This window comes from Anser brachyrhynchus (genome assembly GCF_964034855.1).
Source record: "Anser brachyrhynchus genome assembly, chromosome: 5".
Lineage (NCBI taxonomy): Eukaryota > Metazoa > Chordata > Aves > Anseriformes > Anatidae > Anser > Anser brachyrhynchus.
In genome coordinates, this window is record NC_137699.1 from 16,702,207 (window position 1) to 16,970,116 (window position 267,910).

General features: G+C 40.9%; 3 protein-coding genes and 1 long non-coding RNA gene across 42 annotated transcripts; 3 read left to right on the forward strand and 1 right to left on the reverse strand.

The window, feature by feature from the left end:
* Nucleotides 1–13,901: 13,901 nt before the first annotated feature.
* Nucleotides 13,902–68,573, forward strand: PAMR1 (peptidase domain containing associated with muscle regeneration 1). 3 transcript variants are annotated; one of them, XM_080594490.1, is made up of 12 exons: nt 13,902–14,484; nt 25,599–25,775; nt 26,511–26,639; nt 31,498–31,612; nt 36,257–36,474; nt 40,288–40,395; nt 57,836–58,006; nt 60,666–60,878; nt 62,483–62,549; nt 64,715–64,947; nt 65,981–66,276; nt 67,525–68,573. In XM_080594490.1, the coding sequence occupies exons 1-12, from the start codon at nt 14,412–14,414 to the stop codon at nt 68,059–68,061; spliced, it is 2,337 nt and encodes a 778-aa protein (XP_080450616.1). In that variant the 5' UTR covers nt 13,902–14,411; the 3' UTR covers nt 68,062–68,573. The 3 variants fall into 3 exon arrangements, with proteins under 3 accessions (XP_080450616.1, XP_080450618.1, XP_080450617.1); XM_080594491.1 differs by lacking the exon at nt 13,902–14,484 and adding an exon at nt 14,527–15,326; XM_080594492.1 differs by lacking the exon at nt 57,836–58,006 and having other exon boundaries at nt 13,916–14,484.
* A 2,257-nt stretch (nt 68,574–70,830) lies between these two features.
* Nucleotides 70,831–164,315, forward strand: SLC1A2 (solute carrier family 1 member 2). Of its 3 annotated transcripts, none has more exons than XM_080594495.1 (11): nt 70,831–71,165; nt 127,624–127,763; nt 129,683–129,835; nt 130,449–130,699; nt 134,229–134,394; nt 137,378–137,504; nt 139,629–139,862; nt 143,828–144,022; nt 145,600–145,734; nt 151,275–151,506; nt 155,052–164,315. In XM_080594495.1, exons 2-11 carry the CDS (start codon nt 127,634–127,636, stop codon nt 155,124–155,126), a joined length of 1,698 nt encoding a protein of 565 aa, XP_080450621.1. In that variant the 5' UTR covers nt 70,831–71,165; nt 127,624–127,633; the 3' UTR covers nt 155,127–164,315. The 3 variants fall into 3 exon arrangements, with proteins under 3 accessions (XP_080450621.1, XP_080450620.1, XP_080450619.1); XM_080594494.1 differs by lacking the exon at nt 70,831–71,165 and adding an exon at nt 71,340–72,034; XM_080594493.1 differs by lacking the exon at nt 70,831–71,165 and adding an exon at nt 154,054–154,124.
* A 5,809-nt stretch (nt 164,316–170,124) lies between these two features.
* Nucleotides 170,125–234,450, reverse strand: CD44 (CD44 molecule (IN blood group)). 35 transcript variants are annotated; one of them, XM_080594457.1, is made up of 22 exons: nt 234,247–234,449; nt 210,596–210,761; nt 207,439–207,575; nt 205,747–205,818; nt 205,244–205,483; nt 203,945–204,040; nt 198,160–198,285; nt 197,375–197,497; nt 196,055–196,180; nt 194,979–195,101; nt 193,284–193,406; nt 191,306–191,410; nt 188,656–188,835; nt 186,685–186,846; nt 185,290–185,502; nt 184,212–184,397; nt 183,542–183,730; nt 181,623–181,814; nt 180,473–180,658; nt 176,873–176,995; nt 175,542–175,620; nt 170,125–173,463 (listed from the first exon to the last, which is right to left on the reverse strand). In XM_080594457.1, exons 1-22 carry the CDS (start codon nt 234,311–234,313, stop codon nt 173,247–173,249), a joined length of 3,231 nt encoding a protein of 1,076 aa, XP_080450583.1. In that variant the 5' UTR covers nt 234,314–234,449; the 3' UTR covers nt 170,125–173,246. The 35 variants fall into 35 exon arrangements, with proteins under 35 accessions (XP_080450583.1, XP_080450592.1, XP_080450611.1 ...); XM_080594466.1 differs by having other exon boundaries at nt 181,551–181,814; nt 197,375–197,494; nt 234,247–234,448; XM_080594485.1 differs by having other exon boundaries at nt 181,551–181,814; nt 193,284–193,403; nt 194,979–195,098; nt 234,247–234,448.
* Nucleotides 215,867–236,148, forward strand: LOC308196042. Its single transcript, XR_013952038.1, has 2 exons — nt 215,867–229,028; nt 231,695–236,148. It is a non-coding gene; the product is annotated as an uncharacterized lncRNA (long non-coding RNA).
* The last annotated feature ends 31,762 nt before the right edge of the window (nt 236,149–267,910 follow it).

The window sequence follows — 267,910 nt, forward strand, 5'->3', positions numbered from 1 at the left end:
CCAAATGGTATGGCTGGGAAAAACTGACAGCCTTCTGGGCTCGCTCATGCTTGAGTGCTTGAAAGCTTGGCTGTTTTTTCCAGCTATATCACTTGGCCTAATCAATAATTTTCCTCCTCCTGTGAACTGTGCTGTATTATTAGCCATGTGATTTTAATCATGACTTTTCCCTATGTTACACAAGAATAAATTGTTTAAAGAGGCTGAGTTAGTTGGGACAGAAAAAGCAAAGGTTAAGGCAAAACAGCTGCTAATCCCTTCTATCAGGAATATAAGGTAATTACACTTCTGGAGCTTTGGCAAGCCTCACGTTTGATAGATCAATTTAAACTCGGTCTTGGTATGACAATTCTCCCCCTGGGGGTACTGCAGCCATGACTGATGAACTTATTTCAGTCCATCCATGTTCAAGAAGGCATTTAAGGACCCACTCAGATGGAAACATCGTGCCACATGAAGGCAAGCACCCCTTGAAGAGCTCTTTTGACTGCGGAGCTCCCCGTAAGGTGCCCTCTCCTCCTGCGTGTCAGAGGGCACTGTCACTGGGTCACCCTCTTTTGCAAGCCACCACCGTGCCCAAAGGGTCCTTGTGGCTGTGTCACCCCGGCATCCTGGCAGCTGCCATCCCGTGGGGCACAGGGGCAGCAGCATCTCTTCCTGGTATTGCTGCCCGGAGGGTGCTTGGGACTGCCATTCCCATGGCAGGGAAGGTAAACACTCAGGGTGTAAAGTCTTGCAGAATACAATGACTTAAATAAAAGCAAAAGTACAAGTAAGTAGTGGACAAAGTAGAGAACACGCTTGTAAGAATGTCCGTATCTTAGTTTTCTCTGAGAGGATATTTGACTTGAAAAACTGGTGAAAAGGATTTTGTTCTTCAGGCACAGTGTTCCTTTCACTCACTCTTTTCTTCCCCGCTACAGAACAGTTTGTTTTGACTTTGGCTATTCCCCCACACTAAGAAAATCCCTTCTGCTGTGAAAACATGTTTCTTTGATCCTCTCACCTGCTAGGATTTCCTGTCCTTTGTGAATTCCTCAGTTTTACAGACCATAACCTTTTGCTTTGATGTTAGAGATCTTCCACTTCCCCTCTCCTGCTCATGAAGGAGCTGGAGGAGCTGACGAACACTTGTAGCCAGCCCGTCCTCCCAAAGTGTTTCCCTCAGCCAGGCTATCGGTCAGGTTTAATGACCGACACCTCATGTTTCTGGGCGACGCTTGCTGAACCATCACCAGGCCCACTTTCCACGGTGGAGCAGTTCTGGGAACCAGGGCTCCTGCCTGAGACAGAGACAGCTGCTCCAACCTGGGGTTTCTGCCTCAAGTAAAGGTCCTCGCAGAATGTGTTACGGAGCTCGCTGTTACACTGTCCCAGTACCTATTTAGTTCTCTTTTCATAAATCAAAAGTTATTTTACACAGCAGGTAAGATGGGTATATCGATGGCAATTTGCAAGGGTAAAAGAATCTCTCTAGCAGTGCATGCCCAAGGCTGCACCCCGCACCAAGCAATTAATGGCAATTAATGCTCAGAACGGCCCTGCGTTGGTTTCCAAAGAGCCCAAAGAGACTACAGAAAAGGTAAATGCCTTTCATGGGAAACCCGCTATCTAGAGATTAATCTTTCACAGATAGATTCCTTATCCCGGGGAACTACAAAAATAATAGAAACAACGATGCATTTCTGTGGAGGCTGAAATTAAATGTTTATTGCCAGTGATCTCCAGGGAGTTTGTATTTATTTTGTTGAACGTTTTACTAGCACTGGGAAAATATTCTCTTTTCCTGAACATTTGCCCCTTGTCACGTTGCCAAAACTTTACAGAATGATGAATCATTCTTTAGTGACTGTGGTGCTACTATTTTTCATTTTTAACATGACCAATTTTTTTGGTGCAAAAATTTCAGACATCTTCTAGTGATTGTGCAATGGGACCTCATCCCCGAGTCTTTGAGCATATGGGAAAAAAGTGCACGAAGGGAGAAAAGAAATCATGAGCCCTATGGTAAAATTTGGCAATGGCTTGTGGCACCATTGCACACAAAAACAGGGCTTCTTGACAGTGGGGTCCACCTTGGAAATAATGGGGAATTGCACAGGTGGAGACAGAAGTTCAGCAGGAACATCTGAGGCTGCGGCAGATGGGGCCAGTGGTGGCCGTGCGTGAGCTGTGAGGAGCTCTGGGCTTGGAACAGCAATGACCACTGCAGGGCAGAAATCAAGTGAATTTCCATGAGCACAAAGCAGTGGGTAGAGACGAGCTGGTGGCCTAGACTTCCCTGCAGCCCTTTCTGAGGTGCCTTATGGAAGGAGAGAAAGAAATTAAAGCTATTATGTCTGAGAAACAAAGTGTACAGGTCAAAACTGTCTGAGAGAAAGGAAGAAAGAGAAGGAACAAAGTTTTTTTTTTTTTTTTTTTTTTTTCCTGATGGACATAATGGATCTTTTCCACAGCATACCCCTGGCAGCAAGATCTTAGCAAGCGTAAAAGGGTTACTAGACACACCGGTAGGTAGCCAGAGGTGAGGATTGCAATTGGTAAACCATAAACACTTTAGGACTTGAATTAGTCTTTATCAGTGGAGAACAGGATGGGACTGTGGGCTAGAGCAGATTATCCAAATGATTTTATTGTCTGTATCTGTTGAAATTTATGGTCCTGGTCATTTCTGGGGGCAGGACACTACACAATCTCATGTGGCCTGACTGCATTTATGTGACAATATTCCAACAGATTTATGAACCCTAGACCTGAGAGAAAAAGGGAGATTGAGGAGCGTGGCTTTTTGGCAGAGCAGTTTGGAGTCCAACACTGAAATGGCAGGGGATACTTCAGGTCAGTCCTGAAGTGCACTGCAAGAGCCATCCAGTAATAGGAGGTATCCATTATCACTCATGCACAAATATTTTGAAAGGAAAAATTCTGGACAGGCTCTGAAAAGCTGGCTGGCTCATCATTCTGATGAGATTTCCATAGAGAAGTCACAGTATTTGCAAGGTTGCCAATTTTTAAGCAGTCCTCTCAGCCAATTTCTTTATTTCTTTCCCCACACTACCAAACATGATTAGATCATATTATGAACATATTGCCTGCCAAATTTCATCTCCAGTAAATCATACCGAGCACTGTGACCTTACACAAGAATCTTAAACTGATTAACCTGTTTACTCTGTGCCTATGTACAGAGGAAAAAAAATAAAGTCTCACCAACTTGTTTTGGAGTGCTATTGATTAAGCTTTTTTCGCCTCTTCTTGCAGTTGACACGCCATACTTTAAAGGAAGGGGCTGTAAAAAAAAAAAGCTCTGGTTCCACCTTAGTTTTGATCACATGGAGGAAAGGGATGATATAATGCTAAAGACACTCCATTCATATCCAGGAATATGCAGAACTCTCTTATCTGTATCTTGTTGTTCCCTTTTATTTGTTTTCACTGTAACCCCCGTGGCTTGTTTTGGTTGAGAAAATCATAAAACGTTTAACATAGCTCATCTGTGCTGGCCATAAAGGCTGTACCCTGATAAAATGGCAGAGAAGCACTGGAAAATCCAGTGCACTGAAGGCCAGACCCTCATGTGGTACTTACCTGCCAGCCTTCTGGCACCTGTACTCTGCAGAAGAGGCCAATATTTTGAATGGCAAACCAAACCAGTGGAATACATCCCCTGAAATAGGAGTTTCTGGACTTTGCATTTTACTTTCTTGTATGGCATGCAGTCCTCACATAAATTCACCAGATTAGGTTGAGGTAAAAGCTGCACATGAAAACTACCTATCCATTTCAAAGTGCTGGTATTGATAGGGCCTTGAGATGCTGCTGTTACAAGATATTGTCTAAAAGCCAGTGCTTGCTAGGTGACTCAGGAAAAACGCACAATTCACAAATTTTAACAAACCAAAACATTTTAAAAAGATATTTGTGAAACAAAACTCCAGAACATCAGCAAGAGAAGAATTTCCATCAGAAATCAAGTAGCTGGATATACTCAGTTGTGCTCCCGTCTTTGACAGTGGCTACGGCTGAAAACCAGTTTGGGATTGTTACAACATAAACAGCCCACACGGGAGATTAATTCTTAATGCTTGCTTTGTCAGTGTTTGGGAAATTCCTGGTTCATTAGCACATGTAACACAGAATTATTATATTTAATTTACAGTCTAGCCTGTAGTCACATGGATCTAGGTGACCAAGTTATCTGAAGTGGTGCGCTCATATTAACTATACCTATACTGCCTGCAAAGGATGGCCCCACGACTGCTCCAGGGGATGAATGATTTATCCGCTACAGGGTGAGCGACCAGACATGGCTTGAGGTACAACCAGAGCACCATTGCCAGCATCTACAGGACCTTGTATTCCCAGGCTGGCCAAGGGGTAAATTGACACAGGCAGGCAGGAAAGGAAACAAACCAGGCTCACAGGCATTCGAGAGGCTTCTCTTTCAACACAGCATAGATGTGGCCATCCATTTTAGCCTAATTTGTATCAGCTGATGATTAAGGATCCTTACGGGCCTGTTCTGAAGGCCACTGAACTCAGTGGTAGACTTTCCATTCACTTCAGTGGCTTTGGATCAAGCTGTTTTGGTTTAAAAATAAATGAAGAGAAATCTAAAACGAATGTCAATGGCCAAGACATTCTTCACAGAGAAGACACTGACTGAATGCAAACAATGGAATTATCATTAGACAATAACATATAGGGGAAAAAAACATGCAATTGTAAATACCCTTTTAGGACAAACTAAAATTCTCTACTGGATCCAAGACTGGCTTTTCTGTGGTCCTTCTTGAAGTGTTTTAGGCTACTTCAAACAGACTTTTCCACGTAGACTTTTCTCTCCTTGCATGATATTGTGTGTTGTAGTGCAACAGGAATTTGGAAAGATCTCAGGGACCCATGAATAGATATCAGAAGCTTAAAGCTACGCTGTCAGTAGGCATGTACTCTGATTGTGGTTTCGGGACAGAGAGGTAGTAACAAGGATGTAGAAATGTGGATTCTCTAGCAGGACAGACTGGAATGGAATAGACTATTCCTTTCTTTTACAGCTTATACTTGTAAGATCGAAGTGCTGCTGAAGAAAACAAGAATCACTATTATTTCTTTTCTACTCCTTTTTGTTGCTTCTCTTCTATGAAGAAATGTTTGAAGTAAAAAAAATCAATACCCTCTCTGTCAGCATGCACACCACTAAATGCTAACAGTCCAGAGGAGAGACAATGGTATAGTAAAATCTTTCACTTTGCTTCAATTGAGATTTTCAGTCTTTAAAGGGAAGCGTCAGTGTTGATTTCTAATCCTGGAGGCCGCTACATAAATATTTACTGAAAACCCTGATATGCCTATTAACAATGAATGCTGAAGGCTGTCTTATTTAGAAACTCCTGTCACTCTTTCAATGTCTACAAAGCAGTGAATAGTCCAGTGCCAGTCTGTTGTTAATTCATTGTGGGAAATCTGGTCTGATGGAATCTCTTTCTTTTTATTCTCTGTATTAAGCAGGCAACATGTTGCAAAAGGAGAGCCTGTTTGCTCCTTGGGGTAGCAACTACTGTGATGACAGCAGTGCTCCACGACTCCAGAGGTGTGGGAAGTTCAGGGAGCCCAAGACTCAGGCAGAGAGATTTCATGTGACTTCTGGCATTGTCACTTCCCTGAATTTCAGTTATGGTTACCCGCTAAGGCCTTTAGGGTTCAAAGACTTAAAATTATGTCATTTAGCCGTACTGAATTCAGTAGAACTACTGATTTAAACAAAGTTAAGCACATGCTTAAGTCTTTTCTAAGTCAGAGCTTAAAATACCACTGCAATCAGTATTGTGTAAGTATCTTCATGGATATTTTAAACAGAGGCCTTATGAGCTATACAAAGTCTTCCAATAACTTGAACGAACTTTTTAGCTCATGGGTTTTGTGCATAGAGTCTTTTTCCTTGATTAGCAGCTTATAAATTATCTAAACCTCATTGGCTTTCATTTACATAGCTATAAATAACAGAATTATACTAAGATGCATTTTTCTGTTGCATTAGATATGCCAAGGGGGATTTCCTGATATAAACATATCCTACTACCCACTGGGTAGGCATTCCTGAAAAGTGTGACAGTTAGTGATTTGACAGATTGCAAGACAGCTTTTCCTATAAGAATTAATTTAAGGGTAGTGAGTGGGATGTGTGCTTAGGAATTACACAGTCTAAATTTACCCAAGGACAGTATGTTGCAACATATGATCTTGCTCATTCATATCCTGATATCAAGGCCTAAAATATAATAAAAAAAAAAATTTAGCAGGAAACACTTTCTATGATGTTTTTTTTTTTTTTCTGTGTTTTTAAGTGAAACATCAATAGTAGTCTGGCATGCCAGAATTCAAAGATGACAAGGATGACAGGGAGAATACATACGAGGAAGCAGGACCATCAGGACTGTCAACTGCCACTTCAGTGTCTGATAGAGACAGAAGAGGTGGACGAGATGCTACATCTCAGCCTTTCAGCACCTGGTTTTGCAGTAGTTGAAGATGCTGATGAATTTTAAAATAAAATTCAAAAGATGGCTGCATAATGGCCTGAGATTTTGATCAGTATATCATTTTATATCGTGAGATCAAATTTTGCAATACTCCGGTGACCTTGTCCGATTACTCTAAGAATGGATTACTGATCTGAAAGATCTCAGCTGCTTCACATTTCAGTTTTGGCAATCTTACTCTCTCTTTCTGAATGAGTACATTTTTATTGTCTTTGTCATCTTCTTCAGGTCCACCGTTTTCATCAAGGTCAGTCAAGTCAATCAAGGGAGAAGAACAGAAAAACTGCATAGCGATTAGCAGAAGACGGTATTAAATGATTGATGCCAGAACTCCCAAAAGATGCATCAGGAGGAAATAGATAATGATATGTTACTGCACATTTGTTGATTATTTACTTGTACCACATATAAGACAACTATATAAAGGGTGAATGATTTCATTACTCTTTGTAATTAGAATTTTACGGTTGTTCCTAGCTTGATTTCTTCACAGAACATTCATGAGGACATTTTGGCAAATTCAACCTACAGGGACAGAAATTGGGCCTTAATTTCAGCTATAATGGGGATCAATGAAAGAAGAAAAGGAGATCACAAAAAACCTGCACTTTAGACTAAGCTCTTAATTTGTAAGGTAGCACTGCTCAAGTCTTACATCACTTATTATCTAACTGCAATGCAGTTACATCTCATTCTGAATCACATTTCAAGAAGTGCTGCAATTCTACATTTCCAGTTTGGAAATGCAGACAATCAGCACCTCGGAAAAGCTGACCTTCCACCAATTGCTTCCAACATACATTTTTCTGAGCTTTATTTCATGTACACTTTCTTCTGAGTGGACTTCATGCTCCAGTGCTAGGTTGGCCTTCCAGGTTGAGCATCATTAGATTTCTGACTCAAACACATGTTCTCTTCTTGGCTTCCCCATTGGCTCACGTGCTAGCATGATTATCAAATGTCCAACTTCAAACAAACAAAAAAAAGCAGTTGCTAATGTCCTGTGTCATTGTTTTGGTAATCAGTTTGAGCCTACTGTACAGATTAAAAGTCTTATTTGTTAACCTACAAAACCTTATTTATTAATCTATGAAGCAAAATATGTATCATAACAACAATTGAATTTTGAGATTGTTCACCTCCATATAGGGAAATACGTAACTGCAACCCTTTCCTGTTACCTCCTTAGAGTGTAACATCAGTGTCTGACTAATTGATAAGTAGGCTTGACTAATGGCTAGTTTTAGATTCAAACCAAATCTTCTACCTGTCTCTTTTTTTTTTTTTTACACATTGCTATGATGAAGATCATCATAGACTATATACAAAAGAGAAACACAGAAGGATCACTGAAAAAAACCCACATCCAGACAGATTAAGACATGCAGTACCAACTGAAAGAACAACACAAAACAAAACAAAAACCATACTGCTTGTTAGGTGCCATTAAGGAGTCATATTTTTCTGGCCATATTTTGTTGATCACCTGCCCAGAAACATAATTGGAATCCTAAACTTTAAACTACCTCAATTTTCCTGACAAAATCTTTTTAACGAATACAGGCTTTACTATTGCCATTACAAGTCCCATTAGGTCAGGAGCTGTAATGTGTGCTGGCACTACAGTTCCTTGCTCTTTTGGCTTCTCCCATTCTCATCCAATTTGCTTTCTTTGACTGTGATGCTTCGGTCACCGAGGATTAACATCCCGCGTAGAGCTGGGAATAGGTTGTGGATCTTGGGTCAGAAAAAGCCCCACAAAGTGCCCTTGCCTGCAGGTGCCTTTGTAGGATGGCTGCCGCAATTCTACTGTGGTTTATAAGTGCTTGATATTGCATTGCACACATTTGGCAGAACTTGAAGCTAAAAGGGCAAAGTATACTCTAAATACTCCCAGAAACTTATAAAATGTTCCTCGGATGTTATAGTAAGGTCTGTGATTTCTATTAAAAGCAGTGTTTTAAAGGCAAACGCTTTGTAATTTCTCCTCTGAAAGGGCTCCCTCATTCAACAACAATGATTTGAGGGAAGGAATAAAACATTAGTGCTAATCTTTCATTAACTGCTGTTGCTGCTACTCTTAAAGCTCCAAGTCTGAGTTTCATTTGAACTTTATTTCTCCTGTGATATACAAGCCCTTTCCAGCCTTTCAGAGGGTCCATTTTCTTTTACAATGTCTCACAAATGGTTTCTTGAGATTTTGTTCAAGTATGATGGGCATTACCGGGCAGTCACTAAAGTTCAAGACCTAACTCCACCAACTCTGCTGGGAGCACATTTCAGCTTGGATGATTCAAACTCTTTCTCTTGCAGAAGACTCTACTAGTTTCAGTGGGAATCTTGCCTGGGAGAAGAGAAAGAAATGGGCTCAAAATATTTCTGTAAGAAGGATGCCTTGTGAAGGGAAATAAAAAGTTCACTAAACATTCTGGCTGAAAAAAAAAAAAAAGCCCTTCTGGCTCTGAAACAGTGATTTTATTTCAAACCAAAATTGATTTTATTCAGAACTGTACATCCATCCCTAATTATTCTTCACTGAGTCCTCTCAAGCAGAACAGTCTAGAGCTTTAAGTACCAAACAGGGGTGAACTCATTCTGGCACTGCTACAAGATACGAACCTCAGCGCCTCAATTTTTCTCCCCTATAAAATGGTGGCATTCTTGCTCTTCTTACAGACTGAACCACACAGTGTTTTCATGTCTCATGTTTTTCATGGTGGATTATTAGAAGTTAGTGGTATTAATTACACATTAACTATTAATCCAGTGGCTAACTATTAATTATCAAAGCGCTTGTTTTACTCTAGGTTGAAGTGGGTTGCTAGGTAGTTTATAATGACTAGAAGATACATTAACTCTATCCATTTTTGCAGATCTGTTTTACAATTCAGTGTCAGTGGAATGTAATTTTCAAACCTGTACTTAAGTATGTTCAGCAATAGGGCAGATACAAACACTGCAGCCAAATGCTAGAGTGAGATTCCTCAGCAGCACAGACGCATGGCTAAGAGCTTTTAGCTTTCTTTCATGCAGAATTACATAAAGCCTGAAATATTTGGCTGGTGTGATCTGCCTGGTTTGGTCTCTGCATCTTAATAGGAATGCAGTAAGTGCATTCAGGAGCACTGTGTAAGTTACCCAGAGCTAAACCTACACCTCACCAAACAACCAGTGTAAATAGGATAAATCTACTTGATCATGTAAAATCTATGGGATCATGTTTGTATTCACTCTTTTGACTGACAAGCCATCCTCTACAGATGCAGTGGATCCACCAATGCAACTTGATTTTGCAAAGGGCTAAACGAAGCCCTTTAGAGTGACACTGAGTGCAATTATATTCCCTGGAGAACATAACTAACTTCCTTCAGAGACAAGAAAAATAAGAGATATCGAAGACCAGTCAGCTTTCCCCTTCCTTAGCCCAGTCCTCCATAAAATAGAAAGACCTCTTTTCCAGCTTAAAACTGAAGGCGTCCCTGCAGAACTGCTCCTTACACAGGACAGAGGCACAACCTCAGCTACTCCTTTTCCACCATATTGAACGACTTGCCACAGCAACTGGCTCAAATAAACAAATACTTGTGGCCCTTGTGGCTATTTTTCCCCCAATGGTTCTGGCCTTTATGAAAAACCTATGCATTAGGTCCTCTATGCTTGTCCTTAACTCTTTGGTTCCCTGTGTTCAGCCTTGTTCAACGCTCTGGGATTTCCCCTGACTTGACACATCGAGGACAGATTTGGGTCTGGATCCTCGTGGGGCTCCCCCTCAGTTTCAGCTAAACCTCAGGTATGTATAAGCCAACTTTCAGTCTTAAAAGGACTTACTAGGTTAAATAATTTCATTGTTTATTAGAAATAACAGGGTACGAAATGAACTACTTATGATTCCATAAACATTAAAATTCATGTTTCTTTGTGAAGAGGTAAGGGCTCTCTATTTTCATCTGTTTTGGGGGAATTCATTTCTTTTTTCTTAAACACAGAGGAGAGTGACTAGCTTCAGTTGTCTGTGTGGGAAGTAATGAAGAAAAAAACAACGGGGAAATATAGGGGAAAGCTTTAGTCAGCTTGTCATAACATCGTTTTCAGCTTGCTGTGGACTGTCACTGCAATGATCCCCATGGCCACAGAGGGTTCTCCACTTGTCACCCTCACCTTCTTCACCTTTTACAAGAGCTGACTATGGAGGTGAACAGGAGCTACTATGACATATAGTCCTGTGTGGAAACTAAATGACTGTCCTGGTTGTTCCCAGTGAGGTGCTGGTAACAGGGGCTGCAGTGCGGTTTCTGTGAGGAGCTGCCAAGGCTGTCTTGTGCCAGACAGGGCCAGTTCCAACCAGTTCCAACCAGTTCCAGTCAGTTCCAGTCAGTTCCAGCCGGTTCCAGTCAACTCCAGTCAGTTCCAGCTGGTTCCAGCCGGATCCAGTCAGTTCCAGCCAGTTCCAGTCAGTTCCAGCTGGTTCCCCTCAGTTCCAGCCAGTTCCAGATGGTTCCAGTCAGTTCCAGCTGGTTCCAGCTGCGTACAGTCAGTTCCAGCCAGTTCAAGTCAGTTACAGCCAGCTCCCCTCAGTTCCAGTCAGTTCCAACCAGTTCCAGTCAGTTCCAACCAGTTTCAGTCAGTTCCAGCCGGTTCCCCTCAGTTCCAGCTGGTTTAAGCTAGTTCCAGTCAGTTCCAGCCGGTTCCAGCCGGTGCCAGTCAGTTCCAGCTGGTTCCAGCCGGATACAGTCTGTTCCAGCCACTTCCAGTCAGTTCCAGCTGGTTCCAGCCAGTTCCAGTCAGTTCCAGCCGGTTCCAGCCAGTTCCAGTCAGTTCCAGCTGGTTCCCCTCAGTTCCAGCTGGTTCCAGCCGGTTCCAGTCTGTTCCAGCCAGTTCCAGCCAGTTTCAGTTAGTTCCAGCTGGTTATAGCCAGATCCAGTCAGTTCCAGCTGGCTCCAGCCAGTTCCAGCCGGTTCCAGTCAGTTCCAGCCAGTTCCCCTCAGTTCCAGCCAGTTGCAGATGGTTCCAGTCAGTTTCAGTCAGTTCCAGTCGGTACCAGTTGGTTCCAGCCTGTTCCAGCCAGTTCCAGTCTGTTCCCCTCTGTTCCAGCCAGTTCCAGTTAGTTCCAGATGGTTCCAGCCAGTTCCACCCGGTTCCAGTCAGTTCCAGGCAATTCCAGTCAGTTCCAGCTGGTTCCCCTCAGTTCCAGCCAGTTCCACCCGGTCCCAGTCAGTTCCAGCCAGTTCCAATCAGTTCCAGCCAGTTCCAGTCAGTTCCAGCCGGTTTCAGTCAATTCCAGCTGGTTCCGGTCAGTTCCAGCCGGTTACAGCCAGATCCAGTCAGTTCCAGCTGGTTCCAGCCGGCTCCCCTCAGTTCCAGCCAGTTCCAGCCGGTTCCAGTCAGTTCCAGCCAATTCCAGTCAGTTCCAGCCGGTTCCAGTCAGTTCCAGATGGTTCCAGCCAGTTCCCCTCAGTTCCAGTCAGTTCCAGCCAGTTCCAGCCAGTTCCAGTCAGTTCCAGCCGGTTCCTCTCAGTTCCAGACAGTTCCAGACAGTTCCCCTCAGTTCCAGCCAGTTCCAGCCGGTTACAGCCAGTTCCAGTCAGTTCGAGATGATTCCAGCTGGTTCTAGGCAGTTCTAGCCTGTTCCAGCCAGTTCCATTCTGTTCCAGCCGGTTCCAGCCAGTTCCAGTCTGTTCCAGCCAATTTGAACACCCCCAGGGACAGTGATGCCACCACTTCCCTGGGCAACCCGTTCCAAAGCCTGACTGCTTTCTGAGAGGAAATGTCTCCTCATTTCCTACCTGAACCTCCCCTGGCGCAACTTGAGGCCATTCCCTCTAGTCCTGTCACTGGTTATCTGTGAGAAGAGGCCGACCCCCAGCTCCCCACACCTTCCTTTCAGGCAGTTGCAGAGAGCAATGAGGTCTCCCCTGAGCCTCCTCTTCTCCAGACTAAACAACCCCCGTTCCCTCAGCCGCTCCTCACAGGACTTGTGTTCCAGGCCCTTCACCAGCTTCGTAGCCCTTCTCTGGAGACGCTCCAGGGCCTCGGTGTCCTTCTTGTAGTGAGGGGCCCAAAGCTGAACACAGTACTCGAGGCGCGGCCTCACCAGAGCAGAGTACAGGGGGACAATCACCTCCCTGGTCCTGCTGGCTACACTATTCCTGATACAAACCACGATGCTGTTGGCCTTGTTGGCCACCTGGGCACACTCCATGGCAGAGAGGAGATTCCCCATCAGGCTGTGGAGCAGGTAGATATCCATACTGCAGCCTGTGGAGGTCCACACGCCAAAGTAGGTGGCTGTGCCCTGAAGGAAATTTGCAGTTAGCATCAGTTCCACTGCCATGCAGTAAATCAAATGGCAGCTAAGTGCAAAATGAACTTTAAATACTATGTACTGAGTAGAGCTGTGTGCTGTAATCGTCAAAATCTTGGCATCTGTCTCATGTCTTCTTACATCAGCAATCTCACTGGGTATGTTTGCATCCGCGTTAAGAGATTTAGAGAAAAAGATGGTCATGAACACATCAGTATTGTTTTATACAGAAGGTGCACAGATACTACAAAGACTGTTCACAGTTAAAAGTCTATAGGTTGTTAGACAAGGATAACCTAAGGAGATGTCTGGATAAAGGAATTCATCCCATGAAAGACCACCTGAAGGCGTAATGGATTTTCCACTGCAGTAAATTACTCAAGGTTTCCATTGGCTACTGCTTGCAAATTTTTGAGGTTGCTCAACATGCCTAAGAGCTTTACAAACAGCTGAAGGTATTTGTAAAAACCTTTGAGATACTTGGGTTTCTACTCTGCAGAAAATGCCAATTTTTACCCTTCACATTTTGAAAATGATCTACATTTTGAAAATTCACTACAGATGTGAAATTGAGGAAATCTGATGTAGAACCATGAAATATTTCCCTTGGATAGTATTGATACATTTTGCAAGAAGAATATTAGGAAAAATGAAGTATACGGCTATTAAATATGAGCTGAAGACAGGTAAAATCAGTAGCATGTACTAATAGAAAAGGCAAACCAAAACATGACGCAAAGATAAAATCAAAATGCAATGGTGTCCTTTGTTTGGATTGAACATTTCCTCAATATCAACATGTTCCGACAAAACATTTCAATTTTGCCAAAGTTGCATTTTCTGGCAGAACGGAGTCCGTAAAAAGCTTCTGACTAGCTCAAGCGCTTGTATTCCAAGTGATTCCTTTTGTGTTTTGCGGTTTTCATCCACTGTGGAGGGAGCGAACACTTCGTGAGCCCCATTCATTCATCTGGCCTGCCATAAAAAAGCACGTCTATTTTAAGTGCGTTGTAAAATGGCACATGTCACTTAGCCGGGCTGTCCAGTCACAGGACGGTGGGCCAGGAATCCCCTTCCACACCCACCCCACGCCCAGCCCGGCGGCAAGGGCAGCACCCTGGGGACACATCGGCCCTGCACACCCAGAGGGAGCACGTACCAAGTGCCTCCTTCTGGAGACTTCTGTAACTTCAACTCACCACAGCAACAGGGATGACTCATGAATAGAAAGTTATATTTCTGTTTCTCCCCCCTTTACTATATCTTTCTTTCCGAGATGAAAATCGCTATCTCAGAGCTGAGCAGTGCGAGACAACAAACCCATCACAAAAGGGATCGCCTGCCAGAGTCCAGAAAGGGTTAAGGCAGCAGTTGGAGAGGTTTGGGGTGACGTCGTGCTTCTGGACGCCTGAGAAGTCTCTTGAAGGTAGTTCCCCTCTGGTGAGGATGGGAGCGAGCCGAGGTCTGAAATCCGAGATCCCTCGCAGCCTGGAGCTGGTGAGGTCCCAGTAAAAGCTGTTTGCCTGCTTTCCCTTGCTGAGCAGTCACACCGCTGCACCGGCCTGGCCAGTATGGAGCGAGCCCTCTGGACACACATAGGACTGACCCTCCTCCAGCTCCTGCTCATCTCCTGCTTGCCGAGAGGTACCGTAAGTCAGCGTCTGCGTTCCCGGCACGGCCAGATCAGTCCCATTCCTTCAGTGTGGTCAGAGGGGTTTGAGCTCACGGGCTGTCATGGGCAGTGGAGAGATCTGCAGGGATGGTAATAATAGAAAGAAGGGGCTCTGCTTTATTTATTCCTTTCTCGCCAGCACAGAGCATGTGTGGGGGGAGGTCTGCCCAGGGATGATTTCCAGGCAAAGTTAATAGCCTTAAAGAGAAACAACTGGCTGGATTTGTTTGCCAATGGCCATCAAGAAAAGGGTATGCAATCACTTCACTTACTACTGCTTTATTTTCTCAACACTCAGTGCTAAGGAAATGATGATAAAAAGAGGCATTTAAGTCTCCGAATTGTAAAGCGTAATTTGTTTAGTTTGGCAAGACAGAAACTTTCCTCTCCAGCCCCAACACCAAGAATGAAGGCAAGGGAGGAAAAAAGTGAAGGAAAAAAAGAAAACAAAAGCCACACATTGTTTCCGATCTGGGCTTTAGTTCTGCCAATATTATTCTTTCGAAGGGGAAGCCTCGTTAAAGCAGAATGATCTTTTTTATAGCCAAGCCTCGCTCCAGATTCTGCTGAACCAGCATGTTCAGTTTCTTCTTGATAAGGTTAAGCAAAAGGCATTTACTGGTGAGTGCAGATTTGCTGTCGTTGTGGCCACGAACGTGGGCTGCTTACACCTGGAAGCAGCTGAAGCTGCAGATGGCTGTCAGCATCCCGCGGGCTGCCTCCTCAGGAGCCGCAGCCCTGAGCACTGGGAGGTGCAGTGCCCCCGAATCGCCCGACCTTCGAGCCGCTGGGTTGTGGCAACATTAACTGCCAGGTAAGCACCTCGGGGGGACGCATCAGACCAGGGCATGTGCCAGGTATGCAGGCAACCCGATCGTGACGGCTATAAATAATCAGTGTCAAGGACGGGGCTACAGAGCCCGCCTCTCTGGGGGCTGAGGCAGAGGGTCTGCCTCTGTGGTGTCCTTCCCTGCTGGTCCTGGGGGCCCAGGGTGCAGGCGACAGGGAGACTGACCTCCTGTCAAAGACTTCCCCGAGGGGCACCAGCACAAAGCACGGTCTCACTGTCCCACGTGCACCCACTTTTTGTCCCCGCGGCAGCCTGTCCCTCTGCCATGTGCCAGAGCACTCCTAGGCATGGGCAGTGGCTGCCCAGCGGCAGGGTGCTGTGGAGGGGCTTATTGCCCACCTGTTCTCCCCAGCACCAGCTCCTCATGCACCGGGGGCAGTGACTGAAGGGCCTGGGGGTCCCACATTGAGGACAGCCACCCCTCTGCCCTGTCATCCTCGCTGTGCCTTTGTGCCCTGTCTCCAGAGGAGTCACTGGCGTCGGTGCTCGCCCTGCACACAGCGGTGGGAGGGGTGCTTGGAGCCAGGGGAAGGATTCAAAAGTGCGGTGGCCTGAGCATGTCAGGGCAGGTTGGAAAATAGCATTTTGCCTCCTCCCCACAGATGTATCCAATTTTTATCCCTATTTATCACACCCAGTTGCACAGGGCCTGCCTCTGGAGTTGGGGGCAGGAGTCAGGGGAGGTCTGGGAGTTGATTTTTGGAATAAACTTGAAGTGCAAGTGACTCATATTTCCTTAAAAATATATGTGTTTGTGTGTGCTCCTGCCTATCTCAACCCTCCCCAATCTCTCCTCCCCTCCCCCTTCGTCCTCTGTCTAGAGAAGTGGAGCCCAGATGCACTCAGATGCATCCAGATGCATTCAATCTTAGCAAATGGGTTACTTCAGTTCACACGTTTAGGTTCCTAGCATGGACAAAGGGGGAGAGATTCGCTTTTTGTTTTGGAGGAAAGCTGGGGTTACTCATGCTCCACCCCGAGGCTACCTCAAGGGGCTCCCAGGAGTCCCGTTAAGCCCTCCGGTGCCCCGTGGTTTGGCTTGTTGCCCCCCCCACCGCAGGGGCATAAGGCCAGCAGCTCGGGGGCACCCTGCGGTCCTTGGCTAGGGCTGAACTACAGCCCCAGGGCAGCTGCGTACAGCTTGAGGTGGAGGCTCAGGGATTTTGCTGCTGTCTGCGTAGGCTGTTTCTATCCAGGCAACGTTAACTGCCAACCTGGTCCAGGTCTGACACCGCTACAGCAAGCAAACACTCAAGACAGGGCCGGCACCACTTCTCCATGGTTAACACAGGCATGTCCCTATGTTATGTTCTCATAGATTTAAATATTACAGCTGTTTCTTTTCTACAGATTCCCAAATATTCTCCCATATCACAGCAGTCTGGCTTTGTTCCCCAGCCCTGTTAACGAAGGCTGGGCTTTCCAACCTCATGCATGCTGCCACTATCTCAAAAGTGCCGCGTTCACACCCGCTCCTGTTCCTTGTCCTGCAGCACAGGAAAAACAAAATCTCTTCCCAATCACACTAGTGTAATTTTCCTGGCCAGAATAAGCTTCTCTATCCCAGAAACAAATCAAGGCCTGCTGGGTAATGTAGCAAACTCAGTTTCTGCCTTATCCTGGCTGTTTTACAGCCCTGTCACAGCCCTTCTTGGATGAACACGCGATGCCACGGTGCCAATAATGAGATCAAAAATGCCGTCTCATAATTACAGAGGAGAAAGTGAAGGAGGGGGAGGTTTAGGGCAGACTTCTGCAGGTTGCTTTAGATGCTAAAAACATCCCAGCTCGTGGCATAGATGATGGCCTGTAATTTAAATCCAGCCATGACAAAAAGATACAGAAAGAGGAAGCTGTGGTGTTTTGAGGGCAGGGGGAAGACGCGTGCTGAGGAGTGCGAGGTTTAAACTGGAACAGCATCTGAGATGCGGTGGAGGCGTGTACGCCTGCTGCAGCGCTCCGGGCCTGTGGGCCAACTGGCCTGTCCCCAGAGGGAAGGCAGGGATTATAAGGGCTTTGTACAAGAAAAAGGGGAAAGGAGCAGAGCTGCTACTTGGAGTGTATGGAGTAGAGCTCTGTTTTGTGTGTTACAGCTCACTATCTGGAAGAAAGGGCTGCTGAAATGTAGGAAGAAGCGAAGCGGGACGTTTCTAATAAGAAAGAGCACCCTGCCTGAGGCCTACCTGCCGGGCTTCTCCTCAGCAGGGGTGGGGCAGGCGAGGAGGGGCTGCAGGGCGGGCAGGTTTTCTGGAAGGAAAATGGGTAGAACATGAACAACTGGTGGGCATCGCAACTGAGGTGATGCTGGCTGAGGGGTCCTGGGACCATCGGGTTTTGTAGTGTAGATGGCTGAATGGACACTCCTATTTTCACTTAATGCTCTTTATTCATTAACCCACTGCTATAGCTTTTAGATGGGCAACTCCTATACACCACAAAGAGGAAGCACAGTTTTTACCTGGCTTTCCTTTCAGTTACACTGCACTGAGATACTTGATGTTTATTATAGACAAAGCAAAAGAAGGCAGTGTGGAGTGAGGTACAAGCTTTGGAAGTCATATGGGAACTCCTGTTAAGGACTTGATGGAGACCTCAAAAATGACTTTTTATTGAAGTAACAATTCTTCTCTCGTTGGAGCAGAGGTGTTGTGAGTTTATGATTTGTTTATCACAGCCCAGTCAAGAGTGGAAGCTTGCAAGTGTAAAAAAGGCACTACTGTAGGAGCATGCTGAAGCAAACCTATGTCCTATTAGGATCAACAGAAATATTTATTTCTGAATTTTATAGCTACATGTTTAGTAAGTGGACCAAGTCAGCTTAGTATAGTAGACCTCGCCATGTGTTCACATGCTAGCTTTTTTTTAATTTATTTTTATTTTTTTAGTGAGAAAATCTTTCATTTTTTCCCTTCACATTCATGGCTGTGTAAAAGCACACACTAATAGTTAGGAAAGGATGCAAACTGGCTCACTGGGAGAAGCAGTCCGATTATTCAACAATGGTCTGCAATCCATAAATGAAGCACACTGAGTAAAACTAAAACAGGGATGTATTTTAGCTCCTCTTTTAATTAGTCCAGCTGCTAAAAAGAATAATAGGCACATAATTTCCAAAGGGAAGCAAGCTTCTTTAGAGATAGCATTATTCCCTTTCGTCTTCTTAACCTATTAGGAAAACAGGCATCATTTGCATAACGGGTTATCTGAGGGATGAAAAGGTTAGGAATAAAAACCTGCACTTTCCATCGTAATTAAGGGTTTGGGGTTAAACTGTTCTCCAAGTGCACCGGTTAAAACTTCTTAAGGGAACAACTCTCTTCCCTTCTGAGGTCGGTTCCTCTTGGCCTTACTAAGTGGATCCAACATGTTTCTCATTTCCAGTTGAGAAATTCTAGATCTTCTGTGTGCTCAGAGCTCTTCATGTTGTTAATATCCATACACATAACACCTATGGGATAGGAACCAGCTTGCACTGTGGTGCAATGTGAGTAGACTTGAATAAGGAGCAGGATAAAACAACCATGAAAATGAGACAGACATGAAGAGAAAGAAAATGTGTTAGCTTTTACTAGATTTCACCTCTGTCAGATTTATTCTTTCTTTAAATGAGAAACCTTCATTTCAGAATTATTACATGGCTGAACATTTCCTAATAAGAGCCTTAAGAAATTGCTCCTTCAAACTCAGATGCTTGCTTCTTCTGCAGAGGCAGTAATTGTTATTGAGCATCATGATGAAAAAAAAAAAAAGGCAATCAAATAAAAGGGGACATACTCTCATTTGTGGAACATGAGCTGTTTGAATAAACACTTTGAAAGTCATCTTCTATGGACTCTAATTTTAGAGATGTATATGTTTGTATCTGCTCTTATTTACAATGCACTTTTAATTTGTATGGCACTTTTCAAAGCAATTTGAAATGATGTTTCTTTGAGTGTAACTATTGTTACACCAATGTGCTGACGGATAAACTGTGGCATGGGAGGAAAACTCATCTTTTCTATGTAACACAATGGATATGTAGGATAGGAAGTTCCATCAGTTCAGATCAAGGTATGGATGTCCTTATAAATCACTTTCTTCCATGTTCTGATAAATACATATATACAACAAGGTCCTGAGGTTCTCTCTCTTGTAGAACTGTGGTGAATATTTAGGCTTTTTTCCTTTTTATTTTTTTTCAGGGAGAAATGGAGACTGCAAACTGGCTTTCTGTTGGATCAGTACTCTGATCCCTCTACGTAGCAGCTAATGCCAGCACAAAGATAGGGAGTGGGAATGGGAAGTCAGGGACACAACTGAGGGAGATGTCCCATTGCAGCAGCAGCATGGATTTATATCAGCTTAAAATGACTACAGCCTAAACTAGCCATTCTTCCAAAGAAGTAGAAGACATATAAGTTAATTGCTGTAATTTTGCTTGCTTTAATTCACCTTAGATCCTAGCCATATAATTTTCCTAGCTCCAAGCCCTTTGGAACAGAAATCCTCTTTCTATTTAGTAAGGTATCTATGACAGGAAAATTCACCGTGACAAGAAAAGTGTGCTAAATTTGAAGTTTTAGAGCGATGAACTGTCTGACCCACCCTTGAGGCAGCAACGTGCTTGTGAATCTGCGAATCACCGAAGTTTTAAGCCTGACCTAGTAAGATAAACCAAATTTGAAGCTGGTTTACTTGAATATCCCAAGCTGCAAACTGCAGTTGGTTAGAAGTTCACTAATATGTAGATCACAACTTAATTGTTTCCACACCCTCAAACCTATTAATGTAGAATCCCTAAAGATGAAAGCGAGTAACTCACCACACTGTCCACCACCATCTTACATTTCATCTGCATCCCCATCCCACAAGAATCACTTTTCTTCTTTCCTTATTTTCTTATTATGACTGAAGAACCTTTTACTATTATTCTAATTTCCTTCGCAAGGTCAAATTCAGCTTGGCTTTTGGCAGTCCTCCCTTTATCCCTGAGCTCTAAGACATAGCTTTCTTTGATGATCAGACTTTTTCCATCCCTCATAGGTCTCCGCTTTTCCCTCAAATGAGAGATTTGGCTGGGCTCATTGCATATCCCATAGGACTCATCACTATCCTTTCCAGCAGGCCTTGAACTGAATAGAACTAGTGCTTTAAGATGGCCTTATCCTTACAGCTATTTTTTCTTACTTGGGTATCCTCTTTGAACTCACTGGCATAAGAATAAGTAACATATCTCCAGTCTTCAGGGTGAGTGCTAATGGCGCCTTCGCTTATCTTCTAAGGAGACTTCTGCCTTTTCCGAATGGCATGGTAAAAACTGCCCTTTTGGAAGGTTGCATTTCTATACAATTTCAAACAATATTTCTGTCAAACCTCCATCACCATCTTTCCCAAGTACTAATAAAATATTTTATTGTGGGGGTTTCATCACCTCACTTTCTGAGGTCCTGCAGTTTGGAAAAGGATAGTATTTGAGGTTTGGCCAGGACAGAGATGGCTGAGTCACACGTGTGCCCTGACCATGAGGGCAACAGGAATAACAGACCCATTTGTGTGAGGGAGATGACAACTTCACTGTCAACTGTTCAAGCTCCTCTTCTGCACACCAGGCTGCCTAGCCTAGGCACATCTTGGCTGAGGACATTGGCACCTCTTGAAAAGGTGAAGCAGAAATAAGAAGCAAATAAGAGAACTCTGGGCCAGAGCAAGTGAGGGAAGTGGATGCACCAGGCAAGTTAAATCACAGCTGAATTTTTTGCAACTTTGTGAATGGAGTGCGTGACAGTAGAAACTTGGTAGTCCAGCTGATTAAAATTGTATTTCCCCTTAAAGCTACTAGAGCACCAGGAGTAACCTTCTTCCACTCCTTCCCTGGCTCCTGTGGGTATACGGTACAGAGGCAGGCAGATAAGCACCACTTGTACAAAGGCAAACACAGAGCTGAATCAAAATCAAGAGCAAAGGCTGAACACTTTGCCTTTGCAGTCTTGAGAATCTGTGGAGAAAGCAAGGCCCTGTCTGCACAGGGATGTCAGTAAGCATTAGAGCATCCAGCAGATCAGCTGTGCACTTCATTCTGTGCTGGCTCCTCTGTGGCTGCTCTTCATCTGCTTTCAGCAGCTCAGCTCCCAGTGCAGGCTCAGCCACGACAAGAGCAGGAGTCAGCTCCCTCGAGACACTCCTGCGACACCTTCTCCTCGCTGTGGCTCATCATCTGCACGCAGGTTTTCATGGAGGAAGCTCAGGGCCTGCCTGTTAGTGGGGACGGCTCCCCAGGGAGAGGAGTCTTTGGCTCCTCCAAATACCCAGCTTAATATTTGAGAGCAGGGGAGGTGGCGGTGCGACTGTGATGAATTGCCTTTGCTGGAACAGCCCTCGGGCTGATGCTGACAACAGGAAGGCCATTTAGAGCCCACAGAAACGTGGGCGCTGCTGGGGAACATCCCCTCCCACTGCTGTCTTGCAGAATCAGTCACTGAAAGCTGCGGGATATGAAACGTGCCCCTGTGCTGTGAGGGCGAGGCAGTCTCACTAGGTGCAGATGTCAGCAAAAAGAATGAACATGTAGCCATCCAAACCTGGAAACATATGAGAATTACCAGCTAGGTCGCATGTTACTGCTGTGCTTGCCTTTGCACTTTTCCCCCAGGCTGGACTCGAAGCAACAGGAGAAACGTGGCACCGTGTCCTGCCAGGCTGCCGAGCCCAGCGGGCATTCCCCCAGCACCTTCCCCCAGCTGTTTGCCTGCCTTCCCCACACAACTACTTCTTGCTCAGTTTCCGTGGTCTTGAGCTGCTTCCACACGTGCTGTCTATTCCTGGATTTAATGGGCTTTTCTTCCATCATTAAAATCCCATAAATTAATGCGCTGTTTATTTGCTTGTTCTGAGACTTGTTTGTTGATTTCAGCTAAATATTTTGCAGGGCTTGTCAAGCAGCTTCTTCCTGCTTCTTCCAAAATCAGGTCAAACCACTTTCTGGACTATGTTTGACACTGGGAGACACAGCCACTGCCTCCACACCAGCCTGCCTGCTCTGGAGGATTATCAGTTAGGCCCACAATGTACCCTGTGATTGTCGCAGCCGCAGCTGGCCAAGGCCTGGTTTCCAGCATTTCACTCAGTAAAATCTCCCCCTGATCCTCCCTGCCTCAGTCTCTTCTCTTTTGGGGTAATAATGGCCAAGTGTGGCTGCAGGGAGCTACCAGTGGGGACATGGTTACCGTTCCCCAAGTGCACAAGGGGGATAATTCTTCCTCCCTGGGGCCAGGCTGAGCTCAGCAACCCAAACAAATGTTTGCTGCATGTGGGCTGCTCTGTGCATCTCCCTCTTGCATTTCTGAGGGAAAGTGTTCCTTTGCCTTCTGCTCAGCAGTCAGGAGATATATGCGCAACACAAAAGGGATGCTACCATTATTAAAAGGGTACATCGAGTCTTTGCACAAGTTTCCTTAAAAATAACTAATACAAAACTTCACAATAACAGACTTCATGATTTCTTTGAAGAAAATCCTAGACATGATCACTTAAAAAATAATAATAAAAAATTCTCAGACCCACAAATTTCCCTGTCAAGGAAAATATGCTGCCCAAACTGCAGTACCTGCGAACCTGGAAGGGAATTCAATGGACAGTAAATCAAAAGACAGTCTATTTCTATTGTCTCACTTGAAACAAGGGCAAGAAGTAAGCAAACAGCATTTCTAGGTGACAGTGAATTTATTTTTACAGTTCTTTAAGGGCCAAGATCTGCTTCTCCCATCTTAACACTAAGCATTACCTTAAGCTCAATTTATGCTACCAATAGGCCCACTGAATCCAACAAGAGTGACATTGGCTTTTTGGCCCTGTTGCATACACAAGCTCTACACAGAAAATTAAATATGTTTATGCACACACACACACTCTACACATACAAATACGTGTGTAATATTGTTATAAAATCATAGAATAATTTAGGCTGAAAGGGGGCTCTGGCGGCCGCCTGATCCAGGCCCTCTCTCAGGGAAGTGCTAACTCAGAAGCCACTTTGTGCTGCCTGCAGCCTTACCTAGCCAGGCTTGGCATTTCTGCACGGACGGAGACACGCCTTGGTCAGCCTTCACAGTTCTCTCTGCCTGTGAACATTTGGATCGTTTTACAGATAGCAACAGATAGCTACAACCCAAATGGATAGAGCCATTTCATTAATGAGCATTGGCAATCTTGAGAGAATTTAGATTTCTAGCTTGAGCTGGAAGACCAAAGGATTTGAAGGAAGCTTTGCAAAAGCTCCTGAGTGTTGGGTAGTTATTTATTGCTCAGGCTTTGGGGATTCTTCCTTCAACAGGGAGCAAGACACCCGCCCCTATACACCACAGAAACAGTTATTTCCAGTCATGTATGATGAGATGGATCAAGCTGAGTGTCAGTTCTAATAAGATAATTAGACACGTGTAATCAATTTGCTCTGGAGTCTGAATCAGATACAGATCATAGATAAATGGCTTCATTAGAAGAGAATAATAGCTATAGGTTAAGAAGTCCCAACTTGGCCAAGTTGATTGACTGCTGTTCTGGGAATTAGGAGGCACGGGTTTAATTCCTGGCTCTGCTATTGTTTTTCTCTGGGACCTTGAGCAAAGTCACTTCACCTCTCTTGTGCTTCAGTTTCCCATCTGGAAAAAGCACTTTGTAAAGCATGTCAAGAGCTACAGGCACAAGGCTATATAACTGCTAAACACTAAGGTCATCTTGATGCAAGAATTTATTATTGGAATAAAAAAATACAAAATTTTATTGAAAGACAGATGTGGCTCTTTTCTTCTTTTTGGAATGGTTGTGGTTGGGAGGGAGTAGAAGGGTTTTAGTGCAAACAGCAGCCTGGTTTCCAAACTCCAAACTGCAGTAGACTGGGAAAGGTTCAGCTGTGAGGAGCACAAAAGGCTAAATTTCATTTCCCAGCCAAAGGGAAAAAAATGAAGAAACAGTTGGTGGTCCCTTTTTGATGGAGCAAATAAATATCATTAGGGAAAAAGATAAGCTTCCAGGAACCGGGCTTCACGAGCCCGTGGAGAATCAAGTGAGACGGAGCAGCAAGGTTCAGTGGCAGGGAGCTCTGTCTGGCAGACGCGGTAATTCGGTTATGAGGCACAACGACAGCAAAAGCAGCGGTGTGAGAAGGGAGCCAGGTACGGGCACAGGCGGGAGCGCTGCACCTTAGAGATGTACGGCTGGTTGCGATGGCAATGCAGCTCTGTCACTCAGAGTTTAAAACAAAAGAAAAAAGGATGTTACCTAACCACAATAACAAAAGAAAAAAGGGGAGGGGAGAGGGAAGAAGAAAGAGAGAGTCTCATTATGTTTCCTTCATGTCTCATCTTTCCAGGCTGCTCTCACACTTCTTACCATCAACCTCCATGAAAGCAGCCATCAGGTCTGTCAGCTGGCTGAGACATGCTGACAGCAGCGTGCACTCATTAGATTTCAATTTGTAGACTTTAGACAGCACGCTGGCGATGGAAGGTGGGGTCTGCACTTACTGCAGCAGTCTGGAGTCACAACCTGAGGTATCACAGTGCCCTTTCCTAAGAGGCCATTTCTAGCATAGCTTAAATACCAATGTATAAGGTTATGCTAGATAATAAAAAGACATTAATAATGTTATCATATTAGAAATGCCAGACAAAACAAACATTTAAAAATAATGAAAAATCTTGTTTCCTTTGGCAACAAAACTGAGTATAACACTATGTATTTCTGAGTGAAAATAGGGAGTGAAATTGGCTAAAATCCAGCTGTGAAATTGGCCTTTCCTGTCGGACACCCTCATCTTTGACAGCAGCAAATTCACAAGCTGAACAAAACATGCTAGCATAGTTTAAATAATGTACACTGTATACGAGGCTGTAAGTCAGACTGAGATCTGAAGAAGAGTTTCTCACATGACCTCATCCCCTGTATTTTTTTTTATAATTATTTTTCTCAGTGCTGATGTGGAAGGCCTTGCAGAGAAAAGAATTAAGTGAACATATTCTTACCTCCGCTGTGTTTGTCTCCTCTGGCTGTCCCTGCAAAACTGCCCGTGTGTCCCTTAGACACCCAAGCTGGTATTTGGGATGTGGGTTACCACGTAGTTTGCAATTTTCTACACTGAAGACCCGGGGCAACCTCATGCCACGCATGATCTGACAAATCGCTGAATAATAGATTCTGTCAATCCTTTGCAGAGAGTGGATTATTTCTGTTGTCCCCCCCTTCCGTCCCTGCTTGCAGAGTACACGGTGATCAATGAGAACTGCCCTGGGGCGGAGTGGAACATCATGTGCCGGGAGTGCTGTGAGTATGACCAAATCGAGTGCGTCTGTCCAGGACGGAAAGAAAAAGTGGGCTACACCATTCCCTGCTGCAGGAATGAGGAGAACGAGTGTGACTCCTGCTTAATCCACCCAGGTACGTGTACCACCACGCTGCAATCACACCATACCTGTGGCCAGCATGTATGGGCAGCTGTTGAGCAGGAGAGCAGCAAGGGCATGCACATCCCTCAGGGCCTGGGATGGTGCTGGGCCTCCTAAGGAACCCCCCCCTGTCACTCTGGTGGCAGCAGCAGTGCACATGGCAATGTAGCACTGCCGCCCAAAAAAACCTCTTCTATCAGAAAAGCTGTCCTCAGGGCTTCTCAGGCAGGTTTGTCAGCTGCCAAAGGGTGATGATGCAGCTGGCTGCCCACCAGGAGTGTTTCATAGGTGCTCAGGGATGATTTGCATCCCCAAGGCGAGAAGGGAGAGATGATGGGTAAGTCTGACTAGCAAGGAGGAGAGGGCAGGGTGACAGGTGAGAGCAGGAGGAGACAGGACCAGGTCAGAAAACGTCAGAATCACTTGGGCTGAGCCCAACCTGCACCAGCATAACATGCTTAGACTCCTGAGAGAGGCATTTACAGCTGAAGCAATGAGATTTAGAGGTTTGGCCAGTGAAACAGAGCGTTTGGCTCCAGATCTCAGAGTCTGAGCTGCCTAGGGCCTGGAGTTGGAGGCTGGGTATGGTTCACAGCGGGGAAGCTGTCAGCGCCACAGCAGTCAATAACGTTGTTGGCATTTATTGTGAAAAACAGAGAGTGGCTGCTCCTCTTTCCTCAGGACAATCCACCTTGGCTTTCTTCTAACACGGTGGCTCTCCTTTCAGGCTGCACCATTTTTGAGAACTGCAAGTCCTGCCGTAACGGCTCCTGGGGAGGGACACTCGACGACTTTTACATCAAGGGGATCTACTGCGCGGAGTGCAGAGCTGGCTGGTACGGAGGGGACTGCATGAGTAAGTGTCCTACACGGGCAGAGAGGCACGTCAGGGACAGGGAGTGATGGGAGGGAGCCAGAGCCATGCTGTGCCTTTCCAGCTGTTCCTGTACCATGACCCTCGCAAAGGGCACAGGCAGGAGAGGACAAACACAACCAGGCACTGAGCAGATGTATAGTGGGGAAAAGTTCTCTCCCAAGGCTCATCTGCTAGGGATTGGCGCGGGCCCCAAGTCATGGGAGTTTACAACCCTACTAAACCCTTTTGTTTTGTTTTGTTTTATTTTAAAACTTCAACTACTGTGACTCTGGAAATCTTGTGTTCTCTGCATTTCTCGGACATATGTCAGCAAAACTAATTCTCCAGAGGATTTCAGCAAAGCATAAACATTTACGAGGGCAGCAGCGATGTTACAGAACTTCTCCTCTGTCCTCTTTCAACCCCCGGGCTACAGAACCAGCCCCAAGGAAGTCCCAGCGCTCCCTCCCTCCTTCTCACAGCTCCAACACACTCAGAGGAAGCGCTGGATAACACAGGGTCTTTCAGGCCCTGCTAGCGCTATCTGAAGGTTTTGATTCAAAAGCCCTGCCTTCTTGGATTTTGCTAAGTTGTTGGTCCCAGTGCTATCTTTTAATAATGAATTCCATAAGCTAATTGGAGACCGTTTAAGGCATCTATTTCCTTTACCAATTTCCCACGGGTGAAACTACAGCCCTTCACCAACCCTCCCTCAGCTTTTATTGACTGCCTCTTTGTTCGTGTTTCACTGAAAGGGATGAAAGCAGTGTCTGCTTTTCCTACTCTGTTCTGTCCATTATTCTACACACCTTAGGCTTATCTCCTCTTAGTCACAGATGTTAGAGCAACAAGTTAATCCGTCTTCCTATCAAACACAGCCCATGACAATTAAGGAGGTGAAAGCAAACAAAATAAAGTAACTGCTTTAAAAGCAGAATGTAGGGAACCCATTGTTTCTGCAGCAGGGTTAACTCAGCCTTGGTTCTTCAGAAGTTGATAAATTGAGTCCCCTGCAATTTACAGTCTGATTTCTGATAGCACGTTTAAAGCCCTTTTGCTCTGGGTCGATTCTAAAGCTCCCTTGGCACTTAAAAGCAGAGCCAAGAAACGATCATTAGCTCATCTAATCCTTCCCCCTCTGCCTGAGTAGATCGGTTGCCTATGGTGTATTTCAGCCTGCTTGTGTTCTAAAGCAAACACCACCTCACGCTGCAGTCCGTTAGGAGGCTTTAGCAATACCGAAATTTCACAGAGCTTTGTCTGTTAGTGGTTTTCCTACTACTTGGCCTTTTGAGGGCTGCAGTGTGGTGCCGGGAAGGTGCTCTTCTCTGGATGGTTCTGCGTGCTTCAGAGAGGCGGGGTGGGGAGCTATGGCTATTGCCCCCCGGCCGCCCGGCAGCGCGGTGCTCTGCCTCCCTCTCGCGGGCCGCGGGCGGCGCTGCCGCGCACAGCGGCGACCCCCGGGCTCCTTCTCCCGGCTCCGGCCGCTCCGGGCTCGGCCGAAGCGGGAGGGCTCCGCCTGGCGCCGGCTCTGCCCGCCCCGGGCCCGGCCCGGCCGGCGGGGCACGGCGAAGCCCGATCCCCGCTCCGCCCGCCCGCCCGCGGCGCCATTTCCCCTCAGGCGGCCGCGCTGCGGTAGCGAGGTGCGGCCGCGGGGTGGCGCCGGGGAGCCCCGGAGGAGCCCGGCCCGGCCCCCCCTTGCCGGGGGATGGAGTTAGCTGGGGGCGAGGGCATCGCCTAGTGGGGTGGGTGGCTGGTCTGGTCTGTCGTCCCCTACAAGGCACATCAGAATCTAAAAACGACCCCTCCTGCTGGACCCTTTTCCCTGCACCCAGTCCTCAAGCCTTTCTCAAGCTCTGATGTTCACATCGCTTGAAAAGATACTCCGGCAGAGCAGAGGAGAAAGTGCTGATACCCACCAGCTCCCTCCCTGTCCGAATGTGGTCCCGGTGATGGCAGTACCTGTACATTTACAGACTGAAAATTACAGTGTCTCATGGAGTAACCAGTCTGCAACGAGCAACAGGTACCAACAGGGTGAGACAAGTGACAGCTGCCTTCTCTGTCTCTGAACACCGGTAGCATTTCTGCTGTCGTTCTCCTCTGCTCATCCACTGGAGCTTTGAAGGAGCTCCGCACTGGTGCTGTAGCACTCGAACAGCAGATAGCAAGTTCTCAGTGGAGGTCTCCTCAGGACCTCTACCTTCACAGAGCCGCGGGTCTCTGTGGGCAGGAACTCGGAGGTCTCTTGAATTGTTTTGTTTTCTGTCGGTAACGAGCCTTAGAGGAAATCTCACTGTGGCCCTGAAAGCTGCCTTTTTTCAGGAAAAGGAACGGAACAAGGAAGTTGACAGCCTGCCAAAGTGGATTTTTTTTGTTGTTGTTGTTGTAAATGAGGCAGAATTTGCCAGCATTTGTGTTTAGGATGTAAATTATTCTTGAGAGCTTTCCAGGTCTCCTGCAGATTTCAGGAAGGGAAAGGATTCCTTTTGATCAACAGATATCTGAACTGTTGGTCTGGGGAGGCAGCCTAACCTCTGCTAGAAGTGCTGGAGATAGAGGAGCACAGATCTGATCGCAAAGGTGCTTTGTGCAGAGTAAGGTGGTAGCAAACCTGAGAATGTTCTTTTGGAAGCAGTCACTGAATGGCTCCTCTTTAGCCTCTGGACCACCTGCTTCGCTGGCCAAACCAACTTCCTTGGCATCTGTGTTCAGAGGGTTCAGGCTGTACCACTGCAAACAGAAAAGTTCATTTAGTATGCCTTGCACACAAGTATCTCTTTGCACCAGTTCTTTGGCTTTCCTTTGTTAAAGGCACAGGAAACTCAAAAGCCCTTCGGGACGAAAGGGAAATTTTCTTTGAGGTGATCCAAGCCCCCTGTCAAACCATCTGAAGATTTCTAGCAGCTTTGTCTCAGGTTGTTTTTGAGGCAGGAGCCAGCGGCAGCACAAGGTCCCGTTCCATGCTGTGGGAAGGAGCATTATCATGTGCACCACAGCAGATCCTGCCGTACTTGCTGAATCGTAATGTGGCTGCTGGGCACAGTCATTAATCCTTGCTTTTTACACAAGGAACTAAGCAAGCCACAGAGAAGGATGAAACACTTGTGAGGAACTCCTCTGAGCAGGATTTCTCTTTCCTTGGGTCCTGCTTAATTAAGGGTAACTGAGGGTAAATGAACAAAGGGTATTTCATTCAAGCAACTCTTTCTTAAGAAGAAAGAGGAGTAATTGACCCTCAGTTTTCACGTCTCCCCATGGACAAGATGCAGCAGGACAGATTTCCAGACACTAAGATCAATGGGAACTGCAGTGCTTTCTACTTCACCAAATCAGGTCACTGTCTCCCTCTTTTCCCAAAGGAAAGAAGGGCCCTGGGGCAAGTGTTAAAACCCACCATTCCCGTAGGGAACATTCATCCTGCATTACTTGTTAAAAATGTAGGATTCAGCTTCAGAATTTATTGCAGGGAACAGGTCTTTATGTTGGACTAAGGAGATAAAAGGAAGTGAGAGACATGCTGTGGAGGCCTGTTGGGTCATTTTTGACCCTTTGGCTTCTCCTAGTTACCTGTGGTGTGGAGCCTATCAGGATCCCCTGGTTCAGCTGTGCTATTAGACTTGATTGCAATTTCTGGCTTACAGTTACAGCCTCATCCCCCAGCAAAACAACAGAAGGCTTACTAGAGAATGTAGCCATGTGCAAGACTCCATTCGAAAAGATGTAGTCAGGAAAGTAGAAACTGAGAAATGAGCTATGCTTGATATGTAATGATTTAACTGTTCATTTTGCTAGCATTTTCATTTACAGATCACAGAAGGCTCTACAAAAAATGCTAAACAACTTTCCTTCCACAGAGGAAGATACTTCTAGCCATATTTTATAGCTGGGGGAAAGGCAGAGGTTACAGAAGGTGAGAGAACTCTCTGGACTACAAATGTTCAGCATCCACAATGAGGAATTAGGGCAACTATCTCTGGACAGCTGCCTAGGGACAGCTGCAGGATCGCCATGAAAAGATCCTGCTTCCTCTGAGTGTGACCTTGTCTGCCTATTCAGGTCCCTCTCCTCTGATGTTTTTTTCAGACTGGTCAGAAGTGACTGGAGTACTTGTTATTCTGTTGGTGCTGGGCACTGAGGTAGATTTTATGGTGTGATGTAAAGCTGACAGTGACACAGATAGAGTAGGACAGGAGGAGAGAAAGTTTAGGAACGAACCTGAGAAAACGGGTGAGGGCTGTATATGATACATACGCTACAGTGAGGTGGAGGGGTCATGGCGGTTTTATGTCTCCATTGGCACACATAAGGATGAAGTGGTGAATCCTGAGGGCAAATGGATACCTCCTGTAGGAATACATCAGCTGTTTTTCCTCCAAGAGACTCCTTGGGAAGAACTTGAAACAGTGATTTTGGGTGCAACAACTCCTCCTCTCAATTTTTTACTCACTTGAACTAATTTAGGTGTTTGACACTATCCCACAAGCTTCTTCAGCTTCAGTTTGAGATAAGACCTATCAGAACTTTTGTGAGCTGGAGCTTTGGCCGGGTGGGTGGATGGGCTAATCCTGAGTGGGACAAAAGCAGTAAGAAATAGTGTTATGGGGCTGCTTTGCAAAGCAGGGAAAAGCAAGAAAGTAAAACTTTTATTGGGGCAGTCTTAACACAGGCAAGACTTCTGATAGAATCATAACTTTTTGTAGCTTCTGTGTGGCCATTCCATTGTTTTCTGTGCTGCCTTTTATGTATCTTCCTAAGCCACACTGTATTCTCATTCCAATGTTGTTACTACTTGTATTTTCTTCAAATGCAGTTTGAAGGTTCCTCAGACAGATTTTTTTCTTCTTTTGCTCCCCAGGGTGCGGGCAGGTTCTTCGGGCTCCTAGAGGTCAGATTTTGCTGGAGAGTTACCCACTGAATGCACGATGTGAATGGACTATTCATGTTCAAGCTGGATTTAACATTGAATTAAGGTAGGCCATAATGACTTTCAGCCAGAACTGGTTTCAGGTAGACATTGGGGCACATGAATAACCAAAGAGTCAGCAGGTGTCAGCAGCTGAGAGCTCTGGGACAGTGAAGACACTACCTCCACTTTGCATCTGGCACCTTCAGCTTTCCCCTAGCTTAGCTTGTGATAGGCAGCCACTGTGCAAATCATCGATGCTCTGCCTTCAGCCCCCTTTAGGACAGATGGATGCTAAGGAGAGTTTCTCAGATACTGGAACCAATGCATCTCTCCAGATCTCTTCAACACCTTGATGCCACAGCACCCAATATTTTCTCAAGCGTGTACCAGACTGACCTAAGACATTCTTTGAAGAAAAGCTATGGGAGCATTTTGATGTGATGTCTCATGCCAGGAGAGAGTTGCCTTTGGGACATGCTTTGCAGTTAGTCTACATATTCCCTCTCTTAATTTTCTTTCACTCATTTTACCAGCCCAGTCCTCTACCAGCCTCAGTTATTCATCTTACCATTCATATGTCTGGAGATGTGAATGACTCTCCTGCAAGTCATTGCTGCTCTGACCTGTGTGTGCTTTGCCCTGTTACCTTCCCCTGGTGACTCAACTCACAGTTCTTGATCAGGTATCTTGCCTAGAGCAGGAAAGCCCCTAGTTGGGGTAATTAATACTGTTTTTGTATGTGTGTGGCAGGGAACTCACACACACAGCAGGAAGCTTGGCAGGGGATCGCATTCAAAACCCACGAGCTAATATAATAAAAACAGTAGCCGAAGCCTCCACATCAATATTTCACCAGCTTTCGAGCCCAGGCAAAGGAACTACGCTAGACACACAGACATACTTCTTCCTATATATTTAACAAGACTTAATATTTAATAAGAGGAACAGAAATGAATTGAATAGAAAAGAAGAGCTCATGGCATTCCCACACTAACCCCCCTTTTTTTTTAGACTTGCAAATGCAAGCCTATTGTGTAGTTATGAGCAGCTGTAATTATTGCCTGGTTAGTGTTGGAGCCTCTTGACTGGAGAATTATGTGGCACATGGGAGACACAGGGAAGCAATGCTGTGAGGAAGAGTTTGGCATTCTTGTGACACAGCTTTGTTTCGGTCTCAGTGGGTATGAGCTGTACCTACCCTGTTTTTAAAAGGCATTGTTGGCTAGGTGAATGGTTTGTACAGCAAAGGCTCGGAGATCTTATAATCCAGTATTTTTTACACTTATGAACAAGACTTTGTCAATTTTAAGGCTAAAAAAGTTCTTCAGCAGCTACAGGTGTCACCCTGTCTTCACTTTTATGGGAATAGCTGTGAGAGGGGAAATGGATCCCATGCATGCACATCACTAGTGAATGCACCCATCATTAGTGTAAAGAGATGATAGCCAATGACACAAGGTGCATGGTACTAGAAAGGAAGGAAAGGCTATTTTAAAAAAGGACACTTACTCCTGCAACCCTGCACGGCATAGGAGGGAACCTCTAGGCCAAACAGAGCAGAAAGACCTATATCTGCCTCATATAATGAAGCCCTGGCGTGTGTTCTGAATAAGCTGAGGTTTTCAAGGTGGGCTACCTCAAAGTGGCCATTGGGGTACTTCAGCAGATAGTACTGTGGAAAATTGGTACATTTAGCAAGACGCTTCTCCTTTAGGCCATACCTACACAGAAGGGCAGGTACGATCAAACAGACCTGCAGAATCTTCCTCCTGGTCTGCCATCCCTGCCGAACCTTTGCCTTCACTGCATTTCTGTAGAAACACACTGATTCCCTCTGAGTGCTAACTCTGCTGAGAGCTGTAGCACACAGCCAGTGTTGTGCTGAATCAGCATCACTGTTAACAAAAGAACTCCTTTCTTCCTTCTCTCTGTGCATTCCCCACAAATTCTGTTTGCTGCCGCTCTGATGGCTTGCGAGGGCGAGGGATAGGGACAGTGTGATACAAAGGGGGAACAAAGTGGTTTGTCTCCACTTACACAGGGCAGGAAGAGTGAAACTCTCAGGAGCACCAATAAATCTTCTCTTGCCTCAAGCTGTGCCACACTGTCCTTTGGGGGTTGGCTAAGCAGAGCTGTTTTGATAAATGATGCCCAGATTGCGGTGGTAGTTTGTTTTCTCCTTTTTTTTTTTTTTTCAGCCTTGTTTTTCCTTAGGTTGTGATGTATAGGCTCCCTCAGCCCGAGCCACGTCCGGGATGTCACACCACAGTAGAAGTAGCTTACAACTTTCAATCATTTTCTGTAATGCCTCAGCAGAGATGTAATTTTAAATCTTTTCCTTTGGCTGGAAGCTTTCCTCAAAGGGGTTGGTGAATGTATTCCCACCGCAGACAGTAGTGAAATCAAGACAGTACTTTTCATTCCCTTTTGTCTCTGGTGATCAGTAGCACTAAATTTAAATACTTAGTTTCATAATACATAGGAGAATTAGGATATAGTCACAGTTTCACAGGTGAGGGAAGTGAGGTTCATTACATAGACTGTAACTGATTTAAACAGCAGTAGATGTTGTGGTCTCTAAATTAGAGTCCCATCAACTAGTCCATAGCCAAGAGGTTTTGAATGGCAGGTTTTTTGACCTGCTAATTATGAGTCTTAATCATGGGATCCAATGTCATCAGCACAGTGTATTTGCTTCTGTGCTAAGTTAAATAAAATGCAAATCAGAACCCCCTATGCCTTTCATATATTCCACTCCATTTTCATCATCTTTAAATCAGAAAAAATTATTAAAAACAGTGTTCTGTATACGAATCTTGCATTCTGTGCCTTCACTCTGTGTAATGTCTCCTGATACTTGTTGTTCAGGAATGCATTGCTAGACAGAGTTTGCCTCTGCATCTGTAAATAGTCCTACGCAGAGAGTTAATGGTATTATCCCAGTTCTTTCCCTCATTACATGGCGGGCATCCCAGAAACATTTCTGGTATTCTTACACACATACTCAATTTTAATCAGAAATGTATCAGTTCAGAGAACCAGTAAATATTTTTAGGAGTGAGTCAGGATAAACTGTAGCCTGATAAGTGTGACAAGGATGAATAGGTTAATTTGCATTGCTTTATAACTTCCATAAGGGTAGCTCCCTGGTATTTGACCTATAGGTGAAAGAATATTTTGAAGATGTAGTGTGTAACCTGATGCCTGCGAGGATGTCTTTGCAAACCTGACAGAATTAGAATTCAGTCTTCCCACCTCATGTATTTTATGCAAACCTAAGTGGAATTAATCTCTTATGTATATTAAAAGCAGATATCATTTTTTTTTCTCTTTTTCTAAATTCCAACAGATAATTTAAAAAATGAGGGGCTCTGCTCCATTGTTGTAGCTTCCTAAAACTGCTCATTTGTTTCTCTTTATGTAGAGCATTCTAAAACCAACCACATGACCTGAGCAAAGGTGACTGAGTGAAGAGGCCTCTTAGGTCAGTTCATGAGGTGGCAAGGAAAGGTCATTTTACAGAACATGGGGGCTTCCTTATGGTCTGAGTCCCCACCAGAGAAGAGCAGGAAACAGACTCTTGTACTCTTTCGCCTCTTCAGACTGTGAGATGTGGCAGCGCATCCAAAATTTGGCTCATCTCCTTGGTGTGAAAATACAGTCTTTCCAAATCACTAGGCCCACACTGGAATAGGCAACGTGGGAGATATAGCCTGATCCTAAATACACATAATCTACAGAGTTAGGAATTCTCAGGAAGATTGAATGCTTTGGGAGTTTCTTTTATAAAATGTTCAGCTAAACAGTAGCATGGCCTTCTCCCAGCCCAGATCTTCTAGTTCTTATCCGCTGTACCAGGGCTGGGCCGAGCACCCCTAGCCATTGCTTATTCTCCAGAGGCCCTTGGTGTTTCTCACTCTGCTTCTCATTCATATTCTGGTGGCATGCTTTGGCTCAGTGCCCCACTGAACTCAAACAGCAGCATATAACATTGCTGTTAATGAACAAGAGCCTTGCGCAGTGGCAGGATCAAAGCTAGGAAAGACAGACATTGTAGGAAAAAGCTTTAAATATTTCCCTTCTGCACTAACTGCTGTCCCTTATTTCTGCCCTTAAAAGAAGGGCAAGTGCCAGACATTGGGGATTTACTACCATTTTGCTTTCTAATGCACAACGTGCTGTACTGTTTCAGATTCCCTTTCTCTGTCTGTTTCTCCTTCTGTCACGTCTCTGAGCTTTCATTGTACCCCGAATTGCTGGCTTTTGAACATAACAATGTAAATAGCTTTTGATCCTTGGTCTTTGATACTGTTACTTTCAGTACTTAGGACTTTATTTAGGGCAAACAGAACAATCTTTAGCAAACAGCCATGAAAGAAATATACCCCCTACTGCGTCTGACCATAGATGAAAGCTTTAACATTGTGATGTGGTTAGGGTCCTGATGCAAGTGATCAGACTGTATGACTTCAGTTTTGGCTTCACTGTCGTGCCACTTAATATTCTCATGGAGCAACTCTGTAGGGTTGAGCTGGCTTCCAAGGATCACAGTGCAAAAACTGAGATGAAGCAAGGGGGTCTTCGTGTGATTGGGAGCTGTTGGTTCACGGAGGTGGGGGGTGCTAACATAACTAAGCTTCCAAATAAAACAGAATCAGGGTGCAGAGGTCAGAGTATGAGGTCTGAACGCGTGTCCTTATTCCCCAAGGTTTTCCATGCTGAGCCTGGAGTTTGATTACATGTGCCAGTATGATTATGTGGAGGTCCGTGATGGGGACAATTTGGACAGCCGAATAATTAAGAAATTCTGTGGAAATGAGAGGCCACCTCCCATCCGAAGCACTGGGTCTTCTCTCCATGTCCTTTTCCAGTCTGATGGATCCAAGAACTTTGATGGATTTCATGCTGTCTTTGAAGAAATTACAGGTAAAATAGTCCCAAAAGTGGAACATTCCGCTCATTCTCATTAATTCAATTTCGCTAATCTCTCACCCTGTTTTGCTTCATTAAAAATTTCCATGCTGTGTTGCCAACAGCAACTTAAACAAAGTCAGTGCAGGGAAGGTTCAAAAGCCATCAGATAACATGTGAATGTGAGGTTCTTCTAACAAAGACTAAATTCCCTCTACCTGTGTGAAAAGCAAGCACATCGGTGAGCACAGAAAGGCTGCTGTGTTGTGAGACTTTTCTGTGTGAATATCAGAACTAAGATCACAGAAGGAAATAGAGGAAGGGGCCTGTATATCTTTGCAATTGTGGAATTGCTCAATGCTGTGTGCAGGAGTAGAGCCTTGACTCAGTTAGCAGAAACCTGATGCAAAGCCTTATAATTAGTTAAGTGACAATGCCCTGACATGCCTCTTGTATTGTCTCATGTGTCATACCATTAGAGTTTAAAAAAAAAGTAAAAAAAAAAAAGTGTGTACAAAGGACAGATTCTTTTCTGAAGAAGAAAATAGAGGCATTTCCCCTTCTGTGATGAACTCAGTGTTATGAATGACAGAAGTAGGGCTCCAGAATTCCAGTGTTTTTGTTAGTACTCAGTGCTTGAGTCCCCCACATTGCTTTCTATTTTATTTTTTTTTCTTTCTGGCTGCAAAATAACATAGAAAGTGTAGCTGACTCCTGGTTTTGCAGTATGTATGCTCTTCCTGGACCTTCCTTGTTTAGCTATGTAGGGAATTTTGGCCAAATTTTTCTACAGTACTCCTGGCACAGAAGGCTAATCAGAGCATGCTGCTTTGCCACAGATAATCCCTGCAGGGTCTATGACTCAGTATAATTTACCTTCCACATACCCCAATGACCCACATTTCATGAGGTTGTCCAGGGTACATCTCACTCAGGAAGTTTAGTTGGCTTGTATAACTCCTATATAAATATACAAACCTACGGTGGGGCAGCTGTTGCCAATGATCAGGGTTGTGACTAGCAATCTGAAATGTGCGTACCGCTGCATGCGGTGTCTGTGCCATTTCTTAGCCTGCCCTGTTCTTCAGCTTTTACCTTTGGTACCCGTTAGTAACGTAGCGGTAGCAGTTAGCTATTGGTAGCTTGCCTGGGCTTGCAGCAGGAGAGGTGATATCGAACAAATGAATGTGGTGTGGGCTATGTTGCATAAGGGCTGCCTACACTCAGGAAACTAACATTTTCCATATGGCGCAAGCTGAATTGATTCTGTTTTCTCTGCCCAGCAGGGAACACTTGGTATTCGAATACTGTTGAACACTTTATTTCCGCCCCATTTTTAGTGGTAATTATTCTGAGGCTGGGTGGTTGCAAGTGTGGTAATCCACACAGAGCATGTTGCAAAGGGCTTCTTAGAGTTTGTGAGGAGGTCTCATTGTAGGCTTTATTATGAGGCTGTTCTGGCCTAATGTGTAGCTGGAGTGAAAGGCTTTTAAAACACTCCCAGTGCCTCTTTATGTGAAGCATTAACCTGGCCAGCAGGACGGTTTAGGGGAAGAATACGGCGTGCATGGGGCAGTGTAGAATTGAAAGCAAGGGCAGCACAAGATCGAAAGCTCTGGCAACACATTGCAAACTGAAGCATTGCCCCTGAAATTTCCCTCTGTGCACAGCCTTGTGAAAAGCCAAGGTCTCGGGAAAAGGCTGCTCGAGGCTTGCTAGAGCAATTCCCTGTGGCGCAGGTGAGAGCTGCAGCAGCACTTGTGCTTATAGGGTGTGGAGATGATCAGATGTTGCCAGCACTGTAGTGGTGTAATGGAGAGGACTGGAAAAGTGGCTTGTGCCACTGTTTTCCCTTCCACTGAGCTTTGTGCTGGCTTATCAGTCACAGCCTGCTGAAGCAGTGCCACTGACTGCATAGAGGTCACTGGTTCGACAGCCAGAAAGATTTAGATTAATATAAAATAAGCTGTGAAGCCTATATTCCCTTTTGGAAAAGTTGCTGCAGGTGTAGTTATTAAAGGAAGAAACCATACAACCTGCTGCTCTGCTGCCTGGTCTGGAAACAGGTGTTAGGTCCCTGAGCTCTGTCACCCATCCCATGCCAAGTGTCAAATGAAAACCAGTAATTGGCATGAGTGACATGAAGCCACTCGGCAGACTTCAGATGAGAAGGATGGAGGGCCAGATGGGGAGGTATCAGGATCTCCTAGGGATTATACTTATGTTGGATCTGCTTAGATGAAAGCCTGTTGTTGAATTTCAGTACCACTTTACTTTCTGTACCCCCAAGCTAGTGATCTTTGACACAACATATGGGCTTTACCATTTTGTAGCACTGTCCCATGTTGTTTCACTGAAGCCGGGCAATCAAGACTCCTTTAAAAAGAAAAATATCTAGTGCTCTTGAGAATCAGACATTTTCCAGGATAGTATCTGGCACTTATCCTCATTTACTTGTTTCTACAGAGTCATGAGACAAAGCTGGGCTGAGGATAAAGCTAAAAGTTCACTGGCTTCAAACCAGTGACTGCGAAATATTAGCCTATACAAGCTCTTCTGATTCTCTTTCCCTTTCTTGGTGATTCTTTAGGTTAGTTGGATACAGTACAATTGCAACATATATATTCCTTTTAAGAAACAAATTATTGTCCTTAGTTTGACCTTAGTCCTCAAAGACACCTGGGAGATATTCATTGCCCAGCTACATACAAATTACTGTTACATCACCACATGAAACCTCTGGAGAAATTTATAAGTGGCACCTTTATATTTCTTGTCTGGATATAAGTAATTCCAAGTTCATGCTTCAAGTGAAGTCTTTGCAAGGAAAACTGCTTATTCTGGTATCTGTCATTCTGAACTGCAGCAAAGTGAATGCTTTAAATGTGATAGTATGGGACCTCGACATGGACTCAGCTTTTGGAATGGATGAAGATGTGAACTTTGCTGCAGTCTGGTTTTGTTAAGAGGGACTTGAAGCGGGGCATAAGATCCATAAGGATCAGGTGTTGGACTTACTCAAATCTGAAACAGAATCTGAATCTTGTAATTTGGGGTCTACTTTCTGTCTGCTGAAACCAACATTCAGTTTTGAAAATAATCTAGACTGAAATTATGTCTTTGTTTTTCTGAGAGTAAATTAACATTCTACTCTATCGTCTTCCCTTAGAGGCCAAAAAATGTGTATGTGTTATTGCACAGTGGATTTTGATGATATTAAATGGCGCAATTACACTTTCTCCATTATGCTAATATACACTGTTTGATGTGCATCACTGTTAGATTTGTGATATGCAAGAGCTTCCCCAGCAGGCTCAGGATCATCATGACCGCTCAGCTTCCTGAACCAAACACCAAATACATGCTCCTCAGGGGCAAAACAACTTGCAAAGTCTCAGATGACATATGTCCAATACAAAACCAAAACAAAACAAAACTATAGATCCTGTAACTCATCCTTCAGCTCTGAGGTGAATGGCAGGAGAAATGTAGCTTGATATTAAACTTCTTTAAGGCTATAAAAGGCTAAGCTCTAAACACTGTTGGAGCTTGCTGTAAATTATTTTTCTTCCATAAACCTTTCTCACCACTGGACAGCAGTTAGAGGAAAATGGTAAGAATAAATAATGAATGCTTGGAAAAAACTTACCATCCCTAGAAGTAAGTATAAAAGAGCAGAAGACTTTTTGACAAGTGTTAGGCCATTTACCGTCTTCCCACCTTTTTACCAGAATATATAATTTACCCCAAGACCAACCATCATGAGGAAAAATATGTAAGAACTCCAACCTATCAGAGACTGTGAATGTTCTTGTTTCTCTTTTATAGCTTGTTCTTCATCTCCATGTCTTCATGATGGAACTTGCATTCTAGACAAAAGCGGTACCTACAAATGCGCCTGTCTGGCTGGCTATACGGGGAGTCGCTGCGAAAACTGTGAGTACAGGCACTGTGTGTATGACCAGCCTCCAGGGTTGTTACTGATGCAGGTGCTTGAATGTTAGGAGTGTCACTGATACGTAGGTTAGGTTAATCACAGTACCAGAGAACGTACTGAGCTACTTCTGGCATTTATAGACACATTGCGTGCAGTTTATGATTCCCACTGAAAACCTCTGAAGCTTTATATCTATGTGGAAGAGGGTAAGACGGAATTGGAGCTGAGAAACAGCATACGAGAGAGAAATCTTGTAATGGACTGGCCTTTTCAGGAGAGAGGTATATTTGTCTGCTATTTCCCATTGTGTGTGTAGCTGTTCTCTTCTAACAGCGCATACCTCAGCTGAGCCCTGCGTATGATGCTTTAGCCAGAGCCAGTCCTAGGAAGTTTGTCTTCCCTCACAGTGGTCTGAAAGTTAGAGCACTGGCACCATGAATGACTGAGATCCTTGGGGTCAGAATGAACAGAAAATGGCTGATTCCATCCACGTCTGTCTTGGTAGTCCTCCCTGTACGTATAGATATACACCTGCTTTTGTTCTGTCAAGTGAATTGTAAATTAACTGGATTCAAGTCTGATCAAATCAATTGTCTGTTCTAGCAATTTCATTTTTTCCGTGCTTGAGCAAACGTCTTCATCTGACGGGGCTTGAAAGAGCAAGAAGGAGTAAAAATTGTGCAATATATACTACGATGAAGGCTATATCGTCTCTACTGACTGAAAGAAGCAGTGTGCAATATTTAAAGTCACTGAGCTAGAGCTCCAGCTGACCCCGGAGGATTTCAGTGATACTAGTGAAATCCAGAAGGGACAATATTTGGCCCAAGACAGAAAGCATGGCTTACTATGGCACTGCTGTGGCACTGATCCGGCCATAAGGCACACAATGCCTTGCCTGCTTTCAGAGTTTTCAATTCTATTTCAGAATAGCCAGTGTACACTAAACCTCACCACTTCAAAATCTTTCCCCAACTTGTGCCATCCTCAGAAATGGATTTCTGTCCTGGAATTGCTTTTACTTCAGGGGAGTTAAATCACAGTGACATGGTATCTCCTTACATTATTAAATGGATCATTTCGAAACAAAAGACCTTTGGATTTCTATGGATCCAGAACTAGCTCATAAGACTTGACTTTTTCTCCCAGCAGACCAAAGGAGAGGTAGTTTTGCATATTCTGTAAACCCCAAAAGTTTTGGTTCAGAAAAGGGTGCTACATTCTGACAGATTGCACAGATTCCTCATGTTTTTGATAAGGAAAGAGCTGCTGAAAATTGAGGGTTCAGGGCTAATGTGTCTAGCTCTTTTGCTAAAATACCCTTTTCTGCCAGTAGCAGGTCATTTAGGGACTGCAAACTCGAAGCCCTTCTCAACTGCTCAGTGAGATTATGTTGCTGTCTGTAGGAGAGAAATTAAAAAAAAAAAAAAAAGGTTCCTGATTGGTTCAGAACCAACCTAAATTTCAAATTAATTAAATTTCCAGAAAACCTCAACCCTACTTTTGGCAGGCTTTACAGTACAGTCAAGGCAAGAAATGAAGTTCACATTCTTCTACTAGTTTTCTTTTGTAATTCCAGTGTAGAAACTTCATCCATGCAACACAAGCAGCAAACAGCAGAGGAGGTAAAGGATAAACAATAGGACGAGACTTCTATTTTAGTGTAAACAATGAGCTGTATATAGTAACAAAGCAAAGGGAGGAGATACTTAAAAATATATACAGTAAGGTCTAACTTGACAGGAATCCTTTTGTTTGATTTGTGAAAGAACAGGGCAGGTGGATAAAATGCTGTTACTTTATGATGTTTGTGGTCGTATGCTGACCTTTTGCTTAGGCTAAGAAGTATTTCTTTCAACATCTATTTTACTGTCATCCATAACAGATAAAGGTTGACTTTTTTTTCCTTATATGTGAACAGCAAATCTCACAGTGCAAGGAAATCATGGCAAATCTCTGTTCAGTCTGGCTTCAAAGAAGTGTTTTTAAAGATATTTCCTGCAGTTTTGCCAAAGCATATCCTAAGTATTTTCTAGTGTATAGGGGAAAAAGAGGCAGAAAATAAAAGTTTGATTTGTTTTCTAAGAGCAAATGGAAGAACTGGAAAAAATATCTGTGGCTATAATTCTTTAAATATTAGTCATGTAGTTTCCTGAACAGCATTGCAGTTTAAATATTAAAGGGAGATCACATCATGCTCAGAATCATTGTCTGTGTTAGGTCTTGCAGCAGCAGGGCTGTCTTTCCTGTGACTTATGAGGTGGAGCCAAGGTTATAACTTTATTTCTGCAGAAAATGGTCATAAAATGGTCACTGTTGGAATATCGAATATGACTTTGGACATGGTGATCATGATTCTTTCAGTCTGGTTTTCTTGGAGCATGTCACGTGCAATCCCGTTAAAGACAATGGATTTATGTTGATGAAAAATAAGTATAAGAGAGAAGAAAATTAGAGCCCCTTAATGTTAAATGGATGTAGAAGATTTGAGGTGGTGCAACAGAAGGTAGCCACAGAGATATGAGAGATTTAGTCAGAGAAATCCAAGGGGCTTGCTTTGGAGGAAAGGAGGCTGTGGGATTATCTCACTGAGGAATAAATAAAATAAATTCAGCAATAGACATTCCATGACAGAAAGCTTTTAGAAGTCCCTCATCATCCCAGCTCAGCTATGTCTTTTTGTCTGTTGCCAAGTCTGGTTTTAAAGGTGTGGGATGCACTGTGGAAATTATGGAAATCACTTTAATGAGATAAACCTCAAGGAACCTATTTTTTCCTCTGTTAAAGTAAATTCTATCTCTTTAATAGGATGATCAACATTGGTCAAGCTACTTTCCTGGGGTAATATCCAGCCCTAATTGCTGTCAGTTGCAATTTGCAATATTAATAAAACGATTAAAGGCACAGATTGCAGATTACTAGTGCTCTCTTCTCTCTTCCTCTATGGCAGCCAGGCAATTGCCTTTTTGTTTACAATCTGAGGGGCTAATACAATCATCTAAAGGCATGAAAGTTGAAATGCAGGCACATTCCTTTCTTACAGCTGTTAGTATTTCAATCAGCCATACTTAGGACTGATTCACTGGTCAAGAAATTCTTAATTTAAATTGTCAATGTCTGATTTAAAAGTCAAATGTCTGAATTGACTCTGGAGATTATTATTATTATTTTTTTTTCTATAAGAAATTGTAAAATAGATGCTAACCAATAGAGTGAGATCTTCTTTCTTCTCTCCTAAAACACAGTAAAGAAAAGGCCTAACGACCAGCAACAAATACCTTCTTACACATAAGCATGCTTTGTTATGATGATACAGTAAGTAGAGAATCTTAATTCCTATTTTAAATACTTGGACTTCTTCCTGATCTTAAGCTGATTTTGCAGTATACCAGCACACCCCTCCCAGTGACCTCTGAGCCATGCTGATATCATTGAGATCAAACTCAGGCTTTTCTGTATGACCTCTGTCTATTTTAATGCAAATAATCCCGCAATCAGAGGTGTAAGAAATGACAAAAAAGGATCATCTTGTTCTCTTAGCCTGAAATATCCTGAAATGGAGCAGCAGATTCCTCAAAAGATATGTAAGGGAAAAAATAACAGCTGATTAGTGGCCTGATCCTGGTGCTCTACATGCTAAAAAGCATCCACACAAATATCACACTGTCAATGACACTGTACTGTGTGATGACTACTTGTTCATCTCAAATTTAGCAAGGTCTTTTCTAAAGTCTCAGTGTTGAGTTTGCCTTCTGAAGATGCAGCTGTAGCAAGATGGTACCCTGGTACCCCATGGCAAATGCTCTCACCCTCTGATTGTTCTCCTCCTAGGACAGGGCGTTCTGACTCAAGAGTCCTCCCAGGGCCTGCTGGCCCCAAAGCAAGAGACCTTGACCTCATCCTGCCCTGAAATTTCCTGTCACCTTTATTTTAAACAAAGCCAGGCAAACTAGAGTTCCTACGCAAATAAGGGATCTCGTGCTGAATGGGGAATTCAGGGCTCAGATCCGATTTCCATTTTCATTCTGTTTCTCGCTCCTTGTTGCCAAGAAGAAAAGCTTTGTTCTGCATCCTAATGAAGGGTCTAATCCAACTGACTAAGCTGTATAAACTAACTCCACGCTGTAGCCTTTGATGTTGCTAGGGCTGGCCTTACCATGTTCCAGTCAGCCTCTGAATATAGCTTTCAGACCCTTCCCCACTGCTGAAATAATCCCCTTCCACCCTTCTCTCCCCCGTGCAACTATGACTTGGGCTGGTTCTTAGGGATGGCCTCACCCTTCACTGACGGACTGACAGTTAAAATAGGAAGAAAGCATTAACACTCCCCCATCCTCTGCCTTCTTCTGCTGTGGGGAAAAATGAGCCCAGCTGTCAGTGTTTGGCATAGACTAGACAGAGTTTTAAACTCAGCAGAGTCTAGGATGAGGCACAGGGGAAAGGTTCTGGATGTTAAACCTATTTTTCTCACCTAACTATGGACATGTAATGTAGAGACTTCTAAGGATATGCTATTTTTTTTTTTCCCTTCTGTCGGAAAGATTCGCAATAGCAGGTCAAGGAGCACCATAATCACTGGTGCATACTCTGCCATTTGCAGCCTGCATGTGTTAAGCCATTCATATACTGCATAATTATAGCAGACAACTTCAGGTGTAAGAAAATGCCCCTGAGCCCTTTCTTGCCACTCTGGCCAGTCCTATAATGAGGAGTAAAGGCTAGTGGCCTTTTATTCACCATTACTGTACAAGGGCTCAATTGCCTCGAGACCTATACACCAGCAAAAACCTTTAACCGGAATGTGGAAATCCACGGGTTTTGCAGTCCTAGTAGGGGTAACAGGCTAAAGCTTAAACCACCACCACCCTTTAGCCTGTCATGACAAAGCTGTGATGTGAACACAGTCAAGATGCTCTCATAGATAGCTTGTTCTCAGAACCTTCCTGAGACTCCCTCTGAGAGGCAACGTAGCATCACTACTTGTGCCTTGAGCACTGTTACTCACTGAAACTGCCCTTTATGGGCAAGACTGTTCAGCAAAACAGTTTGTTCAGACAGGGTGAGATACTTCTGCAGAGAAGACATGGCCAGTGCAGTCATACAGGAAGCTTTAGTGGCCCACATTTCTTTGCATAGCTGGGTAAGACAACAGTACTGCAGTCCTCAGGTTTTAAAAGTCACCTTTTGGTAGGATTTTTTTATTCTTCCCACCTGGTCAGAAAATTGTGATACTGGGTAGACATTTGGTAGGATGTTATCGTTGCTCCCCTGTAATACAGTATGGTGATATCCAGGACAATTGTAGAATCACAGAATTTCCCAAGTTGGAAGGGACCCACAAGGATCATCAAGTCCAACTCCTGGCTCCACACAGGACCACCCCAAAATCAAACCGTATGTCTGAGAGCGTTGCCCAAATGTTTCTTGAACTCCAGCAGGCTTGGTGCTGTTACAGCTTCCCTGGGGAGCCTGTTCCAGTGCCCGACCACCCTCTGGGTGCAGAACCTTTCCCTAACACCCAGCCTGACGCTCCCCTGTCCCAGCTCCATGCCATGCCCTTGGGTCCTGTCGCTGTCCCCAGAGAGCAGAGCTCAGCGCCTGCCCCTCCGCTCCCCTCGTGAGGGAGCTGCAGGCCGCCATGAGGCCTCCCCTCAGCCTGCTCTGCTCTGGGCTGAACAAACCTCAAAGACCTCAGCTGCTCCTCATACGTTTTGCCCTCCAGACCCTTCACCATCTTCGTAGCCCTCCTTTGGACACTCTCTAGTAGTTTTATGTCTTCCTTATACTGTGGTGCCCAAAACATCACACAGTGCTCAAGGTGAGGCCGCAGCAGCACAGAGCAGATCTGGATGATCTGTCCCATGACCAGCAAGCCACACTGTGCCTGATGCAGCCCAGGATTTGGTTAGCCCACCTGGCTGCTGGCGCGCACTGTTGACTGATATTCAACTCGCCGTCGACCAAAACCCCCAGATCCATTTTTGCAGGGCTGATCTCCAGCCTCTCATCCCTGAGTCTGTACGTATAGCCAGGGTTGCCCTGTCCCAGGTGCAGAACCTGGTACTTGCTCTTGTTAAACTTCATGTGTTTGGTGATTGCCCAGCTCTCTAATTTCAAGATGTCTCTGCAATCACGTGTTTAAGATGTGTGATCTGCATTGTTTAGTGCTTAGTGCATGTATTCAAAGGGCTTAGCTTGAGATGGAGATACAGACTTCTGCTCCCTCTTTACAGTTCAGTATATTTCCTGGACGTTTCTCCCTTGGGTAGAAGGATGCCAGAACTCTTCACATAGCAACTGCCAAAGCACAAAACATGACACCTGATGTTTTAAGGCAACCTAACATCAGTTTTGGGTTATCTTAATTCACTGAGCTGTAAACTAAAGGTCTTCAGCTTCTGTTATGCAAACAGCCAAGATGCCCCCATAAGGAGAGCAGGAACACCTAATAGGAAATTACTACAAATGTCTGAAGCAATCAACAACTGCTTCTTGTGAATCAGACTGCAGAACACTTGTCCTTAACACTGCTCTTTCCTTCAGCTCTGTCAATACAACTATTGGATTGGGCAAGTCACAGTTTGTGCAAGGAAGTTACTAATACTGTTTAGCAGTGCTTGGTTTCATAATATTTCTATAGAGTTTTGAAACCCCAGTGAGTAAGTGTAGCTGATAACAAGGCTTAAAGAGACAGGATAACTCCTTTAGTGATGACTTGTCTTGGTCCCTTTATTATTTTCTCAATGTTTATTAAGTAAACATTTTTTTAAACTTTTCAAAGAAGGCAACATGTCTGGTAAAAAAACATTCTGCCCAGAGCATAGCTCCAGGCATTGCTATTATCTAAATCAAAAGTTGTTTTCTCTGTGATGAAATCTATACAAGGATAGGCCTGCTGTAGGAAAAGAGGTGCATTTCTAAACCACGTTAAATCAATTCATAGGAAATCTCCACTCCCCACACCCCAAAACAATCTTGAGCATTTTCCTCAGTCTGCTAACATACCTTAGAGTAAAAACATGCACGGGATTCTCCTTGGTATGACTTGCCATATGGAAAGACGAATCAGTATTACGGGGGGACAGTTCAGCCCAAGCTACGTTTCAGGTATTCTTGCCATTCTGGACAGCACAAAGCTACTTTTCCCTGTCATTTTATCACTGAATCGCTTAGGAGACAAAGTCATCCTCTCAGGTCTGCTCCAATCTATGGTGTAAATCAGCTCTTCAGCATGGCTGGCCAAATAAAACTTTGCATCACTGACACACTTTGGGGTCACCCCCTACCCTTTGCAGAGGTTGCTGACTATGAGTTGCTGGTATACAGCTGTAAGTTGCTGATGGAGATGTTTTCTGTCTCCTAGCTGAGAGGCAGGGGATTATCTTTTGATTTCTTTGGAGTGAGAAGAAATGAGAGAAAGGCCCAGAGCAGTTATAGATTTGGGGTCTCTGCCTCTAACTGCTCCTTGTCCTCTCTGAAGACTACTAATACTTAGCTCATAGTTTTTTGGGTGCAAATGTGTAGACTGCACGTTCTTTCAGTGTTTTGGGGTAACCTTAAAACCATTTTGAAAGCTTGTTGGAGTAACCAGCATGCTTAAGTGCTGACAATTTCAGTCCCGACCCCCTCTCCAGTTCATTCAAAGGCTTTGTTCCTCCTTGAGGATTTTACACTCAAACATCTCTGAGGCTAGGTACCTTAGGCACTTCCCTTTGTTGTGCTCTTGGGCATGATTTCACTGCCTTGCACACTCTTTGCAGCTGATAAAAAATACTACCAAAGCAGGATGGCCCCAGGCGGTAGGCATGATGACACAAACGATCAGGCAGTATCCCACTTGCTCTTTCTTATGGCTCCCATACTCCTCTTTGTATTCTTCAAGAGCTCAGCAACTGCTTTTCACAGCCAACCAAATTGCCCTGCTACTTCCTCAGTACTCTCCTGCTTTTTAATTCCCTTAATTTTCTTTTTCCCTACACCCTCATCTCAACACTTGGTAATTTTGATCTCTTTCTCTTAAACAGGCAATGCCAGATCATCTTTTCTGCCTGAAATCCAGCTTAGATCCCTTCCAAAGACTGAATAAACTATTCTGTCAGCCACACCGGAGTGAATCTATATCATTAAATGGTGTTTTCCTGTTACAGTTAATGGACATTCACAAACATTGTTTCAAAGCAACCTGCATTTCTTTAGAATGTCTTTCCCATCCGGCATTGCCTGGGCTTGTCCCTGCTCAGCTGGAAGGCTGACATCTCCAAAATGAAACACCTCAAGATGATTTACTCTCTTTTGTAATTTGGTATAATAACGAGCATATCAGCTTCTCTGTGGCTCTACAATCTTCCCTGTGAGCAGATGGTGCTCTCCTCTGCAGTGTGATATTGTGATGTTTTCCAAAGGACACATTGGGGAACTTACTCTAAATATTAGTTCTTGCTGCTGATAGAGAAAGTGAATATTGAGGATCATTCATTAGGATTTCACTCAGTCCAGTGTCCCATGCACAAACAGATCCAGTTGTATAATTAAGTAGGCCATCCGAATACCGGAAAGGTTGTATCCAGAGACACAGCTTTCTAAGGGCTAGGAACAATGCTGATAAAGATCAAGTGGCTAATTGTAAGCAACAACCTCCAAATTGCCTCCGGATGAATAAATCACAGTGGGTGATCCAAGCATATTTTCACATGGATACTGTCTCATTCACAGAAGCAGGGAGCTGGAAAACATCAGGAGTGAGTTCCAATTGGCTGGAAGGGAATGAAAAGATTTAAATTTCAGTAGGGATTATGTCATAGTTTTGTGTAATTATTCCTAGCTGGTGGAACTGCTGCGAAAGTGAAGAGGCCCAGAAAGTAGGACTGGAAGTCTACAATCTCTAGTAACTGGGGTTGGCTCATGAGCTGCTCTTGTTATGATTTCCTTTGACATTTCAAGGATTAATGTGAGGACTGGCAAAAATCAACAATGAGAGGAGCTTTTGAGCTTCCAGGACTCTTTCAGGGGGCACAAATTAAGAACAACTATCTTTGTGGTAAATTGTGTGTCCCAGCATTTCTGCAGGAGATGTGGCTTGAGCTGGTTTTGGAACTGAGAGAATGTGTCACCACAAGAGCCACGACGGAGGGCTGATAGTTTCCTCTTTTTTGAAACACAAGTGAGCAAGGGCAAGTTAATGCAAAATCCTTGCTGGCTAACAAAGTGAACGGAAGCTACTGCAACAAAAGGGGACATTTTTGGGGAAGAATCCTTGTTCTTCTTCCAGCAGTGTCACAGAGAGAAGGGCATTCCCACCTCAACTAACACAGCTTGCTCTATTAGGTGCTACGCAGAGCAGGTTTCTCATACATCAGCCACTGAGTGAGACCTGCTTGGAGTCATCCGCCAGCAATGGCACCTTTCTGCCCTGGGGCTGTGGCAGCTCTACCCATTCTCCTGCTGCAGGACCTCAGGTATCCAATGTGGCAGTCAGCAGGCTCATGGTGTGCCCACGATCCCAGCATGCAGACACCTTTGAAAGCCAGATCAGGAGACTGGAGGTCCTAAAGCATGAGTCTGGAGTCAGGGCACCTCCCCTGTAGTGTGACTTGAAGCATCAAGGTCTCCCAGGCTCCCAGAGGTGGTACTGCCCTGCTCAGAGGAGAGTGCAGAGCCACACTGCCCCAGGATGTGCCTCAGGATGCTGGCGGGCACTTTCATCAAACCCACTGCCAGTGTCATATACTTGCTTGGAAGTCCTGCTCACTGCTTATGAGAAAAAATAAAAAAAACAATTCTCCTGAGCATTCTGAGCCACAGCCTCCAGAAATCCCTCACCTCATTCCCTCCTTGAGGACACAGGCATTCCAAAAACATTTTGACAGCCAATGCCCTTATGCTTTTGGCTAAAGTTAGTATCTGTGGGCTTATGTGTTAGGCATTCTCGTCTCTGGGCTGCTCTGCCAAGCTGCAGGGGGATGATGTCTGAGGAGAGCCATCTGAGTCCTCCTCCACATCAGTTCTTCTCTGCCAGCAAATCCTGTGAGAACCTGGGGCATCCTCACCTTTTGGGTGCCCGCTGGGGAGGGAAGGGATAAGTGTAGGAATAAATAGTGCTAGAGATTTACATGGACTCACAAAGCTCAAGGGCCAAGAATAGAAAATAAGATCTGTTATGAGTGAAGATGACAAATTCTCTAAGTCTGAATTCTGAAAAGCTCTTTATTCAAGGGACTTTGCAAAAGGTGTCCTGCTACCCCACAGTGACTTCTGGGCTGCTCAGAGGTGGTTCCCCCTTAACCCCTGTGCTGTGCCTTCAGGGGCACGCAGCTATCTGCTCCCGTACAGCTCCATCACCTCAACACTGCTGCTGAGAATAACGCGTTGGATTACGTAATGGCGCAGTTGTTGAATGCTGGTTTCTGCAGAAAGCTGGGCCAGTTTGCAAGTAAACTTAGTAGGAATATATAGAGATAACAGCTCTTTTCCTAGCTCTGCCACTCACTCACTATTTGCCTTCTGGTAAATCACTTAATATGTCTGTGCTACAGCTTCCCCAGTGGTAAAATGCAGACAGAAGCTTATTTTACAAAGACTTTGGAAATCCAGATATCATAAATTTTAGGAACTGCCATATAATGACACTCAGGTAGTCATGTAATTAGACTTGCCCTCATAACGAAAGTTAAACCAAGAAAAAGATTTTGACCAAATCAGAGACTTACAGGCCAAAAGTCAAACCTGATGGGAGTTACCACTCTTCACTTCAGCAGGGTTGGCCATAGGCAGCAACTGCAGCTATTGGTGAGCTGCATGAAGTGCACATAGGTACCACTGGCTGGGAGTTCTCTGTTAGAACGGTTTTGTAGTGGTAAATTCACTTTTCAAAGAAATTTCTGTTTTCTGCTGGATTTTTTTTTAATTACTTACTTAAGCAGAGAAAAAATAAATCACTTCCAATCCCACTCCCCTGCGTGTTAGGCTCTTTCCAGCAAGAGCATCTTGGAGCTGTGATTTCCAGGGCTTCCAGGTTCACTGGCTCCAGAGTACCTTGCCAGCCAGGCTGCTGTGGAGCCAGGAATCTGCAAAATTCAGGGTCCAAAATCTTGCTGCTGAGGGTCCCTGTACAGCTTTTGTCTGGCTCAGGAGCTGCTGTGGCTTTCAGCAAGGGGCTGAGTCACGGTGCCGTTCCCAGGAGAAAAGAATGGCGTTTAGGCTTTCTGCTGACAAAATGCCCAAATTCCGTTTGGAGACTGTTTTGGGATTTTATTTCTGAGGATAGTCATTTAAATTTCCTCAGTTTAAGTCTCTGTCAGGCTTTCTTTGACAGTCACTAGAGTGGTTTTGGCTATGGTGGTGGCACTCTAGGTCCCAGAGCAGGTCCGTAGCTCTCTTTCACTGCACAAAACGTATGCTAGGAGCCATACCAGCAGAAGCTGCTCTGCACCCCTGCTCATCATCAAGCACAGTTTCTGTGGCCATTTTCAGTGTTTGGCCTCCACTAAGCCTGCCAGCACACCTTATGTGAAAGCAATATTACAAAGGAATAGAAAATTTTTCCCCAAAGCCACTAGATGTCAAAATGTGCTATATACATTAGCATGGGTCAGTCTGAAAGCCAAACTCTGACTTGGGAATATGCAACAAAATCAATTTCTTTAGCAGTAGCAGCATTAAAACATCCTGTGAGCAAACCAGAACAAAAAAAAAAAAACAACAACCCACACAATCATTAACTCTTTCACCCAATATACTGAGGGGAGCAAAAATGGAAATGTAAACCTTGAATTAGTAACAGCAGTGAGAAATGAGATTTATTTCAGGTAGGCAATATATTATTGAATAGGATGTGCAGAGTTTAGAGATAATGTATGATTTATGTGAGGGGATATATATTATTTAATGAGGAAGTGGGTGAGAGGAAGGCAGCAGAATAAAATGGTGTTCATTTAATGAAGGGACTCTGGGACAAGAGCAAACGCTAATTCCATCAGGCAGGATTTGAAGGACACTGAAGAAAGAAAAGTGTAGCCTAAGAGATGATGTAATTTATCTCACTGGTTATAAAATGAACATGGAAACTATTTCTAAATGGCAGATAATTCAGATCTGAGGAATGTCTCCTACTTATAATTGAGAAGAGAGAAGAATTTGCACTGTTTTTATTAATAATGGAACATTTACTTAAAAATTCAGGAACTTACTATTCCTGTAGCCTAGATTTTCTCTGATTGCAGAAAGTTATCTGCGAAAGTGGAACCATTTTTGTGCTTCATATGGGACAGAAATTTTTTTTTTGTTTGTTTTCCAAGGCAACAAGTTGAGGGGCAAGAAGGGTAATCAATTTTATTGGGATTCTGTGAGTTTGTTATATAAACACTTGAGGCAGTTCTGGTTTTTGTTCTCCCTCTAACAACGGTTGTCACAGTTCAGCATTTCTGATGGAATTGTCTGTAGCCACCTTGTCTTACACCTCTCTACTTTACTTTCTTATAAACGGAGCTCTCTCAGGCCACTAGTTGCCTCACACACTAAAGTGACAAGGATTATCTATACGCCTATATAGATTAATTGTGGGACTTCCAAGGAACAACATGGTGGGGCAAAATGTGGAAAAATTAAAACAAAAAAATCTCTTAGGTCACAATGGGCTTGCTAGTGATGGTCAGTTTTCTCCAAAGCCTGCTCTGTTTTTTTTTTTTTTTTTTTTTTAGCGGATTTTCAGTTTTTAAATGCTGAGATGTATTTCAATTTACATCCTACTATGTCTTTCAAACATTTGTCAAGAAGACTTTTGTAGAGTTTTTCTTGAGTAAAAAATCTGTTCTTAATTTTATTCTGCCTGAACATACCTCTTTATCTTCCTTTAAACATTTTGCTATATCCTTTCTGGTTTTAGCTTTTACATTATTGCAGTTTTTAGTTTTGCATGACCAGAGCCATCATTCTTAGCTCCTAGTCTCTTCTCAAGATTATTTTTCCCTAATTTTCCCCAAGATTATTTTTCCCTAATTCCCTAGTTTTTCTGATAGTTTCTTAGATCCCCAGAGCCTTTATAGGTGTGATGACACCATGGCATGAGAAATGGGATCAGGCTCAGACATGGGGTCCCTGGGTTGCTTAGACTTTTTTTGGCAGACGTTGCTTGAAATCTCTTTCATATTTGATTGTCCATTACCATCTCGTAACATAATTTTTCATTCACCTATCACATTTTCTGGATTTCTGGTGTCTTTGGTCTTCTGTTTGTGGAAAGAAAGATGCAGAGACTGAACACTGCAACCTGAAATCCCTGACAGTCTTAGTTCCATTTCTGCAGGATTGTCTCAAACATTACAGTTTAGAGTAAGCATGACTGACCTCATGGTACAGTTCACAGATGTTCTTCAGATAATTCTGTTTGAAGCTCTCTACCTTGCCATTTGCATCTTTGTCTGCATTGCAAAGGGCACTGAGAGGAAAGGTAAGGTATTAATCTTTTGAGAAGCTAGGCAGTGGCTGCTGTTCAGAGGACGTTGCACCAATACAAGAGAAATGCTCTTGAGGCCTTTAAGAAGGATAAGACCTATAGATGCTAGTTCCTTCTTTAACCACTTCTGGATGAATGAGAAGGTCCTCCCATGGATTATCAGGACAGATTTTCCTACTATTTTGCTATGGACAACTAATGCCAAACACAGCACAAACCACAAACATTTAAGACTCTCTAAAGGTAGTAAGCCAGAATCACAGGGCAGTAGAAATCACATATTTCATGTAGAACAGAGTAATCCAACCAGTGACCTAGAAATGGTTCAGACCTGTGGAGTGCTGCTGGCTAGCCCACCCCCTGCTTCCTGAGGAGATGTTGTCCAGACAGCTCACAGCCTCGTCTCTGGCATAGCAGTCATGCTGGACCACGTACAGGTATAATTGGGGGTGGGTACAAGGTGGGATGGAGATGGCTGTGGTTGGGCAAGAGCTGGGGGAGAGATGGCAGACGTGAGGAGATCCAGCCCTCGTGGCTGTTGAAGTTGGACCAAGCAGACAAGAAGGACTGATATTGAAAAATACTTGGTAGATGGCAGGATCAGGCCCAAGTTGCCTGGGCAAGAGAATCTGACACTACACCAAATATCTTACAGAGCTTAGAAACTGAAGAGAATTGGGTCAGCTCAGATGGTTGGATCTTTTGGCTACTGTGTATAACCAGAGGGTAGAGCTAGGTATGAATGACATTTACTAAATGTTCCTTTTTTCTTTCTTTTTGACTTTTGAGAAATGTCTGTTGGAGAGTTGGATATAGTCTTACACCAGGAGAGAATGCAAAGACTTCAGTACAATATCTCAAACAAAGGAGGCGGTCCTAAGATTCAGCAGAATATACTGCACATTCTGAAAGATGTAAAAACCCATCAAATTCATACCCTTGATGGGAAGCCATCTACAAATAGGGAAGAGTGAATTGGATGAAGCACTCGAGAGGCTAGGATTCCCTTCACAATAAGGGTTCAAAACTTCATTGCCTGAAGTATTCACAAGTAAAAGGACAGGGTGCAAAAGAGCTACCTGAAATTGATTAGGTGAAAGGGATAAAAGGCAAGTCAGACTGTACAGGGAGAAAAGCTATAGAGCTCAAAATTAAAGCAGCAGAGACAAGTACTAGAGTAACTGTATGTGACTTTCAGACTAGATAATATAAGCTGAAAACAGAGATCAGTTGTGGTACTGAGATTCAGGGAACATCTCAGGATTCAAAACCATGTGTAATTTGAAGAGAGTAAGAATGAACTTACAAAATGATCCAAAGAAAAGATAAAAGGAGTGGCTGTGCCTCCAGTGGCACAGTTAAAGACTAGGGCAGACCATGAGGGAGGATGATGAGAACAAGAGAAGAGACAACCAGCAGACAGAGGCACGGGCAACAACAGGGACACGCCTGTTAATAATACTTAGCTGTTTTGCAATCAGAGAAATTCCACGACTCTGTGACACAAGTGGATATGAGCTAATGCTTATAACATCCCTGTGAGGAAAAGGGTGCTTTCATTTGATTGATACAGCAAATTAAGCAACTTACCCATGGCCACAGCTTCATAGCTATGATTAGATCTCATGACCTTCTGCCTCCATATCCTCTATTCTAGGCCACAGTTTCATTACTAAATCAATCTATGCACAAAATCCTGAATTTACCTCATAAGTAAAACCAGAGATGTTCCAGCTGGGTCACACTGGCATAGAGCGTCTAAAGAAAGACTGGCAACCAAAGCAAATCGCAAGAGCTAGAAACTGAATATCTTAATCACTCAGGAGACTGAACAAGAACAAACACTCATAGTTTGTGGGTAAAAAGTAAGTGTAGCTTGGATAAGTTTTTTTCCGGGCGGGACCTAGAACATAAAAGCACCAAACGATTTTTTCTGCAGAGCTGAACTGGACCACAAGAAAACAGAAAACCTGTATTTATGATAAAAAGGAGGACTCTAAGTAGTGTACAGATGTTTCTAATCAACTCTTTCCATTTGACAAGTTGAGTGTGACTTTACACCAAAAGAGAGAAATACAAATATGATGCAATAAATTTATATTTAGATATGAAGGGGGTTACTGGGAATACAAAGATCATAACTGGGATGACAAGCATTCACTTAGAAAATCTATGCTTCCGTTATTTTCCGTTCATTTCTGTATGTGCTTGTGTATACACATATATACATGTGGGTGTATTTCACATGAAAAACCTTATGGGCTAGGAATGAATTTTGTTGAATTTTCATCATTATTCTTTTGCAAAAGATGATGCTGATGCAGAACGCTTGCAGCCAAGAGGAAATGTTGACCTTCCCTAAGTGGACGTGTTTTGACTTGGAGTAGTGAGTCTGGGCCCATCTCTAAAGCTGACGTATTAGACAGTTTTTCTTTCCAGGACTTGGGCTTACTAGTGCACAAATGATTCTGCCAAATCATTGTCTGACATTTGTAGTAATCCATAAAATGAGGGGAATTTCTATTGAGCCTTGTTCTTGTGAGTGCTACTGCTTTAGGACTGTTACTTACTCAAGAATCTCTTCCTTATGTGAATAATTGGATCGTCCATGCTCAATATAAGTAGATGGAGTCATGCATGTTCTGAGGAAGGATTACAGGCCTGAGGCCTTACAAAGGTTTTTCCTCTGCAAGCGTAAGGATCAAAATTTGGCTGTAAGCAACATTCTTTGTGTGTCCAGATCCAGTAGCTACAAGGCAAAACAGAAAGGGAAATCAAATTCTAAAAACATAAAGCAAGGGTGATCTCTATAGCATTCATCTATCTATCTTCAATGGAGTACCGCAGCTGCTGGGTTGTGCAGACACCAAAATCTGTATATCCTACACTGTTTTAATTTCTTCATTGATACAGAAAGTTGGTCTTGAAAAGTGACTTGCAGAAGGTGAATAGGACGTGGGCATTCTTTGTCTCTGATAGCAAAGGAAGCATCAAATGAAGTTATCATGTGGCAGGCTAAAAACCAAACCTATGAAGGCAGCGTATTTTTGACACAGCGCTTACTCTGTAGAACTCATTGCCACAATATATTGTGGATATAAAGTATGTAGCTGAGTTTAGAAAATACTTAGACAAACTAATATAAAAGAATTAACCATGGTATATTTTACCAAAGATACCATCGTACTTTGGGTAGTTCTTGAGCCTCAGATTGCTGAATGCTGCCAGATTATGCCAGGAAAGCATTCTGTATGTTTGCTCTATTTTTACATTCTTTTTATCAGATCTACCTTTTGCTACGATTGAAGACAGAATTCTGTGCTGGATGGACCTTCAGTCTGATTTAGTATGGCTGGTTTGATATTCTCAGAGAAATCTTGCTTAGGATGTTTAATCTAATATTTACTACTTGCAGTAGTTAAATACACCATTGTCTGTCAGTATTTTCCCAATAGAACAAACCCTGTGGAAAGAGTAAATATCACAGTTTGGTAAATATCAAGGTTCCTTTTTAATGTCATTATGATAATGTTTGATCTATACAAATAACAATGCTTTAATATTTCAGTGACGTTACCTGAAAAAGTATATAAATGTTGAAAGAAGAATTTGAAAGAGTTTAAAATGTAAGGCTCTTAAGGATCTAAATTTTCTGTTGAAAAAATGGTTCAAAACCCGTTTAGCTGGAAGGTGCTTCAAGTACCAGTATTTTGAGCAGATGAAAGTCATAATGGTACAAATACTTATGCATATGATCATTTTGAGTTATCCCATTGAACTGAATGGATCTAGGCATGTTTTGAAAAGTGACGTATATGTAAGTGTGTGGAAATGAGGTCTAAACAACTTTCTAAAATCAGCAGTTGTCTTGCAATTTTGACTTCTGTGCCCATTTTAATTGGTTTTTCAGTGTTCTAAATAAAGAATCATCTTAACACAGTCCTGTTTTTGTAATAAAGTGGATTTTTTTGAAATATCTGAACTGTCAGTGGTGATGTGTAGGACTCCAGGTGCTCCCGCTCATGGTATTGTGGAAGGAGATGACTTTAAATACGGGGCCCAGGTTTACTTCAAGTGCAACGCAGGTTACAGCTTAAAAGGCAGCCGTGTTGCCTACTGTCAGCTTGATGGGATTTGGTCAACACATCATCCCGAATGTGGTAAGGTCACTTTAAGTTTTGGTTCTTATCAAATGTTTCAAACATTGTATTCACATGAAACCAGAATATCCAAATCTCACTTGAAATTTGGTAGATCCATGGCTTAACATGATGTTCTTGTGTCTTCCTGCCTTAAATAGTAGTAGGGATTCTTATTTTATTCAGCTGGAGCCCAAGCCTGCAAGACTTACTTATATGAAGGTCTGACTGAAACATCAAATGACTGAAAAATAATCTCAAAGACTGGAGGCATACATCCTTCTTACACATAGACTGGCAATTTCTAGGACTAACTCCAAATGAGGGTCTTTGTGCATCAGTGGATAGCTGCTTCCATTGCTATGTACCTCTGATACTTTCTCTGCAGGAGCCTGGTGCACTCCGTGGACGTGATTGAGGCTTACCCCGTGAAGACTAGACTCTTACATCAACAGCATTCCCATCCTAGAGAAAAACTGTTAAAACAGAAACTTCTATTCATTCTTGCTGTGCAAGTTTGCATGCCTATGGTAGATCTACCATTCACTTTGATTCAGCTGTGAAATTTCAAGCCCCTTCTTCCCATCCAAAGAGACTTCTAATTTTTCTTTAGTTGTTCCATATTGCACAGTTTTATTTCCATATTACAGAATAATTTGTATCAATTTGAAAAGTGCTTTCACAACTGTGTTGTGACAAGCAGTGCAAATTTCAGGGGAAGTGTCGTGAAACAGCTGTATATAAGTTCATCTGAAAAAGCAAGCAAAGGCATTCTTCTGTCTAGAGAGAACACCTCCCATTGCAATAAATGGGATAGTTTCCTGCTGCATGACGTCCCTGGGTAAAGATCTGTTGAAACATCTGTCTCTAGACTTGATTGTTACTGTAGTGTCAGCGCTGAAATTTGGGTCTCTCCTTCCCAGATGTTTTCTCTTTGTTTTTAATCTGTCAGAAAAATCATAACCCAGAACTTACAGAAGAAAAGAATTATGATTCAAGTTACCGATAGGCACAGGATGAAATAAGAGAAGGTCTTTCTTGACTTATTTGGTCAAGCTTTGGTACATTTGGAAACAAATGCACTCTGCTCATCAGATGATGCCTCTAGGCTAGATATCAGCACAGAAAGCAACTTGCAAATGAAGCATTATACTGTGGGTGATTCCCTGCAGTCTTTAGTTAGTATCAGGTTAAAAGTCATCTGTGGTTCACAAGTGAGAGAGTCTGTGAGGTACAGGGGAGAAAGACAGAGCCAAAAGAAAAGGAGGCAGGGCTTGGCTTCTCCCTTTCTCCTGGTTGAGAGGAAGTTCAACTCTCGTTCTTGTTTATTCAATATGACTCATGTGGAAAAGTATTCAAGTACATGTAAAACATTCAGCATATACCAAAATCCAGTGTTGTTAAATAAAGCACTGAAATACACACTTCACTTGAATTATGCGCTCAGCGTTAAGAGCACATGCCCTTATTGAACCTTGTACTGCCATGGTTAGCTATGTGCTTACATCTTTGTTGGGCTGGGCTCCGTCTGGTGACATGAGGATGCGGGAACAGGTCAGGCCCATACCTGTGCACTTTTACTGCGCTCCTTTCACAGGGATTTTAAGCATTTTGGTCTGTGTTGGTGCTTTTGTGAAGTGAGGTTCAGCGGAGTCTGAAGCAATGCCGTGAAGGGGTCATTTCTGGTCAATTGAAAGATCACGGTCTTCTCAGGACGCTCTGCGCAGAGCAGCACCAACACTGTCTAAATGAGATCTTCACCGGATGTCATGCAATGAGACAACAGAGGAGTTAAATCAAATTGCATATTACCATCAGCCTGACAAGAAAACTGAGACAAAATCCTAAAAAAAGAAAACAAACAAACAAACAAAAAAAACCCAACCTTTTCCAGCTGCTAATTATAAAGAGCAGAGGGGTCAAGATTACAGGGAATAGCATTCATTAGCATCAGATAGGGAATATTGACAAATATTCTCAAATATAGGCCAAAAATTTTAGCTTATTGAAAGAAAAAAAGAACAACAGCAAATAAAAAGAAGAGGAAAATATTGGGAAAGAGAAAGTAAAAGAGGTTTTATAGGCAGTGTGCCTATGAATTTCCACATTAAACTTTTAGTGTCATAATATATATATATATGTTTTAGTTAAATTACTGTATTTCCCTGGATTATTGAGATCTCTCTGTCAGTGCCAAGAGACCAAACTGCAACCAAACATAAAAGCAAAACTAAGTAGTCTAGTTTATTATTCAAGTCCAGTAAAGTATTGGAAGTATATAAAGGGAAAAGGATGCCAAGGGCCTGTTTTCTGCAAATAGTTTAAGTGCATCCTTTTATGCTCCTGAAGTAGCCCCGTTAATGTTAATGGGACATTAACATCATGTAAAGTCAAGGTTCTTTTTCAGGATTGTCAGCCAAGTTTTAAGGACTTTATAATGATTTGAGAGTCTTACACTTTCAACAAAGACAAAACGTGTATTATAAATAGACATTTGTATTATCATTGCTTCTTTAATATATGATCTCTTCTAAGACTGGGATCCCAAATGGGTCATGGGGCATCCTTAATGAAGTGCAGAATGCATTGTAAAATCTGAATGAAATGTCAAGCAGTCTGACGGGTGAAAATAATGCTGTGAACTTGATAAAATGGTTACTATTTTTCCCCCTATCATTAGTTCTAGATGAAAAAAACTGCTCAGATCCCGGTGGCCCACTCAATGGCTACAGAAGAGTAATGGAAGACGCTGAGCTCTTGAATGGACGCTATGCAAAAATTGGCACAGTCATTGCTTTCTTTTGTAACAACTCATATGTTCTTAGTGGGAATGAAAAGAGGACCTGCCAAGACAATGGAGAATGGTCAGGGAAACAGCCAATCTGCATAAAAGGTAGTTTACTTTTTTTTTAATTTTTTTTTTACAACAACTCATACAAGCTGCTATGTTTTTACTGGAGTTTGCATTTTATAATTTGCATTGGCCAAAGAAACATTTTTCCTAAGAATAAACTCTGACTGACACCTGATACTGAGATTGGTAGTTTGCCAGCTCTTACTGGCTGCTAAACTCAGCCAGAGAAGCTGCCAGTGATTCCAGCAGATGCTTTCATCTTTAAAGATGGTGAGTAATGCTCCCCATAACCCTTATTACCCTCTTTCTAGGATGAAATCTGTGTAAGATTAAAAACAAAGAAGATCAGCAGGGAACTGAAATAGAAGGAAATAACTGTGCCATCAGAGTTGTTGTGACAGGACCCAGCTCTCCTCTCACACCGCTGTTCAGTCGGTGGGACCAGTCCTGAATGTAAAGGTTTATAAGGTCAAGCCTGTAGTTTGCAGCCTTGGACATTGGGTTCAGAAAACCACTTGAGGACATGCTTAAACTATCTGTGTTCATCAAAACATTGAAACACATCTTTAAATACTTTGCTAGAAAGGGAGATATGCTGTTGACCTGGGGCTACTGTAAGCATGACTAGAGCCCTGAATGGATGAAGGAATTTGGGCTGGGGAACTGCCAAATTCATTTTCCCAAAGCAATTTTTTGAAACATATTCTAATGGATTTTTTTTTTGTTAACTGAAGTAATGATAATGTAAGGAAATATATCTGTCCCCTGAGGAATTTGCTTTATTCTGTTATTTTAGATGGAAATACTCTCTCCCTGAAGCATATAATCATCTCCATTTGTGGAAGGCTTCTTTACTGAAGTTAACTTTGACAGTGACATAAAGGTTAACATATACAGTAATCACAAAGAGCTAGATATTGTTAAATCCCATTGAACATGAGTGCTCAGGCATACAGATGAAATACATCCTGCAAGATTCCTTTTCTTCCACTGTGCGCAGCAGGAAGGAGATCCTTGCAGAGTTATTTGAAGTGATAAAGCTGAATATTTTATCCTGCTCTTAAAGTAAATAAACAGAATATACAAAATTAGAAATCCTCAATTGTCCTTCTGTTATTTTGTGCATATTCAGGTAACTCTGTGGTGTTCATTTCATTCAGAGCCCCCAGCTCCTCCCAAAGGGTGCCCAAGCAAACAGGCTCTCAGAAGTCTGTAATATCCTGCAGCCTTTCTCAGTGTGCTGACTCACTGGCGTTAGATATGTGTGGCTACATAGGTGGAAATTAAATGTTTTTTGTATAGTTCTATCATTGCTAAAGTTAACTGCCAGCTGTGGTCGTGTAAATCTGACATTCAGACACACTAACAGACAAATCTTCTTCCACAGCTGAAAGTGTCCAGTGCAGATGATGCTGAGTTGCTTCCATGGTTGTAAACGGATAGATACGGAGATCTGTGGGGAAGTATTTTCCTAAAGCTTTACCTTTTAGGGCCTACCTTTATTACAATGCACATAATTTACTGCCTCTTTTCTTAATCCAGCCCCCTATTGCTAGTGAGAGGAAAGGGTGGAAATGGGTATGAATCATAACATTTTAGCTGTGAATGTGGAAAAGTACTGTGCAACGTTATATTTTTTCTAGCCTGCAGAGAGCCAAAGATCTCTGACCTGGTGAGACAGAAAGTGCTTCCAATGCAGGTTCAGTCAAGGTGAGAATGCAATACCTCAAGTACAGTTTTAAGAAAAATGTGATTGCTTTTCCTCTCCTTTCCATCCCATGACCATGCCCTGACTGAGCAGCCTTTCCCAGGAAATGCTTCATGTGTACTCCACTGATAACCGAGCAATGAGAGCTGCTGGGAGGGGAGGTCTGGTTAAGCACAGGTTTGCAGGCTGCAGGAGGCTGCCAGGAAGAAATGCATGGTTAGAGGTGTGCAAACTACTGGACAGTGCCAGAATTAGGCTTGCAAGCTTGTAACAGAGTACAAGAGCAGTCTGAGGAACAGTTCCCTGGAGCTGGGGATGTATCTTAAAATATGAAAATGTGTTAACTTCGTGAAGAAATGAGTGGGGGGAGCACAAGAAGTGAAAGGGCAATGTAGTCTGCTTCCATTAGGTTTCACTACCCATTAGGTTTCAAATTATAGCGCAGCTGATATAAAGTTGGGTTTGGGATGGGCACAGGGACAAGGTGAAGGAGAATAGGAGGGGAAGAAGTGAATGAACAATTAGACCTCGTGTGAACTTGCCCTTTTGCTGATCTCTTGAAATGAACACAGTCTGAATCTGGTTACGCTGAAATGTTCAATTTAATTTTTGTCAAAGTAGTCATTTCTCATTTCAGCGTTTTCTTTCAGTAGAGGATTCATTTATTTTTAGATGCAGTGCAAGAACTGTCCTCATCTTTGGTCTTAAGAACAGCCATATGAGGTCAGAATAAAGGTCCAGCTCTAGCTGTGTCCTGTCTCTGGCAATGGCCAGTAGCAGATGCCGAGAGAAGCCTTTAGGAACAAGGCAACATGTACTTCCCCCAAATATTCTCCCATTCTCCAGCTGTCTGTAGCATATGTGTGTTGAGGTGGCCCTGAGAAGCCATCAGGAGGCTTTCATAGCCATCAAGATTTATTGCTTAGTTATGTTTCTTGCTTCACTTTTGAACTGAGGTCTTTTTATGCTAAATGTTTCAGATATTAACACCAGCTCTAAGAGAGTGCATACATGCCCCCACCTGCATAGCATCATGATGGCATCTCATGTCTGTGCACTGTTTTTGTCCCTTGAAGCATGATCCCATGAAGTAGCACAGATAAAGAAAGAGGACAAATGTGGATTTTGTAGTATTGCGAGGTCACACATGAGTAGGGAATGGGACCCAGGCAGTCTGAGCACGACCAGAGCAATTCTCATCCTTCTTCCAAAAACCAAGAAACTTCCTATTGCTCTTGTTCTTAGTAAGTTTATTTTCCCTGAGTGCTGTCATGTATCTCCTCACAAATTCTATATGGTGAAGGTAGTCTGTGTCTCTCTCTGACCGAAAATGGAATTACCATGTGAAAAAGCATTCTTATGGCTTTTCTGGACACAGGCAGTTCCAAAAATAGCAAGGGAAATTATTTTCCTGCTGATTTTTTCAGATGTAAATAGTTTTTTTGTGTGTAGATATGTGCTTTTAACCATTAGAACAAGGAATATATTCTAAGTGATGAAGATTTAAGTATGACTGTAGTCAAGCTTATGGTCCATATCCAGGCTGGTGCATACATTTATTTTTTTAATTATGTGCCATGTTTCAGCTAATCAGTACAATTTCCAAATGGAAGCTTAGTGATTATTGCAATTATGAAATCTCTGTGGTGAGGTAATTATCTGTTAATTGCTAAATCAAGCAACTTTATCAACATGATTTAATCTGAATCAATTCCTAATACTGCCTATTCAAATGTTCACTAGAGTAAAGAAGTGCCTAACTCCTCTCTAGTGAGAATTAATTATGGCAGCACCAACTTCTAGTGTAATTTCTCGATTTAAAAATGCAGTATCTCAGTCCTTTTGTGAATGGTGAAACCTGTTCCACACTCAAAGACAACAAAATGCAATCCAGAAACAGTAAAATAAATAAATAAAAAAGAGATACAAATAGATAATTTAAAAATATGTGAATATATATATATATGTATATATATAAATAAAATATATGGGATGTAAATGGCAGTATTGCTAAACTATGTTGGAAGGATATTTGCCATGTGTTTTCACAAGCAAACTACTTGCTTATATTTTTAAATGTTACTTAAGACAGCTGGTGATAAAGCTATGGAAATGATCTCTTTTATTGTGTTATTATCATGACCGTGTTCTTTGTGCATTGAAACAGGGAAACACCTTTGCATCAGCTTTACTCATCTGCATTCAGCAAGCAAAAGCTTGAAATCTACCCAACCAAGAAGCCAGCACTGCCGTTCGGAGACCTGCCCCCAGGGTACCAGCATCTGCACACTCAGCTTCAGTACGAATGCATTTCTCCTTTCTACCGCCGCCTGGGTAGCAGCAGGAGGACTTGTCTGAAGACAGGAAAATGGAGTGGGAGGGCCCCCGTTTGTATTCCAAGTGAGTCTCAAAGGGAAAAAAAGCACACATCTCTTGGCGAATGGGGGAACAGGCTCTGTATTCGTCTTAGATAATTAGGGAGTCCCAACAGTGTAGGCTGCCTATGCTTCCAGCTGGGAGATAGGAGGAATAAAGGTGGGAGGATGTATGGTTCTGTTTACCATCAGTAGGTGATGTAGGTGATGGTAAAGGGATCAAGCTTTCGGCATGGTAATTTGCCATCAGTTTTTCTACTCTTTCACTGAGCAAAGGGAATGAGGTTCTGTCATGATTTGAAAATGTGTTCCTACTATCACCTCATGTTTTCCCATATTTGTATTGCAAAAATGATTTTTCTTTCATCTCTGTGCTTTGGCACACAGCTTACAATAACATCAAGGTTTCGGCAATGGAATGGAGAGCCTGCATTTTAAAGAGGCTATTCCCATAACATACCCTGCTAAGGAAGGGTTTACATTGCAAAGTGTGAGTGAACTTTTCCTAATTCGGGACATTTTACCCCAGGGTAGTATATTCCTAGGACAGGGCATGGCTTTTTCTTTTGCTTTGGGTGGATATTAATTTATGTGCATTTGGTTCAAAGTTTCGCGGCAAGACAAGTCTGTTCACGTAGGCATGAACTCAGCTATGCTAAGGCCAGTTCTAGGAGCGGACCCCACAATTGCTCTGTGACTGCCTAGAGTGGTTTTAGTATGCTGCTGGCTGTATGGTGTTTTATTGCAAGCAAGAATCGGATGTGTTCTCTACAGTTCTTTATGCACTTTTCTCATTATAATGCAGCTCGATAAAGTTGTGATGAAAATTCACCTGCTCAAGTGCTAATTCCACATTCCTCCTTCAGCCAGGAATTCAGAGAATAACAAGAAAAAAAGTTTTTTTTTCTTTTTTTTTTTTTAAGCTATAGAAAATAATCTTCTGTTTGCACTTCGGAGACAGAGGCTTATTGTAAAGCTGTCCCTCATTCTAACCATTGTAGTTTGGTTTCTTTGATTGGGAAGAGGTGTCACCTCATTCTTTGTCCATGTTTCCCCAGTCTGCGGAAAGGCAGAAAACATCACTCTTCAGAAGACAGTGACCTCTACCAGGTGGCCCTGGCAAGCAGCAATCTATCGGACGGCCAACGGGGTGAAGGAGAACAGTCTCCGAAAAGGCACCTGGATCCTCATCTGCAGCGGGGCCCTGGTGAATGAGCGCACCGTGGTGGTGGCAGCTCACTGTGTCACTGACCTGGGCAAGACCATCGTGCTCAAGTCAGCAGAGCTCAAGGTGGTTCTGGGGAAATTCTACAGAGACGATGACAGGGATGAAAAGACCATCCAGAACCTGCGGGTGAGTAAGTCTGCTGGGAGCCGAAAATGATGAGCACTGACAGATGCTGATCACATCCGTCTCGTATGGGGAGAAAAAGATTATCCGTTGGGCAATGTATTGTTTTACACACTGTTCCTTGAAATACATCTCTAGAGATTCAACTGACAGAACTGTCATGGCACAAGGAGGGCACATGCTGTAGTGTGTTAATTCCCTTGACACTGTCCAACCAGCGTGTTTCCCCCCTAACACCGATCATTAAGAAAATAGCTCAGGTTCCATGGGCCATGACATCTTGAGTGATATTGCCAGAAAAAAAGGAGAAGAGATGCCAGCTACTGTCAAAAGCGATTAGCATAATTTATGAAGGAAACACTTGTGCTCTAGATCCTGGTTTGACACCGTGAACGCATTTCACATCTCAGTCCCAAGGCTGTCCAGCTCTAAACTCAAAAGAAGTTTGTATCTGACTCCAGCTCCAAAAACAGCAACTCAGGCTCAGAATAGTTTGTTTTTTTCAAGTAAAACTAGGAACGTAGAAATCAAAACGAGGAGAAATACAGCAATTCTGGCTGTGACTCTTTTTCTGGAGTGGGGGGATATGTGAATTAATTAATGGATTTTATCCAATAATTCATAGTTAATTTGATTCCTCTCTCCCCTTTATTTTTTGTTTCTTTCTCTAATTCCAACTTTCTCAGACCTTCCTAGATATATTATTTTTGATGATTTTTCCCTGTAGGAATCCTCTTTCTTCTTGTGGTGTTTCATCAAGCTAGCTGGCAGTAAATGCTTAGCCCCAGTGTTATGTTATGTATTTCTAACATTGTTTTTTTGGGGGAAGATGGTTGAATTTCAGTAAGAATATAATATTTAAATTCAAAAGCCCCTCAAATTCAAATCATACAGACTGAAGATGACATCGTAGGTAAATTCTTTTCAGTAAACAGTGGAAAAACTTGCACTGCACATTAACTCCCTATTTTTTTGGAAATGTCCTTGACTATATTTCATTAGAAGGAGTTTTGTACAATAAAAACTGGCCTGAAAACCACCCCCCCAAAAAAAAAGAGTTCTTAACAGAAGATGCTTGATCTCTTAGCTTATTTTTCATTTGAGCGAGCTCTAAGGTGAAAGAACACTTTGGGAGCAGAGGGGAGAGGTAAGGAATGCTAAATAAACTAAAATGTATTGGTATGGAAATAGTATTGCTCATATTCCATTGCTGTTAACGCTACAATTGTTCCTGTTCTGTTTCCTCCCCAGATTTCTGCCATCATAGTGCATCCCAATTATGACCCCATATTACTTGACTCTGACATAGCTATCATAAAACTTTTGGACAAAGCCAGAATCAGCAGTCGTGTTCAACCCATTTGCTTGGCATCTTCTCATGACTTGACTTCACCTATAGAGGATTTAAAAATAATGGTTACTGGCTGGAAGGTACTGGCTGACATTAAAGAACCTGGATACAAGAATGATACGATCCGCATGGGAGCTGTTCGGATGGTGGACTCACTGTTGTGTGAGCAACAGTATGAGGATAATGGGATACAGGTCAGCATCACTGACAGCATGTTCTGCGCCAAACAGGACCACACAGCCTTTTCGAATATCTGCCCTGCTGAGACTGGTGGGATTGCAGCCATAACTTTACCAGGAAAAGCATCTCCTGAGCTAAGGTGGCACCTGATGGGATTAGTGAGCTGGGGTTATGATAAAACTTGCAGCCTAGAACTCTACAGTGGCTACACCAAAGCTTTTCCCTTCAAAGACTGGATTGAGAAGAACCTGAAATAAAAAGCTGCGTCTGGAAACGGCATTTTATAATTATCATAATATCTCTCACAGTCTCTGCTGCTTTAGGCTTCTCATCCCAATGATGAGCCACGTCTGGGATAAGGTTAAGGCAGACACCCTGGTAATTTGTCCTAGGATCAGATGTTCCATCAGGCTACTCTTAATTCATGGCAGAATGTCCTTGTGCATGGGAAGTTTTGCCATATTTTGCCTGTCTCCCCTGGTGGGAGGACGATGCCCTGCTCCTGAGTCTGACATACAGAAACAGGACAGCAAATTCTGACTGAAATTAATCTGCAGTGTGGAGTCCCTTAGAGAAATCAATGGTGAGCCTCTCCCAAAGGTCAGCATGACTGACAGGAATAAGAGGCTGGAAAGAGTAGCCTGAATTCATTACAATGGATGAGCTTGTTACAGTATGTGCTGTCTCTATTGCCATAGTACAATGTAATCTTTTTCCCTCCCAAGTACTTTACACATTTAAATAAACCATGGTTTGTTTTTTTAACCTACATACCCATGTCTGACATTATTTAGATTCCTTGTTGCTTTATCTATGTCACACTCTAGGGACTCCCTACTGCCCTTGTCTGTTTGCATGTGACTCTCACTTGGGACTCTTCAGGCACAGCAAAAGGCAAAATTAGTACAAATTTCAATTACTGTATAAATAACAAGAATCTTTTTTTTTTGTTTTTTGTTTTTCTTAATACATCCAGTGCTGCTATTGTTGTACATGAGCCATTGCAATGAAATGTACCTGGAGGGTTATCTCACACCTTTTATTCTGAACAGATGAAAACCTGAAACACACTTTTCAAAGCATTTTTCCTTGTGGATTATTTCAAAGACCTCTGAAAACCTTGGGACAAGTTCTGCTTTCTGTCAGTTCACACACTTTTGTGGTAAAATAACTCCCCTGTAGCCCACCAGGGTGAAGAATAATGTCCAGCTCTCATGTTTATTAGAGGCTTTCCTTAACTGGACTTTTTGACATCCGAGTGTAAGATTCTCCCGTTGGGCATGTTGTCCAGTGGAGAGACCTTGGTCTCCTCATGGTCCTTAATTACTGCTCTCTCCCTAAATCATTTTCCTCTGTTCAGCTGTGGATGAAGACTGAAGATGAGCCCTAGAAAATGTTTGGGAGTGTGGACAGAGGAATGTCTCCTATCACAGATACATCGTCTATGACACCCTGGAATTTGTAGGACTTCCAGATTATTACAGAGCCTAGACCAGGTCAGAGCAACAGTTGGATGTGAAGATGTGATGAAAGGATTTGTTACTCTCACCAGGAAGGACTTGCATCCTGAAGTCGTGTTCTGCCTTGCCTATTGCATGGCTATGGCTGTTATAAGCTATCAAGTCTGTTTTCAACTCTAATTTCTCTGATGCCATGAAATCTCATTTAGTGTTTCTTAGTGCTCAGAAGTTTTTCCACGTACTTTTGAATCTGAAAATTACTGCTAAAAGGGAAACTAGTATTGGGGACCATTCTGTGTAATTCCTTTTTGCTTTCCTAGTCAAAAGTACTTAATGCTTTTGAAATTCTCTTATTTTTACTGGTGATAGGATCCGTTTATTTGTTACTTGAATCAGAAAGTTTAAGGGCTACAACCAAAGTGAATTACTTTTCTTTATGTTGCTTGTCTATCTCCTTCTGCCAGGAGATTACGCTTGGCTGACAAACTGCACGACAACAAAAATTCTGAATTAAATGTGAAAAATGAGACGTGTTCCTCTGCTGGGAGGAGCATGTTTCAGTGAATGTATGGTACTCGTCCTCCTACAGAAAGGTTTAGAAGATATTAGGTGACAGTTTTGGAGGAGAGTAAACTTGCAGGTCGACACGTGTTTCTTCCTAACACTATCAACAACGAATGAAATGAAGGAATGAGAAAGAAATATAAGTGTTTATTAGAGCATGGCTTGCCCAGTGCGAGCTCTTCTGTGATTAAGTTAAATGAAAAACTCTACACCCTAACGGTAAGAGAAATTCTCTTCTAAAACAGAAATCATAAAGGGCCGTGAGCTGGTTCTTTTCTCCACTGTGGTACTGTAGTTGCCCTGCTGCAACTGAGAAGGTAAGCCATAGGGGTTTTTCCCTGTAGGGTTTGTCCAAAAGAGAGCCAGGTGGTCCACACCAAACTGCAAAGTCTGAGTTAATTCCAACCTTAGTCCTCACTCCTCTCCTTTTACTGCAGCTCATCCATACTGAGTATTCACTGATCCTCCAGCTCCTCCTCAGCGATGAATCCCACCTCATGTAGTTTCAGTCGCTGCAGATCTGGCGATGTAAAAATGAAATCTGCTGGGCTTGGGCATCAACAATATAGCTGTTCCCTGGCTGTGTATCACACAAAAGTGTATTCTTGGAGAGAAACTTGAGTTGAAGGAACTGATGGGATGAAAATCACTGTGTGTTACGGCTCATCGTGGGAGGAGGTTGCTACAGCTGTGCATGCACCACAGAATTCAGCCCCCTTCCTTTCACAGGATCGAGATGCTATTTAGAGAGAAGCAAGGACACGTTCAGGCTTCACTGGACACCAGGATTAAGTTTTTAGCTCGGTCCTTTATAGAAGGAGGAATTAGCTGCAGCATCGGGGTCTGCTTCTGGACTGCCATCGAGCTGATTCCTAGATCCAGTTCTGGCTAATTTCCAAATGCAGCCACCGTGCTTTATTCCTGCTTTATGTGACATATACATTCACACATGGGGTGGGCGGTCACAGCAGTACACCCAGGCACCTGTACTGTACCCGGGGGTTACGAACATCCTCCTGGCTCAGCCTGCCCACCCAGGGCCTGCCCTCCCCCACAGCCCGAGCAGAGCAGGGGTTAACATCTAACTCTGACAGCGAGGGAAAACGGGGGGTGAACGATCGCAAAACCCAGCCCACCAGCTGGAATCGCTGCTCCTTGGGAGCGCCAGGACCTGTCTTCAAGCCGCGACCCAACCCGGAGCATCTCCCTTCGCCGCCCAGGTGGAGGACCCCGACCGCCCCCTGGGGAAGGACGGGCACCCGGCAGCCCGGGGGGCCGCAGCCCGGCCGCCCTCCCCTCACCGGACCGGGGCTCCCCGCGGGGCCCCCCACCCTCAGGTACGGCGGGGGGCCGCGGGCCGGGGCCCGGCGGGGCCCGGCGGGGCCGGGGCCGTGCAGGTGAGGCCGCGCCGCCGCCGCCTGCCCGTCAGGGGGCAGCACCGCGCCGCCGCCGGGCCGGGGCCGGGCCCCGGGGCTCTGGGCGCTGGGCTCGGGCGGGCGGCTGGGCCGCGGGGCGCGGGGCGCGGGGAGCGGGGAGCGGGGAGCGGGCCGGGGCGTGCGGGGCGCGGGGCCGCGGGGCGGGGGGCGGCTCCTTCCCGTCCCCCCCGCGGCGCGGAGCGGAGCGGAGCGGGGCAGGTAGCGGGCGGCGGCAGCGGCCGGTCCTCCCCCTGCGGGGGGCTCGCTGCCCCCTCCCCCTCGCCTTCCTCTCCCGCTTTAAAGGAGAGGTTGGGGGGATTTGCGGGAGGCACGGCGGCGGTGATGTCAGCCCGAGCCTAAAATAGAGAGGGATAGACTGCAAATCCACGGCGCGGAGGCTAAAGCCTTCCAATCCCGCCTCGGCCAGCACCATGCCGCTGTGAAGTCACCCCCGGCTCTCCCGCACTCGCACCCGCTCGCTCACACCCGCCGCGGCCGGAGGGCCCCGCCCGGCCCCCGCCAGGTGCCCGCAGCCCCTCGCCCCGCCGGCCTCTGCTGGGCGGCCCCGGGGCGCGGAGCCGGGGCGCGGAGCCCCCCTCGGCGGGCGGCGGCGGGGCGGGGGATCCCCGCCCGGCGGATCCCCGAGGATTACAAGGAGCCGCTCGCCCCGTCCCGGACGCTGCCGAGGGCCGCCCGGAGGGAGCGCAGCGCCCCGCGCCCCGCTGCCCGGAGCCGTCCCGCGGGGGCCCTGAGGAGCCGGGGGCTGCCGGGACCATGGCGTCGGCGGACGGGTGAGGGGGACCCCGGGTCTGCCGGGGGGGGCAGGGGGGCGAGGGGGGTCCCGAGCCGTGCCCGCTGCCGGCTTCGTGCGGTCTGCTTCGTGCCTCGGCCTGCCCCGCGGCGGGCAGCGGGGGAGCGAGGAGCGGGAGAACCGAGAGGGAGAGGGGAAAAGAGAAAAGGGTTTCAGCTATGAGCCGCCGGAAAGGTTTTGTTTTCCCTCCCGTCGGTTCTTTATTTAACCCCTGGGGGGCACGTGAGGCTCGAAGCACCTGCCGGGAAGCTGCCTGCGGGGAGAGTGGTATGGTTAAACCAGAGAGGGGAGCCGCCTCCTAAAAATAATGCTGACAATAACAATAACCTATACTTCAAAAAGAAATGGAGAGCTGCCCCCCCCGCCCGCCTCTTAAAAAGGCAACAAGCAATTCCAACTTCTCGAGGAGTTTTGCAATTTTGCAGGTTTGTGCCAAACGCAGCGCTAGCGAGGGAAGTGCCGGGAAGGGCGAAGGGTTACACAAGAGGCTTTGAGGCAAGCCAGCCCGGTCCGAGTCCCGCCACGTCCCCCTGAAGGAGACCTGTCCCCTGCCCCGTCCCCCCTGACAGAGACCTGTCCCCTGCCCCTGGAGGGACGGTGAGGATCCGCTGCCTGCTGCTTTGCAGACTGGCTGGCAGCGTGCAAGAAGAGAAAAGGTTTCTTTGATCTCTGCTTGCCCTCTTCTAATAGTAGCTGGCATTAGGCTGCGTGTGGTGTGAGCCTCCCCTTTATCCCTGGCTGTTGTCAGGTTGTATCAGCGTGATCTGCTCTGGATGGGACTCTCTGAGGACAGAGTGCAAAAGGAAGCTCTGTTGATACTGCCGCTGTGTCTCTCGGGCTGGGAGACTTGCTGAGCTGCTTTAAATAACCTAGCACATGGCCGGGGGGGTGTGCACACAGGTGTCCCATCACCGGGACGGCAAAAGGAACCTGCTCTCCACAGATTGGCCCGAGGACAGTTGGCTTGGGCTGAGGGGAAGGCTAGGAAGTGTTAGCTTCGGTTGCCTTAGGAAAGGGACAGTCCCCCAGGGCTGACAGAGGGCAGGTCCATGGGGCTCTTCTACCTCGTAGAGTCACTAACTCGCCGTTTGTCTTGCCTTCGCTAGGAATTTCTACTCCAGGTTTGTACATTCCTCTACTGGTAGCTGCTCAGCAGTTTAATCTGCCCTGTAGCATTCCCTTTAACAATGAAATCACCCAGATAGATACTGTCAACAAATGCTTGGAGCCACAGGGAAGAGGCTTGGAGATGAAGGAAATCACCTGCGTCCGTACGGTTGCAGCTCCACATCCTCTGTCCCTTCTGTTTCCTCGGACTACCCCGACTTTTGCTCTTCTCGGAGTGCTCTGCTTACTTCGAGTCATTAAGGTTGGAAAAGACCTCCAAGATCGTCTGGTCCAACCATAAAAAAATAAATAAATTAATAGAGCACTGCTCAGGCACAGAGGGCTTCCTTTCCTTCCATACTGAGGTGATCCAGGTACAGAAGGGCTGGATCAGGGACCACAACAGTTAGCCAGGGTGATGTCCATTACTTGCTACCGTAACGGAGCATTTTGCTCTTCACCGTGAGGCTCATAACTCTCAGTTAGTGCTGACTTGAGACTACCGCTACAAGTGTTTGGAAATATTGCTTGCACATAAAGCATCCCCCTTCCTGAACAGGGAGGTGTAGAAGTGTCCGCTTGTTTCACACTGCTGGGGCAAGGGGGGATTTGCTGTGCAAGGGTTTAGTAGGAAGAGACGTGATGAGAGGTGGCTGCAGCACGGGGATTTGTCAACTTCAGGGGGTTTAAACGTGTGCAGAAAGTGAGGAGCTTTTCAGAGAAGCTACCTGAACAGCTGGGCTAAAAAGGATGAATGCCACAAATAGAAGGGCTTCGATAGAGGTTTGGTTTTGCTTTCCTTATTGGATGGAGCTAAATTGTCAGGGTGAGAAGACAGGCAGAAAGTTTAGGCTTTGTTTTCAAACTTTTTAGGAAACTCACATAGATAAAGACAAGCTGAAACTGCTTATTTTGTGTGTTTCAACTGATGTTCGGTGATAGCTGAGGTAGGTGTGGAAAACAAGCTGAGTGGAAAGCATTTCACTTGTCAGTCCCTTTTTGCCACTGAGAACCTCTTCCAAAACTGAACTGCCGTCTTTCCCTCCCCTCAGGTAAGAAGCTGAGGAGAGAGATCAGCTTTACACGCTGGCGTAAAGGTCAGCAAACTCGAGCACTGTAAGGATCAACAGGGAAAACGAGTTCTGGACCAGGCAGACTTTGTTCAAGAAAGGCTTTCCGTTGGCACCAGCACAGTGGAAGAAAGACAGGTAGCAGAAAGTGCCCGTTGCTGCCAGCAGAGCAGTGTCTCAGGCACACGCAGGTACATGGAGAAGCACCTGCTGGAGGTGGGGACGGACTGCCTGCACTCCAGTTTAATGTCTGGTGGCTCTTGTGATGTTCAAATAGACATGTTAGCTGAGGTTTGTAGTATACAAAGTCATTATTTTGTCCTGATATGTGAAAATGACCAGCCATGGTCATTTTCACAGTGTGCAATTTCTCCTCTAACAGGCAAGTTTACATAAAAACTCCAAACTGGGGATGTCAGGAGTATGATAAGGTATTTGGTAAAAAATAAGGTCCCCGTGTATACAAAGAAGATGACAAATCTCTATTATGTTGTTAAAAAATAGTCTTAGAGCCAGGATTTGCTAGGAAAGCTTCCCTTGTCTGCATCTTTCCAGTCTTTTTTTTTTTTTTTTTCCTTTTTTTTCTTCCAATATTTAAGTTGGGTAAAGTTATCCATGTATGGAAATTTGCTACCCAAAACTTTCTGTTCCAAGAAAGGAAAATGTGGAAAACAGAAAACTTCAATCAGTTTAAAATAAAAAAAAGGAAATGTGCCCCAAAATGGCAGAATCAGACCCAGGTGGCCTCTGTGTCCACCGTGCTACAGTTTCAGCTACTGGGGCTTCCGCAGGCCAAAGAATACACTGGCTGGTATCTTGACTGTTAAGTCTTCTTTTCACAAAATCCCCTGATACCGATTTCATTACCAAGGTGGATTTTTGGTGCTTAGCTGGTGCTGGAAACTGCAAATAGCGAGTTTGGGGAGGAAGAGCTGGAAGCAGGTGTTGATGTACTGCTCAGGGTTGCTTGTTTTCGTGCTCTCCATCTAAACCTCCTCTGCTGGCTGTGACTGCAAAGGGGATGCTCGCAGATGTGGCCTTTTGGTCTGTGCCAGGATCGCCTTTCGTGAGTCCTTAGCATGTTTCAGAGATCCAGCAGCATCATCTCACGCTCAGCCTTCGCTATCTGGCATAGCGCTCAGTACGCGCTAGGTTGAACCTATGGAGACTGACTTTCTGCTTTAAGACGGTAGAGCATTTAAGCCTTTCCTTTGCTTTTACAGGGTCTGGGGGGACCTAAAGGTTAAATGAGATTGCCTCTGACCCAGTTGGTTCCTTTGCTTGTCTCCAGGCCTTTGAGCAAAGTCCTGAATGCCTTGCCTTACCTGGGTTCGTTGTAGCTGTCATTGCTCTCTGCAGTGTTACTGTTTCAAAAGGGAAATAATGCAATGATTTGCTACAGTTTTTTAAATTACACTTTTGTATCTAGAGAGAGGTTTTAAATCTTAAATCAGCATGTGACTTTGTAACTCAGATATTAAACCTGGAGTGTTCAAATTACTTGGTTTTTACCTCCTGGAGTGACGCTCTTTTAATACTCTAAAAACCCAGCGACGTGTTTGTATTTTGTGTGCTTTCAAAGCGTGGGAGTTCCAGGTGTGAAGTTTGGGTTTGGATCAGCTCCTTTAAGAATGCAGCCACTAGGAGACACTGTCACTGCGTCTAGAGCAGAAGTTAAGGAGAGGCAGAGCAGGTGTCTGTGCACGGGAGCTCAGCCCTCTGCGTGCAGGTAGCGCGCCCCCAGCTCCCAGCCGGCCTGGGCCAGCTGGGATGCCACCGCTGCGTTTTGGAGAGGGTAATGACACAGATGTGAGCTCTTCCACTGCAGTTGGTCTAAGTGCCTGGAACAGTCCCGGGGCAGGTTGGCATAAATAGCAGAGATGTTACCTGTACGGGTATGCGGGGCACAGGTACCCGGCAAGCGTGCGTCTGCGTGTGCGTATGCTCCCTGCGACTAAACAAATCCAGTGAAGTGGAACAATATGCTGAAACGTCAGGATGTTTGGAAATACAGAAGTCTCTGGGTAATTGCTTAGCGTCGTGATTTGATTAGTGCAATAGATGTAAGTGCTTCACAATTTTATGTACGCTTAATACAAGTGGTGTTTACGTTATATGGATTGGCATGGGGGCAGAGCTCCCATTCTGTCCGGAGGTGCAAATATGCTGCATGTCAGCTACAGAGATCCCTGTCTTTGTTTGCCTTTATCGTTACCTCAGTTAACAGACAAAACAGCAGCCCAGCTGTGGGCTTTTCTTCCTCTCCCAGCCCGACTACTCCTACATTCTTCTACAGATGCTCTCTCTTCATCCCCCGTTTCACTGCCTCTGAAGTTACAGTTAGTTCTGCAGGCAGAAATAGAGTCTGTCTGCGCTACCTGATCACAAAGCAACATGAATTTGATCCAGATCAGGGAGGGGCACGTGATTTGAGTTCTCTAAAATTAGCCATAGTATATTGCATGAAACTTACAAAGGTTTTTCACTAGCTGTGGAAAGATGATTGTTAGACAATTCAAGATAAAGTTAACATGGGAGGCATAAATAGTAAGTACCCTGCCCAGCATCAAGCCCTGTGGATGCGAGTTAACCTGTCAACATTTTTTGAAAAAATTTGATCCTTAAGAATGAATTTATTATGCTGGATTAGTGTTTTAGTCATGTGGCTGTAGTGGTTTTGGATCTTGGAGTAGAAGCCCTAAAGCCATTCGCTGCGTCGTCAAGACAAAACCCCAAAGGGAGATTGCCAACATATATTATACACCTAGCCTGGAGACAATGAAACACACCTTAGTGAGTCAGAAAAACTAGCTTTGCATTTCATGATAGGCTTTAGGCACCTACATAGAGTGGGTTTTCAGGATCTGCCACAATGTGTACACAAGCACACCCACAGATTTCTTGTCATCTGAATTTTTACTCTGTAATTTACCCACAAAACTCCTCTAAATGGAAACTTGGTGAAATGTGCTGGCACAAATGTTTAGATACTTCAGAGGACGAAATCCTCCAAGTGCTCTCACTGTTATTTTTATGCAGATTTTGAACAGTACCAACTCAGGATGGAGATGTTTTACCCTATACTCGCTCAGACATTTTGTGGGACAGATGGAGTGGATGTAGCCTATTAATTAGACATATCAGCTGTGGCTCTGACCTCATTTCACTGTTGCCAATTGCAAATCTCTCATCGATTTTGATGAAATAGAATAAGGCTCTGTAGAAGATAACGCACGTTCCTTAAAATTAATCTGATGACATGATAGTTCTCATGACCCCAACCTTCAGTTTGGCCTTGAGCTATACTTTCAAAAAGAAATCATCATCTAGACATTAACTCAGTTTTTGTAGGAACCCAGACACTTATGTAAAGGCACAAATATTAAAACACTTTTTAAGAAGTCTATAGTGCTTATTCATTCTAAACTTTTTGAAAAAAAAGCAGATTAGGGAACTGGAGTAGATATACAAAGGCTGTATAGATATCTGTTCCTTAAAAAGATGGCTAAAGTTTTCAACAGTCTTGGCTTACCGTAGTGTTCCAAGAAATGAATAAATACATACACACCTCCTCCCCATGAACATACGCTAAGATGTTTATGTACAACACCCTAAGAATTCACCTGATGAAGCAGTTCTGTATTTCTATACTAACAACTTACTGCATTTAATTTTCTTCTTGATCTTGGCATTTCCCCTTGATCTACAGTCTGTCCTAACCAAGAATACCGATAACTAAATCTGTGAACAATATTTAAAGGGTCAGATTTTTTCAGTTAAAAACTACTGTCATAAAACCTCTCTTCTGCTCCACCTGCATAGATATCCATTCCTTCCAGTACCGACCTTGACCAGCAGTCACTGAATGCCTACATTCAGTAGGTAGGGAAAGCTCACTTGGAAAGTCTGATATTTTGTGTAGTGCCATTACTGGAAATAGCCACCTCAGTATTCCTGATAATCGGAGATTTTAAGATCACATTGGAGACCTCAGATTTTTCAGTGCCTGCTTTCCCAATTTGACATTGATAGATCTAGTTTTGATCTATGAATCATCTATTCCTTGGCTTAAGTTGTGAAATACTGTATTTTATTGCTTATATCTCTTTACATAGATAATAAAGGACATTTTTAGAAGACTTAAAATAGCTAGTACTGCTTTTGTTTCTTCTTCTGGCATGCACAGGCATTCAAGTTTCAACAACTTCCTTAGTTGTACTAAGCAGGAGGAAGTGAGAATATAAAGCCGATCAGCAAAACAAGTGCTATTGTAAGAGGTGAGGCATGGACAAAATAAGTGCATAGGCAGTAGGAGCAAATGCTGTTCCTTCAAAAGTGCAAATACAGCTTTTAAACCACCGTGCCCTATGCATTGATAATCTTCATGGGGCCTTAAATGTGTTCAGGTGTGAACCTGCCAGGATTTACCGCATTGCTCAGGTCAGGTTACTGTGGTGTGTACGCATGAGGGCCAAGCCTGTGGGTCTCCAAACGACGGTTGCTTTTAGCCGATGCAACAATTTGAAGAAAACTCTGGGTAAAGCCTTTTGGGTAGGGTAGGGTGGTGTCACTTAGGGTGCAGCCGGTCAGGTTGTGCAGGAGCCCTTCCCAGTCTGCAGGCTGCCCCCCTGTCAGAAGGTGGGCAGGAGCCCCGGGCTGTCAGTCGAGGGCATCTTGCGAAGAGCACCGACCCTCTGTGTGAGACCCCTGCGCTTCGTGGAAGGTGCAGGTCCAGGCCCATGGGGCATGTGCTGGGTCCTTCCCGGCACACGCGGCGGTGCGAACGCTGAGGCTCTGTAATGGAGGAGCGCAGAGAGAAGGCGCAGTGCTAGCAAGTGCACCTTCATCTTTGGTGCCTTCTCATTTAATGCCTCCTCATTTTCCGTGAGATTTAATTCCCTTCCCCAGCCCGATGTGTTGCAATACCTGCTATTTAGAACAATTAAGTATATGAGTTCTTGAAAACACTGGATGGGTCTGTCAAATCCATCATCTCTGCTATTGTCCATCTGCTAATGAAAACTCCGCTTTTGCCAAGTCAGTACAATATCTGACACTTTTAGCCTCCAGCCCTTTAAGTTAAAATGCTGTTTCCACAGGCATGAGAGCAATAAAAATGAGTGTGCTTTTATATATTTAATCCTACTTCTATATTAATTTCAAAGCCTCTCAGTGTACTTAAAGCTTTAAGACAATTAGCTGCAGTATATGTCTCAGTGCTTGGGAAAGATAACAGACTAGGTTCAAAGATCATATTTTAAAATTTTTATATAGAACATATTTGATCTTGTATTAAGCAATTCCAAACTGGGGACCCTTAAAAGGAAGGTCAAAAAAAGAACCAAAGCATAAAAGCATTAAGAAACACTCCTACTAATTACAGGCTAATTACAGGCGTCCTTAGGAGAACAGCGTGAAATTCGCAAAAATGCAGTAGTTCAGGTTCACTGAAATACCCGAGAAATCAAATTCATTGTAGTGTTTTAAAGAAAAGAAGGTGGAGAGGGAATTTAAAAATTAAAAATGTTTAATTTTTACTTTTCAAATATAAATGCTCAGTTTCAGCTTTTGAAACGTTTGAGCTTTCAAAATTTCTATTTCACACTTATTTTTCAATTGGAAAAACATGGAATAAAAAAAGGAAGACTAAAATGAAATGATGGGAGACTCGCAGTACAAAGGAAAACATAACATTGTGTATTAAGGAAGCATTTGGGGTTGACCAAAACAATATTTGCCCTCTTTTTTTTTTTTAAACTTTCACTGACAAACTCAAAACATCTGCTGTTAAGTGTGACTGCAACCGATCTTTTCCTTGATATACATATTTTTTAAAACATAACCACTATGTCAAAAATCAGTAATTTTTCCAGGCTGCTTTCTGCTCTGTACCCTTTCTTACTATTTTTTCAACACGAGTAAAACAGTGGTTTATTACTTTAGGCATTTAAATTTATATATGTATAGAGTTGTGTGTTTATTTTATGCTTCATCACTCCATTTCAGATACTGTCTCCTTTCTGCAACGTTTTTATTTAACAGACTTTGCTGCTGTTTCTGTCATACTGATGTGCTTTGATTCTACCTCTTGCATACATTTTCACAGCAACTTTTGACTTTTCTCTTTTACCATTAGAATTTGGACTAATTCCTATACTTTCAACCATTTCTGTTGTCATTCTTGTATTTCTAGTCCTTCATGGCTTCTGTTTTGTCTTTTTAATAATACTTCTCTGTGCTGGTCAGTAGCCACTGAAGGTTCACCTAAGTTCTCTGTGAAGACAGCCAGTTGAGGAGAAGTTTTGCCAGGTCTCTGTGCTTCAGTACTATTCTGTTTAGTTTGGAGTAAAAGGTTTCTTTTTCTCTGGCAGCATACAAAGGCATATCTGATTCTGGCTTCAGCTGGTTCACTGGTTTTGCTTCCAAAATTGCCAGGACGTTTTGAACCTTTAATGTGTCAATCGCAAAAACTGTTAGTGTACTTTGCGGTGCTGATTTTCACAGCTGTGCGTTTGTGGTGTTGGTTGTTGATGCTGGTAGCCGTAATGCAGGTAACCAGCATAGGGGCTGCCTGCTTTGACCTGCTTGTCTCTGCTGGGTGGGCAGGATGCAGCTTTCGTTACCAAAGTCAGGGTCCTGGAGCTCCATCCAGGAATCGATCTTTTTCTTCTTACATCTGTACATCTACCTGTACATCTACCCCAGGGAAGACCAGTAATCAGGTCTAAGGGGAGCGATAAGTACATCACCAGCTAGTTCACATTTCTGTGTGAATCAGGTTAGTCTCTCTTAGCCCTGCTGAAAAAGCTGTGCTTCAAACCTGTGAGTGACTGCACCTCTGATTTACCTGTGGTCTCCTCAAGACGTACCATGTGGCTTCCAGGCCCGTGGACTTTGTCTCCCCAGAGGCAGGAACCCCTGGTGTTTGCCTTTCCAACCGCTCATTGCATGTTTCTCCTGTAATTCACTTTGGATCTTGGAGATTTGCTCTCTCACGGGGACTGCAACAGAGATCACAGGTAAACAAGTCACGCGCACGGCTTAGCTTCTGACGCACTACCCACCGTTGGAAGGGGGTGTCTGGCTCATGCTACACGTGAACTTGTTCATTCCTACTCCTGTGGGATGGTCTTTGGGCAAGTGGGTCTCATGCAGCACCCTCCTAGAGATGTTGACTGTTGCCTCAGGTACATCTTTCCAACCTGGAGGAGCAACACTATCAGGGAACAGTTTTGATACTGAAGGTGGTGTAACAGCATTAGCCCAGCACTGTATCCAGGCTAATGACTGCCTCTTAGCCAGGCTAATTAGCTTGAGTGCAGCTGAGAGTTAGTATGGATGTCCTGGGCTAGCACAGAGGAAGACATGGTTACCTTTCCTGCCCCAGGTCAGGTCCATACAGAGCCTGAAAGCCTGTTTCTCAACAGGCTTCTTAGTCCAAGGAAGAAAGGCCGACATTCTGTCCTCAAGAGTATGAAAATTACGGCCAGCTCTTGTGATTATTCACTACCAGCCATCTAGGACTGTGGCTTCCTTAATCTATAAAAATGCCAGCACATATGTAACATTTATCTGGGAATATGGGAGTGTATTGGAGGGTCTCCAGAGCTCCTTTCCAAACATGCCTATTCTGCATTTCTGTATACTGCAAATAAACAGCATACAGCTGTCTCCATGCAGTGCCTTCATACCTCAGTTCTTGGATGTGGCCGTGATGCCATATACTGCTGGCACGCCATCCCACACTCTGTACACTACTTCCATGTCCCTGAGCTTTCATGAGATTGCCTACATGAATAAGTAGTTGAGCCCAACAGGAACAGTTGGAGTGGAGTGTGTGGAGTGCCGCTGGTGTGCTACTGGAGTGCATTTCCTGGTGTAACTGCACCCAAACCCAATTCAGTGCATCTGCCCCAGCACAGTTCTGCGATGCGAGCCACAGTGCAGTAGGTGGGCACCATCAGGAAATTCACTCCAGAAGCTCACTTCTGGTTCAGACTAAACTGCTAGTGTAGGTTTGCCCTCAGCTGGTTACTGAGACTCCTCAGGTAAGTGCTCCGTGCTGGGCAAGTTCCTGGTGGCCTCCTGTGACCTGCTGGGTGCACACATAGAATCATAGAATATAATCACTGAATCATTAAGGTTGGAAAAGATCTTCAAGATCATCTGGTCCAACCGTCACCCTACTAGCAATCTTGCCCACTAAACCATGTCCCTAAGCACCAGGTCCAACCTTTCCTTGAACACCCCCAGGGACAGTGATGCCACCACTTCCCTGGGCAACCCGTTCCAATGCCTGACTGCTTTCTGAGAGGAAATGTCTCCTCATTTCCAACCTGAACCTCCCCTGGCTCAACTTCAGGCCATTTCTTCTAGTCCTATCGCTAGTTACCTGCGAGAAGAGGCCGACCCCCAGCTCCCCACCTCATCCTTTCAGGTAGTTGTAGAGAGCAATAAGGTCTCTCTTGAGCCTCCTCTTCTCCAGACTGAACAACCCCCGTTCCCTCAGCTGCTCCTCACAGGACTTGTGTTCCAGGCTTCGTAGCCCTTCTCTGGGCATACTCCATGGTCTCGGTGTCCTTGTACTGAGAGGCCAACGTGCGTGCAGGCAGTGCTGCCACTGCTGCAGCCATGACACCGAGACACCGCCGTGGCCTGTGGAGATGCTGGGGTACGTGAGCCGCCCCTGAGCAGCACGTGGAGCACAGGCTGGGGCCGAGCATGGCCCACGGTCTGTCATAGGTGTGGTGTCCTCTGCCAGGTCATGGCAAGAGTGCTGAGGGCTCCAGGTCCCTTCCAGTGGCAGAAGCACAGCCTTCCAACTTTACGACGGTCGTAGTATACTTCCCTTGAGGCAGAAAGCGGTCTTTTTAATTAAGCATCTGGCCCCTTATCCGTGTAAGAACTGTTCTTCCTATGGCAACTGAGAAAAGGTTTGTCTCTACAAGTGCACGTGGATAAAATACATGGCACTCGCACCCAGGCGTGCATATGGGACCTAATTAACACCTGGCTGCTATTTATATCACAGCTATCTAGGACAGGAAGCCAAAAACAAGCCCGAATTCCTCGCCCGCCATTTTAGGGGATATAAGGCGGGCGGGTGGCACTGCCCCAGGGCGGAAGGCGGCCGGAGGCATTCCCCCTCCGGGCTCCTGACCGGCACCGGGACGCCTCGGCCGGCACCCTCCGGTGCCGCAGGGCTCGCCGCGGCCCTCGGGGGCTGAGCTTGCAGCCCGGGGGCTGAGGGGCCGACCCCAGCGCCCCAGCTGCCGGGCCGGGCGTCCCGGAGGCCGCACGGCCGCGGGCCGACAGGGGGCGGCCGAGGGCAGCGCTGGCGGCCGGCGGGGCCGGGCGAGGCTCTGCGGCGGGCGCTGTGCCCCGGACCCGGTGCTGGAGCTCCCCGGGGGGCCGCCCGCCGCCCTCCCGTCAGGGGCCCGTGTCGCGTCCCTTCGGGAGCTGCCGGCCTCCGACAGCTTGCTGGCTCCCGCCAGGGCCCCCTCGTGCTCTGCAACCTTTTTCTACATAAAAAAAAAGCCACCATCCTGTCTCTGATTTTTAACCACGTTTAACCAGTTAACCACGCTTTGACATCTCAGTGAGAGTAGGAGTAAGGTGGAGTCTGAAACCAACTCGGTTTGTAGGTGTTAGCCTACAGAGAAACGCTTCTAATTAGAACAACAGTGGGGTTAGTTAATCTGGATGTGCTGTCTAAATCAGGAGAAAAGAATGCATTTTCCTGTCATAAGGGAATGGTTAGGATGTAGTCATAGAAAGGCTTGAATGCCAAGATCTTTATTCCTATGCATTTTGAGCTTCAGGCTGCCCCCAAAACGTCTTGTGGAGCCAGCATATGTAGCCCATAACAATAAAAACATGAAGAACAATAATATTACATCAGTGAGATTTTCCCCTGTGTCTGGAGCACTTGATCCAGATTTCATATGCTTTGATGTGTACAACTGATTTTCCAAAGCACACAGCTCTATATCATGCTGTTCAGCCTGTGCATGAAACCGGTTCATTCATAGACTCCTAGACAAATTGGTGTAATGACAGTATGTGACCGAATATAAAAAGTCATCGTCTGAAAGCTGGTCAGGAGCTGATGACAGGGACCAGTCAGAATGGGACGTGAATTGGACAGGCACAGCAAACGGGAGCTACAAGAGCAACAAAGTCAGGAGGTCAGACTCAGCCTCGAGGCTGAGAACCGAAAAGGAGGGGGACAAATTAATTCCCATCTTGTACCTGCGTGTTCATGCTTTGCAATTACCCTGGGGTCAGCAGTGACGATGTATCATCCTCCAAGTGAAGTATTTCCATAGTTTTAGACACCATAAGGAAATCACGGTAGCTGTCATATACTGTTTCTTCATTATTTCGAAGGGACAGAGAAAGGAAAGGGAAGGAGGATTTTAACTTCCACCCAGTTTCCCTGCTATTTATACTCAAGAAAAACGGTAATTTTGGCAACCTCCCTTCTCACCCGTGGCATATCGAGAGTGGCCACAAGGAGGTGTTGTTTTTCCAAGCCGTGCATTAGTAATCCTGTGATACCAGAATGCCTAGGAGGCGCCTTTTGGGGCTAAAATATGTACTGAAAGATAAATGTCTACTAATTTATCTTCTTGTCTAAACAGAGGAATCAGAGACAGCTTGGAAGTAATGTGTTCTCGTCTTTATAGGTGGAGAACCGAGGTGTAAGGTATGCTTGCTCTCACGCAGGATCTGTGACTGTAGACAGAACTGAGTTGTCCTGTCTCAGTAGCCAGTCAGGTAACATAAAACTCTCTGTTTTCCACACTTTTCATCCCAGGTGATGTTGCTTGTCCCTTTGCTGACTGACCAGAGCAGAGGGAGGCCAGATGAGGGTCTGAATTCACTTTGTGTGGACCTGCAGTGGCTTCCTTGTTCTTGCAAAAAGAAAATATCGGGTTGTTTTCAGATTTATTGAATTGCTTGAGAAAGCTTAGGTTCCACTTTTGCTGTCTCTCACTTTTATTTTTATTTTTTTTCCATGAAGCTTAAAATATCTGAAAACCTGACAACAACTTATTTATTTTTAGAGTCAGACCACGTTTCTCAGAACTTCTGTTTCTGGCACTGTTGTGGAACTGATGCATTTATTAACGGTTGCTGATTTGTAAAATTAGGCTTTTAGGCACCAGAAAATGCATACCTGAAGGAGATATAGGACATTGCCCAGTGACAGGAAATAGACTAGTGCCAGCTGTGCACCGAAGGCCGGAATGGAAAGATCCTTCTTGGCAGATGACCAGCATATCACCATTCACAAGCCTGCCACTCACTGTTTGTTTTATGGACTACTACAAAAGAATACTCAGGAAATGGAAAGTCACAACCTGTCTGAAGCCTGTGGTTTCTTTAACACTTTTGGGTGTAATGTGTCATGTTTCTCATGGTTCTTTCTCATGCGTTTTCTCTCTTGACATAACTTCAGATTCTGCCTAGCAAGACAGAATAGCAGGAGACAGAAAAATTTAGTCTATCGGTTGAATAAGCAATTAGGTAAGCAAGATAACATCCTGGTAGTCCATTTTTTTTCATGACAAAACACAAAAGAAGAATGGAATAGTGCTTTTCTTGACATCATCCATAAACAATTGTTGAGTTGAGAGTGTTCCTAGTTTAAAGAGTACGTTCACACATCTGATGAGTCAGGGAAGACATTTTTACATATGGACACATACTATAAAAAATACATGCTAACATGCAGTCACTCGTATGTCCAAGTGGTCAAGTTGCCATCTGTCTCTAGGACATAAATGACAAATGTGGCATAATTTTAAATTGCCCCATTTGATTTACTGCAAAAAAAAAAACTAAAGCAGAGATGGCACAGGTATCATTTGGTTAGTCTGTGGATAATTAGAAAAATTACCATAAATGCCCACTGTAAAAGCAATTACGGTAAGTTAAGTTGACTGTTTTGTTGGATAATACTGATTCTGATTTCACATAAAAAATCCACATCAAAAAAATCAACCCACAGCTCAGCAGAGGACCATGACCAATGACTTCCCCAGCAGGGAGAGAGGCCTCTTGGTCTCATTGTTCCACACTGGTCACAGCAGTTACTGCTTTGCGTTTCTATCTAGATTTCATATCAGTGACACCACTGAAATATGTTCCAATGGCTTTCAGATCAATGCACGAGTCTATGTGCTATATGAAGATCTTAGAGCAATGTGTAAGTTTTGTTTAAAATGCATCCTTCCAGGTCAATGGAATCATACATTAGGTGTTTTCATGTGGGAAAATGAAAAATTAGAAGTTAACGCTTCACAGTCTACTTACTATTTGCCCCTAGTGACATTCACCTAACACTTCTGTTAAGTGCTTTTTTTATTTTTTATTTTTTTATTCACTGATCCACATCCCAAGTGGAAATTTTCTCCACCTTCTTCAGTGCCAGTGTGGATGAAGCTCATGCTGGAGACCCTGTATGCTCTCTCTTTGACAGTCCCTGGCAGGCTCAGGAAGCAGTCTCTCTTGTGAACGTTCATCTTCTCGGCATCTGTGAGTGCAGAGAGCCACATTCTTGTGAGTGTCAGTGTTCATATGCAGTGTCCCACAGGTTTGTCCGTACAGAAATCTCACATGCATTCTAGTGTATCTTTAAACCTGACAATTTTTCACTATCAGTTTTTTGAACAGACCAAAGTAGGATTTAACAATTCTGCCTACCCACTCTATTCTGTTTGGACTGTTGATAAACAGTGGAAATAATCTCAGATTTTCTCACCACATTTTTTCTTCAGTCCAGTGGCAATGGTTATTCAGGTGAACTAGAGTCAGACTTGATAGCTGTTGGGACTCATTCATGATCTGATTTTTTGTTGTTGTTGTAAAGGAAGCGGGGGAAAGATGGGCACTGTAGAATTTTCACAGTGCTGTACAAATACTTGTTTTAATAGGTGAAAGGTAAATATTTTGCCCATTTGTCACTTTTTTAATGCTTACTCATTGCAAGAATGAATACAAGTTAATTACAAAAGAATGTGAGGAAGGTGGTACAGCTTTAATTGCAGCTTTCCTGGCCAACTATGCATAGCTTGCTTGGGTTTGTCAGTACAGACTGTCCCGTCTATTTGCCCGTATTCTGACAATTGTTTCTCCTCAGTTAAAATAAAGGAAATTTTTATCTCAGGCTTAGTCTTTTTTCAGTGCAATTGTTACCTCTGTGGCTGACAGTATTGTCAGTGGAGTGTGCCGGTCTTTGCCCGAGTGCGGACTTCCATAGGATACGTGATATGCCTCATGCACTCATTCTGGTGCTTCGCTGGATTTTCTGTTGATCTGAAAGTCTTTCTTTGGGAGTCCTTTGCAGCTACTCACAAACGTGCTCACACTTGGTCTGGAAATGTATGGGCCTGCCTTTTGTGAAGCAAGCTATCTGGCTAATTGGCAGTGTGCTAGCTACTCTGCTCATTCCTCCTGCAGGTAGACTTGCCCCAAAGCAAATGTGGGGTACCTGCCTCTACTTTGAAAGCGTAGAATAGGCAGCACGGCGTATATTCGTACCTTTGCCTGTACCACAGTAGGTTCCCAGAGTTGGAAAGGTTTTGCTGTCCTAAAAGTCACATCCTCTTTCCATCTACCACATGCTTTGCAAGCTTCCTTTTCTGTGGCCACACTGTGAGCCCGACCACCCGACCGAGTCAGGAGATGGGGTTGAAGAATTGACTTTGCCTCTGCTCCTTTCTGACTACCAGTCGGTAGCACACCAGGCACTCTGCAAGTTTGAGCCTGGCAGCTAATAAAACCGCTGGATTTTATGCACAAAACAAATTTGACTCATGGTTACTTATCTTAGAAATGTAATTCGGCTGTGTCAGAGCAACAGGCCTTTGCTTGTTGCAGGCTTTGCCTTGTTCCCTCTGTGGTGTAACCTCGCGCTGTGGGTGTGAGCGGAGCAGGATGGGGGCCTGGAGCTGCTTCCCCCCAGCTGTGGGACACTCGTGGACACAAGTGGCATGCGATGGCATGGACACAATAGCAGGCAGATCTCACAAACACTGGTGTGAAGGACAGACAAATTCCCGGTTCTCCCATCTCAAAGCCTTTTGTTGGCAGCGAGTGCTGCCACCCCGTAATAAGTCGCCGCAAGGACGCAACAGGGCTGCATGGGAGGGTGTAATTAGCACTAAATAAAGATGGCTTGGGAAAACCTAAGCAAGCCAAGTAGACACTTCCCTAATGAGGCTGTCAGGGAAGTGCTCACAGATGGTATGTTTTATGAAATGCCGTAAATAGACTAATGAAACTGTTTAAGAATACACTGACGATGCCATTTCCAAGCAGCAGTCGTGGAGTCACATTTTTTCCTGCCATAGAAAAATACAAATCTGGAATTCAATTCTGCCAGTGGATGGACAGCAAAGATGTGCTGTGTTAAAAAAACAGAATTCACAACACTCGGATCTGCTTTGTAATACACATCATGACATACTTTTAACATTACAGCTGTGATTTTCTTCTGGGGCTCCCCAAAGCGGAAGAGAAAGGGAGTGGCAGTTCATATCATCAAACCCAGCTAATAACATTTTTTAAAGAAGTAGAAAAAGATCCATCTCTGCTCCTCCCTGAGCATTTGCTTAATGCTGCTGTAGCTGGTTTTGGAGTAATGTACTGGAAAAACTCAGATGGGGGACATGCAGGTGGACGCTTGAGCTACAGAAAGAGCTGGGCTTGGTTGGAAATGGATTTAGGAGAACTGTAATGTCGTCACTGCCTTTTTATATGGCTTGGCTCAAGATGTAGATGTTGCTGGCGTGCTCTGGGCTGGAGGGATGCAAGGCAGCTCTGGTCGAGGGGAGCTGTGTGCCTGCAGTAGCAGTGAGGTAGTGCACCTTGTCTGTCGGCTGTGTTTGGGATCATGCTAACCCTGCTGGTCAGCCCGAGCAGAGGGAGTTTGTTTCTGCGTGCTGTGTGCCATTTGGGCATGGGAAGTCAGTGCCGTGGTGCATCGGCCAGGCTGCAGGCTGACCCCAAAGTCACTGACCCTGGTTAAGCAGGAAGAGCACAGTTATTGTAGGGCTGGGATCTGAGCTCCACCAGGTCTCCAGGCAAGAACCTGAACTGAACGACCAGCCCTCCAACAGCACCCTTTCTCTAGGGAAATAAAATCCTTTGTAGAGAATTAGATACAGTTCTTAATATAATTCTTACGGTGCTGTTAATATGGACACTCCTGTTCCAGCACGACATAAAAGAATTTGAATGAACTTTGTCACCTGTTAGCCTCTTCTCACTGCCACCTTGCTCACAGCTTATCCCAAATATGTGCATACCGAGCATCTCTTTCCCTCTTTGTTTCCCTTTCGGATCTTAGTCATATGCAGTTTCTCTGAAATTATTTTTCTTTTCTTTTGTTTTTAATCTAAACCATAATTACGTGATGGTTTTACTTCACATTAGCATGCTCTTTGCCTGCTCTAGGTCAGAGTGAACTCCATGCTGATGAAGGGAGCTGAACGAGCTGCCGAGAAGAAAAGATTTCAGTCGGTATTTGTCCATGGGTAGGAAGGCCTCAGCGCTGCCTCAGTACGGCCTTGCAGAGGCCTCCCAACACTCACCCACACATCTGTGTGTGTTTGAAAAAATCTCATCCTGTCTCTTGCAGGGAGTGAATCCAGTCCCAGCAGGCAATTTATCCTCTGGCTTCTCCCCGCTGAGTCTACCACAAGTAATGTGTTCGTGGTTTGTGGGCCTGCTCCCTAGGAACCGAAATCACTTGCTCCACATCCATCACAGGGCTGCCGTTAGCGGTTGCGCCTCTGGTCACAGCCGAGCTGGGCTGGACGGGGTCCAGAGGTGAGCCCAGCTCCCCTCCCCTGGGCATCCTGTAACACCAACACCCTCCACTACGTAAAACTCGCTCTGCCTCTCCCAAAATAAAACTCCTTGTGGTATTACACAGTGCTGTTGCTACATCCATCATGCAGGAGTGGCCCTGCTAGGCAAGCAAGGCTGCATACATGTGTGCAGCTCACGCAACGGTGAATTATGGGTTGCTAATAATAATCACAGCTTCATGCTGGTAAAAAACAGCCCAAGCTCCAAGACCCTCCTTCTGAAGTCATGGGCAGCAGCACAAAACAATCCGTGTATCCGAATGCTCCTCTGGACTTACCTGGACCTGAAGGAACTGTGCAGAAATGTGATGTGGACTTTCGTGGCCAGAGGGCACAGACCGGGGCCGATGCAACGCCGTGGAGGGCAGCTGTGTGTGTTCATGGACACACACAACCGGTGGTCTGTTAGGGCAAACAGATCCTGTTATAGTGTGGCCAACTATTCCCCAGTGCAGTGAGAAATAACATGGAAATGAAGAATATTTATTGTGACTTCCCCTCAGCCAGGAGACCTTGCAGACAGTGAGCTATATTTTCTGCTCGTGCTCGCTGGTCATCACTCTGCTGACTTCAGTGCGGGTCTGTCAATTTGCATCAGCAGAGGTTTGACCTTCCACTTGCCTGAAATTTATAGGGACAATACATCGTTCAGTCAGTCACAGACTGCGTGTTTTATGGGGCAGCCATCACCTTTCATGTAGACACATCTACCCTTTGTCAAGACACGCACCGTTCGTGTTCAAAGAAGCCCAAGTATGTTTTTATGAATAGAGATCTTAGGCATTGCTATGGCAACCTAATGCTGTCATTCAGGAGTAAATTATTAATGCTTTTCAGCAGCAGAAAATTGAAAATCCTATTCCTTATGGCTGTGCACTGTGGTATCGTGTTTTATTATGAAAATACTGCAGGACTTCTGTAGCACTGGGAGTTCACAGTGCAATATGTAAGCCAGAAGATTTTTTTTTTCTTTTCTTTATATGTTTTTCCTGGAGCTTTGTCATCTACTCTCAAGCTTTAAGCAGCTCTAGCAGTTCATTTAACCATTAACTGACAGGCAGAATAGGTTGTGTTTAAAGGGGAATCTTTTCCTCTGAGCTTCAAAATTGGAATCCCAAACTCAGTTGTTATAAATTTTATATAGAAAAGGCCTGCTGACATTTAATATATTACTATTTTAAATTAGAATCTGGGTGGTAGCTATAAAAATCAAAACTGAGGAAAAAAATGTGTACGTTGCTTGCTATTTTTTTCGTACTGCTTTTCTATACAGAAATAGCATGGTTATAAAAATATTGCAGAAGATTTTAAGGTTTTTTATACATTCGGTAATCAACAAACTTTTTTCCAACTAATGCATACTTAAGGAAAGAGTGGAGTGTTTAATTTTCTAAGAAAATGATAGCTAAATTGATGAGCTGTGAAGTTCTGGTTCTGCTCTTTTTATTAAGAATTTTAGTAAAGGATTTCCTTGCTCAGATCCTCCCCCAAAACATATTTCAAACATTTTCTTTTGCAAAATTTCCTGGAAGTTCTTCCTAGGTTGCAGTATTAAAAAGCGTCACGAGGATAAGAGGGCAGTTCGCATGGAAATGAAACACGCTGGTGGCATGACTTGAGGGCAGACCCTTGTCCAACATTAATATCAAGAGCAATGTGTGCTTCTGTGTGTTAATATTGCCGAAGATGGTAGCTATTCTGGTAAGGGTCAGACAACTCCTTCAAGCTTACAAAACTGGTTAACAGGTTGTTTACTTTTTGAAAGGGTTCTGTAACTGCTCTTGTAGGATCTTACATTACTGCTTTAAAACTACCTAAAATATGATCCTCCTTATCACATTTCTCATGAATGTACAATTAGTTTTCTTAACAAATACGCTACAGAGGAAATCTGGTAGACGTAGTTATTCTCAAAAATACTGGAGAAATGTGATCCTACACTCGTTTGCTGAAATAACTAGATAACCGAGTGGGTATCAGTCACATCATAAATTCTCCCACCTCGAAGTAATGTGTCTCCCAGCTGGGCTGTCCCAGCTAGGCGAGTGTTCGTGTTAGCTCTGGAAAGGGAGGTATGTGAGTCTTTCACTGGGCTGCTGTTTCTGGCCAGAGCCAGTCTTTTCTTTCAAAAATCGGTAACTGGAGTACGGTGCTGTGTGTAGCTCCACCTTCATTCGCTGGGAATAGGGACTTGTGAATTTGGAGCTTGCTGTGGTGCTGTGCTGCTCCATCAGAGTCAGTGGGGGGCTCCTCCTTTCAACCCCAACTCTCCCTACTGGGGTGGCTGGTATACTCAGGTGTTACTGCATGCTGATAATTGTGGTTATTTTTATTAATGCTGATTTTTCCACTGCTCTTCTCCTCCTCTCTTCACACTCCAGCTAGGCTTTGATATGCAGGATTGAGGCCAAAGGCAGGTTTCGTGTGCAGGGTTTGAAATACAAAGCTGATGGTCTAGGGCAGATACTATAACCTCATTAGCCAAGCAGGCACAAGCTGCATCTGCCTGGCTGTCCATCACAGGCCCTTAATGAGTCCTTGGGAAAAAAGATAAAACCAGGAAATCAGAGCTGTAAGATGCCTTGCTTTGCTGAGACACCTGGCAGGTGCATTGATCGTTTCTGGGAAAAGCAATAAAATGAAGAGTAGGCAGCTTTTTTTTTTTCTTTAAAATTATTTTTTATTTTTTTTTTACCGGCTGTTCCAGCTCAGATCATGCTTCACTGCAGCTTTGTAGAAGTAAATGTGTGATCCCATTTCAGAAGGGATGGTGGACTTCAATCAGTCAGAGAAGCTGGGAGCAGGTCGGGCCAAGCAACTGACCTCAAATGAGTGGCAGCACAGCAGGCTTCTTGGGGAAACTTGAAGTTCAAAGCACAGATTCTTGCTTTTTATCAGGTTTTTGTTAGAAGAAAGTTTTCTGTACTAGGCCACTGTAATCAGACGGAAAAGCAGGGCCAGCCTTTACTTTTATTGCCATGGGAAGGAGAAGCAGTGATTGTGGGTGAAATTGTACAGAAGTTGCATATGTTTGTGTGAGGACATTCTTCGTCTGGGCTCTGAGCTGAGGTGCACTGCTGCTGGTTGAGTTAACTGTTGGTATCATCAAGAAAAGAAGGAAATTAATTTGCTTGGTCCTCGTGAGATATAATTAGGAATATTCAGATGAAAATAAGCAAGGGAAAAATGAGCTTGAATTTACTGAAAAAAAAATATCCAAATGTATGCATGTATTTATGCATTAATGGCAAGATTCATTAGATTGCTGCATAGATTCTCAGGGGAAGTAACGGAAGATAAATTCCTTAAAACTTTAATGAGCAGACTGGACAAATCACTCCAGTTTATCACCAGGCACACAGCCTGCTTTATCTGGGGAGTGACCAGATGACCTACTAGATACCTGGTTTAGAGCTTTCTTGGAGAGGAGAGACGTCCAAAGGCACTAATGGAAATAAAAAACACCCAGCCCTTCTTTTTCTACAGGGGGATCCTGTTGTGCTCTGGTTTTGAGTGCTTCCACCAGGTTCTTTCTAGACGTGCTTGTCTCCCGTCTTCACCATTGTGCGATGTGCACCACAGTCCAAAAGCCGCCTTTTAGCAGGAAAGGAAATATCCCTTCCCTGTGCAGAGTGCAGTCAGTGGTAGGGAATGGTCTATGTACTACAGCCAAGGAGTGATCCTGAAATGGAATCCACTGAAAACATCCAGACAGCAGGGATGAAGAGGCTGGGCCTGCGGGGAGTGCACGGGGCTATAATGTTAGCAGGGGGATTATGCTTGGCAGATAGTTTAGCTATTCAGTAACCTTGGGTAGAATCATGAATCAGGAATATTCAAGGCAACTCCCTCTTCCTTGTGACTGAAAACGGAAGCATTACAAATCAGATGGGAAACAAAAGAAAAAAAAAAGGAAAAATAAAAAATAAAAAGCAGTAAACCTTGAGGAAAATCCTCGTGGCTAGGGAATAATACGTATTTTTTTGCTTGCTCTGTTGATTACCATTCATCCCCCAAGGGTGGGATGTAATAGACCTCCTGGAGGCTGGCTAATGCAACTGTGTGCTGTTGAATGGGAAAGGCCCAGGTCTCTGATGTGCTCAGTGTACTGATTTGGACACAGTCATCACTTCTTGACTGAGATAAAAATAGAGAATTACCACAAACCCCAGGAGTTCTGATTGTAGCAGAAGCAATGCTGCTTTTTGCTGTTTTCCACCCTTGCCTGACATCTGCATCTTTTCCTCCGTCCTGCAGGCAGCCTGGTCATCTCTGTGGTCAGTGGTGCTGGGCCCTGCCCCCTCTCGGCTGATTTCTCCTGCAGAGGTCTCAGGGCTGTTGGCCAGGGGATATAAGGTCTCAGACTCGTGCCCGAAAAAGGGCAAAATGTTACAGCTGGAGCCTCATTTATAAGATTTATTCAAATATTTCTAGAGACATTTGCTTGCATTTACAAGGCATTCCACTGCCCAGGAATTCAATAAACATCGCAAATGAATAGTACATCTAGGTGTCATTTCACCAAAAAATGGGTTTCTTGTGGTTTCTTGTGCTTGTACGCCTTCCTTCCGTCCCCAAAATGGAAAGGAAAGGAGCATTATCAAAGCTAGGGGCAGAAGAGTTCAAGGCCGATGTTGCAATGCTTGCTCATAAGCAGTCCCTGCAAGGTTACTTGGAAAAATAAGAGTTGTGTTCGTACTGTCTGCAGAGCAGAGCACGTCAGGGAGCCAAAGCCAAGATTTTCTTTCTTGCTGAAGAAAATCAGACTGTGGTCTGGGCCTGAGTCTTGGTGACGTTGGGAGGTGCCTATCGGAGCTCCCACATTTTCCAAGTGTCCATTGCTCCAGCACAGATTAGGAAAATGTGTTTGCTGCCCAGCCAGGGGTAATCCAATGTCTTGGCTGGCACTTCAGCACACAGCGAGTCTGCTATTTGTCCTCACAACTCTTCTGAGTGTGAAATGGCTTTCCCCATAGCCATGTAGCCGCTGTGGTGGTCTTTGGAGGAGGGATTTAGGCCTTTGGGACCTCCCTAACACTGGAGAAATCCCACCTTTTCATTGCACAACGGCCAGGAAGCCCTTAACTTTATGCCAACTCCTCCACAGCACCTGCAATAACTGTATTACCGTATACAAGGGATGGAACACTCATTTTTGGGAGCTGGAAAGCCAAAAACAGAGAAGAGGCCTCTAAAACTGCACCATTCCATAAACTGACATATATTTCTCTCTCAGCACTATTTTTTTCCCCAACAGCCTAGTTGGAGAGAAAGAGATAAAAGTAAGAAAATCTGAGTAAGCAAACGTGATGTATGTTTTTCCTGTCTCTGAGATGCAGTGAATAATTGCAGGCAGAGCAGATAAATCCGCGTGTTGCAGAGCCGCTAAAAATACTGTGGGAAGAAACAAGGGACAACTAAATGCTTGTGGCTCCCCCAGATTTCCAGGCTGCACTAGAGTCCAGGGGAAGCATTGCATGCTGTCTGGCTTTTTATGTGCCTCCCTTACCCTCTCCTAAGGTAGGATGTAAAAGAGGATTAATTGAAAACGCAGTCGGTGTCTTCTTGCAGCTCACCACCAATCTAAGCTAAGATTTATCAAGAGATCAGCCTAGTCCATGGTGCAGCAAAGGTTAGTCAGGCTTTAAAATAAAACTCTTTGGAAAAAAAGTTTGCTAAAAATAAACCACCATGCTTTTATCCATGAATAGGTACAAGGACTACAAATAGACACCAGGGCTTAAGACAACATGGAGTCACGGTGCGAGAAAGCATAAATACCAGCCCTGTTCTGGGATGTGTAAAATACGAATTTCTATACCTCTGCCCTAAATGGGGTGTGATGGTCCTTGGGGTTGCTGCAGGAAACAGGAATTCTAGGTTATTTTTAATGATTAAAGAGCATCATGTTATTAATCAAATGTGCACTTAGACATGTCAGCGGGAACCTTCCCGCTAATGAACACCACTGACATAAAAATTCCTTGATATCTGGAAAGTGACAGGGAGCTTTACATCCCAGTCAGCCCTGACATCACTGCTGGAGATGTAGCTTGTCAGATGTGGTTCAAGGAGAGCAGTGTGACGCCCCAGCCCCGCACAAACTGTAAAGAACATGCACTGTCTGAGGCAGGCTGATAATTAGGAAGAGATTAAAGGCAATCAAGCAGCCAAAGCTCTTTGCTGTTTGTTTGTGTTAATGCTCATTCCATGTTAGTGAACACCAAAACACTGCTGTAAGACAGCCTTTAGAGTCTCAAAGGAAGTAATGCTGCAAGGGGCCTGGGAGGTTTTCCATCCTTCGTCTGAGATGGGTCAGTGGTTTGAGTCTCACTTCTGACAGGTCTTTGGTTAAACAACAGGCTCAGTGAAGGGCATCCCCCAGCCTCTGCTGCATGCTCGAGTGTCACTGTCTGCATCATTAGAAAAGTTTTTTTAGAGCCTTAGCCTTAGCCTCCTTGCTAAACCTTAAGATTTTTTCCTTCTATCCATTTCAGCCACAGATAAAAAAAAAAAAAAAACAACAAAAAAAAACACCAGTTCTTACAGAGCAGCCTGTTTCATAAGGGAAGACCTTTCTGATTACTGCTTGTTCTTATATCTTAATTTAAATAGCTAACGTTTTATGAGAAGAATTGCATTTAGTATATTAAAGCTTACAACAGATCCAGTCCTGTGCCAGGTTCCCACTGTGCAACCACAGAATAAGGTTCTTCTTTTGTTCTGACCAAAATAAAGCTATCTGCCACTTGCTTTTATAATGTGGTATTTTAATGATGGTTTGTTGTATTCAGCAAAACCTGTTTCCATTTTGTGAGCAGGGAAGATTCAGTGCATCTCTTACATATATACCTTGCAAAAAGAACCCTTGTTTTGTGAAAGCTCTACCTTTTTATACCTGTTCAGGGAGCCTATTTTAACTCCTAGATCATAAAATGGAAGTGTATTTTTTTTTTTTTTAACTGAAAAATGTCAAGAAGACATCTTTGGGGGCTAACCTCATTTTTCTGTATTGTGGCGTTTATGTGTCCAGCACCTGGGGCCAAACATGGTGGTTGTCTGTCCTCAGCATATGCTCTCAGAATGGCAGGCTGGGCTTTCCCGTCGGATGTAGTAAAAGGGAGAGTGAAGAACTTTGCAAGGCGAAAGCAATCACAGTGGTCAGTGGGTCACGAAACATTCTGCGTGTGCACACGTGCACATGTGAGGGACTGGTATCATTAGGCCAGTGATGTCTATCTTATTTTTCAATATTTGTTTCCTTTCTAGAAAATTGTATTTTATTTGCTTTTCCATATATAATACCGGGTGCATTTTGGAAAGAGTCTTGAAGTGAAACCTGGTGATCCTCATTGTGAATAAGAGTGACAGTGTGTAGTTTGATACGAGCTTGTTGCAAATTTAGGTGGCATTTTTAATAATATGTTTTTCTAATAATGTGTTTCATTTTCATTATTCTGCTTAGCCACAAGTGGGGTTTAACTTACTAGGCTTCCTTAGCTTCCTCTGTTTTCTCTCTGTAAAGGCACCATTTGGGAAGTGTAATTATAAGAAAATAGGAGTTTAGTACATTGGATTAATGCACCCTGCTTTTTGATGAAATTTGTCCAAGAACCTGACAATAAAAACACCATGGTTTATTAAGTCAGGGGTGAAGTGTGAGAGGAAAATGTTTAGAAGATTTTCCACCGGCAGCTAAGTCAACTAATTGAGCAGACAGCAAAATGCTGCATTGTTGGTCAGTTCAGTTTTATGCTGTTTTAGCTCTCTTAAGCTGAGTGGTATAACAAAATAAAAATCCAGGAATAAAGCTTGTGGTGAGTCTGGACTAAGAGTGCTCCGGGACTTTGCCTTGATTTTCATTTGAGATGCCTTGCTACAATGCCCAGAGCAAGTCCCAGAGCAAGTCCCAGAGCAAGAACTGCACAATGTCAGCTTAAGAATCAGATGCAGCAAGGTCAGACTTCTCTAAGACTAGTGTGGTAAACCTGAGGGTCAGGTCATTTATGTACTTTTTATAAGGACTGTGTTCTAAAATGTCAGCGTATAGGTGATGGTTAGGTGCCTGTTCTGTGGAAAATGCCTTTGTATTATTACCACTGTAACAGTTCCTACGTTTTCTGGTTTTTATTGTGGTAACAACAGTTCCTATGTTTTCTGGGTTTTATTGTGGTAACTGGAATCTAGCATCCTGAAACAGCAAATGCAGGATGGCTCATTACTAAGTGCAGTTAAGAAGAAATACATGAAGGTTTGCACTAGCTTTTCTTTATTACGTCTAAGACTTTGCTTTGGGAGCAAGCACTTAGAGTAAGTTATGTGTACAAAGGCAACTCTGCGAAGTAATGGCACCTGCACACGCACACAGTAGTTTACCCAGCTGACCTTCCCATGGTGATGATCTTTAGGATAAGCAACAAATGCGAGTCCTAGTATTTACTTTGTAAAATAAATGCTACGTAGAAGTCAAATCCGGGGGCGTAGGTTGAGGCAGAAGGCCATAAAACAGGGAAAAATTGTCCTTCAGAAATTCTCAAAAGTATATAATGATGTCGTAGTATTTTTCATACAAGTCTTTACAGTCTGTTCTCCCTCTCAAGGCAAAAGGTGGGGGGCATGAAAGGATTTAGATAGAAGTTTGCAGAGACCACATCTGTGCTTGAAATGGGGAAGATGCACTACATGGCTGATCTGCTCCATAGGAGACTGGTGGGAAGTAGGGGAGCTTGAAAAAACATGCTGGGGTTTATTATACAGCTAGAATCATGAAGGGTTGCTCTGCAGTGACCTCAAGTATGGCAGTAGACAGTGTTTGCCTTCACTGGAAAACAGTGTGCAGGTAGCTCTGTTCTGTGTGAGGGCTACCGAAACAGGTGCCTGGTCTACTGCCGCCAGCCCAAGATCACGAGTAGGCCGCCGAGCCCTGAGGCTTCCTTCTAGGTTTCTGTTCTGAAGCAGCTGTGTATGACTTCCATGCTCAGGAGCCTGTCTGTGGGTACAAAGTGACAGAAGCCTTCGGGTTTAGCCATGAGTTTGTTTCAGTGCTGGATAGGCCCGATTGAGTTACTGCATCAGGGCCTCCCTCATTCCCCGGGGAGCACGCTCTGCCTGTCTCCTCTCCTCGTTTCCCCAGTGCCCTTCAGGTGAGAAAGCTTCATCAAAGCTGTAGTAAAAGGGCAATAAAACCTCCGTGTTTCCGTAGTGGCCTGCAAACACACTTCTGCACCCTAACAGCACAGCTGTGGGCAGCCTTACATTTGCTTTACTGGAGGGTAAGCTGAGGTGCAGGGAGGTCCAGCAGGTCACCAACGTAACAGTGAAACAACAGAGTCAAGGACAAGCATAAAGGAGCTATAACTCTGAATATGCAGTGGGCTAATTCATCATTAACTAGCTTATCTCCGCTTCAGTCAATAAAACTGAGGTGGCTTATTTCACAGTAAATATTCCCTTAGAAGTGCCGAGCTGTCCTAATAATTGTTATTCTAATTCATATCCTGATTCGAATTCGCAGCAGAAGAAAAACAGATTGAAAAAAGAACTGGAGTGTATATCTTTGTCTTTCAGCAGCTGTCTTGTCTCCTATGGATTCCTGCTATGAATTGCCCTCAGTTAGGCCTTTGAAAGGGTTGCCAAACTGTGATAAAGTTCCCACACATGTTTCTTGGTCTGTCTACCAAGTTTGCCACACAGCTTATTTCTGCTTGGTTGACACTTTTTCTTCCAATAACCTTAAAGGAAAAAGGATCTGATCATGAATGCAATTCATCTGTGTTTTCCAATAACAATTTTAGTTCTGCCTTTAATATATGTCAGTGTAGGACATAAAACATAGCTTTTTCTTGGACTTATTATTTTTATGTCTCTTTCCAACTGACAAGTATATATGTTTTTAATAACATGATTTTTCAGATTCACATTAACTTTTATTTTTTTTTAATGAAAAAGAAATAAACAAATGCAGACATCATTTTTTATTTGTCAAACTTAGACTGGGAAATCTAGACAGAAAGAACATATGAGCAAAAAGCTGTGATGAAAAACATTTCCAAAGGCAAATGTTGACCAACTATTTTGAATGTTGGTTGCTGCACACTGCCTGTGTGGATCCAAGATCCTTTCAGTGTGTGCAGCCTGGCAGGGAGTCATGTGGGCACCTCCTCTTGTTCCATTCGCGAGAGTGTTCCCTGAAACAAGAGGACTGATTGTCCTTGTGGGTTTACTTCAGTGCACACCAATATTGTGTGCATTAAAAATAAGTCTGCTCTTTCATTTGGAGCTAAGTGATACACTCCCAAAAAGTCAGAGGGTGTTTTGCTTAAAGAAGTAATTAGATATTTGTTTGACAGTATTGTAAGGAACCTTTTTTTTTTTTTTCCCCCCAAGATATTGCACATCTACGCTCAGTATCCTCAAAAGGCACTTTTGTAGCCAATTATTTCCATGCTCCAGTAACACAAGTTTGGAGAAGGGAGTGCACTTTGATGGCACTGCAGACCGTAATTGCAGAAGTAAACGTTTGAAGCTCCAGTGTGCAGTATATCAATACAGAATGATTTTTTTAATTACTTGAAAGTTTCATAACTGAGCTAGAAAAAAACAAACTAGGGGGTATAGTGGGACTCTTTGGAGGAGGTGTCACATGGAGGGAAGGAATGGATTAGCAGCAGCTGGCTTTAAATATCTTTGAGGTTGTGGGGAACAGCTTCATACTAGGCAAAAACATAATGAAGCCCATAATATGCGGAGGAGGTGAAGAAATTGGATTTTTTTCCACTTATTCTTGGTTGTGTGTAAGGGAGTGCTAAGGCACAGATGTGCTTTGACTTCAATGGTTGCACAGTATTTAAGATGAGTCCGAGAAGTGAGGTGGAAGCTTCTCTGTATTGTGTGCCCTCAGCTTTGTGTTTTTCATTACATATGCCGGGATACTACAGTTGCCTTCCTCTGCATCTTACTGAGAGAGGATCCAACTGCCAAGTGTGACAAACGAGTGTGACAACACGAGATGTTTGGTGGGGCACTGCCAAGCCTCTGAGCAGTTTTCCTACCATCTCTGTCATACTTCTATGTCCAGAGGGAGGGTGCATGCACTCCAGATGTGCTTGCACGTTATTTTTTTCCCCAGCAATATAAAAAATGAAATCTATTGCCAGCTGCATTGTTCTGCTTGAACAACTGAGGAGTGAATGTGCATAAAACCAGCAAGGTGTGAATGAGATTTTTATCTACAGAATCAGGAATGGGAGTGCTCCTTCTTCCTACTCAGGTAAATCCCTTTCCTGGCAGGCAGCTCAAGATTTCACACAGCAAGTAGCCCACATCTTCCTATCAGGTGGCTCTGAGGTCTGAGGACTTCCTCCGAAAATCACTAAAAGAAATAGGAATCCTCCATTAACTTTGGCATGGTTTAGCTCAAGTTAAAAAGCAGAGTCTTGGAAGAAGAGAGGAGATCAGGGCTCTGTCTCGACTTGTTTTACCTTCAGCAAATCACTCCTGCTGCAGCCCTGCGGCTCTAGGTGGTTTTGCTGCTCTGGTGAGCTGTGCTGAGGAGGGGAAGAGCGCTGCTTTGCTCACACGTGTAGGGTGCACGGTGTGCTCCCTTCTGCACCTTGTCATCTCTGATAGTTGGCACGGAATAATAGCAACCGTTGTTCAAGTCCCTTTCTGCTTCCTCTGGAGAGGCTACTGCTTGCGAGGAGCTCACCCTGTGTGACTTGGATTTTATTTTATTTTTTGAAATATAACATCATATAACATTATTATACAGCTGACTCAGAAGATGAACCAACCACTGACTGGGTCATGCAGCAACATGATGTGCCTTATATGGCAGGACCATAATACTAGCCCAGAATGGCATAATTTGAGTCTGTTGTAGTAGTATTTTAAATGATACCAACTGGGTCAGGCCTAGTAACCAGACAAGCTCTTTCTCTAAAGCCTTTGGCATTATCATCTCAGACAAGCCCCTGAGATCATGACCCCAACTCTTGCGTACTTGACCTTGCACTAAGAAGCTGCACGTATCACATGGCCCGAACGCTTCAGCCCTTGCGCCTCCCACTGCTGAGCTCCATCTGTGGTGGTTCGGTGTCCTTTGATGGAAGGTCCCCCAAGGTATTGCCTTGCTCCTTTGATACCTGAGCTGAAACTGCATTACAAGCATGGGCAGGAGTGTATAAAGCAGATCAGGGAGCAAAAGCATCCTGGTACAAACTGTTCACCTCGTCCTCACTTCGTCTTCTGAACAAGCCCATGGAAGACTGCAGTATGACAACCTTAGAGCTCACCAGGTCTGGATTAGGGCAGACTCAGACTTGCAATAGTTTGCATCAGCTCAGAGGTTTCACAGACCCTAGCAAATTCTTTGGAAACAGTAGTTGATTTTTCCCCGTGTTTGTTTTTCCCTTTGCTTGTTTTGAAGTGTGAATCAAGGTTGTGCCTATTTCTCCATCGGTAACCAATCAAAAGGGAAATCTGCAAAAAACAGAGCAACAAAGCAGAGGGAATGACCACAGTGAGGGCATGTTATTTGCTGTCTGCCAGCCCTTATCCTGAGTGCCAGTCACAGGCACACCTCCCGAGGCTGTATTAGAACATGATCTAAACCAAAGCCATTCAATCATAAATGACATTTTGTTCACTCTTCTAATTGCACAATAGCACAAGCTTTGTGCCCCTCAAAGACCTGAAGCTTGAATGTTCCCGTGGTAAAGTTTACTCTGTGGGAGTTTATTTCCTTGTAAATTAAAGTCAAGTGGGAGAAAGTGTCCTTCTTCAGGAGGTCCAGACCTTTAAAAGTTAATAGATTGCATTAACATTTCCATCTTTCTGTTTTCCTTGCGTACGACATTTACATCAGAATATTATGTTGTGAAACTGGAGTTAGGATTTCACGTTCATGTGCATTTAAAAGAGAACAAAGGTGGCATTCATTCATGTTGTTCATGCTATTAGCTTTCTTACTTTCTTACTTCTTCAGTAAACTTTCATTTTGAGTCTTTATCCCACATTTCATACTACTGTCTGGTTGCAGGTTTCTTGGCATATATACGGCAAGTGCAGCTGTTCAGAAAACCAACTTCCCTTCCCCCCATTTTTATGAGTGGTTGCAGTAGGATAAAATGGTTCATTCAGGCTGTAGGGAGATTAAGGCTGAAAATCACCATCAGGAAGCAGGAAGAATGAAATACATGTGTGTGCACAGCGAGACTCTCTGGACAGCCCTTCTTCTAAAGGTTCTTCCTTCAGACCTGTATTAGTACTGCAGCCCTTGCTAGATGGACACACCACTTTTCCTGCTTTAAATACCACTCTGTACACTGAAAGTACTAACGTGAGTAGTCTGACAGGGTGTCAGTCATGGTTTCAGGATCAAGCCCTAGTAAGAATATAAGAAAATTTTAAAAGCCCCATTATGCCTGCTCCTAGGTGAATGGAAACACAACAGGAAAACAAACTTTGCACCTCTCTAGTGTAATGCAGGTGCAGTTCTTCTGAAAGGCCTTTCTCACCACTGCAGTGCCCTAAACATCTCTTCTTTTCGATGTATCAGGATGTCACCGTAAATTCTTTTCTAGCAAAGGGTCTTAGGAGTGAGCTGTCCTGCCCCGATGGCACCTCGTGCAGGGGCATCACGGTGATGTGAAAAGGCTGCTTATTCATTAGGTGAAATGGCAGCAGGCAAGAAACGTCAGGTTATGAATTCTCTTCCCATGGCATATCCGTAAGACACTTTATCTCACTGAGCTGGAGTCATTGTATGACTGTGCAACATGTGCTAATGCCCCAGGCAATGGATAAGTGAGAGATGCAGGGGCAGATGATGTTCTGGCCAAATTCCCCTTTCAGCTCTGTGCTATGATCTGTTTTCACAAAACTATTCATACTACGTAGAGAAAAAAACATATGAAATGTGAATGTTTTTATTGTAAAGGCTCCTCTTTGGAAGTTTTTACCTCTTGTACATTAAAGGGAAACAATAGAAGCATTTCATATTAAAAAAAAAAAAAAAGAAAGAAAAAGGCACAACAAAACCACATCCTGTGGGTTGGGCTGCTGGATGGGAGGAGAGAGACAAATCAAACAGTGAATAGAAAGATTGATCTCTGTTTTCTACTTAGTCTAATTGTTTATATTATATTTAATTGCTTATTGATTTCATTTTTGAGGCAAAAGGCTTTCCTAGATTTCATTTTCTATCATATCTATGTATTTTAGTAAGAATGTGCAAAATCAATAGCTACAAGTTTTTTCTTTTTTTTTTTTTTTTTCCTTTCTATAATAGGGAGATCCACATTTTGACCTTCATCGTAATTCACATGACCCCTAGTCAGGGATCCCAAGAGTAGAAATTATAAATCTACTGCTAATTAAACTTCTCACTGAGGCTATCTGCTGAGGAGCGGTGTTACGAAGGAGACGAGCATGCCTCTTGGCAAGTTGTGATAACGTTTGTTTTGGTTTTGCATGTTTGCATTTGGTAGATTTCCTGGGATTTTTCTTGCTTACATATTATATGCAGAGAACACATGAAAGGCACATGTATATTGCTCCATTTGTGTCGGACAAGTGATGTGGTTATGACTCAAAAAGAAAAGCATAACATTGCATCAGAAATGTTGTAAGTCACAACTGCACTAAAACATAGGTTTTCCAGAATTCTAGGATTAATTTGTATTGTCACAGAGATATGGCCCAGGGGTGAAGAATGTTTCAGAAAAGGGGGGTAATTTTGTGAATGTGGTTTTATAGCAGATGTTTGAACTGCCTGGAGAGTTTGTGTGAGGAAGGAATTTGCAGACAGAGATCTTGAGGCGTGCTTTCTTTTCCTCCTATGGAAATCGAATCACTGCAGTGTAACCTCAGATCAGAACTACCGTGGCTGAACTATCAAACTGTCACAACGTGGAATGCTGTTGTCTTGCCACAGTTGTAATGTGGGTACCCAGATGGTTTCCCCTTCTAAACAGGCTGGGCTAAAGGTCAGATTATGTCTCGTGATAGGAAGAGTGAATCATGTTAATGTCCGTTTCCCAGATAAAATTATATGGACCTGAGGTAGCTAGAGACCTTCATTTCAGCATATCTAAACTGGAATACTTTGTCTGGGGATTTGTTCTGAACTTTCTTTTCATGGATTCTTCTCAAACCCTGAATTTTGACTAAGCCCTGAATCAGAAATAAATAGGAATAAATAGGCAAACTGGGAGACATGGTCAAGTCCCATGTAATAAATTCTTTTACCCTCTGGGAAAGACATTATTGCTAAGCTTTATACACTTATTTTGGTCATTATACATTATATATTTACACTATATATACATATATATTTACACTATTTTGGTCATTCATAGAGCCAGGTCTTACCTTCCCATACATATCTATGCAATCAACAGAAAGAAATAATCTCTTCTGCTACAGAAGTGACAGCAAGGAGAAAAAAAAAAAATCAAGGTGATTCCACAGGGGACCGAAGCCTTAAGAATTCATATAAACTGTATGCCTCTGTCAGTGTGTGAGAGGTGGTGGCTGAGAAAAGAAACAAAACCTAAGGAGATTAAAGGGGCAGGCAAGTGAGAGACAAAAAGGAGATGTACTGACCTTGTTTAACTCAGGAAAGCTAATTAATAAAGAGGAAAAGCATTGGGATTCAGTCTGAATGTGAGCTTTCTTTTAGGTGATGCTCATTAACAATCTGTGAGATTACTGGATGGAATATTAGTCTGAAGAGTTATTATTTCTGGTAGAAGTAAGTGGGTCTAGACTGTGACATGTCAGTCCAGTGACTTTGTAGAAAGCCTGTGAGTAAATGTGTTCTTTTCTAAGCAAGAAACCTGCTGACTGGCGGGCATGGAGGATCACCTTTTATATTCCAAAGTAAGGGCAAAGGGAGTTGAAATGTGATCTTTGACAAGCACATGAATGAGGTGAGGGAGTTCCCCTATTAATTCAACAGTGTCCACCTCACATGGTTGTAATGACAATAGCTCTCCGTTCTGTTCAATACGGAACTGCAAATAAGGAGAGAGAAAATGACAGCAGATGTTATAAGGGATATTGTAACGGGCTGTAGAGACGGTGAGGTTATGCACAAGGCAGTTATTGTGATCACTTTGCTGTTGTAATTTTCCATCTTCAGGGCAGTGATCCTAATATAGTACCAGCAGAGAGGGCTAACAGAAAGTGTTAGTGAGATAGTCAATACGTAGAAGAATGGATGATAATGGCCTAATTTCTATGGGTGATATATGTTCTATAGAATAGGCTTTTAGTCTAAAAGATACTTGAAGCACTGTGTTAAGCACGATCTGCGGTGGCTCTTTGGTTACCTTGTGCTTAGATGAAGAACTTTGGTTTCCAACGCCTTTCCTCGTCAAATGATGTACACGCCAGTGAAAACAGCTTGTAACAAGACTTGCTGCTTGTCTCTGGAAACTACCTAGAGAACATGCTCAGTCCACAGTGCACATAGGTGTGGAAAACATAGAAATGTGTTGGGTTAATGTTGAAGACAAGCATGTGCTGGACATAAAATTTTCCTATGCAAACATCAGCCTCTTCTATCTCACAGTTGTTTTTTCTCATTTATACTGTTGATAAGCTCAGTTCACTGGTACAGTTGCTCACAATATTAGTGTACTATGGCCAATAACGCACTAACCAAAAGGGTCTCTCTGTAGTCATCTTTCTTTCTTTTTTCTTTTTTCTTTTTTCTTTTTTCTTTTTTCTTTTTTCTTTTTTCTTTTTTCTTTTTTCTTTTTTCTTTTTTCTTTTTTCTTTTTTCTTTTTTCTTTTTTCTTTTTTCTTTTTTCTTTTTTCTTTTTTCTTTTTTCTTTTTTCTTTTTTCTTTTTTCTTTTTCTTTTTTTCTCCCCAGCTAGGATGGATGGTTCCTATTGCATATGAAATCCTCCATCTTTGTTACCATTCAAGAATCCTTTGGGTTTTCACTGAAGAGCATTCTGGCTCATCACAAGATTACATGTAGCTATATCACCCATAACAGGAAGGAAAGAAAGGATTTAGGAAGTGACCAAAGACAGTTTCAATGGTGCTTAATACTAAGGAGATTTTCTGAGGCTAGAGTACTTAAAATTGCATTCAGAGCACAGTCTGATTCCACAAAATACTGGAATTTGGCTAAACTCTTTTGGTTTGTAATGGACCCTGTATTGCATAAATGCACATCTGGGAAGAAGTCCAGGTAGCCTTCAGGATGTAAGTTCTTTGTGGTCTGTCCAAGCCCACTTTGCTCAGAACAACAGCACCTGAGTCAAGTAGACCAGGTCTTGCTGAATGCAGTGGCTGTTGGCAAAGCCATCCAATACTGAAATCTGGACTCCTGCATCATAACAAAAGTGATCTAGGACAGGGAAATAGAGAGAGAAAGAGAAACAGCATTGCAAAATTTTTTTTGTCAGGAAGATAGGAGGTGCAAGACCTCAACAGTCAAGTGTAAGAATCACTGTTAAAACTTTTACACTTTGATAAGGTCTTTCTATAATAATATTCTGGTTCTTCTGGCATTTAACAGGTCTTGATACAGCAGGTATCAGAAGCAGATTCTGGGCTCTACTTCTTGCCCAAACTTTTGCAAAGATTTTAATGGTAATCGGTGTAAAAGCAAACAAAAAATAAAACAAAACAAGAAACAACTTCCACCACAAAACAGAAAAAAACCTGCATGGCATACAAACTTTCCCATCTCTCTGTGCAAAAATCCCAAGCCTTTTCTTGGAAAAGAATGCATGTGAACACTGAAACTCTGTTTTGGAGACCTATATCCAGAAGTCTTTGGGGAATGTACCACGTTTGCCTGTCTGTGCATGTGCTTTCTTGGGCCACAAAGAGTTGTGACATGGATAGATAGAGATGGTACTGAAAGCTGTGACCTGCCTGTCTGTGGCTTTGCTTGTCATTCCTCCTCAAGGCAGAACGTGTTGGCATCAAGGATAACCACTGACTGCTTCGGAGGAGGGTTTGTAGTCTGTAGGTAATGCTCTAATGCATCAGATCTAGTGCGATGGGATGTTCTTAGAGTACACAGGGGCTGCTTGACATACTCAGGGAATGCACGGTGGAAACAAAATGGCGTCATTAGGGTACAGTTGTGGAGAATTGTGAACCCAGGAATGGTTTGCACCCACCTCACTCTAATATAAATGGCAACAGAAATTGGCAAGGTTATGAATGATCCTACTGTGTCTGTCAGGATTTCCTTCCAGAATGTTGCTGGCTTACATATGGGGGACACTAGAATACAGCAAAATCTTGCCTGTGTGTATCGTGTGCTAAATTAGGAGTGTTTTCACTTTTACTCCATCCTCTGCTGAAAGCAGAGAAAGTGGCACTGTACTTGTATGCATGCACATCCTGCACTGAAGTTCCTTAAACTGCTTAAGTGCTTTTGTTGTGTGAAAGCCAGAACTGCCAACAGGATCTGAGAACAGAGAGGAGGGCAGGGGCAAAGAAGTCATAGAAAGATTATTTCCTCCAAGGCCCGAGAAAATCCTGTGTAGGCCTCAGCTGTACTCCTAGAGAAGAAGCCCGAGCATGGCTTCATGCAGACTTCAGTAATCCTGGAACAGTGAATGGTAAAATATTCCCTTTGCTCATAGTTCTGAGAAAAGAGTAGAAGGAAAATTTTGTAGCCTACAACCCCTCTAATTTTAGGAAGCCTATTTTTTGCTGTACCTGCATAAATCCCTGTTGGATGTCAGCCCACAGAAGGAGTGGTTCTGGGAAAGGTGTAAGAGACCCTCTGTGGGGTGGTTTTGGAGTACTCTGAAAACATTTTTCCATCCTTACTCCTGGGGAAGAGTAATTGGTCTATGTCTTCAAGTTGTAAACTTGTCCTTTATCAGTTTGTATCCTGTCAGGAATAACCAAAGGGAAGGATGAGGGAAGGATCCACTAATATAATGCATGGTTTCCAGTAATGATGGCACAGCGTTAGCTAGCAGAAGATGGGCTGAGCAGACTGTGTCCACTTTGAGAGCAATTTTAGCAACAGACAAGTCAGATACATGTGTCTCAGCAGCCCTAAGGGCTATAAGGTCTTCAAAATATTTCACATGTGCCTAATGGGTGAGTGATGGATATCAACCGTGTTGTTTCACCCTTTAAAACTGTGGTAACATTCTGTTGAATTCTCCCAACCTTCCCCTTCTTCTAGGACAGATGCAGATAAACCCTGACTGAATGTAAAAACAAGCCTGGGCTTAGCATGTATCTGCACTAGAAAAATACCGTGTTAACAAAGCAGACCAACTTCCCTTTTAATGAGTTTAAAAGTAGATTGGCTGCTAGTGCAGGTGTGCATTTCATCATCCCAGACAATCTGTACCACACTTCCTGCAAGTGCGGTAACAAGCCAGATTGTTTTCAACCCAAGTGATGTGTAAGAGGAGGAAGAGCAGTTAGAATTATGTTTTTTCTTCTTTGTATAGACAATACAGGAAACCATGTAACAGGCTCTGGCATGAGCCGTTAGAGTTATTATCTTATGCAGAGACTTGCAGGAGGTGATGTAACTCGGGCTCCAAGTTCTGCTTGGTACAGATAAGGCCAAAATCAGCAAGGGCAGAAAAATTCCTACCTGCATTCTGCCTGGCTTTGGGATGCACGAGCTAACAGGGAATGCAGGAGCTCAGACTGTTCTGGGGTTTAGGTGGAAGGAAACTGGGGGATGTTTGCTGAACCTGCCTAGTCTGAAGCAGCTCCCTCAAGGATTGCCAAGAGATTCCTGTTGCTATCAAGGCTATCTTCTGGAACCTGGAAATGAGAAAAGTACTCAAACACAAAGAAGAATGACCGAGTGGGAAGGTCCTTCTTGGAGCAGGGCTAGAGCTTTGTTTTTCCAGAGAAGTTCAAAACCAGGTTTGGGCTGCACAGTGTTGTAGTGTCTCACTGGAATATGAGCCAGTGAGTCCAAATTTATTCACTAGTGAACTTTTGGTACAACGTGGTGGCGAGCAAGATGCAAGTGTTTGCTTACAGAGACAGAGGGGTTAATCATGGAGACTAATTCAGGAATATTTTTTATACTTCTCTGAGTAGATTTTGGCTTAGAACTTATTCACAAGCGGTTGCATGTATTTGAATGTGTGTAGCATGGCCAGACCAAAAACAGGAGGCCACGTTGCCTTAAGGAAACCTCCGAGCAGTCTCCTGGCAGAATGGAGCATGGTCGGTCCTCATCTGGTGCAGGGCTTATATGGGCCCCCAATATATCACTTCACACCCTGGAGAAACCCAAGTAGCCCTCAGTCTGCACCCAGAGGGAGATGTGGGAGAGCCTGGGGAAGCACCGGGGCTACGTCAGTGGTGAGGAGGAGGCCGAGGTATGGCAGTGATCGTGGTTAATGGGGTGGGTTGTTGGCAGCCATCCTGTGGCCTTTGACTTTTCCATCCTTAGCACTATGCTATTCTTGTATAGCAGATAGTCATGCTCCATGCTTCTAGAGATGAATATCCAAAAGAAGGAGTAGCTGAGAAACACTTTATTAGACAAAGCTATATATTTAAAATACAAAGTCCCTATATTGCCATTGAAAGATGGTATTTCATACACAAATGTAAGGACCTGTTTTGTAACTGTACCCTATGGTCATATATTTTCCCACTTGTTTTGACTGACATATGTGTGTTCACCCTTGCTGTTCACATTTTCTGTTTATTTTTAAGCATGAGTGAAGAGCGATTGTATTTCCTTGTCTAACACCTATGCTTCCTGTTATAAATAATCACCTGCAAAGCACCTGTGAGTCATTATTTGTGCTACTAATAAATTTGCAAACAAGGCAGTATTGAAACACATGGAAAATGTTAAGATGTATAAAAATCTATTGTGTTAGTCTTTGCCATAAAAGTGGTCAAATTACTAAAACCAACAGCCAGGGGCAAAAATGCAGAGGCCATTAATTTCGTCCTCCTTAGTTGCAATCCTCCTGCACCACCTGGTTTGAGAAACCAAAGCTAGCTGCTGCTAGGCAGCTCGTACTCGAACGACACCAGCAAGCACGCGGTGCTCTGCAGGTCTGGGTCAGCACACACACCACTGCCTGGCAGCAAAAGGGGGTGTTGAGGAGGTTGTGAAGGGCATATCTTCACAAGAAACCATGTTTCCTACCTCTAGAAGTGGACACATCACTGACCATTTGGAATCAGTCTTCTTGCCTCTGAAACACAACCTTTGTGCTGTTCGGTTTACGAGCAAGAGTCATTTCCTCCTGCTCAGCTGAAAATACCTTTTTTCTTTAGATATTCTGATTTTCAATTGCTGGAGAGTTTCAAACAGAATAAGGAAGAAGGAGGCAGAATTGGAATAAATCCAAGCTTGAAATAAAGGGAATTGTGTTGTAAAATGATTTAATTATCACCTGAGAATTAAAGCCCAGAACTCAAAAAAATAGAAGAAGTCCTGAGAATTCCCAAATTTATGTTTGTCTGATCCAAAACTCAAGCTCCCTGCCATCCTTAGTAACCTAATTTCAGTTTAGCCCAGTTTTATTGCTGACATAATACACTAGTGTGTAAGATACTCACTTTAAAAGAAATGCACCAAAGATATGGCCATTCATCTCCAGCAGATTTCTGCTGCATAGCAAGAGGCAGAAGAGATTTTTCTCTTTGTAGATGATGCTATGATTACCAGGCAAAACCTTGCTGGAGAATGTCAGAAATAACACTTCATTCCATGCCAGGAGACCAGAAGACAGTGTGACCATTTGTAGCTTTATACTTAGTGCAGCTGACAAAGAGAGCTCAGGGCAATCAATTTGAATGAACTGTACTTTTGCCCCTTAACAGGTCAAGTGAATCTGTCAAGAAATATGATAAATGCAATAATTACTGTAAGAGGATTGATGCATTGATTCTGGCATGAAATTTCCCACTTGTCAGTCTCATGCACTCCTAGAAAGTGACTTTCGCCTAAGAGCTGGGAAAGCAGCTTGTGTGTACAGCGTGGCGCGGCAGAGCTGTGCTGCTGGCAAGTGGCGGGGCAGCGAGGAGTGGGGCATGGGGAGAGGACTGGAGACAGGAGAAGGCGAGGAGAGGGAGAGAAATTGGTCAGAGGAAATGCTGAGGGTGTTTTTGGTAATTCTGCTGAGGCAAACTGTGATTTTGACGAAGCTGCTGCTTTCCACCAGCTGAAGGAGCTTGCTCATCATGCTTGGTGTTGGCCAGAGAGCTCTTGTAAATTTCCTCAGGGACACTTGTGTATTTTGAAACACACCGTGACCGGTGTCATATGCACAGTACAGTGACTGAAAGGCATGTGACTGCAGGAGACAATTGCTTGGGTAATGACCTTCTGTCCTCTGGCAGGGAGATGTGGTGACATTTAGAGTGTGCTGACAGCATAAGGGAGCATTAAGAGCAGAAGGACCCGAGTTCAGTATTTTAAGAATGACAGCACCAGAAAAGATTGACTTGTTGAACTGTGTTATGATAAATACAGCGATGAAAAGCTATAGTTTTAAGTAATCAGAAAGTAGCAAGGTTAGTGTGTGAGATGAACTAGGCAGGAAGAGTGGGAAGAAGTGAGCAAAATACATGGTAAATTCAAGTCAGGGACTTCATGATGCCTCAGGGAAGACACACAAATGCATTAGCACATTTTTTTCATTCCTATTGCTTTTAAAGAATTTCACTGGTATAGACTTTTGCTCTTTGATTGGTGTCACGTGTTAATTAATCAGGCAGAAAATACCAGAGATTAAACTGACTCATTGGTACTGCAGGACACATGGGAAGGGCAGGAGAGGTTTAAGGAGCATTTGACGAGAATGATTCCTCGGTTAGGTTTGTTAAGCAGAAAAGCGTCATATTCCCCACTTCAGTCTGTACACTAAATGCTTAGCTGATGATAAGCAATTAAACTAGCACATGCTGTGCTGTTTATGGTGACACAGAGCTAAGTTATGTGCTACATGGATTTTTAATACAGATTTCTTCATTTCTTTGAAGTGCTGTAGGGTGCCATAAAACTCAGCATCATAACTGCAATATATGAAGTTGTTGACCTGAAGATATTTACAAACTCAGCCTACCCTGAGCATTATCTTGCCCTAGAATCGGGCACAACCACAGCATAACCTAGTACATCGTGTTTTCTATGTGTCTACCATGGCTATTTCCCTACTTCATAGCTTTTGACAGAATAATCTTTGTTGATGGGGAAAAAACTGTAAATGTAAATGATGGAAGTGTCTGCTGGCTGTCACCGAGGACACTTGTGCTGTGCTGTCCTGGCAGCCCAAGCTTGGGTTGGAGTGCCCGGGTTCAGAAGCTGTGTGCCAAGTTGGAGCTCCACAAACAGCACTGCTGTAGCAATGAGTTATTGGCTGAAGGGCTGTGAAAGTGTTCAGGCAACAAAACGAAAATGCAATAAATAAAAGCAATGTAAGCTAAAGCCTATGTAGTCCTAAAAGTCAGAACTGTCTAGGTAGTCTACATATAATGGAAAAAATCATCAGGATCTTTTAAAGTACTATTGAATTCAAAGTCCCTAAATATCTAGAAGCCTAATATTTAGTCATAAAAAAAAAGAAAAAAAAAAGATAGCATGAGTACATTAAAAAATCTGTTTCCCACAGTCATAATTTAGACAGTGGTTGCTTTCAGTTTGCAATTCTGTTGTAAACCTTTTGTCAGAAAAAATAGCCTAGTAAATTCTAGGGTTATATTTTCCTGTGGTTCACTGGTTAGGGCCCAGTTCAGTCTCCCAGATAAACACATACTTCACTTTGAGGACTTGTGTAAGAGCTGCTGAGTTAACACATAGTTGTGTCCCAGGAGATCACTATTCGCTAAAGCAAAAGACCAGAAGATTGTGGTTGGTTGTGGCATGTCCTGTGAGTGAGCCTCCAGTTCTGCACAATTCTTCTGACATTGGCCCAGGAGCAGGCCAGTCATTACACTGAGGGATTTAATGCTTCACACGGTTTTACTAGCCCTTTTCAAACCCGCTTAAGGATATCCATTGTTTTGATGGTTAGTGATGTGGGCAGTTTTCATTTCTTGGCAATAATTTCCTCTAAAAGTGAATGATTTTCCACAGCTCCAGCTTTAGGTAAATGTTCAAGTGGCTTTAGTTGAAACCTCAGTAAAACTGAATAAAAGCCTTAGGGTTTAGATTTGGCTTTTTATTCCTTGGACTACAACGCTCTGCAATACGTCACCATTTCATTGGAGATGATGTTTACATAATATGCTTTGGAATTTGCTATGGAAAACATATAGCCGTAGTAAATGTGGTGGGGGTTAAGATCATTCTGTAATTTATGATTTGAGGCGTAGCCTGAGCATAATTCAAGCTAAAACTCTGTTCAAGCTTTCCACGTGTGCAGCATGTTCTGCAGAGGTTCCCAGTCCCATCTCAGGCTTGGTCTCTTCTTAAGCAATCTGGTTTACAAGTCTCACAAGGAAGAAAGGGGAAAAATGCTCGTGGTGTGTGCTTGGATTTTCCTTTTCTAACTTTGTACTGAAGGAGTCTTATAGCTTATGTGGAGATAACACTTGAAATCCACACCCGCAGACTGATCAATACCAGAACAATACTTTGGAAATGCTGTGCTGCACGCTTGTCTTGCTTTCACGTCCTGGGTATGCGAAGCTCATCACTGTCAGGGATCTGAATCTCTGGGCCTTCTAATTTGACCTGCTTCAGCCTTCATATTAAAAGCCACTAGGGTGAGGACTGCAGAATAATTGGTAAATCAACCTTTCTATATTTCTCCTAGGAACTTGGAAAAAATTCAAGTTTTGGTCATGGAAGCTGGCCAAGATCAGGAAATCCATCCTGGTTTTCACAGAAGCTATTCTATCCCCATGCAGTGACAGTATTTGTATCCTGCAGAAAGCTGTCTGCTGCAGCTCAGAGTAATGCATTGTGCTGTTGAGTCTCAGAACTTTTATACACAAAGATTCGCCTTCAGCACACCTGTAGTGGCTGTCCTGCTCCATCCCAAAGAGGGGCATCTCCCTGGGAAGGTGCTGCTAGGCTCAGCTGAAGTTCAGCCGAGGCTACCCACAGTGCTATACTACAGTCCAGTAGACAACAGCAAATAAACAGCAAAAATAAAATGCTCCAGAAAATGTCTTGTTAGGATAGCGACTTAGCGAATGCCAAGAAAATTCCTATTCTTGCCAGAACTGAAATTCTGTCAATTCTTTTGCATCTGTAAAATGAATGTACTAAGACCCCAGGGAGACAGAGGCAGTCCAATCTTGCATACTGCCCCTGGCCTGGATCCTTTGGCAGAGAGCCACGTGCCCTGAGGGCGTCACATGTATAATATATAAGAGAGCACAGCCCAGTGATCCATATTCAGGTCCATAATCCTAAATGCACGCTTCTTTGTGAAAGCTGTTTTGTATTCATGAGCTCCCATCTTAAATACAGTTGTTTTTCTGGGTGCAACCTGCAGTTTCCTGGCAGACGTGCTGATGAGGAGGGAACAATATAATCAGATCACCTGAACAACCAGTTCAGCTGTCCATTCCATTTCATACAGCTTCTTCGATGAGAATAGGAAACTTTCCTCGCCTTTCCCCCACCTGTAGTTGCAGTGCATTTGCTGCTGTTTTCATGAGTTTCACAGGTACAGTATGAGAAGAAGGCTCCAAACCCTAATTTAATTATGAAGGCACATGAGACAACAAATAAGATGCTTTGCACTGGGTGAAAATTATTGCTGCATTTCAGGGTTTACTCAGTCGAAAGCCTTCTTGGTTCCAGCAGATGGCATGCACTCATCAAAGCTTGCTGTGTGCGATCATAAATACTGCTCCAAGCAACAGCTGTCAAAAAGGATAATACAGCTCATGCTGAGCTTCAGGAGCTAAAATAATTTGTCACGAGAGATTCTATTATGCTACACTTCATTTCTATAATCTCTTTAACATACTACAGGAAGTTAGTTAGTGTGTCTTCAAAACTAAGTTTCTTTGCTTTTTCGGGGCTCAGCCCAACTACGTTTTGTTGAGACCGTTCTCAGTAAAGAACATGAGCAGACTTTGGCCAAAGTAATTTTACCAGAGCAATAGCTATGATTAAAGCAATCTGAATATCTGGCTATAATAAAAGTGTATTGGCATTAAAGAAAAGCAGGGACTCTGGAAAAATAATTACAAAATGAGTAACAGAAAAGAATGACTAGAAGTTTCTTGAACAGGATGTGTTTTAAGCTAGAATATGCCATATGGTGAGGGAAAAAGCTTGAAGTGTCTTTTGTTTAATTTTTTTCTGCTTGTGAGATAAATAAATACATTGCACTGGTGAACAAATATAATCCTATTCCAACAGACCTCCATACTTGAATAGAGGTTTCTGGAACTCAGAGATTGCAGTAGCAAATTAGTTTATAGTTGTTTAAAATATCCTTTAAGAGAGATTTTGGAAAGAGCAGAGAACCACCATTATTTACAGTCAAAGCAGCATTAACATCTGTTAGGGTACGTAGGAGCAAACGGGGACTTTGAATTTCCGTACACTAATCCAAGCTCTGACATTTTCTGCATAGACATTCGACTGTTTTCGTGTAGTCTTCTTAGTAGTTGTTCTTTGTGCAAACAGTTTCTGACTGTCTCCACAATGCTTTCTGGAAGAGAGATTTCCCACACAGGAAGCACTGAGAAATGTTTTAGAACAGAATTAGTGCTGGACTCAATGTTATGTGCTGGCTCATTGACAAAAATCCCATGGAAGAGAATGCGTTTTTTAGTGAATTGGCTTCTTTTTATTAAGTTTATCTGAAGTCTAGTCAAACTTGAACCTATTTGTGTCCTTTGCAGGGTTTAGAGGAAAATGCTGAAAATGTGAAAGGTCAGCTATCTCAGACTTTAACCACTGGAAGTCAGAGAGGAGCTTTTATTTATTTATTTCTTTTTGCAACTTGATTTTTCTAGTTAAATGTGTATAGCAAACCTAGCAATTTTAACTTCTTATAATTTCTTTTAAAAACAAAATGTTTTGGTTTTTTTTTTTATATTTTGAGAAGCAAGTGGTTGGCTGTGTGCCTTCTACAGCATACAGAAAAGAAAGATGAAGCTTTAGGATGAGAGGGAATTTCTGTTTGAAAGTTAAAGCAACACAGCAGTAATAACACTTCTAATGTATATGATCAGTACTTGCTTGATGCCATCAAAGCTATAGGGAGTTTTGGAAGTAGATACCAAGAGCAATAGTCGTTCCTGGAGAGGCATGGAGAGTTTTCCTCATTTTTTTGTACTTTTTCTGCTCATTGACATATATCACACTTTTATTACTAAATGGGTAAAATAGAGATTTGATGAGGAAAGAAATAAGCAAAAAAAGATTCGATATGTATATCCCTAGCAGTGTCTAAATGAATACTAAATAATTGAATTCAGATTTAGTCAAAATTTAATTGTAGAGCTGTGATGCTCCAGTTCAGCTGTCGGGGTTTACATGCCCACTAGAAACTTGTTCTGTGCCAGTGATGTGGTCCAAAATCACTGGTGCAGTTGCTTTTACTGACAAATCTCTGAGACCTTACCACAGGAGAAAGTCTTTCAAGAGCCATCACTTGAGAAATAAATTCTTAGGAGAACTTAGAGCTTGCATTTTGTTTCCTCTCGTCACGACAAAAGTAATTCTTACTATCTCAGTCAGAATTTAGTCTGCTTTTCTGTGAACTACTCTGAATTATATATATAAAAAAACAACACTTCTACTCGCTTTTGACCCTAGCCAGTGCGCTAGGAGCACATTTCTGATCTTTGCCTAATCTAACTGGTTTGATAATCTTTGCTCAGTGCCCTTGAGAGCTATGTTAATCCCCAGTCATTTCATAGCCTTTTTCTTTGTGCTACCTGGCACACCCCAGGTAGAAGCAAATGGAAGATCATGATTTTACTTGTCTCTGAGTTTCTGAGCATGTAAGTAGATAATTTTTGCACAAAACACATCATTATTATATCCTTTGCCATAATAATAATATGATTCATCTTTAATTCTATTACTCTCCGTCTCAGCCTCAGTACATAATTCTAGGGTAATGAAGCATGCAAGGCAGTGTTCCCAGGTTGTTACACCACTGTAAAGCCCTATCAGAAATTTGGCAGTTGAAAAGATATTCCACATGTGCATCATTACATAAATAAATGATCATATTTATAGCTGTTATTATACTGTGTGTTTTAAAATACACATTTTGTTGTAGATTCTGGATGATGGATAGACTATGATTGCTGTAGATGGAAGCGCACCTCTTTTGTTCAATACAAGAAACAAACCAGCAGCCACTCTTCCAAAAAGAATTAATATTCCTTTTAAGGTTCTATCAAGGAAACTTAAAGTAAATTTGAATCTTTACTGTGTCATAGTAGGATTTACTTTTTTAGGTTGGTTAGGCCTGAGATTCAGAACCAGGAAGGCAGAGAGAGTAAATGGATAGAGTTGGAGTTTCACATAAATAATACGTCAGCGCCAAATTTAAAGACTTGTTAAAAAAAAAGTTTGTAGCCAGATATTCAGCTGGTGTGAATCAGAAGACCTGGCAAATTGGAAGAATTATGGAGGCTTTTTCTTTGTCTGCTAAAATGTGAACTATATTGCAAATTCTCTCTTCCTAAAACCAACAGCTAATCTTGGAAGGAGAAGAGCACGAGTCTTTGCTCACTTACTCCAGTTTGTAGACTGGTCAACACGTACAGACACAATAAGCCCGTTTGGGCCTTTCAGGTAGTTCTGCAATGAGGGCATCTCCCAGCACTAAAGTTTTGCCCTGTTAAAGTGCTGGGGATCTTCCTTGCCCCGGGCCGTAGAAGCTCTCAGGATGCCTTTCTCTGTGAGGTCTGGATAGCTGCCTTCCCCTAGCTCTTGGGAACCAGAAATTAATCTCCTTCTGTCAGGCTTTGTCATGCCGCGCTATTACAAAATTAGTTAACTTTCTATAATGCATGCACACAGACAGTCTCTGTGAGGTGTTAAAGTGAGTTCCTCATGTGACTGGGTAAGAGGTGCCTGAAGAAGGCATGGCCGCCTGCGGTCCCACCTGCCAAGCATCCTGTGGCTTGCCATTGTGGCAGCCACCAGGCACGGGGCTTGGTGCTGCACATCCCTCTCCTTCCTGCAATCACCAGCAGAAATTTCTCTCTTCCTGTAAAACACCTAGGTGTTATCCTGGTTCCTTTCCTCCCTAGCTCTGTGGCACTACCAAAGGTAACGCAAAAGTCAGGCTTTCGCTTGCTTTTGCATTTCTAGGTCTGCAGTTACATAACCATTGGTGAAAAGTACGATTACCTTTCTAAGAAAAAACAGCATGATTAAATGTGATCTGTTGGTCTCGTGGTTTACGGTACAAGGTTCCAAGAGAAGTGAACTTTAGGTCACAACTTCTCTACAGGGACTAATTTTGTATTCTATATAATATGCCATAAAGCACTATGTAAAATCTAAGTTGTGAGTTAATGGGAAAAATATTGCACAGGAGGAGGCTTCATCCATGCACTGCAGTCTGTCTAAAGAGGTTATTCGAAGTCATCCACGCAGGCGTGCACAGAGCGTGTGACTGTGTTTGTGAGCAGAAATCAATTCCTTCCCACCTGGCAGAGCCAGGACCTTTACTTCTTGTTATTCAAAGGTGTTGCTGCAACCCAATTAATACATAAGTCAATATATATTTGTCAATCAGGCATTAAAGAAAAGGGGGAAAAAATCTCAGCTCCACAGCATAAGTATATGTGGAAAGACCTGCATAAATATGTAAAATAATAAAAAGACAATATGCTTGTAAAAAAACCCTGTCACCTTATTTTTCATTTTCCTTTGCTCCTGCTTTCAAATGGTCTCTAAACTACCCTTTCCCTACTGTGCAACTACACTTCTAGAGCCAGATACAAAAGATGGACAAAATATTAAAGGCAAAATTTAGTCATCAGAAACCTCATGCCAACTCTATTAGAGTTTTAAAAATGCAAACAAATTGAGCCAAAGTTCAAAGTTTGGAAATTCAGGTAGATCGTGCAGAGCTGTTTTCATAAATGACCTCAAGGAACAATATTTTTAAAAAGTCAGAAGAAAGTGATGCGTGTAACTGCTAACAAATTTGGAGAGGAGTGGATTCACTCAGGCCACTCTTCCCTGCAGGTTCAGTGAGGATGCTGCTGGTCAGATATTTAAATATGATCATGTTAAACTTGCAGAATGTATACAAAATGCTAACCTGGAGGAAACAACATGGTTGTGAAATGATCCGGGGAGAAAAGTTCTCCCACTGCGAAAAGCAAGTCATGCTACAGGGTGTTGCTCGTAACACCAGTCTGTAGGCCAAACCAGGATCCATGGTCAATGACTAAATCTCCACTTAGAATTCATTACTGTGCTACAAATAACAAGGAAAAACCTACATAATGCAGTTAAAATTGAATATAGGGGCTTAGTGACAGCAAGAGGCTTAAAATAAACCCTTCATTAATGCGGACTAAAGCTCATGTTGCTTCTGTTTGTAGCAGTTGTGTGTTTGTTTTTGCATTTCTTTTGTGTTTGTGAAGAGGTTGAGACCTGACCAGAGTATTGTACTGATGTTAAAAATGCCATTTAGCAACTGGCTGTCACATGGCAGAAAGGATGCCAAAGCTAATGTATACTTTGCACAATAAAAGTATTTTAGCTCTTTCACCTGTGTGACCTGTGCAGCCTCATATTGTGGCTCTACGTGGTAAGCTTTTCCAGGTCCAGTGTGGTTTGACAAAATGTATCTAATCTAAAAATATAAAACCTCAAACTACAGCAGTGGAACAAGAAATAGTCCCAGACTTGCTCCCAGAAGAAACACAGCAGTTCTTGTCTTGATACAAGAAATTTAAGCAGTAGATAACTCTACTTCAACTCAAACTGGGTTTCCTGGTAAGATGGTGCTTGAGCTTCATTTCACAAGAGTTGTGGCAGATGATTTGGACTCCTGACATTCAGGTAATGAAATCACTCTTGCCTTGGTGATTTTATCCATCACTTTTCCTAGTCACTCGTCTTTCATCTAGCAACCACAGTAGACCCTTCCCTACAGTCAGCTGCCTGGGTGAGATGGAGTGGATCGATGCTGTCACAGACACAGCACATGGCCCTGAGTCACTTGAGTGGCACCATCTCTCCCATGCTCCATGGTCAGGGGAAGAGATACAACCCTGATCCAAGCATTGCTGCTAACGAATGTCCTTCAGGGCAGATTAAGCTCTCATTTACTCCCATGCAATTCCACTGACTGCCAGAATAAACTCAGTGAGTGAGGACTCACCAAGATTACTATATACCGAACTTCGTGATAGCATTTTTGCCATGAGTTTTCAGTGACCACGTTTGTACCACCTGTCTGAGCATTAGATAGTTGTACGTGTTATTTTGAGGTCAAGAAAACAATTTTTTCCCCCATCTTAAAAAGGCCAGTCCTACCAGGAACAAGTGCTGACATTTATACCTGTTGCTTACTCATCGCTCCAGAATAGAGCCGTGCTTGGTTTGACAGCAAACATCTAGCTCAAGAGCTGTTTTCAGAACCTGAACTGAAACTTAGCCATTCTGTCCAAAATAGTTTTTTTGAAGAATAGCTCCAGCTGCCCAGATTGAAGTAATTACTACAAAAGATAAACTAGTGTTTTATTCATGGCATTCCAGGAAGAGAGTGCTATTTCCCCTAAATGCTTATTGAAGATTTTACTGAAACCCCAAGTAACTCTAGTGAATAACCCTTAATATACCTCCAAGAGCTATTCGGCTAGGTCCTAAATATATGAATGCCCTCATTCTGTTGTCCTGCTCTAAAAGAGACATTTGTTATGCTAACGAGAGCCTCTCCTCTCAAGAGCTCACCATCCCATCCCAACCAAAAGCCAAATAACCAAATTAGCCAAAGCAGTATTTTATACTGAGTAATCCGGTTTGATTCATTGACACAGCTAAAATACCTTATACAGATTAAACACGGTCACTGCTAATTTACCCTGTCCTCAGCATCTGTTCTCACTAGCCTCATTATGATCTTTGCCTACATTTTTCATTTAGATCACAGATTATTCTTTCCCTCCAGTCTCTGCTCTAGGTTGATGCCAAGCTGAGTGTTCTGTGATAGGGAGCTCTTTCCCCGTGACTGACTGGAAATAAAAGGATATTGTCACTCAAGTGCTATGTGAATTGTTAACCCTTAACTTTTGTGAGAAAATGAGTTATATTTTGTAACCAAGGAAAAAAGCAAACAATTTTTTCCACTCCCTTATGTCTAGAGTATTCAATGGGAATATGAGAAAGAAAAAAGGGGTGGAAATGAAATATAACAGCAGACTTTCCCAGAGGGAGGGAAAATAAAACCTTAGGAAAATGTTTGGAGGAAACAGGACTGAAAACCCCAGGGGCCCTTGTGTTTTAATAAATTGTTTTCCTACATTTTTACACCATTATGTGTAATAACCAGAAGAGAAACAAACTACAGTTTAAAAATTACAGATAATTTCTCTCTTACAGCCCTGTATATCTAACAGGCAAAAGTAACTCTAAACATTTAGGTAATCTAAAATTAAACATTTGTGGACAGATTTTGTTCTTGTACATTGGGCATACTGTGGGGATGAAGGATACTGGAATGAGCAAGTGGCTAACCTCCTGGTTATTTGGGCAAGAAGTTGATTCCTTGCTTAAAAGGGAGGGAAATTGAATTTTGTTACCTGTTTCTATTAATGCACGCATATATTGCCTTGGCAGAGTAGAGGGTATATGGAGTAGTTGAAAAAACAGATTGTATTCACATGGAGATTCTTCTGTGCTCTCCTAAGGTGAATAAAAATGAATTCTCCTGGGCTCAGAGGAGTTCCTCTCCTTTTCTAGGGGTAAGTACTGCCTCAAAAGGAAGAAAGGCTGGTGGACTAGGCTAGGCAGATGGTCATACTTATCATTCAAAAGCCACTATATGCATCTAGCTCTTGGTATGTACTGTTTCACATGGCTATGCATTTTCCAGTATTTGGTTTATTTTTTTTTACAAGTCCTGTCAACGTTTTCAAGTGCCTGGACTCAGCAGAAAGCACTTTCTTTTATTCGGAGGTCTCAATTCTTACAGTTCTCTGTGGGCCTATTCCTGAGCTTAGCTGTTTGGCTGCTTGTCACTATGACATGTGAAAATAATGAGCAGAGTTAATTTATATTATAGTGTTCTGGCTTCAGTGATATTAGACTAAAAGAGGTTTTGGTCTGATGGGTTTCAGACGAGCATTCAAAATGCTCTGCTGGTTTGAATAACCATGGAAGCTCAGCGCAGTGGAACAACAATTTATTTAACCAAGGTAATCATTTGCATGTTTGAGAGATCACAGCTGCTGAAATGCATGAGTGCTGTTTTATGACACCTACGTACAGAGGTACCATTAACATAAAGATTATATTAGCAGTGTCCAGTGACACAGGAGGGGCTTACGTTGTTGGTACACTTCTGGCTTTGCGCTGGGGCCCCGGCACTGCCCACGAGCTGGGGCGCCTTGAAGCTTTGTTCTGGCGTGCATTGATTTGTTCCTTCGGCAGGAAAATCTGAAGCACGAGGAAGCCTAATACATGTTTAAGCCCCTTCCCTGCATGCTTTTGCACAGCACTGTGGCCTTCATGGTATGGAGAAAGCGGAGCATGTGAGCGTGCACTGATGTCAGAGACAGACAGCAGAGGATTAGGCCAGATCCAGGGGGGTTGCTGGAGTAACGTATTCACTGAATTTACAGTAATCTGTGGCACAAGTTTTCTCTTGTTTGTTTGTTGCTAGAAGGTGTGTAAAGGATGTGTTCCTCACCGAGCACGTGTCCGTGAGAAAGCTTCAGTTTGGTGCTGCTAACGCCTCAGAGGTCAGGGAATACGAGCGTTTCTGCCTGGACATGCGAGGAGGCGACCATGCGGTGTGAAGGAGGAAAGTAGTACCCAAAAGTAACGTGAGAGAAACAGACAGATCTGTGTAGGGTGCGTAGGGCACTTGCAGGCAGAACTGCTGCATGGCTGTGGCCATTCACAGCAATGTCAGTGCACCTTTGGGAAAATGGGAGTTCCTCTGCTGGTGGGACTTGGTGTGCCACTGGGCCTGCCCTGGGCACCGAGAGCAGGGCTGAACAGGGCAGGGGTCCCAGCGACAGAGACGTGTTAGGAAGGAGAGAGCGATGCTGCTTCTGTGTTCTGGGGTGCAGCTGCTCTGATGCTGGAGCATCGTGAGATCAGACCACAGTAGTTTAGGCCATTCACAGTCCTCCACTCCTCTCCTCAGTGTGAGGAAAACAAAACAACCACTTGGTGCTTTCTGTAGCTAACATTGGCTTCTGATAGGCAGTGGAGGGTATTTGGCCACTCTTGCTCAGAGTGAACTGTACCTTTCTGTTTAAGTAGTCCACCGAGATCAACCTCAGGCTGGCAGACGGGGCCCGTGAAGGCCCAGATTCTGCCCTAACTTAGATCTGCACATCTTTCATTGCCTTCTCTAGGAACGTCCCGCAGTTATGTCAGTATGTGAGAGCCGACTTCAGATGCTAAAGGTTCTGCATCGTTTTGGAGCTAAATAGCATTTACAAGGTGCAACTAGAGGCACAACCCCCCAGTACTCTGCAACCTCCTCAAAAGCCTGGAAGATACCTCGTCTCTGGTCTGCTGATAAAAATCTTGTTGCTAAGAGCAGTGCTAACAGTGCAGATGCTTAGATAATTATCCTTTGTGGTCCCGTTTTATACGTGATTATGTTCATCTGTCAACACTTTTGTAACAGATCTGCACAGTTAACACATTTTAATATTAGATCTTTTTCTTTAAAAACAAAACAAAAATACAAAAAAAAAATACCAGTCGCAATTTCAGTCCATGCTGGAGGCTTGCTTACAATCTTGAAGAGCTGGCGAGCGCAAAACCAATTTTTCACACTTTAGAGAGAAACACAACGTGGTATTAAGTTCCTGGAAATTTAGAAATGTCCTTAAAGAGCTTTGTGTCCTCATTTCCTTCTCTTCTCAGTGGGTATTTGGATATACGAGGTTTGTTGTAATGTAAAATCTCTGTGTTGTTTGAGAACCTCAAGCAGATCTGGGTTCAGCCCACTTGGGGGATGATGCTGAAGTGGTCACTGCGGCTGTGGGAGGAGGTCCAACCCCCTCACTTTGTGAACCTGTGCTTTTTGGTTGCTGGCCAGAATGCAAGGAGGCAAACAGCAAACAGCCAGCAAACAGCAAGATGTCGCTTAGACGTGAATGGAAATAGAAATAAGGCTTGAATACAAGAGCAGGATCAGAGGCCTGCTTCTTCGTGGAAGGACTGCTTTGAGCAGTGGTGGCAAGGGAATGATATGCCTCTGCTGTCTGTGAGTTTGGGAAAAGGCATTTAGAATAGCCCACAGCTGAGGAAGAAGATACTTGTGAGGGTGGCTTTTCTTTGGATACTATGAAGCTGTGGGCAGGGGGGTTGGATGGGAAAGGGACAGCAGGGGAATTCAGGGGAACCAGACTAAAGCTAGCTCAAAGCAAAATCCTGGAAAGATATGTAACATCATCAGGTGTGTCTGCCTACTGATCCATTCTAGTACTGCCCAGTTGTCTCTAACATTTTCTTTTGAATTACTTTCAACTGTCCATATTTCAAAGTTTCAGATGAATATATGTGATCAACCTGTGGTGAATACAGGTCTAAACAAGTGACACTCTTATATTCGGCGTACAAGTGAGACTAGACGTGATACCCAGTTGCAAAGTTTAGATTCCAAATTACTTGATTTTGTGGCATGTTTCTGCTTGTGATTTCATGGCTCTGTGACCCATGTGTCTGAATGCTACAGACACTATCTAATTTCTCTTACAGCACCTCAAATAACTGCTATGAACATTTATCCCATGGTTAATTCTTATTTACCTCTGATATTTGCATTCATAACTATTCAAGATGTAGGCATGCATCTCATTTAATCTGTAAGAATATGCACTGGTATTCTTGTTTGTTATTCCACAGTCAGAAGCACATTTTACCACTGTAAAATATTTTAAAAGGTACAAAATCAAAGCTGCAACACCTAGAAATCCCCCCACACCTTAAATAAAAAGAAAAAAAAAAGTATATCCTAACCTAGTATATTTTCTGCTGGTGCTGCTTTTTAACAACCAGGTGTATTAGGAAAACATGCCATTTCACTTTGAGTGGTAACATCATGGAGCTCTTTGTGTCAAAATGACAGAATTCTTATTGCAGGTCTAATTGTAACTCCCTGTTGAGAAACTTTAAGAAAATGATCTGTACTATGTATAATACAGAAATGTTTTGCTTCCCTGGAGATGCTTTAGCTTGTTTTCTTTTGTGGCAGTTACAGTGGTATGCTCCAGACAGACTCACAGTGGGACAATATCTTAATAACATCTTTAAAAGTACTAGAGCATCAAAATTTTGTCTGTCTTCTCAGGCCTATTTTAGGTCTGTAAACCTCAATTTACTACTGCAAGGACAGATTTGGTTTCCTTTTTTCTAAAATGTTGTTCTAATCTGGCGTAAGACCAGATCTCATAATCTTTTTTTTTTTCTTATTTTTTCTTGATGATAAAAATGCTAAAAGTGTTCTTCACTCATTTCTCCTGTTTAAGTAGACAGCCCAAAATTTTGAAGAAACTCTGTTTTATTTATGGTAGCATTTTTAGTGTATTTTTTCCAAGTATATTTAAAGATTTTGTATGTAAAAAGAGAGTCTGTTACTAACGATTTCTTGGGTATTAAAAAGTTAAAGTTAGTTGCATGGCTTTCAAACTCCTGCATTCATGTGTGTATTACTTACTCAAATATAAAACAATTGGTAAAAACAACAACGACAACAAAATATTTTCCTCTAAACACTGCCAATTCAATGAAACCAAAGTTTTTCACGGAGAATGAGTAGTTTTCAGATGATTTTTCAGTGGCAGTTGATCATATCTCATTAGAACCAGGTTGAAAAAGATTCTTTTGACCTCAACATTCTGATTATATTACATTAAATGTTAAATGTCGAAGTGAAAAGTTTTGGAAAGATTAAGCAAAATAGTCTGGAATGGGATATTTTGTAAATAAATTCTCTGTTTTAAAACTCTTTTTCTGGAATGGAATTAAAATCTGCATTTTCTTGTTAATAGAAACTTTGGTCTTCAGACATCTCTCCTATTTCAGTAGACAGCCATGATCTTTGGGGAAACCAAATTGTCCAGATCAAGACAAATATTTTAATTCATGAAACACTTGGCATGATGTGTCCTGTGAATTCATGCTGGTTATATCTCCACTGTTTAAGAGAGAACCACAAAAAAATACCCTGATGGCTAAACCTTTAGAAGGACCATTTCCGACATTAGCATTTCAGAGGCCTCTCCTTAGAGCAGTGAAGATAAAGTGTTTATGAAATGTGGGAAGCGATGGAATATGCATCAGATTCCCCAGTTATATATGATGGAAGTAATCCAGACTTCCCTCTCACTTTTGGCATCTTGTGCTATAACTTTACTTGATTTTCATTTTTTATTCTAGTGCCAACAATATGCCTAAGCAAGTAGAAGTGCGGATGCATGAAAGTCATTTGAGTCCAGTGGAGCACAGATCCAGGAACATATGTGTGCAGTTTTGCCAGTCACTCCGCAGGAATCTGCTCCTGACTCTTACTGTATTCGGTAAGCTACATCTGTTTGTCTGGATGCTCTGTGTATCTGTACTTGTTCCTCTAGGACCACAGCCCCTTTCTCTGCGCTCGTCAGCTGTTCTTGCTGAGGTAGGATGCCCTTAGGCACTGTCACTCTAGTTCAGGTGTGCAGGGTGTTATTAACACAGCATGAAGCAAGTCCACCCCACTGAGCTACGCAGCATCTCCTTTTTTAATGGAATGTCACCTAAGTCCCAAGGTGAGCCAGATCAATGTAATTCAGTAAAACTAATAGCACTGCACTTTTTTTCCCTCTCAGTCACTTGAAAAAAAAAGACAAAAACTTTTCAGAATTTCTTTCTCCTCATCTTTTTATCCCTCAGTTCTCCCTCTGCTGCTTTTAAGGTTTGTCCCCCTCTCTGTAGCTGTAAGCCAGCGCTCAGTGATCTCATGCTGAATATTGCCCCTGGCTTCAGCAACTCCCAAATATGGAGCAGTTTGACATTTTATTGTGGTTCACTGGCTCCTTGCCTGGCTCGTTTTCACTGAAAGCCTAACAGCCTAACGCAGCAAATTCGTAGACATGCTCTATTTTGTTATTGTTTGAAAGCCCAACTGCAGCTGGTCCTGAGCCGCAAATTTCACATCCATAGTTTTAATCCTTCAAAACCCGTACTGCTGAAGTATTTGTACAGGGTATTTGCTTTGAATCATCTCTAGAAGGTTCCTGATGCAATTCCACAAAAAAGTTTTAAATATATGTATATTTTCCTTTGTATCAAACTGATACTTCAAAGAGTCATAGTTGCTGCAAATCACAACTCGGGCTTTTCTGTCAAGTTTTATTACACTCGAGAATTTTTAATGGGCTTGGGATCAAGAAGACAAAGCATCCAGGATGTAAACAAAATATCCATTCACAAAGACTGTATTATGGAAGTAAATGTGGCCTTTTGTCATATAGACAGTGCTTTAGCAGCCTCAGTCTATAGAGAGAGAGGTTTAGGTGTTTTCACACTACACTTCTACACGTGATGAAGGGATTGTTTGTGGTAATGACTATTTGAGAGCGTTAGTACAATTAGAACAGAAGAATGCAGTCCATCAAAGGGAGGGAGTAGTAAATTGGTACCAAGAATCAGGTTTTTCTTCAATCAAGTTTCCTTCATGTGCTATATTTCAGGTCAGGCACTTAAAAGGATGAAAAACAGCTCTGTGGGAGTTTCAGGTTTGAGTAGAAAAGTGATGTCTGGTTGCTTGAAAGTATCCATCGGAGCTTGGGGTGGGAAGGGAGCTGGAATCTGCTAGGTCTTTTTTTTTTATTATTATTTTTTATTGCTTAATTTCCTATTTTGCTTAATAGTATGCTGATAGTGATAAAACCAGAGATGACCATGTTGCTAATAAATGACTGGCCAAGCTTGAATCTATTTTCCTTACAAAACTATTCTATATTTCCTGTAGGGTTTTTCTTAGTCTGTAAAATAGCTACTTATGCTGTCCTTGTTTTCAGGCAGTACCATGCCGATGTTGAGAGCTAGATGTCATACTCGGAAGATCTGGGCTCTAACCCTGGCTCTTCTACCAAGCCTGAATGGCCTTGTATAAATCACTTCACCTCTTGGTGTCTCAAGTCTGACTATCCCTCAGCATATTACAAGGCCTACTCAGAATTAGTAAACCTCGATAATGTTGTGGGGAAAACATGATGCAGAAGCAAAATAACATATGAGGTGTAAGTTCAGGACTATTTCTCTTTAATTGTGAGATACATGGTAAGCATGTTACAGCCAGCATTAATTAGAAGGCTAAGCCTTCCAAAATCTGTCTCTGTATCAAAAATCAGCTGCCTTCTTTAAGTGTTTTTCTTCTTGGCTTTTCTGCTGGGTAACGAATGCACATTCAGGTATATTTTTCTTGTCTACTTGCTGCGCTTTATTCTCCTTCCAGGTGTCATCCTGGGTGCACTATGTGGGGGTCTTCTTCGTCTAGCAACACCAATTGACCCTGACATCATCATGTTAATAGCCTTCCCAGGAGATATACTTATGAGGATGCTAAAAATGTTGATCCTCCCTTTAATTATCTCCAGTTTAATCACAGGTAAGATCTAATACTTTAAGATGCTTGCTACAGAAATCACCTGGTTTGCTTTTTGTGATGTAAGAAGAATAATAGTGTGATCCTGGGACTTTGTAGTTACAACATGTATTTTGGAGTTTATTTCTGATTAACTTTATTGCCTTAAATAGGTAGATGCTCTGGTGAATTTATTTTCAAACACATCCACACATACTCCCTTCTTGAACATGAGAATTTTCTTAATATCTAATTCCTGGATTGGACCTTGTAAATAATATAGTAGGATAGTCAAATGCCTAGCATACTTAAAGCTGTGCTGTCAGCCAGAACATGACCAGTTTGCAGGTATGAAGGGCAAAAGATGGTATGATGTCTTCTATATTTTTCAATGTCTCCTGTGCAGTCAGATGAAATCTCAAATGCTTCTCTTCAAAGGAGTTACAGCAGACATTGTTCACATAAGATTTGGAGGGAGAAGCTTCAGTAGTCTATGTAGTGGTGAGAATTTTACATAGACAAAAAGTAGGCTATTAAACTATTAAACTATGTAAATTAGACAGTATTTTCTGTGATGATTATTGAAGTGGATATTGAAACTCTATTTCTTTGTTTCTTAAAAATAAAACACCTGCAGGACTGTCTGGTTTAGATGCTAAAGCGAGTGGCCGATTGGGAACAAGAGCCATGGTCTACTACATGTCCACCACTATTATTGCTGCCGTGCTGGGTGTGATTCTGGTTTTAGCTATCCATCCAGGGAATCCAAAACTCAGGAAACAGCTAGGTCAAGGGAAAAAGAATGATGAAGTATCTAGTCTGGATGCCTTCTTGGATCTGATACGAAACCTGTTCCCTGAAAATCTAGTCCAAGCGTGTTTTCAGCAGGTAAATCCTTCTACTCCTTGGCAATATATTTTTAAAAACATCTTTTATTTACCATGGTTGTCTGTAGAGTTAATGTCACTAGGTGAATGACATAAATGATGATGCAAAGAAAAATACAGGTCTTAGGTCTTGAGCAGGTAAATGAATGAATATTATTTATTGCTGCTTTGTTTTATGTTGTAGTTATCTTATTTCATAGATATTTTTCTTTTAGAAAAAATATTTTTAGTTTGTTATGAAGTAATCTTAAAAACTTTTCCTTACTTTGTATACAGTATGTAAGGTCATGAATGCTAGGTTGTGGCTGAATGGATGATGACTTAAAGGATCTTTCACCCTGGTTGAATTTGGTCTTGGTCTTAAAAAGCTGATGGTTTTATAAGGGCCTGTGTATAACATATGGATGATCTTCATTCAGGTTGGCTGCCAGTGGAAATGTAGTGTGAAACCCAATCTCTCATAACTTCTATTGCTGTATTAGAGCCCAGATTATATGGGATAATACACTCAAGTGGCTGACCCACCTACAGGTGGCTCCATCAGGCCAGGTTTGAGGCATGCTGGGAAAGATGGATGTTAGACCATGTGTTGCGTGCTGTGTAGGTAAATAATTTTGTCTGAAAGCTTTCTGCTAATGCTTTATCAAAATGGCTTCACTTTGAGGGGAAAAAGAAATGAAGATGATATGCTTGCTGATCTTCTGCTTAAACAAATTTCTTCTATGTGAGCTTCTTTTTCCTACAACTAAACTGTTTGGCAGTAATGAGGATTTTTTTTTTTTTTTGGATGAAACGGGGTTCATTGCCAAACCTGTTCTTAAATGTTCCTAAGTGAAATGGCATGACAGCTGGAGCTGTGGTTATGGCTGAAGAGTGAAGAGAAGAGGGGGAAGGGAGAAGAGGCCATGGGGGTAGAAGAACAGAGGGCAACCTAAGATGCCAAAAGGATTTGGATTGCTTCACTTCTTCACAGACTTCCACATAAAAACACATAGTCCTTTGGGGTTTAATGAGAGAACATTCTCAATATTTCCAAATCATCATGGGAATGTCAGTTGTGGTCAAACTGTGGTTGGCCAAACACCACATGTAATATGAAATGTGTTTTTGCAAAATTGAGTGAGGGGAGAGCAGGGTGCTTATGGTTTTGTGTTTTTTTTTTTTCTCTTTTTACCTTCCTTTACCCAGTTTAAACTGTGGAAGAGAGAATTAAATTTCTGGTCAGTTGAGAGTTGCTGAATTATCTAGACAATGGGACAAAATTCAGGAGAAAAAATAATTAAGCTACGCATGTCAAATAGTTTTCTTGGAATGTTAATACTGCTTTTTCAGTGTGTGTAATATCAATCTTGAGTTCAATTCACTTGTTATGGATTACCAATTCCGTTGATTGTTTTTTAAACTTACCTATGCAGACCTATTTCAAAGCCCATAAAAGTCAGTGGACACAGTCCTGGTAATTTTGGTGACACCTGACGTCATCATAGTCCCTTACTGAGCTTTTTGGCTTTCCAAAGTTTCGTCTTATCAGATTCCAAATTAACTGCTATTGAATGCCTCTGCACGGAGCCACCTTTCATTTGCAAAATCAGTCATGCTCCTTTCCAAATGGAACTTGTGCCTTCTATTAGCTCTTAACTGCCCAGTAAGAGAGTTAGGTTTTACTTATCCCTCCCCTTATTTAGCAGGAAAATTAACTTCTTGTAATGGTGTCAGCATATATTTTCTCTTCCTACTTTTATTCAGACTCTCCCCATGAACATTCAGTGGTTCCAGGTTCCCTTAGGAGGAAGCAATTTTTGCACAGTTCCTGCAGAGTGATTTTGAAGCATGCACAACAGTGGTACTATGCAGCAGTGACCCATGTGGGAGTTCTACAAGTAATGAAGGGATTAAATAACAATTTTTATATAGCTCGTTTGGAAACTGAACTCTGAGCCATCATGGGATTTCAGTATCTGTTGAATTTTTCCATGGTCCACAAGAAATTCTTAATTTATAATAAAAACTGCTATTCCAGCAGAGACTTAAGTTCTTGTGTGCCATGAAGAGAAATGGACTCCTATGTTTAAATATGACTATAACATTCAAATGATTTTCAGGCCTCAGATGACTGTCGTAATCTAAACTTAATGTTAGGCTCAGCATTTTTAGTGCTATGACCTTATGCGATGAAAAGCTGAAGACTTAAGTGACTGCAGTGGAATTTCTGCGCGCTTTAATGTTGTAAGGTTAATTTCTGTGACTCTGCTCTTATATTCTGCTACCTTACATAAAAAGTTAAGTATTAACATTTCTCAGATAAAATTCAAATCTGTAAATAAATGAAAACATGCAGGCATGTTGGATGGTTTCAGGACAACTGAAGAGTTTCTCATACAGTAGCTGTGTAGGCTTTCTGTTTACAACCCCCTCTGTAGGTGCAGACAGAAGGTTTTGAAAGGAGATATGTAAGGTATGTTACAATGGTATGTGGATCAAATCTGGATCATCATCTATAGTACTACAGTTTGTCATCTCAACAAGAAGGAGGTGCAAATGTTCTTTGAAAGGCTAACACACTGGATCTGATGCCTTGCTTAAGCATCATTTCTAGGAAACAAGGAAAGTAGGGAGCAGATGGGAAACAATGGCAAAACAGTTGTAGCTTCCCAAGCATTCTGCCTGCCTCAGAGCCATGAAGAAGCAGGAAAGGCTTAAGGTGGGAAGTGGGAAAGAAGTGCAGTCCCTTTTAAAGAGCAAATCACAGATCTCCCTCTTTATATTCCTCCTTCCTGCCCTCCTGCCCCCAGCCATAACTCAAGCCTGTTTCTCCCTCTACCATTCCTTCCTATCTTTCCCTTAACCCTGCCTTTTGTATGCCAGGAGAGGTCCAGAGCCATTCAGATTCTGTTGTCTTCTTTTTTAAGGTCGTCAGATTTGATTTAATAGGTGCCTGGCAACTTAGATGCTCTGTTATCTGTCACTCAAAATGTTTTAATTGGAAAGCTCTGGGATTCCATGTGTTTCATTTTGAGCTCACGGTCACTGAGCGAAGTGTTGAAAATGTCGTGAGTTTTTGATTCAAGTTAACCATCAAACCGTGATAACTTGAGCTGGACGGCCCATCCTGAATAACAAGCCTTATTATAGAGTTGCTGCTGTGACTGATCTTAGAGGTGCCTGCCTTTTGGTGCTAAATAAATTATATCTATGTGTAACATGCAATCTGTGAAGCACCATTTGTGAACCATCTGGACAAAGGGGCTAACTATCTGTTAAATGCTATGCAGTAGCAATATGGAGCAAGTATTTAACATAGTTTTCACACCAGAGTCATGCTGAAGCCTCCCAGGACTTTGTGACACTTGGAACTATTGAAAAACAAACTTATTTTTGGAAGAAGGGGTAAGAGGTTGTGGAATGCATGTCTAATCCTTTAAAAACATAGTTTCCTGGAATTTCAAGAGAAAAATTTTAAATTATTTCCTGATCTCCCATGTTACATCTGGTCTGTTTCCATTCTCATCCTCCCTTTTTATTGCCTTCAGATCCAAACTGTTACCAAGAAAGTGTTGGTGCCACCACCCATTGAAGAACCACCGAATGTTACTGATGCTGCTTTTGCTATAATGAATGAGACAGTGCGCGAAGCACCAGAAGCCCAGCTGGTCATTAAGAAGGGACTTGAATTTAAGGATGGCATGAATGTCCTGGGTAGGGAAACTTTTTGTCTGTCAAATATGCACATCATATATATGACACTGTTTTTGGCTGTGACTGGGTAGTCAGTGTTGTCTGATCTGCTTCTCAGTGCAAGTTTAGTCTCCACAAATAATCGTCATAAAATGTTATCACCTACCGGCTGCCCGTTGGTCTTTGAGGTGAAAATCAAATGGTCTTAGTAGAACTATGGCTATATCACAGAAACAATCAAGCAAATTATTCTGAATTGGCAGCTTTACAGGTATTGTTTGGAGTACAGTGGGGAAGCATGTAGGAGGTACGCAAAATATCCTTTCATCCTAGAACTAGCCTACCTAGACTAATACTAATGCATATTGGCAAAACAGTATGGGGGAGAGCTTCAAGAGCCGATGCTCTACCCACCCCCTGATGCATTTGAGCTCAGTTGTTTCCAGTAGGTTTACTGGGCAAGTTGAACTAGATTTTGGCTTGAGGCACAGCCTGAAGTGAGAGGTGGGGTGTGCACCACACCACCCAAGAAAAATCCCAGAGAGGCTTGACACATCTCTGAGTCACAACTCCCTCTCTCTTTCATCTTGGCTGCTGACCTTTACCAGCTGCACATTATGAACAACTGCCATTGTGCCATCTTGTCTGTACAAGCCGGCATGTGGGGGTGGTATGAAGGTTTTGCCTATCTCCTACTCCTTCCTGAAGCACCTGTTCAAACTGGGGCGGGGGTGTGGGGGAATGAAGAGTTGCCACACAACTCCTATTTTCTCCTCTGTGCCTAGACTCAGTTTTATCAGCTCGGAAAGGGGTGCTCCACCTTCACCTTCTTTGTGGATGTGGGTGAAGATGGTCACAAATTAGCCCTCAATTTGTACCACTCATCAGCACACCTACACTTGGAGATTCATGTGCTCTGGGGCAGCGTGTTCACAGGGCCGAGGCCCACACCCGTGTTTACAGGCACTGTCCTCGGAGTGGGACAGTACGTGGCAGCACCTAATCCACTGCTTTATCTCAACACTAGGCCCTCACTTTTTAGTGGCAAATGGCCCTTTACAGACCCCTAAAAGCTGATGAGCTGTGGCTGCTGTGCCTGCAGACCTGCTCCAGGTGTTGGTGAGCAGGTTGGCAGTGGCTGCTTCACTCAGACACAGGGGAGATAGCATCAGTAAGCTTATCTGAGATGATTTGTTTCTCTGGGAAACAGCCTGCTCTGCAAGAGCCAGAGCCACTGCACTGTGCCTGCCTCAAAGATGCCTCGTTTCACTCTGCATCTGTGGGCAGAGGCACTGCTTTAAGGTGCTGATCGGCGTTCTGCACCCTGTGTGAGGCAGCAGCTCATGCTCATGCTGTTATCATCACCTGCTTTTTTTTTTTTTTCCTTCTCTCTTAGAGCTCTTATTTTGTGCTAAAATGAAGCAGTATTTCTGATGTGAGAGATGCATTACATTTAGTGTGGGATTTGTGTTGTGCTGGTCCCATCATGGATAAAAAAAGAGCTAGAAAGCTGAACAAAATTCCTACAGGAAGGAAATGCACAGTATTAAAACTATAGTTTAGGTGGGATATATGCTGCGGTGTTTTGACTAAAGACTCTCAAATGTTGCAGAGCTTGCTTGCTTTTTTTTCTTTTTTTTTTTCCTTTTCTTTTTTTTTTTCTCGCCCCCTTTTTTTCTCCTCTTTTTAATGAAGAAATGAAAATGTTGGGGAAATGCCATCCTGCTTACATAAGCGGTGCAAACCATGCAAACTCCTGCAAGTATGAACCAACTTGACTTTTCTGACTAATGTAGCACCTAGTTTGGAAGTAACAGAACAAAACCACCTACAAACATTTTCTGATGCACAGTCTGAATTCCAGGAAGTTACTTGGTCTTTGACTAAAAAACTTTTCATCATTTCTCCATGCTCTGCAGCACACACACATACATTTCACTTCCCCCTTTAAGTGACTCAACAGAAATATCTTGGTGCTAGAGAATGACCTTATATTCAGTGGAATGGATATTTAAAAAAAAAAAAAAGTTGTTAAACCCAGTGTAAAGATATGGGACAGGCTGTCTTTTCCCAGAATACTGTTAGCTAAAATTCCCTTCTTTAGAATGCTTTTGTATCCTGATGGGTTTTTCCTTAGGAATTTCCCAGATGAGTTTACACATTTGATAATACTGAACTCATACTATGTTTGAAAGTTTACCCTCAAAGCCAATAATTCCTTTCTGGACACTGAAAATTGCTGGAAGGTAAAGGTTAGCTTTGGAGACACAGCTCAAAAGGAATACATGACAGGCACACTGATAGTTTAACAGTCCATACTATCATACCTTAGTCATTTAAATTTTGGGGTCCAATCCTACTCATACTGAATCTATGATTAGATATCCACTGATGCTGGTTTCAGTGAGGGCAATCTGTTTAATATGAATTCTGTGTGGTTTAGCCTAAAGTGCAGTACCCACCTTCTCCTCCCACTCCTACCTTCTTCGTTTAAGGTGGGTACTCCTGGCCTGTGAAAAGTGTGTTCTGGGACTTCAAATTACAAAACTGACTAGTCTGTAAGTTGACTCTGCCATGTTTTTTTTTTTTGTTTTTTTTTTTAAGCTTGCCAAAAATGCTTTTGGTCTCTAGTGACTGTTTTAGCAACAAAGAACAGTCGTGGTGTGGTGCTGTGTTGCCTCTCCCATTTGCCAGGGGCTACGAGGTTTCTAGCAATTGCATGGCACTGAAAAGATTGGGGTATAGGTATTTTTTTGCTGATCAGATCAACTCAGAAAAAAAGAAAAAAACATAGTTTGGCATAGTTCCAATTTCAACTGGAATGTAGTAAAATATTAGAGTAAAGGATGTTCTTCTGAATATGATCATGGAAGTTGAGGGTGAGATCATGTTAAGAAGACCGAAGAGATGTGCAATGTAGTACGAAGACATTGACTAGGTACAAGAACTTGCTAAAAATGTGTTTTTACTTCCTTTTCTTTGTGTTGCAATTTTTTCCCAATAGGTTTGATAGGATTCTTTATTGCTTTTGGCATTGCTATGGGGAAAATGGGAGAACAGGCCAAGATGATGGTGGATTTCTTCAACATTCTGAATGAGATTGTAATGAAGTTAGTAACTATGATCATGTGGTAAGTTCAAAGTCCTATCTTCTAGAACAACAACAACAACAAAAAAGATTTAAAAAATATTACAAGACCCTAATATAGCATGTAGTGAACACAGTTTGTTAGTAAACAATGGAATGAAATATTTCAGTTTTTAAAGCCTTAACCACTATGCTAGAACTAGAACAGCTTTATTTCTATTTGTTGAGGACTATTTAGGAATGATTTTGAAATATTTCTGAAGATGACAGGTTTTGTTCTTTGTTTATTAAAATCTAAGACATGCAGGTACCAGCAAAGACCTTCAAATGCCACATTTCTTATTGAAGTTCACTATATAGAAGGACACCTAAGCATACAACACCGCCCCACATTAAGAACATCCAAATCTTCCTGGGAGGTTAGCGTAATCCCAGGATATTAGCTAGAAGGTATAATTACAAAGAAGCCTGAAGACATACTTTATTTGCTGTCTTCTGTAATAAAAATACTTTACCAGCAAATAAAATTCCAGTGGCTTTCAGTGATGTATAGCTCCGCCCCCCCTAGTTTCTGCAGAACTTGAGTCTTAGAGGCTCACAGCAGTGGGGTCACTGGAAGGTACCCATCCTGTTTTTGAAGTATACCCATCTGTAATAACGGGGCCTGGCTTGCCTTCAAGGGAGTGACTTACCCAATTAAGACTGAGCCCTTGTTTACGTTTCTGGAAGGGGATTCTCCCTCTCTATCTCTCTCTCTGTCTCCCTCTCTCTCTCTCTCTCTGGTTCTTCCGAGGGCTTCCCCAGAGCTATGCGTACACAGTGCCAAACCTGGTCAGATCACACAAAACCAGTTTTTCGGAACATAAAAGCACATTGCTACATGTGGCATCATACTACTGCCTTTGGCATCTCCAAGGTCTTTTAAGAGCAGAAGTAGCCACTCCAATACAATGCATGTATCCTGGCTCATTGCTTCCTGTGATTCCCAGGTGTCCCTGGAAATTATTCTATGAGTCACAAGGCTGCAGTCTACCTTTTCTATGAGGCTTTAGATAGGCAAAGTTTATAGAAAAGGGAGAAGGGTGCCCAAAGTATGAACCTTTAGCATCATCAGTGTTTCAAAGGGTGTTATGCAAGAGTGATTCAGGTAGGAACAGCGATGTGGAAATGCGTCAAACAAAAGAACTTGAAGCAACGATTCCTGTTATGCTTCTGCTTTTCTATAGGGGATCTTGCCACATAAAAAGACAGTTGCTTTTAATCACAAAGCTCTTCTTCTTTCAGTAGTTATTGTAATTTGCTGCTTTCGACTGTGCAGGGAGAGAGATGGTGACTATACTCTCATAACACTACAAGAGCGAGAATTTACTCTTACTTCTCTTAGCACCAGTTGGTACGCCCAACACTTAATGCGTTACTGAAGTTATAAATTTCCCTAGTGGTCAGTGTTGCAATGGCAGGAAGCCATTCACATTTCAAGAAATTCACTGCACTTTTTTTTTTTTTTTTTACTGATATGCTTTTTATTTCTCTTTTCTCAACGAAGGAGGTAGGTGCTGGGAGTTCCACTTGTTCACCTCAGTCTAGAATTGTTAAAGAACTGCTGTGGCTAGAAGCAGCTTTTGTGTGTGTGTGTGTGTTTATAAAGACAACTGCACTTTTTCATGCAGAATTACATTGTTTGGTTTATGACTTCTCTGCACTGAGAGCTGGAACTCCTGTGGTAACTCCAGCAGTTAACAACACTCTCAGGAGCATGGTGTTTAGCTGAAATAAATTAAACAACTTCCTGAAACCAGATGAACAATGAATTTTCAAAGTCACAAACTAAAAACAACTACTACACTACTCTTCATAATAGCACAAGCCTGTATAACATTATCATGTTTTTATAGGATGTTATTCCAGGATCAGAGACCATTCAGGAACATGCATATTCCATTCAGTGAGATAGAATAAAATAAATTAGATGTGGAATTCACTGCAAATAGACAGTGTTTTTAAAAGAGGTGTGAAAGCTATCCATTGAATTTCCATCACTTCCTGACCTGGTTCTCAGGGTTGAGCCTGGGAAGACCCTAGTCTGTCTCCAGTCTATGTTAAGCATTAATTTTATGACTGCATGCTGCAAAGACCAGTTCTGTTTATGCTTGTTCTCTTTCTCCAGGTATTCCCCTTTGGGCATTGCTTGCCTCATCTGTGGAAAAATCATTGCAATCAAGGATTTAGAAGTAGTTGCTAGACAACTTGGCATGTACATGGTAACAGTGATCGTGGGTCTTGTCATCCATGGAGGGATCTTCCTGCCTCTGCTTTACTTTGTGATAACGAGGAAAAGCCCCTTTTCATTCCTTGCTGGGATTTTCCAGGCATGGATCACAGCACTAGGCACAGCTTCCAGGTACACTCAAGAAATAACAGCTTTATTAAATTTTTTTAGCAGGTTATTAGATGCTGTTTAGAAGTGATACATCTGCCGTTTTGACCTTCACTGCAAAAACATTTTATGCCATTGAATAAAAACTACTTTTTTTTTTTCTTTTACGAAATAAATGGTTGAAGGTGTCCTGTGGCTACCAGTTGCTTCCTGTTTTGAAGTATCATGGTAGTAGGCAGCAGAGGCTGTAGTGAGGCTGTAGGATTTGTGTGTATCTGCTGATCTCAGTGAAGATTTCAGTGCATTCAAGACCTTTCTTCTGTGGAGGACACAAAATCTCTATGCATATCAGGCTTAAACAGAACCTGGTTCTCAAACAGTGGCAAGGTGTTACTATAAAACCTTCATTTTATTCTTTCATCCAATTTAGCAGAACAAGGCGACTTTAGTAAAGAGCTGAGCATATTAGACTCATTGGTAACACATAGACCAGCCTCAGAAAAGGGGGTAGGCAACTGAATAACTCCCAGTAATAAATTGATGCTTTGCACTGGGGCAACCTGCAGATTGTCTGTTGAATTTTTTTTTTCAGTGAAGTAGTGAAATAGTGAATATTTTATAATAAATGTTTTTACTCAATAAATGCTTTGTTTCTGAAGAAAATAAAAACTTCTGTTGCAATTGGAAAGGTAAAAACAACAAAGCCAAATTCAAAACTGACCATCAAAAATCCTGAGCCATCTTGATTTCAGGAACACTTCAAGAGAACAGTAACTCATCTGCCTCTCTTTGGGTTAGAACTGCTCTGCTGGATGAGAGACTCTGGGGGGACATCACTGATGTGCATGTAATATCTGATGGGATGGTGTAGAGAAGATGGAGGAGGACTCTTCTCAGTGGTGCCCAGTGATAGGACAAGAAGCAGTGGGCACAAATCGAAACTCAAGGAATTCCATCTGAACAGAAGAATCTGTTTTACCAAGGTGGTGGTGGAGCACAGGTTACCCAGAGAATTTGTGGAACATCTCTGAAGATATTCAAAACTCAGTTGGGCACAGTCTGTGCACCTTGCTCTAGTTGCCCCTGCATTGATGAGAGTGGTTGCAATAGGTGAGCTCCAGAGGTGCCTTCCAACTTCAATAATTCTCCAGTTCTGTCATAAACACTGTGGCATTATAGGAGATGTAGTCTGGACAGGAGTTTGACTAAACCACAATTTCCCTAAGGCTTTTCTGCACTTAAATATTCAAGTTTCCACCTAGATTTTTCATTAACATTTTACAGTGTGCATACACAACATTTGCAGGTTTGTTTTTTCAGTATAAAGTTTTCTTTTTCTTTCTTTTTCTTTCTTTCTTTCTCTTTCTTTCTTTCTTTCTTTCTTTCTTTCTTTCTTTCTTTCTTTCTTTCTTTCTTTTCTTTTTCTTTCTTTCGTTCCTTCCTTCCTTCCTTCCTTCCTTCCTTCCTTCCTTCCTTCCTTCCTTCCTTCCATCTTTCCTTCTTTCTTTCTTTCTTTCTCTCTTTCTCTCTTTCTCTCTTTCTTTCTCTCTTTCTCTCTTTCTTTTTCTTTTTTTTTTTCCCCCTGCTGGAGGATCACAATGGAAGAAAAAATGTAGGGGATTCTAAGTGGTTCCAGCTTATGGATTTATCTGGGTGCTATGCTTACCACCTGACTGCTATTGAGATCTGAATTACTGACCGACCAGAAGTGGACCAGTTCGTAGCTCCATGGGGAGGTGGCCGCATGACAAGAACCACCATAATACAGTCTAACCTGGCACCTTGGGGAGCCACAAATGATTCCTGTTCGGGGACCTATTAAGGCCCTCTGTTTGGCTAGGCTGAGGAACCATGGAAGGCATCTATTTACCATGCTCTTTTAATAAAGAAACCTTGTCTCCATGGTCTGCTAACCTGTCCTCACTCATGGTGGCAGAACTGAAGGGGGAAGATATTTGCATATCTTTGGAGATACACAAGATATATGCATATATTTGAAGATTTTTGCAGTCCCTGCCTGCTGAGCCAGCCAGGGTTCATTACAACACTGTTAACCTATGGCTGATACACACCTTGTGCTGATGATCTGATTTGTGAAATCAAAGGTAAGGTGGGATTTGTATTTCTGAAGAAAAAGAAACTTATCTGACTGGATTTCAATGTGTGTCAGTCAACTTCTTCTTCTATTCCTCTTTTAATAAGATATGGGAACACCTTTAGTGTAGAAGGCAAAGTGATCATGGAACTGACTTGAAAACTGACAAGCAAACATTAGTTAATGACTCACCAGATATTTTCCACTATCTGCTATAAATATAGCTGCTAGAGCTAACCTGTGGGGGAATACTACATTGCTTTTAGAAACTATGAATTCTCTCTGATTTGGCTAAAAAACACAGAATATTCAACACATGATTAACTTCAATTAAAACCATAGTAAAATAAATCCTAAATGCAAATATATTTCTAAAGATGCTAGAACAAATGATTGGTACTGTGTATCTGGTTTATTGGCAACTGCTAAAAAAATCACCTCTCTGAACAAAGAATGGTCTGGTCATTTGAGTACAAGATGGGGATCTACAAGCTTATGTCTTCTAAGTCCTGTTTCCTTAGATGTGGAACAAGGAGTCATTTAAAAAGTGACTTAGGTCTGTTTGACCGGAACAAAAGGGTTTGAGTTTCCAATAGATCTCATGTGATGTATATCAGCCTCATGTGCTTGTTCCAGATAACTGAAGACATTTATTATGGCACCAAATATTTATAGTTAGGTACCTAATCATCCCTCAATCTGCCTTTTCCTTGGTTTAATTATCTGTAAAATGGAAAGATGACAGTTTTTGTACCCAATAGCACCTCTCTGGTAATGGATGAATGAAAGAGTTGGAAAGACTCTGAAGTTACAAGGCACTAGAAACAATATGCTGTAAGTATTTATCTGAGAAAATTTGGTGAGTCTAGTTCTTTACTCCTTTATAAGAAAAATAGTATTTTTTAAGGGCAATGACACCAGCATTAGTGGTATGTAATGGTGAAGGCCTTTGAGAAATTCTGCCAACTCAGATGAGGTTGAAGACTCAAATAAACCACAACAGATGTGCTCCAGCTGCTTCTGTATGAAACACCAATTAAAAGGAATTTCCCCAGGTCAAGTTTGTTTTCAGAACAGCTTTTCAGGCAGCAACCAACTTCATTTAGTGGTGGACTTGACCTCAGAGATAACACGGAAAAGAAAGGAACCAAAACATGCTCCTGTGTGGCTTTCATACTTGTTGCAGCAAGTCCTTTGCCTGAGGCAGGTAGACCTGCTAGGGAAGGGAAGTAGAAGATATTTGCATCTACAAGGAATAGTAATCATACAAAGAGTATGTTCTGCTTTCAAGAGTATTTTTAGATGGAGTTTTACTTTAAGGAAGTTAATGTAATAGCCTGAACCATTCCCACAAAGGCAAGGCACTGCGGATCTGTTCAAAGAGCCTTTCCCCTCTTCCAGCCATCTTTTCTTTCTTTTCTTATCTGCCAATGTTTCATACCCTTTCCTGTCCTCCAATGTTTGGGAACTGCATGGGCTGTGTATGCTTTTGCCTGGCTTTTTCCTTCCTTGATGCAGCACTGATTTATCCCTTCAGAACAAATTTACAATCAAAGAAATATTTGTCCCTTTGCATGTAGTTCTGTCCATCAGAAAACATCTGGAACTGGTCTTTTTGAACAAAATGCAAGAAATAACTCATCGAGGAGTCTGAAAGCTTCATCTACAATCTCTCAAGCTCTCATCCCTCCTTGAGTCATGTTTGTGTCTTGGCCTCAGTCCCACCTCCAGCTAAATGTAGATGTAATTGAAAAATTGGCCAAGATAGCTTGAATCACAGCTGAAAGTAGAAGTAGAAAGTGTAAACACAGAGAGCAGAATTTGACTTTGCTCCCTCATGTATATATTATATTATAACGTTGTCTTTTGTACTTATTTGCTTTCTTTCCTTCAGTGCTGGAACATTACCTGTCACATTCCGTTGTCTTGAAGAAAATCTAGGCATTGATAAACGTGTAACAAGGTTTGTTCTTCCTGTTGGAGCAACAATTAACATGGATGGAACTGCCCTTTATGAGGCTGTGGCTGCCATCTTCATAGCACAGATGAACGGAATTGAGCTGGATGGAGGCCAGATAGTTACTGTGAGGTCAGTTCAAAACACTCGTAGGCTTTGTTTCTAAAGACTACAAAATGTGAAGCTTTGGGTTGGATGTCTTCTCAGTGGCTGTGGAATCTGCTATGAAACCCATGGATTTGTAATAATGATATGCAAAGGAATGTAATATACATAGGTCCTGGCTCTCTAGTGATGTGAATTTTCCATCATTTGCAGCCTCAATGCATGCTGGTGGTGATTTATGCTGTTCTGCAGTTGACAATACATGACGAAATACAGCATTATTTGTCCAATGCAGTGCCTTCTTTTAGTACAGAGGGATGCCCCAAGTGATATATGGGGCATTAACTTTCTAGAATATACCTGTTTATAAACATTGGAAGAGAAAAATATACCTAAAAATTTATCTATATCTTGTTTTGTGTGTGTGTATTTTTTTTTTGTGACTTTTGTGAACAGCAAAAAACAATGGGCTGACTGTAAAGCATCTTGAGGGTGAGATTACCTGCTGCATCGTCTAGATACAATCTGGCTTTTTCTCTCTAACCCAGAGAATGTTGGCTCTAATCTTTTCATTTCAAATCATCATATTAAGGACAAAGCTGAATTTTTAGAAGGACAAAGTACCCATTCAAAATGGGTAAGAGTGATTGAAGACTGTTTACTGTAATGGAGTTTTAAGACCCATTAGATATAGTGACTAATGAAAAACAAAGGCAAAGTCATGACTGCTGCAGCTAAAGTTAATGTACAATGGAAAACTCGATGAAGACATCAGGCCTAACATTTTGAATAGTTAAAATGCAAACCACAAGTGAAGGCTGCCAAGTTTGCGTTCTTCCTGCAGTTTTCACCCACCCACCCAACTTTTCTTTTATTAAACCCTTTTAGCACTAAAGAAACTCCTGCATAGGGAAGTATAATTCTATGTTTCTTACCCAGCTATATTAGCAGCATATTTTCCATTTCTTTACCTCTTGCCTCAGCCCCTAAAGTAGAAAAACCAAGGTTTCTAAAAGGTGCAGTGCTGCTTCTAATGAAGGCAAATGTTAGACCCTAGTGACTCATATCTCCTGATGAAAATGAGAACAGTAATTTTAGAGGTGCTACTCTTTAAACCAAATTAAGATCAGGGCAATTAAAGTCAGGAATCAGATGCTGGCCAGGAGATTTGCTAAGCCTGAAGCAGAATTACTCCTCTTCCTCTCAGTACCTCTGACTCACTAGCATTGTCTGACCCCGCCATTTTAAGGCTGGGGTCACCAGCTCATGACTTGCATATACTAAGCAGCAGGAACCTCTGGGCTATCTGTAGGAAAAACATTCGCTCTCCTCTTCATGCAACAGCACATTTTTGCTGCAACGATATGACAAGAACTATCTCTCTAGGTACCAACACAAATGAATGGGAAGTTATTAGGTTTTGTCTGCCAAACCCAGCACGTGATACTGGAGATATTCAAACAACCAAATTTGCTATGGTTTATTGTACTCTGTTTTCAGGGAAGAACTCATTAAAAATAAGACCTTCCTATTGATCACATGAGTATGCAATGAAATTATATGTTTCCCTTCCCGCTACTCCCATTTGATTTTTGTTTTTGCAGTTTGACCGCCACCCTTGCAAGTGTTGGAGCTGCCAGTATTCCCAGTGCAGGACTCGTCACTATGCTTCTGATCCTTACTGCAGTGGGTCTCCCTACCCAGGACATCAGTTTGCTTGTTGCTGTTGACTGGCTTTTGTAAGTTATGGTGACTCCACTGCTCGATGCAGAAAAAATGGTGAAGTAATGCTTGTCTGTAATGTTTTTCACCTATTGATCTTAAAGAACTCTAAGAATTTCCCCTACAGATAAAGCAAAGGAGGAAATAGGCATCTCAGGTGATACAAATTATTACAGAGCTACTGAAGTCTGTTTCTATGAACCAGCGATCTTCTTGTATGACCCTTGGGCCCACGTTCATGTATTTTAGTCTTCTTAATGACGCCACCCTATCACAGACATAGGTCAACTGCAGTTTTCTGATCTCTGTTTTCATCTTTCTGTTTCTTATAGTTCTGTGCTAAAATAAAGGATAAATGCTGAATAGGGGGTTCCCAAACCATGTTGTCAACATGTTATAGGGGGATTGGGGCATTTGCATTATAAAAAGTTTTTGCTTATAGTGGAGTAGTTAAATTTCTTTTTGTACATAAGAAAGTAAAATGCTTTGAAGATAGAAACTGTTATAGAGCAGGATATAAAGAAAAAAATCAGAAAGCAAACTGGAAGAATGAAGGTCATTCCCTAGAGTGGTTTTACTGACAGATCCTTCAAACTGGAAAGCCCAATTTTCATTTTCAAGGACTTGAGATCCATGTCCATCCATCAAACCAAATGGTTTCAGTGCCATTGCTAGTCTTCTGACAAGAAACAGCTAACCCACGGATAGTTGTCCAAAGCTTTTGTTGTTCAACATATGAATACACAAGCTGTAAATACAAAGTATATGCAATGCCATATCTTTTCTTGTGTTGTCATTTGACAGTGTAGACATCTTTCCGTCACCTATGCAAAGCCGACAGTGACTCAGTAGCCTACTAAGTTGTTCTTGGCTTTAGGAGGTTTTTTATTGTCCTGTACTGCTACACTACAGAATATTCTGCTTAACAGCCATCTCTCCCTTAATATACTTTTATATAGTAAAGAAGTATTTTTCTATTGTGCCAGCTGTGGTGCCAGGAAGGGGAGATGTAAGTATTCTGTACTATTTGTGCATTTCCTCCTACACTTGCAGCCTCAGCTGCTCACTTGTGATAGCTTTCAATCAGATACACTACTAAAACTATGCAAGAAGGAACAGAAATGTTGAAAATGTTAAGATGAAATAGATTCTTTTTTTTTCTTTTTCTTTTTTTTTTTTTTCTTTTTCCTGTCATTATCTTTTAACTTATTGAGAAGAATTCAAGATCTTGGTCAATCCCCTGACATGACTTCTAAACTGTATCTATTATTATCTGTCTTTTCACTGAGTTGTGACAAATAGCGCACAGCTTCTTCTTCTGCTTCAGGTAAAAATGAGAGAGGAACTTACAGCTTGGGAAGGCAGAGGGAAAAGATGACTTACATATTTTGTGTATAACTGAATATCATGATATCATGACTCAGAATGGCAAAATGAGGCAGGTTCAGCAGTCAGAGTACAGCTGGCAAAGGGAAAAAATGTGATATTCTGTGGGTTTGTTAAATTTATGAGGTCATGGTTGAAAATAGGAAAATGGTGTAGGAATCTGCAGCTGGTAAGAGGAGCGCAAAAGGGAAGTGGATGCTCATTTTAAGTGTATATTTTTACTGGCTCTCAAAGTGAGGCAAATAGGTAGGTTTCTGCAGCTGGTAGGAGGATGTGCAAAAGGAGCCTGTGGTTTGTTTTTTTTGTTGTTGTTGTTTTGTTTTGTTTTGTTTTGTTTTTAGGGAAATGTCATTTAAAAATATTCCTGTGGACTGAGAAACTCTGCCCACACTAGCAAACCTCAGATCTGTAAGTTACCAGCAGCTGTGATCCAGTAGTAGCTGTTGCATTTCAGGCTCAGCTTGGGAATTGTTACCCCTGGCTAATGCAGCCCTGCTTAGAGAAATAAAAACCTCTGTACAGTGGAGCTGTAGCAGCAGTGAATGTAAGTATAGGAAGGCTAGATTCAGAGAAAGTACTCCTGAAAAAAATATTCTATGGTATCTTTCCAAAATAAATGCCAGACAAAGAACCTTTCAGCTGAAAAGATTGGTTTTGGATCCTTATGGCCTGACAATCAGCAGTGAAATTCCAGAGTGATTCAGAAGTGAAAGATAGAGGGAAAAGGGAAAAGAGATAAAAAAGGAGATGCAAAACTCTTTGTCATGCCACTAGTGCTGTAAAGTTAAGACAAAGTTTGTTGGTGAAAGTATAATGCTAATTAGCATATCTCAAGGGGTAACAGCTTTGTTTTCCATCTTCTAGTGGTTGTGTTGTGGCAGCCATGATGGTCTAAAGAGATATGCAAAAGTTGTTGCTCACATTGGTGATGTTAAAAAGGGGCACACAAACCAACTTTCAAACAAGCTTTTAGGCATACAAACCAGATCTAAGAATATCTAAAATAAAAAGTCATAAAAACGAGTTTTCTTTACTTACATTTTGTTCTTCCATTTCTTTAGACCATGAAACAAAATTACAGCAGTATTTATAACAGAATGTAGAAGAGAAAGTTAAGAAAACCTCTGAGGCCTTATTCTAGCCACTTTTCTGGAAAACGTAGAAATATTTTGGAATAGTTCTGTTTATAGCATTTGAATTCCAGTTAGTGAAAGTTTCAAAAATGTCCAAAATGGCCAATTTTGTAAGATTTTAAATATTGCTGATGAAAGAAACTATCAGAACATCAATTGATTTTACAATACCGCCATCATCTGAAACTGCAATCTTACCAAAACCAGCTTTGTAAGAGTTGGTCATGGTACAACACAAAGCTGACTTTTGATTGGCCTTAAACTTGGCATTTTCTCCTTCAAATTGGAGCCAAAAGGTTTCTGTATCGATTCCTTCTCAAGCCTCTCCAATATCTAGAGATTAGGTTGCTAAACCTTTCCCCCTCCCACGCATACATACAGAGTGAGTTTTTTCACCAGGCAAGTTTCCCAAGATTTCACAACTCTCACAGTTTTCTCGGTTTAAAACTAAGTACAACACAGCAGTGACATTTAATAGGATAGTAATTATATGGCAACAGCTGGAATGAAACAAGCTGCTTTTGCTCCAGCTAGAAGCTGGCTACCTTCCAAATGGGAGACTGACAAGCTTAGCAAATACCATTGCCCAACCTCAAATACAGTGGTATTTTGCAGTGAGAAAAGAGGAGTTAGAGAAAATGGGCTTGGGCAGCCATTCCAGTATTTAAAGCATCTACCTTTGTTCAGTAGTTCGGAAAAAGATTGCTTGAATTCTCACTTTGTTCCTTAGTGTAGATCTAAATTCAGAACACTTGTACCTAGTCAACATCTAATGTTACAAACAGGCCTCAAATGAATTGAATTAGACTGTAGAAAACCAGAGCTCTTTCCTACAACAGCTTAGAGGTAAGGCAAGTTAAACACCTCACCAACTCGTTGTCTTAGCAGGTGTGCTATGATTTTAATCTCCTTTCCAAAATCTAGTAAGGTTGATACACTGGGTTTTCAAGCTTTCAGGGAGCAGAAGTACCTTTTTTGCATAGAAGATTACTATATAGATACTATGACATTAATGACAAGAGGGCCTGTTACATTTCCTCTCCTTTCTATTCCTCTTGCCTACATTGGCAAGCTTCCAGTTCTTAGTTATGCCAGTTGGTGGAAATTGGGCATTAATCCTTATCAGGATTACTTCCCAGTAATTCCAAAGCACATTCTTACCAGATGTTGAGTTGGCTTTTGAGAGAGAACTTTAACTTTCCTTCCCATTGTTCCTCTTGGGATCTGTTATGGACAGCAAGAAGTAGCTGTACTGGGCAATTGACTAGACTGCAGCTTTCCTATATTAATTTTCTTTACATTGTTCCAGCATAGCTGGAATTATTTGGTGGGCTGTTTTTAACGGAAGAGTAAATACAGTCTTCTTGCTTCTTCTCAAGGTGTTCTTAGCCCCCAAAGATGTCAATGGCACCTTGGTGCTGATTCCTGACAGCTGATGCTTTGTTTGGTTGTAAGAAAGTTTCTTGTTTACTTCAGCTCACTCAGTATAGGATGTTCTGCAACAGTGTGCAGTTTGTGTTGCTGAATCTCTTGGCTAGTAATTCATGCATATGGGCTGAAACATCTCCTCAAGTGACCCATTCAAAATTTGAATCATGCCTCAATTATATTTATGTATTCTCTCCTCCTCATTTTTTTGGCAACTTTTATACTATCCCTCCCCCCTTATCTGGCATCAATGATTCCTTTCAAAATTTAACAGTACTCATACAAATAAAAATTAAGCAGGTGTTCTTGTGGAGCTGTATGGCAGGGTACAGTATATTTGATGGCCTTAATTAAAAGTAACCCTCAGAAAGTCATATTTTCCTATCCTGCCACTCTGTCTGGGTTTAATCTGTCTGGGTTTAAAACAGTCTTCACAGGCATGGGATGAGATCTGTAAAGCACTTCATTCATGTGAAGCAAAACTAGAAGGATGTTTTTCTCCTATGGACTTTTTTTTTTTTTCCCTTTTGGTTAAAAAATAAAAATGGTCTGCTTCAGCTAAGATATAACACCAAACCCATTAGCTCTTCACATCTAGTTGGCAGGTGTAAACAATCTCAAATTGTGCAATGCAGCCTGTCTGAGGTAGGAAAGATAGCAGGAGCTCACAGTCCTGCAGTTCTCTGCAAGACCATTGACCTTTTTTGGGAGGTTTTGGGCAGAACTTTGCAATGAGGGAAAATCCACAACCATGACATCACTGCCGGCAGATAGATTCACACTGTAAATGTGAGGCAGGAGAAAGGCAGCGCATCTGTCCGACGGCAGTTTGTCGGGAAGTGCCAAGAGATGCATTTCTCTGTATTGGAGCACGTTGGCCTCCTCTGGCACCTGTGTACAGTGAGGGGCACTTGCTGCCGGAGTGCTGTCACGGCTCATCATTTTGTAGGCCGTGACCTATATATGGCTGGCTCATCCGCTGAGTGCTGGCGTACGGTCGTGTGGGCGGGCATGCTGCCATGCAGAGAGATGACCATCTGTAAGGATGGTGCCAGGAGAGGAGCTGCGATGGTCTGAGCCTTACAGAGATATTTCAGGCATTTCTTCCCAGTAGTGTGCTTGTGTGCTTGCTGAGAATAAGGGGAGAAGCCATTTGTTAATCTGTCCCAGCAATCAGAACACTTCATCAGATCCAAAACCCTTTCCTCTGGCTGTGTTAAGTAAGTTAAGTGCCCTGATAAATTCAGATTAAACAAAGGGCAATGATGTGAGCCTGGCACCCTGACACTGAAACCTCCAGCTCCAGAAGCAGGCACTGGGGAGATTTCACCGAAGCACAGCTCTGCAGTTTGGCTGTGTCCCCTGTGCAAACTCCTTGCCAAAATCCATGAGTGTGAGCAGCTGGGACATGGGAGTTTGCACATCCTTCCTGTCTGTACAAGTCCCACGGGAAAACAAGCTTTTCTAATTTCACTTGAAAGCCACCGTCTTTCTATTCTAAAGATGACTTAAATTTTCTGAAATAAATGCAGTAACTGTAACTTTAACAGGGCTCTCAGGCCCGACTTTTTCTTCTTCTCATGCCATTCAGCCTTTTGCTTCTTTTGTAGGGACCGGATGAGAACGTCAGTCAATGTAGTGGGGGATTCTTTCGGTGCTGGCATCGTCTACCACCTTTCCAAGGCAGAACTTGACAGCATTGATTCTCATCATAAAGGGCATGAAGACATTGAAATGACCAAGACTCAGTCAATCTATGATGACATGAAAAATCATAGGGAAAACAACTCAAACCAATGTGTTTTTGCAGCTCACAACTCAGTCATAGTAGATGAATGCAAGGTACCTTTCACATTTATGGATATTGAGACGTGTATATAGCACTGCATGCTTTATTTTATTTTATTTTATTTTTTAACCTGCATGTATTTTTCAAATTGTTCTGCAAATAACAAAGTGACAACGAGCTTCATGAACCCCAGACATTTTTAATGAGTTTGAGCAGTTCAAAAGATGTTTTTTGGCTCTCTTCTTAAAAGTTGTCATTTGAGGAGAAAAATCATGTACCTTGTTTACATATGAAAAGGCAAGATGCAGCGTATTATGGAATATGCCAAGACACCGAGAACATGGCATCACCTTCTATGGACATTTACCTAATTTTCTTTGGCAACAAAGAACTTACTTGCCAACTCAAATGAAGGGTATCTGCAATCCAAATATAGGTGTAGTCATTTCCTGACTGCCTTCCATGATATGCTGTTCAGATGGATGTGTTGAATGCACTTTAGCATCAGAATGCTGCTGCACTCATACAGCATGCTTATGCTTTGCTTCCATCATTGTTCCTGGGTCATTAAGACACGAATATCGTATTTTCTCTCTAATCCTTGCTGTAACTAACATGGATTACTAATAGTAATGATAATGTCTTGATTGGAGTAAAGTGAGCTTGAGAAACCCCACCAGTTGAAGGAGAAAATGGTTGGGATGGCTAGTGGCTAGAGGTTTACAAAGAACCCACCACTAGGACAGGGCAGTTTAAAGTCAAGAGAGTTTTTAATTGAAAAGGAGGAGAAAGAGGCCAAAACAAGCTGGATCTTTTTCATTTCATAGTATTTATATATATATTTATATATATATATAATTTAGATATAGTGGTCTGTAAAACAGCAAGCCTACCTTAGCCAAGCAGATTCTCTTGCATCTTTCAGTTGACACAATTGAGCCACTTTCTAACTGTGAATGCCTACAGTAAGTCCTTTAGCAAATCACCATATATATTGGAAATATAAGTCGTATTCTACCACTTTCACCTATCTCCACCCTGTCTGGAAATGTTCTTTAGAACATTTTCTAAATGTTCTTTAGAACATTCTTTTCCAATGCTTACTTCTAGATAATGTCAGGCCAAACCTGAATTTCTAGGGGACAAAGTAATACTGAATTCAGGAAAAAAACAGTCAAACAAACAAAAATAACACAAAAAATCATCCAACTTATTCCTTTTTTTTTTTCCCCAAATCTTCCACATTTTTGATAAAGTGATTTTTTATAATGAAGTCAAACATTTTGTTCTGATATGCCTCTTCCCTTCTTCTTCAAACCTATTCTTTTCTGTGAGAAAAATGAAAGAAAAACTATTTTAAAATTGAATGAGAATACCTGTTTACCCCAAATTAAAAAGTCATTAATTTGCATGTCTCAGAAAAGGAAAGGAAACTGAAGAGATAAAATCTTGAAGGAAGGAAGAAATTCCCTGATAACAAATACCTCATTTGATATAAGATTTTATTCTCATTAAAAATAAGCAATACCACCAACAACTCACTTTTTGATTACTTTGAATATTTCTGTTGGAAAACTTTTTCAGTGAAATAGAATATTCTAATTTCAGTGTGTTTAAGACAAATTCAGCTACCACAGATCATTCTGAAACACCTGATTGGTTTGTGGAGCTGCATACTGAAAATGTTATCTCCTTCCAGTCTCTCAGAGATCCAAGCCAAGCTAGAAAGTAGTAGCTCTTTGATACAGTATTTACTGTACTTTCTTTTCTCCTTCAGTTTCTCTTATCATTCCCATCAGTTGAGTCATTGGTTTACCTCAGAGACATGGACGTATTGTGCAGTAAGTCATCCTAAGCACACCCTTTAGTAGAAATCTGGGACCAATGATGCATGAGCATGAAGGGTTTTGCCCTTTTCCATTGCTTTAGGTTTTCTCTGCTTGGGATCTCATTTTGCACTTTTAAACTCGTGAAAAGAGCCAGGGTTTACTGGATTGAGCACAAGACCGACTTTGAGCGGGTCACTTGTCTGTTTGCAGGCTGCCAAAAGGATGTGATATTACAGTCCACTTTATAAGCTATGAATACATGCTGACATTCGCAAGCACTTGGATCATGTTGAAGTGGTCTACAGCTAAGTGTTAGAGTAGCAAAAGCAACTCAGTATAGGATTTGGGGAGCCAGTTGTTAAATGTGAAGAGACATCTCTTCATCCTGTCAAATGCACTGGTGGGGTGAAAAGTTCACTGCAACTCTGATCAGTTTTGAAAAGCTAATCTGCTAGCATGTCATTTCTATTTACTTTCTGTAGTATACTCCATGTATAGTGCTAGTAGTTTATAATTTTGCATGGTCAATGTATATTTTTAATAAGTAGTGTACCTTTATATTGGGGTAGAGTGTTTGTTACTGCATGATATTTTTGTATTTTTTTATTATCACATTTCACATGACTCTATGTGATTTTCATTTCTGAATAAGCTGTTCATTCCTGTATTTGCATGTTTTCCCCTTTCAACTATCTAAGAAAAAGCTTGACTTTATTTGAAAATCAGTGCATTTTGTCATATTTCCATGTCCCAATGCTTCCATGCATCCAGTTTATCCAGCATGGGGAATTTCAGCTGTGTCTTTAAGTTTTCATTTGAAGCCGAGGATGTTAACCTACAAGGTAAGTTAGGAAAGATTGAGCCATCCACTTGGCGTTAAATGAAGGGTTCTCTCACAGTTATGCAGATCTAGATTATTTTTGTAAAGTTAAACTGATATTTTACCTTTTTTCCCCTTTTTTTAAGTCACTTGGCTAGCGCTATCTTTGTTGAAGTGTGGGTTTATTTATACCAATTTCGGGGATGCAACATATTGGCCGATGTTTACCACGGGCTGGTAGATCACTATAAGTCTTCTACCATACTTATAAACTAAAAAATGTAGCATGGATCTTTACAGGCAAGAGTGACATTTTGCTGTAATTTGTATGAGACAGCCATGGCATTGCCATGAATTTTTGGCCCTCCTATAGGCATAATCTTTCAGTATACTATAAGAAATAGTTATACAATGAAAATTGCTTTCACAACGTATCTTTTCCTCTATTTCTTTAAAGGTGGTGTAATTATAGGTGAGTTTGTATAGATATATATCTTTGATCATACCTGCCTTGCACATTTTTTATTTCCTTGCATCAGCTATCTTGCTTTGTGAGGGAATTTTACTGAAAAAAAAAAAATCTACATAGAAAAAACAAACAAAGAAACAAAAACACAACCAAACAAAACCTGCTTATGAAATAACCCAGAAAAATCAATAGGAGGTAGGAGTGTAATCTGAAACATTTATTAAAAACAAAACTACAATAAACGCTAAGAAAGTATTGAACTTTTTTCTACTCCTAATGTTTTCTAGTCAATATAATAAAGGAACAGGAGTCTCACTATTTGTGAGTGTTGTGAATTCTGAATAAATATATTTTACATATATAAGGCATGGTGTATTATGTAATTCCTGTAAATATCATGATCTTCCATATAAAAGTCATGACTTTTCTTGTCAAAGTTCATTGGTCTTTAAGTTGGTTGTTGATGATAATTACTTGCAGGTAACACTGGCAACCAATGGCAAATCTGCAGACTTCAGTGTGGTTGAAGAAGAGCCTTGGAAACATGAAAACTAAGGGAAGAGATTCCCAGCTCCATCTTTAATAAGCCCCGAAGCCCTCTTCTGGTAAAAGATACCACGATTAAGGAAGATTTCTCTCTCTCTCTCTTTTTTTTTTTTTAATTTAACATCTACAGTTTCTGCTTACTTAATTTCTTAATTGAAACTTAGCAAAGATCTCATAAAGTCATTGTAGCATCTTTGCCAAACAATGATCCGTAACCATCTGTCTCCCTTGTGTTACTGTTTGGATGATGCAGCTGGAGAATTCTCCATGCAGTGCAATGTGCTCTCACCCGCCTCCCCATTCATTCAAGACGCAGAGAATGTAAATGCTGCAAAATGGGAAGATCACAATGCCAGTACAGTTCGCTACAGGGACTCAGGGTCACAAATTGTTTCAGATAAATATAACTTCATGCAGACCTCCAAGTGTTTCAGTGACTCTTGTGGCACACCTGATCTAGTTGGCACTGCATGGCTAAAATAGCTTTTGAAAATGCCCACAAAGATTTCTATTTGTTACAATAAGAAGAACCTGGCACAGGAAGCACTGAATTTTGTGCCTACTTGTACTTCAGACTGAATTTAGATCCAGGGGCAAGGTTAATGTATGAAAGTCAACAAATCATCCCAGACCTTTTGTTAGATTAGTACAACTAATACTTGACATTAAGACAAGACCTTAGATTTGCATGTACATATGATATGTTTTTGTCAGCTGTCCCAGGGCAGGTGCAGCTCCATTTTATTATGGGTCTGTGCTGCTCTGTGACCACAGTGCATCAGATAATACAAGGCAGTATTATTGCAGGGTGTAATAGTTCTTAAACCAATGCCTGATGTACAAAATATAGAATACCATGGGCTCAGTTATATCATTCTTAGTCCAAGCAGGTAGCACCTTACTCTTCACCCTGCTCCACTGAAGTCTGAGGGATTCCTCGTGTGGAAGGGGAGGGTCAAGTAAGGTACTACTAAGCGTGAGCAAGGATGTCATGATTGGGTACTTGATAATGATCTATAAAAAAAAATCTGAATATATTACACTAAATAATTGGGAGTTTTGAATGTAATCATCAGTAGCATTTGGCTTGAAGTGTATGTCTTCCAAGTTCATGTCATATGTCAGAGAATGGTTAAATCCTGAAATAATTACTAAGCCAAATTCCTTATTAAGGTCAGCGGAATTTGGCCAGGGCTAGGACTGAATGAAGAATACGCAAGAATTACAGGATTTAGACCAATGTGTTGAATTACTTCTCTCTTTCTCTGTTTTGTAGAGTAATGATTCATATACATTTCTAATGTCAGAGAAATGTTTCTTAGAGCACCTGGCATCTGAATTAACAAGATGGTGTTTTGTCAACATAATATAGCTGACTCATCCTGTCAGGAGAAATTACAGCCACAATAATCACCTTGTGAAGTGTTTTCTAAAGGTGCTTGTTAATACTCTGCAATGTTCAGACACTGGTGAACGCCTCTGTACTACTAGCAATGTTCTATAGCGCAGCTGAGCCAAGCAGCCCCGGGAGGCTGCACCCACAGAGCGAGCCCTGTGCAGTGCCTGGGGGAGCTTGCAGAGGTTCTCAGAGTGACTCTGAGTACGAGCATACCGTGAGCTTAGACATGGCTGAGAACAGAGCTGAAACATTTAGGGACACATGCCATTCAGTGTCTGTGCATGGACTTTTTGTGGGTGTAAGCAGGAATAACGTGTTGAACTGTGGAGTGGTATATGGCTCTGTAGAAGCTATTAAAATATAAATATAATCTGCTTTTGCTCATCTGCATTCATATAAAGACCTCCGAAAACGCACATGGACATAAACCAGCAAAGGCTGCTTGCATGATGAGTGATGTGCAAGACCAAGTTCATTGTCAAAGCACCCCTCATTCACGCGTTTGTTGATGTGGACTATTCTTCTTGCCCTTGTATTTCTGTCCTCACTTACATCCATTGCTATGATCCTAAGCAAAACGGCCTATATAATTTAGCAAGTATTGAACCACTGTGAATGCTGTAGACTTCTAATGTATATTAGAGGTGGAGACCTTTTCCAGAGGTCTTGTGAATCATCTTAAGGATCCTTTTTTGATGGATGGAACCATAGGATATCCAGAGAAGTGATAGGCAGATGGTCTTCTCTTTTCTTCGGTCATTGGTATCATAATACCCAGAATTAACCTGGAGCTGCTGCTTCTCCCAGTACACACCTGAATGCTCCCAAACGCTTTTTTCTTAAAGTGCATTTGTGATAGCAAGAAAAGAAAGCATTATGCCACCTGACCTTATTGAACTGAAAGTCTGGGTATTGAGAGTGTCTGGGGATCAGGGCCCTAGTCTGCATTTGAAGACAATTTCTCTTCTGGGTTATGTGCCAGAAATGTGCCTGGGGCGGTGTGCAGGTACTCTGAAATGTTCCCTGTTCTGAGTCCGTGAGCTCGCATCGAGTGAAATTTGCTGTGACTGGAGTGGTGGTTATATCCAAGATCAGCATGCCGTGTTTGCCCAGTAGCGCCTGTCCTGCTGTCCTGCTTGCCACAGCAGTCTCTTAGGAGCAGCCACAGTGACCGCTTGCCTTGAGAGTGGCTTCAGAAAACCAGTCTGCAGACTTTTAGCTGTCTTTTGAAAGCGTTCAGCAGTTGGAAATGAAAAGGAATGCCAGCAACATGTGACTGGGCAGCTCCACAAAATTGCATATTGAGAAACACTTACGATGTGCTTACGCTTATCCGCCTGGGACGTGCTGTCCTTTGAAGAGTGATTCTTCAGATGGAGACTAGGGGAGGAAGGAATGAGATGCTAGAAAAACTCCACCCACACAAGGGAAAATAAATTTGGGCCGTTTGATAGGACTGGAATAGCAGACTGTGATTTTAAAATGGTAATCCTGTAGATACAGTAACTCAGGGAAGTTTCAAAAGATAATTATGGAGGCATTTCTCGACTTAAATGTGTATGTGGGAGAAGGAGAAATGTTGTTTTTGGTAAACTCCTCTGCTTTTAGCCTGGCTGAATATTTAATATAGTGTTACTCCAGCACATCACTGTATTTAACCATCAAAAAGCTTTCCATTTCGCTGGGAAAATGTAACTCACTCTTGGCTTGCATTTCTCGATTTGCTCATTCCACATGAGGCCGGGTTGCTACTTAACTAAATAAACAGAAACTAACCCAGGGCCTGGCCACTTCAGCTAATACAAGTTCACATTTCAGCAAGCAGGGCTGGTCACTGACTAGTCTCTTTTTAGTTTCACTAGGAATGTTGATGCATTCATTTGCATGTGGCAAACATTTTGTGTTTGTTTCCAGGACTGGGGTGGCAAAGTTAAAGGAAAAGCACAGTAGAAAGTGATTTGCTTTCTGTGCAGTTCCTGGAGGAATTAACATTTCTCTCTTATGCTCGCCTCGTGTGCTGCTCTGTCCGCCCCCCATTGTCTGTGCAGCTGTGATACCCTTTGCCCTTTACATTATTGGCAGCACTCTGGCACATGGGAAAGTCTAAACCAGGCAAAGACTCAGTTAATTGCATGACTAATTAAGTACAAATGTATTTACTTTGTGCATTCACTGCTGAAGCTAGGTCGGCATTCTCTTGATACCTGTTCATTGAAACTAAAGCACACTGCACGCTGAAGCTAAAGAAGAGGTGGAGCACTTTCCCCCTGAGTTTTCTTCCTCACTGCTTCCCTTAGAGAACAAAGGCTGCACCAGCACTGTAAGAAGCACGCATGGTTCTTACACAGGAAGATGCTTCAGATAGGTAGGGGACAAGCCATGTGAACCATACTGATATGCGCTCCCTCCATTTGAATCAGTGAGAAACTCATTACATCTTTGAAAAGCTATGTTTGCTGTAGTGAAACCTGTGCCAGCAATGCTCTGGCTACAGAAGGTCCCACTGAAATCCAGGGGAGTCACGGGCTTCCAGGAAAGGTCAGATCTCTTCCTGTCTCCGCTAAGTAATAAGGTGTTTCACAATCCTGTCTGAGTCAGTAGTCTTTGTCTGCTGCTTAAAATGAAGGTGATTCTCACACCCTCAAGGTTTTTGCCAAGATGCTTCTTTTTTTTTATTTTTTTATTTTTGGCCTAATTATTTCTATGCTCTACAAATCCAGCAATGAATTTAAAACTCAGCACAAAAATAGGGACCGCTGTCATTAAGTTTTTTTTTTTTTTTTCTCTTCCGTCCCTGAGATACAGCTAACCTCCATTTCTTTCTCAAAGCACGTGGAATTCCAAACATTGTGCCACTCCAAAATGTGTGAGTAAGATGTGAGTAATATGGATTTCTGATTTGTTTTCCAGCACTACCAGGGTCATTGCAATTCTGGTAGTCGACACTCAGAAGAGCAGACTGCTCATCTGAGAAGCTGCAGCAACAGTGCTTGAACAAATTTGTTCTGGCAACTGACTGGTTTTTCTTTGCTTCCTCGCCTTCTCTTGTGTTGTTGCAGACTTGTTGTAGCAACACAGCAGCAATCGCACAAATCCCTAAAAACACAAGCAGCATTAAACCTCACCTCTGACATCCGCTTCTTTAAATAAATTTAAGAAAGCTCTGAGCTTTAGTACCAGGCTCAGAGAAATGCTTTTGTGGAGACTTAACGGTATAACTGTTTCTCTTTTCATTAGTTCCATTCATCTATTTTTATTGCTGCATTTGAGTTCATTTACAGAAGGGTAAATAAGGGCACTTTATAAAAAATGTACTGTAATATTAGTCTGTTATGAGCCAGAAGACTATCCTTGATTTTATTACTGTGACTTCTAAGGACACGATAATAATAAGATATTTTTCATACTAGTCATTATAGTAGGCGTATGGTCCATTGGGCCAGTTCACCTCGGCTGTCGCTGTGCTTGCAACCCTGCATAACATTGTGTGGAAGCTCCTGCTCCTGCTCCCACCAGAAAGCCCTCCCTGAACAGAGTCAGTTTCTTTTCTCCAACAATACTAATGACTTTGAAGGAAAAATATTTTCCCAGTTTTCCTTATCTGAATAACTGTAAATAGAGGATAGCTTCAAGGTTTTTTTTTTTTTGATTGTTTGTTTTGTTTTGATTTGTTTTTTTGGGGGAGGGAAGGAATTACAATGCTGAAGTGTCAGAGAAAGCAGCCGGCTGTAAACAAAGTGTTCAGCTTCACCATGTTGTTTTTTAAAGAGTTATGTTCTTGTTCACAATTTACCCCCCCTCCAAAAAAAAAAAAAATCTTTATGGATTATTAAATCCATATTCCTTCCAAAGCCATTGATCTTTCTTCCTGGCAGACACAGAGGCTGTGGCTCTCCCTAACCCTGCTGCAGGCTCCACAGTTCCGCATGCCTACAGCAGGACTCCCATTACGGTACACTGCACAAGGGGTGCCTCCCTCATTTTTTCCCCCTGGTCAAGTTTGATATTAAACTGAAATGTGCTGCTGTGAATGAGCCAAACGGCTGCTGATGCCTTGGTGCTGATCGTTCCTTTACTTCTTGCATGAGCAGGCTCTGAGGAACCATCCCATGGCTGTGCCCACCATCCCAGAGACTTCTTCCACGCTTGGGGGAAGCCTGGTGGCTTCCCACTACCAAGCTGATACAAATCCTCATGGATAAGGTGGTTGTGCTTTTGCAGCTAGGTTTTTTTTGAAAAAAAAAAACTAGAGCATATGACTGAGCCACCGGGTGGGTCTCTACTAGTCCAGGATGGAAATAACCAAGCTAAGACAAGATTTGGGAAGGCAGGAAGACAAGTGAGATTTCTCACCCAACCTTTGATCCCCTTTTATGTCCATGTTCTGCTGCAGAGCCAATGCTGATTGATGCTGGAGTGTTGAATCCTTCGAGTTTGATTTTTCAAAATTCAGGAGCCCCGCAATTGTTTTTAATGATGCTCTGTGGCACACACCATTACACGAAGGGAAACTGTCATAGGCAGCATCACACAACCTGGGTTGTCTAGTACCTTTATATTGTTTTGTAAATAAATAGAAGAGTTTGCAGGGATTTTTGTATCATTCTTTTCTATTTCTTTTCTACAGTTTTTCAAAGACTGTATGTAAACCGTGTTTACAAATTGATTTTGCTGTCAGTATTGTAGATTATCGCATGTCCATTTTGGTGTTTTGTATGGGCTTGTGAGTCCTTGTGTGTTACAGGTTGTCCTTCCTTCTTAAAAACAATTGCATACGCTTCTATCCAGCATATCCTGTGCCCTTCTTAAATATATCCCATTTCCCATGGTCCAGTGTGAGCTGTAGCTTGTAGAATGCATGAGAAAACGCTGCACATATATTAGTATTGTTAAATATGATATGCTCAATCCTGACGTAGTTATTACTATAGGTTTTAGGGGTTTGTACTTGTTCTCTGGAAACTACAGTTTAGACTGAACTAAATTGCCTAGTATCTGTAATTTACAGACACTCATATTTTCGTATAATATTTTCTATATGACCGTATAAGATAGGGGGATAGGCCTTTAAAGGTGATCTGTACCTTAGAACAAAAAGTTTTCTCATAACATTTAGGATCAATGAAATGTTTCTGTGTTATGTTTAGTGATGAATTATAAACAAAGCACAAAATGCAAGAAGCAAATAGGAATTTCAAGATGTCCTTAAATGCTGCAGTTCATTATAGAACAATGTTATAATAACCTGAACAATCTTCTAGATTGACTGTCTTGGGCAATTGCCCCTCATGTTTGTCATTTTTCCTGGTGTTACCTTTGCCAAATCTTGCAGTTCTTTCTTAGGACCTGATCATGTGTAATTGACTCACTCAGACTGCTGACGAAAGAAAATTGGAGAACTGGGTAGGCAAAAAATAGATTTTCAGGTACCTAGTCTGTCTTGCTACAATGTAATGTACATGAGTTCAGCCTGCAGAAAGACTTCATGACTTGGCCACCAATCTTTGCCTTCTTGAAAGGGGACCAACAGAACCACCATGGGACCAATGCAATTGGGTAGCATCTGTACAAATACCTCCTGCATTCTTATGTATTTTAGAGAGATCAAACACTATATTTTTTGACCAGGACAAGTGAAAGTTGCTTCTCTTTTATGGTCGTCTGTTCCCATTAGGCAAATACCTGTTGGCATTAAGGCCACGGCTACAGTAATTTTATTTAATGAACGAAGTACTGTTTTGAGAGGAATAAAAATAAATTAATATAAATATTAATAACCCTTATATCACAGAAAGTTTCCCTTATGGTCAACAAGTTTCTTGATCATGATTACAAACAAAGAAAACATTGAACAGCAATATATTGCTATCCCAGTGTGACTGATACTGGGTATCTCGTCATCTATTCAGAAATCTGCGGGGTGTGTTATTCTGCTGAGGTTTTGGAGACTAAATTTCTGGTAGATATACATGTAGGAAGTGTGTTGATGTACCCTCGTATTTTAATCTCTTTCTTGTATTTTAAATCAATTGTACCAGGTATTATCTTAATAGGAACTGCAGGTAGAATAGTGCTAAGTGAGTCACTAATAGATGTAAAACCTTATTGATACCAGTTTTGACATTTTGTTGAAGCATGATGTCCAGTGCCTCTCTGCACTTAGTGTAGATAATGTAGCTATCAATGTGTAATTTCAGTGAAATGGTGTACACAGTATGGGTAGCAGTGCTTTAATTTAATTTGACTCGTCAGTGTGTATTGAGAGCCATAGCATCAAATTAGGCCATCTTTTAAAATTCTGTTTTACTTTCGGTTTTTGTTCTTTTGTCTGGGTTTGTTTTCCTTCTGGCCATTCAACTGAGTCCATTACATAGTTTAGTAACTGTTTTATCTTTCGATTATGGGGTATCCTGTTCTGATAACATTCAGAATAATGTATGCAGTCAAGTTACTGTAAATACGTTGGTTTTAGTTTTCAGCTCTCTAACCAGCATGGTACGTGCTAGTACCTGCATGGGTGTGCTTCCCTGGCAGTGAGAGGAAGTGATGCCAGCATAGATGTGTTCCTCATGAGTACATTTGTTATGACACTAAAAATTAATGCATGCACAGAATGATTAGTTTATGTTTTGTTTTATTCTTGTTTGCTTGACGTGTTGGGACTCTACCACCAGAAGTTCAGTAAGTCACTGCTTAAATTAGCACAATGAGCAAGGGGGAAATCAATCTAGCTGCCTTATGCTGGATGCCCTGTCTGCTACTTGCACAGTGTGCTGCATGCTGCGGGCAGCAAGGGTTTGCCTGTCCTCCCTGGAGCACCAGCCCCTGCTGTGTCCCCTTGGTAGGAACAGACTGTGAGGAAAATGCACAGACTCATGGGCAAGGATCCACTGCTTCTGACATTGTTAGAAGAGGATATTGATAGCTACTGGAAATTAAGTGCAAAGCTAAGTTCTTCTCAAGCTACTGTAGTTGATGTCCAGGAGGCCTGTTATATACAAGAAGTATGTCTTATCATAAAACAAATAATAAAACAGACATATGAACTATGTATTCAGTGGCAAAATTATTCTGAAATCAGGGCTATAATCTGTAAGAAAATTACTTTTGGGGGGTAAAAACTGAAGGTGGTTCTGAAAGATTTTGAGACAGCAAGAAAAAAAAATGTGGTTCATGCCCAGGGTACCTGAGCCTGGTTCTCATAAATATGTTCATCCCCCGTAAGTGAAAAAAGATCAAAATTAGGCCCCAAAGCATGGGAAGTATCCTTCTTGGTGAGTCCTCCTACGATGTTTCAGTGTGAATCACACGCTGTGGGACTGTGCACTGCCTGCTCCTGATCCTGATACTCCTTCCCCCTCTTAAAAGTGGCCAATCATAAGATGGAATATTTTCAGATGCTTCAGCTGAAAATAATAAAAAGCAAGAGGGGTCAGGTTGGTCTTTTCCTTACACCCAAAAAGCTCCCCAGATTTTGAAATGACATACTGTACAGTATCTATAGCACACTTTATAAACTAAAGAATGCAGATAAAATTTCTCACAACTTGAGGCTCTGTTCTTGTATATTGTAGCTGGAATGCCTTGTAGACTAATTCTATTTTTGTAGTTCAGATCCTTACACTTATCTGTAGTCATTTGCTTTTAATGCTTTCTTATGGTGTAAACTGATTTCTGTAACTTTTATGTATAAAACAAACTGGACATTCTTTCTATACTGGAAATAGTCGTGAATATAATATTTCACTAAGTGTTGTACCTCTTCTGTACATATCATCAATAAATGTTGATTCATAATTTTCCTGCCTTATACCTGTGAGTTTTACTGTCAGCCTGGACATAATTTGGGTGAGAGGTTAGATAAAGAAGACAGATGTGAGAGGCTGAGATCTGCAGGCAGGGTGGACGTTGGACCTGGATTTGCCAAAGCACCAGAAATCTGCCCCCTCTTGTGTATGCTCTAAATGTTCCAGGGTGCCAGCTGCATCTGAGCTTCCTTGCTGCAAAGTCCAGGATGTGCTAACCACAGTGAAGTCTAAAGCAGTCTTGGCAGTGAAGGCTAGAGGAGTAGGAAGAAATGTTAGAAGAGTAGGAGGATGCAATGAGTTGGTTGCAGTTGCTTTAGAAACATGCTTCGCTTCCCTGCCTGATAAAAAGTAAATCTCTAAATCTTAGCCTTAAACAAAAAATAAATTAAATAATAGACCCTTTTGCTGAACCCCTGGTAAACTTTGTAAAGAAATAAACTGCGTTTAGTACATGAATTGAGAGATGCTCATGGAAAGGGCCATGGCCTGAAGGACTGGCCATTGCTATGTATGAAGAGAAAGCCCCAGCATTTATGATCCCAGCAGGACACAGTATGGATCTCACCTAACCACAACTAGGTGATTGATAGATGTAATCTAAACCAGTCTGTGAGGCACAGCAGCCTGCACCTCCGTGGGCTGCCATCCCAAGCCGAGGGCAGCCATCACCTGAGGAGCTTCCAAGGGAAGGCCCGGTGTGGCAGGAGCAGGCTGAAGGCCCCCTGCAGCACTGGGGATCTCGGGGTGGGAGACGAACCCCAGGCCCAGGTGGTTTGTTATGGTGTCTGAGCCGCTGACGCAGGCTGCCAGAGGCAGGATATTACTGTGTTCAGACCTGGCCTTGTTCATAAATTAGCTCTGCTGCCATAAACCCCCTGGTCTCTTCAGAGCTCCGGATTCCCCGTCACTGGCATACTCACGAAGCATTGACCATACTGAGAGCCATTCCTCTATCCCTTCTCAGGCATGAAAGAAAAAGAAAGAAGACTTCAGGGTTGCCAAACCTCCACAGGCCTCCTCCGTTGTATTGGTGCATGTAAACAGGACAAGGACATGAAAGAAACAGGTGGCCCCAACAGGCTGCGACGTAGGAGGGGAGCAGTGTAAAAAACAACCAGCCGGCAGGCTGGAAGGCACCCCCGCAGCAAGCACACGCATGGCCGGCAAGGACTGGCACCCCGGCCAGGTTTGGGGCAGAGCTCCAGGGGTGCGAGGGTGGCTGCATAGGGCCTGTGCTGGCACCAGGCCCCTGCCCCAGTAAGCAGGCAGCCACGGCTCCCCTCTGCTGCAGGGGGAGCAGGAAGGAAGTGACTGTGCACGCGATGCCGGGCCTTGCGGTCGCGGCGGCGTTAGCGTGGCAGGCAGGTTCTGCAGTGATAAGCAGAATGCGTCAGCAGAGACGGATAAACAACAAAGCTGGTGGCTGCCCACTGAAACCCACGGGGAGGGGCGGCAAAGGAACCGGGCCTCTCACAGTATTAGGCACTTCCTCAGGACAAGTGCCTAAGAAAGTAGCCTAGGGCCTGTCCTTCACAGTGCTGCAGTGCTAGTCATTCACGGTTGAACTGAAAAGAGGGTAGCACTTCCCATAGTCGTTTGGTAAAACTGATCCTCATGGTACCCAGGGGCCTCCCTGGCTCATGTTCCCATGGCCCGAATCACTTGAGAGATTCTGCTGTGGAGATTCCCCAGAAAGAGAAGATTGGCTCCACACTCTGTGAAAGGTCAGGAACAGAGACAAGCCTAGGAAATACATCTAAAAATTCATTGCAGGGTTTCACCCAAGTTGCCAGGACTACCTAAATTGCTAGCATTAAACAGATATATTTATCTTGCCTTTTACCAAGAATTTTTGAAGGCACTACTCTGTATGAGTGGGGATTATTATGGAGAAGATTTTTCTGGGAGTTATTGAAAAACGCCTAAAAGATAATGCAGTCACTGGTCGCAGCCAACATGGGTTCATGAGGGGAAAGTCCTGACTAAACAATTGTGCCCCCCTGCTCTGCACTGGTGTGTCCTCACCTCAAGCACTGTGTGTAGTTTTGGGCACCACAATGTAAGGAGGACATAAAACTATTAAACAGTGCCCAAAGGAAGCGAAAGTTCTAGATCGGAAGATGTATGAGGTCACATTGTTCAGCCCTGAGCAGAGCAGGCTGAGGGGAGGCCTCACGGTGGCCTGAGGGGAGTGGAGAGGCAGGCGCTGAGCTCTGCTCTCTGGGGACAGCGACAGGACCTGAGGGAACGGCGTGGAGCTGGGACAGGGGAGGGTCAGGCTGGGTGTTAGGGAAAGGTTCTGCACCCAGAGGGTGGTCGGGCACTGGGGCAGGCTCCCCAGGGATATGGTCATGTCACTGAGCCTGCCAGAGTTCAAGAAGTGATTGGACAACACTCTCATACATATGATTTTTCTCAGATATGATCAGAGGTCTGATTTTTGGGTGTTCTTGTGTGGAGTCAGGAGTTGGACCCAATGGTCCTTGTGGGACCCTTACAACAGGATATTCTACGATTTTGTGATTCTGTGAGGTTGCTCTAAAAAGGCTCAGTGCTTAAGACCCGCAACTTTGCAGAAAGCCAGCACAAAGCTGACCCTCTCAGCTGTACCTGGGCTCAATTTCTGCCACATAAATGGCATGTAACCCACATGTAGGCTTTGAGTCTGCCCTTTGAGTGGGGGAACTTAACCCTTCATGAACACAGGAAAACTCTGTTGAGTCTCTAGCTGAACAAACATGTATATTTACCTAGAGTTCATTTCAAACTTTCTCTTGATGAGTGAAAGAAACGTTAACTAGAAAGTGAACCACAAAAGAAATGCAGGGAAGTTCCGAATAACTGTAAATATAACGTGCCCCCACTGGTGAATCTGCTGTCCCGCTGCTGCAAAACGAAACATGCCTAATGGTGGTGATGACTGCTAAACTGTCCTTGCCCAGGAGCTGAGGAGCTGTGCTGCAGCCAGCCGAGACTGAGTAGTGGGCACTGGGCACAGCTTCGCTGAGTTCATCTTAGAGAAACTCATCCTCCAGGCTCAGGCTGAAATCTGCTGGAAGCTGTCTCTCTAAGCTGGCTAAGGAGGGGGTGCTGATAGCAATCACCAGCAGCAGCCCAGAAACAGATGCTTGTTATTAAAAAGAACAGGCTGATAAAAAGTGGTGAATATAAACTCAGACTTAGTTTCCAATCATGAGTCAAAACATACCCAGTTTATTACTGCTTGTTCTGGGTAAAATGAAAGCGTGGAGTCTTGATTCATGAGAGGAAAATGTGGATGCTGAAAATGATCTAAGATTTTTTTGGATTAAGCCAGGAAAAAGAATAGGCTTTTGAAAATGTGGTGCCAGAAGGCAGATGTACACTCATGACTGCAAGTAAATTTAGATTTAAGGCTAAAACTCTGCTGTGACCAAACCGTTTATGCGCTGCAACACGGGACTGGCACACGGGCATTCAAGTTGACAACCTCCTAGCACAATGGCCTGAGGCAAGGCTTTCAGATGCCAGGTGCCAAACTCACAGTCTCTGGAAAAAAGTTGGAAAGTGTCTTCCTGTGTCCTCCTCTCTCCTGCGTTACTCTGGGGGTTTGAAAGACTTTGAGACTAACTCAGCAGACCCTGAGTCTCTTATTTGTACAGCCACCACTGCCTCTGAACTGCATGCTGACTTCCTGCTGCCCGCCTACACACTCCTAACTTCAGCTGTGTATTTGGCATCACTTGCAATGCATCTGCGTGCCTCAGAGCCAGCACCAGAAAGAAGCTGCTGTTGAGCTTGAGTCTGTTAGGTGGGTGCTACAGAGTGAGACTTTTTTACTGAAAGTGTGAAAAGTCTTTTAGGGCTTTCTCATAGATGTACTTAAATTTATGTCAGATCCTATTTGACTTGACAAACTTTATTTTCCTGTAAATTTCTACATTTTTTAAGAATGGGAAATCAATTACTTTTGATTACTTTTTTTTACATTTTTTTTTTTACTTTTTACATTTCACAGTACAAATGGAAAGACGTATTATGTTTTAGGCATCCTCTTCCACAAAAAAAGTTACCTATTTCAGATATGAAACTATCTAAAACTATGTCTATTTCTGAAAACAAAAAATACTTATTTTCCCATTTGACAGTCTTTGTCCATAACTTCATCATTTTCGTGTCTTTTTTTTTCTTTATTTTTTTTTTTTTCTGAAAGAAAACAAAACTAATGCCATTCACATCAGCATTCCATGCATGGCAGAGGATGTATGAAAATGGTTTTCATCCATCCATTTATTCATCCAAACCCTTTTGCCTATAGAGTAAGAAGCTTTAATAAGAAGTTTGCAAACCCTTGAAGCTATAGCTCAGGCAAAACCCTTCTGCTGTTTGCTGGAGCCATGCAGACAAAATTGAAAGAAAGCTGTGTTTAAAGTGTGTGTAAAGCTTTTACTGCCTCTGCTTTACCTGCACTTTAACAACAATCAGCTCCCTTGAAGTCAGGGGATCTTCTCTGAGGATGGATTCTCTTCTTTAATTTAAATTCTCAAACAAAAACAAAACCCAAAACAAAACAAAAAACACCAAAAACCTCCAAAAAACAACCCCCCAAAAAACGTTGCTGCATCACAGCTGACCTGTGTGAAGAGCCGTTTAAGTCTGGTGCTTTAAAAACAGGAAGATGAGCAAGAACAGAAATATTCTAGAAATCTTGCCATTGCCTACCCATCCTTGAATGGGTGAGACAAGGAGGACAGAAAGTGAAGCTTCTGTGCTACACAAAAGACACTGTTAGTCATCTTTGCGAAGTTTGCACTTTGCCTCTCATTTCCCATAGCCACAGCTGGGTGCTCTCAGCGTGGCATTGGTGAATGCCACAGCAACACAGCAGAGTAATAGTGAGAAAGGAGCTACCAGGGAAAAATGGTCAAAATCAGTTTGCAAATCATGTGGTGAGTGCAGAGGGTGACCTGGAGGTGGGGGGTTCACAGGAAAAGGCCGATTCTTTTTCCCTTCTCTGAGCTATGAACCATTCAAGTGACAAAGTCCTGGGGATGTTGAGGGGACTTTCCCAGTCAGTGGCACAGAAATTTCACTCTTCCTCACTTCGTCTCCCAGTGACTGCACTCTCTGTCTGCCCCGAATTGCCTGGAGTTCCCATCCTCAAAGTACCATTTCATGTTTCTTGCCCCCCAGAAAGAAATGAGAGCTTTGTCACCCATGCCCACAGAGCTGGAGCTGCTCCCCAGGGACCAGCCCACTTCAGCACTTTCCCTTCCACCTGTTTGTCCTCTCCCCTTCCACAAAGGAGAACTTGTCAGTGCATGTGGTTACCCAAAGGGTTCACGTTCTTTAACTAATCAAAATCTTGCAACCAGAGAAGTCTGAGCCTTCAGTTGTTTAATAAGGCCAAGAGATAATTGCTGGCTAACAGCCTAATGTAGCATAAAATAAAACCAGTAACTGTTGGCACACGAAGTATGCTGAGGCAGAACACAGTTCTCAGAGAATTTTATTGCTTCCCTTCATCTACAGAAAGAGTGACTAGGAGCAGCCCTTACCAGGACGATATACAAATCTCTGCTTCTCCCCAACACTGTGGCTATGTGTCGGTGTTTACGAGACACCTGGTAATTTTCTCCTAATAATATTCCAGCCAATGTACACTACTTAGTGCAGAGGTAGTTGGTTTTGGTGTTCTCGGCAAAGGACACACAAAAGACATCCCTATGAAGAAGAGACTGTTGTGCAGAAATACAATTTGGGGACTGATGTTGTGGGAAGGGTTTAAAATATCCACACAGATAGACATGAAGGCTGCACATCCTTTCACTGCTTTAATCAAACATTCCTTGTAAGAGCTTCAAGAAAATACAGGTGAAGCAATCACCCCAGACTGTTCGACGAAAATATTACATTCTCATAAAACATACAACCTCTCTTTTAAATATACGTACTGCTTTAAACATTACTTCTGTCTTACTGGGTTGATCTTAACTTGGACTGAGATATCCCAGAGATATTCAGCTCCGAGGGGAGCTGAACTCGTTGCTAACCCCCAGAGCAGCTGGGGAACCCGTGGGTGCTGCAAGGTCCTGCAGCCTTCAGCTGAGTTTGGCTTGCAGCTTGCAAGCAGAACTGACCTCTGGCTCACCACTGCTATATATGATTACCCTGCCGAATGCATCCTCTCTCCCACTAGTAACTTTAACCTTAATTTTTATGCTCAATGTGGAGTCAAGTTTATTTTTGGAAGCTTGTTTACTTTTTTTTTTTTTTTAAGCAATGTTATTTCTAATTACAATTTAGAGGTGCTATTTTCTTTCTTTTTGATTAATCTGTTAAATAAATATGCAAATGTATCTAGTGCTCTATATAAAAAACACATACACACAACAAGCAACCCCTGAAATAATAAAAAACAAGATTAATAAAAATATGTACTATATTACATGTATGAAATGGCCATCTAGTTTTGAAACTACAATGAAACTTAATTGCACTTCAGTTGCATGACATAATCTAAAAAGAATCAGCGTATAAAAAATAATGGCACTGCCTTTTTAAAGAGAAATTGAGCGTCTCCCTATTTAAAAATATAAAAAGAAGCCAACCAGTGTTGTCCATGCATTTCTAGTTACTGAACATTAGATAAATTTCTCCATTGAACATCTCAGTAGGGAGATGAATAATATCTCTCCCAACTCTTTTTTTTAAAAAAAAAAATAAATAAAATAAATCTTTATCCTTCAAGACAGTGAAAAATCTCCTTTTGATTGTGGCTTATATTCAATTGGGAGTTAAAGAGAGTCAAAGTTCTTATTCTGGATCTCCACGCTTAGTGAAAAGAGTATATAATTACACATTATTGATTTATAGTGAGAAAAAGAAAAGCTTGCTTAAAAACATTACGGGAATTAAAAATCAATGTAGAGTCAACAAACTTCCCACAGCACAGCTCAGAATTAAAATATGTGCTTATAGCAGGGCTGAGAAATTTGACAATGGACCACATATACTGATAGTGTTAGTCACCTTGACCTTATTGGCTTCAGCTTGTTTGAACACCTTTGGAGCTGTGTGACTGCTCATAGATGAGACATCTTTACATACATGGAGTCAGAAAATGTCCTACGTGTACTCTGAAATCACATCTTGTCCTGGGGCCTTTTGCCCAAGTGTACATTTTCCCTGAGGAGATCTGCCTGCAGATACTAGGGCACTAAGCAACTCAATGAAACGCTTGGGAAACTGCTGAAGGGCTGTAACTGAGAACCATAATCACTATTTTGATTGTGCTTCGTGTTCCAGTAAAGATCAGTGCTAGGTAATGTTAATATTTAGCCAGCTGAATACTCATACTCCAATTGCTTCAGACGGAGAACAAAAAATAACATGCATTAGCAGAACGGTGTTTTCCAATGAAGGTGCTATGGTCAGTGAACAGGAACATCTGAACGGACTTCTCTTGGTATTCCCCGTCCCACAGCTGACACACCTCACTGTATGCTATTACCTCTGGTTGATTTTGCTTGCATTTTTTTGGGGCAGGCCGATTAGAAGTTACAATTCGCCCTCCATTCCAATATGCTTTCTTAAAAATCGCACAGACCACTGGTAGTAAATAATTTTCTTTCTGGCAGTTCATATCAATATAATGCACAGCATCATAGCTTAATACAAATACTTTACATAATAGACATACAATGACAAAACAAAAGCATATGACAATGCAGCTGCAGCTATTTTACTATATTACATTGCTGGGAGAGTTTCCTTTAAATCTCTTTGATCTTTTCTGTAGAATTTCAACTTCTGGTACCAGTAAACAAGCAGTATTTGTTTTGGTATTTTTAAAAAGAAGAAATAAAATGTGGAGAAAATAGAATTCAGAAGTGAGTGAGATCATAGAAAGGTAACTTTTAAAATATCAGCAAACTGGTGTAACGCAACAGTTACAGGGGAAACAAGCTTTACTAGGCTCAGCGTCTCCGAAGTACAATTGAGCAGGGGAAGGTAAAGACCTGTTCTTCAGGAATAAAAATACTGTCATCATTGCTGATGATTTCAAATTCCTTGATTTGTGCATGCACAATAGAGCTGGGGTCATTCTGTTTTATTAATTATACTAACTAACAGACTCTTAAAAACATACACAAACTGGGACCAATGAAGGAGGGAGGGGGAAGAGCAATGAACACTTCAAAAACTCAAGGATAACTCTTCAAAAATTCAAGGATAACTGTACAGATTGTTAAGATAACAAAGTAATGATATTTATTATGTATCATCTCATGTTTTCATCTTTTTATTCCCCCTCCCAAAAAGGCTTGCTGTATGCCCACAGACATTTTAAAACAATGATAAATAAGATTTGTCCTTCTGGGTTTTCCTTGTTACAGAATAAGTCATAAATCATTATAAAATGTCACTTTTTGATTTTACTGGCAGACTTTCAATGCACCTACTGCTCTTCCTGGCTGTAAGGCATTTCTGATAGATTCTGCTGTTTTAGACATTGTATAGGAGGCCTTTTTGGTTTAAGCTTTTTTTTTTTTTTTTGCTCGACATTTGTTGCTTGCTTACTCTTGTACCATGACAAGTTTAGTACCTTAAATACCTGTAAGATGGAGCAACTGGATACTTCTGTAGCTCCGCACAGCGAAGACACTGTATCTGGGGATCAATGATATACCCAGGACACAGTAAGTGTCCTCTGTGTAGGAATTAGGAACTGACGAATTTATGCAACTCTTGGGGCTTATTTCAGATAGAAAATGTCAATTTTGTAACTCAGACATCATTTTAAAATGATTAAAAATGAAGACAACTTAAGTTTAATCGTGTTCAAAAGACATCAGTAGCACAGTGCATCTGTGAATTCTGGCCCAAGTTCCGTGTGATTTTGATTTCCCCAGCTCTGATCTACTTGGTGAGTTGGTACCATTACACTCCACTCTTCATATCCAGCTCCTGATGATTTTGTGTTTCGTCAATGGTGAGGAATTCGTCAGATGCTCCTGTTCGGTCATTTGACTGTTCTTTGTGAACCAAGTGCACCATTTCTTGTGATTTGCTGGCATCCCCATTTAATTCACTCGTCTTCCTGTCCTCCACTGCACCTTTGCCGTTATTGATCACAAGCTTTTTCTTCTGCCCACATCTAGAAAGAAATGAAAAGGAAATAAGTACCATAAATGGAGACTAATGGAAATAAGAAAAGAAAATTCAAGTCGATATTTAGAAAAAGGTGCTTAGAAATGAAACTTGTGTCTGTCAGTGCAGGCCTACGCAATGCAAGGCGTAAGGTGTCGCCATGCTGCATATTTTATTTTTGAAAGAATCCACAATTATATACATAAACTTTTGCAGGATCCTACTGATTCAGTTACTATCTAGTGTCATTATAGACAGGACTAACATGCATTACTGAAAGCTAGAAAAGATTTTCTAAGGTGTGGATATATCCACATTTATGAACTTTGTATATATCCTAGTATACGGACAGGGTCATTGTACATCCAGACTTTGGACCAAGTGGGTTGGGTATTCTTCAAGGCAGTAGAAATTAATAGTTACACGGATATCAGATTTGCCCTAATCCATTAAAACTCTGGGTACACTGCGCTGAATATCCCACTTGTTGTCCTTGAATGGCCTAGTGTAAACTGAATGCCCAGAGGTGTGTTAAGAGGGACACTAATTTTCTGAAGTTCTACTTTAAAGCATTTTCTTCTTCATTGAAACAGATTTTGTCCGAATGACTAATTCGGCAGTTTAATTATACCATTATTTTTTTGAAGTATTACTTTTTTTCATGCTTACTGACTGATAGGTAAGGATTATTTTATCCAAAGCAGCTCAGTTTGCTGTGTGAATGCTACGCACACACTCGGGAACGATTCCTGCTCTGCAGCTATGAAATGCTGAAAGAGAGGCCACAGCCTCTCAGAAGAGCAGCTCAGATTTTCTTTCCTGACATGATGGTCAGGCTGTGCCGCACCCAATGTTGGACTCTGGACGGAGATCCTAACACTTTTTACAACAGGAACCAGACAGCGGCATTCTTCTTTGCAACAAGAGGAATAATAAAAAAATAAACAATCAAACAAGGAAACTGCCTCACACTGAACCTTGGGTCATTTTTTTTTTTTTTTTGGTGAAGATAACACAAATTTTATTAAAGCAAGACCAATTCAACAACATCAGCAACAACCCTATAGTGAAGCAATTTGCTATTCACTGAGAAGGACCAATTGCTTGGTGGAAGTGCTTGAGATCCCTGCCATACTGACTTTGTAACTACGAAGGCCAAGTCTATTGATTTCTGAATCAAGAAGCTAACTACCTTGAAACCAAAGCCTACAGCCCACAGGCTTTTACAGGTAGTCAGAATGAGAGTGAAACCGGAGAAGCTGCTGTCAACATTCCTTTTAACTGACAGCATTATAAAAATAAATCTGCAGTTCTCATTTTTAAGTAAATGAATGCTTGGAATATTCTCACTTTATTGCTCGGATAACCCTGAATGCTCAGTCCACCTTTTCACCTACCCAGTTCCCTTGCAACACAGCTGCAGAGCTACTTTCAGATGAGCTGATGCTCGTGTGCAGTGTGGTGACTGCACACCACCTCCCTCCCTGGGTCTGCAGCAGATTATCACTTAGCAGAATAGATGAATCTCTTAATTATTTTGAAACACCTGTTTCAAGAATACCAGATTATGTCCGTGCTTCAAAGACTGATCTTCATAGGGTTTGATGCGTATTGGTAGGATCCACTCCATGAACCCTGCACACCCACAGACCCATGTGCACTTTTTCTCCTTGGGTCTCAATCCCAGCTGCATGGCAGCTTTAAGTAAAAGATATGTTTTCCACTTGCAGTATCTAGGACGTAATTTTTAGCTTTGACATTGTTTCAGTTCTCGTCAGATACAGTCTATAATTAGTCATACTGGCCCTATTTGTCTGTTTCTATGGTGCCTCTGGGCTGAGAGGGAGGAAACAATGGCAGCCTCTGCTTTTGTACGCAAAGCAGAGTGATGTATAAATAAGCCGTGCCGTTCGAGGCATGTAATTCCAGAGTCACTTAACAGAAAGAAAGGTATAGATCTTTCCATCTCACTATATGCCTTATATACTTCCTATTTCACCATGACCTCTAAAAGATATGTGGCAGTGCCTTATTCCAGCACCCACATCATGCTGTGGTGTTCTTCAAAGCGCAGGGCTACCGTACCTCCTCCGACTGCTGACGGCGATGCACACTGCAAGGATCAATGCCAGTGCCAAGAGAGCAGCAACGATGATCAGCCATTCTGGGGGGAGTCAAGAGAGGGGGAGAGAATGTGTTAATCCATCCCATGTAATTTTGCAGTTTCACAGATGCTTGTGCATTCTTTAGGCTGCAAGACTTTTTGAATGAATGTTTGTTCACTTTGCAAATTGCTTCTGTGCAAATCAGGTACATTTTCATCAGTCACACTGCCTAGGTGATCAAAGAAAGTGCTCAGCTATACCCAGGCCAACACCGATGAAATACCTGACCACTTCTAGCATCTAGAATCAGTGTATTTTAGATGGCATAGGTGAAGAGGAGTTGTGTCATTGATTTATTCCAAGTGCAGAAGAAAAGGCTTAGTGCTGACACATCTGCAATCCCATGTACAAAAGTAGGTTGGCTTTAAGGTAGAGTGAAATGTCTACATTCATTTTTATTTTATTTTTTTTAATTTAAAATCTTACTTTAAGGGAGATCTTAAAAAAGCCAAATCCTAAACAACAACAAAAAAAAAATAGAAGGAACTACAAAACCAGGATAAAGAGGTAAAATTGGAAAGGACCCAAAGAGATCACCTCAGTTATATTTCACTCCGGTGAAATAGAATGAATAAGAACATCTCTGAGAAATGTTCCATTTGCTCTCTGCATTTTTAATAAAGGAGATTTCACAACCTTCTCCATAGCCTGTTCTTCATGCTGTTCATATTATGTTACCTTACCAAATTTTTATCTTTGTGCTCTTCTCTGTTTTTTCTATATAATTAATTCAATGCCTCAAATTGAATGCAGCACTTCAGCTCGGGACTTGCCAGGCCTACTTAGAGTGGAATAATTACTTTCTCTGCCTTAAAAATGACGTTCTGTTAATACGTCCCAGAAAAAAATGTCATTCTTTTGCAATTGTATTATTGTGTTAGCTTGTTTCTATTCTATTTTAACCTGCAAGCCCTTTTCTGTAACACTTATCAGACATTTTTTCCTGGAATATTCTCAAAGTTGTGATACTTTGCATATATCTTTACTGAATTTTCCCTGATTGCATATCAATGTATGAAAATTATTTATCTCTTAATCCTGTTCTCCAAAATGCATGATTTCTCTCATCTACACAGTGCTAGAATATTTTATGAGTTGCAATATGCTCCATTTCTCAGACTCTCAGTGACAATGTGATTCAGAACAAAACCTGAACAACAATACTTGATGTACATTTTCATCTCTTATTTCAGTTCATATTACTATCATTATGTACCTAAATTGTTAAAAGATATGAATTCAGAAACCTACCTGGTACCTGGGCTGACCTTGGTTGTGACGTTATTGTTGTTGTTGCATTCTCTCCAGGGTTGGAAGTGGGTTCAACATTTCCCTTGCGTGATCCATGATCATCATCTATAATGGATGTAGATCCTAAAGAACAAAACTATATGTTACTCCAAATATCTTTAGTGAATATATAACAGGGAAGTAAAAAATGATGACTTTCACAATACAAAAAAAATATTTCTAGAAAGTTCACACTGAGGTCATTAAAAAGTATTCATATGGAAACCTATTACGAAGACTATAATCATCATACTCTGAACTATGGCTAGTTTTCATACTCTGAATAACAAAGCTCAACGTTTTTCCCTTTCCCCACTCTCATATGTTTCATTTTTGATTATGCAATAATTTCATGAACCAAAACACAATTGTAATTGCTTAGAAATTTTCTGGAGAGAAGGTAAAGACTTCTGAATGTTGGAAACTTTTTGAAGAGGCTTTTGTTGTGTAAGTCAAAGGTCTTGTCTGTTCCGTGGAGAAAAGAGAATGACAAAAGAGTAGAGGGAGAAAAAGAATTTGACTTTCTTATTTAAATTGAAAATGGTCAATATGGAGAAATTTTAAGGCTTTTTATTTTATTCCTATACAGGATGATATGGAATTTCTGAAACTTTCCTACTTTCATAAAATAGAAGTATAGTACTCTGGATGGTTTTAAATTTGATAGCCATGTATAAAGAGGGACCTTAAAAATTCTAAATATTCTCTCTAATAGCAAAAATACTCTATGTAAACTTAGATATGGATCCCTTGGCTCTTTTTAATACGTTTTTAAATTTGGTTCTAAGACTGAATTAGATCTTAATTTCAAATGCATACTTCCAGTCTCACATATTTCCTGTGATGGTCACACTGCTTGAAGTTTTATGTGATGACAGTAATATTTGTGGCCCACTCTATTGCCATATGGGTATCCCATGTCTAAAATTATCTGTATGTTATAGATACGGTAGTTTCACATGGGACTACAACTTCATTATCAGTACAAAAAAAATATTACAGATCTCCACCTCTCTGAATTCTTCCAGACACCGATAGAGCAAATTAGACACTCACTCTAATCAGCTGTAAAGTTCTTATTCTGTCATACACATTGCAGCTCTCTTCTAGCCAGCCTTTCTGATCTCATTTCCTAATGGCAGCTGGCAAATACAAAACTAAGAAGCACATTTTCCTCCTGTTAAGCATAGCCAACAAGTAGTTGAATGTTCCAGATGTTTTCATTACTTTTGTTAACAAGGAACTTATTGACCAATGAGTTGTTTTGTGCTATCTCACCCCAAAGGACAGAGCACTAACTCAGCACCTATGGGACCTAATCTAGCCTCCAAGAAAACTGAGCAAGAGGAATGTACTGATTTGTCTACCTGACATGTCAGCAGATATTTTTAAGGTGCTTTAAATCATCCTTATGAAATGGCAGAGCTTTTTCACCAAAAAAGGCCCTTAGAAAGATATTTATGAAAGATTCCTGTGTTAAGAGAACTGCTAAATTTGCTCTTCCCCTCCCCTGAGCACTGAGAAGAAACAGGATTTGGTCATGTCCCCTGGTGTTCTGGCTCCCGGGAAGTGCCTGCAGAAGGCAGGGAGGGCTCCTCGGTTGCACTCTACATTTCATTTTGATGACATACTAGATTTTCTTCTTTTTGACACTTATTTTTTGTATTCCTTCAGTAGACTGATTTGTTATTCCACTACGGCACTTGGACAAAAGGTCAGTCATTAGTGTGATGTCAGACAACAGCTTAAACATTTCTGTAGAGGAAAAGCAAGTGGAAGAAGGGAGTATACTACATGAAACCATTAATTTGTTTGGAGGAAGCCTTTAACTAGTGTCTGTCAATATATTAATGAATCATTTTCACTCCAATACAGCTATATAGGGCAACGTTAAAAATGAAAGAACCCTTCAATAAATTAACTTTAAAAAATGACAACAGTAGTGTCCTAGTAATCCCCTTGTACTATGTTTTTACAAAGCACAAAGGGTAGGTAAGTGAGAAAAATAAGGAAGTTTAAGAAGATGGCCGTATGAAAAATTGCCAAGGCACTGGCAATGCAAAGATTCTACACAGGCATTCACCTAGAAAGAGGTCTTAAAACTAGTCCTTACAGGTTTTATATGCTCAAAACAGAAAGGTAGCAAACCTTTTTTCAAAGTTTGTAATGTCTATACAGTAAATTAAGGAGGCTGCTTGGACTAGTCAATTTAATAGGGCAGTGGGTGTCAAGAAATGAGTTTGTCGCAGTAGGAAAGAGTTACTAAAAATATTTATCTTTCCAACAAAATGCCAATACACGTTTTGCATTTATATTGCGATGCCTATGTCAAAATACTTTAACCGTGGTTTTGGTAGGTTTGATTTTACTGTGCCTATATAAAAATCTGGAAAAAAAAAAAAGAAGATAAATTCTACCTGATAACGTATGAATTAACATTAATTAATTAAAATAGACTCCACCAAACTGAGTGGAGTTATCCCAGGGTAAAAGTGTCGAGAGAAATCAGGCATATCTAGAAACATTTAGCTGTCACTCCAAATTCCATTTTTAACTCAAGTCTTTCAAAATTAATGTTTTCGTTGGAAGCAAATTCTAACTCCTAACCATTATGAACAATAAAATTATCTTTAAAGTGCTTGCTGTATGACATTATACAAGTATAAAATCACGTTTGTGTGTAAAGAATGACCACAGAGCATTGGCCAAACCTGACAAGGTTCCACTAACTTCCAGGAAAGCGCATTAAAGTAGTATTTGGATTAGTGTGTAAGATAACTAGATTCTGAAAAAAAAAAAAACCAAAAAACTATTAGCATGATGTGTTTGGGAACAAGGAAAAGTCCCTTCATTTCCCATACTATTAAGAAGTTACCAAAAAAAAAAAAAAAAGATATTTGTAGTGTACTACGTAAACATGGTTACTGTTAACTCCACTAACTTTATCAGAAGAATAACACTTAAAAAAAGAAACTGTTCCTGAAGGAAATGTCAGTTAAAACCCACTACATGTAGCTATAATTAATCATTGGCAAGATACCAACAGCAGAGGTACCTAGTGGGAAAAAAAAAAAAAAAGACTGCAGAGGGAATTACTTTTTCTTGCTATATATTCAACTGACACAGAAGGAATGAGGACAGGGGAAAAACGAAAGACAATTAAGTGTTACAGAGATGTCACTTGTGCCCGTCAAATAAGAAGAAAAAATGCTATCATGTGTATATGGGCATGAGGAGAAAGCTTATGCTTTTTCATTTTATGAGATATGTTGTCACATACAGATAGTAAAATGTAAGAAAAAGTTATTTGCAAAACAGTACTTTCAGTCATTTGGAAAAAGTCCTCTGCTTTGCAGAGAAAAAGATTTCCTTTCATGGCATATTAAACGTGGATCATAAACACATCTAGAAATGCCAACAGCAATAATAAACAAAAAAGCAAATTACAATATGAGCATAACTGAAAACCCTGGTTAGTGCACATACTTTCAGAGGATCATCATTGTCCCAAACAACAAGTGACATGGAAAAATGAAAACCATTTTAATTTGTACTTCTTACTAGGAGGAAGAGGGGTCTGTAATTGATTGTGATGATCATCAATGTCTGAAAAAACTCCAGGTACCAAATTGACATAAGAGCCGTCTGTGGTATTTGCTTGTTCACTTTCACTTCCAGGCTGAGTGCTGGGTACCAACGGCTCTTTGGTAGCTTCCTCTCGGCTGACAACATCCACGGACTCTGTGACTGCCATGATGACGGCACGATCAGCTTTAAACGTTAATGCTCACCAAACCACCACCCACGTTATTTCCCTCTTTCTGTATCACAGCAAGTCAGAAAGGACGTCCTTCTGCCTGGTTTAAAGCATGGCAGGAGAAGGACAAAGAGAAGGCCTCCCCTTCCTCTTCCACGCTGCCACTGGCTTTTGAGACCCTTAAGCAACACTTGCTTGTTGTGTTGGAGGGAGACGCTGGCTGTACCCACGTATCCCAGTGACAGATGGAGAGGGAAGACCTTCAGAAGAAGAAACCACAGCAGCAGAAATCTGACCCTGTAACTCAGGAGTGAGCAGCCATACCACAGCCCGATCTGTGGTGGTCGTGCCTGTGAATCCCCCAGTGAGGAGTAAGGAACGGAAGGCAGAATTTATGGGATATAATTCTTGCGCGATTGCTCTGCTCTCACCATCAGGACAGTCCTCCTTGGTGATGGTGTCACTGCTGAGTCACAGGAGCAGATCACCCAATTAATTCCACCAGAGCACCTCCACCACACCGATCGCAGCACCAAAGCATACCAAGCCTGACCCCACCAAGGCGCAATATGGGAGGATGGGGCTGGGAACTTGGGATCACCATGGCACATGACTTGCAGAAGAAGAGACAGGAGGCCACCCAGCAACATGCTTCAGCAAAGACCAGAAACCACCAAATGGACCAGGAAGAAGTCCCCTGCACCATTCCAGAAGGTCGTTCTAACAACAGCACAGATCCCACCACAGATTTTTGGGTTGCAAGTCCGCAGTAGGGTTGTAGATCCCCAAGATGAGAAAGATAGTGAAAGGCGTCAGATTCAGAAGAAATAATGCCTCATTTCACACAGCATGTGAGAAATGAGTATGATCCATTATTCTTACTGGTACCCGTCAGGAGAGAGTCATCTCCAGCTTCGTTTGTACTAGCAGGATTCAGCCCGTGGAGGACCTCACCCCCAGGGGCATCTGTGGGATGTGTGATGCCTTCAGTGCCCCATCCTGCTTCATTGTCTGAAGACAGAGGTGGCTGAGTTGAGTCTTCATGATGAGCACCATCAGGAGTGGCAAGAGCTGTTACGATGACTCGAGGTGCCCACACTTCCTGGGTTACATCTTCTGGTTCCAGAACATCAATGCTGGCTGTTACTGTTGTAATGTGATGATGGCTAAGTTAACCTCAAAGATATTTACAAAATCCCACCTTATCAATTTTTCTGTCTTCATTTCATTTAACTAGGTCTACTTTTTCCTTGGGGAAGGTTTGGGCAAGCAAACAAGATCTGTATCTGTCATTATTATTATTATTTTTTTCTGTTCCTTTAACTATGATTTATTGATTATTCTAATAGTTGCTTACTCATTTCCCCTAATATCAGTGAGCTTTGAAGTATGTAAAAACTATTTAAAGAATAGATAGCAGCTACTTAGACCTGACTATTTAAGATTAAGATCATCATCATCAATCTAATAAAATATTCTTTTTAGTGTATTTTTCATCCCTGATTTTCCATGAGATTATCATAAGAATGCATGCTGGTCTCCCAACAGAATAATTCAAAATAAATTCTAATGGAAAATTAAGGAAATTAATTAATTAATATCCTTCCCACAATCACTCATACGGCGCTCTTTTCTAAAGAGACTGCTGCTGATGCAAAAGAGTAAGGATGTTGAAAAAACATGCAAAAAATAGCATAGCCTAACTAGTGCACTTGCAGAAATTGCAAATGCTCCAAAATATGAACAGAATAATAAAGACTAATATTCATGCAAAATTACACCACTGAAATTTAACATTGTGAAGCAAAATGATACTCCTAAACATGCATTTCCAAACAATGGGAGCCTAAAATGTTATCTTGGAAAATACCTAGTAACAACTATTTAGAAGGAAGAAAAATCATATTATTTACAGAATAGAATGAGGATTAGAATTCGTGTCATTACATAGGAATAAGATTAGAATGACCTGTTAGAAAGCACTTAAATAGATTGCCAAATCCTGTTTTTGTTGTTGTTGTTTTTGTTTGTTTGTTTGTTTTTTGTTTTATTTGTAATCGATCTGTCAAACCACATAAAGCTTAACAAGCTGATGACAATAAACTGTGAAGCTTTATATGATCCATTCCATTCTTGGAAAACAAAAGGAGGAAGTAGAGAAAAGAACTGTTTTTTATCAACACAAGTTTTGGTTTTCATAGCTCTTTGGAAAATCCCAGGAGTTGTGATTTAAAGTAATCCTGAAGAAAATGGAAGTTGAAAAGGGAAAGCATAAATGTTAATTTTTCCCTTAGAGTTTTATTTTTCTTACTAAAATATGAAAGATGTAACATTTCAAATGTACTACAATATCATAAAAATCCAGTATTAAACAATAAAATTTTAGGATAAAAATCCAATATTGTGGTGGTGGATAACTCAATAGGATAACATACAGAAAATAGTAATTGAACCTTGTAGATCTTCATGAAATGTAGTAAGTTATTTTAAAATTTACAGTACTAATGGCACCTGTGGTTATCCTAAGACCAGGAATGAATAGACATGAAAGACTGTTTTTAAACATATGATTCATTTACCTCTAAAAAAAAAAATAAAATTATTTTCTCTGTATCACCTTCCACTAAAACTTAAATTGAAAAAATCTGGAGGGCATAAGAAAGAGTAGACCCAGGGAAAAGCAGTCTTAACGGGTAGCATTTCTTGTTGGGATGTTCACATGCAACAGAATTATAAATCAGTTTGCACTGCAAGTCTACAACAAGAATGTAGATCCCCAAGATGAGAAAGATAGTGAAAGGCGTCAGATTCAGAAGAAATAATGCCTCATTTCACACAGCACGTGAGAAATGAGTATGATTCATTATTCTTACTGGTACCCGTCAGGAGAGAGTCATCTCCAGCTTCGTTTGTACTAGCAGGATTCAGCCCGTGGAGGACCTCACCCCCAGGGGCATCTGTGGGATGTGTGATGCCTTCAGTGCCCCATCCTGCTTCATTGTCTGAAGACAGAGGTGGCTGAGTTGAGTCTTCATGATGAGCACCATCAGGAGTGGCAAGAGCTGTTACGATGATGGCTGAATCAGCTGTGAATTCAACATGCATCCTGCTGTGCCCCTCCCCTACCCATCACATTCAAGTCTCCTGTTCACCTTAAACCACTGCTACTCTTTTCACACCACAAAGGGGTGAGAGAAGAGGGACCTTCTACCCCCCTGTACATCCTCATCGCTCTCTCAACATTTTGAACAGATCTTTTTGCTTGTTATTCACATGCACTTCATGACTTAATCCAACAGAGTCCCAAGGACAGTGGATGCAGTGAAAGGACATGGAGAGAGGTCAGGACAATTCCTGCCCTGTATCTCAGGCTGATCACAGAGCTTCAGCACCACTGTCCAGTGGTGATACAGTGTATTTTACCTTGCAGATAACAGTATTGTCAGTAAAGATCCCATTCTACAACCATTGATGCCCCTTTGCTGCTTAAGACTATGTGAGTAGTGACAAGTTAAAAAAATGCTTTTAATTTGTACTTCTTACTAGGAGGAAGAGGGGTCTGTAATTGATTGTGATGATCATCAATGTCTGAAAAAACTCCAGGTACCAAATTGACATAAGAGCCGTCTGTGGTATTTGCTTGTTCACTTTCACTTCCAGGCTGAGTGCTGGGTACCAACGGCTCTTTGGTAGCTTCCTCTCGGCTGACAACATCCACGGACTCTGTGACTGCCATGATGACGGCACGATCAGCTTTAAACGTTAATGCTCACCAAACCACCACCCACGTTATTTCCCTCTTTCTGTATCACAGCAAGTCAGAAAGGACGTCCTTCTGCCTGGTTTAAAGCATGGCAGGAGAAGGACAAAGAGAAGGCCTCCCCTTCCTCTTCCACGCTGCCACTGGCTTTTGAGACCCTTAAGCAACACTTGCTTGTTGTGTTGGAGGGAGACGCTGGCTGTACCCACGTATCCCAGTGACAGATGGAGAGGGAAGACCTTCAGAAGAAGAAACCACAGCAGCAGAAATCTGACCCTGTAACTCAGGAGTGAGCAGCCATACCACAGCCCGATCTGTGGTGGTCGTGCCTGTGAATCCCCCAGTGAGGAGTAAGGAACGGAAGGCAGAATTTATGGGATATAATTCTTGCGCGATTGCTCTGCTCTCACCATCAGGACAGTCCTCCTTGGTGATGGTGTCACTGCTGAGTCACAGGAGCAGATCACCCAATTAATTCCACCAGAGCACCTCCACCACACCGATCGCAGCACCAAAGCATACCAAGCCTGACCCCACCAAGGCGCAATATGGGAGGATGGGGCTGGGAACTTGGGATCACCATGGCACATGACTTGCAGAAGAAGAGACAGGAGGCCACCCAGCAACATGCTTCAGCAAAGACCAGAAACCACCAAATGGACCAGGAAGAAGTCCCCTGCACCATTCCAGAAGGTCGTTCTAACAACAGCACAGATCCCACCACAGATTTTTGGGTTGCAAGTCCGCAGTAGGGTTGTAGATCCCCAAGATGAGAAAGATAGTGAAAGGCGTCAGATTCAGAAGAAATAATGCCTCATTTCACACAGCATGTGAGAAATGAGTATGATCCATTATTCTTACTGGTACCCGTCAGGAGAGAGTCATCTCCAGCTTCGTTTGTACTAGCAGGATTCAGCCCGTGGAGGACCTCACCCCCAGGGGCATCTGTGGGATGTGTGATGCCTTCAGTGCCCCATCCTGCTTCATTGTCTGAAGACAGAGGTGGCTGAGTTGAGTCTTCATGATGAGCACCATCAGGAGTGGCAAGAGCTGTTACGATGATGGCTGAATCAGCTGTGAATTCAACATGTATCCTGCTGTGCCCCTCCCCTACCCATCACATTCAAGTCTCCTGTTCACCTTAAACCACTGCTACTCTTTTCACACCACAAAGGGGTGAGAGAAGAGGGACCTTCTACCCCCCTGTACATCCTCATCGCTCTCTCAACATTTTGAACAGATCTTTTTGCTTGTTATTCACATGCACTTCATGACTTAATCCAACAGAGTCCCAAGGACAGTGGATGCAGTGAAAGGACATGGAGAGAGGTCAGGACAATTCCTGCCCTGTATCTCAGGCTGATCACAGAGCTTCAGCACCACTGTCCAGTGGTGATACAGTGTATTTTACCTTGCAGATAACAGTATTGTCAGTAAAGATCCCATTCTACAACCATTGATGCCCCTTTGCTGCTTAAGACTATGTGAGTAGTGACAAGTTACAAAAAATGCTTTTAATTTGTTGTTCTGTTGATGGCAGTAGTAAGAGTAATTTGCTTCTTAAAATGAAATTTCTATTCTGGAATTACTGAAGGATTATTATCATCAGAATTACTTTGGTCACAAAATTAAAAATAGATACTGAGAATTGTCTGATTGAGAAAGGGTTAAAGTTACATTTCCTCTTATTTTAGTACAAACAAATCATGTTTCTCATATCATAATTTTAGAATATACTTCAATTGCATAAATGGTATGTGCTATACCAAGCTGCATCATAAATTCAGTAGTAGAGTTGTGTCATGTCAGATTTCTAAATTCCTTTCTCTCATAATTTTGTGAACCAGAGTGATAGATGTTTTGCAAAAATCTATGAAAAGAGCACTTGTCTACCAGATCATTATTCACAGATTAAAAGCATTAACCTGTTTAGATACAAGTAACATAATTACGAATTCAACATTATGGTAATAACTGTTTGGCAACACAAATTAATATAACATATGTACTGAACTGGATGCAACTCCACAGTCATGCTTAACTGAAGAACAGAAAGCAATAGATGTGTTACTGGGAAGTATAAGATAAATGTTTTCTAGAGAGCTAAAATCTCACCACCATCCAGGCAGTTTATGTCACTGTCCTAAAGAGATCAGTAAACTACTCCTCTCTACAAGTCATGCAATATTGTTTAAAAACATGCCACCAGAGAGATAGAAGTGATGAAATATGCATAGCTGATATTATTACTAGTACCTGTATTGGAAGACTCTTTTTCGTGATTACTTTCTCTGGAAGGAATAATTCTATCCATTACAGGGGCTTGTGTGGAATAATCCTCTCCCTTGTCCCAACCTGGATACACCAATGGGTCTTGCGCTGAGTCATTCTGTCTGGCCCCATGACTGGAGGCCATAGCTGTTATGATGATGGTGAAGCAATTATGAACTCAGTATATAAAGATCCATTTCTCATATTATTCTCCTCTTCGGTTCTTGTCTCTATGACAGGCCTTGCTCACATGTCTACTACATTTAATGGCAAAGAGAAGTAAAGCAGTTTTGCTTCTCATTCTGGTTTATGTTTAGAAAAGCTGCCTACCGTCACCAATAGGATTGAATCCTTCCTCAAACTGAGTATATGCTTTTCAGAATTAAGATATCTCATTGATTTCCAAAAGTATTTCCCTGAGTCTTGCTTTTCATGACTTTGTATTGGTTGAATATCAAACTAAAATCCATTGATGCATAAGTAAGAACAAAGAAGGCAGAAATAACTGGAAGAAACTGACCCACCAGTAAGATTTTAATCACAGAATTTGAATGTATTGACTATATCCAACTTTTCCCCCTCAACATGTCACTATTTTATTAGTTGCAGCCTCTCCAGAAAAAATAAACGATCAAGCAAGTCTGATAGCAGGGAAGGCTGGCAGATGCAGATTCGTGAATGATACACATAGTATATGAGTGAACACTTGACTGGAGGATATCTGATATTGCAGTTATTTAGAAAAATAAGATATTGTCTGTATTAAGCAATCTGTAGCTTTTATTAGAGTCACAACTAAAGAGTACCCAAATCTTAACATATCTCCCATTAAAAACACCTCCAACCTAATAAAAACAAACAAATAAGTAAAACAAGAAAATTACCATAGGATGTAAAAAATTAAATTGCTACTAGGCCAAATTATATTGCTATAATAGTGTAGTACAATATTTATATATATATTAGTAACATATTGCATTGCATCACCAAATTTTTAAAAGGTGTTGATGAAGCACCTGGAGTTGATATCTGAGAAGAACGTAGGCTTAGAGATCGCTAAAGCAGTGAGCTACCTTAAACTTTTACTTAGATTTAGCTGAAGGAATATATCCACATGATACAGCATCCCAAACAATGTCTATGATATACTTGTCTTCATTGGTCTGTGTTTGATAATTGGTAAGAACAGATGATGACTGTTGGCAGTGCTTAGTACAGCACATCAGTCATTCACTGTTGGCAGTGCTTCGTATAGTACATCAGTCATTAGCTAGACAAACACTCACAGGAACATCAACTAATATTTATCAATTTTCAGTTACTGGCTTTACAGTAGAATTGCATTTTTTACGTTTCAATTTATTAGACTGATGGAAGAGAGAAGCCTCTCTTTTATTCTACAGTATGCTTTTTTTCTTCGCTTCAGTATCATCTAGTCATATTTCAAAAGTGGAGTGAGTAGGTATTTTGGATACTATTTTTTAGTTAAAATTGCTGTATTAACGAAAACTGTAAAAAAACAGGTCCAATTATGGCTTGCAAGCGGGGTGTGAACACAGCTCCCAAATATGCAAAAAATGCAACAGACATAATTGACTTTCTATTTAAACATTTACTGTTTCCTACAGATATAAGCCTGGTAGATAGCCTGGTAAAGAGTTGTGACTGCATGTGATAGAACACGAAATGTAGGAGACAATTCCAGTATTAATCCACTATAGGTCTTGACACACAGTCCAAATGAGAGAGAAAACAAACCTCCAGGACCAAGTCTGAAGAATAGATTTTATATATATATATATATATATATAATGCAACCTGTAGATTTCTGTTGCTCAGGTTTGTTCACAGAACATCTGTTATGGCTTCAGATTGCAAAATTGTTAGTAAAAACCTTCTAAAATTAAAACTTAAGTAAACCCTGATAACTTACTAAAATCTGACCTGTAGTATTACCTGTATAAGAAGTTTTCTTTTCAATATCATTTTCACCTGGAAGAGTAAATTCTTGATGTTCAGTGCTCCCAGTTGTATTTGCAGGGTTTTGTGCTTGACTGATCCATCCAGAATGGGCACTGTGTAACAGTGGATGTTGGGTTGGTCCTTGACGTTTTTCATTTTCATTTGTAACTAGTGCTGATAAGATGATGATTGAATCAATAATGATCAAAATACCCAACACCACTCATATTATCCTCATCTTCATGGTCTACGCAGTAAGGCTGGATTTTGTTTTGCATTTTTCTTTTAATTGTTGCATTTGGTGTAAAAGATGAAAGGAAGCAAAGCTGCTTTGGAAACCGAAGCTCATTTTGCACACAGAAGCTTCACCGGGAACAGAGGAAGATTTAGTATCCCAATGACCAATGGCAGAGAAAAGCTATAGGAAAAGCAGTGGAAGAACACAGAGGGAACACCAGCTTGCATCTCTACTTCGTATTTATTAATACTAACATAACTGTTGAGTCTGCAGATTCTGGGTTTATAAAAGTGAAAGAGATGATGAACTTTCTCTTTTGAGTTAATATTTCAATTACACAATTGCAAGGCAAGGAATTCCTTTCTCCATGGGAATTGTCATTCCTTCTGGGACTGAAAGAATATTCAGTGGGATGGAGGAAATAAATAGGTTTGTATATTTGAGGTTGAAAAGCATACTAGCTTTGAACTAAGTAATAATTAAAGTTAAAATAAATTAATTGCTTGCTGTTGAATTTGCTGTTTACACAGCAGAAAATGCAGTCAGAAGTCATCTGAAGTACCACCACTATAAGAGATTTTCTAATAAACAGTAAAAGTCTTAGAAAAAGATATACCAAAAAAAAAAAAAAAAAAAACTTGTAACACTAAGATGAACATTAGAACCCAATTTTTTTTAAAAAAATGCTTTAGGTAGCAAACATTTCCATGAGTGATACATGAAAGGTAAAATAAAGACCCTTAACCAGAGGATGCAAAGAATGAGCTGGACCTGTTACATATGCATTTAGTCACCTGCTAAAGAAGCCTATGCTAAGCATTTTCCTAAAAGAGCAGAAATGAAGAAATATATATCTTCACATTTCAAATGATGAAATGTTCACAAAGAGGTCATTCTTGCAAACGTAATTCATTATTTTCGTAATTAAAACAAATATATAGAGAGATTATCCTGTAATATTTGGTCCTGAATTTGCATCTAGTAGGACTGTATGTTAAAATTAAGTGTATGAATACAACTAATTTAACAATGCTTCAGAATTAAAAGAAAGTCTTCACAGAAATTCTTTCTAGTTGATTATAGCTTCTGCCCCATGTCACCTGGATAACATTACACTGCTCCCAAAAATTGCAGAATCAGAAAGAATTGTACCTAGCCATTGGAGGTCGATAATATAAATCCAAAGAACTACTGTTGTATGTAGAAAGTGCTTGTTTTTATAGAGGGATAAGAAAGCTTTCCACAGGTCCACCTGAAATATATTTATTTTCAGTGCAATCTAATTTTATGCAATTACAAGACTGGCCCCTAATCCAGCTGTAGAAAGCTGTGCCTTCAGCTATTCAGTTTTGCCCTTCACTTTAACAGGGTATAGCCAAAAATGAAGTTCATATTCAACTATGTTTAAAAAAAAAATTACTGGAGACTATTTATGTACACAACAAAAATAGCTGGAGAATACACTCCATAGGCCTTTGTCCACAGAGTTTTTTAGGCTTGAAGAATGTGAGAACATTTTAGACAGCACAGTTGGCTGCTGGCTCTAACACTGGTGGGAAAGTGTTCACATTTGTCTGGAGGTAGTGTTTTATCCTTCATAGCACAGTTAGGAATGTAATGTTTACTCTTCCACTCAGAATGAATCCTTAGCAGTAACGGATCCTAGGCTGAGCCCTTTATGTCTTGAAGACCACAGTTTAACTTCAGCTGGATAATTTTTTAACTTAACATTGCCAAATGTATACTACTAGCATTATCTTATTATCCCACACTAATTAATTTACTTAAATTGATCTGAGCTTTATATCTGCAGATTTTCCACCTACATAATTTTAAAATATTGCCCTAAATGTTTCAGTAAGTAGTCCTATGGTTTTACATGTGTACTAAACAATGGAAAGAGTAGGAGGTTACTATTGAATTTTGTCATATTTGTACCTGACAAGAGCTTGTTGTTCAGGAGGCCTGATTTAACCGAGAAGTTATGATTAATCTAACCTTTATGTTTTTGAATCATCAGCTCCCTTTCTCGTTTTTGTCTTCAGATTTTACGATAGGAATTTTGTAGTGAAAAAAGGGGATTTTTTTTTTCCTCACCAAGCTGGGTCACCAAAATGTTACACATTGCAATCTGCTTGGTTTTATTGTACTACTGGCAGTGCAAGTTTAAAAACCCTGGAGACATGGGGAAAAGTGGCAAGTAATGAAGATCAGTTGTCAAAGATAGATTTGGAATGGTAGATGAATGTTATAGATGCCACCTCTGAGGGCTCTAGCACAAATAATGTACTGGTATAACTGAGGCTAATAGTATAGGAATTACAATCAGCTGCACCATAAATGAGTTATATTTCATTGAATTATGTCATAAATCTGACTATTATCTGAAATGCTAAATTGCTTTACCCCTGCCCGCAGAGCTAGGATATTGCTCCTCTTCATCTGTATAAGAGGGGTTCCAATGATCTTGTGTGGAGATTTCCAGAAGCACTCCATGTTGCAAGTCCATAGCTGTTAGGACAATGGAGGATTCATTGCTGATCATGCTGTACATCTATCATTATTACCTTACTGTTATTGTGTGCCATAAAGATAATGGATTATGGAAATTCATGCATAACTGGATCACAGTCTCACTACTCTTCTTATCAAATCCCTTTAGATCAAACCACTAGGTTTTACTCTTTGTATAAGACAGATGCAAAGTTTCCCAAGAATAAGGGGGAAAAGCAATAGAAGAGTAATGTACAGCAGAAGTAATGCAAGACTATTACAGAAGTTACAGACATTTAAATTCTAGTTTGAAGAATAATGCCATACCTAAAGAATATAGTAGATGCCTGAGTACATGTAAAACATGCTTGCTAAGTACTCAACAAGTATTGAGATTCATGTTAGAATATCCACAGAGCTCAACAGAAAAATCTGAAAGCACCATGACTGCCACCAGAATGCCAGTATTAGTCAGCAAAGTTATAATATGATTGAACTGATAAAATAAAACTGCTATGAGAAGCTATGACCAGAGATTGTATACATTTTCACCTGGAGAACATGCAGACACCACTAGGTCATAGAGTTTGTTTGAATATTATATTCTATGTGGAATAAGTTAGAGAGTAAAATGCAGAGAGTAAAAGCTAAAGAAATTAATACCAGAAAAACCTAAAATGTAGGCAAAAGAATAAAAATCCCTAAGCAAGTTGAATTGCTCATTTTGCATGTTCCTCTAAAAACAAAGACTACTGCTGAAAATCAAACAGAAAAATCCTCCACTGCATTCAGAAAAAAAAGATGCTTATAAGCACAGATTTTTTTACACCACTGAGTGCACAAGTGCATAGAATAAAAGACATTAAGATGTGCTTAAATTATATTAAATTACATTCAATTACAAAAAAAAAGGAGCAAGTTATTATATTTGAACAAATGAAAGACATATAGTATGGTTATCAATAACAAAATCTATACTGGAAAAAAAAAAAAGAAAAAAAAGAAACAGAAATGCCTGAGGGTGGGGGACATTCCCTGGTCATGAGGCCAAGTAGCACATACTGGGTGCTTCACTGAACACAGCGTTTGGCTTCAAGCCTCATATGTGGAGATCTTATGGTTTTAAAAGAAAATTATTTTAGGTATGGATGACTTTTTAGTTAAGAAAGAGTTATCAGATCATCACTGTGGTACTATTCATACCAGGAAAAAAAAAAAAAAAAAAAAAAAGTTATGTGTTAAAATCTTTCGGTTGTGGTATTAGATCATGCCTAAATATTTTAGGTCAAAAAAACAAATGGGATGATATTAGAAAAGTGTGCGGGAAGAGTGCAGAAGATGGCAAACACGAGAGTGTAGGGTAGCACTTCCTAATGAAATGAGAACCTAGGCTTTGACGTCCCCACATTTTGACCAAATATCTTACAAAAAGCCAGGAAATCTACTAAGAAAACATATCAAAGAATAGTGATCAAGCTCTGGATTACATTTCAGTAATGACGTAGATGTAGATTACAAATAATACAAAACAGAACTATTTTAAAATTGTTTCCCTGCACCCACACCCACCCACCTCCAAAACAAAACAAAAAAAAAACTTGGGAAAAAATCATAAACATGTCTTTCAGAAAGATAATGAATGAATGAATGTGTTCAAATAGGGATGAAACTGTGATATCAATTTTAAGTAATGATAGAACAGATATCTATTCAACTAATATGGGTCTTATAAGATTTTTCCAATGGAAAAGGGAACATTCATGAATAATAGTTGATAGAAGAATGTCCACTCTTTATGCAAAATACATGTAGCAAAGGAGGAGGAACATAACATGTGTAACATAAAAGAAAAAGAAAAAAAATGCATCCAAAGAGAAGGGAAGTTCCTTACTAGTACTTGGAGCATACTCTTTCTTGGCCACACTTATGTCCCATCCTGGAAACACCGTAGGGTAAGTCGTCTCCTCTGAAGAGTCTTCATCATCTGAACCATTGCCGCTTGAGGTCACATCTGCTGTGGTGATGTTAAATCTGCCATGAAGCCCTAACCCGCAAGGCCTTCTGCTGGCAGCAGTTATGCTTTGCTGTCTCCCCTGCATGCAGCCCATAGCCACCGAGGAGGCTGAACAGCACCATGCTTCCTACAGTCTGTATCTCCTACTGGTTCTTCCTCCCACAGGAGATCAATCACCCTGCCATGGCCCTGCTGAAGCCACCCAACCATGTCTGTTAGCTATATTGCAGTGCCCTATGGAGGGTCATTGCAGAAAATGACGCCTGCCTCATTCTTGTGTCTTCTCTCTGGCATTTGACCACCACCACTCGTTTGAAAATGGATTCCACCAAGTTTGGGTGGTAGTTTTCTCCAGGTGAACACGATGAGGCCCCGGAGCTGTTAGGACATGGTTCATTGAACCGAGAACTTGTTATTTCTTGAGAGGCACATTTACTCCATCAAAGTTAAGTCCACCAGCACCAGCACCCTGAGCATGCTCATGCCACTGAGATGGATGGGAGTGCAAATGGAATGTATGAACCTGTGGTATCATTACATTCCTCAGACGCTTAGCCAGACGAAAGCACTAGTGGCAGTCCCAAGAAAGAACATGGTCCCTTGAGAGGAGTCATTGCAAAGCCCCGTGGATCTGTTCTTGCTGTTCTACAAGGTTAATGAGTTCCTCACAGGCTGTGCCAGCAAGAGAGAACAGATAGGCTGAGATAACTTCCAGGACATGGAACATCCACCAAGACTTGACACAAAAACAGGCACAAAAGGTGAAAGAAACATCCACGTCAGGTGAAAAGGATACCCAGAAAAAAGCACACCCATTAGTTTTGCTTTTGCTTCCTCTGACAACCCTGTGAAGCCAATGCTGCCGGAGACCTGGGCTCAGAAGAATGGCCATTCTGCTTGAAAGACACATGCACTCCCCTTAGCCTGCTGGAGTCAGCAAAATCCACACCAGAAACACTTCTGAGGAAGGCATCAGCACATTGCAGAGACACAGCTTTACCTCTGTTATGTTACCCCTGCACAACTTTTTCTCAGAACATAGCATTTCAAATAGTATTGACCCATAGTTTGTGACAGACATTTAAGGATGGAAATAGATTTTCCTCTAGAGAAATTACAGGACTTACACCCTTTTCCTCTGCTGCGCTAGGCAGGCCAAATAGGTATATGCATGCAAACATAACTACTTGAACATCATGTGTACAGGCTGGAAATTCCCTCCAAAAAGGAATTTTTCCTCGGGACACAAAGACCCACACGGGAAGCCCAGAAATCCAATGTATGTGAAAACAAGATATACATTCTAGCAGCACTGAAAGAAGTTCCTTCTAAGGACTGGAACCTCACAAGTTCTAAATCAGCTTTTCCTGTGGCACAGGAAAGATCTCTGAAACAAGAGACAGTGAGAACAGCAACTACCCCTTTACATGGTACCCATTTGATGAAGGAAGAGGATCCTCAGGTAGAAAAGGGAAAAAGAAAAAAGTAATAACAAAAAACAAAGACCCAAAGCCAAAAAACAAAAACTGCAAACCCCAAACAAGACATCCAAAGAGAAGGGAAGTTCCTTACTAGTACTTGGAGCATACTCTTTCTTGGCCACACTTATATCCCATCCTGGAAACACCGTAGGGTAAGTCGTCTCCTCTGAAGAGTCTTCATCGTCTGAACCATTGCCGCTTGAGGTCACATCTGCTGTGGTGATGTTAAATCTGCCATGAAGCCCTAACCCGCAAGGCCTTCTGCTGGCAGCAGTTATGCTTTGCTGTCTCCCCTGCATGCAGCCCATAGCCACCGAGGAGGCTGAACAGCACCGTGCTTGCCACGGTCTGTAACCCCTACTGGTTCTTCCTCCCACAGGAGATCCATCACCCTGCCATGGCCCTGCTGAAGCCACCCTAATGTAGCTGTTAGCTACATTGCAGTGCCCTGTGGAGGGTCACAGCACTAACTGATCCCTGTCATGTCTTAGCAAAGTTGAGGACAAAAAATTAAGATAATTTCAGTAAATTTCAATCAAGAGAGATCTGGGATCATATGAATGTTTTTTTTTTTTAGAATTAAATTAATGCTTCATATTCTTTTTTTACACAGCTTTCAGTGCTTTAGAAAAACAGGAAGTCAATAGAAATAAAACTATTTCCCATCTACTCTATTTTGTTCTTATAACCAGAGATATCTTTTATTGTCTCTTCCTTTTTTCACAAGCTTTCCCCACTGTGATAAACACTATGCAAATAATACTGTAAGTAGTTTATGAAAGAGTAAGTCAATCATTTTCTGTTCAGTACAGCATACTTCTTTACATTCTATATCAAAGGAAATATATTTTTTCAACTCTGCCATTGGTTGAAACTACCTAACTGATCTTCAAAATTCAACTGTTTTCCTTTTCAGAGGTATACTACCTACTCAGTATATTTGCTAGCCTCAGGTGAAATGGTGTCCTCTGTCACTACCAAAATTACAGGCTCTGAGAAAGAGACCAAAATGTAGGTTTTCACTCCTCAAACACATAATACAGAAAAGCAGAAACATGTACTGTCCATTGAAAACCCCCTCCATTTAATGCTTCTCAAGCTTTCTGCATTGGAACTATGATTATTCAGCCCTTAAGCAAAGCATCCTATTAGCATGATGCTCTTTACCCCTTGTTGTCTGCGTGGGTTCTTGTGTCTTCTCTCTGGTATTTGACCACCACCACTCGTTTGAAAATGGATTCCACCAAGTTTGGGTGGTAGTTTTCTCCAGGTGAACACGATGAGGCCCCGGAGCTGTTAGGACATGGTTCATTGAACTGAGAACTTGTTATTTCTTGAGAGGCACATTTCCTCCATCAAAGTTAAGTCCACCAGCACCAGCACCCTGAGCATGCTCATGCCACTGAGATGGATGGGAGTGCAAATGGAATGTATGAACCTGTGGTATCATTACATTCCTCAGACGCTTAGCCAGACGAAAGCACTAGTGGCAGTCCCAAGAAAGAACATGGTCCCTTGAGAGGAGTCATTGCAAAGCCCCGTGGATCTGTTCTTGCTGTTCTACAAGGTTAATGAGTTCCTCACAGGCTGTGCCAGCAAGAGAGAACAGATAGGCTGAGATAACTTCCAGGACATGGAACATCCACCAAGACTTGACACAAAAACAGGCACAAAAGGTGAAAGAAACATCCACGTCAGGTGAAAAGGATACCCAGAAAAAAGCACACCCATTAGTTTTGCTTTTGCTTCCTCTGACAACCCTGTGAAGCCAATGCTGCCGGAGACCTGGGCTCAGAAGAATGGCCATTCTGCTTGAAAGACACATGCACTCCCCTTAGCCTGCTGGAGTCAGCAAAATCCACACCAGAAACACTTCTGAGGAAGGCATCAGCACATTGCAGAGACACAGCTTTACCTCTGTTATGTTACCCCTGCACAACTTTTTCTCAGAACATAGCATTTCAAATAGTATTGACCCATAGTTTGTGACAGACATTTAAGGATGGAAATAGATTTTCCTCTAGAGAAATTACAGGACTTACACCCTTTTCCTCTGCTGCGCTAGGCAGGCCAAATAGGTATATGCATGCAAACATAACTACTTGAACATCATGTGTACAGGCTGGAAATTCCCTCCAAAAAGGAATTTTTCCTCGGGACACAAAGACCCACACGGGAAGCCCAGAAATCCAATGTATGTGAAAACAAGATATACATTCTAGCAGCACTGAAAGAAGTTCCTTCTAAGGACTGGAACCTCACAAGTTCTAAATCAGCTTTTCCTGTGGCACAGGAAAGATCTCTGAAACAAGAGACAGTGAGAACAGCAACTACCCCTTTACATGGTACCCATTTGATGAAGGAAGAGGATCCTCAGGTAGAAAAGGGAAAAAGAAAAAAGTAATAACAAAAAACAAAGACCCAAAGCCAAAAAACAAAAACTGCAAACCCCAAACAAGACATCCAAAGAGAAGGGAAGTTCCTTACTAGTACTTGGAGCATACTCTTTCTTGGCCACACTTATATCCCATCCTGGAAACACCGTAGGGTAAGTCGTCTCCTCTGAAGAGTCTTCATCGTCTGAACCATTGCCGCTTGAGGTCACATCTGCTGTGGTGATGTTAAATCTGCCATGAAGCCCTAACCCGCAAGGCCTTCTGCTGGCAGCAGTTATGCTTTGCTGTCTCCCCTGCATGCAGCCCATAGCCACCGAGGAGGCTGAACAGCACCGTGCTTGCCACGGTCTGTAACCCCTACTGGTTCTTCCTCCCACAGGAGATCCATCACCCTGCCATGGCCCTGCTGAAGCCACCCTAATGTAGCTGTTAGCTACATTGCAGTGCCCTGTGGAGGCAATGAACTAACTGAGCTCTGACTCATTTTAGCAGAGTAAGCATAGGGTACTGACTAGAAAACAATCTCTTCCTTTCTCCCATAAGTCTTCCTCATTGAAACAGTCTATGTCTAAAGTATTTTCAAAAAGTAAAAGTGAAAGACTTGAATACATCCTTTACAAAATGTTTGGCACATTCACCCCTCACAGATATGCAGTTCATGAATGATGTGAACAAGTGCTTTGTTGCTACCATACCTACAGTCAACCAGGGAGAGCCCTGTACTTTGCTTTTCTGTCTTCAACACATTGCAATGAAAAGCAGAAAGGTACTGCCAGTTGAAACCCCCCTCTGTTTAATGCTTCTCAAGCTTTCTGCCTTGGAACTATGATTATTTAGCCCTTAAGCAAAGCATCCTATTAGCATGATGCTCTTTACCCCTTGTTGTCTGCGTGGGTTCTTGTGTCTTCTCTCTGGTATTTGACCACCACCACTCGTTTGAAAATGGATTCCACCAAGTTTGGGTGGTAGTTTTCTCCAGGTGAACACGATGAGGCCCCGGAGCTGTTAGGACATGGTTCATTGAACTGAGAACTTGTTATTTCTTGAGAGGCACATTTCCTCCATCAAAGTTAAGTCCACCAGCACCAGCACCCTGAGCATGCTCATGCCACTGAGATGGATGGGAGTGCAAATGGAATGTATGAACCTGTGGTGTCATTACATTCCTCTAATAGCAAAAATATTTTATTTTTTTTTAGCGTAAGAGAAGTTTGAATTATTGTACTAAAGTATATGATTATGTAACTAGCTCTAATAGTCCAGCAAAATTAGTGAATTCTGCATAGGTTTAAGAGCTGCAAGAGATCAAAATATGCACTGTGTGTGAAATAGGTCCTAATATTTTGACAAAAAGCATACAGAGCTAGTAAGAGCATGCACACCAAGAATGAAATCCCTCAAGCAAGCCAGCTGGTAACATAACCTTTCTCCCTCCTAATAACATTTTTAAGCAATCAACTGAAAAACAGAGCTTACAATAAGAGCTGTGCTTCAAGTTGTAAACATATTGAATGAAAGAAAATAAAATCTTCTTCAAAATACTACCCTGATTTTTTTTTTATTCTGACCCATACTTCCTAACCAATATTTTTATCAGCATTTAAACCATCTTCTATATCTTGAAGAAGATATACTATGTACTCTTTTTGAGAAAGAAAAATGAATACATAGTAATACCATGAAGACTGAACTCTAAGATACTATTTATGATCAATTTTTGCACAATATAAGAAATCACTGGAAATTGCAATACCTAGAAATCAAAGTTCTAATAATCTAGTAGGATAAATTGAAGGATAAATCTTCAGTTTACTGTAGCTTTATTTTTGCTTATTTGTTAACTACAAAGTGTACGGTTTTAAACTCAGAACTGCACTTTTACAAAGAGTAGCTGTTATGACAGTAAAACCTAACCAATTTTGCCTTTCTGAAAAGCTGTCCCTGACTGAATAATTATTTTCTCTTCTTACATTCAGTAATTACTCCTTATACATAGTATTACTCTGACTCTGGTATCAGAAATAAAGGATTACAGTGCTCAGTGTCAAAAAGAATAACAGATACGTGGGTGATGCATAAAAACAAACAAGCAAACAAAAATCAACCAACCTTACAACCAAACAAAAAACCTTTAAAATACCATTGTGGTGCACATTTTTGGCAGATATGTTCTGGCTGAGTATGGCTATTTTGATTAGAAGAGCCTTAACAAATTCCATAATTTCAGTTGTAAACATATATTTCTATTTAATTTACACATAATTACACACAATTACATGAAAAATTCCACTAATGTTTCTACTAAGACATAACTTCTCAGTAAGAAAAATGAATAAAGCAATCACCTTCCACAGAAAGCTTCTCTTAATCCATTAAGAATTAAACAATACTATACAAAAAGTTACAAATAGTGAAATACTCATAGCAGTGTAAATGTTATGAATCTAATTTGTTTTCCAGATCTGTTCGTTCTCACAAACTGGCATGAGGAAATAATTTGACAGAGGCACTTTGAATATTAAAGATTACAGGATAAATCTGAGTGCAATATAAATGATGAAAGATCAAAGGTTTTTCAAAATGCCAGTCTTGTTAAAATTCTGCTATGGTGGCCTTTGTCTTCCCACAAAAAAAGAAACATACCAGTGAGCATTTAATATAAAATATACAAGTCCTGCATCACCAGAACATGTTTAGTGGAAATCTGTCTCTTCCATTTGCCCTTATGGGCTGCATCAGGATAAGAATCATGCAATGAGCTGTTGGACCCCTCTACAGAGGGGTGAAGTTTTCTATTGAAAAAGATTGAAAAAAGAGTAATGTGAAGACAGCTTTGAATTAAAAAGTGGAGGAAGTAGTGCAGGCAGAGTGTCTGGATGATCTGTAAGAAGACCAAGAGGTCTGAAGATATATGCCCAGCAGAAATGAAAAAAGTCAGCCAACAAGATTGCCTTGTGCCTTGTTAATTTCAAGACTTAAGATTTCTACTCTACACCAAACCATCAAACCTCCTTTACCAAGGAAGGCATTCCCACAGAAATGAGAGGCAATTTTTATATACAAAATTCAAACTCTGAATACAGGTGCAGATGGAGTTTCGTTTGGGAGCAGAAGGAGAGCATGGTTTGCTTGTTTTTAAGAATCAGAGACTTGGACATTCAAAATCTGATCTCTGAGCAACAGAACACCAAAAAGTAAATAAACAGTGGTCTCAGATTTGGGGCTTTAGGATGGAACACAAAAATGATCAAAATGATAGTGCCAAAAGATTGTTAATAAGAAAATAACTGAAGAGCAGAGCTGCAGGACTCTGGTACCTCTTAAGCTTCAGATTATACTGAGGAATTAACACAACTTTATAGAGAAAAGAGTGTCTGATATCATTCTTTAAGATGACTTCCATTTCTTACTGGTGAACATGATAGACTGAGAAGCTTCTGTCTTTAGCACATCTCAAGAGATGAATCCACTGTATGTTTATTTCAGGAAGAAAAGCTGCTATTAAAATGTGTGTCATGGGAGACCGTGTACTGAAATTATATCACAGATATCAAAAGACTAAAATATTTATTAGCCATCATCCGACTCCTATCTAGGTGTTATTATTTCTAGAAATATCTGAATCCACATTCTTGAACTAGAGGGACTAGTTGTTTCTGTTGTTGTTCTGGCATCCATTCTTATGGATGAACCAAAGTTGAGCGTGTTTTTAGTGAACATTCAATAGAAGCATCACTATTATTTATCTCTACATCTATTAAACTTTGCCTTGAATTGTCATCTGACTTCTTGTAATCACAGCAAAATTCTCACCTCTACCTGCTCTCCACAGCAAGCATTAGGAATGTAGTTACTTGAGTATGGAAATGCTTGAATATGGATACATGGCTTCCTTCCATATATAAAATACCAATGCAGATGCTTTCCTGTCAAATCAGCCAAAGTATGGACATAAGATGTTTTTCCCAATAATGACATTTTTTAGAGAATGCTCCAAACCAAATAAAAGAAAAATCCACTACAGCATGGGAGTGTCTACTATATATGGATGAACAAAAGCAGCCGCAGTTATTGTTTGAGTAACTAGCTCTGATAACTCAGGGAAGTATCTCATCAATCAGCTACAGAATTTTATGATATCTGATCCATGGCACATCTGGAGATGAATCATAACTTGTTAACAACAAAGAAAAGCTTGTTTCAGCTTAGAGATAAAGAATGTCAATGGCAAAGTGCTTGCAGTGTATTAATCTGGACTGTGCACTTGATGGAGAACATTGCCAATAATGCTCAAAGTCAGAACAACAATGAAAGGGTAGTGTGAAAAACAAGGAGATGTAACAATTTCTTACTTCAGACCCATAGCAATGACTTATTTTGATCAAGGTAGGCATCTTTTCACCAGACTTTAAGTTTACAAGCAAGGTGTAGTATAGGTGGATAGCCACTGGTTTTGTCTAACATTCATACACTATAGAATTAGACAGGTAAATTTTTACCTATCTATCTGAAGATATGTGCCTAATGGGATGAAGTTTTTTTACTTGCTTCTTAATTTTCTACTTTCTTGCCAGTGGGGTTTTCTCCAGTAAATTAAGTTCTGGCCAGGATATTCCAATGAGCCTGCACTGTTGCACAATGCAAATACTAGACACTGGGGCATGACTTTTATTTCTCTTTTTGTTTTTTCTTCTTGTAACTTTCTCCTATGATACAGAATATTTTATGACTTCTCATGGAGATGCGTAGCATATGTTTAACTTGTGAAAAAAGTGCTAAATTACTCATTAGCTTATAGTACAGTAACATTAAAAAAAATGAGTCTATTTGGTTTTAAAGTGATATTGCTAAGCAATAGCTGAAGCTATCAGAAAATCTCAGGTGCAGTACTTTCATAACATCTTTTTTTTTTTCCTTCCCTAGAAAATCAATCTGCCAGCCCGAAACCAATAAGAAATCATGCCAATGCTATCACTTCTGTAATACAGATATATCAGCATTGATAGTTTTATTACATATCTCTGTACTTGACTTGATCTTTTTAGATGTTAAACACCTCTAGTTTTCCTTCTGTAGAATACCTATGTCCATGATAGAGAACTGTTAGCAGCAGGTAGGGACATAGATGTTTAGAATCAATATATTTGATAAATCAAGTAGTAAAAGCAAAACCAAATACTTTCCTAGAATGCTGCCTAGAAACAATGCACAGTCTTTTGCAGTGGGTGAATAAACATCTGTACAGGCAAGCACTAAGTCACACAAGCATACAAAAGCAAATAAATGTGAAATCACCATTAGTGTCAACCAGACAAACTCCCCACTGTTGCCAGACGGGATTTTTTTCCCCATTTCAGGCAATACTCTGAAGCAAAAACTCACACTAGAAACGAAACTTAGAAAATTGTCTACTTGTTTTCAAGGTTTGGGGAAAAATCATGCAGATACATATATACATATTTCCATTTATATCTAGAGGTGTTATTAAACTTCTCATCTTCTGTGACGAGATGCTTTGTTGAATGATTTTGTATTTCAGTAAAGCTTTTGCTAACTGTATACAATACACAATAATTCTTATACTATGCTGTGATTTCTAAATATAGTAACTAGGACACTGACCCTCCAAGTTGCATAGACCATTTTACTATCTGTCAGCACCCAAAAAACAACCAAGCAAACTCATCACTATCATGTGCTTCTCTGGTGGGAAAAAAAAATTGTTGGTGGGAAGAAACTTTCGTTTTTATTGTTTTTGACTACAACCACCCGTCATGCCTCTATAGATCTCCTCTGTGAAATTCAAATGCTCCTCTTTTATGTCCTTTTTTTTTTTTTTTTTCCCTTTTTTGGTTGGTTGCAAAGATCTATATCACTTCAAAAGAAATTGAGCAAATACATGTACAGTTCCACTTTAAGAAAAAATAAAATTACTTCAAGAGGTTTTTATTTGCTGTAGTTGCTGTGCACTACCTATTCAATAAAAGCATCACATCTGTTTTTCCCACTCAGCCCAGAAATTGGCTAATGTTCTTCTGAGCCTTCAAAGCCTGCAGAGACATCACAGGCTCAAAATGGTTTTTGTGCATCTTGCCACCAACAAGAACAAAATTAATTTTAGTATTACACAAGTGGGTTGGCAACTGAACTACCACTTATAGCATTGTTTAGGTGAGTGAGTCCATGGTTTTGACATGGATTATCCACTTTCACAACCATAAGGATATTAGAATCACAGATGTACTTTTATCACAAATTGATGACAATGTCCTTTTCTAACTCTGAGGTAGGAACAATGTGATTTTGAGTGATAATTCGTTACACTGATTTGTGGTACCTCATAAATATATGTAATAAAAAGGCAGTGGGAAACACAGAATAAGCCAAACAGCAGTCTTTCAGAGTTCATGTATAAACACTGAAGAAAAGAAAAAGCAAATGTTTTGGCTCCCTTTATCTCTTTAAATAAGTGAAAAAAAACTTCACCAGAAAGTGAAATTTATTTCTAAATTCGTCAGTCGTGAAAGTAGTGGCTTTCAATGTCTTTCCAAAATTGGAGAAAATGTATATTTCACCACTTACCAGAAAGCCCTGCTGAAAGAAGAAAGCAGTTTTAATACAACCTATAACTGATGTAGTTATTATAATGCATAAATCTTACTAGTACTTCCACGATGCCATTCATCATCTTCTTTGGCGAAATCATTAAATCCCGTCACCAAAGAGATATCAGTTGATGTAGGAGAAATTTCATCATCTGTATAACGATGGATGAAAGATTACTATTTCATTATCTGAGCTGCAACTCAGTACTCACAACTACATCAATTATTCTATATTGCAAACTTCATTCCTTCTTTTATTAGCACAAGGGAGAAGAAAGATACAGAGGAGGTTCTTCACACAATTCAACCCCAAATATCTTTATTTTCTAACACAGCAAGATTATCACCAAAATAGGTTATTTCAAGATAAGCATATATTTTAGTGGTAATGAAAAATCTGGCAATGATTATTCAAAATCTTCATGTTATTCAATTCTAATTGTACCTGTGTATCATCTGAGGGTACAGTGAACCCAGAGCAAGAAGTGAAGTTAATTGTACTTCCCTTTCTACTGAGAAATATTCAGAGCTTTAGTCCAAAAAATTAAGCTCTGAATATTAGCTGAGTTGGTAAGAATTGTCATGGTAAGCAATTGAACTACATGGCATACACCTGAGAGAATGACTCTGATCCTAATTGCTCAGGAATAGAATGTTAGGAATTACCTTTCATGACGTGAATTATATCGACAAAAAAGCATAAGGTGCCATTAATATACTGCTTCTCCTTTTTTATTTTTATTTTTTTGCCTTTTTTTTTTACTGCTATATTTCGCTGTTAAATTATTGGTGACTTGAAAGAAAGCCTGTAGTCAGAAGTCACACAGTAAAACACCACTGCCCTTAGAGGATGAACTCTGTATCCCTTAGGTTCAGTGGAGCTAGTCTTTTAGGCCTCTGATAATTTCAGCTATGCAGGCAATATAAAAGATGAAATAAAATACAAATAACCTTCACAAGAAAGCAAAATACAGGTAAGGTACCCCAATTCACTGATTTGTCACTGTGCTGAATGCCCTAGCAATGAGTATGGCATTTGTATTTGGTAAGGTTTCAGGAAATTAAAATTTGATTTTATCACCTAAAATAAGAAGGTATTAATAACATTTAAATTTGACTTTTTTTTTTATCACTCTGTGCATTCTGTAATATACTGCAGTAGAAATTCAGAAAGCTTTTTTTTTTCTTTTTTTTTTTTTTTTTGTCCAGAGACACACCTTTCTCCTTTCCCTTCCCACCCAGTGATACAAACTAGAGACGGTGCTTCCTATTCCTACATGATATCATTTACCTAGCTAGGTAATTCTTCACTTTGTTGTTTTAAAGAGGGTATAGTTGCCACCCATCATCCTTACCAGAATTTTTGACAGGAAAATCCTTTTCACCTCCTCCAGAAGAATGATCTGACAGATGTGAGACTGGAGTAACACTTCCATAATACGAGGGACTGGATCTCCTGATGGAGGTATCCACTGGAGTTGTGTCATGTGATGATCCACTACCTACATTTTCATCATCCACACCTGAGGTTGAGGAGTCTCCACTATGACGTGTGCCATCTGCATTATAACGTGAGCCATCTTCATTGTCAATGACTGTAGGAAAGAGAATATTAGGCAGCTGTTAATACCCAGGAGCTACATAGCTGTATTTCAGTTGTGATAGCTTAATTCCTAGAACCAAAAAAATACAGAAAAACAGTTGTGGATTAATATTAGTTTATTAATTAAAATTAATATTAATTTAAAATTAAGTAATATTAATGATTTTTTTAAATAACAATTGTTTTTAAGAAAACAAAACAAACATACATCCTGAAAATGAAACAAATTGCAAGTCTTTCTAATCAATACAGTACCTATTTCACTCTGATTATTGAGAAAAGAGGTGTCTATTCTTTCAATTGGATCACATGCTTTGTCCCTTGTTTCTGAAAAAGAAGAAAAAAGAGAAAATATTAATTTAAGAACATTGAGAAAAAGTATAGTGTATACCAATATAAATTAGATTCAAAGACTTATCAAAATGAATTAGCTAGAAAACTTCCCCAATACTCCTGAAAATCACTTTGTCCTTTTCTAAGCATTATGTTTTTAGCTAGAGTTGAAGATGATGACATTTGGTTTGATTCCTTATCTGGCAGTCCAGAAAACTTCCCAGAAAATTTCCACAACTGTACATAATCACAGAAAGACATCTTGAAATCTGGACATATAAAAATAATTTCCAAATCAAAGTTCATTCACTGATCTACCTATGTTCCTTCTGCTCTTTCCCAGCTGGGGCACTTCAGATTGTTCTCTCGGCTAACCGTGAGATTCCCTTTTTCCATACCCGTTCTAGAAAACAGTTGCAATCAATGTCCATGAAAATAGCTTTATTCTGCCATTTCAATACACACAGCCCCTAACCCTCTAACCCACACAGCCCTAACCGGCAGCTCTAACCCTCTATAGCTAGAAGGACTGCATCCCTTCCATGGGGGCTCTGCACAGGGAGAGTGTGCCCTGGTCTGGTGAGCTCTGCTCACCCTGGCGGGCTTCTGTGCCAGGCTTGGGGCCACTGTCTGACCTCCTGCTTGTAGTGCCAGAAGGGGATAATACTTGAAAGTGTTTATAAAGCTCCAGTAGGGGTGGGCACTACTGAGGCAGGTGAAGAGCCACACTGGGTGGTAGAGGCTGGTGATTCACCTAACTCTATGCCAATGCAAAGATGGCTTTTAATGATATGACCACCAAGAACAAAATCCAAGAATGTTGCTGCCATTCAGATCATCACTGAGTTTTGCTTTGAGCTCTGTATGATCTGTCTGTTTACATTGGGAATATCTATTGAAATTCAAGACACTTGAAGTTAACACAGATCTTATCTTGAAATACTGTTTTCAGCATCTGCCACAAGATTATCTACATTTTCCTAATAATATAATAAAATATTTCCAACTATTACAAAGTTCAGAACCTTCAGTCTGCTTCTTGGCTGCATCACCACCTAACTGCCTAATGTCTGAACATCAGTTTGCCAGAGGCATCACATACACTGAAAGTGAAAACCATGATCCTCACCAGCTCCTAGCTTTCCAGAATTTGTAGAAATTGTAAGGACTAAGGGGACATGGGAGGAACAAAGGAGGAAGCAGACAGAAAGTATTATAAAAGGCGTTGGTCAGCATGTTTGTCCGACCAAGCCCCATGCCTTGTCACTGCAGCCTGCCCTACCCTCTTATTAAATCCTTTAATAGATTTTGGGATCTTTTAGATTCACCGTTGGGAGTTTTGCTGCACTAAATAGTTGTAATGAGCTGTTGTGAAGCTATTAAGTTATTCCTCAAGGCAGCAAATTCTTTAGTTGGAGAAACACTAATGACCAAATGGGTCAAATTCATTGCTGGTATTATAGATGCACTTCTGGAGGCTGACAAAATGTATTTCTTCTCAGCTGAAGATCAGATGATATTTAATATAAAAGATCTCATTCAAGTGCCTTAGGAATTACATATATTCTTGTTATTTGATATATATCTAAAATACATCATAAAACATGTACATACCTGTTGCATTGTAACAATACGCATCATAACGGCCTGTTGTATTTGCTGAAAGTTTATAAATTCCAGTATGATTTGCTGCACAAAGATGATAGGGATTGATTCGTGGGATAACAATATGCCCCACTATAAAACCATACCTGGGAAGTACAGAGGAAAATGCACCACATTATATGCTATAGCAGACAACATAAATGCTCAAGATATCTCTAATATGAAGAAGATACCAATAAGACATTATTTTCATCTTTTTAAAAAAGTGCATGCATTTATGCATAATTTTTGTATACAGATGATGTTTCTTTCATACGTGTAGCTAAATCAGTCTCCAGCCTATGTAATGCAACACGTAGAGCTAAACCGATTTTAATTGAGGATCTCATTAGCTAGGATGATTGGTTCCAGAGCAAGGCAGTGAAAGTGAGGGACTGGAAAGTTAAGTGAACTTTTTATTCGGTGTGAAGTTGTATCACCTGACACTAAAGACTGGCTGTTTTTTTTTGTTTTGTGTTTGTTTTTTTTTCTTCAGGGAGTCACATTTTGTTTACTTTGAGCATAACATACTGCTCAGTGCCATTTCACACATAAATATTTGGGGCTCAATTTTATAGAATCTGATTAAATTTAGAGAATGACACACACTTCTTTCTATAAAGCAGATACCTTAGGAAAATATTCAGATACAACAGTCATTCATTCACATGTTCTTACTGTTTCTTTCAGTGGAACAACGTGGCTACTGTGTACAGAGCTCACACATTTCAGTGAAGACTGTAGTTAACAGAGCTTCACAAAGCACAATGCGTTAGTACTATTTTGCAATCCTGCAACACCTGTTTAATTCCAATATATTTAGCTGGGAGGGGTGATAGAGTGGTAACAAAACTGGGTTTTGGTTTGCTTTTTGTTTTACTTCTTAAGACATACAATTATCAGGAGAAATAAATTTCATAGCTTAGCAGTCCTTTTGAAGTTGTGAGCTCCGTTCCAGTTGCATGCCTAATGTGCAGATGCTTGCAGTTCTAAAACTCTGTAGTAGGTGGAATTATAAACTACTTCACTTACACTTCCAACTGAGCCTACAATGTTGACACTGTATAACCTATTAATCACCTTCTTCTCTTACGGTCTGTTGATTCACCTTACTCACTCACCATTCCACTTGTATTTTGGCTATTATGTGCAGTTTATTTTTTCTCTCCAACTCAAGCTTGATAAGAGCCTAGTCATAATGACAAGGACTTCTAACACAGGATCAGCAAATGAAAGTAAGAGGGTGGGAGGGCAGGCTAGAAGGGAGAGAGGGAAGAACCTACATGCCATACGTGTCCAAATCTGTCCTCTGCTAAGCTGTGAAGTAGAGAGAAATTCAATCATTAATGAAAAACTACAGCTCCCTGCTGCGTTTTTTTCCCTTCTACTCCTTCCTTCAATTAAGTTTACATTTTAACTTCAGGAAAGGCTTTCTGCATTGCAGAATATTTACAATGCCAGCACTAGAGATCTCTAACAATAGGCTTTAGTTGGGTTTTGATGTTTTGTCTCTACACGTGGTGTAGTGATGGACATTTCAAAGTACTGAGGATGTGTGTGTGCCAATGTTAAAGAATGAACTTGCCTACTACATTATCCAGAACTTTTCCCTCACAGTGAACAACTGTCTCTAGTCTGTATTTGGCAGTATTTTAAACTACATTCCCACTTCTTGTGGAAGACTCTTTAAACACATACACCCTCAGGATTTTTCCATCCATTGTTCCCTGGTGCTAGAGTCCACCTCTTTCTCCATAGTGCATAACCCTAGTGAAAATAAATGTGCCATATACCATCATTAATGGCAATGCATGACATTTATTCTTGTATTTTCAAAGCACTGCAAGTATATCTCTTTGTGACAGTCAAACAAATTAATTGGTATGGATACTGCTAATTTGAAGGAGCTTTATTTAAATCTCATGAGTTTGTAAATCAAAAGGAAGAAATATTCATGCATCAGGAATTAAAAAAGTAAAGCACTACTGACTAATCTGAAGCGAAATAGTTCACATGAAATAATAGCAACCAGTATTGACACTACAGCTACTTCTCAGGGAATGACGAATTCAAGAATGTAAGTTAAAACCCACTTCAAATTTACAACTCCTGAATTCAGTCTTTCTTCTGCATTTGTTTAGAATGATTTGCACAGTAATGTATTACATATTTTGTACAGCAAAATCACTTGGTCTTCTAGTCTGACCTATTTACAGATCTCAGGACTGTCCTGAGTTGGTTACTGATTGAACAAGATGGCATCCTTAGGAAAAATATTGAATCTTGATGGCGTTTAGGTTAGACAAAGAATCTATTACAACCCTTGCAAGTTGTTTCAGCCAAAAATTACTATCTTTGACTAGAACTAGTGTTGTTGTACTAGAGTTCACTTCATTTTTTGAGTCCAAAATTATCTATGATCAACTTCCAGTCTCTAGGTGTATATTTTGCTAAACTGAGGAGTCCATATTATCCACATTTATTTCCCTATAAATTATTAATTACAGAAGGTATTTAAGTCACTTGACATTGGGGGGGGGGGGGGGGGGGGGAAGGGGGTGTTAATTTTTGTCTCTCTACCAAAACCTCTCTATTCACAAATTACAAGAATGTGCTAATACCATCACCAGTTTTTCACTGCAAGTCAGCAGTTCACTCCCCACACTACTGATCTGATGCTTTTTAGTGTTGCTAGACAAGACAGAGTTCCCTATACTGTATATACCATCTGCAGTCTTTGACCCTACATCAGGTCATTAAAAATCATAAATACATTGCATGTACTTATCTTACTAGTCAGTGGTACAGTATGATCTGAACACCATCCTTATTAGTTTATTATAATCTCAATCTTTAGTTATCTTTAGATTTTATCTGTAGAAAGTTATGATTTCCTCAAGATGGCAAAAAGAATATGCAGTCAAGGACTTACTTATTACAGGACCCAGGGCAAACATACACATACAGAAAGATGTTTTGCTTGTTACATAATATAACTTACTTCAGGACTGATATGGCCATGTAATTAGCAACTAGAATGAAATCAACTGTAATTATTACACTGGATGGATAGATGGATGGACGGACAAACAGACACAATATATTATTTTTCCTAAAGTTTCTTTACCTGCAAGTTTCAAATCCAAGTTCGTGAGCTTTTTCCAACTGTTCTAGTGTTGACAAGGTACTATTGAGAGCTCTGCAAAGGTCAGCTGCTTCAGTTCGTGTGAGACTGTAGCGACCATTTTTTTCCACATGAAAAACTCCTCCATATCTGCAACTTACATTGAATTCTGTTATTGAAAGAAAAGAAAAAAAAATTACTAATTTTTGAAGTTGCTGCTTCACTGAAGACCTGAAAATGATTTATTTTGAAGTACAGTGCTTTCAATGCAAACTAATAACAAGCAGCAGCTAGCAATTCATTCAGAAAGAGAGCTAGCACATTAAATCACCTTCTCCATATTTACCTCTTTGGGCTCAGACATATGACCAAAACAAAACAAAACAAAACAAAACAAAACAAAACAAAACAAAAAAGGCAAGAAAAAAAAGAGTACATGTTTTTTGAGGTAGCTCAAACTTTTACCTTATAATCAACTGTAATGGTGCAGAAGATACAAATATGTCATGAAGGCCTTTGAAGCCACACTACCGTAAAATTTACTAATATTCAAATGAATTTTATAATATTTTGTTCAATACAGAATTATTTAAAGATGAAACGGTGGTATAGTCAGAGCCTTTATGATCATAAATTTCCTTAATCTTCTCATTGTGATACTTTCACAACGAATCCTTTCAAATTAATATGTCAATCCACAGTTTCAGAACTAGTTAAAGCTATGAGCCCTTATTATTAGCTAGACAAAAGAGAAAAGCTTGCACTGGTTTGGTACTATTGGATCTGCCTGATATGAAACCTAGGTGACCTGCACACATATTCTAAACTAGAACAACATCATGCTATTAAATACTCCCTGAAAGACAAATTTCAAACTCTTTTTATTCAGCCAGCATATAGAGAACCTTTGATTACTCATCATCTGGATGAACTTTTTGCTGCCTGATCTTCAGTTTTGACAGTATTTCTCTCCATTTTGAAAGGCTTTTTTTTGATGTACTCAGAACTCACTCTTGCATGCGAACATATTACTATCAACCCATCAGAATTTCAATATGTACTACAGCATCTTTAATAATAAAGGATGTCTTAGATGGATTTTAATTAAATAATGCTTTACAAGTTTACATGTGGAAGCAAGTGTATATGATGTACATTAAGAGGATAAATGTGACGAATAAAATAAAATAAAATAAAATAAAATAAAATAAAATAAAATAAAATAAAATAAAATAAAATAAAAAGTAGGTGCCATAGTTATATTGTACAATTTGTTTCCTGGCCTTTACCCTGGGAACCCTGAGCAAGCTGCTGTACATGCAAAGCATGCGGGAGGGGAGCATCTCATTCAATTCACTACAGACACTGAATGAAAGGCATAAGGTCTAGAGGCTATGAGGTGATCACAATCCGTTCATCTCTATGTTGGAAAGATGCTGCCTACACAGTGCAGCATGTAAAGTGGGAATGACTGTATAATCTGAGCAAGGTCTGGCTGAGTAAAATGAGAGACAATATAAACATCTGTTTATTGTCTTATTTATTTATTTATTTTAAAAAGGAACAGCTAAGAAAGAGTTAATAATAATAACGTGGGCATAGAAAACGGGGAAAGAACAGGATGCTTCAAAGCAATGTGAATTAACTTTACTCCTGCCCCACCTTTCCCTCAAGAGAAAAGCGTGGTAGCAACTCCAGACTAGAACGACAACTGCAAAGCACGCTTGATAGGAGCAGCCTATTATTTGTAGTGAAGAGAGGAGCATGACTCATTTTTATCTTAATCTTAATGGGAACTCCACGTGCAAGAAAGGGAAAAATAGACCAGTCTTCAAATATTTAAAGGAGGTGTCTGTCTCTTCTGTTTGAAATAAAAGATGCCATATAATAACTACTTTCCTAAAACACCCAAAATGTAATTCATGCAAATTTGCATCGACACATTCTGTGTGGATAACAAGCAACTTTCTTAACATCATTTTTGCTGGATGGTCTGTTTTTTTCTATAGCAAAGATGTGAAAGCAAATGATAATAATCAAGGTGTGCACTCTACCTTCAATTACTTTTGCTCACTGGCAAACAGAGGTTATTCTATCTACAGTGTATCTACCCAGTGCTCCTGTATATTCACCACAGTTGTAAACTGCAAGGAATGTTTCTTTCCATGGGTAACAGGAAACAATCAAGGAAATGAAACAGCAGATTAGATCCAGACTGTACAGCATATCAGAAGACAACCATTATTCACAAGATAAGTAGGAGTCCAATAGTATTGCTGACTACACATCCAAAGGAAATCAAAAGCTGTGTATCAAATCTTAAGGGCCTTTATTGTAACAATGGAATTAATCCTTATCATTAGTTGGACTGCATGTCCACAAAAAGGATGTCAACAATACCAGTCAGTCCTACTTTATTCCCACACAACTATTTAAGCTGACGAAAGAATTTCATGTGAACAAAATTGATATACATTGCATAGCTGTTTAACATCTTGTTGATTACAGTTCTTAATAGTTTTTTTTTTCCTTTTTAATCATGTTATCCAAAAATACCAAGAGGACACAATTTTTAATTTTATAAAATTTATGCAAGACTAACATGTTTTCACAAAATGTCTTTATTTTGACACAGCTGTTTTCTTCCAGGGAGAAATAGAACCATAAAAATGTAGAATGGTTTGGGTTGGAAGGAACCTTAAAGATAATCTAGTTCCAACCCCCCTGCCATGGGCAGGGACACCTTCCACTAGACCAGGTTGCTCAAAGCCCCATCCAACCTGGTCTTGAACACCTCCAGGGATGGGGCACCCACAGCTTCTCTGGACAATCTGTGCCAGTGCCTCACCACACTCTCAGTAATTAATTGCTTCATTGTATCTAAGCTAAATCTATCCTCTTAAAGTCAATATTCCTTATCCTATCACTACACACCCCGATAAAGAGACCCTCTCCAGCTTTCTTGTAGGCCCACTTTAGGTACTGGAAGACCACTATAAGGTCTCCTTGGAGACTTCTCTCTATATAAAAGTAGTTTTATTAAAATTTCACTGATGATAGCCATGTCATAGAAGACTTTGAAGGCAACAATGAGGGGCTGGTACAGAAGGAAGAGGAGGCTAACCAATATGTATTGTTTTCTCCAGAGAACTTCATGTCTTGCATCAAGTCTGAGTTTCACAGTCAGAACAGAAGCTAGTGGATTAACACAGAGTGATAGCCTCAGCAAGTTCCCACACATAAATTAAGAAGGAGTGACAATGTTTCTGCAAGTACTGGACTCAGACACACACAGCACTGCACCTGAGGATAGCTGATGGACTAGAGACCTTCTGCAGACACACCTTCACTGAGCAGCACAACATGCTCTAAAGCCATCAATATGTATACCTATAAGTCACAAATAGACATTCACATTGTAGATCAACAGACAGAATGTCAACAAACATTCCCATTATAGATCCCAACAGATGTCTTCTTACAACAACACAACTAAGAACTAAATATGTGCAGGAGGATGTGGCCCATAACTGCTGTGCAATGGAGCTGCTCTCACAGCTGCCACAAGTGACATCTACTTTGGCTCTGAATGTTCCTGATTCAAAGCCTGACATTATTTTGGAAGCTGTTCACTCAGCAGCTGTATTCAGCATAAATGACCCAGGCAAGGAAAGGTCTTCTCTTTACATTTCCCGTCATGTTACTCTTGCCCCTGTAGCACAAGGCAGGCCTATGTTTCTTAATAAATAAGCATACTCTGTGAAGCTCAAGACAATGTTATATTCAGGGGTCACATCACAAAGACCTATTAGATTAATTAAAAGTAACAAGTTCAGTGATTTTGGAACAAGATTTTTTTGGAACATCAACCTTTCTTCCAGTAACTATGGGTTCATTTCTGAAGAACTTTCACTATGAAAGCAGATTACCACATATGCTTGCTTTGGGTTGCATCTGAGTCTTGCAACCCATCCCAGTTTCACTGAAATATGAAGTTCACTTTTGTTTAAAGGGAATTTGATTCAGCTGTCATCAAACCTCAGCCTATTTAGGACTTTAAAACATTAGAATATATGTATTGTTACCACCCAGAGATCCAGTCGGTGGGAATCCCATTTTTAGGCAGCTGATTCCTTAAACTCTGGCTGCTAAGATTAAATAGGATTATTTACAGAAATAAGTTAATTGAACTACTTGGAGGCTACGGCTATGCACATGTATGTTTTCCATGGAAATGCTGAGACTAGCCCAACAGTGTACATCCTGTACACTGGGACACTTCTGGGAAGCACGAGATGCATTGCACGTGCACTGACCATCTGCACTGCACAAACACGTAGAACGACCAAGCTCCCAGGAAGCCATACGCATGCAGCGTGCGAGATCACGTGGCTGGCCAGGAAACACGGGGGAGACATGTGGCAATCCGATTTGCAAAACTGGTTTCGAGGCCATCCAATTAGCTGGCACTTTGCCCTAAAGTAGTGTGGAGACAGAGCGCTTTGATTGTTTTTATTTTGACTATATCTTCCAAACATGCTATTAAAAGTGTTTGTAACACTTTTGCAGTATAGGCACTTCTGTTTGTGAAGCAGTCAGTGTGAGAAAAGGACTACAGCAGTACCTAAAACTCACATGATGTTTCACAGTCTCAACAAATTGCATAAATCCAGCATTTCCTCTATAAAGGCAGTAATTACCACATTTTAGAAATGGCAAAATACAGATGCAGAGAACACTGACCAGAGCTATACAGTCAGTCAGGGAACCCAAAAACCAGAGTTCTTACATGATGGTCCTGTATTTTAATTTCCAGACAACTTGGACCCTTAGAAAATATTTCTAGTTATATTGATACAAAATTTATTAAAAATAAAACACAGAGCCTGAATTAAGTTAACACCTTAAATTCTTTCTTCCCTGCTGAGTCTTATGGTCTAATTTTGAGTTTGGGAAGAAACACGATAACCAAATCCAAATCAAAACATGTCCCACTTTTCCCTATAGATCGAAAAGGTTCAAATCCATTACTTTTATGCTAGTGCTACCTATTTGGCCTTAATGCAGCTATGCAAAAAAAATGTTGTCCTCTCCTCTCCTCTCCTCTCCTCTCCTCTCCTCTCCTCTCCTCTCCTCTCCTCTCCTCTCCTCTCCTCTCCTCTCCTCTCCTCTCCTCTCCTCTCCTCTCCTCTCCTCTCCTCTCCTCTCCTCTCCTCTCCTCTCCTCTCCTCTCTCCTCTCTCCTCTCTCCTCTCCTCTCTCCTCTCCTCTCTCCTCTCCATTTCTCCTGTTTCAACATCTAATGCAAAACGCATTGTGTGTGCCAGGTTGCTATCAATCCCTTCACCCTGTCTGAAGTTTCAAAGGAGCTGATTCAGAGTGGACTCACAGCAGAATCACAACCAGTACCCAGAGCTTTCCTTCTGCCCCCTCTTATAGCTGGCAGGCTTTGAGAGCAGGCAGGCCATGATCTGTCCCTGACATCCTCATGATTTGCTGCAGCTGAAAGACAATATTGTTTAATAATAGCTCTTAGAAAAGGAAAAAAGACTAAACATGCCTGAATTGTCATGATCATTAATCTTATCCAGACCATGAGACTTGGCTGACTCAACCCCATACTATGGAATGCCCCTAAGCCTGCACTGAATTTTATAAGCATGGAAAACCTTATCATACAGGTAATTTCTCCCTGATTTCCTGGGATTTCTGATGCTCTGCCTTTCTCTCCAGCTCTTTTTTTTTTTTTTTTTTTTGTCATTCATAGGTAATCAGAAAGCAACTGCAAGTTCTTCTTCAGAAAACTCTTCAATTGTATTGACATTCCTGTATCTAAACCAGGCTCAAATAATGTTTTTTAGCTACAATCACTAGACCCAGTTTCACAGTTTGCTAGCTAGGGCCCACTGTTGTGACAGAACTGGCTTAAACTGAAGAGCATTGTCCCTTCATGAAATCGTGAGTTACACATGTTTATTAATACCAGAGACTTGTTAGAAGTTGTCACAGTAAGAAGCCAGGTGCAGTTTCCAATTCCACCCTGGTTCTGCAACCTTTACTCACAATGAGTAATGCTGACTCATGTAAACTCTTCCCATTGGAGTCACTTTTCCATAAAGATTTTTGATCTGCTGTGTGGATGGTTCTTGCACTGCTCTCTGCTTTACATTGCTTTCAGGAGAATACCTAGTGGTTTCATTCTCAAGGTGGATGCTGTCTTATGTTAAAAAAAAAAAAGGGGGTTTTAACAACTGCAGAGATAATGTACAGTAAATGTAAATGAAAAGTAATTGAAGTGAAGGATTTGCAAAAATCCTATTCCCCTTTACAAAAAAAACTGTAGAAGAATACTTAGACACCAGGTTGTTAACAGATTTCTTGGTAAAACCACAGTGTGTATTTTGTTTGTGCATGGCAACCAGGAAATGTTAATGCACTGTTCTCATGGGGTTTTTCCTTTCTAGTTTGTGGTTCAAGATGATTGATAGGTCACCAGGATGTGATAAATTAGGGCTGAAAACAGGACAGAACAAGGGTTTTGAAGGTGCAGATAGCTTCTTTCTCTGTTTGCCTATATAGCTTTTACTCTTAGTTTGTTGTAAGAGCTTTGTTCTAAATTTATTAAACAGATTTCAAGCTCCAGAAAGATATAGATGGGTAAATGCTTCCTTATGATCATGGATTGTTAAATCTTGTACTGACACTTCTAAAAAGGAACAAAAAACTAGCTTAGCACAGACAATTACATTTTTAATATTAGCACCTGTTTTAATACTGGTAATGAATTAGAGGAAAGTGGCATTTCAGAAACAGATTTAAATACTTTTAAAAAGGGCTCCTGGTAATTTCTGTTCCTCTCCAAATAAATCTACAAATCGGATGATATAAGTCCTAACATTTGTGGAGGTTTGAACGATTCAGATCTCAGTTTTCAGTTCAGATCTATCTCCAGTTGAAGTTTGCTTTTTTTAAATGTTTCTCAGGAAAACTACTTCATGGCTAAATCAGAATACAGTATACAAAAACTAATGTTGCATTAATTCCTGAAACATTTCAGAAGCCAAGACGTTTTGTGTGCAGAAATACTAAGATAGCACAACTACTGCCATTTTGGCCACTGTGAGAACTTGAATGTACAAAAATAGTGTTCAGGATTACCTAATACACTAAGATACAAACTGGCCCGGATGGAATGGTTATTTGCTGAGTATTCCACCATCTCCTTAGAGTCTGTTAATAAAACCATTCGCTAAAGCAATTCACAGCCCAGTCAACTGTAATAGCATACAGAGGCTTCCACCTTTTTGTCAGAAATTGGACTAAAGCCCAGGTCAGTACTGCTGAAAACCACTGGATAGCTGTTTGCTAGGTTATGTAAAATGATTCACTAGTCCCAGCCCCAGTCACTAATAGACACGTGTCGACATCATTAAAACACACCTATACCTGAATCCCTCAGGGCTTGATGGGGAAAGGAAAGCTGTACTGGGAAAATATGACTGAACTGGCATGACTACACACTGATCAAAATTTAGAAGTCAAATTCTGCAGGATCCACGTGAGTTAAGCAAACGTGTCTGTGAGGTTGCAGCGCTTTACCATTTCAACAAAAAAGTGCTAATGGTCAAGCAACATGCATGTCATGTAGCATGGCTGGGTGATGTTTTTCATTTCTCCCAGCTGTGATATGCTTGGTCTGCTAGCCACCACTCTCTACAGAAAGCACAGAAACAAACTTGGATTAAGCCACCTAATAAGCAAAGCTTCTCCAAATAATGGCTGGCATAAGGTGAAAGTAATTTACCGATTCTTGGGAGTTGTCAGATGAAATACTTTCCTTGGGATATTGCCAAGTTGTGAAACCTAAAATGATTTATAGGAAATTCCTTTTTTAGATTCAGTGTGAATAAACCATACCTTGTGTTTTCTAAGTATCCTTTGTGGACATTTAACAACAACAACAACAAAAGATTTGCTTTTCAGTTTGAAACTGTCTCTCATTTTGAACTTAGTAATTGGTTTGCACAAACTAAAACAAAATTAAAGCAATTTCAGAAAAAATAATTTAAATGTTTACTGGTTTCAATACAAGTAGATGATTTAAGGAACCCCATCCAAAAATTCCCTGCCTGTAGAATTTTTTAAAAATTTTCTTATTTTTATTTCAGTTTGGCATATGAGAAAGGTTCTGAACCTTGAAAAGATCATTGGAGAGAAAAAAAATCACTGCTGTATCTCTAACAGATTGCTGATATTCAGAAAAAAAAAAAATCTCTGCACAGCTGGCTTTTTAAAGGCAGCAAAGTCCAGGAAAACACTTTAAAAGGAATTTACCTGCATGCTGCAAGGGCTGCCTTCTGAAAATAGAGACAACATGCTCTTAATAGCTGGGTGTGGTGACAAGAAAGTGAAGATGTCTCTCCATAGATGCAGAGGTATAAAATCAGACCTTTCTTTGAAGTTGTGCCAAAACTGTTTCTACTATGCAGTTATATTTGGGCACCTAGTAATTTTGGCTGAAAGGGCAAATAAGATGGTAGCTTCCTCACATCCGTGTATATTGTTAACTACATAAAAAGACAAAGCATAACCATGCTAACCCTGTGAGCCAAATGGGCTTAGGTGGGTCTCTGAAATGAAATGAAAAAAATAAGGAGAGATGTGGCAGGGAAATTGACAGTAGCTGAAGAGGGATGAATGGCAGTAGGAGGATCTCCCTTCTCTACTGGATGATAAAAAGTGTTCTATATATTCCCGTGTTACTCCAGTAACTACACACTGGAAAAGAGATGTGGAACAGAGCTCAATCTCGTGGCTTCCCTCTAAGTTGTTCTCCTTTATGAATGTACCTACCATGCACCAAAATCATTGCTTCTGTATTTGTTTACTGATAGGCAGAGATCATCTGTACATTAATCTGATACTTTTCCTGGCTACTAATTTACCTTTATAAAAATGGAGGGGGAGTGGCACTATTAATAAATCAAGTATTCTTAGAGTCACTCAAAATGCAAGTAAGTACAAGAAATATGTTTCATTCTTCTGCATCTGCTGCAGGAAGGAAAAGTCTGCTAATGCATCTTCCAAACATGCTTCATCTGCTTGGCAACTGTTGCTCTGGTAAACATCCTGAGTGAGCCTATCCAGTGTCATCACTTACGATAAACTTCCTTGCTGCTGACATTAATATTATTCTTTTTGTAATAGTTTTACCCAACAGTGGGTTGAAAGCATTCAGACTCCACTGGAACATAGTACAGCTGTGCAGTACCTCAATGGAAAAATTGCAGGCAGTGAAATCATAGTCCTGGAATTAGACAGTTATCAGATATGCCCCCCTAGAGATGATGAAAACATAATCATCATTGTCGATACCAGGAACGCTTCAGGCTGTACAATGAGTAGTCTAACCCCAAAGGCTGAGTAACAAGGACTGTGAAGCAAATCAGTTGGGACTGGTTCCATGCAATCCAGGTGAAGAAATGTGCATGAAACTAAAGCTGGTGAATAATAGTTGGAGTCTGATCTTTATTGTTTGACTGAAAGCAAATTGTTTAATCATTTGGGATAAAAGCAGGTGAGATGCAGTGTTGCTCAGAAGACAGATCCCCAACCTGGAGCTCAAAGTGCTTTATGTCTATTCCCTGCACTGTCATCTACCTGCTGATATAAGACAGATAAGCCAATTCATCTTTCTTTACCTCAGTTTGAAACTAACCTCCTTAATAAAGCAATTTAAGATTGACCGATAAAGAACACTGTAAAAGCAAAGAACTAACACACTGTTGTTTTATTGCGTGCTTACAAGTTTTGCAGTCAGCTTCCATCTAAGCTTTGAGAAGTCACAGGATGCCTGATTTAACATTTGTGGTTATTTAGATAAGAAACTCATACAAAATCAGACATCAGATCAGCCAAGTCCAATAAATGACAGATTTTGCCATTTGGCAGCATGCTACTCAATAATAATACCAGGTGTGATTTGAAACTATTATTCATGTGACCTTGAAAAACTGATTTCCTGGTAAACAATTCCTAAACTTTCAAAAAAAAAAAAAAGCTTAAGTAAACAAAATTTCTATTAAATATTCTCAACATTTTATGTTCAGTTTTACAGTAAGTTCATTACAGAAAAGCAAGCAATGATCAAAACTGAAAAGAGGAAAAAAAAGACTGAGTAAGAAGTAAAACATCTATTGACTTTAACAAGGCCACTTCACAAGAAAACAACAGTGAAAGGAACCTCAAGAATCTTTTTAAAAGCTCTGAAAGCCAGCCAGTTAACACAAAGATAATGTTAGTCATCTTTGCACACTAGAAAGAATAGGGATGCTTAGAATATGCCTCACAAAGTAAGATGTCAGAGGACAAATGACCCATGCAGGAGAGAGAACTGCCCAAACAGGAGTACTTATCAGAACTTATTCAATATTCAGCTTCCTCACAATGCAGATGAATTCATACGCAGTTTTTTTCACTTCCCCACTCTAATTTCTGGGAAAATTATGAAAAAAAAAAAAAAAGAACCTTTTTACACAATTTTCTTGTACGAATTTGCAAGGAAGTACCTTTCAGAATAATGCAAAGTAGCAATTTAAACAGTTTAGATCTTAATTGCATATTGGTTAAAATATTGTACAGCAGTCCACTGAACTTGACCAAGATCTCACTGGAGACTGAAACTGGAGAACCGAAATTTCCAATGTAACGGATGTTTTAATGACTCATACTAGATTCAGATTTCTCCAATTAAAAAAAAAAAAGTCATTTTTGTATGTAGCTTTGCAGTTAGAAACCCATCCTTCTGAATACTAGTCATTTTCAAAAAAAAAAAAAATCAAATAAGATATGGTATCATCTGCATTTCCAAGGTCTGGAGAATATGTAAGAGTCATAAGCATACTTGCGTTCATTGGAACAGTCATTGTCCTAACAAATTACTGGAAGAGTTGGTGACCAGCTATTTATAACCCAATTAACTGCTGAATGATAATTAAATCATGAACGAAAAATGAAAAAAGCTACTTATCTGAATCAATGGTTGGCAAAAAGAAGCTGTCTCCCTTTGTGATGTTAGATTGAAACCCTGCTTTCTTCCACAGCGGGATTTTGGGTAGGTTCTGTCAACAGGGTTGTTATCTGTTCGTTGTTATGCACAAGATCTTACGAATGGTATGATTTGAAGAGATCAGAAATGCTGGATATGAAAGAGGAAGGAAACAAACTTGGAAGAAAGAGTTCTCTGAGGAACAGATCATGGAAGAAGTCCGAAGATTTAGCAGAGGTTAATTCAAAGGCTATCTTGAAAGATGAAAGATGAATATCCAGCTGTGTGTACAAGCTACTGCAGTTTCAGAGATGTAGAGTTGTTTCATCCCAGTGTGTTCCTGTCCATGACAACACAAGAAGCACCAAGCCATGCGTATATTTTCAATAGAGGGATGGCAACCATGTTACTTTTAGGAGCACTGGAAAGCATACTACACATTATTGAAAAAAATCAAATTCATGAAATGCACATTTCATTTGCACTTCCTGAAGACTGTGAAATTTAACTCTGGAAGTATTAGGACAGACCAAGTGAAAAAGCCCAAGATTTTCATTGTCAGAAAGACTTGGTTTGGGATCTGCATTAAGTATGATTCAAACAAAAAGTCAGCTTTGGAAGTGATCACTTTATATAAGTACATGCAATGATTAAAACCATCAGCTTAATCAAATCTTTTCTGGAGTCTATGCAAGTCAAAGGGAAAATTAAATGTACTTAAATGAGTGCAACCTCCTCACACGGAAAAGAACAGTGTCACACCCATTGCTCCCTCCACTTTTCCCAACACCAGGAGGGCAGTGATCACACAGCCTGTAGCCAGAATGCCTAGGCTACCAGGAAGCCTCTACCGGAACTTTTGGTGAAAAAATGTTTCCATTTTCTGCACTCCATGTAGCTCTACCCATCTGTATGCTAGTTTCAACAATTTTGAGACTTATACTGAAAATACCAAAGAGCAAGAAATTTTCTTGAGATGCGTGCAGGTTGTTTGTATCCCATGTTCAGTTAAATTTCTTACAGTCCTTTGCACAGTCCTAGTTTGGAATCTTTTTATAAATGGTTAAGGAAAAAGTTATGTTTAATTTCTAATGTTTCCAATTAACATTAGTATGTACATAATGTTGTGGCTATTGCAAATATGGAGAGAATAACTATATGCCTTGGGTCTCATATATCTTTCATACTTTTTTATTTTATCCAGATATTTTAACTTAAAAATTCACGGGAAGCAGTAAAGATTTGCATGCATAAGGCAAGAATTGGGAAGAAGTATTGGCAGTGTGGCCTCAGTCTTATGTGAATTCAAATATTACATTAAATCCTAAACACACATTTAGGTATGTGAGGGCAATGCACTACTGTTTGCATGCAATAATCCTCAAGTAGTGAAGCACTGTTGTCTTCCAGAAGTGCTGGAATGATTGTGAAGCCTTTGCTGTGATGTTCATGGCTTCCAATAATCTTCTATTTTAATGAAATATAGCTGGATTTTAAGAAAAGATGCAGAATGAAATCAGTCTTTGAACTGCAAGTGATAAAGTGACAGACCTCAATTTATGTGCTCTAAGTTTCTTGACAGTGGAAAGTGTTCTGAAGTCAGATTCACTCTGAGCAAGAGCCAATTCAAATAGCAAATCGGGCATAAGCCATCTTTATAAATAGAAAACCCTAGATAGGTAGCATTAGAGTATTTTTTTTTTCCAATGAAACTGCTTACATTCTTGAAGCAAAAGAAATCACATATATTAGACAAAGCAAACAGCTGTTCTTGTGTGACCCATTATTACCAGGTCATTGAGACCAGGAAGCTTAGATTGAGATAAAAAGGAAAGGAAGCCAGTAAGAACTCTGAAAAGAGAAGTGAGGAGATGTCATCACGTACTAGCAAAAAATAAAAGAGGGAAGTTCTTTACACAAAGCAGAGATCTCTCTTAGGAATAATAGAAGTAGCTGATGCAGAGTGGAAACACTTTTCCAGATGATATGCTACCAGTTATTGTGCATAGATCCCATTTGTCTTTCTTGAATAGTGCAAAAGTCTCTTAGGCACACCTTACTATACCATTTCCTGACATACTGCTAATTCAGCTGAGTCTTAAAACTATTTTTTTTTTCTGAAAGGATGGGAGATATTGGGTGCTTAGCAATAAGTTTAAGGTACCAATCCAGTAAACCGAAAAGCAAAAGACAGTCTTACATTAGGACATGAACATGTTGCTATAGCTATAACTGTGGCCATATTTGTATTGTGACAGGGTTTTCTTGGTGGAAAAAAAAAAAGGTGTTAATATGTTGTCTTGCAGTTCCCACACCTGAATTTCCTGTGAGCCAACAGCAATATGATTGTGATGTGTGCTGATAAAGTGATATGACCTGAACACTGAGTATCAGTAATAAAGTCAGTAAAGTGTCTGACTGGTACTGTTAATAAACTCATTGCAGGTCTGCAAACAATGGGTTATAAAGTCGGGTGCTTCATAAATTAGAAAAACACTTAGCTCTTGCTCATAACGTAACACAGGCAGGAGCATTTTCTCACATCGATTGTTCAACTGCAGTGAGGATTGCATAGCCAGGCTCAGATTACTAAACGGTCAGTAACTGAGGAGTTTCCTGTTTTTAAGATGCCAGCTTTCCAGAAAATGTTCCAGTCCCCTGTACTCTTGTAAACTTCTGCATCAGTAGAAGAACTTTTGCACAAGGACTTTTTTTTTTTTTGTATGAATAATAAAAATGCTTACTTCAGCTGAAATAGCCTTGTATATGAAATCATAGCTGCTTTCTGAAATTCAAGCAAAAGAACACTTGTCTTGTTGATGAAGCACAACATTGGGACTTAGGAGAAAATGTTTTAATTCCAGCTATATTGCTGGGTAATTTACTTGCTTTCTCTCAGTTTGCCTACTTGTAATGTGGGGGTAAAATCACTGACTTCCAAAAGCCTACAAAAAAAAAAAAAAAAAAAAAAACGCTAGCTTTTATTTTCCACTCTCCACAAATTTGTCAGTTCACTTGTTTCTCACTAGCTGAGGTTATCTTTATTCTGTTGAATAACAATATACTCAAACTTGAAACTTCAAGTTCTCTGGTAATTTAAACACATTAAGCCTGATTCCAGCTGTACTGATTGTATTGATAAAATGCATCAGATGAGAGAGCTACCCCCTCTAGACCAAATGTTGTAACATGTATGTGAACTGCATGTAATGCAAGAAAAAGAATGACTACACAGAACTAAATTTCATCAGAGACTCCACCTGTTTTTAACGTAATACATTGAGAAAGTGTAAGCATTCGGGTTCTCTTTCAAGAAGAATTCAGGTTCCTCTTTTACAGAGCCAGAAACAATCCAGCAAATGACAAACAGAAGGAGTACTTAGGCATCTTGATGTCCAGTTCAAATGTCTAAGGTGTTGTAGCATACGTTAAGAGAGCACTGCATTGTGTTACTAATGCCCCCCTGGAGCTTTGAAGATGTAGTTTTGTAACATTAAGTAGATGTTATCAGCAAACACTTTTACAGGTTATATATACTCTTATAGGCATATAACCCTTGCTGGGCCCAAGACTTTCAATGCTGTAGCTGTGCTGTATGTCTAAATAGGATTGTGACAACAAAGAAGCAACTGAAGAAAATAACATTGCCTCTATTTTAATTTGAAGGGTAACCTAGTCAAATAGAGAGGTTTTTGGACTTTTCCTTTTTTGTTCAGCAAAGAAAAGTTGCTAAGGAGTTTTACCAGTTTACCAACATTTTACCAGTCTTGCATTGGTCTGTGAGTAACATATTATGTACTCTTTTCTAATTTACCGTAGTGTTGGGCCCCATTGGCATGTATAGGAACAGGTGTCCCTAGGAAATGTCAAAGATCTAAAGAAAAAAAGGATCTCAAAGTCCAGAAACACAAACTTATTATATGAACTGCTGAGACAAAAATATAATCTTGGCAAAGGGTTAACAGGAAACAAATTTGGATGCCGTCACTGATCTCAATAGTCTCCAAGTCTCAGGATATGCCACCTTCTGGAGAACTGGATGATCATGCTTTTCTCTTGTTCACATGGACCCACACAGACAGAAAACGCTGTCTAACACTTATGCCTGTATTTTCTCCAAAAAAAATGAATAACTGTGCTGACGTTACCCTTCCATGATGGCATAAGATTGTTTCACTGTCTTAAAAGCCAGTTAATGCTGGCTCTATTCAGGATGAACACCAACTGTATCATTACTAGATAATGTGTGAGACTTGGCAGGCCAAGGAGAAGGAGAAAATAAAGCAGAACTGCCATGATCATTTCCTATCCAGCAAGCAGCCAGGAAATACAGCCATAGAAAAAAAAAATGAATGAATGGGACTGATCTAATGGAAATATCAGGAGACACAAAAGTCATCATACACAGTCTGAGAAAAGCTCTGCAACATTTTACACCACAACAGTGAGCAAATGGATTCAGGGCTTTCTGAGGCAAGCCACGAAAGCAGGAAAGAAACTTCTCCCCAGTCAGCCACCATAGGAAGGTGTCTCACATGCTCACATTGTCTGCCCGTTACTGCTTTACATACAAGAACTGTGAATTTGATGGCTGCCAGTCTATGCCTTAGCTGTGCCATTCAGTTATGAACTGAAACCACCAAGAATCTATTCTCTATAGGCTATAAAATGAATTGGTTATGTTCTGGAAAAGAGGAGTTTAAGAGTTTAGAGCTCAATATTTCAAGCAAAACATTTTTATTTTCTGTGCTAGAAGAGTTTTGTGCTTTTTCTCCTCCCAAGAAGGCAAAGTGACTCTTGCTATTGCAAAATAAGTGATAATTTGTTGTTACCACTCTTCTGAAGTCAGTGGATGCCCCTGCCCTATTAGCCTCATGCTGAACTCAATGACAGCAAGTCAGACTTGCCAGCAGAGAAGGCTGAAATAAAAAGAAATCGTAAAAACATGAACAAGAGAATTTTCTGCTTGCTTGAGTCTTCTCTGAGGCCTGCCTCTTGGAAGATCTTGGTCTCCATGTTTCATTTTGCCTGAGAATGACTAAGCTGATGAATAGAAGTTTTACTGGATTAAATGGATTTAACCTTCTATCACAGACACAGGCTGACAGGAGCCAAAATTTATCAGATTGCTTCAGCCAAATGTCGCAAAGAGATGGAGGTGGATTAATGGTGAAAACGGAAAGTAGGTGGGAGAAACAGAAAAAGTTCAAAAGAAGATGTGAACATATACAAGATACACCTGGCTACCAACTGGAGACAGCTGGTTGCCACACAGTGACAGTTAAACGTCTCTGGACCTGAAGCCTTCTGGTTAAGTGGCCTTCTGGCACCATGGGCAGGTCGCCCAGCCTCAAGTTAAAGACACTGGGTCTGTTCTTAGCTCCTCCTCTTGCTGGGTTGTTTTGTATCTCTTTGCACTCATCTTTCCCAGAGTATCAAGCCCTTATGTATAAATACCCCATAATCTCAAGAAGATAAATGTTAGTTATTACTAGGAAGTTTTGCTTCAACCAGGAAAGAAACATGACTAGATTTAAGACATCATTCTTCAATTAATTATTAAATCAATTTTAAAGTTCTTGAACCAAAATAGGTGTTCAGTTTGACAGTAGGATGAAAGATTTAGATCAGTTCTCATTTGCCAAACTGCTTCAAACATCCCTTATCAGAAATAGACCAATCCTGAATACAACTTTTTTTTTTTTTTTTTCATTAAGAAAACTATATCTTGTGTCTGCTGTGGTCTAACAGAAACCAAATGCTATTGCAGTGAAAACAGCTGCCAGTCTTCCATGTGTGTATGAACAGCATACACACAAGTAAACAGGTTAGAACTGTCAGAGCAATGAATAAAAAAGTTGATTAAAATCTGATTTTAGTGGGACTGCTACTGGAGAATGACGACGTGAATGAAGACTTGACTTGAACAGAATACATGTTATTTAATTTCTGTGTTTTAAATATTCCTATATGTCAAATTTGTGCATAAGCAATATTCAGGAACAGAGAACAACAACAACGACAAAAACATTTATAAATCTAGGGACTCTAGCAAAAAAAGGCTTTTTCTCTACACTTACACGCCTGAGAAAACAATGGAAAAGGGAAAGGATATTAATGGAGGACGCCTAATCAAGCAGGAGGAGGAAGAACAGGGAAGCAAGTATAAGCAAACCGTGAAATGAGCTCAGGCCTCACCCTCAGTTTCTTCATTATTAATGAATCATGTTTCTTTATAATTGGCAAAAACTACTTTTCCTTGAAGCTTCCCAGTTAACTGTTTAGCGTTCCCTGCACAGAAGCTTCCCCCGGAGCTCTCGGTTGGAGCCAGGAGACCTGGCTGCCACTCGCACAGCCTCTCTGCATCGCCGCCTCGCCTCCACGCTCCCCAGCAGGGGAAGATGGCAAGATGGCAGAGGGTAGGTAAATGACTAATTGCTGCCACCACCACAAGTCCTAAGGCACTCCTAAACTACTAGGTTCGCATGCTGTAGAAGGAGCAGTTGCCAGCTCGCTTGGCCCATTTGGGGTGGGCGGGCGGGCTCTGCCTGCCCTTTGAAAACTCCTGAGTCGCACTGCGGTTGTAGGTGTGATACCAGTCCCGAGCTGATGTGCCTCCCCGGCAGCAAGAGGCATTCTCTGAGTGGCTGCCAGCCTGGGGCCGGTGCTCAACTTTCAGAGCCTGAGCTGGCTGCCAGCCTGCTTGCTGCCCGACCGAGTTTGCTCGCATCTGCCCATGGGGGCCTGGCTGGCCAGGGACCACGTGCTGAGCGCCAGTTAACCTCTCGCTTCTGCATGGGAAGGCTGCGAGAAGCCATTCATCACATCTACCCACACACACCACACCCTGCTGCTTTACAGACACCTATACATTAACAAAAATAACAATAAAAAAGCCCCCTAGGGAAATATACTTCTGAGAACCTGTTTCACTGTGGGCCTTGCTAACTCGCTGCCATGGTGAGACATCTGTAATCAACAAAAGCTATGTCACAGCAGATTTTTAAGTATTATACATTCTTATTTACAAAAGCAGGTACTTACTAAAACAGACATTAGCTGTATATAGCTGTATGGCTGATGATCACTGGTTAATGCCCTCTGCCCTGCCAGCTGCCTGCCTGTACCCTGGCACGCTCTTTTACAACCATCTCACGTTGCTGCTGGAACAGGATCATTAGCAGAGACAGAGACGGAAGTTTTACCACAGCTGCTGCATGTCTGAGGTTTTCTTTTTTTTTTTTTTTTTGGGGGGGCGGGGGTGCAGGCAGGGGATGGGCAAAGACACAACACAGTCAGTTAGAGCTTCCAGCTACTGCATCTAGTTCCGTCATCAATGGAAGGAAAGAAAGAAAAAAAAGCAAATCAATATATTTCTCAAACTGCAAATGTAAGTAAAATTCAGGTCTTCTTTGTTATTTTTACTTTGAATCGGTGTGGTTGTTTGAGCTTCCCTGCTAGTAATTGCTAAAACTAGATTATTCTTCAATTTTTTTTTTCCTCCTATTTTGTTATATGAGGGTTGAAGGTTATTGTACTGAATTAAGATTGCTGTGTTATAAAACACAGCCAGTGTTGTCATGTAGAGGAACTGGAAAGTCCCAGATCCAGTGCACACAAAAGGGAGTTCAATTACATGCCTAATCGTATGCACAGACTCCAAAAATGACAGCAGATTTCTTTAGGCAGCAAACAGTTGCAGAGGCTTGAACTTTAAATCGCAATTAGCTGAACTTTCAGTCTGACTGACAGGACTCTCGGAGGAAAACCCCTCTCTACTCCACCGGTTGCTGTTTCACATGACTGCCTGCAGACTCATCCATGCGCCGAGCTTCTCCAGCATGCCTTGGGTGGGGTGGGCCCTGGCAGCCACGGCGAGGAAAGAAAATCACCGCCAGCTGCTACTGATATTACTGCTGATGCTGCCGTAGAGAGGCCTGTGATTTCACGGGGAGGAAGTTGATAAACATTCAGGGCTGAAACAATCTTCTCTGCCACCAGTATTAACAGCAGCCATAATGGTCACTGATAATTACAGCGTCTGATGGCCATAAGCCTGGCTTTGAAATGATTATTACCTCCCTGGGAGTGATAGACAACAGCATTGTAACTGCTGATGAACTTCTGGCACAATCTGGAAGATGGCGAGCAGCTGCTCCAAACTGGCTTCTCCCTGCCAGTTGTTGATAGCCCACAGAGAATGGTCCAAACCACCAGATATACCATAAAAAGCCTTATGGGTAAAGGCAAAATATAAGTAGGCTGTAGGTGTGGTTTCACTCGCAATCAACCATGACATATTTAGCACAGAGGTATTGGTGACAATTCTAACCTCTGTCTTGCTTCTCTCACTTTACTCGCCTTTAACTGGAATAATGAGATTCTGTAGTCTAAGAATTCTGTTTAGTGCCAAAAAGTGAAATGTGATTAAAACATGCTCTTGGTTATCAGCTGATACTAAAATATCATGTATTTTGAACACCATGAATTATTCCAGTACAGCGTTGTATTCTTTTCAAAGTAGGCAAGACAACTGCAGTTGGTCATGTTAGTTTCACAATTATCCTCTCTGTGAGGTAACCACGTACATTCAGACTTGGTCCTAGGAAAAGCAATTTTAGGGAACAGTTCACCAGAAAACACTTCCTAGCTCTCTTGCATAGGATTCCCTTTTAAAGAAAAATCAATGTTTTTGTAAATAATGCAATCTGTGTTATATGAAATTGAGAATTGCCTTCCTCTGCCCTAACCGCATTTTCAAACACCTGTCTGTTAATGTCAGAACAGAAATCAGGCAAGAAGACCAGAAAGCAAGTGGGGAAATCTTGTTACAGCATCTCTGGAATTTCCCAAAACGTCTAAGTTCTTGGGCACAGTTTTCCTCTGTTCATATAAAGAGCACTACATCATTTTTTCCCCTGCTTCTCTACAATGTATTCTGCTACCAGTCATCTACATTCAGAACTAAAATTAACCTTTTATCAAAGAAAAAACACAGTTACCAGATGTCTTAGACTCCATCTTCCGACCCAGTAGCATGATCACCAATACCAAAAATGTCCTTTAAAGGACATCTAATCTGCCTTTATCTAATTGCTCCTTAAAATCAGTGTCTCTTAGCAACCTATTTTCAAACTTACCTACTGCTGCTAGCCGCTCCCTATGAATACCATCTCTTCTTTGGCAAGAACATTGCCATCTTGTATTGTTTGCCCTTTGCTGTTTAATTAACATATATCCCACAGTTTTCACCTCTTCTTTTTCCTCTGCCATGTCAGAAGTGCAGCTTTTATTCTTCTAACTTTTCACATATCTACAGACTCCATTCCTGTTACACATTAACTTGATTGCTGCTGCAAGCTTTTTTTATTCCTCATTTCTTATTTTTACCTGCTCCTAGCAGTTGGTTCCCAAATTACTTGAAAACTGCGTAGAGGTTTATGCTAGTTTCTTGCTTGGATACTTTTCAGGTTTCTTCTCTAACTTAAAATTCTTTGAGACTTCATGCTGTGTTAGTTTTTTCCTACAATCCACTGTGCTTCTTGCCACACAACCAAACAATGCTTTGAGATCTTCATTTTTCTTTACTATATTTTCCCGCTCTCTTCCATATATTCTTTCATTTGAAATGTTTTTGCAGTTGTCCATTAATGAAAGCATTTTTTTAACCCCTTCATGAGGTTCTTGAGAGCCCATCTTCTCTACAGGGTAAAGTATTTTTGCAGTCATGAGCTCATGCTCATTTTCTCTGATGTTTATACTTGTCTATCAGCATCTCAGGGCATCTCATCCTACTGGCACATTCTTGCTGCAGTAGAACCTCATGCTGTTTAGGTGCTAGATAAATAACCACAGTATTAGTACTCTCTTCAAATCCTGGCCTATAAAAGTCACAGGAACAGTTCTGGAAAAAAAGACACACCAGGTGTGGGAGAACATTTCATTTGATATTGGCTAGAGCTACCAGTGGTTTTAAAAGCATTTAGTTTAAGAAGTTCTTCCTCACTTCTGTGATGCTATCTTCCTTCATTAAGCCTTTCTCTTCCTGTTTTCAAGGTAAAGGTTCTGCATTGTGGTGAATACCGGTGACTAAAGATGCAACAAACGTTTCTCCAAAGACTGCAAGACAATCCTCTGCTATGGTTTGTTGCCTGTGCCTGTGTGTGTAAGCTGTTCAAGGACAAATATATAACCTTTCCATTAACAAGTGATGGAAGTCCAAGTGAACTTTAATAAAGTGTAGTTTCTTTGCAGCTTTGGGAGAACAGCCAAGACACACACTGTAAGGACTAAGTGAAAAAAAGAAAACAAACAAACAAACAAAACAAAACAACAAAAAACACAACCTAGCACAAAGAACTTCTTCAAACTACTTTACTTACAAATTTACGTGACATATGTAAGCTAAGAGGCAGGAAGGTCCCTTTGTTTGTGACTGACTGATAGCTGTAGTAGCCCTTCCTCAGAGCCCTGCCTTGTCCTGAGACTCTGGCCACCTCTCCAGTGCTGATACATAAGCCTCTCCCTCCCACTGGCGGACTCATTCTTCCTCTTTTCATTCCGTCTTTACTCCTAATTCTATTCTAGTTTTTTTAAGTTTGGGGGTCAAAATTCCATGAGTCACTTTGTGTTAATCAAGGAAAACTTTGAGAGAAATATTTTTACAAGTACATAATGTCCACAGGGAAAAATCTCTCCAGAATCATCATTAACCAAGATGTCAACCTCCATATCCTCCTGGGATTTGAAATGTGGCTCAGACTCCGCAGACAACAAAAGTCACATCAATACCATGAGTACACCTCGCTCAATTATCAGTGACAGAATGGTCACAGCAACACAGAACTCAGGATGAATCAGTTTTTCAACAGCTCTCTGTATCTCATCTTTTCTTTAGCAATCACATTAACAGCAACTCCGGGAAGTTTTCATTTTTGCCATAATCAGTACTAACAGAATCAGAATCCAGGAACAGATCTGAATTTGGTCTTCCAACAAAGTACAATCCAACATCAGCGGCCAGTGTTCTGTGATGCACACAGCAAAGTCACTGGTTTCAAAAAAAAAAATAAAACCACCATCAACTGCCATTTTGAAGTCATTTCTGACTACAAAGTCATGCTGGAATGTACCGCATACCAACTAAAATATATTGTAGCTATAATCTAATACCTTGCTAAGCCATTAAAGAAACTTCCCCGTGGGGCATATGTGAAGTCTGACATACTTCTTGTAACTATGCTGAAGTAGTAGGGTTTTCTTCTATGTCTCACTGCAAAAATACATTACTTCCAGAGTCACTACAAACCCTGCCTCTTTAGGACACTCCTGGCAGCTCATAAAAGGAGAAATCAGTTGAGCAGGCAGTAACCAAATCATTATAATCCTTCTACAGCATAAAGACCTGGAGTAAGTCAAAGTTTTAAACACGTCGGATATCTTTCATGTACTTTCTCTAAGGACTTTATCTATATACCTGATTTTAACAAGAATATTTTGGTACAATAGGTAGACAATTTTAGGAAGAAAGCAATGAGGGCTCTCCAGCTATCCCAGATGTGCCGGGAACTGTTCACTCTGACACACCCATCCACAGCCCAGCCGCGCTGCAACCATTACAGAAGTATCCACTGCTGCTCAGGCAAATGGGATATATATGTACCGTACACACACACAGAGCCCTTGGGTGACAATGGCAATGAAAAATGTACTTTGCTAGACTCCTGGAACTGATGAGTGGAAAAATAATGTAGAAGGATAATTGTTACCCCTAACCACAAAATGCCTCAAGGCTGTTGCTGTCACAATGAGAGTCTGTTAAAAGCATGGCCATTTCCCTCAGACATGGGTGAGCCTGCACCATGTCAAATTTCCAGAGCACTTTGTCATTTTGGACATACAATTATTATTTTTTCTCTACATGAATGTTTCATTTTTAAATGCAAATATTTGAAGCAGACATCCAAGCTACAGAAAGCTATCTGATAAACAACAAAATTTTGCAGGCACTTCTATCCCCCTTTGTTCCAAAGTCTCACCAGTCAACCCCGAAGAAACCTTAAGTCAGAAACAGGCATGCCTGGCATAAAAGCTCTCCGAATATCAGTCACACAGATCACTGCAGTTTTGTTTCTGTTCAGCAAGGCTGTGTCCAAATGCAGTCTGCATTAGCTGTTAGTTCAGCCCCTCTGAACTCAAGAATACAGTTGTATGCTGGGGAGGGGGTTCCCCCTCACCCCAGTCTAAAACAGAGCTAGGAGAGTGAACTAAGTATGTAACAGCAGTCATGTTTTCGAACCGAGCTATACCACAGCTATTCTAAATTCCCTCGTGTACCTCTGTTCTTAGTTTAAACTTTAACGCTCTACAACTCACTTTTTATGGATCTGGAATTGCCCTTTACAAGCAATACAGAGCTTTCTGCGATTGTACAGAGCAGCACAGCTGCAGTTACTGTTCTAAAGCATCTCTGATAACTACCATAAATAATAACACTTTATACAAAGATAGATGCAAGGAAGCTTTTAGCTATATTGCAGAGGAGTTGTTGCTGTCTGAAGCATAAACTTATTAACAATTGTAAACGTTTTCATTCATACAAAACTTACGTGTCTCTGTTAGACAAAGCTTCAGCAAACATAATCCAAAAGTTACCCATACGTAGAAGCTGGCCATTGTTTTCTCAGAATTGTTTTGCAAAAAACAGAGATCCTTGCAAGCTGCGGAGAGAAGAAAAGCCCCGGCGCTTGTTAAGCCTGCAGTCAATGAGTCTGAAGTTTGCTGCACTTTTTATTCTGATTCAAAGGAACTGGAGTAATGACATAACAGGGAGGGGGAGCTCCATCAAAAGTCACACCCATATTGCAACAAACTTACTGGGCAGCGAAAGGGGGGGCAGCGGGGGCGCCTAGTACTGACTAAGCAGCCGCATGAGTTTTAAAGAGGCACTGAACCTCCTATTCTTACACCAGTACAGTCAAAAGTTATATTTATCGTGCTTACAGGAAAATGTGCATAATCTCTCATGAGGTAGCTCAGGAAGGCACTGTTTGCTACAAGCTCCCCCTCCTGCATTTTAAAACAGCATTAATGCAAACCAGGCAGACGTACTAAAGCACTAGAGCTTCAAAACCCCAGCAAAGCACCTACAACTGCCTGGATGTTTCCCCAAAACATTTTGCTTGTTTTGTCCCATCTCATCATTTTCTCACTTTGCAGTAAAATTTACGGCAAGCAAAAATACCTGCTCCACAACGAACCTTTCCAAGATGTTCCTGCTCATACCCGGAGGATATCCTCATGCAGCAGGTAAATCGAGGTGGATCGTTCCACCCTTGGCTCCTCTGTGCAGGCTGCTCCAAAGATGTGGTAACTAATGCCAGCGGTGGTACTGAGGACTAAGGTCAATGTTTTATTGACGACACAAGGTAGGGAAGGAGTTATTCCTCCTATTCCCAATTCACAAAGCAGAGGAACAGGATGAGAGCACGTGACAGCGTTTGATACACAGATGAGGTCCTGGTTCCCGAGGGCCACACGTTTATTGCCATGTGGGGCTCTGTGGGACTCTACAATCAGCGAAAGATGCCACATGAAATCCCTCATTGAAAAACCTCAAACCTCTGCAGATAAGAGAAAGGTACGTCTGTTGTGTGCCCTAACAATCTCCCGTAGTGTCTCCATGTTCGGGTCTCTCCCTGGGAGTCATGGCAATGGTTTGTGTGCAGCGGAATGAGGGGCTGGAGAGGGCTCACCCAGCCCAGGACATCTCACCTGTAGCAACCAGCACGTGGCAATGACTGACAGCCCGTAATCCCCCAATTTCGGTTTCACTCAGCAAATTCAGAATGAAAAGTTCTGTATCGGATTACCATGGTGTCGATCCTCCCACTTTAAAGAATTTTCTCATTCATTTTTGATCTCTGTTAACATGAACAATGGAAAAATACAGACAGGTCTTTCCAGCCACAGGCACGAGAATGTTACACTTTGCCTTTTCTTTGACTTTTGACTTAAAGATGGCTGGCTATCCCTTCCCCAATCAGCCAAATTTTTAACATGTTCCAACAGGCTTTTCCTACAGGTCTGGAATATCTGATGGGACAAGGTTAAAGAGAAAAATCTTTCCTTAAAACTCAGGGCATCTTTTTATTAAGACACTAGAAACTTTGAAGTTACAGATGAAACATACTTTATTTAGTGAATTTGTTACTTTTACTTTTGAAACAAATGACTTTAAGAGCAGAATAAAAACAATCGCCTATAGGACTTACTGTTTATAGTAGTGGAAAAGAAATAGTTCTGTGAATTCCTGTACGTTTATACCTACAGGTATTCTGGCATCTAACTATATGAATGAAGTCTGGGGATTGAAAATGCTGGAGCAGAGACAAAGTATGTTGTTAGTTTACTAAGGATGTATTTTTCTTCAATTGATAAATGACTTTCGAAATTCACCCCTATGTATGAAACAAAAGAATGGTATATTTAATTAAAATTTAGTTATCTTTGTGCTGCTGTTTGGTTTGTTAGCTGGCTGGTTCATTTTGATGAACATAAAATACCTCTTTTTAATGTCCTGTATTCCCAATTAAATGGAACAACCAACCAAAAAAAGGAAGTCTGTTTTCTTTACCATGGGTAAATGGAGAATAATGTTCATTTCAGGGATGTGGGCAAGTGTTACAGAGGCAACAGTCTTATTTTACCAGAAGTGGAAATTCCCAGTCTCTTCATGGACTGAAACTTCTAATTCTAGCTCTTCTGACATCAGTTTATGAACAGGTTGTTTTCTCAATACTGAGCATTATTTGATATGCATCTTAGACATCTCAACACTTCTGCATGTGTTTGGTGTGTACAGGGGGTATTCCACTTCGGAAAATCTGCCTCTTGCTTGTTGTCCTCTGAAATTGGGCTAAGATTAGGCATGTTTAGACCAGGTGCATAGATATGATAATACCTAATGCAAGCGGAAAGACAGATATATACAAGAAAAATAATTCATCACAGTATGTCATTTCATGTGATAAACCACAGAAATAATTACTGAACTGTATATATATAACAAGTCATCCTGTCTATTTCACATGCCATCCACCTGTGTATGCATTAGCCTAGGACATAGACTTGCATTTCAACCCCGTAAGCACTTCAAAGAGCTGCAATAGATAAATAAATAAAACTGACATGGAAATATTTCCTTCCTTCTCACCCAGACATGGAATTTCTCCCCTAAAACATATTGGCCTGAGGTAGACAGCAATACATATGTAGCACGGGTGCTGCAGAGCCTGATGCTACCCAGAAAAATTGTTTGAAGGAGATGTTCATCTCTTGGAAAAGGGTCCTGCAAGATGATGATGATGATGATGATGATGATGATGATGACGACAATTATTATTATTATTATTATTATTATTATTATTATTATTATTGTGGGAAATACATAACTTTTGTTTTAGCTCGAGATGATCTTATGGAACATGAAAATCATGAAGCAAATCTTCAGTTGGAAATGCAGTTGAACATTGTTTTAAGGTGAGGCCATTAGTTCCTTCCCATTGTGTGTCTCTTTCCATGACATCATTGTTAACAACACAAACTGTGCAGTGAAGTGTCAGAGTTTTTGGAATGTTCTTACTCCCTTGGCAACAAAGAGTTAAATTCCTGACACCAAAATTTTGTAAAATAATAAACGGTACTAAATGAAGTGGGATTTCAAAAGAGAATTTGACAACTAATCCAACAACAATAACAAAACCCCAACGTTTACAAAATGTCTTTTTGAGAAGCCTTCGACAAAGCAGATACAGAATCTATGATGGTGCAACATAGTAGAGAAGCACCAAAATAGTTCATTCGTGATTTTATCATATACATGAACTGTAGCCAGCACCAATTAATTTTGATAAAATCCTGTTAGGGAATACATGGTTTGGAGCCCTAGAAAAGGAACATGTGTGGCTTACAGCAATATAAAAAGTTTTTTTTTTTTTTTTGATGGAATCCCCTTAGAGGATGAAATTCTGGCCCATCTGAGGTCAAAGGCCAAAATTCTACTAAACTCAGCAGGGCAGCCTCTCCCTGTAATGTATATTTATTTGGATTTTATTAAGCATACAGACCAGTAAATGAAAATACCTGAACTTATGATGAAAAAAATGATATCAATGGACAATGGTTTCTTTATCAAATAGGAGCAATTGAAACAGAGGGGAGAATAGAATTTTGTTTCTGTCAAAATTATTTGCATTTTTTTCAAAAATAAAAACTTGGAAAAAGAATGTTCATAATTTGAAAAAAAAATCTTTTTTTTTTTTCTATTATCATCAGATTTTTTTTCAATAAAAAATCCTTTTCTGAACATATTTTTGTGGAAATGTCAAGCTTTTCATGGGGAGCTCAAGAGCGTAATCTCAGTGAATATAAAAAGCACAAATCTCATTAGGTAATTGTGGTCGTGGCAGCGTACATTCCGCACAGACTACAGCTGGTCTGTGAGATGGGCTGTAAGGCAGTTTCGGGGGTGGAGGGTGGATTTTATATCCATTTAACTACGATTTCAAAAAGATATGGTATTTTTAATAAGATTTCCTCCTGTGTCCCTAGACTGCAATCTTATTTGCTACATTTCAGACTGGATTTAATTTTCATGATCAACCCTGAAACCAGGTTTGTAATGGAAATGGTTGTAAATGCTTCAGTGTAGCAAATCCTGTACTGCACACTTTTCTTGGGCTCTGAGTGCTGGTGGGAAGGCATAAGAAGAGCCTGTGCTGGTTTAAGCCAGAAAAGCTACTCTTTTGGCTGGAGGGCAAAGCACTCCCTTGGGAAGTTGGGCACCCGGTTCTACTCCCATCAACCTTTTGTTCCCAGATGTAATTTACAGCTTGTGTCCTGCAGAGAGTCAGGAAGATGAACAATGGCTCCTAGTTGTTTACTTCTGAAAAAGGCAGCAACCCAGATTGGCACCTACCGCATGGATTCATCAGCCTGTTTTACTGGTTTGCCCCAGATCCCTAAACAACTTGCTAATCCAACACAGTCAAAAGTCTCTAACAGCCAGAATCGCTCAAGTACGCTGGAAGAAATGTTCTGCAGCAAGGTTTCCTCTGCAGTAGACCGCCTGGCCCCATCAGCTTCCTTGCTCCTTGCACTGTCCCAAACAGCCAGCCCCTGGCTGACCCCATGGCTCACAGCAGTACACCTGCAGGACATCCCAGTACCCATCCCCATCCACAGCTTCCACACCATTGTATCCCATTAGTTTCTAATGCTAGACGCTGGAGATGGGGCAGGAAACCTGCTCAGAGCACACAGCAGCTGCCACCAAGAGCCAGGTGTCCAAGCACACGGTGCAGGCGTACTGAATGCGTCAGGGACCCAAGAGCCAAAAGCAGCAGGGGGCTGGGGCTGGGGGCAGTGCAAGTGGAACTGAGGGAAGAGGGGGAGACATCTCTGCAGGTGGTTTCGCTCTTCCTCTGTCCCTCCCTCCTCCTCCTTCACCCTCCCAGCACATACCTTGCAACACAAACCTGAAAATCTACACATCAGGGCATGACTGCCATCTTTGCACTGATCTTTGCCTTCCTGCTTTTGTTTCTTTCATCTGCAGTTTAACAATAGGTAAATCAAGCTTATACTGGGCCATCTCTAGGATGTGCTGTTTCTTGTCTTCCCCTTTCTCCTCCCCTCTGCCCCTTTCTCCATTCTTCTCCTCCTGGCTTTGCTTCTTGACTTCTACCTCCGCTCCTCTCTCTCATCTCTACTTGTTTCACTCGCTTCTTATCTCCCATCCTTTCTTATCCACTCTCTCTTTTATGCAGTGGAATAATGAAGTCAAACATTTAATGCCCCCAAAGAGCAGGTGAGCTTTACAAAACGCAAACATTCTCACTACTCAGGAAACTCTCGGGATTTGCATAAGCAAACTGTTAACTGAACCAACAGATAAGTCCTTGGGGCCTCTCACACCTAATATGGGCCTGACCAGAGCCCTTCAAAGTCAAGGGAAGTTCTGTACTGATTTTGAGGAATTTCAACTGAAGCTATTTGTGAACAGAGTTTGCTTTAGTTGCAGTATCTGTATTACGATAACTCTGCATACTGAGTTACATTTTTTTCCTGTATGTATATAAACTGAGAGGATGGAGGGATTCCATCGGATTTATAGCTACTGATAAAATATTTTCCTATCTAAAGAAAGTAGAAACCAAGTCCAAGTTGGATTCATTCATGGAACAATTTCTGTTTGCACAGTATATGTTTGTGCCAGTCTTGCTATGGCCACATGCAACAGCCACATTTAGGCTGTGCCCTAAACATAGCAGCGTGGGAATAAATAGGTAAGCCTCTCTTTTCCAGTTATGAAGAGCACTAAAACCAGACCTGGCCTGTACATAAACAGAAGCTTACTGAATTTCAGCAGTCTCCTTGTTAGTCAGTATATGACCCCTGTGAAAGGTGGAAGGGAAGGAAAAGTATCCTAATTTTAGACCATAATAGGCATGTTTGTTTTGAGAGACAAAGATAATAGCTGGTTCCAGTCTGGCTCTAGGAGGGAAGGTGCAGGTGTGTGCACGTCATGCGATGAGCAGGGCAAGGAAGCTGGTAGGCATAGCTTTTGACTACTAAACTTGCTGGGTAAAATACACATCAAGCAGTCTGTCCCTTCTCATAGCTTTAGGTAATGCATCACTAGAGCAATAGCATCTTCTTCCTCAAAGAGCAGTCCTTTTGCCTTGTTGGACCTGCAGATATCAGCAGCAAATAGCATATTCTTACCCCCAAATAGCATATTCCATACCCCAAAATAAGAAATCTTAAACCCTGTTAGTTCTGCAGGTTAAACATAGCCAGCAATAAATGAACTTGGCTCCTCCTGGTACAACAGCAGCAGCTTGTTTACTCAGATTCGATTCTTGCCACCTGGGCATACTCAGCCACAGTCTGGGCAACTGTCTCCATGAGCTCCAGCTGGCAAACAGGAAGCCCGAGGCCCAAACAGCACTAAGTGCCCCTCCAAGGATGGAGAAGGCAGGAACCCCCCCCAACTTACTCACTGGAGCTCGCTCAGAGCATGCAGAAGTGTCAGTTAGGAAAGCAGTTTTCACTTCTGGTCTCTACATAATTTATGTAGGAATTGTCAAGGAAAATAAATGATGACTTCCGAGGAAAATTGCTTTCTGTATATAAATAAGCAAAAAAAAAAAAAAAAGTAATTCTGGGTGTCTGCAAGCAGGATTTTTGTGTGAGGCTGGGACAGCACATAAAATAGATTTCATAAAATTAGTGAGACAGGAAATTCTGTTTTTGCACATTTCCGTGTTCCTGAATTTCTGGTAGAGAAATAGATAAGGGAAGAACTGAATGCTATTATAACACAGTAAAAATTAATCTTAGAATTGGAAATTGTCGCACTAGACCATACATCCATTGCCTACTTCATAATTTGGCTTAACAATAAAAGACAGTATTTTAGAAATGGAAAACAACACCACCAACAACAACAAAAAACAAAACAAAACAAAAAACATACGCTCATTTGGAATATTATGACATAATTGGTAAGAGTTCATTTATATCTTGAAGTTTCTTTCTTTCCTTCTTTCTTTCTTCTTTGTATACCTAGCATAACACAGCTGTGTCTGAGTGCATGTTTCTTACTGACCAAAGGATGATATTACTGGTGTTCTACTTAAACTGTCTTTCCTTTAGTAATATTGAGTGACAATAATTTGGCTTTGTTTTGGACCTCAGTGACGTCTGTCCCTTAAGAGGAAGTAATAGTGTAAAGCAATACAGTAAACAGAGATCCAGGGGATGGATATATTGCTACTCCCACTCTGAGTAGCAGTTAATGCTACAGATTTGGGTCAGTCACATCTTTCTGTCTCTGTTCTCTCCATCCATCAGCAGTCTAATAATGGCAGAGCAAAGAAGGAAAAAAATTACCTTAAATATGATTTTGAAAATATTCTTGCATTCAATTGCAGTCATTTCAAGTTGGCTTTTGAGAGACATTTGAGTTGATAGGGTCTTTCAGTAGGAGAAATTTCATAAAAAATGAAATTCAGTGTTTAATGCAATTTAAATTACAAAATTTGCACCATGTTGGTAAACTATATAAATGGACTAAACATCAAATAACACATGATTATCATTGCCAACCAATCCCCTATAATTTTTTTGGTTCCTGAACACTCTTTTTCAATAATTTGTGACTCATTGGTAAAGAAAACATTTGCTCAGAAATTTACTAGATTCTTCTGAATAATACATGTCTAAGATACTTGCACTGTGTTCACAACCTTTTAATTTGTAGAAATGTACAATTGGTAATAAATAAAGTATTATGAGTTATTTGTTCACCTCTAAAACACTACTTATGTATGTTAAATGTTTTATTGAAGTGTTGGAAGGATTAAGCAGGACATGTCTGAACAGCATTTTGAACAAGTCAGGTCTGGAAAGCTATTAGGACTCCTTGAGATGTCGAAGTTTCAGCCAACTTGCACTGAATTTACGAGAAATGATCCCTGTCTGAGTCATCTGAGATTTCAAAGATACGATATGAGAGCAAATTTGGTGACATACAAATGGATATGAGAACAAGTAAGAGTGTTCATTTTATCTGCTGTCCATTGTACCTGGAAGTTCTACCTGTAAAAAGACCCTCTTCCTGTCTTTTGAAAGATATATTAAGATAAAGACGTTTATACACATAAGGATTTATCTAAGATTCACACTCCACAAAGTCTGCTTTCTATAACCATATTGTGAACTCTTTAATTATTACACGAATTTAGTGAAAAGTTTTTCTAGAGTAATGGGTAGGACAGGCAGAGAGAATAGAAGGGAGAAAAAGCCAGATGGGTCTGGTACTATCATAAACTCTGCACACCACTATCTAGCAAGCAGAAAATGCTAGCCAATGCCATAAAAAGAGTATCACACTAAACAGATTTTTTAAAATCTTTGGACAAAATGGAATGCATTGACAGAACTCCTGTAAAGCTTCTTTCCCTTATACAGGCGGAAATCTGTTTGATATTAGCTAGCCCAGGAAGGATAGATCTACAACACTGTCAATTCTTTCAAATGTATTACTCCCTAAGTGATGAATTATACAAGGCATATCTCAAGGGGCATAGATGTGAGATAGACAGGCTATGAATGTTCAACAGTCTGTTTCAAATAAAGATATAAGGATACTAGAGCTTATCTCAACTATTTAAGGATTCCTTTTTAACTTCTCCCTCCCGTATTCAAATTCAGTTCTTCAATCCCAGTCTAGCTAGTTTTTCCTCTCTTCTTAATCACACTTTTCTTTACAGACAGATATCTGAAAGTCAGTTTGCATGGCCCAGTCTTTGCTGAACTTAGCAATTCGAAAATACTTTTTTTTTTTTTCCAAGCTTAGTCCATTTGAGAATTAATTGAAGCAATTGAAGAATAGAAAACAAACAAAAAAATAAATTATTGAGAAAAAAAAGGTAAAAATAGACCATACACTGCTAGTCACATGCAGACAGAAACTCTTACTGTCTGAGGAGGCCCAGACTGCACCTCTCAAGAGATTACTCACTTCCTTCTAAGATATGGGTGCATCATGTACAGAGCACAGCAGCTCCTTTGCACAATATCGTTAAGTATGAAAATTTCAGAGAACAGAAATATCCATTTAACTGTAAATATAGGTTACAATCTTAGTTATTCACATTGTGATTATCTGAATTAGAATGCAGTCAAGACTGTAGTACTAAATACACATTTATTAGTGAATAAGACCAGAGTATTTGGTTGCAATTTATTTATTTTTTAATGGATGTGGAAGACAGGTTTAAGTCCTTCACCTGCTATGACCATTTCAACCACAGCTGCCGTCCTGACAATGTATGTTAGCTAGCAAACTGTTTGGGCCTCTTGAGCTGGAAATCTCTCAAGCATTCCTGTTGAAGTTACTCTGTTTAGCCTAGACTGTTATGGGAATCTTGAAGCAGAGAAAGAAACTGAACCTATGGCTGGATGGCCTTGTTAGACACCTTTGTGGGAGAATCAGGGTCCTCTTCCTTTCCCTGGGAGGAGGCAGCTTAGCAAGTATATGCATGTCTGCATAGCATAGAAAGCCCTAACCATCTGTCAGCTGAGTCTGCTTCAGAGCTGAAAATGTAGCCACAGTTGTATGGCATTGCATATGAGATAATTAGACTTGCAGATACAGCTAACTAGCTCCATCCTGGTAATGATCTACGGCTTTCAGGAACTGATGCCTCTACATAACTCTGCATTACATCATGTGGATATGACAGCTGAATATATCTCTTTGCTCTCATCTACTGTATGCTGAAGTCCTGTTCCTGGCCGGTAGCCGTGAGATAACCTAAAGAACACAGCACATAAGCACATAAGCTACTGGTAATGCTGTCTGTGGGCTTTCAGGTAGGAAAGGGGGTATCTTCCACAGAAGTCTGGGGCAGTCCATCTCTCCTTCACCTCCCTTCTTTTTTCTTTTGCATGTTTCAGCAGGATTTCAGATTTTGCTGGATTTAGGCTGAAGCAGTAGCCTATTCACTAACAGATTCTGGCCTTGCCATGTAAGAAGCAATTTGCCAAAGAAGCAAGTCTTGCCAAGCAAGACAAGGAGAAACTCCTCCAGACACTCAATTGATGTAAAGGATAAAATTTGGAGTGGAAATATTAAGCTGAACATTAGGAAGGTCCTGCTGTGATACCAGTTACATAGTGGAATAGCTTCTGAGAACACTCTCACCCTTGTTGAATGATGGATGAGATGACTATTCATTCTAAACTATGAGGCTATGATTCACTTAAGAGCATCCCACATCTCCAGCACAACACTACTGAAACTTGTAACACCTGAACAGTCACTGAAACCAGACCTAGGGGTTAATCACACCATGGTGGGATATGCCACTCCTTGGAGACTTTGTTGTAGACAAGAGGTGCTTTCAGTCACACAGCTGCCAGGCTGAAACTCAACTAGAAGTTTCCTCTCTTTCCTGGAACACAGGTATACTTGATTACTTTGTGTGAAAGGGCTTTTGTATTTAAACCTGTATAATATCGATGTTATTGATCATCTCATAGACATCCTGGATTTTACACTCCTCAAGAATTCATTTCAACATCCCTGAAGGACAAGAGATTACCACCAGATGGCCAATTACTAGGTGAAAAATAAGGAATACTTTGAATATGAGGTTCATTCTTAACAGCCACTTTGTGCTCCAAAAGAAACATCAACTTATCTATACTTTCCTTCACTCTGTGCCTTTGTCGTGGAAAGATGGTGCCATGGTCAGGGTTGTGCAATACAATTACACAGTTGCACAATCCTCACAAGATCAAGATCTTAGAATAATTTCTACTGCTTTGTATACTGCCTCACAGACTCAGTAGCTGCTTTTAACACACAAAAAAGGAGAAAATATAAGGTTTGATGCCTGACTGAATTCTCCCTTCAGTCACAGGCATTGTAAGCAAATCTATACAAAACAGCTTTAAAGAGTCATATAGTGATCTGCTACCTTAAGTACAACCTTGTTGTCATGTTATTACACATAATAATCACTTTTTAGGATGGCATGCAGTACTAAAAATATTGGAAATGACTATGTGGTTCTGACTTGTTTCTTTAATTCTTATGACCCAAATGGTACTGTGGGGAAGAAATCATAGAAATAAGGGCCACAGGATTTGAAACATGAATATTAGGATTGACCTAAACACATTCTTTTCTGGTTGCCATTACTTTAATATCATGGATGAATAATTTTGTGCCTATTGAAGCTCAGAACCATGAAATATATAATAGCTTTTCTTTTAAGTATGATAATATGGTAGTACAGTAAGGAATAGGTATAAGGTATATCAAGAGATATGTTCGTCACTGAAATATTAACTCTAAAGAGATCTCAAGCAAAATGTACTTACAGTCCTTTGGATGACCCTTCATAATGCTCACTCATGTGCACAGGTTTAGCCATGCAATATTGACCATACAAGCAACACTAAAATACCTTCATGAATCTGAGAGCCACAAGATGAATTATAGGAAGCTGAGGGAAAAGAGGGGAGTTCCACAAGAGGTTCACATGATAATGGCTCCTTCTCCTTTTTGGGGCAGAGCTGAGCTGGGCTGGACACACAGGGCAACTCAGCAAGATTGACCTCAGCCATTCTTTCCTACTGGCAGAGACTCAAATTCATCAGAAGCTTTGGTACCAGCAGAGGCTTCCTCATTCCCCATTGCTAAGCAGTCCCAGACTAAAGTCTCATAAGGATCATGAACTACAGTTTGATCCTGTGTATCTTTATGTTTTGGGCCCTGGTCCTGAATGTAAAAACTCAAAGTTGGAGTTATCCTCTTAGAGGAAAAAAAGCGATTTCTTGATTTCAGTAGAGATTCTTTTTCAATATGAGTGGAAAAATGCATTTTCCCAAGATAAATTTGGTGCAGAAATCAGTGCAAAGCAACAAAAAAAATAAAACATGAAAATGGCAAACATAAGTGAAGTATTCATTTCTGACAGCTTGAACTCTTTCACTTTTTCAAGGTCTGAATACTATTTATCAGGCAGTCTGAGAATTTGTGCAGAAAGCAGTCTGAACTTGGATGTTCAGCCAATCTTTGGAAGATCTATGATCAACATACAACTCAAATGGCATTCAGCTGTATCTGTCAATTACTTCAAACTTAATGTTAAAATAAAAGGAGAATAGGATACAAAGTAAAATGACAGAAATTTGGTCTATTCTGTGCTTGAAGTTTTAAAGTTAAGGAGCTTGATTTCCCCCTTTTGGTTATAAAGTTTAGCTTTGTTTAAGAGTCCTATCCTGAACACTTACAAATGTAGGTCTATTTCCAGTAAACCAATATGCATCACTAATCCAAATACTATATTGCCTCTTCTTCCTATCTATACCTCCAAACCAAACAGATTCTAGTAGGGAGAAGAAACTCCAAAGTCTCAAGAATTTCCATAAACCTCAACATGTCTTCTCTGTTAAATCAAAGACATACCAGAATTTGCATCTCTCGTGATTGCTATGAGGTGGAAAGAGGTGCAAACAGTAGAGAAAAGGTGAGCCTGGAGAGAATTCAGAAACCTGCTTTAAGACATGTTCTCAAGTCAGATACGAGTCTGAGAAAAGACGCGAGCCGTGATATGGACAGAGAACTCTTTTCTACTCAGCAATTAAAACTGCATTGTCTCAATCAGTAATCATTTGCTCGTAATCACCACCTACTCACACTCATTCTGGATAAACAGAAATTCACTTCTTAAATTTATTTTTTTAATTCAGCATCAAACACATTTGTTTAATTATTTTCAAAAGCTTTTGAAATGGAATCAGAAGCCATCTGTGGGGTTTATAAATAAACTCCAGTTTCCAAATGAACAAACAGATTTTTCTCAACATTCACCTTAGTCCAATCATTTCTTTCCTCTGCATGTGGCTACATGATGAGTGAAGGAAAGAAATAAATAACCATGCCAAGCATTTGGCAATGAACTCGCTCTATTATAGTCAAGAAATTGCACATCAGATGAGAAGCTGCAGAACTTAATTAAAAGGAAACACGGTTACAGTTTGTTTCTTTTCTTTTCTTTTCTTTTCTTTTCTTTTCTTTTCTTTTCTTTTCTTTTCTTTTCTTTTCTTTTCTTTTCTTTTCTTTTCTTTTCTTTTCTTTTCTTTTCTTTTCTTTTCTTTTCTTTTCTTTTCTTTTCTTTTCTTTTCTTTTCTTTTCTTTTCTTTTCTTTTCTTTTCTTTTCTTTTCTTTTCTTTTCTCTTTTTTTTTTTTTGAGTGACAATTTATTTTAAGCTTTCAGAAATCCTCAACATTCTCTTAAAGGAAACAAAGATCTCAGCAATGCAAACAGATTATAGAAAGTACGAAAATGGCATTCAAGGATTGCTAGGTTTAAATATTCCGCTGTATTTCTGCACAGTTACCCTACTGTTTGGGTTCCCTTACAACTATTATTATTGTTAGCTTTAGTGGAGACATTCTTTTAAAGGAGAAAAACTGTGGCAGAAATATAAACGTAAATGCCTGTCATGTTAGGTTTGCCTAAGTATGCTTTTAAAAGGGAAGAAAGAGAGAGACAAAAAAAAAAAAAGAAAACCAACAAAACACTGAGTTACTGAGTTGTGATAACAGGTTTCTTTGTATCTATTTTCATTTTGACATGCAAATGAAGGCTGAAATCTCCACTGTAGCATATATCATAGAAGGACACAAGTACATATACTGAGATTTTTACACTTTATATTTTTCTGCGTGCATGTAAAATAAGCAACTTTATGAATCACCCATCACATATCTGAAGAACAAAACTACAAGACTATGTGATGAGGGGATTCCTGAAGGACTTCATAAGAATTCAGCTATGGCATTACCCAAATTAAGGTACCACTTATCAGTATCTCTGTGTAACTTGGTTCTGAAATCTGTGATTTTTTTGAGGATCTTCATCCTGATCTGATTTACATAAGGAAGGGGCTAAAACTGATTAGCTCTTTTAAGACAAGGGAAATTCCAGACATGCAAAAAGTTACTACGGCTACTACTGACTGCATTTTGAAAGAGAACATCCCAGTTTGCTCTCTCTGGTGTGGGGGAGTAGGTATTTGTTCTTTCAGATACTGCTTTACATAGGTAAATATTTATTTACTCTTATGCCTAGCATCTACTTCCAAGTGACTGTTCAGGGATGCGATGTTGTGTGAATGGAAACAGACAGCTATAAAACTGAGAAATTGATCTAAACTTCAGAGGAATGTGAGATTTCAGAAATAGCCCTATTCCTCTCAACATTTCCTGCAATAACTCTAGGAAATGCTTTTTATAGATCCCATTTGGAGACACCTGACTTTCCTTGTCCACTCTACAGGAAACTCTAGCTGAGTAGCCAATCTGAGAGATCTAGGTTCTGACTTCTACTTGGGGAACCAAAGGCCTGACACACTGAGTTATTAGGTATTCAAGTGCTTTACAGGATCTAGCTTAAAAAGTCTGTTCCTCAGAAATTATGTCAGTGATTCTGACTGGTCTCAATGGGACTATTATTGGACTTAAATTTGTGAATGAGTTTAGGTATTTTGCTGAATGAGAGATTTCATGTTGCTAACTGATCAATGATTGCCACTGAGGCATTATTATACACAGACTTCCTTCATTCTGCTACTTATAACTGGGCAAAATTAATGTGAACTGTTGTCATTTTATTTGCAGATCACAGTAAACCGCTTTTCGATCTCCCAGATTGGCTACTCAGGACGAGAGGCAATGGCAGAACAAGTTTTCTTTTTGTTTGTTGTTGTTGTTTAATTATGAGCTCTGTAATCTAAATTCTGCCCAAACAAATTGCAGTTTTAACTAGTAAGATACGGAAGACTGATATGCAAGATAGGAATTTATGAATTAAAACAAGGTTAGGTTTCTTTGATATTTTGCTGGATTTTTTTTTTTTTTTTTTTAAATATTTATACCCGAATGAATCTAGGAAAAACATGAATGTTTATTACAGGGACCACCAAGCAAAGAAACATCAGTCCTACAAGTCCAGGGTATGAAAAAACTAAAGCCTTTATCATTTTGAACGTGTATTGCAATTGCTTTATACAATCCTAAATTGTCCTTAGGGAACCTGGAGTATGTTTTGAAATGTAGAGTTATTTGACCAAATCATTATAATATTCTTTGATTCCTGATATCTTGGAAGCAGAATGAAAAGTTCATGCTTAGAACACTTTTCAGATCTGTATAACTCAAAAGTGTGCTCAAGTAATTAGACCTCCTTATTTCTTCCAGTGACTCAGAATATGGTAAAATAAGTTTTCCTCTACAACACCACATTACTGCTTTTTCCTGCAGTCAGAAATGGAGTGTTTAGAGCTGTGGGAGGCATGAAGAACACCCTGTTTTGCTTAGGAAATATCAGATAGACTGGAGCAATGCAGAGGTGGGGAGCTGAACTGGGAGGGAACAAAGTAAACTGGCAATTAAAGGAAACAGGGAAAGCAATTGTAAATAAGGAAAGTCGACTTAAAATGTGATTTCAGGTGAACATTTCAAACGGTAGATTTACCTGCCAGCCTACAAAGAAGTAAGAGTTGAATTTGTAAAAGGGATTCAGATATCTTGTGGTCTTGTCTCTGTCCCACCAGTCTAAAATGCCACAGTAATGATATTAACCCCAACAGAAGCATGTTTGGTGTTTTGCTTGTTTGTTTGTTTTCTTTTCTTTTTGTGTAAGACCTAAAATCTGCATCCTTGTGCACTGTCTAAACAACATAGCGAGGAATCTTCTGACATCACATTATTTTACTGTTTCAACTTCCTTTTTCTATAGTTCCCCCAAATTCCTGTTTCCCCTCTACCACCTACCAGTAATCACACCTCTTCCGTCATAAAAAGTACCCAACGTTCTTACCTAAATTGAAATGGAGGTTTCATATTTTTTCAGTCTGTAATTAGGTTTTTAAAAATTCTTGTTAAGTCAATTTTTCTCTAGCTGGATGTTAGGTTAAATTTTGAGTCCTTACAAATTTTCTCTGAAAGATTATTTAGAATTTTAAATTGTGAGACAGTGAGTTACCCCTATTTTCTGGTATTTCCCCACATTAAGCAGGCTAGCTTCAGCTTTTGGTAATTCTCAGGATACCTCTAATTACTGATAGACCAGAGCTGAAGATAGGTTCTTTTATCGTTGTATGGTCATTAATGGCTCATGATACTGGCTCATCAAGTACCTGTTTCATACTCCAGGCAGCTTCAATTATTCTTAACCACTGCTTAAAAACTACTGATGATTGCACATTTTATTCAGACAGAAGTTCTTAGGACAAAAAGAAATTCCCAAAGATAAAGAAAAGTATTTATGTGCTAAAGACTCTCTGAAACACAACTCTTTACTATCTTTCATAATACCACCTTGTAGAAGTGTTTTCCTATACTTCCACTCATTCAGCAAAGTAATGATTTCTTTTTATTCTGTTATACTAATTGGACTAATGAGAATTATATTAAAAAATAACAAAAAAGAAGTTGCATTAACTTGCTTATTTAGAGATTTCTGTCCAGTCTGTTGCCTTATATATTACTGATTAAATAACAAATAAAACAAAGAATGTTTTTACATATTCTCACTTTTCTTTTAAGATATTCATAAGAGTAAATGCTTTCCTGGCTCATGTATAAATGATGAGATTGGTTTCCAACTTTGTTACCATGTTCAAAATCTTTTTTTTTTTTTAGAAAGACAATCTTCTCCCCACTATACTTTCTCGCTGTGCTTCACAGCAAACACTTTCATAGCCTTTGTGTAGAATTTGTCTGCAGAGAGGGACTTAATTCTGCTACTGATGTTTTTTTCCCCCACATATTTAGCAGACTGTAAAATGTGTGCTCTTAAAACAGCAATTACTGTCAGTTCTTCCACCACCAATGAGATCACAACTAGAATTAAAGAAATTCCTCTCCCATTGCATATGTTCTTTCCTTTGTTTGATCATTATTGATCACATTTATTATTGATCCTATCAATTTTTATCCATTTTTTATTGATCTTATGCTATTATTGACCCTATCATTGTTTATTTGATCTCTTCCCCAATCCTCCTGTCCTAAAACATAGAAACTTGGCATATTTTTTTCTATTTCCCACAGCATTTTAAGAAAAGTGGTCATCATCCCTCCTAAATGTCGTTAGAACACTTTCTTTTATATAACTCTGCAATTCTGACATAGAAATTGAATTGATACTGTGTTTATAAGAATATGTATTCTCATTTATATTCTCATTTATACATATTCGGATCTTAATGGAAGAAATTATTAGATTAAGCAAGAAAGTAAAGCAGTTCTAATCTGTGCAGATATGTTTGTGTTGAGTCTGACAGTTTCTCCTTCAAAGAGTCAGCATGGATATTCATTTGTGCAATGCAAACCAAACAATTCCTCCAAAATGGACTTTCTTGTTGGAAGAGATTAAATTAAAATATTTACACATCTGTTCTTCCTTATTATTTTGGCCATAGAAAGTCACTGGTATTCTACTACAATTAGAAGTAAATAGATAGGTCAGAGTTGCAAAAATCCTTCACAGCTCTCCCTGTGACAGCACTTTTAAAAAGAGGTGAACTGATACCTTTTTTTGTCCTCTGTATTGATATAAGTGATACCATTGGCTTGAAAGAGAGTGCACATAAGGAAAGTGATCAGAATTTTACAGTGAGAAAAAGTTCTTAACAATGAGGCCTATACATTCTGTATACCTATACAGGTATACAGTCACTTTCCAAGGGAAATTATAATTGTAATAGAGTCCAGCAAAGCAGTGGATATACAGAATATTGAAAATATACTTCTTTGCCAATATCAACAGACTAATTTTTACGTTTATTACACATTGCTTTGGACATCTGCAGATGTGTACATTTCAAAAATGAACTTAAATAAATACACTATTTTACTGAGAGAATTTGAGATAGGAATTTTGCATGGCTTATGCATGATTACCTCCATGGTAGTTACAAAAAACATTTGTACAGGGACAGTGAAGATCAGGGGTTTATAAACAGACAATGCTATCTAAATAAATACTAATGCAGGACAATTTTGACAATCTTCATGCATGTTTCCTGCCAGTCTACATTCAGTAAAGACCTAAATTATTTCAGTGACCAAGAACATAGACATTATTTAGAAAAAAAAATCTCAGGAACTAACCTGGTATTTCCACAGTAAGAAATCCTTGGAGATTGTTGCTATTGTTTCTAAATAACAACAGAGTCTGTAATGATTCAAAAATTTAGTAGTTTGTCCACTGATGCCCTTGATAGCCTTTCAAATATTCACTTCAAGAAGAACAAACAGGTTGACAAAACTTTTAACTTATGTCCAATTTAAGCAAGTTTTACAGGGAAATCTGTTGCTTGCTCCAATTCCATCACATTTGGTGATCTCAGAAAGAAAGTGATTACCATACAGAACAACCCATTTTTAATAAACAAAACCATCTGGTCTCTTGAATCCCAGAATCAAAGCTTCACATGGTTTTAACCACAAGACACTTAAGTTACCCAGAAAGGCAGGAGCAACATAATTACTGCCTCAAATTATCTCTTCTAGTCTATATGGCCATATCTTTGCTTTTCTGTTATGTCCATTTAGCATTCTTGTATTTGACCACATAATACTTGTCAATGATACTTACACATTCATTTTCCCAGAAAATTATTAGTCACAAGTTTAGTCAATTGCAGTAATTACATCCTTTTTGCTTTCAATAAAGTGTACTGAAGTATTTTTAAGGAACATATTACCAGTAATAAAACGAGATACTGCATAAAGTTTTCTTCGGTCATTTTAACATTAGGTCTCTAAGCAGGGTTAGGTTCTATCTCCTTCAGCTTAAAAACAATACCAATGAAAATAATGTCTACTTACATGTTTGATTTCAGGGTTTCTGTATTTCTTCTTCAGAGTACTGTATGCTACCTTAGGCATTATTTCAACATCACTTGGTGCAAACTGGATGCATAATGTATTGCTCCTGGGTCTTGATAAATGGATGCTGATTTTCAGTCCGTCATTAATTATATCTGCTGACCTGGGAAAATATATTATGTTAGCTTACAAAAACTGTTCAGCTTTAATTGGCACTGAATTAAATGCTGGGGCAAGGGAATACTTTTTCATAAAACCAAGACCACTAACAGCAGTTGCTCTAATGGTCTTTTTACATGACAAGAAGAAAACTTCTTTGCAAAAGCAATAAAACATCCTCTTCTAATGTTTATCAACCATCATGGAATTGACTGAGAATGAATTTGGCTCAAATTCAATAAATGCAAAAATGAATCTGTGCTATTTTCCTTCTCCATCCTAAGTAAAATGCAAAAATCAAATAAGCAAAAGCAACTGCAAAAGACAAAATTATTTTTCCCCTCTGACCACCTTCTGTTGTGTAATACCTGAAAGCTGATATCTATCATAAAGTTGCAGACTCTTCATTTTGCATATAAAATACAGATATCCTGTATTTTCAGTCACAAGCTCCATTAATAATGGGACATATTTGCACACGCTGAATAAATGAGTGTGACACTCATTTATTTAACTTAACCAAAATTCACACTGATGGAATCACCAGCCAGGATGGAAAAAGTGAGGCATCATGGCTTCTCAGATGGGCCTGAGGAAGAAATGCTTTTGAAAGGAAGCAGTTCAGGGAGACTATTGTATGTTACTGAGCCTTACTGCAAGATCAGTCAGTTTAAATAATGAACCCAAAATCATTCCCTTGGTTCTGGGAGCACCGGCTGAAAAAAAAAAAAAGAAAAAAAAAGCCCACATCAGAACTATTTGTTACTCTCAGTAAGTTACATGAAGAAATAAAGCCCTACTGAGGCCTGTGTTTAATCAGCTTGAGTGAAGAAAGAGAGAAATCAAGGGCATTGAAGAGAAGAGCAGAGTTTATCGAAGATCAGTTTACCTGAAGAACACAGAGCAAACAAACAAACAAAGATGCTTTCTGAGAGGTCCATCTATATGAGCCCACATACTATAAGCACATCCTTGTTGGGATGTGTGTGCACAAGGCCTAGGGTTCAATAGTGTTACAGCTACTGAAATAGCTTGGCTGTGGCAGCAGTGCTCAGCATGTCTGAAGCTGTGTAAAGGTTCAAGTAAGATTTTAGCCACTTGCTTCAGTCTGTACTCTCATGGCTGAACCCCCCGTCAGTCCCCATACTCTATATGCTACATCTAACTGTGGAACATCTACATAGCTTTTTAGCCGTTCTTTATATAATAGCATAATCTTGGGCTTTTCCATCACGCTGGGTATTTATTGCACAAGTTTTGGAAGAAAACAGCTGGTGACTTTGCAGAGAAGAGATGTAGACTCCTTGCAAGGAGGTTCAGAAAGTCTAACTCAGTGTCTGACATGCTCATCTAGATCATATTTCACTACTGTAGTTATATTATAAAGTGTAGCAGCTGGTGAGTGTAAACTCAACAATGCCTTCTAACAGACAAAATAACGTTCAAATGGAGATTCCAAACACTTTGCCAGGACTCTTGAATTAAGCCCTGAGTTTGCCTTTGAAAATAATAACGTTTTTCCTATTTTGTAGTTAGGATAAATGGACCCTCCCACTGACCTAGACAGTCAGACTGGTCAGCATTTTCAGTTTGCCTTTTCTTTTGTAATTAGCATAGACAATATTATGTGGTTAAAAGGTCAGCTTAATCCCATCTGCACTGTCAAACAGCACATCAAGTGTCTACAATAATTATTAGCAGACAGTCTTTAAAAGCAACTGAGATTTTGGTGCTGCTTCTATGCAGGCCATCAGGGGAAAAAAAAAAAAAAAACAAACAAAAAAACAATGTTAATGACTCAGTCCTAATAATGAGAAGTTGTAGCCTCATTTCTAATGAAGTGCTGATTTTGCTTTGGAAGCAAAGATAATGCTTAATTGAACAAGACATTGAGCAAAATGAAACAGTTGAATTAGTTTGGAGCAATGCAATTGTTGAAACACGATGGAAAAAAAATAAAAAATATTCACATTTGGAAGGGAGAAACAGAACATAAATGTTAGTGTGTAAATTTTTATTTTAGCAGTTCATATTATTAATTAAAAGAAGCAAATTAAAGAAGGAAAAAAAAATAAAAAAGAGAAAAACATTTCAGACATAAGTTTGGTCTAAGGCACATATAATAGTACATGCATACCAAAATCTCCTTGCCAGTTAGTTACCAATCTTAAAAAACAAACGCACATTGCTGTTTGTTCTTCGTGGGATTCAGTTTCCTGCCCAGTAAATTTTTCTCTGCTCTCAGTTGTAAAATATTACATGCAGCTGTACTAAAATACAAGGTACAGGCCAACTATGTGAACTAGACTGCTGTGTCTAACTGAACTGTCTGGCCATTTTTATCACTGCACCATGTTTTACGTAAACTTTCTCTTTCTCTCCTACTGAGATTAAGAGGAAGATTTTAAATAGCAAGTGGGCCAAGAAAACATAGACTCCTCTAGATACATTTCCATTTGCTAATGATGCCCTGTTTACAGTCAGTTTTTCTGATCAGTAAGATTTTGTTTAATTTTCTGGTGTAACACTGACAGAACATGTATAATTTCAGTTATATAAATATACATATGTTGGATTTAAGTGTGCAAGCTCTTCTACTCATTTTCTCCTTTATGCTCCCAAAATTCTGAAATATTCTGAAATATATACTGAAATATATATTGAAATATATTTCAGTGTTCTGAAAATACTGAAGTGATTCCTACAGATTCTCAATTCTATATGTTTTTAAGCTGTTCCTAATATTACCAAAACTCATTAACAGCTGCTAATATAAGATCAGCTAGACAGACTCTGATCTCCCCCAGCAAACTTAGCACATATCCATGGAAGGTGTGGCAGAGTCTTCACTGTAAAAGCCAACGGAGGGCAAAGCAAGAGTCTAGCAAAGACTGTATTAGAATTTCATCAAAGGGGTCTGAAAATCAACATCGGCATTTTATTAAAACATCATGATAGTAGAGATGGAAAACAGTTTCAAAACATTTTTGGCTTTTTTATGCTTCTAGGCATTCAGCAAGTTCTTAATGAAACTGTCCTTATCTACTGTTTATGGGAAAGTAATGTAGATCAACATTTTCCTTCCAGCTATTCAAGAAAGCCTACTTTATTCATATAATTCATCTATTCAAGTGCAACATAGATTGTTTAACTAAAACATTTCCCCTTTGAGTGATTTTTATGTTTCAGTTCCCCTCCCTTTCCTTCCCCTTTTCTTATTTGTTCTCTTTACTTGTTGCATCCACTGAAAATTTCTTGCAAGAAATGTCAAACTTAATATGTTATGCATTTGAGGAGATAATATGGTTCGTTTTGCAGTGTGTTTATGTTTAATATGATCTCACAAAGACTCTCTTATCTTGTACAAAGAGCTCTCAGATTTTGGACTTCCCATTTGTTCAGCTGAAGACTTCTGTAGTGTGTAAGGCTGGACAGAAAGAACCAAGCCACAATAAATTAAATTACATAAGAACGATTTATTTCCATTGCAAAGAAATCCAAGATACAGAGGAAAACCAAACCAACCAACCAAAAACACAAACCCATGAATTTTCTTCTGAAGAGTCTACCTCACTGTAGTAACCAAATGCTTTTTAGAGCTAACTGTTGAAAAGGTCAATAATCCTTGATTCTTGTAAATCTGGGGCTTAGTTCCAATCAAACTTCTCATGCCACCACACCAAAGCAGCCCTAGAATTCATGTTTCTGTTTGATTCAAATGCTTAACAGGAGCTTATACATAATTACAGCAGACAGAACAATACCGACATTTCTACATTTCCACGTAGAAATGCGTAGATGTGTAGTAGATGTGTAGTCAGAATTATATCACTGCAATCTTTCCCATACTAAGAACTAACAAGCCTTTTCTCAACAAAGCACTATTAGAGAGGTAAAACAAAACAAAACAAAACAAAACAAACAGCAGCTGAGATTTAAATAATGGTTAAATAATGGTAGACAGTGATCCAAAGGAAGACAGAGAATGCCCCAGCACTCTGTCAGTAGCCTCTTTAGTTTTATTTAGCAAATGCATGAAAGAGCTGTTCATTATTTGAGATGTCAAAGAAGAACACAACACACATTTTTGGCCTTCAGTGATCTAGAACCATCTTACTCATGTTAAATCTATCCTTCACCACACCTCTTGCTTCCCATGTACAACCTTGAAAGCACTACATTTTCTACCTGTGTTTTCCTGTTCCATCCAGGGAAAATGTATCTCCTGACGAGAAAAATACTGCAGAAGTGGTTCCTAGTCAGAAATAGCAAGTGGAAAGTGTCACTGACTCTGTCAGTTCTGATTAAATGAGATGAGATGACTAAGAAGCTGACAAAGGAAAAATAAAGCTTTATGCTGAACTTCTATATGTGCAGTACAATCTATGTTACCTTCTGTAGCCAGAAGTTGCTTTGGCCTCATGTTTAAATTGGTGAATATTAGCCAGATTTTAATGGCTTTTGAACTTTTACTGCTATGAACTGTTTGTCCAAAACTATATTAAGCTGTATAAGCTAAAGTATAACTATCCCAGAGAGGAACACATTATAAAGTTTTGTCAATAGATCAGAGCTTCTTTACCCCAGACACACTGAAGAAAAAATAGTAAATAAATAAACAAATAAATAAAAATTTGTACGACACCCTGCCCAGAAATAACAGTTAACTTCTGAATTGTTAACATGTAATAATTGTTTACTGAATCTGTTAGACTAGTGGGAAAAGGTACAAAATTCAGATATGCCTTAGATTGCAATTAATAATATTCCAAACATTATTCTATAATATCCAACAATATTCCAAGAAGTTATTTTAAAAACTATTGCAACTACCAAAAAGCAACAACCTAGGCATGCCAGTTACCAAAGTCTGCATATAAAACACTTTCAAATAAATGTTATTATAAACTGGGTATGAATCAAGACTACAAGTTGTCTCTCATTTGGCAACTATGCAGTCTGGAAACTGGAAAACACTCTCACTTCTGGCTCAGATCCATTGCTGAATCTCTTGAGTTATTCCAGGCTGATCTCTGACTGGTGAGCAGCAAGAGCTAGCACTAGCTTTTAGGTTTTACTCTCTCTTCTGCTTTAAGCTGGGGATATCTACACCGTCAGTTTCTTTTAAGAGTTCTGTTGCCTTTACCTTCCACGTTGCACATACGTCGCACGTATCAGATTCATGCCCAACAGAGAATTCTTTTCAACAGGCCCAACAGAGACTTCTTTTCAATACACAGTATGAGTGAAGATCAAGATATGATCATCACCGGCTCCATTCTCAACTATTAATACATCATACCTTGTGACTATCTCTTCATGCCATCTCTATGTGAGAACACACACCATTGTATTATGAAAGCACAGATAAGGTTGGTAGCAAAGTGGTCCCTTGGTTTCTTGTAAAGAAATATTAAAGGCAGCTTGAAGAATCTTCACAAATATTAAAATGTCTCAGCATCAAAAGTAGGTCAGAGGGAGCCAAAGATTTTCAAAACCCCATCGGACGCCGTCCTAGGGAACCTGTTCTAGCTGATCCTGCCTGAACAAAAGAGTTGGACTGGATGATTTCAAGAGGGCCCTTTCAACCTCATCAGTTCTGTGAGCTGGGCTCTTGAGGCATTGTACTGGGGTAGGGTAGCGACTTTACAACCTCTCTGGCAGCTTACACTGACACAGCACAGCTCTTCCTATTGCATCTCAATCTCAAACTGAAGTTTAGGCCTATTTTAAGGACAAGGTGATATCCAGCACTGTAACACAGCAATGATGGAGTAAATATTGAGCATAGCATGTGTAACTTTCTACAAAGGATTGAAAGTGCAAGAGCTTGTAGGATACCACGTCAGAGATGAGCCCAAGTGTGAGTTGTGCCTGATTGTCCTAGGTCGAATGACCGGGAGAACAGGCACAGGCCCATGAAGCAGTCTAAAGGTATACAGACAATCAGTGATAAGACTGTTTTTAGCCAAAGCAAGTTTAAACCTAAATTTAGGAATAGGTTCATGTGATGTAGATAGGCCAGAATGGAGATGAGGTAAAATCTATTAGAAAAATATGATTAAAAAATTCCATCAAATCTCCTGTACCTAAGAGAGTGACTAAGGGTCACTTCAAAACTTTTTAAATTTGACTACAGAGAACTGAAGCAACCACTTTTAAAACAAAACTAACAATCATTGTCTTGTCTGACTGCAGCAGCTGTAAGTATGATCAAATCTTCCTGCTATGCAGATTCATGCAAAGAATTTAGGCACTATTTATAAATATAAAACCACTGAAATTCCCATTGTAGCAACTCATATGTTCATAAGAATGCCTAATTTATTTTTGTGTTCCTCTCACTCATGGTTCAACTGCTTGCTCTCGATGAAACTAACTTGTTTAACTATTAAAAGTAACTGAATCGATGAGGTTTTCCAGAAGAGGAAGTGATTTTTTTAATGAAGAGTAATATAAAATGAACAAACTGTTTTTTTTTTTTTTTTCCTTATTGCTTCAAATCTTTACTTAGAAAAGTCTGAGAGACTCAGATACGTGCATCTGCAGGCATTTCATTTTCCACTCCTAACTACTGCCACACCTCTATAGAATCACCATCTGGTCCTACTGCTAGGCTGCTTACTAGGATGGCAAACAGGGCCAAAAAATTGAAACACTATTTTTTGTTACTGCCTGAACTACTACTTTTTCTTTTTCCTCCCAAGTTCATATATCACTGGTTCCTTAGGAATATTATATCAAAACAATGTGCAAAAAATTATTTTCTACGATTTACATGTAGACATGGACATGATCCTTCCAGACAAGAACTATAGCATTTTAGCTGATATGCGTGATTCCTATGAGAATGTTTCCCATGTACAGAAATTTGATAGCTATGTGTTATTATTCAAAACCTCTAAAATGGTCACATTTTGTGAGCAGTCTCCAGTGCTTTCCAGAAAATTTTCAGTATCTACATAAAAAAGATCAAATCTTCTATATAGCTTTTCTGTTTTCATTCGTGTAAATGTACATATTCCTTCTATATGAAATTTATTGTAGTGAAACCTAAGGAATTTCAGATTTTTCACTTTCAAAAAAAAAAAGTTCTGTGGCAAGCTTTTTTTTTAATGGTAATTCATAAGCTTTATGAAATGATCAAAAAATGAAACTGCAAAATGTTTTGCAAAATGTATTCTGTTGTTAGTTTTACAGAAGTACAAGGCCTTGTGACAGTGGAGCAGCTTCCTCTCTTACTAACATGGAGTTTGAACACTGCTCTGAAGAAACCAGCACTGATTTGGAACAATCTCTCCCTGTATTAGGGTACATTCAGTGAAATATCAAAGCACGTGAGTCTGAATACAATATTTTGTATTCCCTCCTGAATCTATCCTGCTTACTTCAAGCCTATTCACAACCATCCTAGATTATCTCCTTTTGCATACCTTGATTATACTTTTCTTCATTGAAGAGATTAGACCACTTTCTTATTTTATGTCATTCACATACTCTCCCCTATTCAGCACTCCCCACAGCAAAACTCAACTGTGGCTAATAATGCGTGTCTCCTTTATGACAATATAATGCACTGATAATCTGGAATCTTCTACAAGCATTTTTCCTAAGTGGACTGCAAAGCAGTAATGAAGAGAAGATATTTTCTTGGAGCAATAGAGTACATATTGTAATATTTTCTTTATAACACATCTCAGTAAACAGTATTTGCACATCAAAATTCCAGGCAGACTTGGCCGCCCCAGATAGGCCACTATCTCAGACACTAAGACCAGGGAACCATTTCCAAATGATAATGTACATGCTTATACTAGGCAAGATAAGTACATCAAAGAGGTGATAGATAGTATGGTCTGTAGAGGGATGTGTTTAGTGTATAGTTTCTGGAGACTCCAGACACTCAGAACATCTATGTTGGCATGGAAAAGTTGGCCATTTGATCATCTGTGCAATTTATGCTTGGACGTTGCATGGTGAATTCATGTAGGAGGAAAACAATATTTACAGCTCAAGAGGGTATGTAGAGAAGGTCAACTACATTAAAGCACTATAAAATTAAATACCCCATTTAAAGTCTGAGGACAGATTTTTTTTTCTTGTAATTTAAATAGGCTCAGCAGCATAACGTTTTCTTGTCATTTGCCCTTTCTCAAACTTTCAGCAGTGCAGTTCATTAGATACAGAAGGCCAGCAGTTCTCTGTGGAATGAGTATTTTGGTAATTTATACCACCTAAAATGATGACAGGCCATTCTAACTGTTTAATTTTACCTGCTAAATAAACATTTTTTTTTTTTTTTTTTTTTTAACCTGTGGGCTCCTCCATAGAAGTGGTAGATATGAAAAGAGAATACTTTTTTCCTCTGTTACTACAGGAAATGCTACTTACCCCACTGATTTGTGGTTAAGTTCACTGCTGTGTTCACAAAAACTGAGTCTTGGACAATGGTTATTGAGAGGTGTGTTTTATATGGAAGAGGTAAGTAGTTCCTGCACAGTAGATTAAGTGAACTGGAACCAAGACCTGGCTATTCAGAGATTGAATATGCATTTAGACTTTAAATTTGGTAAGATTTTCCAAGCTTACCTAAAGCAGTTCCTTGTTCAAACAGGCACCTAGTCGCAAAAGTGACTTTTTGTATTATTCTGCTCTCTAACTTAAAAGTCTTGGGAATACTATGGACTTTTTCTATGGACTATTTCTAGTGGTGGTCTCCTCCAGATCCTTCAAATTCTCCTGTGTGATGAGGTAAGGGATATAGGGGTTCTGTTTGATGGAAAGTTGAATCTGAGTTGCCAGTGTGCCCTGGCAGCCAGGAGGGCCAACTAAATCCCTGGGTACCTCAGGCTAGCCGGTTGAGAGAAGTGACTGTCCTGCTCTGCGCTACTGTAGCCTCACCTCAAGTACTGTGTGCAGTTTCGGGCATCACAGTATAAAAAGGACATAAAACTATTAGAGGGCATCCAAAGAAGGACTACAAAGATGGTGAACGGTCTAGAGGGCAAGACATGTCAGGAATGGCTGAGTTCACTTGGATTGTTCAGCCCAGAAAAGCACAGAAGCACAGGCTGAGGGGAGGCCTCAAGGCGGCCTGCAGCTCTCTCACGAGGGGAGCAGTGGGGCAGGCGCTGAGCTCTGCTCTCTGGGGACAGCGACAGGACCCGAGGGAACGGCATGGAGCTGGGACAGGGGAGGGTCAGGCTGGGTGTTAGGGAAAGGTTCTGCACCCAGAGGGTGGTCAGGCACTGGGACAGGCTCCCCAGGGCAGTGGGCACAGCGCTGAGCCTGACAAAGGTAAAGAAGCACTTGGACAATGCTCTCAGACACATGGTCTGATTTTGGGGTGTTGCGGTGTGTAGCCAGGAGTTGGGCTTGGTGATCTCTGTGGGTATCTTCCAACTCAGGGTATTCTATGGTTCTACAATTCTATGATTTAGTTCTAGTATGTAATTACAAGGTTCATCACCTTTGTCATCATCAGTCTGACCCACCATTCCCAAGGTGCTTCTTTACATTTTTCCTTTAACAATTCTTTCTCCATTTTACAGTTCTTGCACTTAATTCCTTTCTTAGTTGATCATTTCTAATGTTGTCTCATATATGATGTGTTTAAACTCTAATAAATAACGCTTTCTGCACTGCCAAATAATTACCTGATTTTCTAAACAGAGATAAAACATTTGAGTGCCACAACCCCATCTGTAAAATCAATGTTGAAACACAACCCTGCATCAACCTGCTGCTACATATTAAGTAACCCCGTCCTTCAAATCTACTCTAAAAGCTTCCTTCACTTTGTGGTGGAAATAATGCACCTATAGATATGCAAATACACCCCTTTCTCTGTAAGCATTGATAAAGCACCTGCTTTTCTTAAACCTTAATTTGAGCGATTTTACAGTGACTAGATATAACTTGGTCCTGCAAATTTTTGTATGCTCATTAATTTAGAAATCTGGGAAAGAGGTTGATGCTGATTTAAGTTTTGAATTGTAACAGTTAACTATCTTTATATCATGTCTTCACTGCTTTGAACCTTCTGCCTTGTTCCTTTCCAGTTTAAATGGCTAAATGACCTAGTTCAGTCCTAGCTACAGTGCTTATATACTTCTTCATGTCTGAGATGGCTTAGTCTCTTGTTTTATATCTGTTTTTGTAAGCAGGCTCTTTTTCATTTATTCCCAGCTCTCTACTTACTGCAATATAATTCTGGAGGTAGCTATTATCGGTTTACGCACAAACTCCCTCAAATAAGTTTTCCCTCACTGAGACAGGAATTCCTGATAGTTTTACAACATTCTAATTAGACTTCAGAACTACCTACATTCAAGCTTCTCAGCTATCTTGCTGAAGTAATTTCTCTAACTAAGCCCTATCCTTTATACAAGATTTTTTTTCTCTTTAAACTGAAGACCTTATTTAAAGATATGCTTTGGTTTATCCTTCCCTTAATTTATAATGGATGAAGCCCCCATCTGTCAAGGCATGTGTGTTTTCTGTGGCCAACTCTTTTATATCTTCTTTGCAGAATGTTTTATTACACACACAAATCAGCCTAAATAACATCAGCCCTTTCTGATTCAGGGAAAAATCCATGAAGTAATGTGTTAACTATCAAATCTAGGAATGTCTAAGACTCACCATTGTAAGTAGCATAACCTTTCTAATTCTTATTAAGAAATCTAAAAGTTTCAAAGTCATACAATTCCTAAAAGTATTAGGAAGATTAGAAATTTGAAAACATCTGTACATGTTTCAGTATTGTTCTACAATAACTTATTTTACGATTCTTAACTAGGCTTCCTTTTCTCCTTAAGCCAAGCTTCCACTTTTTTTTTTCATTTGTTTTGTTTACGTGTGATCATCTCCCATGTTGCATTATCCATCTGCCTTAACACCAGTTAAAGGCATAAACAGCATTTCTGTATATGGCATACCTCTCATTATTCAGTCATTAGCCTTATTCCACCATGTTTCTGTTGTTCCCATGCTGTCTAGTTTCATTTCCTCTACCATCTCAAGTTCCTCCATTGTGTTGCCAGGTTGTGGTATTAGTATATAAATATTTGATTTCACCCTGACCACACCCAGTCTCTCAGATGAGGTGTAGTTCCTTCTGTACCTGAATGGGTCCCTGTTTTATTCTACATGATTCCTCTTGCTGTCTTTCTACCCAACACTCCTTTGTGTTTTGCTGTATCCTTATTTATCTGATTTTTCCTCTTTTGGTGAGCACAAACCAAGCCTAGAAATCATACAGGTCTTTCCCCAACTTCTTCCCTTGATCTTTGTTTTAAAATTATTGTCTCATTATCATTGCAGAGATTTCTGCAGTTGATTATTTAGAATGTGATTTAAAGTAGGTCACCCATTAGCTTTTACCTTTTTACATGGCCTATCATAGTACAGTTCATAATCAGTAATATAATAGAAGTGCAAGATACCTACTTGACACAAGTATTGAGGCTTCTGGCAGGGGAAAAAAAAAAAAGAAAGTTGTGGAGGAAGTATATCTACATGGCTTTAGATATAGATTACCCAGTTCCAATTTTCAGATTTGTTCCTGTACTATGTATTTTTAGACATTAGTCCAGTCTCATTTTTGATGTCTACTTTAAAATATTTTGCAGTCTTATGGATATACTTCCTCCAAATTTTTCAGCTCATTAGTGCTTGTTTTACCTCCTTTGCACCACAGTAAATTCCTCTCCTTCTTTGGCATTCACTTGCTTCAGCACTTGTAGACTGTTATCACAACTTCTTCTGAGTCAATATTTTACATATTCTTCCTATGTCAGTCTTTCCTGACCATAGTCATTTTGCTGGCATGGTTTGCTCTAGAATTTTTGCAATTTATCAACATCTTTTTACATTAGCATGTGACCTATGCAGAATATTCATCTTTCCTTATCAAACAATAATTTCTAAAATTAAAACAGAATTTTTTAAACTGTCACATCTATTTACCACATCATTTTTGAATGAAGTTATAGAACTGTATTACTCTTCATGCTGACAACTACCTTAACCACTACTAGATTGTTCCTCCCAGTTTTAGTTATGCATTGTCTCATTGTATAGTACACATTTCTGGGATAAGAAAACATCTTTTTCTACAATGCCTCAGGGCAGCACATCATAAGCAGGCCATGCCACATGAGTAGATTCACAACCATTAGCCACAAAAGAACATGATGACCACAGCACGTTATCTTGTGTAAACAAAAAGAACATCTAATACTATTTTAGTTTTGTTTGTTTGTTTGTTTGTTTTGTTTATTTGCTTTTTATCTCCCCCAACTCATCCTACACATGGACGGAAAAAAAGTAGCAGAGATAATTTGGTGTCTGCGGAATACCAAATGTGAAAGCTGTGAAAGTACAATGAATCTTGAACAGTTTATTACTGTACGATTATCCAAGGTTTCTAAATTTGCCCTTCAAAACTCAGATGTAATATGATTGCAAAAATGTGCATTCAGAAGCAAAACATTTTGGTCCTAAACTTGTTCTTATATGAAATTCTGAATAATTATCATCATGAATGTTCAAACGTAAATACTAAGTACATTAATTAAAAGTATATTACCAATGTTGTGAGAAAATTGGCTTCAGCAGCATTCAAAAAAGACCATTGGGATTAGAAAAAGAGGGTCTATGATCTTGCATTAACCTCCATTTGCAGTACTGATTTACAGAAAAAAAACATTCCAGTTTTCTTACTCTCAGAAAACAGACTACAGATTGCAATTAATTTTCCTTTGCAGGGACATTGGGAGAGGGAGAGTTTTGGAAAGGATTTTTGTCCTTTTCTCACGCAGCATTTGAAGTTATGAATTTCCTTGCAGTTTTATTACTGTACACCCAGACCTGGAAGGGCAGATCCTAACACACTTACCATGAAGTGTGTGGTCGTCAGCTGTGAAAATACAGATGTAGCGTTGTTAATTTTTTTCCTCCAAACAAGTCCAATTTTTCCTTCATGGACATGAAAAAGATTTGGCATGTGCCTCTTTGTGAATGTGACAGAAGAGAATTTAAACCCTTCCAGAGCTCTGCCAGTGAACTTTACAGGGTAGAGGTTTCTTGTGTTCTATTTGTTATTATTTTTATTTAAAAAAAAAGGAGAAAAAAAAAAGGAAAAAAAAAAAGAGGCAGTCTTCTGGCTTGCAAATAATTAATGGCATAGAAACTCACTCAACCTAATCTATGATTCAATGTGAGTAATAAAATGAGTTGTAGAGAGGAAGTGAACACTTGTAGAAGAGAGGGAAAAAATACATAAAAGAAATGTATGAGAAAAGGAGAAAGGAAAGAAAAAAGGGGAGAAAAAGTAAAATTCAAAATCTTCTTAGTGAGTTCCATTCAGGAAGTAAATGTATGTACAAATAGCTGAGCAACAAATACCGGAGCACTAGTACTACTGTCCATTCAACTTTTCTTGTAAGAGCATACAGTTCCCCCTTGAAATTACCTCAGGCAATTCAAAGGAAATATTGGCTGCTCACAGAAATCCTAAGCAATCTGGAGAATTTCCAAGACTTTTTTTTTTTTTTTTTTTTTTTGTCTTTGCCAGCCATTTTGAAACAAAATCTACAGGAGTGAAATCTGGCTTAAGTTCCTCTGCCTGTATGTTCCAGAGCCCCGCAATAACCTTTCCTTTTCTTCTTCCATTCAGTCTAGCTCAGTTTTTCATGAAGTATTTTTAGGTCATATTTTCAAGAAGAATAAAAAGCACTCAGAAAATGCCAAAACATTATTAAAAGAGAATGGAAAAATTTATATATGAAGTTTAGCTAATAGCTCAAATATTCTCCCTACATCTCTGTCTTCTTGGAAGAAAGCCAGACAGGGCTCAATTTCATTTCAGTATTGTAGATCAAGAAAAATGTTTTATTATATGCAGGGAAAGGGGAAGAAAGGAGGGAGACATTGGTTGTGTAGGAAATCCCTTCTACTGAGGAAAGAAAATCTTTAAATAAGTTTTAAGACTCTGAGACAGGAAAAAGAAAGCACACAAGACTGTACCCTGGGTTACAAATTAGTCCTGTGTAGAGAGAAACATATTTCCATTCCACTAAATTTTGAACTAAATTTTTTGGGGGTGTCTGGTGTGTTAAGGTAAATAGTTGGTTGGAAAAAGCCAGTCAGAACAGTTTGGTCATTTCAAAACTAAAAAAATAGAAATATATTGTTTTATTCAAACATCCATACTTCTGACGCTTTTCTTTCAATTTTTCTAACACCCACATACTTTACATTTTTACATGGGAGTGGTTGTTGCATCAGGACCATGCCATATTCCAATCCTATGAATGCTGCTAAAATTGTAAGAGTAATAACTGCATCTCATATACACCCAGTGGCTCTTTGCAGCTATGATTATCAAATATTCCACCTCCACAGGGCATGCCCAAACATGGGGCTAAGCAAAACTTTCATTGAAACTGCCAAATTCCTTGTAGTCACACAAACTCAGAGAAATAAAGAAGGTATCATAGTCAAGGAGAAGACAAGAGCTGACCCACAGATAAGTGGACTGCAAACAGGAGCCTGTTGAAAGACCTCGCTGGGAGAGAAGTAGACCTAGGCTGACTCAGTAAGGAAACAGGCCAGAAAGCAAGAGG

Bases quoted from the DNA above. Each gene is read 5' to 3' on its own strand.
- PAMR1 (XM_080594490.1), top strand. From the start codon at position 14,412: ATGGAGCGAGCCCTCTGGACACACATAGGACTGACCCTCCTCCAGCTC. The intron at 26,640-31,497 runs GTAAGTGTCCTA...TTTGCTCCCCAG, and splicing joins GTACGGAGGGGACTGCATGA to GGTGCGGGCAGGTTCTTCGG. The intron at 40,396-57,835 runs GTGAGTACAGGC...CTGAACTGTCAG, and splicing joins GGGGAGTCGCTGCGAAAACT to TGGTGATGTGTAGGACTCCA.
- SLC1A2 (XM_080594494.1), top strand. The intron at 129,836-130,448 runs GTAAGATCTAAT...AAACACCTGCAG, and splicing joins TATCTCCAGTTTAATCACAG to GACTGTCTGGTTTAGATGCT. The intron at 151,507-155,051 runs GTACCTTTCACA...AATTACTTGCAG, and splicing joins TCATAGTAGATGAATGCAAG to GTAACACTGGCAACCAATGG.
- CD44 (XM_080594455.1), bottom strand. From the start codon at position 234,313: ATGGCCAGCTTCTACGTATGGGTAACTTTTGGATTATGTTTGCTGAAG. The intron at 198,286-203,944 runs GTAAGATTTATG...ATGTCCTAACAG, and splicing joins ATGGCATCGTGGAAGTACTA to CTCCGGGGCCTCATCGTGTT. The intron at 193,407-194,978 runs GTAAGGAACTTC...ACATCACCACAG, and splicing joins AGAGTATGCTCCAAGTACTA to CAGATGTGACCTCAAGCGGC.